This window comes from Leucopleurus acutus (genome assembly GCF_964270905.1).
Source record: "Leucopleurus acutus genome assembly, chromosome: 1".
In the NCBI taxonomy this organism is placed as follows: Eukaryota; Metazoa; Chordata; class Mammalia; order Artiodactyla; family Delphinidae; genus Leucopleurus; species Leucopleurus acutus.
Genome location: NC_139142.1, coordinates 48,088,848 through 48,322,517, shown reverse-complemented (window position 1 = coordinate 48,322,517; position 233,670 = coordinate 48,088,848). Strand labels below are relative to the sequence as shown.

Sequence of the window (233,670 nt, the reverse complement as noted above, 5' to 3'; positions counted from 1 at the left end):
AGGATGGGTGTTTACCCATCTGGTGTCAACCGTAGTCAGTTAAGGTCTCTTCAATTTATTACTGTCATTATGGCAAGAGGTAGATTTCTGCCAGCTTAGGAAGGAATTATGTTGCAAGTTTGCTCCCAAATTGGTTGTTTAATATTTAGAATACACATCCCAAACTTCCCTAACTAGCCCACAAATGCCTGTTTATCCCAGAGATGATTTTTTTTTCTGTGCATTAGTAATTATCTATCAAAGAAGAGGCCCAGTGTATAAATAAGGTAAGTGGAGTGACCCCACAAACACATGGAGATGATAGCGCCCCCCAGAAGACCAATAGTTCAGTCTTCAGGTTCTTCTCAGAGTACATTCATACCCAGCTATATGTAAACGTGGAAACAAAGCTTCATGCAAACCATGCCAAAATGAAGCAGCTCTAAGCCAGTTTCTACCTTGGGGTTCCATGAAGGGTGCTTCTAGTGTTTTCACATGCACACCCCAGGCCCTAGTTCAGAGCTGCTCAACCCTGGTCTGCCATCATGAAAGAGTCAGCTGGAATGAAGCCAACACCTAAGGTCAAGTCAGAGGCCCTCTCCTTCTGATCTACAGGGATGGGAGGAAGTGGATCCGTGTAAGAGCTTCCCAGCGAAGCAGAAGCCCCGGGGTCTTAGATTCTATCCCTGATTTGCTACAGGGTATAAATAAGGTGCTATAAGAGAGAATATAAGGAGCCTATACTGGGGCCTTTAAATGCAACATCAATATAAATGTGGAAGACCATAAAATCCACTGGAGAAATTAAAAGAAGGCCTAAATAAATATACCATGTTCCTAAAAGGAAAGACTCAATATGTGTCAATTTTTCCCATCAGTTCCAATCAAAATCCCAAATGAAACATTTTAACCATGAGGGGGTAATCAGAACCAGTTTTACCCTCTCACCTTAAACAGCTAAAAACCCAAAAATATGCATGAAAATGTTTTTTATACATTCAACAACAGCTAATGCAGTAGTGTTAAGCCCCAAAAGCAGAGAAATAGATGAACCTTATCACTGCCCCAGCTTACTGCCTGGAGAGCATTTCCAGACCAAAAGGAGGGGAGAGTGGTCTCCCTGAGAAGGCAGAGTGGAGAATTTGGGGATGCCAAGGTAACTAGAGTTCAAGGGACAGAGTACCAGAGAAGAGAGCTGCACAGAGCAGGGGGCGGGGAGAAGGAGAGAGCATTCTCTGGAGATCTGCAGAAGGTTCCCCTTAAGTTTTCAGCTGAGCACTTAATCAGCATGTACATCTGAGGAAAGCACCTAGGACTGGGAAGAGAACCACGAGAAAGGGGCAAAACCATCCCCGGAGCTTACATGGGGTCAGAAATAGTTTGTGTTCCCACCAGTGAGAGTGAAAAAACCTTGTGATACATGGGGCATCTCGTAAAGTACTCAGAAGGGTATTTTCCAAGACTAAAGGTTGTTCTGGTCCTGCCTAACAAAGTGTAAAAAGTAAGCCTTTTTCAATTTTGAAAGAAAAGTATTGTCAAGTTAGAATTCTGTACCCAGCAAAAGTCTCTTTCAAAAACGAAGATGAAATTAAAATTTTTTCAGGCTTACAGAAGCTGAAAGAATTCAACACCAGCAGATCTGCACAAGAAATGTTAACAGAAGTCTTTCAGGCACTGAAGAGCCCCAGAAATGGTAAGTATATGGTTAAATATAAAACACAATTTTTTTTCATATTTTAGATCTAAAAAAATAATTGAAAATAATTGCTAATTGAAAAATTTAAAAATAATTGACCATTTAAGGCAAAATTAAAAACAATGTGTTATGGGGTTTATAACATGTAAAAGGTAAATTGTATGACCACAATAATGAAAAGACGAGGAAAGAAGAATGAAAGTATACTGTTGTAAGTTTCTTATACTATATTTGAAGTGGTATAATATTATTTAAAGATGGATTATGATAGCCTAAAGGCATATCCTATAAACTCTAAAGCAACCACTAAAATAAAAGCATGAAAGATAAAATAGAATAATAAAAATTACTAAACCCAAGAAAAGGCAGACAAATAGGAAAAAAGGGACAAAGAAGTACTAGGACAAGTAAAAAACAAATAGAAAACTGGTACTTTTTTTTTTTTTTTAGAAATTTTTTTTTAGACCAATTTTTATACTTTTTTTCCACTTAACATTTTTATTTATTTAATTATTTATGGCTGTGTTGGGTCTTCGTTTCTGTGCGAGGACTTTCTCTAGTTGCGGCGAGCGGGGGCCACTCTTCATCGCGGTGCGCCGGCCTCTCACTATCGCGGCCTCTCTTGTTGCGGAGCACAGGCTCCAGACGCGCAGGCTCAGTAATTGTGGCTCACAGGCCCAGTTGCTCCGCGGCATGTGGGATCTTCCCAGACCAGGGCTCGAACCCGTGTCCCCTGCATTGGCAAGCAGACTCTTAACCACTGTGCCACCAGGGAAGCCCCAAAACTGGTACTTTTAAACCCAACCATATCAACAATCAATTAAATGTAAAATTCACCCAAAGACATTTACAAGGAATAGTGAAGAATTTTTTGAAATATAGACCCAGCAAGAACATATTTACTTTTCCAGCTGCAAAACACACTATAGAAGTCCTGTTATTGATAATGCTGATGCAAGGATTGGCAACTTTTTTCTGTAAAGAGCCAAATAAATACTTTAGGCTTTGTGGACCATATGGCCTGCGTTGCAACTTCTCAACTCTGCCATTGTAGTGTGAAAGCAGCCACGGACAATATGTAAACAAATGAGCATGGCTGAGTTCCAGTAAAACTTTATTTACAAAACAGGCAGCAGGCTGCATTTAGCCCACAGGCTGTGGTTTGCCAGTCCTGATCTAGAACAGTGTAATAGACAAAGAGGTCAGAAGTGGACCAACATATAAAAAAGAACATAGTATATGAAATAGGTGGCATTTCAAATCATAGGGGGAAGAGTGGATTATTCAGCAGTTAGTGCAAGAAAAATTAGCTTGTTTCTTTTGAAAAATAAAATTAGAATCAACTTTGTATCATTCACAAAAATAAGTTAATTAAAGAGCTAAACATTTAAAAATTTAACTATAAAAGTAGAGGGCAGTGAAGAAAAATGTATTTATAAACTTGGGGTGGGGGGAAGCATTTCCTAAAGTAAACACTATAGTCACAAGTCACAAAAAAAAAGTTGATAAATTTGAGTACAAAAAATTTTTTAAACTTTCCTGTATACTGTCTAAAAGTAGATGTCACCTAAAGGTAGGAGACACACAGGGAGAAAATATCTTCAACTTTTAAAACAAACAAATAATTGGTATCTATAGTATATAAGAGCTTCTATAAATCAATAAGAAAAATACAAACAACACAGTAGAAATATGGTAGAAAATATTATTGGGCAATTCACAGAAGGAGAAATTTTAAAAAACAGCTAATAAATACATGAAAAGCTATTCAACTTCACCAGTAACAAAGTAAACCAACATTAATATACCATTAAGAATTTTTTTTTTGCCTATTGGCAAATTGGCCAACCAAATCAGCAAAAAATAAAACAATTGATAATATCCAGTGTTTGTACAACTGTGAAGAAATAGATTCTTTCATAATTTTTTACAGGAGTATAAACTAGCATTATAGGACAATTTTGAATAAAACTGACTTACAACCCAGCCATTTATTTCTAGATGCTTATCCTACAGAAATAAAAACATATTTTAAAATAAGTCTTGAGTATTGATTTGAAAAGAGAAACGTAATATGATCTAAATGTCAATTAAATACTGGCACAGTCTTATTTTGGCATAGTATGCAGCAGGTTAAAATAATAAGTAGTTTAGATGTACAGACATTAAAAGATCTTCAGCATGTGCTGTTAAGTACGAAAACAAAGGCACAATGCAGCACATTAGTGTAGCACAAAAAAAACAAGGTATGTATTATATGTGTATGTTTAAACGTAAGTAAGTGCATGAAAAATGACCTTGAAGGACATCTAACAAACTAAACTATGGGTAACTCTGAAGAGGAGAGTGATTAAAGGCAAGGTAGGAAAGGGGACTTACCTTCTTTTGTTTGTTTTAAGTCCATATTCTTCTTAGAAAAGACAAACAGAGATATTGCAGGGAGTAAAAACAATACTTTGGAAAAAAAAAACTATTGTTAATATTCTCAGAGAGATAGAAAATAGTGCACTCAGACAATTGGAGAAAACTGCTATATGGATAGAGATGTAGAGAATTACAAGAGCTCTTCAAAATATGATAGCCAAAATAAATGTTCTAGTGGGGAAGTTGGAAGATAAAGTAAATTTCTCAGAATACAGAACGAAAACAGCAATGGTAGATGTTAACATACATGCATACATACCAATAGATAGCTTATGTACATACATGAAACAAAGGGAAAATCTTACAAGAAAAATTTTCAGAACTGAAAGATATGCATTTCCAAACTGGAAAAAATGCAAAGAATGCCCATAAAATAAGTAATAAAGACCAATCCAGGAACATACCATCATAACATTTTAAAAACTAGGGATAAAGAAAAGATCCTAAAAGCATCCATATATTCCCTCCCTAACCCCTGGTTGAGTTTTTTTTAAGACTTTATTTGGGGAGTGGGGAGTTTTAGGTTAATAGAAAAATTACGGGGAAGGTACCGAGATTTCCCATATACCCTCTGCCCCCACACATTATAGATTTTTTTAAGAAAAAGGATGGAAAGAAAGATGGATGGAAGGAAGGAAGGGAGGGAGGGAGAAAGGGGGAAGAGAGAAAAAGAAAATAATCATATATAAGAATCAGGGCTCAGAATGGAATTAGTGTTTTCAACAGTAACACAGGAAACTGGAAGACAATGAACAATACTTTAAAAATTGAGGGAAATATTTTTCAACCTAGAATTGTAGAATAAATTAATCAAGTATGAAAGTACAATAAAGACATTAAAGTCTTTTAAAGATTATCTCCCCTATCTTCTTACTCAGAAAGCTACTGAAGGATGTGCTCCCACAGGATGGGGGAGTGAGTCAATTAAGAGGAAGATAGATGTGAGATCCAGGAAATATGGGACCCAGCACAGGAGTGAAGCAAAGGGAAGGCATAGGTTGTCAGCCATACAGCAGACTCAGGGAGCAACCAGTCCATGTAGAAACAGGAAAATGGAGGGTTCTAGGAGAGGCATCTCCAGAGGGAAAATAAAACTGACGGCTCACTCAATGTATTTGACCAAGTAGAACAGGGTATTGAGAGGGGCTTCATAGTTCTGTGAGGAATGTGGGAAAATTTGATACACATATAGAATAACTGAGCAAACAAAAAGAGGAAATTAACTCTGAGAAAAAAATATTGAAGAAAAATATATCATCATAATATTCTACAACTGACTTAACACTTGCATAAGCATAAAGTAAACATTGTATAATATTGATTTAACCAAAAATGTGACATAACTATTGGGAGGAGAGGGAAATTCTAGGTGGGGTGGTGGGACAGAGTGAATGTGTGTAAAAGTGCTTTCTCCTATCTTCCATGATAGGAAGTTGACAGATAATATTCCAAATTGGAAAAGCAGCATACATGTATTATAAGAATGTTACTTAGAAATATGAAGGTAAATATTTTTCTTCTAAAACCACCTCAAGAGTTGAAAGTATTAGCATTTAGGGAGCGAAGGAGGGGCTATTTATTTTTTAGGGAGGTTGCAATTTTTTATTTATTATTTATTTATGGCTGTGCTGGGTCTTCGTTTCTGTGCGAGGGCTTTCTCTACTTGTGGCAAGCGGGGGCCACTCTTCATCGCGGTGTGCGGGCCTCTCACTATCGCGGCCTCTCCCGTTGCGGAGCACAGGCTCCAGACGCGCAGGCTCAGTAATTGTGGCTCACGGGCCTAGTTGCTCTGCGGCATGTGGGATCCTCCCAGACCAGGGTTCGAACCCGTGTCCCCTGCATTGGCTATTTTTTGTTAGAGGCTTTATAGTACACTGGACTGTCAAATTATGTAAATGTATTACTTTAAAATTCCTTTTTAATTCTTTTTTTTTTTTTTGCGGTACGCGGGCCTCTCACTGTTGTGGCCTCTCCCGTTGCAGAGCACAGGCTCCGGACGCGCAGGGTCAGAGGCCATGGCTCACGGGCCCAGCTGCTCCACGGCATGTGGGATCTTCCCGGACCGGGGCATGAACCCGCGTCCCCTGCATCGGCAGGTGGACTCTCAACCACTGCGCCACCAGGGAAGCCCTCCTTTTCCATTCTTTTTAAGGAGATAAAACTAATTTCAGTCACTAGCATAGAAGCCTGGGTTCCCAGAGACCCTAAAGAGTACAGGACTGGCAAATGGACACCAGTGGGGTGGAGGTCAATCTTTGTTTTGAGGACTGGACTATAAGTTTGTCTTGAATGAACAGAGACCTGGGTGCGAAGCCCAGGAGGCGGAATGGGAGAGGGGACCGTTGTTCTCAGACACGGGCTCTTCCTGACAAAGCTTGCAGGCTATTCTGGGAGGTGTTGAGATGTAAATGAAAATGGCTTGGGGGAGTCACATGGGAGCTGTTTGTAGTGAAGGCACCAGAAGGCCGGTGGTTCTCCCTTCCTCCCTGCAGACTGGGAGGCGTGGGGTTGATGCCCAGTGAAAGTGATCTGGCTCCCATTTCCTTAGTGAGAACAGGCAGCAGATGGGTGTCTGGTAACCCAAAGCCTCTACTGAAGAGGCCCAAGTCAATTGCTCCCCCTGGCCGGGGGCTGGGGCTGACTCAGGTTTCAGCCACAGGCCCCTGGGGGCTAATGTCCGAAAGCGGGGCAGAAGATTGAACCTGAGGCCTGGTTTTGAGGGAGGCGGGGAGACACAGAGGATATCAGGATGGGAGGAGAGCTAATGAGGAGACTGTTGATCCATCTGTTCCCTAGTTCAAGGGCTCACGAACCTCAGTGATACTCAGAAAGACTCAGAGAGGCATTTTTGAAAGATAGATATATTTCCAGGTCTCACATCACACCTGCTCATCAGAACCTCCAGGGGTAAGGCCCAGGATTTTGATGCACACATGCATTCTTCTTACCACCCCTGGGAGCCCACGTGCAAGCTGGTTCCAGAACACTCCTGCCCATGACTCCAAGGCAGTCCTCGCTCTATTTGAGCTGTTTCTCTTCTTTCTTCTTTACTAGCTGTTCAGATGCAAAAGAAACTCTCCGAAACCCAGGGGGGCGGGGGGGCGGGGATATCTGCTTTTTGCAGGGGTTTGACAGCATCTGTCAGTTATGAATTTGTGCTATAGGAGAAGCAGGTGCTTCCTGGGAGGCGCAGGAGCAAAGCTCTCCTTTAGACTGTTGCCATTTTTATTCCCATCATTCATCTTCAGTGAGCACCTCTGAAAGGCAACTGAGAGGTTCAGAGACAAATATTTCTTTCCCCTTTGATAGCCTCCAAGGTCTGAGTAGTGCTCGGCACCAAGAGGGGGAAACAAAGATGGTACAGGAATGGGCTAAATTCAGTTCTGGAAGATGTGAGCTCTGCGTTTGGAACCCGTGTCTTCTCCTCACCCAGATCACACAGTCCTGGGATAATATGAGGAGAGCACTGAGAGCAAAGAGCCCAAAATGGGAATGGTGGCTGGATTTATTGTTTTATCTGAGCCACCAGATGCTGTGTTCAGGCTCTTGATGGTTTCCCCATTGGATTCTAGTGTTTGTGGTCACAAAGCCCTCCCCATCAAGGCCATCCTAATCCAAAATCTAAAATAGATTTTCTGTGATGAAGATAAATGGTAAATGTAGAAATTCAGGGTCAGCTGAACCTTATCTTTATAAACTGCACCAAGTTATAAACTTCTTCAGGGTAGAAACCACGTCTTTCTTGCTCACAACTGCAGCCTGAGGGACCAGCATCACCTGGCATAGAAAAGGTGCTTGATAAATGCCAAGTTCAGCAATTGAGTGGAAGGTCTGCAGCCACGGGCCAGGGTGCCAGGTGGGCTTGGCAGAACCACATGAAAGTCCTCTCCACCTGGAAAGGTCTTCCTCTGGTCTTTCTCTTCATTCCAACCTCAGCTCCATGACCCCTCCTCAGAAATGGTCCCTGAACACCCTATCTGAAGTTGGCCTTTCCATTACATCTCTACCCCTTGTCCCTATTTAGTTCTCTAATAACAAATGTCACGATCTCCAACTTTCAGATTTCCTAACTCGTTTATTCTTATTTGATTACCTGCTTCCTACACCATAACATCAGCACGGCTAAACTCTCCACCCACAGCACCTGGAACAGGTTCTTGGCCCAGTAGGCAGGCACTCCATGAATTCGAGTCGAATGAACAAAGCAACATTAGATTATGAGAACAAGAGAGACACTTTCCTCAGTTCTACGACACACATTTTATTGATTCTGGACCTGCGCTGCATCTTACAACTGATGTACGTATGTGATGTTGCCGTTTACTCCCATCCTCCCTGAAAAGCTGTTAGCACATCAGGGTGCTCATGTTATAAACCGTGTCTTAGCATCAATGAAGGACACCAAGCATTATCCTGAGCTCTCTAGCTTAGCTGCCTCTAAATCCAGGATGCTTTTGCTGAGCAATGAGGAGGAGGGAGGCACATCAAAGGGCATAAAATAAGGAAACCAGTGCCGAGAAATAGCTGGAAGGAATGCAGAGCAGAAGGGGCATCAGGAGAGGGCAGGGTGGGCTGGCAGTGGTGTTCCTCAGGTGCTGGGCAGTATGAACTGTCCTTCCTCTCCTGCCGCCTTCATCCCACCTTGGGTATTTATTAATGTGCCAGGAGTAGCTGTGTCGCCTCAGGTGTGCCAGAGACCATACATGTGATGGCCTACAGCACTGGGGTGGCAGGGCACGTGGGCAGTCCTCTGCCTGCTGGAGTCCTGGGCATGGCACAAAGGTGAAGTCTCCACTTAGGGACTTCTTGGGTTGGAACAACGGCTTCAAGCACCCTGACAAAGTGTGGTTCTGCAGCATCTGCTTCAGAACCAATCAAAGAGTTTGCATAATAGGCAGATGCTCGGGAGGCAACCCCTCCACCCCAGAATGGGCCTCCAGAAGCAGCCCCCAGAATCCGCTTTTTCATAAGCTCCCCCCCGACCCTACCACCGCCCCCCCACGCCCCAACATGATTCTTTAGGTGAGTGGTTCTCAAACTTAACAAATGCAAATGAGGGAATGATCTGATTCACCTGGGGACCTATCCCAACTCCAGGCAGCTTCGATTACAAATGGGAACGGAATCTCACAGGCCACTGCTGGATGCGCTCTGGTGAGCTCCTAGGCCGGCAGGCAGGGCAGGGCCTGGGGGGAACGGAACGGAGCTCGGCTCTGGGGTGTTCGCTGTCTGTTCCTGGCTGCAGCCTGACCCCTGGTGGTCAGAGCGAGGGGTTTGGTAGGAGGGACCCGGAGCATTTGGCTATTTGCAATGCCAGGAAAAGTTATAACAAACTCCACCTCTGCTTGCAAGTGGTGGGATTGCCAAGACTGGGATGATTTGAGGAGGGGTGATGCCAGGTTATGGATTTTCTAAATTCCTTGTTTTGCCTCCATCGTTGACTCGTCTTGTCAGTGTCCCTCCCCAGACATCTCTAGGCGGCATTTTAGCTGCATTTCTGCATCTCCGTGGAGGGAGGAGAGGGGGAGAGAGAAAGACAAGAAGTTGGGTGTTTTCACAATACATTCTTCTTTTTAAGGTTGGGGGCGTGGCCAAGGTTAGCAAACTGACAACCAGACACAGGTGTGCCTGTGGCTGCTATTATGTGGGCCGCTGCCTTTTCCTCATTAGCCCAGGTCCCACTCTGCCTCTCACCTGGCCGGCGCACCTGAACCCACTGAGGATGGAGCGAGACGGCAAAATGGCTGCACCGCTGCGGCAGCCCTTCCTCTGTCCCTCGGGGTCTAGGAGTGGCTCACTCAGCGTCCAGACACTGATCCCGTCAACTTGCTGAAGCTCAGGCCCAGGATGCAAGTGGTCATAAAAAGAGGTAATTTAAAGAAGTCTCTCCAGTGATATATTGCTCTCTCCTTTTCCTTTTTAATTCTTGGGCATTTATAACCAACAGAAAGAGATCACCTGACTTTAGTGATGAATAATAACGTGCTTTGCGTTTCCAGAACGGAAATATAGAGCCCAAATCAGGGAGCTATGATTCTTTCGGCCAGTGACCGCAAAGCAAGATGAGTTAGTGTAACAAGGGGAGCAAACGCAGAGAGGAGAAATTTCGACCGAGAGAGTCAGTGGAAGGGAAGTGGCCTGAGAGGCAGCACCCTGAGCTGCTGTGGGGTTGACCACGTGCAGTCCAGTTATTCAGGTGTTTAATACACATGACTGAGAGCCCTCCGTGAGGAAAGCACTGAGCTGGATGCTAGGAAGACAGAAAAACGTAAGACATCTGGCTCCTACCCTCAAGTTATTTTCAGTCTTGCAGAAGGCAGTGGAAAGACACATAAGCCAAAACTGATCAAACTATTTGGACTATGAATTTATCTGGCATGTTTAGCTCTTTGATTCACTACGTGATCATCATTGCTGTCACTCTCATTCACCGAGCGCATAGAATTTTATTTAATCCTCACCATAATCCTACCCGTATTTATTATTATCCCCATTTTATAAATGAGGAAACTGAGTCCTTAGATTAGATAATGTGCCCAAGGTCAAATAGCTGGAAACTATGGGAGCTGGCATCAGCCTGACTCCAGAACTCGTTGTCACTCAGCAGGTGACAGTGTCCTCCCAGGCCTCCACCTCTAATCGTGTTTCTGCTGCTCTCTTGCTAGAGTCCACTTCTCACATCTCACTTACACTTATCTCTCCACACTCACCCACCCTAACATCCTTTCCTCCCATCTCCAAGCATAAGGCATGCAGCCATAAGAGCTCATTCATCACTCTACCCCTTCTCCTCCAGCCCTTAGGACTCTGTCCACTCACCTCCTTTCTCCTGCACCCTCAATTCATCATCTCTGCTCGTTCCTTCCCCTCAACTCATGAACGTGTCAAAGACTCTCCTTCACTAAACAAACCCACAAACAAATAAAACACACCACAACAAAAGCTTCTTATATCATACACCTATTAGAACAGCTCAAATAAAAAATAGTGACAGTACCAAACGCTGGTAAGAATATGGAAAAACTGGATCTCTTGTAAATTGCTGTTGGAAATGCAAAATGGTACAGTCTTCTGGAAAATAGTTTGGTAGTTTCTTAGAAAATGAAACATATGCTTACCAGGTGATATAGCAGTTGCATTCCTAGGCATATATGCCAGAGAAATGTGAACTCATGTCACAAAAATGTCTACATGATGTTCATTGAAGCTTTATTTCTAATAGCTCCAAACTGGAAACAACCCTAATGTGTTTCAGGGAGTGAATGGCTAAACTAACTGTGGTATATCCATATGATGGAATATTCCTCAGTAATAAAGAGAAACAAGCTCTTGATACTTCCAGCAATGCTGATGTCGTGGGGAAAAAACTGAATGAAAAAAAGCCAGGCTTAAATGTTACACACTATATGGTACCATTTGTATAATGTTTTCAAAATGACAGAATTATAGGGATGGTGAACAGATGCATGTCGCCAAGGGTTGGGGCATGAGGGAGCTCTTTCTGGTGATGGAACAGTTCTGCATTTAACTGTGGTGGTGGTTACACAAATCCATGCAGATGATAAAGTTGTGTAGAACTATTCATACACACACGTATGAGTTCATGCATAAACTGTTGAAATTTGAATAAGGTCTGTAGCCTGTAACAATGTCAATGTCCTGGCTTTGAAAATATATACTACAGAAATGTAAGATGTTACTACTGGGGGAAGCTGGATGATGGATACATGGGACCTCTCTGTACTGTTTTTGCAACTTTCTTTAAATCTACAAAAACTTCTTAGAAGTATATGTACTTAAAAAACAAACAAAATCCCAAAGCTTCCTTTACCCTATATCCAGTTCAGCCCTGCTGGGTCCCCAGCCCATGGGCCATCACCCCATCTCTCTCCTCCTCTTCTCACCCAGGACCATCCAGAAGGTAACATGCCCTCACCGTCTCCACATCCTCCCCTTCCATTCATTCCCCAGTCCCCTGCCATGTGACTTCTGCAACCTCCCCATTGCCAGATACTGGAGAGAGTTTGCAGTCTGTATGGGCCTTTCTGCTGCTTCTGAAACCATTGTATCCTCCCTCCTTGGGGGCGGGGGGTGGTCTCTAATCATTTGGTGTCTATGGCAGTGCACTTTTCTGCTCATCCTTACGCCTCTCTGACCAATATCCCTTCTCTGTCTCCTTTGTGGACTTCTCTTTCCAATAGTTGTCTTCTGCTCCTTATCCCTTAAATATTGATGTTAAGGGATTGACACTGACCCACTCCTTGACCCGCTGCTTTTCTTCCTCTTCACTCTATTCCAGAACAATCTCATCCACTTTCTTGGTTTTAACTGCACTTACCTGTTGCTGTCTCCCAAATCAGTATCGCTAGCCTAGGCCCTCCCTCAAGCTTTGGCTACGTCTATCCACCAGCCTGCGGTCATCTCACCCAAATGTCCTCTGAGCACTTCAGAATCAATGTGAACGAAACCTTTATCACCTTGCTTCTAGATCAACTCTTCCTCCTATAAGCTAGAAACTTAGGAATCACCCTTGATCACACACGTTCAGTTGGTTGATGGGGTCCTCTTGAGTGGGCCTAAATGCTCATCTCTATACCTTTTACCACCGTCCTGGTTCAGGGCACCATAATCTCCTGCCTAAATTACTGCCATAGCATCTGAACTGGTTTCCCTCTACACAGGGAAATCCTTCCTAAGTCTGTCCTCCACCTTAAGGGTGGAGCAATCTATTTAAAATATGAACCGCCTTCATCAGACTCTGTAGTGGTTCAGTCCATCACTTAGAGGCAGAACCCCAGCCTTTTAACATGGCACACAGGCCCCTCTATCTAGCAACTGCCTAAGGCAGGGGCTGTTTTTCAATGCATTTCACTCTCCAGCATGACAGGACTGCCTATGGGTGTTGCTTGTGCTTTGCTGTGCCTCCCTCCCGCCCGTCAGGCAGTGCTGTCCAAGGAGAGTGTCTATCGTCATCCCAGCCCCACTCCTCCACCCATCTAGACTTAGCTACTCCTGCTCGGTCTTTGGGAACCATCTCTCACCTACCTTCTCCACCCCTCCTGTTTACATTGCAATTATTTGTCTATGTGCCTATAGCACGTTTCCTCAAAATGTAATAGGAGGGATGATGATACCAGATTTAAGTTCAGGTCTTTGAATTACTTTAAGCAATCAAAATACTCTCTTGCTTGCTAAGTGAGATGTATGAGCTACTGAGGAGGTAGGACAATGCTTTAGGTTCCATACATGCCTTTCACAAGCTGTGAGAGGAGGAAGGTCGTGGAAAGAAGATGATCGCCCTACCAGCAGAGGGCGACATACAGCCGTGGCTTGGAGGATAGGAGGGACCACTGCAGCCTGGGCCAGGTGTATCCAAGGTGAGCTGGAGATTAAAATCGGCTCCCATAACCCTGTATCGGCATAACAACGACAGTGCACAATGTCTGAAGTGAAAGGTATGCAGCAGCAGAGAACATGGGGGCAAATGTGAAAAACATGCCCTTGTCATTATGGGAAAAGAAATAAGAAACACACTTGCATCTTCGTATGAGTAGAAGAGGAATCCAGGATTTTTAAAGTCTAGTCAAGGCTCAAATAGACCCTCGATCAAGGATGGAGACCCCAAGTATAGCCCATTTTGGAGTTATGAGCTCGACAAGAATATGGACAAAAAGGGAGGTGACAAGACCAAGTACAGACACCAAGAAGGCAAGTCCTTCAGCTTCTAAGCAGCCCTCCTGGGTCTCCCACTGCAGTCTCCCCTTCTCCCATCATCTTTCATGCCTTATCAGAACTCCTTTCATGCTCTTTGGTTTGTCCTTACCATTTTAAGGGTGAGGGAGGCAACTTTTTAAAATGAATGCATTTTCATCTGATTTGAAATATGCCTGGTTTCAGACTTCCACTGCTTTGCTAGCCTTTCTCTTCTGAAAGAAGAGAGTTGTGTGCCATCTTGTGGTGGAGGGCTGCCACAGCAACAATAATGCACCCACAGCATCCTGCCCAGTCCGGCACCGGGGTTACCAGATGTACGGCTCTGGAAAGGGTTCTGGGTCAGGGCCCATAACAGTCAGAGAATGTACCCATGGAGAGACGCTGGGGGCTGAGCTGGTCATGAATCGCATTGGAGTAGGGTCCAAAGAGATTTTTCCTGATCTCCCAACCAATATGATTTTATCTTTTGGTGCCATTTTCCCTAACTGATAAATGAATTCTGATCCATTATGGTGTTCTTGCACAGTGGCAAGAACCCAGGCTGAGCTAAGTCCCCTGGTGTCTAATCGCCCCCCATCACAGACCAGCCAGGCGAGCTAGCAACAGAGAATGGTGAAAAGGGAATGGAATGAGGGCCAGGAGCTTCCTACTCAAGCGCTACCACAATCCAATGTGTTACCCTGGGGACACTGTTGTACTGAGCACCTCCCCTGTGTCAAGTGCTGCCGAGGTGCTTTTCCTACTTCTTCCTCATGGTCATCCTGTGGGATAGTGAGTCTACACGTGAGGAAAGTGAGGCTTAGCAAGAGGGAGTCACAGACCCCCGGAGTGATGAGTCAGGTGTGACTCCAAAGCATATGGTCTTTACATTTTAAATGTATTTTCTTTTTATAATTTTTGTTATGTGAATGTGAGGCAGGGTTGGAGGGTCACACGTAGGCCCGATAGCTTGAATATATTGTGTCCCTTGATAACAGGGCAAGCCCAGTTTCCACCTGAGTGTTCGACAGAGCTACAGATGCTGGGCTGTTACTTTTTAATCCCCCATGTATTCTCACTTCTCCCCATCTGACTTTGTTTCTAAAGGCGTTTTAAGAGATTGAGCCACCTTAGCTTCAAAAAGCATATCCTTTGATTACTGAAGATAAAAGATACGACCTCAAGAGAGAACACTGTCTGCGGGATTAATAAGAAAATGAAGTCTTCTACGGAGAGGACAAGACGCTCTCCCTGCCTGATGTACTTACTGCTTCTCTAAGGGCTGTCACTACAGGGTCTCACCTGATACAACTCCCTGTGGTTGCGAGGGGCTTGTTGTTAGAGTCTCCATTTGATCCCTGAGGGAATTTGGGTTCAGAGAGATTAAGAAATGTGTTTGATACTATATATAAAATAGATAAATAACAAGGACCTACTGTATAGCACAGGGAACTATAATCAATATTCTATAATCTATAATGGAAAAAAATCTGAAAAAGAGTGTATATATGTATAACTGAATCACTTTGCTATACGTCTGAAACTAACTAGTTCATTCTTTTTTATTGTTGAAGAATAGTCCCTTATATGGATATACCACAATCTATTTATTCCCTTGGTGATGGAAATTTGGATTATTTCTATTTGGGGGCTATTATGAATAAAGCCACTGGGAACATTGACGTGCCAGTCCTTGTAGTGGACATAGGCTTTCATTTCTTTTAGGTAAATACCCAGAAATGGAATATCTGGGTTCTGTGATAGGTGTATGTTTAAGTTTTTAAGAAGCAGGGAAACTGTTTCCCAGAGCGGTTGTACATTTTTACAGATCAGCAGCATATGAGAGTTCCAGTTTCTCCACATCCTTGACAACACTTGGTATGGTCGGTCTCTCCCATTTTATACATTCTGATAAGTATGTAGTAATAGCTCATTGTGGTTTTAACTTGCGTTTCCTTGATGACTAATGATGATAAATATCTTTTCATGTGCTTACTAGCCATTCATATATCTTCTTTAGTGAGGTGTCTATTCAAATCTTTTGCCCATTTTAAAAATTGGATTGTTTGTCTCTCAAGTGTCACAGCCCTTTGTTTCCTAATGCTCATATTTTGAAAACCACTGTTTTTTTTTTTTCTAGTTTTTTGGTTGCTTTAGGCAGGAATTGTGAATCTAGTCTCTGTTATTTCATCTTGACTGGAAATGGCAGACTAACTAACCAAGGTCTTTGACCCCCAAAGCTGTGCTCTTTCCTTAAGAAGCCTGATGTAAGAGACAGTGGGTAAAATCTCACCTTTAAAAAAAAGATTTCATGAAAAATTGTTTCAAGAAATGATTAAAACCCTGTCCCTCACTCCCTGTTGTGTGGTTCCTATACATCAAAGTTTAAATTCCCAAGTTTTGATTCTCATACATTAAATCTATTACTTTGGTTCAGTTCTTTATTATGGAAAGTCACAAAAATTAATCTCATGCCAAGTTTACTCATTTGGAGGTGATGGAAAAGGTACTGTTTCCTCTGTAGTTCTGATATTTCATTGATTTCCTAATATAGAGGACATTAGCCATTTAGTATGAGAAGTATAAATTTTTCTGATAAATCTTACCTTGTCTGCAAACAGAAAGTAGAATCCAGGACTGTGGGATATTGGTGGCTCTAAACAGAAATACTAATGATTTACCATATATACTTAGCTTCACTTCATTAAATTTTTGGAAATGAATGTGTTGGGAAAGCTAATCTAATGTCATCCATTAAATAAGAAAAATGGAAATTAGATCATTAAAGTGAATGTGGCTGGTGCCAAGGCGAACACAATGAAAAATGCTTTATTACTCTTCCTTATTTCAAAGCAGCCCTTTAATTAAGATTTCTTCCACCAGCAAAACTAATTTCACAAGTTTATACAGCCAGCATATTTCCATTTACACTTCCCGAAAGTGGTCCTTTTGCATTATAGGGATTTTTTTTTCTTACTTTTAAAAAAATAAATTTATTTATTTGGCTGCATTGGGTCTTTGTTGCTGCGTGCTGGCAGCAACTCTTCGTTGCAGTGCACGGGCTTCTCATTGCGGTGGCTTCTCTTGTTGCAGAGCATGGGTTCTAGGTGCACGGGCTTCAGTAGTTGTGCCACATGGGCTCAGTAGTTGTGGCTCGTGGGCTCTGGAGCACAGGCTCTGTAGTTGTGGCGCACGGGCTTAGTTGCTCCACCGCATGTGGGATCTTCCCAGACCAGGGCTCGAACCTGTGTCCTCTGCATTGTCAGGTGGATTCTTAACCACTGTACCACCAGGGAAGTCCCCATTATAGGGATTTTTTTAAAAAACGTCTTTATTGGAGTATAATTGCTTTGCAATGGTGTGTTAGTTTCTGCTTTATAACAAAGTAAATCAGCTATACATATATCCCCATATCTCCTCTCTCTTGTGTCTCCCTCCCACCCTCCCTATCCCACCCCTCTATGTGGTCACAAAGCACTGAACTGATCTCCCTGTGCTATGTGGCTGCTTCCCACTAGCTACCTATTTTACATTTGGTAGTATATATAAGTCCATGCCATTCTCACTTCATCCCGGCTTACCCTGCCCCTAGGTTCTTCATAACCTTTTTTTTTTCTTTTTTTAGATTCCATATATATATGTTAGCATACAGTATTTGTTTTTCTCTTTCTGACTTACTTCACTCTGTATGACAGACTCTAGGTCCATCCACCTCACTACAAATAACTCAATTTTGTTTCTTTTTATGGCTGAGTAATATTCCATTGTATATATGTGCCACATCTTCTTTATCCATTCATCTGTTGATGGACACTTAGGTTGCTTCCATGTCCTGGCTGTTGTAAATAGAGCTGCAATGAACATTATGGTACATGACTCTTTTTGAATTATGGTTTTCTCAGGATATATGCCCAGTAGTGGGCTTGCTGGGTCGTATGGTAGTTCTTTTTTAGGTTTTTGTTTGTTTGTTTGTTTGTTTAATTATTTATTTATTTATTTTTGGCTGTGTTGGGTCTTTGTTTCTGTGTGAGGGCTTTCTCCAGTTGCGACAAGCGGGGGCCTCTCACTTTCGTGGCCTCTCGTTGCGGAGCACAGGCTCCAGATGCGCAGGCTCAGTAGTTGTGTCTCATGGGCCTAGTTGCTCTGCGGCATGTGGGATCTTCCCAGACCAGGGCTCGAACCCATGTCCCCTGCATTGGCAGGCAGATTCTCAACCACTGCGCCACCAGGGAAGCCCCTATTTTTAGTTTTTTAAGGAACCTCCATACTGTTCTCCATAGTGGCTGTATCAATTTACATTCCCACCAACACTGCAAGAGGTTTCCCTTTTCTCCACACCCTCTCCAGCAGTTACTGTTTGTAGATTTTTTGATGATGGCCATTCTGACCGGTGTGAGGTGATACGTCATTGTAGTTTGGATTCGGATTTCTCTATTGATTAGTGATGTTGAGCATTCTTTCATGCGTTTGTTGGCAATCTGTATATCTTCTTCGGAGAAATGTCTATTTAGGTCTCATTATGGTGGTTTTATGTTTATTATCCAGGAAGGAAACGAGACCTAAAGGCAAGGGAGACAGCTCAGCATGGTGGGATGACAGTCGTCCTGTTCAGCTCGGGCAGACATAGTGAATGGTAACATTTTCAGTTCCTTAGACCCAACTTAGTATTATCTATTTTTCACATCAACAGCAACTCTAAGAAATATTGTTGGCAGTATCAGGCAGGCTCTGGATTTCATCCCTCCTTGAATGTGTTGATGAAAGTAGAAACCTGAGTACCAGTAACATTTCCAGTTGCTGGCTTCTGTGAAGATGGGGCAGCCGAAATTCGATAACTGTTCAGAATATTAATTTAAGCTTCAACCTGACAGCCAATGATCACCAGAACATATAGTACTGACCCAGCTGCTCAGCTTTCCTAGAAATGACTTGATTACACAGTTAGAACAGTTGCTGGAGCTAACCAAAGGCACAGTGGGAAAAAAAACAGATAAAAGAAAAATAAGGCAGGATTAATTTGTGGTCTAAGCATTAAGACCTCCTGCTGTCATCCTTTGCCTAGCCACTAAGCCTTCACTTTTTAGAAAATGATCACATGCCTCCAGCTACTGTTATTAGTTTCCATGATTTTGCAGAAATCATAACACCAACCCCCAGGAATCATTAAAAGCTCTGGAGCATGTAATTTGTTCAAAGTGGGAAAAGCCTTCCCAAGGAGCCCAGGGATGGTCCACAGGGCTTTGGCCCTTCTCTGGTAGTGGTAAACCACTTGTACAAGTGGCTACACATGCCCAGCGAACTGGTCACATTTCTGCCATCCTCCCCTCCCCCTTCTTCTTTTCTCATCTTCTTTCTTCTCTCCTCTTTCCATCTTTCCTTCTCCTTTTCCTTGTCACCCTCTGGATGCTGGAGTACGGTTGAAGGTGAGGCTTCAGGGACATAGCCAGATCTGAAGCTACTGACAACGCACTTGAGTCATCTGTATCCATCACTCATTTAATCCTTACAAGAACCTGAAGAGGAGACATATCTCCCCATTACATAGGTAGAGGAATTGTGGCTTAAAGAGGTTATGTCTGGCTTCCCTGGTGGTGCAGTGGTTGAGAGTCCGCCTGCCGATGCAGGGGACATGGATTCGTGCCCCGGTCTGGGAAGATCCCACATGCCGCAGAGCGGCTGGGCCCGTGAGCCATGGCTGCTGAGCCTGCGCGTCCGGAGCCTGTGCTCCGCAATGGGAGAGGCCACAACGGTGAGAGGCCCACATACCGCAAGAAAAAAAAAAAAAAAGAGATTATGTCATTTCTTTAAAACCATTAAACTAGTGATTATGCAATTTCTTTCTGATTCAAAACCTCTCTGCTCTGCTCTGTTCTGTGATGCTGAGGCTAGGACTCTGCAAATCACATTTCTGCTTTGTCTGTGGCTCTTTCTTGGCATGTGAGGACAGTCTAAGGCTAGACGAGGAAGAAGGGACTTTCTTCTCCCTGCTTGCTTCCTGGTACTGTCAGCATCACCCCAGTAATGGTTTTTCACCTCAGCAGCAGTAATTTTCCACATTCCTAGAACCAGCCCCTCAGAAATACCAACATCAGTTAACTGGCACCCCCTTCCCAGAGGTCTGGGTTCCAGTTATAAAGGCCTCTACTCCGAGCTTCTGGGCTCTAATAACCTTATCCTCTTCTCTTTGTGCCACTAGCCTTGGGGACGGGAACTGCTTCCTAAAGTTACTATCTTTCTGGTGCCCCAATATCTCCTTTTACCTTTTCGGGTCTTTGACATCCTTTTAACCAATTCCCACTATTAAGTTCTTTTCTGTTAAAATTATTGGTTTGGTTCTGACTACTACACATAGGAGCAATAAGATTCAGAAACAAGTATGTCTGACTCCAAATGCAGGCCCTTGATTTTTGTTCTGTGCTATTTCCCTCCATGTCCACCCCCATTTGCAAGCTGGTGACAAAGATTCTTTGCTTGACCAAACTTTATTCAAGCTCCTGAAACTTCTCCTAGGCCATCAGTGCGCTGACTAGTTTTACCAAGAACCCTGCTAAGTTAGTTTAACCAGATTCCTCTACTCCCCTTGATATCTGATCACCCTGGATATCTGATCAGTTCAGTGATGTCCCACCAAGTGATGTCTGATCACCCTGGCTTGCTTTCAGCAAGAATCCTGTTAGGTCAGTTTAGCCAGAACCCCCTTTATCCCTAATGCTTCCTCTTAGGGATAATTTTCCATCCACTGACCCCCTGCTTCCTGCTCCTTGGCTACAAATCCCGTTTGCCTTGAGCCCAGTCTCTCTCTCCCACTGTAAAATCCCATTGCCATGGTCCCTGTACCCTCATGATGGTCCTGAATAAAGTCTACCTTACCATCTTTTTTTTTTTTTGCGGTACGCTGGCCTCTCTCTGTTGTGGCCTCTCCCGTTGCGGAGCACAGGCTCCGGACGCGCGGGCTCAGCGGCCATGGCTCACGGGCCCAGCCGCTCTGCGGCATGTGGGATCTTCCCGGACCGGGGCACGAACCCGTGTTCCCCGCATCGGCAGGCAGACTCCCAACCACTGCGCCACCAGGGAAGCCCTACCTTACCATCTTTAACAAGTGTCATTAAATATTATTTTCATTAACATGGACACTCGAAAATCAGTTTGAATCAAGTGTAACTAGGAACTCAAGTTACAGTCTTTCGGTACATTTTTTGGGGAAAGTCCTAAACATTACTGTGTTGATTATTGAAGATTCCACTCACTGTTAAGCGGTTTGGAAAGCACCTTTCCTACCATTAGTGAATATGATAGCCTCAGCTAAGTAAGATGGAGCGCTGATTAATATGTTCCTAAAAAGATCACAGAATTGACACGTTGCAAGTCATAGCAAAATGGGAATTTACCAGCTCTGAGTTTTGACTGGAAATCTCATTTCTATAAAAGCAGAACATATGATATATTTTTGACCTTGTCTTGGTGATAATTGCATTTTGCAGAAGAAGAGGAAGAAACAAAAAGAACTTTCCTCCTAGATTTAATTCTGACCTCCCAGGAAGAACTGGTTATTGAAGCAGGAATACAGGAACCTAGAGGACTGGGAATCAGGGAGTGTCTTTCACATGGGGGATTAAAATGCCCAAGAAAAGCAATTCTGGAGAGGCTCTGACATGAATCCTAAATGTCAGTATACAGCTCTCAGAAGCTCAGAGGAAAGTGTAGTCTAGTCCCATAACCAGACAATCAGAAAGAGAAATCTGTATAAGAGGATGACAGGATCTCAAAAATAAAATTCTAAGGATGTAAGAGTGTGGCTCTTGATGAGGAGTGAAAGGGATTGGCCTCCAAAAACACCAGTGTGCCTGCACAGGGAGCAGTTTGATGAGCTTAACATATCAAAGGGCAAAAGATGGAAGAAGTGTACAGCTGACGATGTGTCAACGCCTCTTTGTTTCAGGTACTGTCTAGAGAGGAGCAACCCAAGTCACTGCCTTCCATATACTTACACTTCTGGGGAGGAAGTGTAATAAATAAACAAGCCAATAAATAAACAATAAACCTGTAAATATATAAAGGATGACAGGTAAGTACAATAATGTTATATGTGTGCACTAAAACTATTGAAATTGACAATATTCTACCATTTTTGACCTACAAGAAGGGCAGTTTCATATAGTGCCATCTGCAGTACTGTTGGGAGGGTGAGATTCTACATAAGGTTGTGAGAAAAGGCCTCTCAGAGAAGCTGACATATGAGTAGAAACCAGGACACAGTGAGGGAACGAGCCATGTAAAAACCGTGGGAAGAGTGTTCCAGAAAATTATAATGGAAAAGCAAGTTACAAGATTTTGAGGGATGCTGGGTCTGTGTCAGGAACATCCAGAGGCCCAGTGTGGATCCAGTAGAGGTGTGGAGGCAAAGAACAGTAAGAGGTAAGATGTCAGAGGCAGCCAGAGACAGAGACAATTCACATAGGGTCTTACATGACCTACAGGTCATGACAAAGATTTTGAATTGTATTCTGGGAATAAAATGAGAAGCCCTTAGAAGTATGAGAGCAGAGGTGGTATGATCTGAATATTATTTTTTAAAGATCCTTCTTGGGAACCCTACGGAGATTAGCCTATAGAGGGGCAAACATGGAAGCAGAGTGACCAGTTAGAAGGCCATTGCAGGAATCCAGGAAGGAGCCGATGGCCACAGGTAAAGGTTGTGAGCGGCGAAGGTGGCGAGAAGGGGAAGCGGTAGGCTTTAGGATGTATTTTGAAAGTAAAAGTGGCAGGATTTGCAGATTGAATTCGACCTAACAGTTGAGAGTGAAAGATTACAACAAGACTTTTGGCCTGAGTGACCAGATAAAAGATGGAACCATTTACTGAACTAGAAAAGAAAGAAGGTGAATATTTACTTGGGTGGAAAAAGTAAAGAGTTTGGTTTTAGGTATGTTCAAAGCAACATTCTTCTCAGACAACCAATCTGAGATGCTATATAGGCAGTTAGATAAACAAATTTAGAGTTTTGGGGAAAGGGCAAGACTGGAGATATGTATCTGGAAGTTATTAGCCTACAGATTTATTTAATGCATGGGCCTGGTAGAAATCACCTAGGGAATGAATGTAAATGGACCGGAGAAGAGGTCTAAGAGTGCCAGGGGACCCCAACCATTTAGAGGCTGTGAATAAGGGGATCCCTCACAGAAGCCACAGTCCTATTTGGAAGAAGGTCTTATCAGAAGGTATAGGGAAGCTAGAGAAACATCCACAGGAGAATCCTTAGGCTGTAACAGTTCAAAGAAACACGAGGGCTCGACTCCAAAGAACCACTCCCTCCAGTGAGATAAACCACTGTGCCACCTGCACCTCTCCCCAACCCCAAGTGACAAAAGTCAGTTCTGCACACCAAACATAAGCAAGTCTGTCAGCCCATATATTTCAGGTATAAAAAACCCTCTTGCCATTCCCATGGGCACAACAATTATAACTAACAAATACTCATCAAAATGCAGGTCACCTTCTGGAAGTTTTTCAGAAAGCAGCTTCCTGCCTAGGGTGTAAAAGGTCTGGGTACAAGGAAACCCAGTGGGCAAATTCCCAGACAGGTATTGGCAAAAATACTAAAAGACAAATGATTAAATTAATTAGAAGACTAAACGGGGAGAAATAGGAGAATTCAACTAGATTGTCAAAGATGAAGTAAATTGCAAATAAAGAGCCATTCCGGGCAGTGCTGTTTGGAGACCACCTCTAGAATACTGTTATAAACCCATAGAAAAGCCCTCTGGGAGAGACCAGATCTCTGTCACCCAGGGCAATTAAGTCACCAGGACTTGCCCCTCTGGCTACAGAGCTGGGTAGGGGAATCTGTCTGCCCATCCCAACCTCCCTCAGATACCCAGAAGAATAAGAGACCCCCAGCAAGAGAGGGCCCAGTTAGGTACACCAATCAAAACTGCTTCTTGACTCAGGGTGCTTCCACCAGTTGCAAATTAATGTTTCCATTCTAAATATCTATGTAGATAGATCGACAGACAGACAAATGCTGGTCTTGGGGTCATGGGATGTGTACAAAAGCTATTCAGAGTTCATAGATTTAAAATACAAATAAAATACAGTGTTTACCTTGTGCATTACTGGTGGGAATGTAAAATGTTTAGCCCCTGTGGAAAACACCATGGCAGTTCCTCAAAAAAATTAAACATAGTATTACCATAGGATTCAGCAATTCCCCTTCCGGGATTCTTTTCACTTCTCTCAAAAGAAATGAAAGCGGGGATTCAAACAGATATTTATACATCCATGTGCCTAGCAACATTATTCACAATAGCCAAAAGGTAGAGGCAGTCTAAATGTCCATCAACAGATGAATGGATTAAAAAATGTGGTATATACATCCAATGGAATATTAGCTTAAGAAAGGAAGGAAATTCTGACACACGCTACAACAGGGCTGAAACTTGAAGACATTACGCTCAGTGAATTAAGCCAGCTACAAAAGGACAAATACTGTATGATTCCGCTTATATGAGGTACATAGAGTAGTCAAATACGGAGAGACAGAAGTAGAATAGAATGGTGGGAGAAGGAGGTATTAGGGAGTCACTGTTTAATGGGAATAGAGTTTTAGTTTAGGAAGATGAAAAAATTCTGGAGATGGATGGTGGTAATGGTCGCACAGCAGTGTGAATGTACTTAATGTCACTGAGTAGTACACTTAAAAATGGTTAAAATGGTAAAAACAAAATTACAGTATTCAAAGAGTATAAAGTTAAAAAAATGAATAGCAAAGGTGTCTCAAAAGATTTACTAAAATTGTTTAGTTGGAAACAAAAATCCCATTGTTAATATTAAAGAAGACATCTTTTAAAAATATGTAGGGGTGTGTGTGTGTAAAAGTTGGCGTGTGTGTGTTGACAATAATTTTTGTGTGCATTGCCTTTAAGATTCTATTTCTTCTCTTTGTGTATGTGAAAGCTATAAATTCATCAGTGAAAAATTACAGATCTCAGTATGGTTCTGAAAGCTAGGGGACAGGTGTGCTGGAGGAATAACACTGGACTTTAAATAATTAAGCCAAAATGATTGTGTTAATTAACTTACATCCTTATCATTAATTGTTCCCCTGACTTTTGGGGAATGAATAGTTTTTGTCTCAAAAGCAGGCTTTAGTGACCTAACGGTGTGAAAAGCAATCAGAGATAATGAGACAAGGAAATTTAAACGGAAACATGCCAGCAATTATTAGTTTAATTGAAAGTTTTTATGATTTTGGCCTGAACTCAGTGCTTTTTCCTGATGGTCTATAATGTGGGCAGGGGAAGAGTAACAGTTTGTTTCTCTTTTTTATTTGTGTGTGTGTGTGTTTTTTGTTTGTTTCTCTTTTTTAATGAATGTATTCACTAAGTAATTTTGAAGCTTTTATTGACTTAAAAATTAAAAGTCAGTAAAAACAAATATTCTAACAATTTAAAAATCTGTCATATTTCAGTTGAGAGATTTTCTTTTCTTTCTTTTTAAGCTGAGATGTAATTGACATGTAACATTGTATTAGTTTAAGACAGACAAGTTTAACATCCATCGCCACACACAGTTACAACTTGTGTTTTTCTTGTGATGAGGACTTTTAAGATCTACTTCCTTAGCAACTTTCAAATACAATTCAGTGTTTTTAACTATACTCACCATGTTTGTACTTTATTTCCCAGAAGTTATTTGTCTTTTTTTTTTTTTTTTTTTTTTTTTTTTTTGCGGTACGCGGGCCTCTCACTGTTGTGGCCTCTCCTGTTGCAGAGCACAGGCTCTGGACGCGCAGGCTCAGCGGCCACGGCTCACGGGCACAACCGCTCCGCAGCACGTGGGATCCTCCCGGACCGGGGCACGAACCCGTGTCCCCTGCATCGGCAGGCGGACTCTCAACCACTGTGCCACCAGGGAAGCCCAAGTTATTTGTCTTTTAACTGGAGGTTTGTACCTTTTGACCCCTTTCATCTATTTCTCCTCCCTACCCCACACCTCTAGCTCTACTAATCTGTTCTATGAGTCTATCATTCTATGTAAGCTTTCTGAGTTAGAAAGTAGCCTTGTATTCTGTAATCTTGTACGCACTCACTAAAAAATCTTTATATGCATTTTTATCACATTTCAAATTAATCTGTCTGCCAAAAAGAAAACGTTGTGAGCAGGATTTGCTTTGCCTAGTAGGTCATACTTCCACATTTTAAGTTTCTGAAGAAAAAAAGAAGTCCTTTATCTTATATCTTTAGTGCCCTAACAACTGATCATTAAAATAAAATACTCCTCATTAAAAAAAAAAAAAAGGAACCAAGGGTGAATTAGTACAGGCTCAAAAATAAAATGAAAGAATGTTACCCTAAAAATTCAGATGTTATAAAGACTCCCTAGGGGTCAGAGCAGGAAGAAAGAGGAAGTCTTTCTACAGCAAGGAAAATAAAAAAGAATGAGGGAGAAAACACCGTAAGATTTTTAAAATAAAAGATAGGGAATTGACGTCTTACAAAAGATGATATCTAAGTGGCCAAGCACTATATGAAAAAATGTCCAGTTGCATTCATCATAAGGAAAATACAAATCGAAACCATGTGGCAATACCACGATAACCCCACCATGATGGCTAAAAAGAAAAAGATGGAAAATATCAAGTGTTGGTGATAATAGGGAGCAAATGGAACTCTTTGACACTAATGAGGGGTATGTAAGTTGGCACAACTGCTTTGGAAACCTGTTTGGCATTATATACTGAAGTGAAGCATATGCTTATTTATGATGCAGAAATTCCACTCGTAGGAGCCAACAGCAATGCATACATGTGTTACACATGTTCACCAAAAGACATTTACAAAAATGTTTATAACAACAGCCAAAAAAATGTTTATAACAGCACTATTTGAAGTAGCCCCCAAGTGGAAACTGCACAGATGTTCAGCAGTGGGACGCATAGTGTGGTATATTCGTACAGCACCGAGAGTGAGGGATCTATCAGCTAACAAGCAACAATGTGAATGAATTCACAAATATAATGTTGGGTGGCAGAAACCAGACACAAAGGAGTACATCCTGTATGATTGCATTTATTGAAACTATAAAAATTGGTAAAACTTACCTATGTTGTTAGAAGTTACTAGACTCTTGCTTGGGGGTGTGGGGTAGAGACTGAAAGGGAATGCAAGGGGATTTCTGGTTGTTAGTCATGGTCTCAGTCTAGGTGCTAGCTGCATAGATGTAATCAGGTTTTTAAAGTTCATCGAATTACACACTTATGTGCACTCTCCTGTATGTATAGTATATTTCAAAAAATGTTTGAAAAATAAGGAGGGAATGAAAAAATAGCACTATTAACAGGAAAATATAAAAATGGGTTCCATAACAGGGCTCTTCTTGTCATTCTAGGGCTGCCAGCCCTAACGATTACCGTGGTGCCCCGGGAGGGTGGGCAGTAGGGGTTGGGTTTTGTTTTCCTTTCTGACAGCTGATGCTACTCTTGGATAGTACCAACCAGTAGATCATAGACTCTGCACTGTTTGGATTTAATTTCTGGACATCTCAACTGAAGGTCAAGAAGGAAGGATGAAAGAAGGAAAAAGAAAAGCATGACCACCACACTTTCCCATGAAGTTTCCCCTATGTATTCTGTTTGTAAATCATATTAGTCACCCTAAAACCTAAAATGAAGCCATCAGCACTGTAATTCAAATATAGGATTTGGTGTGATACCGTGTAACATAAAATGTCAAATTTGATAGGAATATATACAAATCATGTATATGTACATATAAGTATATACAAAAGGGTTGGAAAGTTACCTATGTATGTAACAAAATATTAGAAAAACAAAGGGAAGGAACAAGGGCAGGTACACTGAAAGCATCGACATGAGCTAATGCTCTAGGCAAAGTTTCTCAGCCTCAACGCTATTGACATTTGGAGCCAGATAATTCTCTGTGGAGGTGGCTGTTCTCTGTATTGGAGGAGATTTGGCAGCATCCCTGGCCTCGTTTCATTAGACGCCAGTAGTAAACACCCCCAGCGCCAGTCAAGTCATGACAAGTAAAATGTCCCTGGATAAAAGCCTCCTGGGGGACAAATTCACCCACATTGAGAACCATGCTCTATGGTATGTTGCTGCTTTGGTGCTGTCACTCCTGCAGCCAAAGTCGAAGTCACATCCAGAGTGCAGCATTGACTCCACCTTCTGACCCATCTCATTTTTTTCCACTAAAAGGAGCCAGAGTTCCTTGGAGGGTGTTGGAACCTGTCTAAGGAGGAAAGCAAGATAGGCTGAAAACACTTTGAAACTATCAGAAAGCAAGAATACTTCTGGAAAGCTCTAGATTAGTGTTTGAAAAGAAAAAGAAGAGGATTCCCACTGTTAAGGTAGAAAAAAACTAAACAAATTTATAATAATAGTTAATAGTAATAATTGTAGTGGCAGAGTCAGCTGGAATAAGTTACGTCTGTCAAAAGCATTATGATACAAAAATGGGCAGGTAATATAAAGTGTATATAAGGAAGTTTGTGGTATACACGAGTTTCCAATATTGTTACCACCCTCCAAAAACTGTTTACTAATCCATTTAAACTAGTAAAACTTCTGCTCTAGTTTTAGACAATATCTATTATACCAGCCACAAATGGTAAATAGAAATAGGAAGGAAACCATTTTTAGGATTGCTTATACAAATCTTCCAATTTTAGAGTTCGTGAGTCTTAAGTGGGGGATTACTAGGATTTATGTTGACCATTCAGATTAGAAGTGAAGTTCTGAGGTCAAAAACTGCTGTAGCCACTTTGCTGCCATGAAGGGAATGGGCATGATGATAAAGAAAAAGCCAAAACGTGTGAAAAACCAAGACTGAGAGTTTGAGTCTCTGGATCTTACTGTACCTGAAGCCAGGGCTAAATTTGGACTATTTAGTTATACACAGCGATTCTCTCCAAGTTTTCTTTTTAAAATTTAAGCCAGTATGCAAAGAGTTTTTGACCACTTGCAACATAAATGGTCCTAACAAATACAATATGTTTAGAAAATTTTTAGAATGATACGCACAAAACATGAAACTCAACAATACAGTTGCCTCTATGGAGAATCACTGGGAGTCTAAGTTAGGAAAGAAAGACCTACTTTCCATTGTCTATATAAATGAACTGTTTTTATTTTTTGTTTGCTTTTTACTTTTTCAATTGGAAAAAAATGGTTGCTAAAATTTTTAATAAACATGTCTTAAATCTGTGGTTTCCTAACTTAAGGCTGGTTGCATCCAAATCACCTCCAGGAACTAGTTACAATCATAGGTTCTCCTTTGGAAAATCTGATTCAGTAGGTCTGGGATAAGACCCAAGAACCTACACCTTTTAAATTTCTCCAGCTGATTGTGAAATCCAGCCACCTTAGGGCATCATTCTAGTGTGTGGTTCTCAGCCCTGGCTGAACATTGGAATAAGCTGGGAGAACTTCCAAAAGTACCAATGCATGAGTCCTGCCCCAGAAGAATCACACAAGGCTCTCTGGGGATGGTACCTTATAATGCTCCCTAAGCTATAATTTTTTTAATTGGATAATACCAACTGCTAGAGAAGGCATAGAGCAACTGGAACTCTCATACAGTGCTGGTAGGAATATAAATTAATATAGCCATCTTGGAAAATGTTGGACAGTATCTACTAAAGCTAAATATATACTTTCCTTATGACCCAGCAATTCCACGCTTAGGTATGTGCCCAAGAGAATTTGGCACCAAAAGACATGTACAAGGTTATTCACAGAAGCTTTTTTCATAATAGGCAAAAACTGGAAGCAATCCAAGTGTCTGTCAATAGTTGAATGAATTTCCAGAGTCAAGACACAAGAAACACTTAAATTTTTTTACTTTTTTTTTTTTTAAGTATACTTAACTTACAGTGTTGTGTTAGCTTCTGGTGTACAGCAAAGTGATTCAGGTACGGATATAGATATTCTTTTTCATATTCTTTTCCATTATGGTTTATTACGGGATATTTAATATAGTTCCCTATGCTATACAATAGGACCTTGTTGTTTATCCATTCTATATACAATAATTTGCATCTGCTAGTCCCAAACTCCCAATCCAACCCTCTACCAACCCCCTTCCCCCTTGGCAACCACAAGTCTGTTCTCTCTGTCTGTGAGTCTGTTTCTGTTCCATAGATAAATCCATTTGTGTCATATTTTAGATTCTACATATAAGCGATATCATGTAGTGTTTGTCTTTCTCTTTCTAGCTTACTTCGTTTAGTATGATAATCTCTGGGTCCTTCCATGTAGTGGCAAATGGCATTCTTTAATTGTTTTTTATGGCTGAGTAATATTCTATTGTATATAATACCACATCTTCTTTATCCATTCATCTGTCTATGGACATTTAGGTTGTTTCCATGTCTTGGCTATTGTAAATTGTGCTGCTATGAACATAGGGGTACGTGTATCTTTTCGAATTATAGTTTTCTGTAGATATATGCCCAGGAGTGGGATTGCTGGATCATCTGGCAACTCTATTTTTAGTTTTTTGAGGAACCTCCATACTGTTCTTCATAGTGGCTACATCAATTTACATTCTCACCAATAGTGTAGGAGGGCTCCCTTTTCTCCACACCTTCTCCAGCATTTGTTATTTGTAGACTCTTTAATGATGGCCATTCTGACCTGTGTGAGGTGGCACCTCATTGTAGTTTTGATTTGCATTTCGCTAACAATTTGTGACATTGAGCATCTTTTCATTTGCCTATTGGCCATCTGTATGTCTTCTTTGGAGAAATGTCTATCTAGGTGTTATGCCCAATTTTTGATGGGGTTGTTTGTTTTTGGGGTTTTTGTTGTTGTTGTTGTTATTGAGTTGTATGAGCTGTCTGTATATTTTGGAAATTAAACCCTTGTCGGCCTCATCATTTCCAAATATCTTCTCCCAGTCCATAGGTTGTCTTTTTGTCTTGTTTATGGTTTCCTTTGCTATGCAAAAGCTTTATAAGTTTGATTAGGTCCCATTTGTTTATTTTTGCTTTTATTTCTATTGCCTTGGTAGACTGACCTAAGAAAACATTGGTATGATTTATGTCAGAGAATGTTTTGCCTCTGTTCTCTTCTAGGAGTTTTATGGTATCATGTTTTATATTTAAGTAAGAAAGACTTAATTTAATTTTATTTTTTTATTGTTATTTTTAAAAAGTATTTATTTATTTAGTTATACATTTATTTATTTATTTTTGGCTGCGTTGGGTCTTCGTTGCTGCATGCAGGCTTTCTCTAGTTGCGGTGAGCAGGCGCTACTCTTCGTTGTGGTGCATGGGCTTCTCATTATGGTGGCTTCTCTTGCTGTGGAGCATGGGTTCTAGGTATGTGGGCTTCAGTAGTTGTGGCATGTGGGCTCAACAGCTGTGACTTACGGCTCTAGTGCGCAGGCTCAGTAGTTGTGGTGCATGGGCTTAGTTGCTCTGCAGCATGTGGGATCTTCCCGGACCAGGGCTCAAACCCGTATCCCCTACATTGGCAGGTGGATTCTTAACCACTGTGCCACCAAGGAAGTCCTGAAGGGCTTAATTTTAAATAAATGTTTAATTTATATGTATTATATATAGCAAATACATTGTACAAAATCAAGAGCTACAAAGAGTTGTATGTAGACAGTGAATTTCTGTCTCTTTCTTGCCCTGTAGTCACTCAGTTTCCCTTCCCAGAGGAACTGTTAAATTTTTTCCAGAGATATTCCATTCATGTATAAACAGATCCATTTGCTTTACCCTGAAAAGAAGTCAAGCAGTAGAATAAACTGTGATATATTCATATATTAGAACACTAAACAGCATATATAATATACATACAACATATAAGTATGCATACCATTGATGAATCACATAGACATTATATTCAGTAAAAAAAAAGTGCATAAGAATGTATATTGCATGATCTTATTTATATGAAGTTTGAGATTGGGCAAAATTTGTCCATGGTGATAGAAATCAGGAGAGCGATTACCCCTAGGGAGGCTTCTAGGGTGCTAGAAATGTTCTATATCCTATCTGATGGTGTACACAGGTAGTTGCCCTTGTAAAAATTCATTAAGCGTTGCACTTAAGATTAGTACACTTCATGGAACATATGTCATATCTCAACAAAAAGTAAAAATAAAAACAAACAGGAAAAAAAAATAATGACTCTAATGTACAGCCAGGATTGAAAACCACTGTTTTGTAGCCTCCACCCTCAAAACAGCATTTAACAACTAGGTCACACTCTGCTTTGTTGATGGTATTTACCTTGTACCTCTTATTTCTCTGAAATCCTTTCAATTGACCCCAGTGAAACTTGCCTTCTCATGTATTAATCCCCACTGGCCTGGGGGTTAGTGGGAAGGAGTGAATTAAATGCTGTAAATATCCAACTACTTCTCTAAACTTCTATTTTGAATTATAAGAATTTCTTATACAGTGATACCACTGGAAGAGATAGCTGAAAACCAAAATTTATCTGGATATTTTCCTCTCCTGTGATTATTTTCTAAACTGCAATATGGATGATGAGTTTCCTTTTAAATATTGTACAGTAAAGAGGTTTCTTAGCATCATTGGCTGAAAGTGCAACTGATCTTAAAATATCTGTTTCTGCCTTCAAATTATGCTCACAGCTATCTGACTAGGATGCAAATTTCATTCATAGCATTACAGCCCCAGCTCCGGCTCATTATTGATAAAGTGCTGTATTTCAGGAGGGAACCAGCATGGTGCTGTTGTTCCATGCCCAAGGCTGACCAAGGCTTTTCTCTCTGATGCCAGTATCTGACATGAAAACAAGTGGTCACATTTTACCTTCAAATGGAAGATGCCGTTCCAGTTCCTGGAATGAACAGAAATCTTGTTCAAGATTGGGATTATGAAATTCTTAAAACTTCCACTATTTAAGGTTGGAATCCTTTTTTCAAGTAGTGGGCTTATCACACACCCTAGAATATACCCTTTCCTTATTTCAGCAATACTTATAGCAGCTATTCTGTTTAAAGCACTGTGGTCAGAATACAAAGCATGTAAGGCCCAGCCTTAACCCTCATGGGGTTCATCAGGGTCGTGTGACATGTGCAAAAGTAAACACACTATGGTACAGACTAGGCACGGGTTAAAACACAAAAATAGTAGTTCAGACAAAGTGCCCCGAGGGTTCAGATGAGGCTGGATCACTTCAGATTAGGGGGAAATGACCAGAAGCCCCTCTTGCCAGTCTCTGTCTCATGGTACATCTAAACAAAGAGCAGTCGAGGGCAAAAGTAGCTGAAAAGCCATTGCAAGCCCTGTGCAACCTCTTGAAAAATGTCAAAGAGAATACACGAGATTGACTAGAGTAAATCCTGTGTCCCCTCCATTTCTATTTCCCACACTCTCTGGCTCTAAGAGCCAAGCAAGCAAAAGGATGGAGAGTGAGAGAGGCCGTGCCAACACTGTGCTAATTACTCTTGTCCTATAGCAGATGGCTTATGTCATCCTCTACCATGAGACTGACATCATTTCACCTCCTTCTCCTCTGCCCATCAAAACAATTTAAAAAAATACTAATAACCAGCACTTGGATGATACTAATGATATGGTTAGTCTCAGTATTTTATCTTCATTTAATTTTCACAATGACTCTGTGAGGTAGATGTAACTCATGCCCATTTTACAGGTGAAGAAATCAAAACACAGAGGAGGCAAGTAGCTTAGCCAGATTCACACGGCTGGTACATGGGAAAGGCAGACCCTGAATCCGGACTCTGAGTTCATGCTCTTCAACCTCTAGATTAATAATCTAGAGATTGAAGGGCATGGCGCTGCTCCTTGAGAAAGTCTCCCATGACCACAGGAGCTCACACTTACAATCCATATTCAGTTGGTCTCAAAGTATTTCTTTATGTTAATCTCTTGCCTTAAACCAAAGCAATCCTGAGCAGGAAGAACAAAGCTGGAGGCATCCTATGCCCTGGTTTCAAAACATACAACAAAGCTATAGTAATCAAAGCAGTATGGTACAGGCATAACAGCAGATATTTAGACCCCTGAAACATAATAGGGAGCACAGAAATAAATCCATGCATATATAGTTGACTGATTTTTGACAAAGGTGCCAAGAATACACAATTGGGAAAGGGTGATCTTTTCAACAAATGGTGTTGGGAAAACTGGATATCCACATAGAGAAGAATGAAACTATACCCTTATCTTACACCATATGCAAAAGTCAACTCCAAATGGATTAAAGACCTAAACACAAGACCTAAAACTACTAGGAGAAAACATAGGGAAAAAGCTTCTTGACATTGGTCTGGCCAGTTATTTTTTTGGATATTATCCCAAAAGCAAAGGCAACAAAAGCAAAAATAGACAAATAGGAGTGCATCAAACTAAAAAGCTTCTACACAGCAAAGGAAATAATCAACAGAATGAAGAGAAAACCTACAAAATGGGAGAAAATATTTGCAAACTGTACCTGCTGAGGAGTTAATATCCAAAATATACAAGGAACTCAACTCAAAGCAAGAAAATAGATAACCTGATTTAAAAATGGTTAAACGACCTGGATAGACATTTCTCAAAAGAAGACATGCAAATGGACAACAGGTACATGAAAACTACTCAACATAGCTAATCAACAGGGATATGCAAATTAAAATTATGAGATGTCACCATACACATGTTAGGATAGCTATTATCAACAAGGCAAAAGATAAGTATTGAGGATGTTGAGAAAAGGGAACCTTTGTGCACTGTTGGTAGGAATGTACATTTGTACAGCCATTATGGAAAACAGTATGGAGGTTCCTCAAAAAGTTAAAAATAGAACTGCCATAGATTCGGCAATTTTACTTCTGGATATATATCCAAAGGAAGTGAAATCAGTATTTTGAAGAGATATCTGCACTTCCATTTCATTGCAGCATTATTCAGTATGTCGAGATATGGGAACAACCTACGTAACTATCAACGGAAGAATGGATAAAGAAAATGTTGTGTGTGTATATATATATATATATGTTCTAATATTATTCAGCCTTTAAAAAGAAGGAGCACTTGGGGCTTCCCTGGTGGCGCAGTGGTTGAGAGTCCACCTGCCGATCCAGGGGACACGGGTTCGTGACCCGGTCTGGGAGGATCCCACATGCCGCGGAGCGGCTGGGCCCGTGAGCCATGGCCGCTGAGCCTGCGCGTCCGGAGCCTGTGCTCCGCAACGGGCGAGGCCACAACAGTGAGAAGCCTGCGTACCACAAAAAAAAAAAGAAGGAACACTTGTCATTTGTGACAACATGGATGAACCTGGTGGACATTATGCTAAGTGAAATAGGCCAGACACAGAAAGACAAATACTGTGTGATGTCACTTATATGTAGAATCTAAAGAAGTCAAACTCTTAGAAGCAGAGTAGAATGGTGGTTTCCAGGGACTGAGGGATGGAGAATATGGGGAAATGTTGGTCAAAGGATAGAAAGTTTCAGATATGCAGGATGAAAGAGTTATAGAAAGCTAATGTACTGCATCACGACTATAGTTAACAATAGTGTATTGTATACTGGAAATTTGCTGAGAGTAGATTTTAATCATTATTACCAAAAAAAAAAAAGTAACTATGAAATGATGGATATGTCAATTAACTTGATTGTAGTAAACATTTCAAAAGGTATACATATGTCAAAACATCATGTTGTAGACCTTAAATACATACAATTTTTCATTTGTTAATTATGTTTCTATAAAGCTGGAAAGAAATATGAGTAACATGCATATGTTATCATTCATGTGTGTGCATGCCATCTCCACTTCTACATTATAAGCTGTTGAGGACAGCCTATGATTTCCAGGGCTCATTAGAAATCCAATATTGTCAGGGTGCCTAACCAGAGTTATGGACTCAAGAAACATCTAATTCTCTTTTCCTGTATCCCACCCCTCCCAGTGCCTAGCACAGTGCTATATCCGTACTTGACGCTTCAAAAATATAGCTTGAAGACAATAAGGAGGCAAAATAAATTTATTTCAGAATTTTAGGCCTAAGCTCTGTATATGATTTTCATCTCTCAGACTACACTTTGCATATTTTGTGCTGTAAAACAAATAATAATGGCAAGAAGGCTCATTACAGAACTTTCAGATGAATTACGGCAGACTAATAGCCATCTTGTCCTGAAATAACATCTGAACTAATGTATTAGTATGATTACCCTCAGCCTCTGAGTGAATTTAAATCATTTTTTTCCCCTCCTCTCTCTCTTAGAGCAATGATTAACCCATTTGCGAAAGAATGGGAATGGAAAAATAAGACTCACAGGCACAGAATATGACTGATGGTCAGAGAGAGGGGCTAGCAATGCCCACAGAGGTCTGCCCTGGGCTCCCAGTTCCTTCCCCTAGCTCTGCCCCACTCCCCTCGCCACATGGTCTGTGTGCTTTGGGCTCTGTGTTCTGTCATGTGTAGTGGGAGCTGCTGGATTTCCTGCCCAGACTCTGCTGCTATAAATCATGGCTACTCAGGGCTGAGTGTGCCGTGTGCCAAGATCGGAATTGCCAGTATCCCGAATCCTGCAGACAAGCTTCTGCTGTAGGCTTCTCCTTTGGATCTGAAAAGTGCCCTTGTGAAAAACAAGGTATTTAAGTACTGGGGGTGTCCAAAGTTTGCTAGGATGAAGTTGAAGCACTATTCAACCAGGAAAGCTGAACTTTAGATGATTTTGAGGTTACTTTTTAGGGCGTTAGATGTGTGGTTCAGCTTTACAGACATAGGGATTCTATCTTAGGGGAGCACTTTCAGAAGCTGAGAAAGAAGTACATAGACGCCCTCCTCTGCCTAAAATACTCCTCACATAATCAACGAAGTCAAGGCATTTTGGTGCAAGGATGGTGCCTCAGAGATTGTATATATCCCTTCCTCTAGCACCCTCTGCCCTGGAGCCTAAACCCCAGGCCCAGCCTGACCCCTTTGTGTTCTGCACCAAACTAAGAAAAACTAGAGGAACCAACTACTAGCAATAGATAACATTTATGAAGCACTTACCAAAGCCAGGCACTGTTCTAGCACTTTGTATTCACTCATTTAATTCTCACAACAACCCTAAATGTAGGATTTATATCCACACCCAACCCTACCTCCCAAATTTATGGTTGAACAAACTGAGGCACAGAGAGGTGTGGTAACTTGCTCAAGTTCACAGAGTAGGTAGGTTGTAGAGTTGGGATTCAAACATAGGCAAGTCCAGCCCTGGGGCCCACTCCTGAAACACTGTAATGTGGCTGTGCTGAGAAGGAATATTGGGTAGAGGTGGGGAGGAGGTATGTAGAAGGAATGAGGCTGCACAGTGCATTAGAGATAGCTGCAGATTCTTTGCCACTCTTCCCTTCAGGAGATGGAGTCCCTCTGGGCTGCCCCATGACTTGCTTTGACCAATAGAATGTAGCAGAAGTGACATTGTGTAGGATACAGGCCTAAGTTTGGAAAGGTCCAGTAGTTTCTGCCTTTCTCCAGTTGGAAGCCAGATATAAGGAAGTCCAGATTATCCTGTTGTAGAGGCCACATGGAGGAGCCTGGAGGTGCCCTAGCTGACAGCACACAGCCCCTAGTCATGTGAGAGAGGCCTTAAGGAACTTCCAGTCCAACTTCGCTGCCAGCCAGATGGAATCATGTGAGTGAACACAAGTGAGACCAACAGAAGAACCACACGGTCAGCTCACAGAATGGTGAGAAATAAGAAATCATTGTTTTAAGGCACTAAGTTTTAGGTTTGTTGCACAGCAATAGTTAGCTGGTGCAGGTGGTCGTTGAATTACCTGACCTTAAAGTTCCTTCTTCCCATGAAAGTTTGTGAATTGGTAAAGTGAGATAGGCAAATGTGGCTGGAGCAGAGTGCCTATGTAGGAGGAGTATGGTTAGGACTGGATGAGGAATTTGAACTTCGGCTGGTAGGTTCTGAAGATGGAAGTGAAAGGAGGTGACATGAGAAGGTCGTTTTTTAGGGAGACTAACATAGTGGCAGCATATAGAACAGACACGTGAACATATAGAACACATGTGAAAAAGAAGCAGCCGGGGGATGGGATAGGTGAGCCAAAAATACGCAGTTAAAAATTACTCAGCGGGCTTCCCTGGTGGCGCAGTGGTTGGGAGTCCGCCTGCCGATGCAGGGGACACGGGTTCGTTCCCCGGTCCGGGAGGATCCCACATGCCGCGGAGCGGCTGGACCCGTGAGCCATGGCCGCTGAGCCTGCGCGTCCGGAGCCTGTGCTCCGCAACGGGAGAGGCCACAACAGTGAGAGGCCCGCGTACCACACACACACACACACAAAATTACTGAGCAACACGTCACCAAATGCAGAATCAATCATTCAGTTTTTGAAGCACAGATGTTTTCTGCTTTAACTACAGACTATCGACTTCATTGTTTCCAACTCTAAATGTTCTTGCTTTTAGAAATCCATGGGAAAATATATGGTGTGCGATTGAGAGCCTGGGTTTTGTTTAACAAAAACTTGGTTTGAAGCCTATTCTCTGCCACCTTCTAGCTATGTGACTATGTCTTAGCTTTCTCATATGTAAAATGGGCATAGTGATACTTGCCGCACTTGGGTATTACAAAGATAAGAAAAGATGATGTCTGATTTTGGTAGATAGCTAAAATGCCTACATAATGCAAAGACTCTGATGACTGTGTCTCTTCACAGAACAGTCTGTGTTGGGAGTGTCAGGTGGGTGGGTGGCTCTTCCTATCTCCATGTAGGAACTCTTGGTAAGAGCCATCTTCAACACATGCCTTCCAAGGTTATTCTGGGCATGACCTTTCCAACCAGGAGGGAGGGGGATGAGTATGGAGGGGCACATCTAGGAAGTTGTATGGTGCCGGCCCAGAAGTGACACATGCTTCTACTCATATTCCATTGGCAAGAACACAGGCATGTGGCTACCCAGGCTACAAAGAGGGCTGGCAAGTCCCATCTCCAATTCTATTCAATGGAAGAGAGAGGGGAGAGAGAGCTGGGTATTAGTTAACCTGACTGAGCTACTCAACCAGCCTGACAATATCTACCACCAGACTGCACCCAGGATAATTAAGTCAGCATCTTTTGGGGTGTAGCCTGGGCATCAGGATTTTTATATCTCCTCAAGTGACTCTAATGTGCAACAAAGTCTGAGAACCACTGGCTTAAGCCACCACTGCTCGGGCTTGCTATTACTTGCAGCCAAAAGCACTTCTAAATTACAGGTTCTCTGGCGCTATGCTTCTCAACTTTGTGTGCACGCTAGACTCACCTGGGGAGCTTTAAAAAATTTCAGTGTCCAGACTGTACTCCAGACCAATCACACCAGAATTTCTGGGAGTGGGACTCAGGCACCAGATCAGTGAAATCACCTGAAATCCAGGTGATTTCAACATGCAGGGAAGGTTGAGAACCACCACACTCAGAAGAAGAAAATTATTGGAGATATATCTTTGCACACTTCTATGTCTCATGGTTTAAGACTACACTTCTCAAGCTTCCACGAGCATAGGAGTCACTTGGAGTCCTTATTAAAATGTAGACTCTGGGACTTCTCTGGTGGTGCAGTGGTTAAGAATCTACCTGACAATGCAGGGGACACGGGTTCGAGCCCTGGTCTGGGAATATCCCACATGCCGCGGAGCAACCAAGCCTGTGTGCCACAACTACTGAGCCTGCACTCTAGAGCCCGTGAGCCACAACTACTGAGCTCATGTGCCACAACTACTGAAGCCCACGCACCTAAAGCCCGTGCTCTGCAACAAGAGAAGCCACCAGCCCCCGCTCACCGCAACTAGAGAAAGCCTGTGTGCAGCAACGAAGACCCAACGCAGCCAAAAATAAAAAGATAAATAAATTTATTTAAAAAGACACGCAGACTCTAATTCAGCAGGTTGGTGGTGGGGACTGAGATTCTGTGTTTCTAACAAACTCCCAGGCAAGGCTGACCTACTGGTTCATGAACCACACTTCAAGTAGCAAGGGGTAAAGCAACCATACTGAGTTCTGCAACACTACGTTACAATTTAGTAGTTCCATGGGTAAAGATTTTTGATAATCTATACTGATATACTTTCTTGTTCTTTCCTTCAAGGGACCCATCTCCCCATAAAAACACAATGAACACTTCCGTATCTTAAACTTGCTAGAGGGCTGTTTCAAATTATGCCATGAGACATCCCCCAAAGAGGAATATTTAGTTGCTATCCTCTTTTTGAGAAAAAATGATTTGACCTTTTGTCCAAGGAAGTTAGAAAACTGTGGGAAAAGAAAGTTCGTGTCATCATTTTTTATTTTAAAATGAAGTTTCTCACTTTAATAAATTTATGTCTTTAAAGTGATAAGAAAGCACAGACAATAACTTTTGGAAGAAAATGTAGGAATGCTTTCTTTAAAAGGACACAAAATAAGTACAAACCGCAAAGGAAATGGGTAAGTTTGAACTGGAATTAAAACTTCTGTACATCAAAGCCCATTAAAACTGTAAAAACACAAGCCATGTCCATTTCCTCTTCTCCCATTCTTTCTTGAACTTTATTCAGGCTTCCCCTACTCTTATTCTTCCAAACCGACACTTACCAATGTCTGATAACCTGCCCTTTGAGGAACCCACTGTTCAATGCTTGGGCCTCAGCTAACTTGATTTTACTATTCTCAAGAAATTTTGTTCACTTGATCTACAGAATACTTATCTCGTTCCTTTTTAAATTATCTTTTTAAAAGAGATAAATTAGGAGTTCGGGATTAACATATACACACTACTATATATAAAATAGATAAACAACTAGGACCTACTGTATAGCACAGGGAACCATATTCAATATCTTGTAATAACCTCTAATGGAAAAGAATCTGAAAAAGAATATATATCTACTAATATATATATAATGTATATATATAAGCGCTTAAAGGCTTATAAATAAAGCACTAAGGCCCATTGTCCCATTCTTCACCTCTCCTGATTCCTGTTTCTCAGTGGCAACCACTTTTAACTCTTTAGCTCTTTCTTCCAATATTTAAGTGAATAATATTCTTAAATTGCTATTGTTTGATTTATCAATTTTAAATTGATATTAAATTAATATTATCTCCTGACTTCTCAGCAGAATAGAGAAGATGAAAATTTGGCTCATGCCCCCGTCTCCCCTGCACCAAATGCTCACGCAGAAGCACATACACACACGCATTTTCACTTCCCTAATTAAATCTGATCGAGTGTATCTGATAACTGTCAATTCCATTTTCCCCTATGGAAAACAGCTTTCTCCCAGAGATTTCCAGCTTCTCCCTTCACTGTTATCTTAGGAACTTCCTCTGCTTCTCTCCAGTGATTAATCCCCTTTTCCTGGGTTTCCTATTGTCCTCTTTCATGGTTAACTCCCTTGCAGATTGTCCAATAGCTTCCTGAGAAAGGGTGGAAGACAGGCAAATCTCTGAGGATTTATCTATCCTCAAATTTGATGCATAAATTAGCTAGAGGGAGAATTTCAGTTTGAAAATCATTTTCCTGAGACATGTTCAGGTACTGGTCCCTTGTCTTTTATTTCAGAATACTTCTCTTCCTTCTCTTCCTGCTTCACTGGCTTTTCCTTTTTTTTTTTTTTTTTTTTTTTTGCCAGTTTCTCTTCTTCCTAATGACCTCTAGTGTTGGCATATCTCAGGGCTGAGTTTCTAGACATCTGTTCCTCTTTACCTTCACCCACTGCTTAGCTGATCTCAATCAGTTCCAAGGTGTTCGGTACTATCACTATGTTGATGACTTGCATTCACCTCATTCCAATATTCACGAAAGTCTCAACCCATTCAATCATCAGTTCAAGGCCAAAATCTCATCTCAATTTTTTCAGCTCAGAAATCCTATATCTCATCATTTAAATCATCTAAAGGGACGGGAGAGACTCTGGGACGATCATTCCTGGCACAAAATTCCTCTCCATGTAGACTGGTGAAACAACAATAGTTAACTGCTTCCAAAATCCAGTGGTGGGACGGGCATAGGGTACTGGTTATAGACATTTACTACAAAAGGGAGAAAACAGACGGTAGAAAGGAATCACATGTCCTAAGCAATAATAAAATCCAGGAAAGCACATTCCATTAGCTTTCAAGGCCTGGGAATAAGCATCTGTGGCTCAACTTGGGCCTGTGGCTCTGGCCCTGGGGCCAAGATTATTACACCAGCCTACCTAAACTAGCACTACTAGTCCCTTTCTGTCTTACCCTGCCTTCTCTTCCTTGGTAATACTTGTAACCACCTGACATACATATTTATTTGTTTATTGTCTGTCTTCCTCCTCCCTGAACTACTGCTCTTTTTTTTTTTTCAACATCTTTATTGGAGTATAATTGCTTTACAATGGTGTGTTACTTTCTGCTGTATAACAAAGTGAATCAGCTCTATGAATACATATATCCCCATATCTCCTCCCTCTTGCGTCTCCCTCCCACCCTCCCTATCCCACCCCTCTAGGTGGTCACAAAGCACTGAGCTGATCTCTCTGTGCTATGTGGCTGCTTCCCACTAGCTATCTATTTTACATTTGGTAGTGTATATATGTCCATGTCACTCTCTCACTTTGTCCCAGCTTACCCTTCCCCCTCCCCATGTCCTTAAGTCCATTCTCTATGTCTGTGTCTTTATTCCTGTCCTGCCCCTAGTTCTTCAGAACCATTTTTTTTTTTTTAGATTCCATTTATATGTGTTAGCATATGGTATTTGTTTTTCTTTTTCTGACTTAGTTCACTCTGTATGACAGACTCTAGGTCCATCCACCTCATTACAAATGACTCAATTTCGTTTCTTTTTATGGTTGAGTAATATTCCATTGTATATGTGCCACATCTTCTTTATCCGTTCATCTGTTGATGGACACTTAGGTTGCTTCCCTGTCCTGGCTATTGTAAATAGTGCTGCAGTGAACATTATGGTACATGACTCCTTTTGAATTACGGTTTTCTCTGGGTATATGTCCAGTAGTGGCATTGCTGGGTCATATGGTAGTTCTATTTTTAGTTTTTTAAGGCACCTCCATACTGTTCTCCATAGTGGCTGTACCAGTTCACATTCCCACCAACAGTGCAAGAGGGTTCCCTTTTCTCCACACCCTCTCCAGCATTTACTGTTTGTAGATTTTTTGATGATGGCCATTCTGACCGGTGTGAGGTGATACCTCCTTGTAGTTTTGATTTGGATTTCTCTAATGCTTAGTGATGTTGAGCATCCCTTCGTGTGTTTGTTGGCAATCTGTATATCTTCTCTGGAGAAATGTCTATCAGAATGGGAGAAAATATTTGCAAACAAAGCAACAGACAAAGGATTAATCTCCAAAATATACAAGCAGCTCATGTAGCTCAATATCAAAAAAACAAACAACCCAATCCAAAAATGGGCAAAAGACCTAAATGGACATTTCTCCAAAGAAGATGAACTACCACTCTTAAAACATAAGCTCATTGAAGGCTGTGTTTTGTTTGCTACTCTATCTTCAGTACCTGTGATAGTATCTGGTATATAGTAGGTACTCAATAAAGGCTCATTGAATGAATAAATACATGAAAGAATGAATGATGGAAAAGAAATAGGAGATGAAAATTAGCTTTCTCTAGAGAACTCTTTGGCAATATCCAGTAAGTTTGAAGATGTACATAACTTTCATCCAGCAATGCAACTCATAGGAATATATGTTAGAGAAACTCTTACACAAATGCCTAAGAACATATGCACAAGAATTATTATTGCTACCTTATTTTATAATAGTGAGAAATTGGAAACAACTGAATATCCACAAATATATTTATTGAGTGCTATTTATGTACTAGGTACCATCCCAAATATTGGTAATATAGTGGTTGATATATCAAAAGTGGTTGCTGAAAAGTTAAATTTAGGAATTAAGATTATTGACACCTCAAGAAGCTTACATTCTAATGGGAAGAGAGAGACAGTAAGCAAATAAGTATATAATATGGCAGGTGAGGTTAATGCTGTGAAGAAAAATAAAGGGTCAGATTGTGAGTTGGGGCATTTATGTGATGCTTTTTAAATCTAACTGGTTAGCAATTGTACAGGTAGGAGATTTTATTGGGGAACTTAAGTCCAAAGAAATTCTCAGTTTCATTCAACATTTTCATGGATTGATTTATATAGTATACTAAAATGTAACATCTGTGAAATCCCTGGGGCTACTATCAGTGTGTTTCTTCTAATCGTCCTATCTGAGCATCGAACCCTTACTAAGTGAGGAGCTCTCCTTAACTTAGAGTCACATTGAGGAACACAGTTAATGATTCTGGTAGAACTGACCCAAAAGGGACTTTACCAAAGACAAGCAGAGTCTTTAGCATAATATTTAAGGGGTAAATTTCAAACAAATACAAAAGTCAAAGTAATATTACATTGAGTACCTGCATATCCTTCTAGTTTCAGTAATTGTAATATTTTGCCATATTTTCTCCCTCATTTTCTCTCTCAGCCTCCCCCGTCCCACCCCACATACAAACACATATATATTTGCTGTGGCACTTGAAGGTAAGTGCAGACATCATGATACTTAATGTTAAATACTTCAGCAGCGTCTCCTAAGACTAAGGACATTTTTCTACCTAACCAAAACACCATGATCATGTCTGAGAAATTATTACTAATTCTCTTATATTTTCTAATATCCTGTTCATATTCAAATTCCCCAGTTGTCCCCAGAATGTCTTTTATATTCATTTAAAAAATCGTGATCAGGACTTCCCTGGTGGCGCAGTGGTTGAGAGTCCGCCTGCCGATGCAGGGGACACGGGTTCGTGCCCCGGTCCGGGAAGATCCCACATGCTGTGGAGCGGCTGGGCTCGTGAGCCATGGCCGCTGAGCCTGCGTGTCCGGAGCCTGTGCTCTGCAATGAGAGAGGCCACAACAGAGAGAGGCCCGCATACAGCAAAAAAAAAAAAAAAAATCGTGATCAAATCTAAGTTCATGCATTACTATATTTGGTCACTTTTAAGAGTAATCCACCTTAAGTGCATATTGCTAAGTAAAATAATCAATCTGAAAAGGCTACATACTGTATGATTCCAACTCTATGACATTCTGGAAAAGTCAAAAAAAAATGGAGACAGTAAAAAGATCAGTGGTTGCCATGGGTTTAGGGAGTGGATGGAAGGATGTATAGGTGGAGCACAGAGGATTTGGGGGGGGCAGTGAAACTATTTGGTATGATTCTGTAATGTTGGATACATGGTATTATACACTTGTCAAAACGCATAGAATATACAATGCAAATATGAAAATAGTAAACCCTGATGTAAACTATAGCCTTTAGTTAATAATAATGTACTAGTATGGGTTCATCAATTGTAACAAATATAAAATTAATGCAAGATGTTAATAATAGGAGAAATTACAGGGATTGGAAGAGGGTATATGGGAATTCTGTGCTTTCTGTTCAAATTTTCTGCAAACCTAAAACTTCTCTATAAAATAAAGTATACTAAATTAAAAAAAGAATACTTCTGCTCTTTTTATTACTTTGACTTTTTGAAGAATCTGAGAAAATTAATTACCTTATAGAGTGTATTGCATTCTGAATTTGTCTTATTGTTTGCTCATGATGTTATTAACTTCCCTTTCTCCTCAATTCCCTGTGATCTAGAAAAGCTAGGTCTCAAGGCTTGATTGGATTCAGGTTAAATATTTTTGACAAGAATACTTCAGAGATGTTGTGAACTTCGTGTTGCATCATATCAGGAGAACATGCTGTCAGACTGCCACGCTCTTACTGATGTTAAGTTTGATTACTTGGCTAAGGTAAGATCTGCCAAATGTCTTGTTAAAGGAACATTTATCCTCTTTGCAATAAATACTCTGTCTGTACAATGATATCATCTAGTCTCTCAGCAACCTTTCACCTGATAGTTTTATCATCCATTGATTGTTCTTGCTTTAATCAAGTATTACATTAGGAGTTGCAAAATGGTTTTCTAACTATCATTATATCAACATTTCTTATCCAGCATGTTTTCTTTCCTTTTTTCCTCTATCATAGTCATTTAGTGTGTTGCCATTAGTTACACCCATCATTATTTTTGATACTTTCATTGTTCTAAATTTAGCCAGTGGGAGCCCTCTGAGCCCCTTCCTAGAACCTTCTGACACAATCCCATTAGTCTTTGAGCTGTTTCCTTACTTTCTGAAACAACAGTGTGTCAAGGCTCACCTTGTACTTTTCCTGCCTTAGACATGGGCTCAGCCATTTCCCCCAAAGAACCTTAGTTCTTTTTACTGGAAAGCGATTTTTTGTTGTTTTCTGGTTATAAAAGCACTACATGCTCATTGTAGAAAAATTAGAAAATAAAAGAAAGTATAAAAAAAGAAAATGAAAACCACATATTACTCCACCATTTAGAACTAACCACTCTTAACATTTATTGTACTTATTTCCATGGTTTTTAAAATATGTATCTAAAGTGGATATTTTAAATTTAAATTATGGCTTGATACTGTATATTTTGTACTGTACTTTTTTTTAAATCAACTATATCCATGTCATTAGATAGTCTTCAAAATCATGATTTTAATCTTTTTGTACCAGAAACTATGTCTTAAAATGTTTGAATCTTTCCCAGGGCATCACACCTACCTATTGTGATAAAACTAAAACTATTCCATGGCTGTTAAGCTGCATCATAAAGCTTCACTGAGGAATTAGGGCATTAGTTGAGTATGAAAAAAGTAATAATGCCATGAAATGAAGACATCCCTTGAAAACAGAAATTTCCAAAAGGCAATATATTCATGTGAGTTTTTCTGTACTAGTTACTGTGAGTGGATAAATTTCCTTGAATCTGGGTACTTTTCATGTCTTTAAGACAACCACCTGATAAATGAAACACCAAGGGATCTATTTTAAGTGCCCCCGAATTGGAATCAATTTTTTAAAAATATGATTGACCAACAAATAAAAAGAGATGACTCTTCTTCTACTTATTCCTTGTTATATGATGGTGGGAATGTTATTTAATTGCTTTGTGACTTAGTTTTCTTGTCTATAGATTAATAGTAGTTCCTCCTACACAGCACTATTGTGGCAATTAAGTAATAATTAAAGTGTTTAGCACAGGCTCTGGCATATAGTAAGGGCTCAATAAATGCCAACTCTGAGAATTATCACTGCAAGCTAGAATGGTGAATCGGATTTGAGCTAACATTATGCAAGAGCAGGATTTAGGCCGATGGTGGTGGGATTAAGGGACATTCTGGGAGCAAGACAAAATGCTAGCACAAAATTCGGAACACACAAGTTCTATTGAGAGAAGCTGCTGAGCTGTTGAGTATTTCTGTGTGAAGATTAAACAAGCTTGCTCTCATTATAGCACTGTAGTGCAGGGGAAGCAGTTACCTTCCGTCCTTCTTCTTTGTCATACACATATCTATCATTTGTATTGACTTGGGTCAAAGCATTAGAGGTATTTTTAATAGGGAAAGAGTTGAAAACTTCTCATTGGAAAGTGGACAAAATGTTAGCCAAACCCATGCTCGTGTGGATTTCAATAGTGCCTAAAGAGATTTTTACAGCTTTGAAGTCTTCTCAGCGTCTACCTGATTCCAAGTTTCCTCTACTCTTATTTCCTCTTTCAGATCTGATAAGGGTCTTAGAGTTACCCTAACAGGTGACCCCTGGTCACCCTAACAGGGTTATAAAGAAGTCAAGTGCATGCATAGACCAGTTCTAGCTGCATGACCAGAGGAAAATTACTTAATCCTCTGGGTCCTAAATTTCCTCATCTTTAGAACAGGAATTACAACAATAATATTTACTATATAAGGTCATTGTAAGAATGAAATGCAATTCCATATCTGTAGCACCTAATACCATGCCAGCAATTCAAGTATGTAGAATAAACAACAAATAGCTGTATTTATATTTATGATCATATATCGAAGATTAAACACCCTCCCAGTTTCAGCTTTCAGATCCTCCCTCGCATTGCATTTTTTAAAATCAAATTTGTAAGTTAGAATCTCTGTTAGATACATTGCCTTAAGTGTGAGGTAATTATATATTAGGAGTCTCCTATGTCTACTCCCACTCTAGTTATCCATGCAATTTATTCTTTAATTTCACAAACATGTATTGAGCACTTTATTATGCTCCACTGTGCTGGATCCTGGGCATCTAGAGAAGGTGAACATATCTGAGAAAAGGAGAAAGTATTCAAGTCCCCCGTGATGATGTTCAGGGTTGAAAGTGGGAATACATGTCTGGAAATGCTGCTTATTAAGCAAGTGTCAAATTAGAATAAGTGGAAGATTTAAGCCCTTTAAGAAAACACATCTTGCAGAGAGCCTCAAAGGCAAGGTGGGCATTTGATAGCTTTATCTGGGACCACACTCTCCAGACTATCTCACCACGAGTAGGAGGGACATGGCTACGTCCCTGAAATGTTTCCAGTTCCTTTTGGAAGGATTTGTCAGGGCAAAGGTGAGAGACTCATGCAGTCGTCTCTGAGAGCATGACAGGATTAGAGGCTAGAGCCACCATTGTGTGTTTAAATTCTGGGTCCCGAAGCAATAGCTCTAGCTCACAGCTTCTAAAAATGTCCTTGGCTTAAAGTTTTGGCTCAGGGGTTGAGGCGTTATACTGCAGAATGTTTCTGGAATAATTCAGTGACCTCAGACAGGCTGCTCCAAGTCTCCCTAAACCACCTGCATTGTTCGACTATATTTAGCAATGAACATTTAGACAAAGAGAAGACAGTTTATTGGATTAACAGGTCGGGGAGAGGAGGATATAGAAATGGTACCACTTGCCTGGCCTCCTTCACTCATCCAATAAACACACAGTTTTGAGTGCCTTTTGTGTGCCAGGCACTGTGCGAAGTATATTAACCTGGCAGGTCTCAAGGCATTCCTCTCCTTGGGATGAAATGACTCTGAGATCCAGAATTAATTATTAGTATTAATTGATAAGTATTAATTGTACCAACCACAGATCATTCGCAGGGGTCCCCATGTTTATGGTCCCAGAGGTGACTGGGGGAGGATTGGGGATCAAGGAAATGCCAACTGCAGCAGTCCCAGCTCCTATGAGGAACGAATCACTGTTCTCTCTTCCTCAAGTCTCAGCAGAAGTGAGCATGTTATTTCTCATTGGCTCATTGTTCCCTAAAGCCCCACCAGTAAGAAGATAATCTATTATTATTGGCTCAATTCCTCTACCTTCATTAGGGACACAAGTTTAATAAATCTGAGCATACTTCTGGCTGAGTCAGGTTGACCAGGATACAATTAACAATTGCTTCAGGATACATTTTGATCTAAACCACTGTCTGTATCTAAACCTTTAAGATGGAAGAAATATCATCGTATTCAACATTGGAAAAATGCTAAATACACAGGCTGATGCTTCACCTACCTTTTCTTATAAAAAGTTTGAGTTAGGTAATCACAAACAAAACTTTTAAAAATACCCTGATTATCTGTAAAGACGCTTTCAGGAGTAAGTAACAAAACCCCCAATTCAAACTGCATTAAAGAATAAAGAATTACACTGTGGCAGCACAGGAAGTGCAAGGGTCAGGCAGCCTTCAAGGCCGGTTGATTCAGCAGAGCAACAATGTCTATGAGAATCCAGGTTATTTTTGTCTCTTCACTCACCATCTTCTGTGTTGGCATCATCCTCAGGGAAGAGGCAAGGTGATTACAGCAGTTCAGGTACAAAACCTGGACATAGCAATAGCAATATTCACAAGAAGGAGAGAGAGACAGATCTTCTTGCTGCTGTATCATGGGAGCCTTTCCCCAGAAGCCCCAACAGATTTCAGCCCCCATGTCTCATTGGCTCCTTAACTCAACACTGGCAAGGGAAATGGGATTGCACTTGGCCAATGAATGCCACCCCTGGAACTGGAGATGGAATCAGCATCACCTGGGGCGCCTAGCTGTGTGGAGGAAGGATGGATATCTGAACAAAGTTGGGGGTCTCTGAGTGAGAAAGTGGGGGAATGGATGCTGGGTAAATTACATTTAGTTTCAGAAAACCTAACTTACAAGGGACTTAGGCCAAAAAATTGTTTTTCTCTCATAACTTAAAGGACTGCACTAGCTGGCTGCTGGCATTGATTCAGCAGCTTGGTGATGTCATGGATAGAAACTGGGTGATGCTCTTGACCTTTTCCTCCCCCATGTTTGTAACTTTTTGACCCCAAGATGGCCACTCAAGTTCCATACATCAAGTCTGGATGCAATACAGGGAGAAAGGGGGGAAAGGGTATGGGCTGTAAGAAGTACTGTGTCCTGGAATTTATGAAAAAGTAGATTTAATCGCCCTGTCTTACAAGGGTCTACAATTTACACACGGAGACAAAACACACCTTGGGAACCACAACACAATGTCAGTACCAAGAGAAGGATGCAAACAACTCTTCAGGAGCAACGGAATGGGCATCAGGGCTGCCTGCCCCACCCCCGACATCTGGTTGCCCCCGCCCACCGTGTCGCAGTCCTGCTGTGTTGCTGGCCTTGCTGCAGCTCCAGGCAAGCTTCCGGAAATCATGGCCTGCACACCTGAAGTGAGCAGATCTCTGTCTACTTGTCCTTTAAATGGACACTGCTTTTTCTGTTGGGAAGACAGATAAATGTATCGGAGGCTCTTGGATGACAGTATTGTCCTGGCAGGGGTCCAGGGTGGCTGGGAAGAGAGAGAGAGCATTTAATGGGTCTGGCAGCAGAGCAGTCAAGGTGTGGCTGCATGTAGCAGGGGACGAGGACCTCTCTGGCGATGACATTATCTGAGCTTGGGTGGGCTCTCAGCTCAAGTTTCAGATGGCCAGGCACCTCTGGCTGGCAGCCAGCCAGTTGACAGATTACATTCTGTAACCATGAGGTAAGTTTGGAAGAAGGTTAAGAAAAGCAGTTATTCTTTAGTCAGTCACTTGGGTGTTGCCTGTGTCCCCATAACATCTTAAATGCGGGAAGCACAGGGAATCTGTCTTGCTTGCCTTTATGCCATTACCCTAACCTCTGGCACGTGTGAGCTTCCTCTTGCCTTTAGGAACACACTCCAGGATCTTACAGTGGCCTAATGTCACCACTACCCCCTCACCCTCCCCAAATTTCATCTTCTTCCCCATCTCCAGCTTCTCTTCCTGCCTTGCTTCTCCTTCATACACAGATTGAATAGAAGTTCTGACTCCTGAAGTGGCCCTTCTGATCTTATTCTCCAGCCCTTTCCACAGCACTCAGCACCATGAACTGCAGCTCTCTCTCCCTTGGCTTCTGGAACTCTCTCTCTCCTGGGCTTGGTTCCTTGAGTGATTCTTCTCAGGCGACTCTTTAAATGTCTGTTTCCCTCCGAGCCCTGTCCAGGACTCTCTGCTTTATTTCTTACTCTCCATGTCCTGCCTGGGTCCTTCATTCAAATTTACAACTACAACCTCTGCTTCTGTCTCCAGCCCAGCTCTCTCTCCCAAACTCCACATATTATATAACTCCACCAGCCCAGCCCACAGGTACACTGAACTCAACGGGGCCAAGACAGGGGACAAGCTCCAAATGGGATTCCTCTCTTTCTAAAGAACACCAGCATCTATAAGCCAGAAACCTGCAAGTCATCCTAGAATCCTCTGGGTATACATCTTATGTGACAGTCACCATTATTAAGATGTTGCCATCTGAATATGTGACATACTTAACCCTTTCTTCAAACCTTCCATCACAGTGTGTCATTGTTTGGTACCCCTCATGTGAAAGACACCCTGCTGCCTCTTCCCCTCCAAGCCAGCCTGAGTGAGTTGCCCTGCCTCTGGGACCCAATAGCACCAATAGCCCTCAGCCCCTTCTTCTACTGTAGAACTTATGAATAAATATTTTAATCATGTGTTTCCTTCTTCCTCTCCTATACTAGGCTGTGATTTCCTCCAGGACGACTGTGTCATAACAGTTTTGAAATCTCCAACAAACAGCGTACATAGGGCCTGGCACACAGTAGTTACAAAATCAGTGTTTGTTGCATGAATTATTCAACAAAAGGCTGACAAAACTATAGTATAGTTTTATACTATAAAAGTTCATTGATACATTTTGGTCCACATAGAAAAGAAGAGAAAAAAACCACTGACAGTCCCATCACCCAACTGAACTATAATCACACTTGGGTATATTTTCTTATCTTTACTTCTATGGGTAAGATTTATTTTTACCTAAGTATAATCATACTGCACTTGTAATTTTGAATCCTGCTTTTCTACTACAAATATATATTTTTCATATTATTAAATATTTTTCCAGCTTTATTGAGATATAATTGACATATGACATTGTATAAATTTAAGGTATACAACATGATGATTTAATATACATATGTATTGTGAAACGATTACCACAATAATAGTTAACACCTCTTCACCTTATAATTATCTTTTTGTGTGTGTGGTGAGAATATTTAAGATGCTCTTAGCAACTTCCAAGTGTACAATACAGTATTATTAACTTAAGTCTTTGTACATTAGATCTCCAGAACTTACTCATCTTCTAACTGCAAGTTTGTACCCTTTGACCAACATCTTACCACTTCCCCTACTCCCCCAGCCCCTGGCAATCACCATTCTACTTTGTTTTTATGAGTTTGGCTCTTTCAGATTCTACATATAGATGAGATCATAATGGTATTTGTCTTTCTCTGTCTGACTTATTTCACTAAGTATAATGCCCTCAAGATCCATCTATGTTGTTGCAAATGGCAGGATTTTTCTTTTCTATGACTGAATAATATTCCATTATATATATATATATATCATATTGTTTACTTTTTAATTTTATTAATAATTTTACTTATATATAGATTTTGCTGTCTATGTAGTCAATCCACTATTTTCCTTTATGATTTCTTCAACTGATTACAACCTTAGAAAGGGCTTTCCTATCCATAATTCAGACAAATATTTAGCCATCTTTCCTTCTAGGATTTTTATGTTTTGATGGACTGTTATGTCTAATGCTTTTATCCACTTGAATTTATTTTGGCATGTCATGTAAAATAAAGGTCTAACTTGCTCTTTTTCTCTTCAGAGTTAAGCAGCTGGGTAAGCATAATTTTTAATAAGATTATATTTGGCATTGTATTGCATTTCAGGACAAGATTGCTAAAAGGAAGTCTGGATAATGTTTCTGATTAAATAAACCTCATCATGTAATTTGGAACATGAGTTAAGTGTATGACATTCCAGGAGGTAGGGGCAGGGTAGGGCCAAGTATGAGTTAAGTCTTGGAAACAAGGAAGACTCCCATTTCTGGGGGTATCTTTTAGACTGGTGCATGTGCAAATAGAAAAAGCAGGAATATGCTTATGGACCCCCTAACCCCAGGAACATTCACAATGCACAAAGGATTGGTTTAGTAATGCCTAGGTATGATGTTGCCACTTCTATTTCTATAGAGGTCTATGAATACAATAAGATGGGAGGAAGAGAGAGCAGATGGAGAAGATATTATTTTTAATTTGCATCACTTCATACAAACCTCAGTCCTGACCCTGTGTTAAACAATGACTCATATCTCCACAAGTTGCCAAATATTTTAAAGACCATAGGAACACTATATAAGCTGAATGCAAAGTGGTCTGCAGAAACCTAGGCTGCCGGCATTAATGTGTACAATTCATATATTTATTCAAAAGTCAGGGTGACTTTCCAATAAGAAATGAATCGCTCACGAAGCCATTCCTTCCACCACAGTGTGGATCAAGAGGCTCAGTACACATGATGGTGGTCTGCCTTCAGTTTATAGATCTGGGTTTTGGTTAGAAACTCAAGTTCAGCACCTAGCACCAAGGGCCTCTTGTTGATTTAGTAGGGCAAGGTAAGCTAATGTGCCTATGCACAGTACTGGGAAATTTGCCTTGTGACCCTTTTTGTCATCATAACAGAAATACTTTATAATATCAACATTGTCATTTTGCAGAACTGAGTGCATCAGCAAAAAAGAGACAGAAAGAAAATTTTGCAGCCGCACACAAAAACACACACGCGCACACACACACACACACACGCATACACATCTGGCTCAGCTTTACTGATGAGATCTTGGCTTGGAAATGAAACAATTTTGTCATTCACACAATTTAAAAACAGACCCCAAACCATCATTAAATAAGTAGTTGTCACAGAAGCACAGCAACTCCTTAAGTCACCCAGCCACAGCCTATATACCAGCTATCCAGATTTTTCTCTGAAAAAGTGGTTGAATGTTCAAGTTGGAAGAAGGAAGGAGTGCAACTTCCTTGTCTTACATTTTGAGGTTTTCAACTTGGTTTTACAATATTCTCTTTGTCATTTACTAATTGTTAACTAACAACTATTTCTTAGCTCTCTTTCCCAGCCAGCTTCCAGATTCTTGGAGTGCAGAGGCTGCACTTTGTTGTGTGGTTCGCCAGTGTCTTGTGCGTGAAGGATGCTCAGGGAATGTGGAAGATGGTCCTGGTGCTTCACCTACACCTTTCGGCACAATCCCAGACAAGAAAATACCTCTGGTACATCTAGCTCATGTGGTTTGATGGCCTTTAAGGATGAACAAGACAAGCTTTAACCATAGTTAATATATGATGATGGCAAAAATAACTGACGTCTGGCAAAAAATGAGTTAGCTACCTTATTATTCAAGAATGATGATCCAAGTAGTGGATTGTCTGGGCCTCTGGCTCTCCTCTCCTTTGTAAGGGGAAGTGAGGACAGAGGAATGAAGACTTTTCAGTCTGGGTGTAGATGCCAGTTGCTTATATCAGTCTGGTCAAACGCAGCTCTTGGAAGTCTTTTCTCTGTGTGTAGTAAATGACAATCAAGGGTTGGGGGAAGGGTTGATTGTTTCTTATACCATCTTTGAAAATCTTTACTCATGTTTTATTTCTAGGAATTAAAAATAAAAATTTGGTTCACTGGTAATTTAAAGAATTATATATTGTTAACTTTTTTGAAAGTTAGCTTTATCAAGGTATAATTAAAATAATCTAGTTTTTGAGCATTTCTATCACCTCAAAAAGTTTCCTCGGGCTTCCCTGGTGGCGCAGTGGTTGAGAGTCCGCCTGCCGATGCAGGGGACACGGGTTCGTGCCCCGGACTGGGAAGATCCCACATGCCACGGAGCGACTGGGCCCGTGAGCCATGGCCGCTGAGCCTGCGCATCCGGAGCCTGTGCTCCACAACGGGAGAGGCCACAACAGTGAGAGGCCCGCAAAAAAAAAAAAAAGGTACCGCAAAAAAAAAAAAAGTTTCCTCATGCCCATTTACAGGCATCACAGCTCCCAGCTCTAGCCCTAGGCAACCAGAGAGCTGTTTCTGTTTCTATAAATTTGCCTTTTCTAAACACTTCATATAAATGGAATCAGACATACAATATACAGTCTTCTGTGTCTGGCCTCTATCACTTAGAATAATGTTTTCAAGGTTCATCCATGTTGTAGCATGAATCAGTAGTTCTTTCATTTTAATTGTTGAATATTATTCCATTTTATGGATTTACCATATTTTGTTCATGAATATTTACCATAGTCACCAGTTGATGGATATTTTAAGTTTCCAGTTTGGGTGGTTATGAATAATGCTCCTATGAACACTCATATCTGTGTCTTTATGTGGACACATGTTTTCATTTCTCTTGTAAAGATTCCCAGGAGTGGATTGCTAGATTGTATGGCAAATTGATGTTTAACTTTTTAAGGAACTGCCAAAGTGGTTTCCAACGTGGCTGCATCATTTTACATTCCCACCAGCAATGCATAAAAGTTTCAATTTCTCCACATCCATACTAACACAGGTATTGTCTGTCTTTTTGATTCTAGTCATTCTAGTGGGTTTGTAATTGTATCTCTTTCTGGCTGAAATTTGCATTACCCTTGTGATCAATGATGTTGAACATCTTTTCATGTTCTGATTTCCATTCATTCATCTTCTTTGATAAAATGTCTATTTAAATCTTTTGCCCATTAAAGAAATTGGATTATGTTCTTATCATTGAATTATAAGAATTCTTTACATATTCTGGTTACAAGTCCTTTACAGATCTATGATTTGTAAATATTTTTTCCTAGTCCATGGCCTATCTTTTCATTTTCTAAATGGTGTCTTTTGAAACACAAAAGTATTTAATTTTGATAAGGTCTAACTTAGCAATTTTTTTCTTTAAGTATCATACTTTTGATGTCAACCATTTTATATTATGTTAAAATTAAAATTTTTGTATAAATATATTTAACATTATATGCAAAATATGTAATTTTATGTAAATATAATGTTTAACGTTATTTCGAATATATGTTAAGAGGGAAATTAGTACCAAAGATTTCTCTGTTATCCCTCCTGACCTGCTTTGTATTTAGAATAGAAGCAACAATAGTACTCTGTTATAAATTAGTGTTAAGGTTTTTCAAAGCCACAATGAGAGATATTCACTGCGTATCACCCAGACCTGGATCCCCAATCTGTCACCTGGGCCACAGTACCAATGCAAGAACACTTCCTAAACCCAGCTTGACTTAACTGTGATAGTAGAGCAAACAAAACATACAGACACTCTTCTGTTGCCTTGTTGATTTCCTGGACTGTGCTTCCTTTGTGTGTTTTTGTCATTTTCCTTCATTTTCTGCCCCCTGCCTCTGCTGGAATTGTCACCATGTGAATTGGTTTCCCAAAGGGTTGCTGGGTTTGTTTCTTCCTTGTGCTAACAGGAACTATGTGCCTGCCTTTTGTTGAACATTAAATACATGCTGGAAGCAAAAGTATCATTACTATAATGCTTTATGCTTCTGAGGCAGCTTTCTCATTAGTGTCTAGCATACTGAGCAAAGAAGTTAAGTTACAGAAATAAAGAGAAGTGTGGTGTTGACTGTGCAAGCAGAGTCCCCTTTTCACATGGCAAGGCAGGAGGAAAAAAAGAAAAATAAAGAATTCTGAATATGAAATTCAAAACCCTTTACAGGAGGCATCTGGAAGTATTTACTCCTCTTCCTGAGTCAGCCATTACTGGGCAGCAAGAGCTGATGAATGGGAGCTGGGATTGTGTATGAGAGAGCAGCAAAGAAAAGAGGGAGAATCGGAGCCTGGAGAGACTAAGAGTTGAAGCAGAGGGTCCAGAGCCAGCAGAGAAGGGGATGGTTGAAGGTGTATGGAAAGAGCACCTTGTTAATCGTGCTAAATGCCAGCAAAATGTGGCGATTTGTGTGGGAGGGTGGAGGCATTGACCTCGAACTGGAGTAGGAATGCATCATCCTCTGAGACGAAGGGATAAAAAGAAAATGGCTACAGATAAACGTGTCATTTGGGTGGAGTATACAATGGAAAGAGACTGTGCCTGATGAAAGCAATTTTACTTGATGAAGTAGGAGATGAAGTCATCTGAAGTGTTCAAGTAGGGGCATTAGCACCTGAAATGTTGGGATTATCAGGTGAGGGAGAGGGAGAGTAGAGAGAACCAAGGTTAAGTTAAAAGATCAATGAATGAGGACAGTTAGGATAAGCCAGAGAACGAGAGGGCTGTGTGGTTTTCTGCAGCCACACATGATGGATGGTATTTAGGAGGAGCGGGAAAATGGACTGACACACGTTTGAGGTTCCTTGGGGGAGAAGGCTGACACAAGGATACAGAGGGAATATCCAGGTGGGAAGTATAGTTTGGATGATTAACCATATCTTCCAGGATGGGTAGGAGTGGCAGGGAGGCTAGAAGATGTTGATACCAGTGATTGCCAACTTATCCGTACCTAGAATCACCTGAGGATCTCTTAGAAACTCCAAAGCCCAAGCCACATTCCAGGTCAATTGCACCACAATCCTGGGGCGTGGGATGCAAGCACAGATGTCCATACTTTTTGAAGCTCCTCGAGGTAATTCTAACATGAAGATAATTTGGGAACCACTGGGCATATACTTTAGGACAGTGGTTCTCAAAGCGTGGTCCCCAAACCAGCAACATCAACAGCACCCTGGTACTTGTTAGAGATGCAGATTCCTGAGCCCTACCCCATACCCACCGAATCAGAAAATCTGGGGTTGGAGTTCAGCAGGCGGTGGCTTAACAAGTCTTCCAGGTGATTTTGATGCTTGTTAAAACTTAACAAACACTGAATTAGCAGAAAAGAAAGGAATCTTGGTCTTCTCTTGAAGAGCAGGCATAGTGAGGGAGCTTGAAGGTCTCGTGTCCTTTGATGCTAAACATTTCCAGACCATAACTAGCTCAGCTTTGAGACTTGAAAAGTTCAAGGAACTAAACACTACTCTGTTGGATGGTCATCCACAGATAGGTTTAAACATCTCAGGATTATGTCAGGATTTGGCATGGTGAGTAAACTTATAATCTACAGCACACGTCTAGATCTTCAGTGTTTATAGAGGATAGAAAACGGTAACCTCAAGTGGCATCAGCTTTGATGGGGTTTACGCAGGATGGAAAAGCAGCACCAGGGAGACGTGTGAATCCTGACCCTAACCCCTTCCTCCTGTCTCAGGGTGTGTGGGAGAAACGGCAGCCTCCACTGGAGACGGAAGCAAGGAAACGCGCACCTTTGGGAGAAGGTAGGCTTCAGTTGATGATGGTGGAAGAACGCTGTAGAGAAGAAAATATTGAAACACTTATTGTCTGAAATGGTGGCTTCAGAGGGCATGATGGAAATGGGTGAGGGGTTTGGAGAGAGGGACTGAGAGTGGGAGGGGCAGAAGGGAGCATAAAGCTGCCAAAGGTAAATACAAGCTTGATGTTTGGGCATAAAACGCTGGGGAGGAGGGCAGGTACCGCTTGCCTTTGGGGCAGTGGCCATGGATCATTGGTATGAAAGTACTTGGGAGAAATGACTGGCTTTCTCAACGTGAATTATTTGGGGCCTCTGTGGTTGATGGCCCCAGGCAGTCCTTTCCCCATCTCTCAGGGAGCTCAGTCACCTTGTGAAAGCCGCAGTCACAAGGTGACTGAGCCACAAGGCGGCTTTGTGTCAGGCGGAGCAGCCATGGGCCCCGGGAAGCCGCCTCAAGGTGGATGGGGGTAGAGGGGCCTGTTATGGGATGAGCTCTTTCACCTGGGCAGCTTTCCCCCTCCCCGGAGCTCTGGAAGTTCACTCCAGCAGCATGTGCCTGCCTGAAAATGGTTCCAGGGCCCAACTGTTATCATAAAGGAAAGCGGGACCAGGAGAACCTTGAAAACTTTTAGATAGTACTTATCCTGGCTCTGACTGATAAGTGAGGCAGGAGGAGAAAAGGAGGAAGGAATCAATCAAGGAGATGCTAGCAAAAGCAGAAGAAAACAGGTCCTTTTTGCTGGGCTAAGTAGTTTGGCTTATGATTTCTGTCTGACTCACAGCCACACTGGGGATTCTGGAATGAATTATATCCAGGTATGAATCAGGCATTGTAACGGCCACAAGATGTAGCTTAGTTTACAGATCAATACAATTGCTTGGGCTGGTCCAAGGCTAAATTGTGAAGCTGGCGTAACTTGTTTCTGATTTTACTCCGTTTGGGGGCCTGTTTTCCTTCTCTGGAAATCCTTCTCCTCAGATTCTTCTCCCCCTGTAGTCCTGTGCTCACCCTTCAGGAACATCCGCAGGGGCTCAGGGCGAGGGACAGCGTGGAGCATCAGCCTCCTCCTTCTACCTAATGTTTTGATGGGCAGTCATTACAGACCCTCCCTCCCCGGAGACTCATAGCCCACTGTTGCGCTCCCCAAATACCCCAGTCCGGTTCTTGGGAATATCACAGTCCCCAGGCAATTCCTTGGACACAGGACTAATACTCAAAATACGTAACGACTCACAGGGCAAAGGCACTGATTGATGAGTTGGAATGGACACCAGCTGTAAATACCTCAGGAAAGCAGCGAGGTACATGCTGGCCCCGGAGATGCATCCTGCCCGCCCAGCCTCTCAGCCCTGCAGTGGCCTTGGCCTCTCCCGCCTCAGCTGTCCATCCCGTGTGTATATCCTGGGCTGGTCATTACCATCAACAATGACCCCTTCTCCTCTCCGACTCAATCATTCTCTGCTAAAGTTTCCGCTTATCTCCCCTAATCCAAAAACAATTTAATTCCAACAGCTCTTTGACACACCTACATGCTGTTGATCCAACCATTTTTTCTCTATCCCTCCAACCCTCTAGTCCTCCCTCTTATCTAGCTCAGATTCCATAGCTCGTCATTATTATTACTCCCTCACACTCTCATCCCCCTTGCCTCTCTCGTACTCCAGGGTACTCATGGGGCATCCTAGTTAAATCCAGCTCGTCACATATTGCACGCTCATGTTTGCATAGCCGCTGTTTCCTACCATCTTAAAAACAAAACCCTACCTTGATCCCACACCACCTTCTAGCCGCTGACCCATTCCTCTCCTCCCCTTTATAGTAAAATCCCTTGAAAGAGCTGTCTATCTTCACTCTCCTCCCACTCTCTGTTAAACTCACACCTATCAGGACTTCCCCTCCACCATTCCAACAACTCTGCTCTCGACATCCACTGTAAAATCCAGTGGTCAGTTCTCAGCGTTCATCTTACTGGATGGATAGGTAGCATTTCATAGCTGATCACTCCCTTCTTCTTGAAGCATTTTCTTCTTTTGACTTCCAGGATTTCACACTTTCCGGGTTTCCCTCCTCTGTCATGAGCCATTCCTTCTCAGATTCCTTTGCTGGTTCTTTTTCATCTTACTGACTTCTAAATAGTGAGATACTTCAGGGCTCAGTGGTTGGACCTCTTCTCTTCTCCATCTGCGCTCACTCCCTGACTGAGCTCATCTCTTCTCATGGCTTTAAATACCACCTTCCTTTGCCTCGATAATTCCCAATTTTATATTTCTAGCAAAGACCTCTCACCTGTATTCCACTCTCATATGCCAACTGCCTATTGGAAATCTCCACTTGATAATAGGCATCTCATATTTAACATGTTCCTAATGGAACTCCTGTTTTTACCTTCCAGTGGTTCCTCCTACAATTCTTGCAGCTCAGTAAATAGCAACTCTATCCTTCCAGTTACTCAAGACAGAAATCATAGAGCCATCTCTATATCTTCCTTTCACTCTCAGACCCTACGTCTAATCCATCAGCAAACTTCAATATATATCTAGAAGCTAACCACTTCTCATCACTCCAGTTACTTCTACTATGGTACAAGCTGACAATGTTTCTTACCTGAATTATTGCCATAGCTTCTTAATTGGTTTCCCTGCTTTCATTTTTGCCCCTCCTCCAGTCGTTTCAATATAGCAGTGATTTTTTTCAAACATTAGATGGCAAAGCTCCCTTCTAGAAAACTTCCCCAAAGTATCCATTTCATTCAAAGCAAAAACTAAAAATTTTAATGCTGGCAAGGCTCCACAACACCATCTGTTTCTCTGCCCCTTTTCTCCTCTGACCCATGTCTTCCTACTCTCCCTTATGTTCATGCCACACGGTGGCCTCCTTGCTAGTCCTCAAATGTGCCAGGCATGTTCCAGCCTCAAGGCCTTTGCACTTGCTATTCCCTCTGCCTGGAATGCACTTCCTCTGCTTTGCTAGTTCCCCAACTCCAAACATTGTCTCACGCCAACAGTTTTAATGTCACACTCCCAGGAACCACTGTACTTAATAGCTCAACTCACCCCCTCATCCTCTTTTCTGGCACTTCCCATCCCTCTTTGCTTTTAATTTTTTCCCCCCCAGCACCTAATCACCATCCAACATACTGTAGTTATTTGTTTATTTATTGCATGTGTTCCCCAATATAATATAATCTCCATGAGGACAGGATAGGAATTGTTACCTGTTTAGATTGCTATGTTGTCCTTTGAACAGTCTCTAACACATGTTATGTGCCTAATAAATATTCTCTGAGTGAATGAATGAATATGGATGAGAAGGACAGCAAGGGCAGCCTTGATGCATAAAACATAGATTATCAGTATCAGAAACCACAGTCCACAGGGAGAAGTATTGCAGTAAAAAGGGTCACGAAAGAGTAATATGTTGCATGAACAAATAATCCTAAGAGAAAAAAAGGAGAAACTAATTTCCTTCTAGCAGTCAGATATTACCTGGTGCTTTTTCCTTCTCATCTCATGGTCTGTAGGGAGGTGGACTTCAAACATTACCCTAAACTCAGATTTAACAAAATCTGAAGAAGCCTTAATATAATCAAATTACCTCATGGCCAAAGACAACACAGTGCTACATACATAAGAAATCACAATCTAACATCCAAAACGTAATTAATTTTTTCCTTCCAGTTTTGTTGAGATATAATTGACATACAACACTGTGTAAGGTGTACAGCACAATGGTTTGACATATGTGTACATTGCAAAATGATCACCACAATAAGATCAGTTAACATCCATCACCTCATATAGTTCCAAAAAAATTTTTTTCTTTGTGATGAGAACTTTTAGGATCTACTTTCTTAGTAACTTTCTAATATGCCATACAGTGGTGTTAACTAGTCAGCATGTTGTACATTACATCCCCTGTATTTATTTATCTTATTACTGGAAGTTTGTCCCTTTTAACCACCTTCATACAATTCACCCTCCCCCAACCCCGCTTCTGGTAACCACAAATCTGTTCTCCATGTCTATGAGTTTATTTTTTCTTAAGATTCCACATGTAAGTGAGATTATACAGTATTTGTCTTTCTCTGACATTTTACTTAGCATAATGTCCTCAAGATCTATTCATGTTGTACAAATGGCAAGATTTCCTTTTTCTCTCTCTGTGTGTGTGTGTGTACGTGTGTGTATATACTGCATTTTCCTTATCCGTTGATGGACATTTTGGTTGTTTCCATGTCTTGGTTATTATAAACAATACTGCTATGAACTCAGGGGTGCAGATATCTCTTTGACATAGTGATTTAATTTCCTTCAGAGATATACCCAGAAGTGGGATTGCTGGATCATATAATAGTTCTATTTTTAATTTTTTGAGGAACCGCCTTACTGTTTTCCATAATGGCTGCAACAATTTACATTTCCGCCAACAGTGTACAAAAGTTCCCTTTCTCCACACCCTCAAGATTTACTTTTGTCTTGCTGTTAATAGCCATCCTAACAGGTGGGCGGTAATAGCTCATTGTGGTTTTGATTTGCATTTCCCCGATGACAGTGATGTTCAGCACTGTTTCATGTACCTGTTGGCCATTTGAATATCTTCTTTGGAAAAAATCTATTCAGATTCTTTGTGTTTAAAATTGGATTGTTTGGTTTTTTGCTATGGAGTTGTATGAGTTTTTAAAAATATATTTTGGATATTAACCCCTTATCAGATATATGATTGCAAATATTTTCTCCCTTTCCATAGGTTGCCTTTTCATTTTGTTGATCATTTCTTTGGCTGTGCAGAAGCTTTTTAATTTGATGTAGTCCCACTTGTTTATTTTTTATTTGTTGCTTGTGATTAGGTGGCAAATTTAAAAAATCATTCACCAATGTGAAAAAGTTTACCCCCTATGTTTTCTCCTAGGAGTTTTATGGTTTCAGGTCTTATATTTAAGTTTTTAATATATTTTGAGTTAATTTTTGTGAATGGTGTAAGACAGGGGTCTAGTTTCATCCTTTTAAATGTTAGCATCCAATTTTTCAAGCACCATTTATTGAAGAGACTGCCTTTTCTTCACTGAGTATTCTTGGTTCCCTTATCAAATATTAGGTGACATTTAAGCATGGGTTTATTTCTGGGCTCTTGATTTTGTTCCATTGGTCTACATATCTGGCTTTATGCCGGTACCATACTGTTTTGGTTACTAGAGCTTTGTAATATAGTTTGAAATCAAGACGTGTGATGCCTCCAGTTTTGTTCCTCTTTCTGAGCCTTGCTTTGGCTATTTGGGGTCTTCTGTGGTTCTATATGAATTGTAGAACTGTTTCTCCAAAAAGTAATTTAAATCTTTTACTGAAATCTCACAAAGAGATACCAAAGTAGAATACGTTATACAACAGGTGGCATAATTCCTAAAGATTCTCTTCACAGTCAAAAGTATTACTTTCAAATTTAAATAAAAACATAATTATCATAAAAATACATAGTGATTGTGGGTCAAAGTTTTTATTTTAACTCATTAAAATGATGATGAAGCCAGTTCAAAGATGATAAGAGAATATAATGTATATATAGTTAGTGAAAGCAAAAACAAATGTAAGAATAAGACTGTTAGATACAAAACCTATTTATTTACCATAGGGCAATAAACCATTATCTTTGAGGTTCTCTTTTCTACTTTCAGAAATAATTTGCATTTCTACAGGTCAAAAATTATTCTCTATAGGTGCCTTAGTCAGCTCAGGCTGCCATAACAATATACCATAGACTAGGTAGCTTAAACAACAGAAGTTTATTCTCTCATAGTTCTGGAGTCCAAGCTCACCATGTCAACATGGTTAGTTTCTGGTGTGAGATCTCTCTTCCTGGCCTGAGGAGGCTCACTTTCTCCTTACATCTTCACATGGCAGAGAGAGAGAAAGTGAACTCTCTGGTGTCTCTTCTTATAAAGACACTAATCCCATAATGAGGGCCCCACCCTCATGACCTCATCTAAATATAATAACCACCCAAATGTTCCATCTCCAAATATTATCATATTGGAGGTTAGAGTTTCAACATATGAATTGGTGTGGGGGGGCGGGTGGTGGAGACAATTCATTCCATAGCAGTAGGCAAAAATATTTGCATTAGCAGGTTTCTGCAAAGTTTAAAGGCTACCCTTACAAAATTGTAAAATGTTCTAATAAATAATTGGAATTAGTAAGTCAAACAACTTTCCAGCCTTCTGAATTCAGATGACCCTTAGGAAGGCTTATTAGACAGGATCCTGGCATGACAGGGAAGGCATTTGCCTTTCAAGGTTTGGAAAATTTTTCTTAACATCACTCATTTACTTCTCTGTAGACCCACTCCAAGTTCAGATTTATGAGTTCTGAAGCTTACACAGTTTGAGGGGGGAGGGATGCTCTGTATGTAGAAGAATATAAAATGGGCATGTAAACACAGTACTTGGGTCCCAGGGACTTAGGATGAGCCTTTGCTAATGAAAACTTCATGGAAAATACATGTCTGGCGCTCTTCATAGCAATTTCCACAATTTCTCTCTAAATCTCTCTTTTCCTCTACACATTCCCTGAACGCCATCATCTTTCACTGCTGCTTCTTTCCCCACTCAAAACTCTTCTCCAGCTCTTCTTGGCCCATGAATCTCTTCTAATGTCTTTCTAATATAAATCATTTTAACCTCTACAGGTGTCTTCTAATTCTTGATACCTACAATCTCTATAGTAAGAGGCAGGAAGAGTCCTTCTTAGAATCAAGAGTAGGGTAAGATTGTGAACATAAATACAGTAAGGTTTACTCCCTCAAAACCTACTTTTCAGGGAAAGGCCGTTGCTTCTTTCCACTAAGGTGGAGATGACTGAGGAAGCCTAATGTGTACCTCCCTCAGGAATTTTTAGCAGTAGTTGGGAAGCCTTAAATCAAAAAAATGAAAACCATTATTTGTGGAATTTCAGGCAGAGGGGACAAGGTCTGTGATACTTGAGGGGCATAAAGAATGGCAATACTGATTTTTAGAAAAGCTCCCAGGAACACACATTCTACAGGATATCACTCACCTGTCACCATAACCAGTTCATCACAGCATCCTTCTGGTGTGCCTTCTGCTGGGATGATGAATGAAATTGCCATCACATCAGTACTGCCACTACTTCCCCGCCATTGTTTCCCTTTTTAATAATGAGATTGGTGGCCGTGTGGGTAGTATGGGATACACTGTTTCAGTGGCTTACAGTAGCTGGCTTGAGTCCCACTCAACATGAGTGTCAGAATGCCTTTAAGACCCCCTCATCATGCAATACCAACTGAGTTAGAAACATGGCCTTGCTCTCTGGACAATTATTGGAAGAGACAAAAAAAAATTGTCACATACAAAGATCTGTAGAATGCTGACTTCATTCAGAAAGTGTATTGAATAAATAACACACTGAGACTTTTGGAGAAGGTAAAAGAAAGGTGTTTTAAGGGCTGACAGGAGAAAGGAAAGCAGGAATTACCTCAGAGGATTCTTGTCTTTCTATTAGCTGGAAGGATGCAAATATGTATTTTTCTCTATGTAGAAAATCCTCCAGAGGCTGCCCGGCATCAGCATATAGATTTTGCACAACAGTGCAGGACTGCCCAGCAATGCAATGGTCTCCATCCCAGGGCTTGCCTGGCTTCTCCCTGCCCTGGGCTCCCTGCTGAGGTCACAGCCATGTGGAAGCCAGGCCTTCCCTGGTGACTGACAACAGAGCTTGTCAACCAGCTGGGAGACAAAAGTCAATTGCTTGCGAAAGGTGGCAGATGAAAGGCTGGCTTGGTGCTAATGTGACTCCCTCCAGAGGGTAGCAAGTCAGAAGAAAGCTTTCCCTGCCTTGTGTAGAAGGCTTTGTGCTCGTGTGCTGTGTAGATACCAGTGCCGCCGGGTGGTGCGTAAGGAAAAACACATGCTGCTCGACGCTGATGTTGCTAAAGCCACTTTAATTTTCTGGGAGCATCCTTTTCATGGGAAAGAAGAAAAGCATAAGGGATGTCACCTAAGTGGGTTCTGGGAACACAACTAGGGCTGTAATGAAGGCAGTTATTGGGTACATGGCCTGCAGTATTCATTAATAGAATGCAAATGTTCTGGAAATAGATTTTCTTTTTCATTCCCTTTAGGGCATTCCATTTATTTCTGCAATGTCCAAAGAGAACCATTTTCCTGTATGCTCTGAGTATACAACCCTTTTATACAACTCTTTATTATATGCCTGGTTTAAAGATACCCTAAATGCCCACCCTGCTGCTGTATATAAGCAGGGAAGGATACATTCCATGCTGAAAAGAGCTGGGAACTCTGATGGTCAGCAGGGTCTTCACCAAAGTAGTGGAATGCAAATTAACAGAAGGTCAACTCTGTAGAATTAGGCTTTCACTCCTGGAATTATTAGCAAGACTCAGCTTTTTTTTTTTTTTTTTTTTTTTTTTTAATGCCCTCTCTGAGGAAGGAGCAAAAGAGACAAGAGTAAAGCTTCTAGGCTAACCTGATGTTTATTAATGGCCCTGGGGCTCAGTTGAGGGGAAGAGTTGAGACCGAGATTCAGTAATAACTTATGGGAAGCAGGAAGGGACACTGAACTAATATATCAGATAAGAGTTGTAAAACCCCAGAAAATATGAAGTATAGACTAGGCATTCAGGTTTTTTATTCTCTCCAAACCTAACTTCTGACCTCATTTCTTTTATCTTGAGAAGGAGGAAAATTACTTTTATATTCAGACCTCCGTCTCTCCTGGCTCTCTTTATGTGTAATATTTCAGAGGTCCAAGGCTATATAGGTAAATGAGAGGGGTTTTTATGCTATACTCTTCCCTGCCCACAGCTCTGGAGCATCACCCACCAGTGGTTTGAGATAGGATGATTCAGGCATATCAACCCAGTCATCTTCCCCGGGCTCCATGCCTCTCTGCAAACACTTAAGCAGAGGTACCTAAACAAAAACATTTTGGAGAATGGGCTGGGGTGGGGGGACTATTTTCAGGCAAACAAATAGGATCATCAATGCTTGCTCCCTACCTGCAACTTCCCAATAAGGGAAAGACCCAAATTTATGACGCTCCCAAAGTGTCTTCCTTTCAGAATTGGAAATAAATGTAAACGCTTACCAAAGTAGAAAATCTTAGCTAGAATACTGTATTTTTCTTTTTCCTACCACTCTGTAACTGTTAGTCTTGCTGCTGATGGGTGCTTAAAGGAAGAATTAATGTCCAGCCTTGAAATTTTCAGGATGAGATGCTGGACCGGGAAAATCATGTTAAAATAAATTTGATAGGTAAGTCGCCTAGGAACTTGGAAGGCGGAGCTGAGTCTGAGAGCATGCCACGTTGTTTTCAGCTTAACCTGACTCCAGACTTTATCTTTTATCATTTTATCATTAAGAAACTTCAAGTTCCTGCACTGTGTGTTGGCATCTTTCCACCAGTCATGTCCCCTATGACGCCTATAAATGTGCCACACAAAATCTGCCTTCAACAAGAAGTCTACTAAGTCTACCTTCAACACTAAATCTACCTTCATCAGTAGCTCCTTGAGCCTGTTCAGTGGCCCCTCCTTACTGGACACAGTCTCGGTTCCCCACTCTGGATGCAACCCCTGGAGCTGCCCAGTTCCCAATCTCTTGAGGGACTTTTCCCCTCCGCGGATGCCCCTCTTCTGTCCTCCCCCTTCCACTTGTGTCCCAACCTCTTGAAACACTCTGCATCTTTAGTTTTTCTCCTCAGCCTTGTTCCTGGGTTGTCACGTATTCCGTGAGTTTTCCTGGATAGAGCTGAACAGAGCTTTGGATCCAGTGAGTAGATGCAGAGAGAAGAAAGCCGTGTTAGCCCTTCTGCCCCAGGTCAAGCATCCAGGAGAGCAGTCTGATTTTTCCCACCACTATAAATGACTGCCTTTTAGCACAGCTCCTATGCTTATAGCTAGAAGTGAGACCTCCCTTTCTTCTATAGAAGTTACATTATATAAACCAGTCCCTGAGGATTTTCCCATTTGCAGTATTTGGAGCCCCGAGACCAGGTTCAGTCACACACGTGTGTAACTTCTAGAACATATCACCTCCCACCGCAGCAAATGTAGATGAATTAGAGCCCTCATGTATCATTTTTCCCCCCTAGAGGTCACAGACAGACTGGGAGGAGGGATCACAAATGTATAATATGAAACCAGTTTAAGAAGCAAGAAGATGGGTGGTTCTCTAGAGCAGCGGTCCCCAACCTTTTTGGCACCAGGGACTGGTTTTGTGGAAGACAATTTTTCCACAGACCGGGGATGGTTTCGGGATGATTCAAGCACATTACCTTTATTGTGCACTTTATTTCTATTATTATTACATTGTAATATATAATGAAATAATTATACAACTCACCATAATGCAGAATCAGTGGGAGCCCTGAGCTTGTTTTCACTTGCCACTCACTGATAGGGTTTTGAGATGAGTCTGCAAGCAGTTGATTTATTGTGGTCCCTGTGCAGTCAAACCTCTCTGCTAATGATAATCTGTATTTGCAGCCGCTCCCCAGTGCTAGCATCACTGCCTCAGCTCCACCTCAGATCATCAGGCATTAGATTCTCATAACGAGTGCTCAACCTAGATCCCTCACATGCGCAGTTCACAGTAGGGTTCACGCTCCTATGAGAATCTAATGCCACTGCTGATCTGACAGGACACGGAACTCAGGAGGTAATGCGAGCGATGGGAGCGGCTGTAAATACGGATGAAGCTTCGCTCACTCACCCGCCGCTCACCTCCTGCTGTGCGACCCGGTTCCTAACAGGCCATAGACCGGTACTGGTCCGTGGCCCAGGGGTTGGGGACCCCTGCTCTAGAGGGTCACCACTGGTGGGCAAATCAAACAAACTCTACAAAATCGGAGACTTGCCACGGGAGACAGTATGAGATGGGGGAAGCTCAAGAGAAAAGGAGGGAAGGACCAGGACAGCACCACAGGAGCCAAAATTGTAATTAAGTAGTGGTTCTTAAATGCCAGCGTATGAATCAGCTGCGGCAGGCCCCTGTCCAGACGGACTAAACTGCAATCAGTGGCAGTGGGCCCAGGAATCTATACTTTAAACTATTTCCCCAGGGAATTCTGACATTTGCCCAGGTCTGGGAGCCCCATGTTAAGAGGCTCCACCAGGAAAGAGCCCCTCAAAGTTCTGTAGTAATTCATATAATTCTCACAAGGTTCCTATAAGGAAGGCACTAGTATTATCCCTATTTTACAGATGAGAACACTGAGGCACAGCTCATAAACAGTGGAGCCTGGATTTGAACCTGGGTAATCTGGCTTCAGAGACCATGATAATATTTCAACAGAACTATTCAAGCAAAACATTAAGGCCCATGGAAGAAAAAGAATAGGAAGAAGTGAGAGGCAAATGAGAAAATCATTCTATAGGAATTAGGAAATGATTGTGAGAAACAGACACACCTTCCAGCATGCAGAGCTAGGGACAAATTTGGTGAAATGCTTTTCTTCAGGGCAGTATAAGGACAACAGTGGTCTCAGTGACAGCCCCCAGATCATTCAAATTCTGTCACGAAAAAAAGAGTAGATTATTTCTAGCAGACTCTACATGAAATAGTGACAAATATATTTAAGAATGATGCTGAACATGAATTAACTCTTCACACGTAGCACCCAGAAGGTCCCATCAAGGGAAACATGCTGATTTCTGAACATTCTGCCTAAGGAAATTTTTATTCCACTGTATGTTATGTTCCCATTGCCTAAAAGCCCTCCTTTTTTGTCTAATCTATGATGTCATGCTTATTTGCCCTCTTCTGACCTAAACAGTAATGAAATTGAGGTCCTTGTAAAAAAAAAAAAACTCTCCTCTTCAGAGCCACGACACTAAAAGCTTATTCAGATATGAGACAGTTGTATTGATAATATCTAGTCTACACATAGGGGCTCACGAAAGACGGTACAATTACAGTTCTTAGTCTGGAGTTGAAGTCTTCAGGTTTTCTAAAAATCTGATTTTAATATGCGTTATTTTTGTGGAGATGGTAAGAGAGCAAACATCTTGCTCAGTCTTCACCAGAGCAGTTAATTGTGTTTCTTCTCTCTACATCCTCTAGCGCTGTCAAAGTCAGTAACTGACCCTGTGATCGGTGGGCAGGTTTTTTTTCTGGCAGCAACCCCTGGGGCACTGTGCACCTAAACGAAATGCTGAGAAGCCGGCCCCTCACCATCCCAGCACAGGAGTGGCGTTTCCTGAGTTCCCACCAGAAGAGTCATGGACCTGCTCAGGGTCCAAACTTAATTTAACAAGATGGCAGTTTGGCCTGTGTTGCCAGAGGGATGGCCCACGTGTGACCCTTTTTCACAGAGCACAGGTATTTGCCAGAATTGAAGACAGAAAAAAAAATTCCTCTTCCTCTGGAGATCTCTGCTGCTCATCTTGGTGCCACCGAAGTAGCAAACTGAGATGTTACAGTAAAAGGCCCACCCGTGTTGTTATAAAGCAGGAGAGGCCGACAACCCAAGTAACTTAGGATTAGCTGAACTATAGCAGGTGCTGCAATCAGCACAATTCTTACACAAATCATAGGGAAGGTCTTCAGGGCAAAGACAGAGGAGATGCTTCTTTTATATTAATGCAGACAAATAATTGTTGAACGGATAGACGAAGGCACATCCCTCTACTCTGGTTTTTTACCCCTAAGAGGACTTGAGAGTTCTCCCCACCTCCTCTTTCTTGCCCTTCTCTCCCTCTTATCTCCACCCAGATGTTACTAGACAGTTGACCATTTACTGCTATGGAAACCACTCAGACGTGTTGTGTGTCTACTCTAGCCTTCCACGCTACCCCTTTTCAAAGCCTGCCCCGCACTGTCATGGTTTTACCAAAATTCTAACCTGATCATATCAGTCCTCTGACCACACCCTTCTATGCTTCCTCCTTCTCCCAGAGTGGTTGAAATGTCATGGGTGTACTTCCCAAACCGACCCCAGCCCACTGCTGCAATCCACAGTAGGCTTCACCAGCACACCTCGGCCATCTGCTCCCAGATACCAAACCATCATGGCTCGGTCCCACCCTCTCGCCTCTGAACAGGCAGGTACCTCAGCCTGAAAAGTCCCCTTTCTCTTACTCAGCCCTCAGCACCGTCTCCGTTGCTACATCTGTTCTAAAGACTCTCCTGGAAACCCAGGCAAAATACATCCAACTCCTCCCTACGCTTCCTCTTCTCGGGTTCCCCCATCAGTGTTCCAACAGTGTTTACAAGGCTGTCCCAGCTACTCAACCAGTCTGAAGACACTCAAGTTGGTGAGGTACAAACATGGATCTGTTTTATCTTTCAGATGGCTTCTACCTACTTTGTTGCAGCCGGCTCTCCTTTCCTCTGGGCAGCAAGCTCCCTTAATGATACTTCATTCTATCCTGTAATCCTTCAGTCACTTCTCCATCTCCCCTGGGCAGGCTGGACCAGGGCAGGGAGCGCATCTGCTCTCTGACACAGTCCCCCTTTTACATAAGGTATCAGAGTGAGGGGAAGCAGGAGAAGGTTCCTTTTGTCACTTAGCTTCAGTGGTGAGGTTGCGGGCAACTCCGTTGTTTCTCACAGCTGGTGGGTGGGAATCATTGTATAGTCAGTGTGGTCAGATGGAAGCCCAAAAATCCCACTAAAGAGGACTGAGTCCCCAAAAGGTACCCTAAGCATTGGCAGTTCCTTCCCAGGTGAATCAACAGCAACTTCCAGCTGACCCTGCTGTCCCCCCATCCCCCCTCCGCTCCCCACCCCTAGAGGTATCACTCACGTCACTCTGAGGTCCATTCCTCTTTGTCTTTTTTTTTTTACATCTTTATTGGAATATAATTGCTTTACAATTGTGTGTTAGTTTCTGCTTTATAACAAAGTGAATCAGTTATACATATATCCCCATATCTCTTCCCTCTTGCGTCTCCCTCCCTCCCACCCTCCCTATCCCACCCCTCTAGGTGGTCACAAAGCACCGAGCTGATCTCCCTGTGCTATGCGGCTGCTTCCCACTAGCTATCTATTTTATGTTTCGTAGTGTATATATGTCCATGCCACTCTCTCACTTTGTCACAGCTTACTCTTCCCCCTCCCCATATCCTCAAGTCCATTCTCTAGTAGGTCTGTGTCTTTATTCCCGTCTTACCACTAGGTTCTTCATGACATTTTTTTTTTCTTAAATTCCATATATATGTGTTAGCATACGGTATCTGTCTTTCTCTTTGTCTTTTGACACAAACTTGTCGAAACAATTGGGAGCTCTTGTGGGGTTTATTGTTAGAGAATTTCACCTGGTAGACCTATGGAAGCTACAATAAAATCTTGAGAAGGAAAATATGTGCTCTGTGCTCAAGTTTAAAGTAAATATTCTGAAGGTCACCTAATTTATTGTAGATCCTTTTTCAATTCTTTTTTTTTTTTTCTTTCTCTTCGCTCTCTTAGGAATCTGGCTACAGGCTACATTAGATAATCATATGGAGCCAATCACTTTTTTAAATCTTGTAATTTTAAATCCTAAAAATCCATATATCCTTAAATTACAATTAGAGAAATTAGGCCCAGCATTTCTCAAAGTATGCTCTGAAGAACTCAGAGATGTTCTGTGAAGACATGGCTCAGTGGTCAAATACATTTGGGAAACATCATATTCTCTAGAGCCCCCTCCTATTCTATATTCTATTTATTTTCTCCAGAGTCACCATCAATATTGGCATATCAAAAGCTCTGAGAAGTTCTGCAGTAAATAAACCTGTTTAACATTATTGAACCTAAGATTTTGCAAAATTATTTGTGCTCTGAATTTCCTGCCCCAACTTTTTAACCTGTGTGACACCCATTGACCCAGTTTGGAACCTACTGGCTTTTGTGATGAGGCAGAGTTGAATGCCAGAAAGAGTATTAAGAAATGGCAGTTACCGGGCCTGGATCTGTCTGCTTTGTATCCCAGAACCCCCTCGGTGTTACTTCTCTGGCATCTGTAAAACATGGCATGCTTCAGCTCATTGCAGCTCTAACCTTCGGAAAGATAGGCATTCAGAAATGATTTCGTGCCTTTTTATGGCTAAAAATAGAAAAAGAAAATGATTTCAATGGTTCAGCTGCTGAAAACTAATAGTAAAGCACCAGTAGCTCTCTGTGTGTGTTCAGCAAACCCATGAAAATTCTGCCTGATTAGGTTTTTAAAACCTTTATATGAAGCATTTGTCAAAAGCAGAAAAAAATTTGTTTTAAAAAGAACAATAGATTAATTTTTAAACCATTTGAATCTAAGATATGATAAAAGTCAAGGAAGTAAGTTATCAACAATTTTAGTTTTGTAAACAATTTTAGTTTTTGTATAAAATATATTTTATGTGTTTTGTAATACGCTAGTGTTCTTTTTAGATATTACTAAACACAGATAACACCCAGGCTATGAAAACCATAGAAATCTGGATTAATCAGTTTTTGGAATGTGGTTTTATCAGGATGTTACAAATTAAAAAAGAGAGAAAAAATAACTATTTTGTATTTCTCCAAAGTTATTAGATAGAAATAAAAATTAATCCAACAAATATTATAAATTAGAGCATTTAGAATCTTAATTTTAAAATTATGAAACTATACAAATAAGAGTAGTTCTAAACAATGTCCATGAAACCTGTTTTTTCTGTTTTGTTTTCAATCTAACTTAATTCTTCCACCCCAGTTAAATATTTCAGATTTCCTCGCAGTGGGATTCAGGCTTATTACTGAAGGGTTCTAGCACCTGAGAATGGCATCTGTCTTCCTGTCACTGTGCCAACTCCTTGGGCGACAAATGAGGGATTTCCCCTTTTTTTTCCGGTCTTCCCTCCAATGAGGGAGAGACAGGCTCCTACCTCAGGAAGAGCACCATTTCTCATTACAATTGGTTCCTTTCCTCTACTTTGTGTGAGAGAAAGGCTTGAGATGAAATTCTTTGTCTTTTTAGATATGATTTTGTTTTCTCACTCTTCTTACTGACGTCTTTGTGTGGTGCAGTGGCTGGGATCCCATTGCATTTGCATGGCAACCAGGAAATCAGTCATTCACAGTTGCCATGGTAACCAGAGGGGGGCAGGGAGGAGAAGTGCATTTGATCACAGTCGGCTGTGTCCCTTCCTGGAACACTACAGAATTTTTAGACAGAGGTCATTATGAACACAACAATAACAAAAAAATACTTTTTGGCATCAAGACAGCTGTGTCCTGGCATCACAAAACATCCTGTGTAGGAGGGTGTGGGTGAGCGTGAGGCAGACATCGCAAGGAGGCCAAGGACGTTGCCTTCTCCCCTCAGCTCAGGGTGCTGACCTGGTCGCCTAGTAAATCTGTAGAGGGAGGTCTGTGAGCACCAGCTCCACACTGAATTGCCCAAGCTTCTCTTTAAAGCTTCAGGTCTGCAAAGTAAAAGCAGGTAACCAATGTTGTGCAGGACAGTGAGTATCTCGGTGTGGGTGGGAAACACAGCTCCGCTTTTATGGTAAAAGGAGCCCCAAACTGAGGAAGTGGGGCAGGAGGTGCTGTCCCAAGAAAAACGGAAGTGTCTGTTAAGTTGTTTCCTGCCACATCTGCTTCTGGAGCTGAAGGTCGTCATATTTCAAATTTTTAAAAAAAGTCATGTAAGGTTAACCAATAAGGTTATCTTTTACAAGCATGATAATTAGAATCCTTAATCAATAGGCAGATTATGTTTTATAATAGACAACAGGGGCCCTGGAGTCCAGGAACAGACTTGGTTCCTATATTTATCTAGTCTGATCTTTGGGAGCCAGAAATGACCTATAACCAATCACATTTATAACTAAAGTTGAGAATGCACTACTTGATCTTAAAAGTCTTCTAAGGGCAATATCCTCATAGGCCAGGAGATAAGAAGGTTACTCTATGAATGTAGATCCTTTTCTTCGCAAAGGGAGGAAAAAAATCTCTCATCTTCCTTTTTTCTTTTAACAGCAGAATGTTACTATTTTCCTCTTTTGAAGATGAAATGAGCAAACTCTTGATTTCCACCTCTCCTTCCTCCAAATTGCCCCTCCCCCACTGCGCGCGCGCGCACACACACACACACACACACACACACACTCTCTCTCTCTCTCTCTCTCACACTCTCACTCTCCCTTGTGTTCATCTCAGTAAATAGCTCCAGCCTTCATCATTCACTTTAGAGTCTTTCTTACTCTTCCTTCTCCCACATTCAATTTAGCAGCAAATTCTTACAGGTCTGGTTTCAAAATATATCCTGAATTCAATCTTTTCTCACAACCTTTATTCATCATACCCAAGCCTCCTTATCTTTGTAAATTCTAAAAGAGTCTCCTGACTGGTCTCTGAGTTTCTATTATATCTACTTACATCCTGGTCTCATAATGAAAGTCAGATCATGCCACGCCCCTGTTCAGACCACTCTCCACCCACCCACAGCTGTACCTAACACTCAGAACGCAACCATGACCCACAGAATGCTGCCTGACATGGCCCCTGACTGCCTCTCCCCTTCACTTTCCTGTTCATGCATTCTACTCTACCCATGCTGACCTCTTTGCTGTTCTTTGAATACATCAAGCATTCCCTCATCCCAGGGTCTTTGCACTTGTGGGAATGTTCTTCCTGACATCACTTCCTTCAAGTCTCCAAATGTTGGCTCCTACAAGGAGGTCTTTGTATCAGCCCGAGTCTTGGTAGGAAATAGAAGACACACATTTCTTACAAGAATGAAGGGACTTGTTACAGAGGTGTGTGCATGGTTAAGGAAACCAACAGCAAGATTTGATGACACGTCTAGGCTTGAAGGGGCAAAAGGAAGAAATAGTGTTGCAGGAGCACTGAGAAAGCTGCAGCCCTGGAGACCCATGGGGCTGCCCAGAGGGAGCTGTGGTAACTGCGGGGAGGAGACCAGGGCCAGAGCAGAATGTGTAGGAATAAACACACTGACCTCACTTTTGGTGTGTTGGCCAAACACAGCTGGAAACCCGAGTCCAAGGCAGTTGAGTACTGTACACGTTCTCTATTGTTGCATCACAAATTACCCCAAAACACAACGGCTTGGGACTTCCCTGGTGGCACAGTAGTTGAGAGTCTGCCTGCCGATGCAGGGGACACGGGTTCGTGCCCCAGTCCAGGAGGATCCCACATGCCACGGAGTGGCTGGGCCCGTGAGCCATGGCCACTGAGCCTGCGCGTCCGGAGCCTGTGCTCCGCAACGGGAGAGGCCACAACAGTGAGAGGCCCGCATACTGCAAAACAAAACAAAAAACCAAAAACAAAACAAAACAAAAAACAGCGGCTTGAAACAATAAACATTTATTATCTCTTACAGTTTCTGTGGGTCAGGAATTCGGAAGCAGCTTATCTTGACATTTCCGGCCCCAGGTCTCACATAAGATAGCAGTCAAGATGTCAGTGTTTTTGAAGGGGTGGAAGACTCATTTCCAAGGTGGCTCACTTAACATGGTTGGCAAGCTGTTGCTGGATTTTGGTAGGAGGCCTAAAATCCTGCCCCCAGGTGGGCCTCCACAGGGCTACATGAGTGTCCATACAACATGGTACCCGGCTTCCCCCCAGCGTGAGTGATCCAAGAACCCAGGTGGAAGCTATAGGGTCTTTTATGAACCAGCCTTGGAAATCACACACTGTCACCTTGGCTGCATTCTACTAGTCATATAGATCCATCTAGGGGATGAGACCACACAAGCTGTGAATAGCAGAAGGCAAGAATAATTGGAGGCCATCTTGGAGATACCATCAGGCCCAGAGCAAACCAAAGAGGGTGGAGAATTAATTGAAAAGAGTGGGCAAAAGGTGGAAATCAGGGAGTAACCAGTAGCCTTCCTGACCATCCTACTTAAAATATTGTATGCCACTCTGTTCTCCTTTATTTTTCTTCTCAAGACTTAATGCTGCTTGACATAACAAGTATCTATTTGTTAACTATTTTATTTTTGATTCCCCTACCATCATATAAACTCCTTCAGATAAGAGCCTTCAACTATTTTGTTTTCCGCTGGCACCTAATAAGCTTCCAATAAATAATTGTGTAGCTGAATGTATAAATTATACCCAATTTTAGATAAAAAGTAAATGCTTTTAAATGACCAATCCAGTGATATCCCCGCTTTTTTAAACTGAAAGTTTATTTTGCCCCCAAAAGAATACTACTACTCAGTGAATTAGAATTTGCCTCTGGGAGTTTTACAAGCAACACAGTTGTCTCTTGGTCTTTTCTTCCTCTTCATATGGTGGTGGTGGTATTTTTCCCTTCATTTTAAGGTCAAGTTCTCATTTTTATCCTCTTAAAATAAAGTACGTTACATTGCCTCTTGTTTATTTGGCTCTCAGTTGAGTTCTGTTTTCAGAGGTCTTATTTATTTTTTATAAATTGATTTATTTAATTTATTTACTTTTGGCTGTGTTGGGTCTTTGTCGCTGTGCGTGGGCTTTCTCTAGTTGTGGTGAGCGGGGGCTACTCTTTGCTGCAGTGCGCAGGCTTCTCACTATGGTGGCCTCTCTTGTTGCGGAGCACAGGCTCTAGGCATGCGGGCTTCAGTAGTTGTGGCACATGGACTCAGTAGTTGTGGCTCGCGGGTTGTAAAGCACAGGCTCAGTAGTTCTGGTGCACGGGCTTTGTTGCTCCGCGGCATGTGGGATCTTCCCCGACCAGGGCTCGAACCTGCATTGGCAGGCGGATTCTTAACCACGGCACCACCAGGGAAGTCCCCAGAGGTCTTATTTAAAACAATGGCTCTCATGAGAAAAATGAACCCTTCCCTTTTAATCTTCCCCCTTATTTCCCCTCTTCTATTTTTTCCTAAAACCTGCCAAGGGCAACTGTGGGGACTTCTGTGGCACCTGTGAGGCTAAAGAGATTGCTGACCTCTGGTTACTGAGGGTCAGAAGAGAACAGATTGCAAGCAGAGAACATTGCTCGTGGAGCCCACGTTCACGATGTCCTCCCTATTGACTGACCGTGAGAAGAAGAAGGCTGCCCCAGGAGCATCTGTACCCGAATCTAGAGTGGGCGGAGGATGCCTTTTCTCCTCCAGCAGCCCTAGAGGCTGCATCATTAACACCTTTCCAGATACGAAGTGGGAGAAACTGATCCCTTATGTTATGAAGCAGCTTCCCTCGGAGTGGAGGAGACAAGCTGGTTGTCAGAGTAGTGAGATGACATGACTTGATGCCCCGTGTGCATACCTATCATTCCACACAACATCTGCACAGAAGCAGTCATTGTAACTGCTTTTTGTAATGTGGTACACCTAGTTTCACCATCCGTACCGGAGCCAGCAGCTTTTATCTTTTGTTAATACTAACCTAATCCTGGCCATCAGCTCAGTTGGGTAGAGTGTGGTGCTACTTCATAACCTTCATCATTTACATGTATTATAAATGTGAATAATGAGTAATGCTTGTAAAGTTCACTCATTCATTTAACAAAGATTTAGTGAGTGCTTACTACGTATCAGGCACCATCAAGACCCTGGCTAATCAAGTTGAGCACACAGTTATCTTCCTAGAAATTTAGGGGTAGAAAGGTGTTTTTATTTTCCATCTGATGATTGTTGTAAGTGGCGGGTCTTTGAAGAATTTCCCTAGACTATTATTACAGAATAAAATGGGAGTCTGTCTCACTAACGATTAAGCAAATCCAGTCATTCTGAACACTTTATTTTCTTCCTTGAAATCTTATTTTTCTCTAGTGGTGTCCTCTCAGTTATGGGCAAGTACAACTTTTTTCCCTCTTGACTGCATTATTTGAGGTTATTGTTGCCACCTTCTTCAGGTATAAAACCATTGATGTATGTAATCCTTAAGTAAGGATTCAGGTCATGTAGTTTCCCATGCTTATATCGGAGCACCAAGTGTGTTTAAACGGACTTTGTTTTTAAGTCATATTTATGCTGTCAGTTTTCAGCTAGTATAACTCGACTTTCTAGATGCAAAAATTTGGTGGTGGGGAGTTAGGGGGAATGTCTGTTAATATTTAATAGCAAACAAATGGCTTGGCTGTGGTCTGGGTGAATTTCAGTATTTTGAGCTGGGAAAGAATCAGTGACAATCACTGGTCTTGAGCAAGTAACCCATTCTTTTCATTTGAAAACAAAGCCATTAATGACAATGTATAACTAATGACAGACTTGCTTCCTAACGTGATACTGTAGGATGTAATTTTTTTAAATTATAAATAAATCTACAGATGTTTGGCTTATAATCTTCCTCCTAAAATTAATCTCTGTACCTCACTTGAAATGCTTTTGCCTTCATTCATACATGCAACAAATATTTATTGCACACCTACTATGTGCTGTGCACTGCACACTGTACCAGAGATACAGCATTGAGTAGGACATGACCTATGTGTTCTAGAATTCCACAGGTGGTAGAGGATGGAGAAAGGGAAACACACAAGGACAATACAGTGTGATAAGAGCTATCATCAGGATAAGCAATAGGCGATTTGTGGAGGAGCAGGGGTAACAACTAACCCAGCCATTTCCTTTGAGAAAACTGTACAAGTGAAAGTAGCAATTTGCTAAGAAATCTTATTTATTGACGACGTTTGCCAAATCAGTCATTTGAGATTTTCACATTTACTATACACCGGCGAATCTTCTCTGCTGAAATTACCCTGTGTAATCATACAAGTAATACTTAAAGAATGTTGAATAACTTCTTACAAAAGTAACTTGAATCATTTTTGTAACATTTCATGGGAAGTTATAGCAAATAGTTCACATAACTGAAAATGCACTTTCCAAGTTTACAGACTGTGAGGAGAGCCATCAACTGACAAACCTTCACAAGAGCTTTCTACATATACTGGGCCTTCATTACCATCTAAGTAAATAACAGATTTTGCCTCTCGGTTTAATATTCTCACTTGGTTGGCATTTCAAGATATTTCCTGTTTCAGCATCAATAGCACATTTTCCTTCTCTTCTCATTTTCTGATTCCTAAAACATTTTGGGTCATATTTTAAGCAGCCTTGGTGATTTGTTTGCTCCTTCTCTTAAAATTCTGTAAAATGTATGCTCTTGTATCTTCAAAGTGGTCAGTAGTACTCATAACTTTCTTCCACGGGACCTAATGGTTCAGATTCCCCTAAAGTTAACAAACTGAGCACAGACAGAGACCAGAGATACAGCCCTGCCCTCAGACAGCACTCAGTCTAGTTAGACTCCAGCGGACTTGGGAGTAGAGACAGATTCACCACCCAACACTCAACATCACAATTCCCTCCCCAGCGCCTATGGTTCTGTTTCTGAAATTCTATCACAGGAAAATCCAAAGCGAGAAACTTAAGACTTATGAGAAAACTAGAGCTGGGGAGATCAAGGTCATAAGCAAACCTACGAATATTCTTTATAGTAGGGAAATCACCAAAGACACGATGACAGAAGGTCCCCAAACATCTTTTATTGCCCAGACTTTTGCCACCTTATTTACCATCAAAATAGATCACCCTTTCTGGGAATGTATTTGGCAGAGGAAATCAAATCTTGCCTTTCTGCCTTGCCTGCCAATTACTGGAGTTATTATCGTATAGCTTTTCTTTCAAGACATTTCAAAATGATTTACTCCCGTGATGTTAATCTCACTGATTCGTATCCTTTAATTCTGACGTTCTTTTCAAAGGATTGCTTTTCCCAGACTTTGCTTGTGTACAATGTTCTCTAACCTCTGCCAAACTTCATTGCTGACTCCCTCTTCTTGATCTTGTTGCTTGTTTCCTGTTGTCCCTGCTTTTCTGTATGCATCTTCTGAGACTTTTAGAGGGGACAAGTTGTATTTTGCAGAATTGCTCTTTGTTTTTATGGTAAGAATGCACTTGGTTTAAACTCTTTCATTACCCTAGTGGACAGTCCAGCCCTACCTTCCACTGGTGGAGGGTTTGAAACATTTTCTGGGAAGACCAGAACTTCAGATATGAAGCAGGCAGTGTCCACTCAGGGAGTGTCTGGCCTTTGTTCCTACTTAAGCTGGCCAAACCCTCCCTGTGCACAGCTGTTTGGACCCACAGCCAGGCCTCTATGGCTCTTTCTTGCCTGTCTCCAGCTCTGATTCAACTGCCTTCCCCAGCTCCTGTGTGCGTCCTTTCTGTGTCCCTCCATACCCAGTGTCTCTTCACCAAGACCTCCCGCTTCATGATTAGCCCTCCTCCAGCACCCCTCGGCTTCCATCTACCCTTGGTCTCTGAGCCCACACCCTCCCTCCTTCCCTTCCCATCAACTCTTGTATTTGTTAGGAAAGCAAATTTCTTGAACTCATTGATCATTGGCAACCTCCCCAGGGCTTTATGTATGTCATACAAACATATATACACTTGGGTTAACAACCCAAATGAGTTCAATCGTGGTGACATTTCAGGCAATGTGAGGGAAGAATCTGGGGAACTTCACACTATCCAGTTAGCCCCCTAGTTAGCCCCGCCCAGGCAAAGGGAAAGGAGAACTCATGCATCTCTGGAGGAAGAGGTGGCCATGGCTTGGCAAACCCCTTGTCCTATTAACTTTTGTGCTGAGCTATGCAGCAGAGACTGACATTTCCCATTTGTGAGGGTCAGCGGCTCTCTCTCTCTCTCTCTCTCTCTCTCTCTCTCTCTCTCTCTCTCTCAAGAAGGATTAGTTCTACCCACCCTGACCCCTGACTCTCTTTAAACCAAATATGATTCAGTCTCCTTGGCTCCCTAACAGCTGGGGGTAGGCTCAGATGTCTCGGGGGAGGGAATGATCGTGCTGACACAGAGATCAGATCATGACTATGCCTCTTTTTCAAAAGAAGTCTTTAAAGAGACTTCCATTCCTTTTAGTTGATCCAAGAAATGCCTGGAATTCTGGATTTTCTGTGATAAGATAACAGCTCAATGATTCATTTATTTATTCCTTTTTAAAAATTTATTAAATTTATTTTATTTTTGGCTGCGTTGGGTCTTTGTTACTGCACGGGCTTTCTCTATTTGCAGTGAGTGGGGGCTGCTCTTCGTTGCGGTGCGTGGGCTTTTCATTGAGGTGGCTTCTCTTGTTGCAGAGCACGGGCTCTAGGCACATGGGCTTCAGTAGTTGTGGCTTCAGTAGTCATGGCATGCGGGCTCTAGAGTGCAGGCTCAGTAGTTGTGGCACACGGGCTCAGTAGTTGTGGCTTGCAGGCTCTAGAGCGCAGGCTCGGTAGTTGTGGCGTGCAGGCTTTGTTGCTCCACGGCACGTGGGATCTTCCCGGACCAGGGCTCGAACCCATGTCCCCTGCATTGGCAGGTAGATTCTCAACCACTGTGCCACCAGGAAAGCCTCCATTTATTTATTCTTGATGACTATTTGGCACAACAGTTAAGCAAGCCATTAAATGTATCATTCATGCATATGAGTGGACAGGATTTATTAATATACGAATTCACCTTCTTATTCTCATTTCACCATTCTGTCTCCAGCGCAGCCCACACATGCCCTCAAGGAGCTGCAGTGCTGGTTAGTTGCTGGCTCCTTCTGGAGACAATAGAATAAGGAAGGGGAGAGAGAGACCCATACTCCATACTGAGATGTGGGCAGAAAAGCAGGGAGGGCTTAGCCAGAGAAGGCAAGTCAATCAAAACAGTAAAGAAATAGCTGAGCAAGGCAAGGGGGGAGGACAGAGGGAGGAACAGTATTTAACAAGATTAGAGGAAGAGTCTGGGGATTTGGCATGAGAGGCTCTGGGACAGCTGTGGGGTGGCAAAAACCCGAGGGGATGTGAAAAGGGTTTCTGGCTTATTAACTAGTCTCTGGCTTATAAATTAGTGTACTTTAAGTCTCCTTGCATCTGGAAATGCAAGTAAAGAATAGCTTTCTTTCCTTTTTTTGTTTTTTCCTGTTTCTTTTAAAAATTTATTTTCTAAATAACTTTTTGTTGCCAGACTGTGCTTCTTTATAAGCAATTCAGTGCAGAAATGAAACCAGGAGTTGCCCCAGGATTGTTTAGGGTTACCTAGAGAACAAATATTCAGAATTTGGTATGTATGTACCACAGCTTTCTGCAGACGATTTGAAAAAAAAAAAAATAGAGGGATCATTGTTCCTTACCCCATGACCAACTTCTCATATCAGAAACTTCCTTTTTTTCCCTTCCCCAGGCACCCGAAGGAAAACAACAGCAGTTTTGGAATTTCTGCCAATGATGCTTTTTCATTACACAAACTTCTGTTAAGGCCTGCTATGTGACAAGTAAAGATGAATGGAACCTGGCCCTAGCCTTGAGGGCTGATACTGATGAGTGAGGTGGACATATTAACAACTTGTTAAAACACTGCAGTTAGTGCCTCTATGGAGACAGAGGCAAGGCACTGTGCACTCATGGGGCAAGGAAGACCTGCCTCTGTTTGCATGGTCAGGGGAGGTTTTGGAGAGAAGCTGAGTCTGAAGGGATAAGTGGGGGACACCAGCAGAAAAATGGAGGAAAGAATAAGGGCGTTTCTGGCAAAAGGAAGAGCATATGCCAAGATGCAGAGGAGAAAAGAGCATGGCCCCAGGAGACACCATGAAGGTGGGTGTAGAACGGGTGGATGTAGGGTTGCAACAGGTTAGCTAAGAAGTTTAGGATGTAGGTGGGTGGTGTTACAGAAGGCCTTGTATGCCATGCAAAGGAATTAAGACTTGTATCCTGCAAGCAATGAGGAAGGGAGATTCTGAAAAATTATAGCAGGGCAGTGATTTGCTCACCTCTTCATTTTAGAGATGGACTTCTAGTGGGCATGGCTTAGAAGAGAGACTGAGGTAGGAGGACAAAGTAGAAAGTATTGCAGTCATCTAGGGAAAACCAAAGTATTGTTGGAATAAGACCATGGCCATGGTAATAGAGAGGAAGAGTCGGTGGAAGAGATAATTTCATGGCGGGTATGAAGGATGAGGAACATTTTTTTTTTTGCGGTACGCGGGCCTCTCACTGCTGTGGCCTCTCCCATTGCGGAGCACAGGCTCCGGACGTGCAGGCCCAGCGGCCATGGCTCACGGGCCCAGCCGCTCCACGGCATGTGGGATCTTCCCGGACTAGGGCACGAACCCGTGTCCCCTGCATCGGCAGGCGGACTCTCAACCACTGCGCCACCAGGGAAGCCCCATGGATGAGGAACTTTAAATCAGACATGGGGTAACAAAGACAGATGATTCTGATATTCTTATATTCCTGCTTTAGGCAACTGGTTTGCTGTATTCCTCACTCAATAAAATTCAGAAAACAGGAGAACAAGCTTTGGATAAGTCAATATGTATAATTTGGGGACTGTTGATATCAAAGAACTCCAAGGAACATCCAGCTAGGATGCTCAATAACGCAGGAGAGATAACAGACCAAAATCCTGGCCTCCCTATTACCATCGACCTCCTCTGCCCGGTAGATGTAAGAAGTACAGGTATCAGTGCCTACAAACAGGGCCACTGATGACTGTTGAAGCATTTTACAGGCTTCTGTTTTATGTATAGGCTCATGTTTAGTTACTGATGGCATGCATGGTTCATGGTGAGATGTAATTATATCTCCTAAGAAATGGACACTTTAAAATCTAGCTTTTAGCTTTGAGGAGAGGTTGGTTGACATTTCCCAGCAATGGGCAGGTTAACCTACTGAGAGTTTTTTTTTTTTGCGGTACACGGGCCTCTCACTGTTGTGGCCTCTCCCATTGCGGAGCACAGGCTCCGGACGCGCAGGCTCAGAGGCCATGGCTCACGGGCCCAGCCGCTCCACGGCATGTGGGACCTTCCCGGACTGGGGCACGAACCCATGTCCCCTGCATCGGCAGGCGGACTCTCAATCACTGTGCCACCAGGGAAGCCCCTACTGAGAGTTTTATAAGGACCAGATATGGAAGAACAGATCAGAAGGCAGCAGACCAAATTCCTAGAGATTTTAGTGTCTGAAAGAGATTTCCCTATGTCGATATAAAGATAAGTACCAGCCCCTCTCTGATGGTTGAGGGAGAGAGAAGGGAGGGAGAGAGGATTTAAACAACAGAAAGGACCTGTTTGAATCCAGAGTTCATGCCAGAATCTGCCACTAGTTTAAAATTAACCAAAGATTTGTTTCCAAAATCTTTCCAACCATTCATAATTGCGCTTCTCATTTTTCTTAGACTTGATATCATATATATTTAAATGTTCATTTAAAAGCTTCCAGTAACCTTTGGCACCAAGATTCCTGATTTGGAGGTAATCCATGTCTGATCTTCATTGGGTTGTAGGAGGTTGTGGGAACGTTATCCAATCCTCTTTCATGACTCCAGTTCTATTTACTGGTGGTTCAAAAGTAGCTTCTCATTTTAAATCTTGAATCAATCCACTTTGTAATTTTTTGATGTTAGTGAGTTAACATCAGGGTCCTTTTTGTAAAATTTATTTTATTTATTTATTTTTGTCTGTGTTGGGTCTTTGCTGCGCGCGGGCTTTCTCTAGTTGTGGCGAGCGGGGGCTACTCTTGGTTCCGGTGCACAGGCTTCTCATTGCGGTGGCTTCTCTCGTTGCGGAGCATGGGCTTTAGGTGCACAGGCTTCAGTAGTTGTGGCATGCGGGCTCAGTAGTTGTGGCTCACGGGCTCTAGAGCGCAGACTCAGTAGTTGTGGTGCACGGGCTTAGTTAATCCACGGCATGTGGGATCTTCCTGGGCCAGCGCTTGAACCCGTGTCCCCTGCATTGGCAGGAGGATTCTTAACCACTGCGCCACCAGGGAAGCCCCCAGGGTCCTTTTTGATAAAAGATTTCTAGGAAGAAATAAGCAAGCTCTGTTTATGGAACATCAGATCGAAACAAAGAGTATCCTGGGGACTGTCTCAGAACATTCCATAGAAATTAAATTCTGGACCTTCCAGGCTAATGTGATGTAGTCCTCAAGGTGGGTTAGGAAGGCTCACCTGGTGACTTCCCTGATGATAGAGTTATCCTGCATCTGCCTTAGATTTCCAACATTTCTTGTTAGTTTACTTGCTGGAGGGGTAAGGCAAGCCTGGATTAAAAAATAGAGCTGGGAATTAACTGTTGCCCAGGAAGATCAGCTTTCCAGGCACTGATTCTTGAGGAGAGGTTTCTTAATGGTGTTGCCTGGTCACAAGAAGGATTCCCCCAGCCCCACCCTCAGCCTGGGTTTAATCTGTAGCTTCCCCAAAGCACCTTGTGTTCATAGTGGGGAAGAATGACTCACAGGCTGAATAAATTCAGAGTCCCGAGAGCATTGAGGTTTAGTGGTGAATATCCTACTGTGGGGAATCGGGAAACCAAGTACTGGTCCTGCTTTGGCTGCTGACTGCGAGAGTCACTCGCCGTCTCTGAGCGTCGATGTCCTCTAAAAATAATAGGAGCTAATAGGTATTGAACGAATCCTGTGTTTCAGGAATGATTATTATCATTTTGTGCACCATTTCATTTCATCCTCAGATCTCTGCTATGGGGTATGACTATAATCGCCTCCATTTTGCAGATGAGGAAATCGAGGCATGTAGAAGTTAATTTGCCCAAGTTCATAAATCAGTAATGACCGCTTGGACTCAAATACTGGTGGGCAGATTGGCCTTCAGTCTCTACCCTTATTCCTAACACTGCACCACCTCCTAAAGTGAAGGGAAAGGACAAGAAGATGACGAGGGTTCTTTTAGCCCTGCTAGTGTGGGGTGGAGGGGGAGAGGGCTCTGTTTCTGGGGTGAGAAGATCCAGCATTCAGCTCTACCTTGCTACTCCCCACCACTGAGAATCTTTCAGGGAATATGGCTTCACTGTTAGGCCACGGGTAGCATTGCAGGACTTGGTTTAGCTCCTATGCCCCACAAGAATACTTATCAGGGCCATTCTTTTCTGAGCACGTGGGTTAAGCGAGATCTCAGTGGTAGTGGAACCTTGGAGAAATGAAGCATCGGGAATGTTGGCCACAGAGAAAAATGCTGCAGCAGGAAGCTGCAAGCTCCCAGCTCGCTGCCTTGATAGGGGCCACAGTAAATCAGGAGGTGCCGTGGAGGCTGGGGCTGGACCTCAGGGGCAGAACCTAGCCAGGGGCTGGGGACCCCCCAAAACAACAGCAGCAACAACAGACCAAGTTCAGGCTGAGAAGGCAGACTCTGTGGGGAAGGGGGCCGAGAGAATGAGGGAGTAAGGGGAAGGAAGGAACAGACGGCCCCAAAGGGTCTTGGAACAAAGGGGAAAAAGGGATTGTAGTCACATTGTAGTCGGTAGCCCAAGAGAAGAGGAAAGGGCTCCCGTGAGCCCTGAAATGGAAGGAGAGGGAAAGAAGTAAGCAGCTCGAAGCTAGCAAGAGGAGGAAGTGGGAGATGCGCTGCTTCCTGTAGAAAGACCGATGACTGAAGACAAAGCTGGGTGGGGACTAGTCCCTGGGCTGCAGGAGCCGCTGCTACACATACACACAGCGGCTGCCGCGCCGTGGGCAGCTCCTACTACTGCGGGGCTGGGCTGGGCTGGGCGGGCTGCGCCGGAGCTCGCCTGCACACAGCGGCTCGGAGGGAGGAGGAAAGCCACTCGTCTCGGACCAGCCTCGGGAGCCAAGGTAAAGGAAACACTTTTCGTGTTGCTCCTCGCTAAGAGAAAAATGACCCTCGCCTGCGGTTGTAAGGGCAGATTTCGAGGGGGAAGAAAGACACATTGTTCCGGGGATGGGGGGAAATGGTCGGGATGGGTTGTGTTAGCAGGGATTTTGAGAAGGACCAAATTCGTGACACCTTGATTTGAAAAAAAATAATCCTCATTAGTGCTTAGCTTCGGTGACTCATCAGGAAAACACGCTAAATGTTAAGAAGCTGTTTGCAGTTCTCTTGGAAGGAAAGCAGAGCCCAGTGGAAATCAATTGGGGCTCTGAAGCTGTGGGCTGATCATCTGAACGTTGCAGTCTTGTTTGAGGAGTGTAAAATGTTAATTGCATTATCTTTCTTACACGTTGCACTGGGGTAGCTTCTATCTTGCAGCATAAGGACTGTGATTTGGCTTTTTGTTTGTTTGTTTGGGGGGTTAAATCCTTTTGTACTCAGAATTTGCCAACAAAGGCTGGAATTGCGTATGTGAGGGGCAGTATTTACCATTAAAAAAAAAAAGGTGTCTTCCTCCCTCTGCTCTGTGCAGCTGCTTTCAGGATAACCTCAGAAACAGCTATCATTTACCAGTGGGTCTTATCCTAAAGTTGCATTCTTTCTCAAAAGAGTGTGGCGGGTTTAACTTGTCTAGACTCGGATACCAGTGTATATATGGATTTTATGTTTATATAGATTTTATTCATCTATAGGTCAAGGTGCATATTAGCCTCAGTGATGGACAACATGTAAAAGTGTTGCCAGGTTGTTTCCTTACCTGCCTATGCTGTGGATGGACGAAATAGTGAAATCAGAACTTGATTTTTATTCTTTGATTTTCTTGAGCAATGGGTCCTCTTATTAGAGTCTATGGCCATGGCTTGTTCATATTTGTGAATGATACATACAAGTGCAGTAAATAGGTCTAACGGATTAGAAATGAGATTGTGAGATTTCTTTGGTAGGATATGTAGGAGGGTTTAATATCCTAGCATAGCCTGATTTAAAAATTAAGCTGTGTCTCCAGCAGAAAATGTGGTTAAGCAATAAGTGATCGTTGATAAAAGGTTTTGTCTTGCATTTTTACAATGAAAGGAGATAATTTTCAAAAGAAAGAACTGATTATAGTGGAGTAAAAATAATAAAAAGGTCATATTTAGACACTCATTCTTAAAGTGTAGGTTTTAAACACTAAATATGCCATGGAAAGTGTATATGCTTCCTCATTTATCATTATTCTCAATTGTGAAGAGCTCTAGTTTTGTTTTTTTTTTAATGTCACCTTATGAAATTGATTTGTCTTCTCAAAATTTGTGGGGTAGCAGTGCATTTTCAGAGATAAGAATCTTTAGGTACTAAAGAAAAAAATGTCAAATTTTCTGAGCATACTTATGAAACTAAACCTGTGTGATGACTAAGAGGCGAAATAGTGCTGGTATTGAAACCATGGAGCCCCTCTGACAAATCCATTGAATTTAATCAAACCTGTGGGCAAAACAAGTCACACCACATATTCCATGGTTCCAGTTCCCGTATGTCTGGGAGACATACGGGAACTGGAACCATATGTAAAGATCATCTTCCCAGAGAGGAGATCTCGGGTGCATCTTGGATCCCGAATGCCCCTAACTGGATCTCTGTGCTCAAGCTGCCTGTCATTAAATGAAATGGAAAGTTGGGAGTCCGGGCTGTATGAATGAGGATGGGGCTCACGCTCTGGTACTTACTCAGCTACGGGCTGGATTCACTAGATAATGCCAACACCCTGCTTTGTGTGAGGATGTGTAGACAATTTGCTTTACTCCTCACTGTGTGTTTCACAAAAGAGTCAGAAAATGAAACCTTGACTCACAGGCACAGGGGAGTCCAGAGGCCCCCTGCTCTCTTTCAGAAAACCTCAAACAAGAGATGCCTATTTTCTGCACAGCCCCAAACATTCCCTTAATTATGAAATTCCAGCTTGAAGCACAGCATGAATGAGTAACGGCAGATCCGTAACTACGATGGCAGGAGGTTTAAGAAAAAGATGAAAAAGTTCCTGTCCTGTAAAATGGGACTATTTCCTCTTCTTCTGGCCAAATGGAATATTAAAAGACGTACTACTTTTGTCCACAGTGTTCGGAGGCTTTTGAGGGAGTCAACCAACACTGAAATTTTAATTGTGTATGTGTGTGTGTGTGTTTTCCTGCCATATGGCCAACGGCAGAGTGGAAACACGACTCCTGGTTGGTCCTGGGCCTCATGGTGGGCTCGTAGTGAATGCATTTGGTCGGCTGACTTTTTTAGCCTACTTCAGAAGGCAGGCTCAACTTTTAAGTATAAAAGCTCTATAGTCAAAGCACAAAGCCTCTTCAGACACAACTGTGGGTAGCAGAAAACAGCATGGTGGAGTGAAAAGAATGCAGGCTTCGAGAGTCAGGCAGATCTGCCTTTGAATCCTACCACTGGTTCTCACTCCTTCAGCTGGTACGTTGTTATGAACCTTGCTTTCTTCACTGTAAAGAAGGGTTAATAGTACATAATCAGGGTATTTTTTGTTATTGTTTATTTGTTGTGTTTTATTTGGTTTTTGCTTTTGCGTGTGATTTGTGAGTGCCTGCCTGGTACATAGTAGGTACTCAGATGTCATTTTTTCTTCTGCATCGGGAAAAGTTAGCGTATTCTTGATCTTTGCCACTATCTCAAAGATTCAGGAGACTTTTTTTTTAACTGTAGTGAAATACATATAACATAAAAGTTCCATTTTAACTATTTGTAAGTGTGCCATTCTGTGGCATTAAGTATACTGACACTGCTGTGCAACTGTCACTACCATCCACCTCCAGAGCTTTTTCATCTTCTCAAACTGAAAATCTGTTCCCATTAAACAGTAACGCCCCATTCCCTCCTCCCCCCTAGCCCCTGGCACCACCATTCTACCTTCTGTCTATGACGACTCTAGGTACCTCATGTGAGTAGAATCATACAGTATTTGTCCTTTTGTGACTGGCTTGTTTCACTTACCAAAATGTCTTCAAGGTTCATCCATGTTACGGCATATGTTGGAATTTCCTTCCTTTTTTAGGCTGAATACTATTCCATTGTATGTATATACTATAGTTTTTTATCCATTAATCTGTTGATGGACACTTGGGTCGCTTCCGTGTTTTAGCTATTGTGAATAGATCATGGGTGTACAAATATCCCTGCTTTCACTTCTTTTGGGGTACCCAGAAGTGTAATTGCTGTATTATATGGTAACTGTGTTTAATTTTTTGAAGAATGGCCATACTGTTTTCCATAGCCACTACACACCATTTTCTATTCCCACAGCAGTACATGAGGGTCCCAATTTCTCCAAATCCTCACCAACATTTGTTATTTCCTGGGGTTTTTTGTTTGTTTGTTTTTGACAGTAACTATCCCAGTGGGTGTGAATTGGTATCTCTTTGTGGTTTCAATTTGCATTTCCCTGAGGATTAGTGATGTTGAATATCTTTTCACGTGCCTGTTGGCGATTTGTATTTCTCCTTTAGAGAAATGTCTATTCAAGTCCTTTACCCATTTTTTAATTGGGTTGTTTTCGAGGAGACGTTTTGAAATGGCGGCATCTCTTAACATAGTGTGTCAGAAAGATCATGATTATAATATTTGTATTCAGTCTCTTGCATACACCAGTATTATCCCTGCCCAAGTCAAATACATCTCTCAAAAGTAACTTTTAAACACAAGAGGAGAAAGAAAATCTGCGTAGATCCTGATAATTAGTGATATCAAGAACCTGATAGTGAAATTCAAACCCTAATTGTAGACCAGTGATGCTGCTGGTCAGGTGCAGGCCAGGCCCCCCCAGGAGGGGGCCATCACTTCAGTGTCTTTCTAGTCTCTACTCATTAGCTGCAGGAGAAAAAGTGCCCAATAGGTAGCAAGTTCAGAAAAAGGGAGGAGAAACTACATGCTAAATTGTTCTCAAACTCTTTATAATGGAGAGGATTAACCTTGGAAAGGGGCTATAGTAGTTAAACAACAATAGATTCTGAGAGAAGTTTCTACTAATGCAATGTGATTCTAGTCTAAATTTCACTTTTGAAAATAAGAATCCTGTGTTTCACTTTCCACCACAGATTTCACTCTCCATTCCAAAACCAGTGAGGCAGGGTATGGATGGGGCTGAGGCGATCTGGGCAGAAAGATTAGGGAAGACTCTTGAACAGCAGTGATACCTGAGGTTTATGGTGTGGGTGCAGATGTTGACCTTGAATGGTTTGAAGAGCTCCTGAAAGACTGTATGTTAATTTTTTGTAATGCACTCTGTGTGTGTACTAGGAGGTTGGATAATGACCTCCAACTTTTTAAAATTTGCAAATCTGTTGGTTCTGTGGTTACTGGGAAGACCCATGACTGGCTTTACTAGACCCAGGTGGGAGAGGGGAACAGAGCTGGGTTAAGACTTTGTCCCAGCCTATGACATCATAGAATTGCAGAGCTAAAAATGACCTGGGAACAAACCTAGCCTCCAAACCTAACCAAACCTAACCAAACCTAACCAAACCCCTCCATGACGGATAATAAAATAGGACCAGAATTTGTTACCTTTCTAGAGCTGCACAGTTGATTAATACCTCACCTCCCAATTCAATTTCCATTTTACTTCCATCCACAGTAGGGCAAATGGATAGAGAAAGTCATTATACTTTGTCACTTTAAAAATTGTTTGGAAGACCATATTCTTTTGTTTAAAAAGAAGAGGGTAATGTTTAAAGTTAATATGCTATGTTTCTGTGTTCAAATTTGTTCAAATGTAAAGATGCCAATGTGGAATTGAGATTCAGATTTTCAGGTAAGAGCGTTAGAGATATATGTGGTTCCTTAAAACTCTTATGTTAAAGAAAATCAATCATAGTTAATGGGAGTCAATGTTCAGACAATGTTCAGAATCTCTAGAGGACTTCCTTAAACATTAGAAAAGAGGGAGCTCAATTCTCAAACTCTAGAGATAACATGTTTCTTAGAAGTGAAGATATAAGACAGGGTCAGCCCTTTTATCTCTTGTTATAGAGTCAAGCTCTTAATGGAAAGACTTAGTAAAGCCAGTCACCTGACCCTTCCTCCCTATTTCTTTGGCCTTCCCTTGTCCCCCTGCCAGTCTGGTTGTCAGGGTCAGACCTTCCCATTATCCTCTGCCCCAGGCATCTGGCAATAGAGCTGAAGGAGAGGGTCTGGAAACTGGAGTGATGGGCTGTACTCCAGATTCCTTGCAACATGAGCAGGGCCATTGCTGTTCTTAGGAAATCCTTTTTTTTTTTTAATTTCACTTTTTACTATCCCCTCTGCATTTTCAATGAAAACCATTAAACCCAAGCCCCCACTCCCTTTATTCATTACAGGTGACCTCACCTCCTGTTATTTGGAGAAGGCATATATTATGGAATTCCTCAGCCTCATTCTTTACCACCTCACAATTTCTCATGTCTTCATTCCTTTTCTTCTCCTCCCTTCCTAGGTCAAATTAGCACAGCTTTTCTTTCAAGCCTGGACTTGGACTCTTATTTCCTTTTACTTTCTAGGGGACTATGTTCTGACAATAATTCTATCTCCTTACACATTTGGCTTCTTCTTTTTATTGGCCCTTGCCTCTTTGCCTGCAAACATGCTTAGTTTACACATATAAATTTAAACAAACCAGTTGCCAACAAAGCTTCCCCTTGACTTTGGTAACCTCTACTAACTTTGTTTTCCTCCTACCTGTAGCAGAGGAAAAATAGTTTTCCCTCCACCTTTCTCAGTGCTGAGAAGCCTGTAACAAAAGACAGATTGATAAGAGAAAAACAAATGGACATTTATTAACTTGTATACCTCATGTGTACATGGGAGATACCAGGGAAAAATGAGGAGCTCTCAGAAGTGGTTTAGAACTCAGGCTTAAATACCATCTTGAGCTAAAGACAAAATTAAGGAGGAGTGGAGGAGGGCAGTTATGGGGAGGCGGCCAGGAAAAGTGTGGTAAATAAGAGTAAGATTTGATATACATATTTAAGTTGGTTCCACTCCTTCTTTTCCTGGAACAGAGAGGGAGGCACCCTTACACGAGATTTCCTTTATAATGTAAATTTCCCTTACAAAAATGTAACCTCTAGTATGTTTTCATAATTTCTCCAGTGTCTCCTGTTTCCACGATAATCTGCCTGAAATAATTCTTATGCCAAACAGGCATATTTTGGAGTGGCATATTCTGCCACCCTTCATGCCTCTCTGAAGGCTCCCAACATCTCCATTAACTCCAAGTTCTGCTCCCCAAATATGAGTGTTCTCAAGATTTGATTCTTCTGCCACTAAATTTCTCCCTCTTCCTTTATCAAACCCTTTTCTATGATTTCTGTCATTGTCACTGGGGTGGGGGGCAGTTCCAAATCTGATTCTCCGTCCTGATCTCTCACCTACTCTAAACGTGCACATCGAGCACCCTGCAAACTTGCCAGAACATCCAACCCACTGAAACTGAGACTCCAAATCAGTGCTTGCCATTGCCTTTCCCCACTCAAAACCAGCTCCTCACCTGATTCCACGACTATTCATGACACCCCATTCTCAGTCCCTCAATTAGGAAAACCCAATTTCATTATTTTCCTCACCAAACAACCAAGTTGGAGTCAGTTGCTCAGACCTTTGCATTGTCACTGGAAACATATCTTGACACCATCTAATCTTTCCCATGTTGATAGCCAGTGTCTTCGTTCTAGCCCTCCTGACCTCCAGCTGGGCTGATTTGTTGTTTGTGTTCTTCCCTCTCCCTGGAAGAACTTTCCTGCTTCTCCTTCCACACTTCACCCCTGTAGTCTTGCTTCTCTGCGTAGCCAAATTCCATTCATCCTGTGAGGCTCAGTTCAAATGCTGTCTCTTCCATGAAGTCTTCCTTGGTTTCTTCCTTTCCCAATAAAAAGCAATCTTTACTTCCCCTGAAGTCTTTTGTTCTTTCATCACAACAATTAGTACATTCTCGTGTGTATAATGGCAATCTGCTTTTTTTTTTTTTTTCTTTTGCAAGCTCTTTGAGGACAGCAGCCACACCCAGTTTCATCTTTGTCTTCCTTACAGCACACAAATACAGCTTGGGTTTTTGTTTGTTTTCAATTTCAGTTTTATTGAAGTGTAATTGGCAAATGAAATTATAAGATATTTAAAGTGTTCATCATGGTGATTGGATATACATATATACTGTGAAAGGATTCCTCCCATCTAGTTAATTAACACATACATCACCTCACATATATTTGTGGGATTTTTGTTTTTGTTTTGTTTGTTTGTTTGTTTTTGGTGAGAACATTTGGGTTCACAAATGCAGTTTGTTTATCATTCGTTTAATGAACTTTCTTGAGTCATTTTTTTATGCAGAGTGGACTAGATATTCTAGGAGCTTATAAACTACTGGGAAAACAGACAAATACTGACAGAACTACAATACAGTCAGTCTGTCCACAAGTCTTAATGGAATGTCTGCAATGTGCCATGTGTCCTTCGAGGGGCCAGGGACACTTGGATGAACAAAACAGGCCAGTTCTTTGTTTTCTTGGAAATTACATTCTATTGAGAGAGACCTGGTAAACACATAAACCAATGGTTTACAGATCTAGCTGCACATTAGAAATCACTGAGGGGTACTTTGAAAAAACACCTATGGCCCAGCCTCAACCCAGACTAATCAGATCAGAATTAGCCAGGATCGGACCCCATTGACAGAAACAAATTACAATACAAGAAAATATCAGGTAGTGATAAGTGCTGAGGTGGATTAAAATGGAAACAGATTGAATGATAGAGATTGTGTGTATGATGGTGTGGTCATGGGGATTTCACCTTTGTTGGGTAATCCCTGAAGGCCTCTCTGAGATAACATTCACAACTCATGTGCCTTCCCTATTAGTAGTGAGGCAGACAGAGCTGCAGTGATTGGCTAGTTCAAGTGTCCTGTGAGGCCATGGTGCAGCCCCGCCTCTCTGAAAAACTGGTCTGGTCACCAGACTCCAGGAAAAGGTCTAGCTCTATTAGCAAGGAAGAAGGAGTGAATGGGTATCGGGTGTTCAACAGAGTCTGCCACTATTATTGTTTCCATCCTATACATGAAGATATCAAGGCCCAAAAGGTTAAACTTATCAAGATCATACAACTTTGAGTTGAACAGTGTTTCCATGCATTCTCCTTTCAGAAAAACAAACATACACAAATACACACAAATGAAAAGCTTGCTTTAGTTGATGGTGATGATCTAGGTAGACTAGAGAAAGAGTCCTGGAAGAAAATACAAAATGGCTCCTGTGAGATGAAGCAAAGAATCACCTTCTAAACAAATGATTCCAGAAGAAATTACATCAGGTCCTAGTAAGTGATAAGAATGGCATTTAATTTAGACAACTAGCCCTGCATTTCTGCATTGTAAAATACACATATATATAATTAAATTGAGTCTTCCTGACTCGTCATTTAAATCAATTTGATCTAAATAAAATCCACCCTGGGCCAAGAAATGAGCAAGAGAGGCCAAGGGTTCTGTTTATGATGTCGATCAGACTTAAAGGAAAACACTGTTTTGTCTAGAGAGGTATGCATTTTGTGGATTACAGCACATGTAAGAGAAGCAAGAATGCTCTCTGAAATTTCTGATTATGAGTTATTTTGAAAATAGTTTTCCACTTTCCAACTGCAGAGGCAACATGCAGTTCTATTATTGTTGCATTGTCTTCATGGTTCCTATTTTTCATTCTGATATTTCATTTCAGAGGCTAGGTTTGTGAGGCAGCAGTAGTGAAAAAGGGAAATTGCAGTGAAGCTGCCGTCATTACAGTGTTTTTACTGCTTGCCTCTAGGTGTATTTCTGTGCATTCTCATCGTAACAGATTAAGTGTTAATGGTAGGAATACCTTCTCTGTAATAAATGATCGAATGCTTCCTACTCGTATATTTGCATCTTTAAACAGGAAAGTAAAAGTTCATTTCTAAGCTTTGCCAACAGAACTGTGTTTAAGAAGGGTATTTATCTGATCTGCACAGAACCATATGAGAAAAATTGTGAAAAAATTTACACAGAAAAAAAAAATTAACAGTCCTTTTAGTCTAGTCTTTCTTTGGAGAATTGAATGGATCCTTTGCCATTGTTTTTTAAACTTCATGAATGATGGCTGTGTTTAGAGAACATTACTGTATATAGGCATTAAAGTAATTTTGCTAACAGTTTTATTTTTTTTCCATTGGGGGAAAAGAAAACTTGATATCAAACAGTCCCCACAATTTTTTAAAATTAAACTAATAAAAAATTTAAGTTAAAAAAATGAAAATTTCTAAGCAAAAAAAATATTGATTTTTTATTATGTTTTAAAATAATCTGAAAATACTACAGTATACAAAAATAATATTCTAAGGCTTAATACACAGGAGATCATAGTAGTTAAAGAACATTGGTTTGGAATCAGAATGTCCTGGACAAGTCGCTTAAACTATCTGTGCCTCTGTTTCCTTATCTATAGATTGGGATATAATGACAATACCTACTTCACAAAATTGTCAGGGGAAAATTATATAATGTATGTAAAATGTTTATTTTACATGTCATAGTGCCTGACATATAGTAACTAACTATTCAGAATTGTAGCTATTATTAGTATAATTAGTATTGTTACCACAAAGATGGAGTAGAGGATTTTTAGTTCTAGCCATGGGGTTCTCAGCCAGTTTTAGCAGAAATGATTATGGCCCAACATGAACCACAGGTGCTCAGAACTTGAAGTAAGCAATCACCTGAGGAAGCCTGCTTCCTCGGCATAGTCAGACGTCAGTGTTGTGACTTAGTTAAGTGACAGTCTCAGGCTTGCACTATTTGTTCACCAATGCATGTGATTAGGCAAAAATATTTCTGGTTTTCCTTCCCAACTCATGATAGGCTTACAGGTCTCCATCTGCTTTAGTTAGGTGTAGCCCTGTGTCTTGCATTGACCAGTGAAGTGAAAGCAGAAGTGATGTTTGTCACCTCTAGGAGGAAGCTTATAATGACCAGAATGTGAGCGCATTCCTTGGCAATTGACAGTGGTGGAAACACAGGGACAGTGGCTGAGCTTTTAAGCCTGGGTCTTAGAATAAAGACAACACAGAGATGGTCTCTCCACTGACCTGCAATGGACACATAGTGAGAGTGAAAAATGAGTTTTTCTGTCTTAAAAGATTTGGGGGTTGTTTCCACAGTATAACCTTAGCCTATCCTGACTGATAGGCTCTGGTTATCCCTTCAAGCTCTAGAGAAAAAAATATTATTGGTAACAATACATAAAATATGTAGCAATTTAGAGATAGTCGTTTTTTAAAAATTTTTTAAATTTAATTTATTTTTTTTATACAGCAGATTCTTATTAGTCATCAATTTTATACACATCAGTGTATACATGTCAGTCCCAATCACCCAATTCATCACACCACCACCCCCACTCCCCCGCCACTTTCCCCCCTTGGTGTCCATACGTTTGTTCTCTACATCTGTGTCTCAATTTCCGCCCTGCAAACTAGTTCATCTGTACCATTTTTCTAGGTTCCACATATATGCGTTAATATACAATATTTGTTTTTCTCTTTCTGACTAACTTCACTCTGTATGATAGTCTCTAGATCCATCCACGTCTCAACAAATGACCCAATATCGTTCCTTTTTATGGCTGGGTAATATTCCATTGTATATACGTACCACATCTTCTTTATCCATTCGTCTGTCAATGGGCATTTAGGTTGATTCCATGACCTAGCTATTGTAAATAGTGCTGCAATGAACATTGGGGTGTATGTGTCTTTTTGAATTATGGTTTTCTCTGGGTATATGCCCAGTAGTGGGATTGCTGGATCATATGGTAATTCTATTTTTAGTTTTTTAAGGAACCTCCATACTGTTCTCCACAGTGGCTGTATCAATTTACATTCCCACCAACAGTGCAAGAGGGTTTCCTTTCCTCCACACCCTCTCCAGCATTTGTTGTTTGTAGATTTTCTGATGATGCCCATTCTAACTGGTGTGAGGTGATACCTCATAGTAGTTTTGATGTGCATGTCTCTAATAACTAGTGATGTTGAGCAGCTTTTCATTTGCTTCTTGGCCATCTGTAAGTCTTCTTTGGAGAAATGTCTATTTAGGTCTTCTGCCCATTTTTGGATTGGGTTGTTTTTTTTTAATGTTGAGCTGCATGAGCTGTTTATATATTTTGGAGATTCATCCTTTGTCCATTGATTCGTTTGCAAATATTTTCTCCCATTCTGAGGGTTGTCTTTTTGTCTTGTTTATGGTTTCCTTTGCTGTGTAAAAGCTTTGAAGTTCCATTAGGTCCCATTTGTTTATTTTTGTTTTTATTTCCATTACTCTAGGAGGTCTAGAGCAGGTCTCTAATCCATTTTGAGTTTATTTTTGTGTATGGTGTTAGGGAGTGTTCTAATTTCATTCTTTTACATGTAGCTGTCCAGTTTTCCCAGCACCACTTATTGAAGAGACTATCTTTTCTCCATTGTATATCCTTGCCACCTTTGTCATAGATTAGTTGACCATAGGTGCATGGGTTTATCTCTGGGCTTTCTACCTTGTTCCATTGATCTATGTTTCTGTTTTTGTGCCAGTACCATATTGTCTTGATTACTGTAGCTTTGTAGTATAGTTTGAAGTCAGGGAGTCTGATTCCTCCAGCTCCATTTTTTTCCCTCAAGACTGCTTTGGCTATTCAGGGTCTTTTGTGTCTCCATACAAATTTTAAGGTTTTTTGTTTTAGTTCTGTAAAAAATGCCATTGGTAATTTGGTAGTGATTGCATTGACTCTGTAGATTGCTTTGGCTAGTATAGTCATTTTCACAATATTGATTCTTCCAATCCAAGAATGTGGTATATCTCTCCATCTGTTGGTATCATCTTTAATTTCTTTCATCAGTGTCTTAAAGTTTTCTGCATACAGGTCTTTTGTGTCCCTAGGTAGGTTTATTCCTAGGTATTTTGTTCTTTTTGTTGCAATGGTAAATGGGAGTGTTTCCTTAATTTCTCTTTCAGATTTTTCATCATTAGTGTATAGAAATGCAAGAGATTTCTGTGCATTAATTTTGTATCCTGCTACTTTACCAAATTCATTGATTAGCTCTAGTAGTTTTCTGGTGACATCTTTAGGATTCTCTATATATAGTATCATGTCATCTGCAAACAGTGACAGCTTTACTTCTTCTTTTCCAATTTGTATTCCTTTTATTTCTTTTTCTTCTCTGATTCCTGGTGCTAGGACTTCCAAAACTATGTTGAATAATAGTGGTGAGAGTGGGCAACCTTGTCTTGTTCCTGATCTTAGAGGAAATGCTTTCAGTTTTCACCATTGAGGACGATGTTTGCTGTGGGTTTGTCATATATGGCCTTTATTATTTTGAGGTAGGTTCCCTCTATGCCCACATTCTGGAGAGTTTTTATCGTAAATGGTTGTTGAATTTTGTCAAAAGCTTTTTCTGCATCTGTTGAGATGATCATATGATTTTTATTCTTCAATTTGTTAATATGGTGTATCATATTGATTTGTGTATATTGAAGAATCCTTGCATCTCTGGGATAAATCCCACTTGATCATGGTGTATGATCCTTTTAATGTGTTGTTGGATTCTGTTTGCTAGTATTTTGTTGAGGATTTTTGCCTCTATATTCATCAGTGATATTGGTCGGTAATTTTCTTTTCTTGTAGTATATTTGGTTTTGTTATCAGGGTGATGGCGGCCTCATAGAATGAGTTTGGGAGTGTTCCTTCATCTGCAATATTTTGGAAGCGTTTGAGAAGGATGGGTGTTAGCTCTTTTCTAAATGTTTGATAGAATTCACCTGTGAAGCCTTCTGGTCCTGGACTTTTGTTTGTTGGAAGATTTTTAATCGCAGTCTCAATTTCATTACTTGTGATTGGTCTGTTCATATTTTCTATTTCTTCCTGGGTCAGTCTTGGAAGGTTATACCTTTCTAAGAATTTGTCCATTTCTTCCAGGTTGTCCATTTTATTGGCATAGAGTTGCTTGTAGTAGTCTCTTAGGATGCTTTGCAACTCTGCAGTGTCTGTTGTAACTTCTCCTTTTTCATTTCTAATTTTATTGATTTGAGTCCTCTCCCTTTTTTTTGATGTCTGGCTAATGGTTTATCAATTTTGTTTATCTTCTCAAAGAACCAGCTTTTAGTTTTATTGATCTTTGCTATTGTTTTTTTTTGTTTCTATTTCATTTATTTCTTCTCTGATCTTTACGATTTCTTTCCTTCTGCTAACTTTGTGTTTTGTTTGTTCTTCTTTCTCTAGTTGCTTTAGGTGTAAGGTTAGATTGTTTATTTGAGATTTTTCTTGTTTCTTGAGGTAGGCTTGCATAGCTATAACCTTCCCTATTAGAACTGCTTTTGCTGCATCCCATAGGTTTTGGATCGTCCTGTTTTCATTGTCATTTGTCTCTAAGTATTTTTTGATTTCCTCTTTGATTTCTTCAGTGATCTCTTGGTTGTTTAATAACATATTGTTTAGCCTCCATGTGTTTGTGTTTTTTACGGTTTTTGCCTGTAATTGATTTCTAATCTCATAGCTTTTTGGTCAGAAAAGATGCTTGATATGATTTCAATTTTCTTAAATTTACTGAGGCTTGATTTGCAACCCAAGATGTGATCTATCCTGGAGAATATTCCGTGCGCACTTGAGAAGAAAGTGTAATCTGCTGTTTTTGGATGGAATGTCCTATAAATATGAATTAAATCTATCTGGTCTATCGTGTCATTTAAAGCTTGTGTTTCCTTATTTATTTTCATTTTGGATGATCTGTCCATTGGTGTAAGTGAGGTGTTAAAGTCCCCCACTATTACTGTGTTACTGTTGATTTCCTCTTTTATAGCTCTTAGCTGTTGCCTTATGTATTGAGGTGCTCCTATGTTGGGTGCATATATATTTATAATTGCTATATCTTCTTCTTTGATTGATCCCTTGATCATTATGTAGTGTCCTTCCTTGTCTCTTGTAACATTCTTTATTTTAAAGTCTACTTTATCTGATATGAGTATTTCTACTCCAGCTTTCTTTTGATTTCCATTTGCATGGAATATCTTTTTCCATCCCCTCACTTTCAGTCTGTATGTGTCGCTAGGTCTGAAGTAGGTCTCTTGTAGACAGCATATACATGAGTCTTGTTTTGTATCCATTCAGGTAGTCTGGTTCTTTTGGTTGGAACATTTAATCCATTCACGTTTAAGGCAATTATCAATATGTATGTTCCTATGACCATTTTCTTAATTGTTTTGGGTTTGTTTTTGTAGGTCCTTTTCTCCTCTTGTGTTTCCCCCTTAGCGAAGTTCCTTTAGCATTTGTTGTAGAGCTGGTTTTGTGGTGCTGAATTCTCTTAGCTTTTGCTTGTCTGTAAAGCTTTTGATTTCTCCATCGAATCTGAATGAGATCCTTGCCAGGTAGAGTAATCTTGGTTGTACGTTCTTTGCTTTCATCACTTTAAGTATATCATGCCACTCCCTTCTGGCTTGTAGAGTTTCTGCTGAGAAATCAGCTGTTAACCTTATGGAAGTTCCCTTGTATATTATTTGTCATTTTTCCCTTGCTGCTTTCAATAATTTTTCTTTGTCTTTAATTTTTGCCAGTTTGATTACTATGTGTCTTGATGTGTTTCTCCTTGGGTTTATCCTGTATGCAACTCACTGCGCTCCCTGGACTTGGGTGGCTACTTCCCATGTTAGGCAAGTTTTCAATTATAATGTCTTCAAATATTTTCTCTGGTCCTTTCTCTCTCTCTTCTCCTTCTGGGACCCCTATAATGCGAATGTTGTTGCATTTAATGTTGTCCCAGAGGTCTCTTAGGCTGTCTTCATTTCTTTTCATTCTTTTTCTTGTTCTGTTCCGCAGCAGTGAATTCTACCATTCTGTCTTCCCGGTTACTTATCCTTTCTTCTGCCTCAGTAATTCTGCTATTGATTCCTTCTAGTGTAGTTTTCATTTCAGTTATTGTACTGTTCATCTCTGTTTGTTTGTTCTTTAATTCTTCTAGGTCTTTGTTAAACATTTCTTGCATCTTCTTGATCTTTGCCTCCATTCTTTTTCCGAGGTCCTGGGTCATCTTCACTATCACTATTCTGAATTCTTTTTCTGGAAGGTTGCCTATCTCCCCTTCATTTAGTTGTTTTTCTGGGGTTTTGTCTTGTTCCTTCATCTGGTACATAGCCCTCTGCCTTTTCATCTTGTCTATCTTTCACTGAATGTGGTTTTTGTTCCACAGGCTGCAGGATTGTAGTTCTTCTTGCTTCTGCTGTCTGCCCTCAGCCCTGCTAGTGTTGGAGGGTCTCCTGCAGAAGCAGAGTGTGGCTGTGTCTCACTGTGAGGACAAGTACACTGGCAGCAGAAGTTCTGGGAGGTACTCCTTGTCATGAGCCCTCCCAGAGTCCTGGAGATAGTCATTTTTAATGAATTGTGTATGTGTGTGTGTCTGCTTATCATATGTTGTACCATAAGTAAATATCAGGGTACTTCACATTTTAATTTATATAGATTTATATAAAATTTTTCATTTAAATTTCTTTTTTTTTAAATTAATATTTTTTTTTGCTGAGTTGGATCTTCGTTTCTGTGCGAGGGCTTTCTCTAGTTGTGGCAAGCGGGGGCCACTCTTCATCGTGGTGCGCGGGCCTCTCACTATCGCGGCCTCTCTTGTTGCAGAGCACAGGCTCCAGACGCGCAGGCTCAGTAATTGTGGCTCACGGGCCCAGCCGCTCCGCGGCATGCGGGATCTTCCCAGACCAGGGCTCGAACCCGTGTCCCCTGCATTGGCAGGCAGACTCTCAAACACTGCACCACCAGGGAAGCCTAAATTTCTTTTAAAATAGGGTTTATTTCCATTTCGTACAGAGGAAAATCAATATACCAAAATTACCAACATCTATTTTTTTTGGAGAGAGCCACCCATGATGCCCACGTCAGGACTCTGAATTCTAGGCCTGATGTGATCACTGGGTCATGGTCCCTCTCACTAAAAGCTCATCCAGAATGGTGCCTTGTGACACAAAGGATCTTCTGAGAGAAGATGAAGGACTCAGCCATGCCCATGACCTTTGTCTTCAGTAAGAAAATAGTCTTCCCTAAGTCCTATTACAATGTTCAGTTATAAACAGTGGTGCTTAGTACATAGAGGGTCTTAAATAATACGTATTGATAAATAGATGGAAGTAGTCCACAGTTCTTCCAAATATCTGGACTCTTTCATGTTTGCTTTTTAAAAATAAATCTCTTTATTTTAGACCTTAGTTTAAAAACATCTCGGCATTAAGACTTACATTTACCCTAGAATCAAGTTATATTGTTACGCTCAGACAGTGTTAAGGAAAAGAAAATGCATTTTTAATTTTAAAAAAAGGACTTACATTTATTCTTTTAAAACACTTTACATATGATCACCCATGTATGCACCGATGTAGGCTATTTTATTTGATAATTTTTACTGTTGATTTTATTTCACCTGATAATTTTATTTGGGTCCCTAAAACTACATTATGAACTACCTTAATTATTTAAATTAGAAACAGATTACTTTTCTCCAGTGTACAAACTCAAATTAATTTCATTATTAACCCGAGTTTTAAATTGATTAATCTTGGAGTGTTTAAAAAACCAAGTGGGGTTTTTTCATCCTTAAGGAGATGGGCATATTGATTTGATGACTCTCTTGCTGTCACACCAGTTGTGCTATGAAGAGCAAGACATTTGCAAGAAAACTTTGGATAGATTTTATAAACCAGCCAGAAACCTGTGTGTCTGGGGTTTCTGGGGGAACAATCTGTGAGTCATTTTAAAAAACAAACACACTCATAATCACGGTGCATGGTGTTACCATGGTAATTAGGCCTGTGGAGTTGGGTTGCTTATGTTCCTGTAAAGGGAAGAGGCGGAGAGAAACTGAGAATTCAGAGCGTTGACTATCAGCTTCAATTTGACTATCACAAGAGAGTGTAGGGTTTCTTGAAAATGTACTGGCACAGTTGTCCTGAGAGGGAATTAAAGAAACTCTGGCATCCTCCCTTTGTTACTGAATATAAGTTAGCCGTTTTACTGTTGGGTGTTGTGATTCACAGGAGAGAAAAGGGCCATTTGGCATTCTCTCAGGAAGAAGGGGGGTAGATTCGTCCTTTATCTGCTATATAATTACATATAAGTCTCTCAGATCTACCCGGTAAGTGTCTGGTGTGAAGGTGCACAGGGCTTTAGTGAGCCTCTAAAAGGTGACAGAATGCCACTGGCATAATATTATTACAGATTTAAACGCTCCTCAGTGCATTATTCTAATACAGTTAGAGACGGGTTTTAGTGAGGCCATTGTTTCAGATCTGATCCCCAAGTAGACCAGGTCTCTTTTCTCTATTTTATGGAGTAGATATGACTCCTTTATCTTGGACAGTCATTTTATAATATAGGTCCCTGGATCACAGAGGAGACCAAGGAGGTTATGTGAACTCTGCCAAATCTGTCATCACACCAGGGGAAAGTAAAATCGACATACGTGCTTTTTTTTTTTCCCCCATTTATTTATTTATTTTTCGGCTGCGTTGGGTCTTCGTTGCTGCACGTGGGCTTTCTCTAGTTGTGGTGAACAGGGGCTATTCTTCATTGCTGTGCTCAGGCCTCTCATTGCAGTGGCTTCTCTTGTGGTGGAGCATGGGCTCCAGGCGTGCAGGCTTCAGTAGTTGTGGTGCGCGGGCTCAGCAGTTGTGGCTCGTGGGCTCTAGAGCACAGGCTCAGTAGCATTCGGGCTACTGTGGCATAGTGGCATAGTGGTGCACGGGCTTAGTTGCTCCACAGCATGTGAGATCTTCCTGGACCAGGGCTCAAACCTGTGTCCCCTGCATTGGCAGACAGATTCTTAACCACTGCACCACCAGGGAAATCCCAACATACATGCTTTTTTGATGGACAGTCAACAAAGTGGGATTACTGAGGAGTGATTCATTATGATTCTGTATGGAGAACAATCAACACCCTTAAGTTAAAGGTATGAGTTAGTGCACCTACAAAACTGGTTTTTAAGCATGACTTAAGATTTACTTTAAGAAGCCTAGGTATCCTCTTAAATGGATAATACATTGACTAGAGGTTTTTTTAGAGTATTCCTCATGCAGATTTTATTTCTACAACTTTTCCTTATTAAAACTATTTTTCAAAAGGCTTGAAATAAAGTGCCGTGGAGTTTGATTAAAGGATCATGCAAATGCAGGGAGTTTGTGTGTGATTTTGCCCTGGCATATGGTGTAAAAACTATTTCTTAAAACTGTGGATTTCATTTTTCCTCTCATATGTGGGAAGAAGGCACATGTTACCCAAACTTCATTCTATGCTGTCTTAATCTTTTTAAGATTAGTAAACAATACTTAACTTAAACTTTTTCTGATGGTGAAAGTAATTCATGGTGATCATTGAAAATTTGGAAAATACTTAAAGTGTAAAAAAAAAATTAAGACTAACCCCTTCCATTAATTAGGTTTTTGGTTGAACCACATAGAACAGAGACCTGATTTCACAGTGGCTTACAGAAGTGAGAAGTTATTTCTCTCTCACATAACAATCCAGAGGTGTGTGGTCCAGGGCTGGTAAGGTAACTCTCCTCCACAAGATCATCCAGGTATCCATTCTCCTTCTATCATACTGTTACATCATTCCAAGCATATTTTCCTTGCTTTATGGTCTAAAGTGGCTTCCTACCATAAGGACCTCACTATAGCCAGTAGGAAGGGAGAAAGTTGGAAAGGGGACGGCATGACCCAGAAGTTGCACCCATCACTGCTGCAGCAATTCCCTTGAACTTTGTCACATGGCCACACACCTAGCAACAAGGGAGGCTGGGAAAAGCAATTATTCTTGACATGTATGTGCCTAGCTTAGATTCTATCACAAGCATGGAAGAAGGGGAAAGCAGATACTGGGGCATATCTAGCAATTTCTGGTACTTCCATTTTCTATACAAAAGGGATAATACACTTAACATTTTGACATACCTTCTTCCAATCTTTTTTCTAGAAAAATATGTATCAGAAAGATATGTATAATATTTACTAGAAAATATTGTATGTGATATATTAGAATATTAAAAATATGAAAATGTATTCAAAAAATGCATATATATAATATATAGATATTAGAAAATTAGCTGAGGTCATACTCTATATATAATGTTGTATTCTCTTTTCGCATAACTTTATTCCGTGTGTATTCTTCCTCATCACTTAAATTTTTTGTATTTATTGTTTCCGAGTTCCATCGTGTGGAATTTTTCTGTTTTACTTAATGGGTTATGTTATTCATATTTAGGCTATTTCTAACACCTTGGTAATACTTCTTTGTCTATACTTTGCATTTTTTGGATCAAGTCAAAGAGTGACATCACCAAGACAATGGGTGAGAACATATTTGGAATCTTGATAAACATTGCCCAACTGCTTTCCAGAGAGATTGTGTTGATTTATGCTCTCCCAAGAACGTATGAGAGTGCTGGACTCAGAGCTCCCTTCGAGGCTTATTTTGCAAGTCCCACTAATCATTGTTATCCCTAGGGTTTATTCTCTGAAAATAGGTTGTTTTCTGCCCTTGGCTTGTTTTTGTTTCCTTTGCTGTCATTAATCATGAGATAATGGTTTTCTAATAATGTTGGCTCATTTAAAAACACATGGTCCCGTATAGTCATCTGGGAATATAATCAGTTGGGCTGAGATTTTAGCACACGTGCCAGTCTTAGGCAATGGGAGATCTCTAGAGACACTGCTGTTCATTTGGTCTCAGGACCCAACATGAATCTGATTTACACTCTCAGTCATAATGCTCTAGATGCTAAGTAACTCTTAGTTCTGAGACACAGCAAAATATGAATGGTAAAGTGTTCCCTGAGGCTTAGGCGGTTCCCTTTGAGCTGGCTGCTGGATATCTTTTCAGAAGTAAAGACAGGAACTTTCTTAGATAGGAACCACACTCACACAAGGCGGAATTAGGCCGACTCTGCCCAGCATCCCAAAGATCGTGAGTGGCTAAGGGTATAGGTGTTTCTATTTCTAAACAGCCTTCAGCTTTGGATGCTAACGATGTTTTTTAACCATTAACTTGTCCAACCTACCCTCTTAAAGGGTTAGATATACACGAATGGAGCCCCACCCCTGTCCCTAACACCTGGAGAAAGAGTGTATCTGGGACTTCGGTCCTGCTGGGAGCTAATCAAGTTAGGTCAGGAGGAAAGCTTGTTCTTATTCATCTCAGCGGTACACAGCCTCTGTCACCAAGAACTGTGCTTGCCCTAGGTTCCCAAGCCGACTTGGTATTTTCATGTTTTCTTTCAGGTTAGGGAAGTTCACAAAGAAAGGGACTCCTATTTTCACAAATCTGTTTCTTCAAAGAAAAAGAGTTAACAAAATGTTTGTTTCTTGGCTCGGAAAGGTAGACCTGTGAGCCTCTCTGCCCCTTGAGCTATTCAGCCATCACCACCAAACCCTATTTACAGAAACATTTATTTGCTTGTTCAGCGATTATGTATCATGTTATTTCTCTTTTTTTTTAAAAAAAAAACCAATACATTCTCCACTCTGCTTTCTCAACAGCCAGATCTGCCAGTGAGCTTCAGGCTTTGGGAACTGAAGAGGTAAGAATTCTGAAATATTTTCTTCTAGGACCTTAAATCTAATCAGAACTTCAAGAGTTAAAGAAAAATCTTAAGCCTAGAGATGAAAGCATTTAACATGTGATGTTGATCAAAAAGAAACATTCATAGTCTTTAGCAATGTTGACATGACTTTAGGATTTAAAGGGAAAAAAAACGGCTCTCCTTAATGATAGTTAAAAATCAGATTTCTCGGGGCTTCCCTGGTGGCGCAGTGGTTGAGAGTCCGCCTGCCGATGCAGGGGACAGAGGTTCGTGCCCCGGTCCGGGAAGATCCCACATGCCGCCGAGCGGCTGGGCCCGTGAGTCATGGCCGCTGAGCCTGCACGTCCGGAGCCTGTGCTCCACAATGAGAGAGGCCACAACAGTGAGAGGCCCGCATAACGCAAACAAAACAAAACAAAACAATCAGATTTCTCACTCAGATTTCACCCATTTTCTTCTAAAAACCTGAGTTTGGAAGCCTTGGAGGTCACTGCCTTAACAAATTGTGTCTCTGTGGCACCGAACATGATTAATTGGTGGCAGCCATTGAGGATAGTGAAAGACAGATGTCAGAGTAGATTAGCCCAGAGAAGTGTAAACCCTGTGCTTAACAGATTGGTTGTAGACATTATAAGGGCTTTTTCAGCAGCAACAACAGTCACAATAAAAGGTCAATTTAATACTGGTGGGGTTTCTTCTTGAAGAAACTGACTTGGCTTTTGAAACTGAGTAAAGCCATTTGAATCTAGCTGTAGACTTGAAAGGTCACCATATTGCTGAGACAGGTGATAATGTGTTTTCTCTCCCCAACCGAGATGCAGTTTCCTTTAGTCCTGACGTGGACTTCCCCCCATTTTATTTTATTTATTTATTTATAAATTTATTTAGTTTTTGGCTGCATTGGGTCTTTGTTGCTGCACATGAGCTTTCTCTAGTTGCGGTGAGTGGGAGCTACTCTTTGTTGTGGTGCATGGACTTCTCATTGCGGTGGCTTCTCTTGTTGTGGAGCACAGGCTCTAGGCACATGGGCTTCAGTAGTTGTGGTATGAGGGCTCAGTAGTTGTGGCTCATGGGTTCTAGAGCGCAGGCTCAGTGATTGTGGCGCATGGGCTTAGTTTCTCCACGATGTGTGGGATATTCCCAGACCAGGGCTCGAACCCATGTCCCCTGCATTGGCAGGTGGATTCTTAACCACTGCACCACCAGGGAAGTCCTCCCCCCCACTTTAAAATTAACTTCATTCTGATAAATTTCAAGCATATACCAAATAGAGAGGATAATATAATGAACTTCTATATCCCTATCACTCAGTTTTAACAATTATAACTCATGACCAGTATTGTTTTATCTATACCTCTACTCCTTCTCTTCTTTTCCCATTGGAGCATTGGATTATATGATGATGGCTTGAATTTGGCTGTTGGATTTTTAATTGTTTATACAACTATTTAGTGGCTATAGCAAAATGCAAATAAAAAATAAAACCTGCTTTTAACCTAACTTACTTTGCTGAAGCTAGCCATTTATCCGTGTACTCATTCAGCCAATATTTAGTATTTACTAGTATCAAAACCTTCTTAAGAGAAAAAAATAGAGAAAAGCTAATGGAAGGGAGACCAGTAGACTTCTTGGATTTGCAAATGATGGGCTGGATATGGGAGAACTGATGAAATTGCTGATTGAAGATGAAGGAGAGGAGGACATTTAGAAAAACTCCCCAATTTGTCTTTTGGGAAATTCAGTGAGTGATGATAACTGGGCTACAGATACAGGAAGAGAGGAACAGATTCAAATCTGTGGAGTGGCCACATCCAGATGGATATGTCCAATAGACTGCTCATGGATGGTACAGAGCAGTGATTCTCAGTCCTCGGTGCACATCAGAATCTCCAGGGAAGTGTTTGAAAGCACTGATATGTAAACCCTACCCAGACCACTTGAGTCAGAATCCCTTGGGGAGGGGTCTGAACATCTGTAGTTTATAAGATCTCCCCAGGTGATTACAATGTGTAGTCACGACTGAGAATCTCTTGTCTAGAGCTTATTAGAAGGAAGGCCTGTGTGTATGTGTGCTTTTAATGCCATGTATAGCTTTTGCAACCCCATAATGAGGTTCTTTTGGCGTTAAGTACTTAATATCTTCAGGTGAGGGCTAAGCCATCCCTACACTCTACCAAATATTATTAATAATGAAGGCTTTTAAAATAAGTTTTTCATGTTCTCTGTCTGATGTTGGTGTTGATTTCTTTCATACTAATCACTGTATTTAAATGTTTCAAATCAATCCAAGCAGAGTTTCTCGGTGCGGGTTGCTTACACGTTGAATGGGGCAATTCTTCCTCGTATTCTTTGGTATCCCTGTCCTTGGCTCACAAAAGGCCAGTGGCATCTTCCAGCCATTGGGGTATCCAGAGTGCCCTAAGGAGACATTGAGAACTACTGTGTCATTACACACCTTTAAAGAGGTTGTTTGTCATGTTACTCTTACCTACAAGCATTTTTGCTTCATGCAAAATTACTGGTTTCAGTTATGCAAAGTAGTTCCTTATGTAAGTGGTCTCTGTGCTAACAAACTAAAGAAAGAAACTAAACAAAATAGACATGTAAAAGGAAATATTGTTTTGCACTGTTGGAGGGATTTTGAGCATATTTGTTCTAGTACCAAATCTATTTTTTATGTCTGTACAGAGAAGCAAATTAAACACTAGGCAAGAAATGGTCAAATATTGAGATTTAAAGCAAAATACTACTAAGGCATTATGCAAATTGAACAGCAGTGATGAAGGATGTATTCCTTTCTTGTTTGCTGCTGTAACAAATTATAACAAACTTGGTGGATTAAAACAAATCCACCAAATATAAATATGTTATCTTACAGTTCTGCAAGTTAGGTTCTGTAGAGATCTCACTGGTCTAAAGGCAAAGTACTGACAGAGCTGTGTTCCTTTCTGGAGGCTCTAAGGAAGAATTCTAGAGTCCCCTTTCCTCCATTTTCAAAGCCAACAGCCTTCCATCTCCGTATGTCTTTCCACCATATTCATTCCTCTGAACTGAGCCAGGAAATGTTCTTTGACTTTAAGGACCCATGTGATAAGATTTGGCACACCTAGATAATACAAGATACTCTCCCCATCCCAAGGTCCTTAATTTAATCATATCTTCAAAGTCCCTTTTTCCACGTAAGTTTATATATTCACAGGTTCCAGGGATTAGGGCATGGACCTATTTGGGGGCTATTATTCTGCCTACTACAAAGTAAAAGAGATTAATTGTTCCGAAAGGTAGAAATGCCTCAGGTAGCAGAGATAGGATTATCTTACATTTCATTGTATAGAGTTGAGAAGGTTTAGGGTTCCCAAGTTGATGAAGCAAGTTCTTGTCTTGACTCTGCAAAACCTGTTTGTAAATACAGGCACTGAAGGCTTTTAGTTTTCTTGGAGTATTTGGCATTGGATCAAGTGGACAGGTTGAAGTCCAATGGCTCCTTCTTTGGCCAGACTTTCTGGTACTATGGGTGTGGCCTCTGGAGAGCATGCTGCCTTTGGCATTTCTCCAACTCTGGAGAGTTTGCCTACAGTGTGCAGGTTCCAAGGTCTTTGAATGGCACCAAAGAAATGTGAGATTTTTATTTTATGCTGTTATGTCTGCCTGTCACATTGTGCTTTATTTATTAGGCTCTAACATGTGGAAGTTGGAGGAAAAAATAACATAATATTTTAGAACCTTACTGTAGTGGTATTTATTATAGCTAATTTCTAAGTATGGTTTAATTTCCACCATACATTAGTTAAGTCATCCCCACAAAGTAAGAAACAATTGCTCACCTAGTGAATGAAATGGATCACTGGGTTATTTTTTAAAAACCATCTCCAGGGTAGAATATAGCCAGAATTTTTTAAAATTTTATTTATATTTTATTTATTTATTTTTGGCTGCATTGGGTCTTCATTGCTGCCCACGGGCTTTCTCTAGTTGCGGTGAGCAGGGGCTACTCTTCGTTGCGGTGCGTGGGCTTCTCATTGCGGTGGCTTCTCTTGTGGTGGAGCACGGGCTTTAGGTGCACGGGCTTCAGTAGTTGTGGCACACGGGCTCAGTAGTTGTGGCTCGTGGGCTCTAGAATGCAGGCTCAGTAGTTGTGGCGCACGGGCTTAGTTGTTCCGCAGCATGTGGGATCTTCCCAGACCAGGGCTCGAACCCGTGTCCCCTGCATTGGCAGGCGGATTCTCAACCACTGTGCCTCCAGGGAGGTCCCTAGCCAGAAATTTTTGATGGAGATTTTAAATGTTGCAGCTATTTTTGTAGCAAGTCCCCTTTTTATCCACTTCAAGAAAGGTCAGCAATACAGATCTGAAGGCCAAACTTAGGGCTAGCTGTAGAGTAACGAACCATCCTGATTTGTCCAAGACTGGGAGGTTACCTGGGACTTGGGAGCTTCAGTGCTAAAACTCCTGGAGTTCTGGGTAATTTGGGACAGTTGGGCGCCTAGCTGTCTAAAAACAGCTCTAGTGGAGAGTGACTGTCATGCCGATGAATTGTGAAAATAGAAAATCTGATTGAATGAAATAATGACAGTAACCTCAAGGGTTTGGGCTGAGGGTAAGGGTGAATCTAACTCTGGAAAAATCTGTATCCACATATACATGTTTGCCCGAAACCAACTCAGAAGAACCAGCAACATTTATAAAATGTTATTAGATTTCATGGCCCACTCTTTTAATTCCCCATTGTTACTGGCGTCTCTGATGATCACAGCTTTAATAGCTTTCTTATTGAGGAGACCACAGAACCTCATTGAATCTTTTTCAGCATGTCAGCATGTATGGAAATTACAAGTTTGCCAAAGCAGCATGGTGCTGTCTTCGTTTGAATCCTGCCTTTTGTATAACAAAATTGAACTTTTCCCCTCTAAGAGACAGCACAGAACGTTCAAGAATAGATAAGTATTAGGAATACTATCTTGATGCCCAAGGGGAGGGGATTGGAGAGGATCATGTCTTGGAGTCTTATCCAGCTCTAAGACATTGGTGCTCTCTGACTCCCAGTGGTAGAGCATGAGCTACTTACCCTGATGTAAGTAATTGGCTGCATCTGGGTGAAGATTCTTACTCAGCCCTTCCTCCATGCTTCCATAACGCTCTGCCCTGCCCTCACCCACAGCAAATCCAGACCAGGAAAACAGGAATACAGAAGGAGCCTCATTTCTTACATTTCTGTGACCTTCATTTGGAGATTTTTATTCTCTAAGCCACTGGGACAAAGAGTTTGTAAGTGTACTTGGAAGGGCAGTACATTAGCTTCCCTAGAACAGGCTTTGACTTTGAGGAGCTGGCAATATTTTTTTTTTTAATGTGTGTTTACTGTCTTCTAAACTGTTCTAGTTGGTAGGTACAAGGAATTCTCTTTCAATTCTTTTTTTTTTCTTCCAAAAAAAAGATTGAACACTATCAGTCTTGGAGGTAAGATCTGGGTTTCTGATGAGGATAGATTGGATAGATTGTGAGTTATTCTGATATTCTTGTCAATCCCTTTTTGGGGTTCCTTCCTTCTAAGACTCTCAATCCTGCCTGGTTTCATTTTGTTAAGACTAGCCTCCTTTCAGCTTTGAGCCTCAGCTGTTTTTTTTTTTTTTTTGTGAATCAAACAAGCTCCAGAAGAAATGAAAGGAGATGAAATCCTTATGCTGTTGTTTAAACTCAGATTCTTTTATTCCTTTCCAAAGAGAAATTACAGAGTAAATGTAAATAGGAGATCCAAGTGATCCAAGCTACTCTGGTGCAGGGTTTCTTTGGGGGTAATAGAAATGTCTTGGAACTAAATAGGGATGATGGCTACGTGACATCGTAAATGTACTAAATGCTGTGGAATTGTACACTTTAAAGTGGTTAATGATTAATTTCATGTTTTGTGAATTTTACCTCAAAAAAAAATGTTGAACTTCAAGAGGAAGAAAAAAAAAAAGACTGTTTCTCCCTATCTTCAAATTCTGGAGGAAGTCTCATCCATTTTAATACACTCATGTTTTTAAATTTCTAGACCAAAATTGTTGTTCATCCTGTCCCATTACTGGGAGAAGATATTTGGACTTAAAAGTGTCTATCAGGCAGAACCGATCAGGAAATTCATAGAGTTAAGACACTAGTTGTTAGTATTAAGATGCATAGTTTTTGTTACTGGATTATAAACTGGCCTATAATTTGCAAAGCTGATTGCAATAAAAAAGTTTTTTTAAAGTTTAACAACTTAAAACACTGGACTTTTTTCCACCTCTCACGGGATAGAAGTTATATCAACTAGGTTAGAGAGTTTTTTAATATCCTATAGTAGCGGACTGCAATTGGGTATGACAAAACAGGAAGAGTCCAGGTGTGGTAACTTTAATGAAATGTGAGCATGGTAAAAAATTTCATATATAGAAATGTCTTTTATTAAAATATCTCCTTGGACATTCCCAAGGGCTACCACCTGATCAAAGTCTGACGGGCACTTATTTTAAGGGATGACTGCCTAGGGTTTCACACATAATCATTGGTTTAATGGTGAAACTTTAAGGTTTTTAATTACTTCTAGATTTAGAGACAACTTTTTTGGCCTTTTGCAGAGATGTAACTAGGCAACCAGTATAGCACTTAACTGGTGCACAGCATCCAAACTTCATAGCCATTGCATCATTTTTTAAATGCTGTTTAAATCTGTCTTTTAGCTTTGGCATATGCTGCCATGTAACCTTTAATTTCTTAGAAAATATCGTGCAAACCCCCAGCTGTAAGATAGAATGGTTCCTAGAACCCCAGCATGCTCTGTGTGATGTTAATCAGTGTGCTTACAAGAACAGTGGTAATAGAGTCGAGAGGTAGCCCAATGTACCGTGTTTTATAATTGGGCGTTAAGAAGGTAGGTTTCAGTTTTGGTGTGTGAAGGTGTAAGAGTTTAAAACCATATCCTCAGCAGGTGGTAATGAGCATTTCTCACAATGTGATTCATGGAAAATGTACATTCACAGAGATGAGAGGTGGCCTTTATTCTAGTCAAGTTGATTTTACTTTGCTGGATAGGTGGTAACTAGAAATGCCTACTTTGATTAATAAGCCAGAATATATTGAAAGCTTTTTAAGTGTCAGACACTATTCTAGGTATATACCATATTCCTTTTCTATGATAACTAAGATTTTAATTTTTTAATTAGTTTTTTTAATTATGAAAGGAATGTATATGTGAGATTTTTAAAAATTCAAGTAGTAGACACAGGAATAAATGAAAAAGAGAAGTTTCTTTCCAAACATCAACTCCTAGCCCACTCCCTAGAGATAACCACTGTTAATAGTATCGTGTGTGCCCTCCAGAAATTTTCCATCTCCTGGTTAATCTGTATTGAAATGTGAGTATGAAGAGTGCCATTAAACCGTCTGTTCGTAAATTTCTCTTCTGGACCAAATCTCTTCATTTTGAGACACCATTTGATGCTTTTTTTTGAAATGTGCTTTTTTAAAACTGAAAGAGTAAAAATGTCAGAACCAAAATGATGCCAACAGAGGGCTGGCGGTAGGGAGGGTGACAACTGAAGACTGTTACTGTGAATTCTAGCCTCTGTAAGATTTACATATAGAATGTAAGTAATAAACCTTAAGGTAGTTCTTCATCATTTTCAAAGTCATCTGGAGTACGTTATCTCCCTTCATCCTTTTGATGACCCTGTGACACAGAAGTTGTTTATTTTACAAAGGAGGAAGCTGTGGTTCCCAGAGGTTAGGTAACTTGCCCATGAACACAGCTGACGAGTGACAGGATTGGGACGAGAATCGAGTCTTTTCCAAGTTTTAGCCTTGAACCAGACCACACTGGCAACCATGAGGAAGAGAGGGGCTCGCTGACACCATTGTGGTCCCTGTAGTGGGAGGCTGGAAGTGAAGGGGAGGCTTGCAGTCTGAAGATCCAGTTAGAAGTTGTTCTGACTCTGCTCCTTGGACAAGTTGTTTAATGCAGTCCGTATGCCCTCCTCACAGTTTCCTCACTGGTTATGTCTATTCCTGTTCTGTTTGTTTGGGTGGTACTGGCCAGAGGGTTGGGGACTTGACCCAAGCTGGGGATGCCATAGTATTTCATCACCATGCTACAGGAGTTGGTCTGAAGGGTGGGCATGCAACCCAGCAAGGGACAATAGATTCTTTCTCTGGAATTTTCCAACTCAAGTTGAGGGAGGAGAGGTCCTATCCTTTCTAGTCTCAAGGTAGCAAGAATCATGTAAGGCCATGTTTCAGTCTGTTGAGAGAGTAAAGTCTGACGCACAAAGGGGGAGCAAAAGAGAGAGAGAGACAGAGCGATAAAGAGAAGGAAAGAGATAGCCCAGTGAGAATTGGAGTCCATCAATCCAGTTGATGTGAGCCAATATATTCCCATTTTTTACCTAACCTAAGTCAAGTTGCTACTAAAGGAATCCTGTGTGATATCTTCGGGCCTTAGTTTCCTCATCTGTAAAATGGGGGTTTTAATATTTTCCCTGAAGTACTGTATATCTGAACTACTGTAAAGATGAGTTGAGATAATGAATAGGAAAGTGCTTTGTACATTGTAAAACACTGTACAAATGCAAGATGGTATTATTCATTAATATGTTGCATTGAACTAGGAAAAGTTGAAAGAATGAAATTACCACTCATTTGGAAAATAGGAAGTGAGAGCTTTGCAAGAGCCATCTGGTATTGTGCCGAAGTCAATGGAAGCTGCCAGATTTTCTTTGGGTATCCCCTTTCATGTACTCTTAAGTTCTAATAGAGACCCATCATAAATACAGGGATAGATCTTACCTCACTGGCTCAGGTTAATTCAATGAGTTTCCTTTTTCTATCTCCTGTCCTAATCTATGGTAAACATACACACAATAACAGAAACCAAACAAAAATAAACACATCATATTAATATTTCAACATTTTAGCTTTTTCACTTAAAAGAACTTTACGGATTTATAAATGACATTTTGGCATCATCAAAGAAAATCAACCTTAAAGTGGCTATTCTATTTTTAGTACTTCATTTGGGAATGATACAGTTGAGGCGATTCTTGGGATGGGAGGTTAGCTATTTTGGGCTTAGATAGGATCAAAATCCATCTTTTACCTTAAGGGACTCACATCTTTGATATATAAACTATAAGTAATCAAAATCTACTTGAAATTACATCTTATGCATGACACAGGAAGCATCACTTCACTTCTACAGCATTTTTCACTATATATGATAATATCTCTCAGTGAGAGAAAACAGATGGCACAGAACAAATTTGTTCTCTTTCTTAGATTTGCCATTTAGGCAGTTTTTATTGTAGCAAACATATCTTTCTTTAAATTTGATCATTAAAGCCAAAAAAAAAAGTGGTTTAAAGTCTCAATCTAAGTAGAATAGCATGTGCAAAAAGGTCAAAGTCACCATGGAAACATGGGCTGTAAGCATAAAGAAGCATGATATAGCAACCTGAATGTCTTACATGTCACACATTTTAAAATCTGAGAAATATATCCACCACTTTCACTGTTCTTGCAAATCTAAACCTTTGCCTTACAAAATCACCAAGGCAGGAAGGTTGAATCAGTGCTGTTTGACCACCCCACTCCACACCTCACCTAGCCATTGTTTATCTTTGTCTGGGCTTGATATCAACCCCATGAATGTCAGTGTTTTCATATAAATTGAGGACTTGGAATAAGTTCATTTTCTGAATAAGCATGCTCTTAACCCTCAGAAAATGTCAACTGTACTGAAAACAGTTGGCATCCTCAAATCAATTAATTTTAGGAGAGCTTAATAAAGAGAATATTTACAAGGACATGAGCAGAGTATAGGGAAACTGCAAGGGAGAGTGTACCTTTTCAGGGCTCCTTTACTACCCGTAGACTGGAAAGGATGAGGGCTGGGAGAAGAGAATCCTGCTGAGTGGAGCTGTGACCTCCAGGAAAGGGCTGTAGCCAGCTTATAATGACCCTGCAGGCAGGGATGCCAGGAAACAAATACCCTGAAATGCTTCTCCTCTTTCCTTCTATCTGCTTATGCTCCCCATTGACCAAACCTAACTGGAAGACAAGGAAGCCTGCCTCTGAGTCTGCAGTTCAGTCTCCTAGGGTGTAGAGCCGGGTAGAACAGGATGGAGAATGGGTTTGGAGGGGCAAATGAAAGGTATCCAGCACAGTTAACCTTCATTGTGAAAGTCTTGCATGAAAGAAATAGTACCCCTTTCTCTCCCAAATCTAGCTGTCTTATCAAAAAGAAAAAGATTGTTTTAACCAACTTTCACTTTTTCATTAACTGTATTTAATCAAGTTCGTGGTCCATATTATTCAAATGGACCCAAATGCGATTGGTAGCATTTGGAGAACATTCCCTTGTTTGTGTGATGAAGCACGATCTGGAGGAGGTACAGAGGTGACGAAACCACCCTCGTGCTTGTCCTGCTCAGACTTGGATGGCAACCTAGACTTGAAGTTCAAGTTTAGGGGAAGGGGTGGTAAAAAGTAATTAGATACCTCAGAGCAACTCTGAATAGTCCACATTTGTGGGCCTCCCGTAATCAAAGGAATGACTATTGTCCCAGAGAAGTACAATGTCCACTTCTGGTGGGTTGAGTAGCCAGTTTTTGGTTTTGTCCAGCTTGCTTTTAATCTCAGACAAATTATTTTCACTCCTTTGACCTAGGGACCAGGATTACTTGCCTTGATCTAATCCAGATTAACTACTTTGATCCACTGAGAATGAATCAATCAATTGAATCGGATAAATCCCCATAATTAGAGAGGCATTTGTGGCAACATAAAATGATAGGCAAAAGAAAACAAACTTGGAATACCACCCTAAAGCATAAACTTCTGTGGACCAGAAAATTCCCTGACTTGGGAAATGCTGGGACCCAAGGATTCCAGAAGAGTTGGGTCTATAACAGAAACAGTGAGAGGCAGTGTGGTGTAGTGAAAAGGGCATGGACTTTGAGATCTCAGCCTGGTACTGACTGTGACCATCTTGGCAAATTTCTGTGCTTTCTCAATCTCAAATTTCCTTGTGTGTAAAAAGAGAGTAATTTAACTTGTTACAAAATTAATTGAAACCATATATGCAAAATAAAGGCAGTGTTTTCCACATATTCAAACACTTTTTTGGGGGAGGTATACTTACTTTTTAAAAAACAGTGTTTCTTTACAGCTCTATTGAGATATAAATGACATAAAATATAATGGACATACAATAAATGATATGTATATGAAGTTGATGAATATTGGCTGCATACATCCGTGACAGCATAGCCACAATCAAAATAATGAACAAACCCATCCAAAGGTTTCCTCGTGCCCAGTAACAGTCTCTTCTTCCCCTTTCCCATCTTCAGACAACCACTGATCTGCTCTCTGTCAGTCTAGAAGAGTTTGCATTTTCTAGGGTTTTATGTAAATGCAGTTATATATTATGTATTCACTTTTGTCTGGCTTCTTTTGCTCAGCAGAATTACATGGAGATGCAGCCATGTTTGTATGTACCAATATGTTATTCCTTTTATTACTGAGTAGTATTCTAGACTATTGGTATGCCACAATTTGTTTATCTGCTCACCTATTGAAGGATATTACTCAATTATGTTTTAATTCTGTTTCCCTTCTTCTTCCCTCACTAATAGTATAAGAAAAAAAAATTTCTTATCCATGTTACCACAGCTGATATTTCTAGTAACAATCTCTAGGAATAGCGTGGTTTACAAGAAGGGTATAAATGCAGGTATCACAGTAACTGTCTCTTAGTCTGGGGCTTAGGTTGAGTTTCTGAGCTGAGGGCCATTTCCTTCTGCTTTCTAGACTTTCTTTTGTTCTTTATCATTAATGATCAAGCCAAATGCCCACCGACTGACGAATGGATAAAATTATGGTATATCTATACAATGGAATATTATTTGCCATAAAAAGGAAGTACTGATTCAATACTACAATATGGATGAACTTTGAAAATATTATGCTAAGTGAAAGAAACCAAGCACAACAGGCTATGTGATATATGATTCCATTTATTGAAATGTCCAGAACAGGAAAATCCATAGAAATAGGGAGTAGATTTATGGTTGCAGGAGCTGGGTGGAGTGGGGAGGGGAAAATGGGGAGTGACTGCTAAAAACTGTGGATTTTCTTTTCGGGGTGAGGAAAATGCTCTGGAATTCAATAATTCAATAATAATTCAATAATGGTGATGGAGGCACAATTTTTTTTTTTTTTTTTTTTTTGTGGTATGCGGGCCTCTCACTGTTGTGGCCTCTCCCGTGGCGGAGCACAGTCTCTGGACGCACAGGCCCAGAGGCCATGGGTCACGGGCCCAGCCGCTCCGCGGCATGTGGGATCCTCCCGGACCGGGGCACGAACCTGTGTCCCCTGCATCAGCAGGCGGACTCTCAACCACTGTTGCCACCAGGGAAGCCCCTGGATGCACAATTTTGAATTTTCTAAAAATCACTGAATTGTGTATACTTTAAAAGGGTAAAATTTTATGTGCATTATATTTCAATAAAGCTCATATTTAAAAAAGCAATCTGTGCACCTTTGCTTAGGGAAAAGCATTCAAGGACAGCAATTAATTTAATTTCCCATTTTTCATTTGCTAAAGAGAAAACTTAGAGCTGTTTACCTCGTTGATTATGCTGCACCTGCATTTCCAGGTCATGAGCACAAAATGGAACTTTCTAGCATGAAGTAAACATGTCGCATCTGTAAATAACTCATATTTGGGGAGGTAGTTTGGCATCATATTGTTTTGGTTTACTTGAGACGATGAAGGGCCTGTAGCCACTTTAACTTTTTTGTCTTTTCCTTTCCTTTTAAAAATAATGTGCATTCAGATTGTCTAATCACTCTTTCCTCTAGCCTTAGTTAACCATCTACAGGATATCCTGTCAGTAAAGCATCTTAGCTAAATCAGATTATTTACCAAACTCCTAACAGCAGTAGACAGAACAGAGTAAAGTAGACGTCCAAATATTCAAAATAATCCTTGGGAAAGGAAAGAAGCCAGTAGCTTAGAATTAGTAGTGATTCAATTAGAGGAACAACTTTGGTTTCCAACAGCTGTGGAGGATGAGAGTAAGGACAGACTTCCTCCCTTTCTAATTTTCTTCCTTCACCTGGTGAAACACTGCCTTATATAGAAGGCTTTTAGCTGCTCCACTGCAGTGAATCAGGACCAACATTGTAATATCTGGAAACAGAGCACCATCTGGTCTACTCCCAATAAATCAGTATTTCATAGGTACTCACAATTTGTAACCGAGAAAAAGCATTTTTTCCCCCTGCTTTTGAAAATCTTACCGCCCAAGTTTTGAGTTTTGGTGTCATTTAGTTTAAATCATAAAGTGGATGAAAAGGATAACCCAGGGTGAAAGTAAAACCCATGTAACTCTACCCAGAAATGTTACCTTTGTTTTGTGCTGCAACTTAACAAATACAGTTTTCCCAAGGTGACTTGAAAAATTTTATGTCTGTGTGTGTGTTCATCTTGGATTTTTCTGTTATACTCTCTCCGGCTTCTGGTACACTACAAAAAAAATTGCATGGGAGAAATTTCCACTTTACCCTGGCCCTGGAAGAACATGGCTTCCAGGGTTGTTCCTTTGAGTATTACTCTAAAATATATCCATTCATTTATATATTAAGCACTTACAATGCAAAGCATATCTGCAAGATGGTTAAGTGACTTCTCCAGTACTAAGATGGGCTTTGTAGGCACGAGCAGGCATTGCCCTAGATTCTTTCTGTGTGTGCACACGTGTGTGTGAGTGAAACATACCATACATCCAAAGAATATATGCATGTATACACACATATATATACACACTAAAGACTGTTAGTAAAACAAACATACATACATTCCCTGTCTTTTTTCCCTCTAGCTTTATTGATGAGTACCACTTTTTTAATATTTATTTTATTGATTGATTGATTTAAAAAATTTTTGGCCGCGATGGGCCTTAGTTCCGGCACTCGGGATATTCATTGCAGTGCGCAGACTTCTCTCTAGTTGTGGCATGCTGGCTTTCTCTCTCTAGTTGAGGTGCAGGGGCTTAGGTGTCCAGCAGCATGTGGAATCTTGGTTCCCCGACCAGGGATCGAACCTGCATCCCCTGCACTGGAAGGCGGGCGATTCCTTACCACTGGACCACCGGGGAAGCCCCATGATAAGTACCACTTTTAAAGACTCCTGTTTGCTTCTCCCAGACCCATTCCTCCTTCTGCCTCTTCCTATAAAGCTGTAATCTGGACTTTTTATTTGTCATTTCCCTGCTTTTTCTTAAATTGTTTAGTGTCACCTGTTTTGGAAATGGAATCGTACTTTATCTCTGGCTTAGATTTTTACCCAACATTTTATTTTGAGATTACCTAGGTGGATGTGTGCAGCTAAAGTTCACTCATTTTCACTGCTGTCTAGTATTAACTAGTACATCAGTGTTCTTCTTCGTCTGTGTGAAATATACCATACTTTATTTATCCATTCTACCCATTTGGGGCATTTGGGTTGCTTCGAGCTTTTTGCTCTTGTGAAAATGCTGCACAGTACACTCTGTACATGTGTCCTAGTCCTATCCAGGAGTTTTTCTAGGACATATACTTTGGCATTCAGTTGCTAGGTCATAGAATATGCAATGCTCAACTTTATTAGGTAATGCCAAGTTGTTTGAAAGTGATTACATCAATTTACTCTTCATTAGCAGTGTAAAAGTGGTCCTCTTGCTGCACCTGTCAATACTTAATGTTCTCTGAATCTTTGTTTTTCCTAATCTTACTGCAAATTCTGAAATTTGTTTTAGGTAACAAATAATTGGTTGGGTTTTTATTTTGAACCATCTTGTTGAAAGAGACAAGGAAATAAATTGGTTTTTGTTCACTACATTCGATAAAGTTAAATGGACCATTGCTATAGATGCTGCCCCTAGATATATTTTCAGGTAATAGCCAGCCTGAGAGTCTTGTTTCTTTTCTGTTTTTTTCTTTACATTTTTATTCATTAGATATGTTTAATTTGCAAAAATTTTAACAAGTAAAACAGTGCAAAGATGTATGAAGAAGTTGTTCATTTCTCCTTTCCTCCCTTACCCGCCCCCCCCCCCCCCAAGCAGGTTACCAGTGTTAATGCTTGGGGTGTATCAGTCTACATTTTTTTCATGCTCATAAATATGTAAAAATTTATGTTATATTGTGATTTATGAGACTGCCATTTTATTAGATCAAAAAGAGTTGAATATCAGCAATTTTGTACAGTTCAATCACACATATCCTATCTTTGAGGATTTTTCAAATGTAAGCGTTCCCATGCAGCTATGTTTTCATGATAAATGTCACAGACATTCACCCAGCTCATAGGTTTGGCTGTAACTCACTCATGTTAATGATTGCATTGTGTTCACTCCACTGACCCCTGTGGAGAGAAATTAACATTGTCTCCCTTGGTTGTGCTTGTGTTTCCTGTAACTAACCTCTCCTTATATACCAGTGCTTCACTCTGGTTGAATCCCAAAAGTGGGGAAGGGGAGGGGACAAGGGGTTGAGTCAAAGGATACATGCATCTCAAATTTTAAAGTATGTTGCCAGATTCCTTTCCAAAAACGTACCAGTTCAGGCTTCCATTAGCAAGTGTGAGATGGCTTGTTTTCTATGTTGTAGTCATCATTGAGTATTGTTACTCTAGTAGGTGAAAAATGGTATATTCTATTTTCATTTATATTCCCTTGAATTTTGGTGAGGTTGAGCATATTTTCACGTTTTATTGTTCTTTTGCATTTCTTCTGTGAATTGTTTTCATATCCTTTTCTCATGCCTCTTGAAGGTGATTTGACGCCTCAATTTGTAGGGAGCTCTTAGTTTATTAATAATAGTAATATTTTGTTTGTTCTACATGATACAGTTCTATACTTCCCAGTCTACTATTTGTCTTTGATTTTGTTTATATTCTCTTTTGCCATACAAACTTTTTTTATATTGGGCTGGCCAAAAAGTTCATTTGGGTTTTTCTTAAGGTATGAACTTTCGGGCCAACCCAATATTTAGTCACATATATCTATCTTTTCCTTTATGGTTTCTCTCTTAGGAAGGCTTCATCTATCCAAACCAGTATCCTTTTAACTCTTCTTCTAATATTTTGATTGATTTATTTTAAAAATACATATATTAAATTCATCTAGAATATATTTTGTATATGATATGAGATATGAATGTAAATTTATGTTCTTTCAAATGTATAGCCAGTTTGATGACACCATGTACTTTATCTGTGAATTGAGATGCTGCCTTAGTCATATATTGTTCCACATATACTTCTATCAATTTCTATACCTTGTATTATATTTCCTGAGTCTATTTTCCATTCCTGTATCAATATGATACTATCTTGATTATAGTAGTTATAGTTTAGGTTTTAGTATATAGAAAAGCAACTGAGTCCCATTTTACTCTTCTTTTAAAATATTTCTTGGTGTTGTTTGGCATTTTTTCCCAATAAATTTTAGACTCATTTTGTTACAATCTAAAATCTCAGTGGAGATTCTGATTAAAGCTGCATTAAAATTATATATTAGGGCTTCCCTGGTGGCGCAGTAGTTGAGAGTCCACCTGCCGATGCAGGGGACACGGGTTCATGCACCGGTCCAGGAAGATCCCACATGCCGCGGAGCGGCTGTGCCCGTGAGCCATGGCCGCTAAGCCTGCACGTCCGGAGCCTGTGCTCCGCAATGGGAGAGCCACAACAGTGAGAGACCCGTATACCGAAAAAAAAAAAAATTATATATTAATTTGGAAAGGATCAACTTTTTTACATTCAGTTTTTTCCATCCAGGAAGTCTCTCTGTTCAAGTCTTGTTTTATATCTTTTAAAAACACTTTATGATGGTTTTCAAATAAATACTGAGCTTTCTTTTAAAATGTATTCCTCAGTATATAAGAGTTTTTGTTTTCTTTCGGAATTGGAAATTTGGTTAAATGGCTAGATAAAAGATAAATATAAATTGCTTTCCTTCTCTTACGGGTAAAACTTGTTCTCAGGCTAAAATACAGAAGAGTCCCTAGGTCCCGTCCCCCGGGACAGATGTGATAAGCTGACTTAAAGACTGTTAAAGAAGAGCTTTGTGGGGCTTCCCTGGTGGTGCAGTGGTTAAGAGTCTGCCTGCCAATGCAGGGGGCACGGGTTTGATCCCTGGCCCAGGAAGATCCCATATGCTGCGGAACAACTAAGCCTGTGTGCCACAACTACTGAGCCTGCGCTCTAGAGCCCACAAGCCACAACTACTCAGCACATGTGCCACAACTACTGAAGCCCGCGCGCCTAGAGCCCATGCTCTGCAACCAGAGAACCCGTGACAATGGGAAGCCCGCACACTGCAACGAAGAGTAGCCCCTGCTCACCACAGCTAGAGAAGGACTGCACATAGCCACAAAGACCCAACACGGCCAAAAAAGGAAAAAGCTCTGTGCTACTTGACCTCATTCTAACTTTGCTAACGTGGGGCAGGCGAAGGCTGCACTCTGAGCTTTGTGTCGTTAGGCGTGTCATTTCTTCTCTTAGTTCTGGATTAGACATGACTTATTTAAAGGTGGGATCTTAGAAGAAACTAATTACTATATTTACATTTTAGTTTTCTTTGAAGCATAATTTTATCTGTATAGAGGCTTATTTGAAGATAAAACTTCAAGATATGAAATAGATGAGGAATATTACTTATTGGATAATGATTTATCATCTGTTTAAAAAATATCTATGGTGCTCCGGTGTTTACTTTTAAAGACTAGAATTTACAAGTAGAAATATTTTTACCTCTTGGAAACCAATAGCCTAAGTAGCAGTGTAGACAGCCTTCTTCATATTAAACCCATTAAAATGCCAATGAAAATGTCTCAAGCAAACATCTTTAATAGCATAACCTCAGTATTCAAAAAGCAAATCAAAGAAGAATTTTCAAAATAACCCAACTAAATTTTAAATGTTGCAATTCCAAAGAACAAAATTACAAAAGAACAATAAACTTTAGAATTGTCTGATACAGAACAACCGAAGTCTCAGAGTTCAAAAAATGTCTCAAATAGGGACTTCCCTGGTGGCACAGTGGTTAAGAATCCACCTGCCAATGCAGGAGACATGGGTACGAGCCCTGGTCCAGGAAGATCCCACATGCCTCAGAGCAACTAAGCCCGTGCACTACAACTACTGAGCCTGCACTCTAGAGCCTGTGAGCTATAGCTACTGAGCCCATGTGCCACAACTACTGAAGTTTGCGCACCTAGAGCCCATGCTCCGCAGCAAGAGAGGCCACCGCGCTGAGAAGCCCGCACACTGCAATGAAGAGTAACCCCTGCTCGCCGCAACTAGAGAAGGCCCATGCGCAGCAACAAAGACCCAACGCAGACAAAAACAAATAAGTAAATAAAAAAAAATTTGTAAAAGAAAAAAAGATGACTCAAATATACTCTAAATGATAAGAAAGAAGATATAAGGCCGTGAAGCAAAAGCCATGTAGTGAAATTGCAATACCATAAATAAGGACATTTCTAGAAGTAGTGAAGAGTTTACATTGATAACTGCTAAATAGTTAATTAGGGTAGTATGCTTATTAACTACTGAATGAAATCCAAAATTAGATGGCTTAAGTAAACGTGTATGAATAGTGGTGGATCAAAATGACTCATTTCTAGAAAACTGAGCATAGTATTTTAACTTAAAAATAATAGAGTAAGTACTTGAGCCAATAAAATAAATAAATTTTGAAGAATCAACAATTTAAGGTAAAAGTGTTTTCAGAATTGATTAAAGACTTGGTCTATAAATGGAAATGAACACCCAGAGAAAGATATCAAGATATTTACTACTTATAACATCTTCAGTCTTTAGTGAGGAAGAAATTTTAAAACATCTGGAAAGAAAGTCCAGATAATATTCAAATGATTTCAGATGCAGCCACAATTGAGACCATGAACTCCCCAAAGAAATGAAACAACATCTGTAGCTCTTTTTAAGGAAAAAAAAAAAAAAAAAAAAGATCCAGGCAAGATGTCATTCATTTGGGAAAGCGTAAAGAAAGATTTTCACATATCCCACCAACCCCAACTTGTCACTGACAGTTTGGATCCCAAACAAGAACTTCTTCATATTGTGGATGCCTTAACTCAAGATGGGAGACTAAAAACATCAACTAGGAGGGATCAATGCTTCTGACCATATCATCCCATTTCAGAATGGGATTGTGATCTAAAGTGTAAAAGGAAGAGAGGGAGGAAACTAATATTTAGGGAGCAACTGCTGTGTATCAAGTTCTTTACTATACATTGTTTCATTTAATCTTCAAAAAACTCTAATGGTATGATCCCCTGGTTTCAGATGAAAAAACAGTCTCAGAGAAGTTAAGGAACTCCCTTTGGTAAGTAGTAGAGTTAGAATTTGAATTCATGTCTTCTGAACCCCCAAGAAAACTAGAAGTTTCAGAATGAGAGTCCAAAAACTAAGAATTAGATAAGATAGGGAAGAGCTGAAGCCAATAACTCATATATATTTTTTACTCATATAAAAAAAGAAAAAGCCTAAGGATATGATGTTTATTATCATGGCTATAACTAGAAAACAACAGAAAAATGAATTTGATGATTGTCGACATGGTTGTGTGTGTGTTGGTGTACAGATTTAAGTGAAAATAGTTTTACTCAATGTTTTCTTCCGAACATATTTCAAAAGAAAGGAGAGGGCTTCCCTGGTGGTGCAGTGGTTGGGAGTCCGCCTGCCGATGCAGGGGACGCGGGTTCATGCCCCAGTCCGCGAAGATCCCACATGCCGCGGAGCGGCTGGGCCCGTGAGCCGTGGCCGCTGGGCCTGCGCGTCCGGGGCCTGTGCTCCGCAGAGGGAGAGGCCACAACAGTGAGAGGCCCGCGTACCGCAAAAAAATAAATAAATAAATAAGAAAGGAGAAAGGAGTATATATACAGTGTTTAATTAATACCAATGGCATGTATTAAGCATAAATAAGAAATAGCAAAAATAAGATGAAATAAAGAATGATAGCTGATGGTCCAAATATAACAATCATAACAGATATAAATTTAATTATGCCACATAAAACAGATGTAGTTAAAACAAAAGATTATATATTAAAATACATATCAGGACTATGATACATTAATTAAGCAACTTATAAGGAAAGGGAGAATAATAATATCTGAGAATATCACAACAAAATGGATAAAGGGGGAAACCGTTAGAAACAAAAGGAAGAAGTGAATAATGATAAAATGTACAAGTGGTGATATTAGAGTGAGTTTTCTCCTTGGGGGAAAACTTCACTTCCAAGAGTGAAGGTTGACATCATAGGGTATATTCCAGGAGCCCTCAGGGCCAGGGAAAAGCTTTGGCCTTTTGAAATTTGGGAGTAAGTGTTGTATACCTCCTGGTTTACTAACACTGAGTAGAGTTGGACCATCCGGCCTAATCTGGAGTGGATATAGTTGAGTCAAACCATTCATTCATTTATAGTTAGGAAATGTGTAAGTCTCCTTGGCTTGATCATCTTGAGGAGGAAAGAGACTTCCTGAGGCCATGCAGCTGATGGCTCCTATAGCTAACAAGAATGAGGATAGATGTGGCAGGGTTATGTCACTCACAACTCCAGGGAAAGTTGTGAGCATGAAGCTGTGATGTAAAAAGGATAATGTTAGAATTGAGAGGTATCAGTTGAACAGGTTATACAGATGGAACCAAGTTTGCAATTGAATCAGAACTCTAGTGGTCACTTCAAGAAGGAGAGATGGATTGAGAAGTTTGATGAAAAATTTATTGGGTGGGGGAATCAGTGATCAAATTTGCTTTCCAGGGACATAAGCCTGTCTGTAATATGGTCTGTATTTCCCTGAGGAGATTACCAAATAGTCTGGGGCCCTGCTCATCTTATCTCGTTTTGGGAGGGCAGGGAACTCCTTTGGTGAAAGGCTAGATGGAGCTGACTGGGGCCAGGTAGACAGAACATGTCCTTGGCCCTGCCAGGTTTGAGGCCAGGGTCCCACAGGGTTATAACAGCCACATGTCCTACAATGTATTGAAGGAATAATGTTTTAAAGGAAGACCATGGGAAATATCTGCATAATAGTAATAGTCTTTCCAAGCCCTGCCTTGAAATGAGGTTGTTGGGAGGCAGGTCACTATGAAAGGAGCTCAATCCTTTGACTGTGGATTTAACACTCTGAGTGTTCTCTAGAAGGTTCTTTCTCTCAGGGTATTGTTTTCCATTTATTTTGTTTTCCCTCCAAGGCCCTGGTTTCTCAAGTGAATTGTCTCTGAACTGTGGTTACCTATGTTAGAGACCACAGATTCTCATTTATACATCTCATATTCTGAAAAATGTGGAGTGGTATTATTCCAACCTTTGAGGCTAATATTATTGCTTACAAATGATTGTGAAATATTTAAATTATACAGGAAAGGACAGAGAATTTCTTTCTTTCTTAGTGGTTCTTTTGAATGACTTGCATGAACAATTTTAAGGGTAGAAAGAGCCCTGCATTTAGGTTTTTCTGGGTCTGATGTAGACGTGTGTTGGGGTAAGTATAGGAAGGAACACCACAGACCTGGCCAGGAATAAGGATTGTCCTCAGAGTTCTTTCCTTACTTCCTCATTCCTGTTTAATAAAAGTGAAAAATACAAGAAAGTAACATGAAACAAAGCTGAAAAGATCACTCATTAAAAAAAGAAAGAGGGGACTACCCTGGCGGTCCAGTGGTTAGGACTCTGTGCTTCCACTGCAGGGGACATGGGTTCAATCCCTGATCAGGGAACTAAGATCTCATATGCTGCGTGGCGTGGCCAAAAAAACAAAGAAAGAAAAAACTGTGAAAATAATAGCTCTAACAAAAGCCCAATGGAACAAACAAAATAGCCACAAAGGACCAGGGAAAGTTCTTCGTATGAATTTAAAATAACAACAACCAAAAAATGGTAGGAGGTGCATTGAATACAAATGTTTGTTTCATTGCAGAGTCCTTCAGCTCTGTAACTTTGCAGTCCCTGCCACTACAGGGAAGCACTTCCCAGACAAGTATTGCTAGGGCCAAGTCACTGTCCCTTGCTTTCTTTTCTTTTTATTTAAATTGAGATATAATTAATATATAACACACTAGTTTTGCGTGTACGACATACAACATAATGATTCAATATGTGTATATATTGCAAAATTTTCACCATGATAAGTCTAGTTTATATCCATCACCACACAGTTACAAATTTATTTTTCTTGGGATGAGAACTTTTAAGATCCACTTTTTTTTTTTTTTTTTTTTTCGGTACGCGGGCCTCTTACTGTTGTGGCCTCTCCCGTTGCGGAGCACAGGCTCCGGACGCGCAGGCTCAGCGGCCATGGCTCACAGGCCCAGCCGCTCTGCGGCATGTGGGATCTTCCCGGACTGCGGCACGAACCCGTGTCCCCTGCATCGGCAGGCGGACTCTCAACCACTGCGCAGCCAAGGAAGCCCAAGATATACTCTTTAGCAATGTCAAATAGGGACTTCCCTGGTGGCACAGGAATCTGCCTGCCAATGCAGGGGACAGGGTTTCAAGCCCTGGTCCAGAAGGATCCCACATGCTGTGGAGCACCTAAGCCCATGCACCACAACGACTGAGCCTGCGCTCTAGAGCCCACGAGCCACAACTACTGTGCCCACGTGCCACAACTACTGAAGCCTAGAGCCCATGCTCCACAGCAAGAGAAGCCACCACAATAAGAAGCCCACACACCGCAATGAAGAGTAGCCCCCACTTGCTGCAACTAGAGAAGCCCGCGTACAGCAGCAAAGACCCAGCACAGCCAAAAATGAATAAATAAATAAGTAAATCAATTTATTTATTAAAAAAACTGTCAAATACACGATGCAGTATTGTTAACTGTAGTCACCATGCTATACATTACATCCCCAGGACTTATTTATCCTCTAACTGGAAGTTTGTACCTTTTGACCATTTTCACCCATTTCACACAGTGTCCCCCCACCCCACTGCCTCTGGCAATCACCAGTCTGTTCCATCTATGAATTTGGTGGTGCGGGGGGGTTTTTTTGTTTTGTTTTTTTTTTTGTTTTAAGATTCCACGTATAAGCCAGAGCATATGGTATTTGTCTTCTCTGTCTGACTTGTTTCAGTTATGCCCTTGGGGTCCATTCATGATGGTGTAAATAGCAAGATTTCCTTCTTTATGGCTGAGTAATATTCCATTGTATACACGTGCTTGTGTGTGTGTGTGTGTGTATGTGTGTGTGTATCCCATTTTCTTTATCTCTTCACTGATGGTCATTTAGGTTGTTTGCACGTCTTTGCTATTGTAAGTAATGCTGCTATGACCATGGGGGTGCAGATATCTTTTCAAGTTGTATTTTGTTTCCTTCAGGTAAATATCCACAAGCGGAATTGCTGGATCATATGATACTTCTATTTTTAATTTTTTGAGGACCCTCCTCCTACCTTCTTTGGTAGTCCACTACAGCACTTAGACATTGTCAACTCTGCCTTCTAGGTTCTAGCTGCGATATCATGAGGATTTGGTGAAAATAAAATAGGTAGGGTGATCCAGACTACTAATTAAGAAAGACCTTAAGATTCTTCAGCAGCTGTGAGGAAAGATGGAAAAGAAAGAGGAGGAAGGGTAGCTGTGATAAAATCTCCATCTCTGTCAGTGCCTTGTCAGCTTTTGGGAAACCTGTCTCTACTCTAGAATTGATCTTCAAGGACTAGGTTATTTATGAAACTTTCCTCTGTCTTGTAGCATAGTTCTGACCCTGACACCTTGCTGACAAATAAGTTTGCTTCTAGGCTCTTTGCGGGGAACTCACTGTTTTTCCCTCTCCCAGCACGTCTCTGCCTATCAGCTCTTGCTTGGCCTTGCCTCAGCTAAGGTCCAGCCATTCTCTGGCTGAACCCACAGACTCTGAACCAGCCCCTTCCCTGGGGCTTGGGCCATGCTCAGCCCAGGCCTCAGCTGGAACTAAAGCAAGAATGGTACCAACAGTAAGGCAGAATTATTATGATTTATGACAAAATTAAGGGTAGAGAAAGGAAAATACACATCTTGGGGTTTTTTTGAGGTTTCTTGTTTTGAAATTGTGGTAGAATACACATAACATAAAATTTACCATCTTAACCATTTTTAAATGTACAATTCAGTGATATTAAGCACATTCTCATTGTGCAATCATCACCACCATCCACCTCCAGAACTCTTTTCATCTTGCAAAACTGAAGCTCTGTACCCATTAAACAGTAATGTTCCATGCCTCCCTGCCCCCAGCCCCTGGCAACCCCCATTCTACTTTCTTTTCTAGGAACTTGACTATCCTATGTACCTCATATAAGAATTTATATACAGAGTATTTATATACAGTATTTGTCTTTTTGTGACTGCCTTATTTCACTTAGCATAATGTCCTCAAAATTTATCCATGTTGTAGCATGTCAGAATTTCTTTTTAAGTATGAATAATATTCCATTGTGTGTGTGTGTGTGTGTGTGTGTGTGTGTGTATCACAATTTGTTTATCCATTCATATACTGACAGACACTTGGTTTGCTTCTACTTCTTGGCTGTTGTAAATAAGGCTGATATGAGCATGGGTGTACAAATATCTCTTCAAGACTCTACTTTCAATTCTTTTGGGTATATACTTAGAAGTGGAATTGCTGGATCATATGGTATATCTATTTTAAATTTTTTGTGAAACAGCCATACTGTTTTCCACAGCAGCTGTACCATTTTATATTCTCAGTAAAAGTACACAAGCAAAAGCAAATATTAGTGACACTGAGCACCCTTTCATGTACTTGTTGACCATTTCTATATCTTCTTTGGAGAAAGGTATATTAAGTCATTTGCCCATTTCTTAGTTGGGTTGTTAGTTATTATTGAGTTATAGGAGTTCTTTATGTATTCTGGCTATTAACCCCTTATATGATTTGCAAATGTCTTCTTCCACTTTAGGTGTTGCCTATTTGCTCTGTTGATCGTGTCCTTTGCTGCACAGAAGTTTTAAATTTTGATGTAATCCAATTTATCTATTTTTATTTTTGTTGACAGTGGAAAATACATATTTTTTCTCTCAGATATACGGGGAGTTATAAAAATGTATTGTTTACTTGAACACATAGAAACTCAATAAGAACAAAAAATTAGAACTTATATGTCATATTTTATGACCATAGTACAACTCACCCAAAAATATTTGTAGTAAAAATACTATGTATAAAATAATTAGGTCATAGACAGGCAATACAAAGGGAGAAATCTGTCACTTTCAGGCTTGTTTATTCTTTGTTTCTTTCTTCTGTGGAATAAAGAAAACTGTTAATCAGATAGGAAAGAGAAGGGGGCTACCATATTAGAGAATAGGAAGAAGGGAAAAGGCAGTGACATTCTGGAGCATCTGCAAATTGGCAGGTGGTTTGCATATGTTGTTTTATTAATTTCTTATAGCAGAATTTGAGGGAGGCATTGCTGTTGCCATTTCATAGGCTAAGGCTCAGTATCTTGCCTAAAGCCGCAGAGTTACAGAGCAGCAGAGCTGGGATGGGAACCCAAAGCCTGTTTTTTTCTAACCCATCACCAAGTGAACTAATAGTTAACTAATAGTTAACCAAGTTAACACTTTCAGTTGAAATGTTGACAGGACACTTTATGGACTATAACAAAATTATTTTAAAACTAATTGGTGAGAATTAATTTTCAAACTATCAAAGAAAAATAGTCAAGGATGATTTAAAACATATTATAATGTCTCACAATTCAAAATGGTGTGATATAGAATTAAAAATGGAAACGTAGATTATTGTGACAGAAAAGACCTCAAGAACAAGGCTTCATATATGTAGGATTTACTGTCGAATACTCTGAGTGTAAACAGTTATTGGGAAAAAGCAACTCATCATTTTATCAAGGCTGAGATTACTATAAATCCACATGTAGAAAAGGTAACAGACAGGGGTCTGACACTTACCAGTAGAAGTTTCGTTTGACCAGGGCGGTGTGTGTGTGTGTGTGTGTGTGTGTGTGTGTGTGTGTGTGTGTGTATCTGTGTGTGTCTGTGTGTCTGAATTTGAATGCTTCTGTGTGGGACATCGGGGCTACAGTTTGCCAGAGACTCTACATTTCCTTATAATCCTCATCTTGTCAAAATTTCATTTTTGTCCCTGCCTGGCCGCTTTTCCATTTAGGCTTGTGATTTCTGATGTGTATTCATTCTAGGTGAGTGAGTCTCGTAAAAATGAGCAGGCATCACAGTCACCTCAGGTCTTGTTAAAACACAGATGGCTGGGCACCACCCCAGAGTTTTTGCTTCAGCAAATCTGGGATGAGGCCCAAGAATTTGCATTTCTAACAAATTCCCAAATGAAGTAAAATCCCTGGACCTAAGTACACAAATTGAGAAACTTTTCTACTTTTAAAAGGAACTTTTATATTGAAGAGTAATTTGGATTTTATTGAATCTAGGGATTAAAAAAAAATTGGGCCTTCATTTTCTATGGCTTTTTAAAAATTGCATCTTCGGGCTTCCCTGGTGGCGCAGTGGTTGAGAGTCCGCCTGCCGATGCAGGGGACACGGGTTCGTGCCCCGGTCCAGGAAGATGCTGCGGAGCAGCTAGGCCCGTGAGCCATGGCCGCTAAGCCTGCGCCTCTGGTGCCAGTACTCCGCAGCGGGAGAGGCCACAACAGTGAGAGGCCCGCGTACCGCAAAAAAAAAAAAGAAAAATGAAAAATTGCATCTTCCTGGTAATGTATTTTTATTAAATTTTATAAAAGTATTGGTCCGCAGGGACTGGAAATCAAAAAAAAAAAAAATGAACGAAAAACGTCTCCAGAACCACAGATAGTTTGAGAAGCACTGTCACCAGAGTTCTGACCAACTGGCATTTCCCTTGGTGGGATCACGTGGTCTGGGGTAGGCCACAGCTTGCAGGCCTAGAAACTCGATCTAGTTGACGAACCAGAGTTGATTGAAGTCACAACACAGATACACGCTGTCAGGTTCCACAAAGAACTGGAATCTGAAACCACATGCCAATGACAATTTATTAATTTACGGTGAAAAATGAAACTACAGTCTGGCTGGGTTACTCATGCTGGCCTGACCAGTGAGTCATTTCCCTGCCTGAGGAACCATCCTATAATAGGTTACTCAGTGAGCTTGAAAATGGAAAGAAGGGAGCTCGATATATGGTTTGTATGTTAGTGGCATCAGGCTGGTTACCTACTGAAGACAGGGATGTACCTGCCAGGTGGCCCACATTCCCTTGGGCAGTGCTTAGATAGGTGGACATTTACTTACAAAGCTTCCACTGCTGGTCCACCCATTTCCCCTTCCTAACTGACAGCTGATGAAATTAATTCAGTTGAGTCACTGCCATCAATCTAGTCAGATCTGTCTGGAAGTACGTAATTCTGTCTCTTTGATGATGTCTTTGCAAATCTCCATTGCACCCCATTAAGTTATGATTGTCAAAGTCAATTTTGAAAAAGTTAAAAGCATGAGTCTCATCCAAATACATAGTGATCACATGTCGAAGATTTAATTAACTCATTAAAGGAAATAGCAAATGAAAAAACTGATTAAAGAAGTAAATATAGTCAATGAGAGAAAGAATGCTGAAATAATGTTACCAAGTTATATATGAAACTGGTTAATGTCCTATAGGGCAATAAAGAAATAACCTTTGGGGTTATTTTTTCAATCAACTAATTTGCATGTCTACCAGAAAAAAATCATTTGTAATTTATCAAGCTTCTACACGTGAATGTCTAGCTTTACAGAGTCAGGCCCTAATCAATAGTGAGTCAAAAAACTGTCCTCCTGCAGTGTCAGATGAAGCTGGATGAGTTTGTTAGACAGTGCTCTTGTGTGACATTGAAGGGTACACAGTAATCATTCTGCCTTATTTCTGAGTTTTAGAAGATTTTTCTTAACAGACTTAATAGTTTTAGTCTCAGAGAGCAATCCTGTTTCCTTCTTTCCAGGTTCTCTGGAAGAGGGTGGAGATCGTCTAGGGGAGAACAGAGAGAAACTTCTCAGTCACTTAACTTTCACTGTTCTAAGTTCTTCCCAGCCAGAGGGACTTGGCCTTAAAGAGATTTGGACCTATTGGTTGTCTGAATGCCAGAAAGAGGAACTGAGTATTCACAGTTGAATAAAAGTGATGGTGTAAATGTACCTCCTGGCATTTAAATGCTCTTGTCAGCTGACTTTGGGTTTGGTTCATTTGGGTTAGATAGTCAGCCAGTGCATGCAGAGTTCAAATGTGGAGCGTTTAAGGACGATTCCAATGTGTCCCTACATCCTGCCAAGTTGACCGTCTAGAGTATTTGGGAACGTTTAGGATCTGTTATCTAAGCAGGTGTCAAATCTGCAGGAATTATATTTCTGAATAATAATTTCATGTAAAACATTTCTTATGGGGTAGCCAGGGCTAACCATCAGCTGGTGCATTGTGGTAGAGCTGCATTGAGTGTTAATATACTACAGTGTTTTCATATCAGTACAGAGAAATTATCTCTTGATTAAGATTATAAGGTATGTAATGATGTCACCCACCAGTGGCCATGGAGGTGGTAATGGACCTGGGAGGAGTGCCAGCTAGAGGCTGGTGGCTCCAGAAGCCACTGAGTGGTCTGGAAGGCAATAATGGAGGTGTGCATGGTGTCCTCCCTCTGGGCCAGGGCTGCCTAGAGTTGCAAGGGTGGCAGAGCTGGCACAGGCCCTCTGGGAGGCATTGGCATCCTGGTCTATGCCTGTTGTGAAGGGCCTGCAGTATGTTCAGCTGCAACAAAGATACCAGAGGTTGCGTGACCGTCAATATCATGGTGAAGTCATTGATGTGGTACTTCTACGGTTTGAACAGGGGCATCACTTATCTAGGTGACAGCTACATCAACTTAAGATCATCACAACAATTTGTAAAAGTCAACAATTGATTTGGAAATTTCTAGAATATTTTGGTGAGTCATTTTCTCTATAGCATATCATTTATGAATATTTTAGGATGTAGTTAATTCAGCAACTAAAAGGAATGTTAAATATGTTTTGGTTAAATATTTCTGAGTTATTATGTATTAATATTTTATCTTGCCAGTTAAATATTTTGAATATGACTCATTTCTGGCTATTTAAAAATTAAAATTATTCAACTCAACCATCAAAACTAGGGAAAAAATTAATTGAGAGGATATTGGCATTATAATAGGTAAAGATTTATTGTCTGAATTTAAATAAGTAAAGTGTTTATTCAAAGCTTAAAAGATGACACAGCCTCTAATAGTCAGATGGCTGAATTTTAATAGGAACTTTGTATAAAAGTAAAGACAGGCAGAGGGGAGGTTTCCCAAGGGCAGGGATAGTATCTGACATAAGCCTTGTGTCAGGTAGGGACTTGATAAATGTTAATTGACTAAATGAATAACTGTATCAGTATATGAAAAAGCTCTTCATCCTCACCAGTGATTAAGTAAATACAAACTAAAACAATCATGAGATACAATTTCACAGCAATTAATTTAGCAAATTAAAGGAATAAAACCAATACGGAAGAACCATTGGGGAAGCAGGAAAGCTTGTCACCATTTTCTGAAAGGACTTAGTTCATTTATAGTTATCAGGGATGCTCACTTTCTTCACCCATTTTAGGGAGCTATCCTCAGAAAACAATGTTTTTAAAAAAATGAAAAACTTTTCTTGAAAAATGTTTATTGTAGAGCTGTTTAAAATAGCAAAACTTGGAAGCAATCAAAACGTCCGACAGCTCAGTGGAATATTGTGCACTCATTTGAAATGATACATGTGAATATTACATATAGAAGTTTAGAAGAAATGTTAACTAATATGCATATTCTGTTTGCAGCCATGTTTAAAAACAAAACATCATCTATTGAATGAAAATTTGAGGGGCAGCGGAGAGCATCTAGATGGAAAGCTGTTGGGATGTAATTTTTATTAAGCTGCTTTGCTAATGAATGAACAAGAAATTTTAAAGAACCATTTACCTCCCTTATAGATTGCTAATGTAGAAATCACTACAGATCGTTCTTAGCACATTAAAGTTTAACCCCAAATTAATTTTCTCAAAACTGAAGATTGTTTTCTCTTTGCAATTTATATTGCTCCTCACAGATTCATGACAGATAAATTCGAAAGGATGGTGTGTAATAACAGTGTTCAAAAGCAGTTTCATGGTACGCAGGAATATTTCTCTGAACGAAGTATACAGTTGTTCCTCTATTTGCAAATTCCATATTTGTGAATTGGCCTACTTACTAAAATTTATTTGTAATCCCCCAATCGAAACTCAACGGCACTTTCACAGTCATTCACAGACATAAGCAGAGGAAGGAAAAGTCTGAGTTGCTCAGCGTGTATAATATGTTCCCAGCTTAGGCCAAACCAAAGCGGCGCTCTGCCTTTTTGTTTCAGCTCTCATACTTTAAACAAAGTGTTCTTTTCATGGTCTATTTAGTGCCATGTTTTTCACATTATTGTGCCCTTTTTTTTTTGTTGGTGGTGATTATACTATTTAAAATGTTCCCCAAAGCATAGTGCTGACGTGCTGTCTGGCATTCCTAAGCGGAAGAAGTCTGTGATGTGCCTTATGGAGAAAATACATGTGTTAGATAAGCTTCCTTCAGTCATGAATTGTACTGTTGTTGACCCTGAGTTCAATGTGAATGAATCAACAATATATATTAGATAAGGCATCTTAATAAACAGAAACACACATAAAACAAGGTTATGTGTTGATCGATTGACCACTAGTGTGACCAGAGGCTCCCAGGAACCTAACCCTATATTTCCCCTGGATGCAATGCTTCAGTGTTTGCTCATTGATTGTTTGTGGCAACTTAGAGAACACACTGCCATGAATAATAAGAATTGACTGTATGTGGTTCTAGTGGGAGCATAGACTTACATGTTCACATCTGGTCAGATATCATCAGTGATATTCAAAATCTTGGGCAAGATGGAAAAAGACATCTGTTTTTAGGTTATTGTAATCTTTACTGCCCCATGGCAGTGGACACACACCTTTCCAGACCTCCATGGCTTTTAGTTGTTTGTAGAGTTTTTCTTTTCTTTGTTTTAAAAGGAGCTTAACACCACCAATGTTTATGGGTTTTGTTTTGTTTTGTTTTGAATTTATTTATTTTATGTATTTATTTTTGGCTGTGTTGGGTCTTCGCTGCTGCGCACGGACTTTCTCTAGTTGTGGAGAGCATGGGCTACATTTTGTTGAGGTGTCCAGGCTTCTCATTGCGGTGGCCTCTTGCTGCGGAGCACGGGCTCTAGGGTGCATGGGCTCCAGTAGTTGCAGCACACGGGCTCAGTAGTTGTGGCTCACGGGCTCTAGAGCGCAGGCTCAGTAGTTGTGGTGCACAGGCTTAGTTGCTCCACGGCATGTGGGATCTTCCCGGACCAGGGCTTCAACCCGTGTCCCCTGAATTGGCAGGTGGATTCTCAACCACTGTGCCACCAGGGAAGCCCTGTAGAGTTTTTCTTATTCCCTTTTTTTCCCTCTAAGATCAACAAGAATATTTTTATTTGAGTAACATAGACCTGCATAATAAATCCTAAGGAGATGGCAAGAACCTTAGAAGATGTATCGAATATTTTTTTTTTATGTCCCCATGAGATCAGAAACTGACAACTACAACCAATTCTATGGTTGGGAAGAACTCAGGTAGTGACAGGGTGACTGTGACCTGACTCCTAATCAGATGGCCCATGCTGGATATAATGATGACTCAGAGCTCAGAGAACTGTGTTCTGTTCCCACCTCTATCCACTGTCTGGTCCACAGCTCTATTCCAGCATGATCCATGTGGGTGCCTGGGCTGCCGGACTGCTGCAACTGCTCTGTGTACACCCCCCTTTCACTCTACTGTTAGGAGAGAGAGGGGGATTAAAAACATCACTTTTAAAGAACAGCCAAACAAATCTCAAGCCTTTTGACTCATGCCTGTTCCCAAATGATGCCCAAAATCCAGGATCTAAAAGGCTCTACCTCTGCATCCATTGTGAGATTCAGATACGATTTTCAGGGCCATATTTGTGTCTTGGCAAGTTGTTTTTTTTTTTTTTAAAGAAGATGTTGGGGGTAGGAGTTTATTAATTAATTTATTTATTTTTGGCTGTGTTGGGTCTTTGTTTCTGTGAGAGGGCTTTCTCTAGTTGTGACGAGCAGGGGCCACTCTTCATCGCGGTGCGTGGGCCTCTCACTGTTGCAGCCTCTTGTTGCGGAGCACAGGCTCCAGACACACAGGCTCAGTAGCTGTGGCTCATGGGCCTAGTTGCTCCGCGGCATGTGGGATCCTCCCAGACCAGGGCTCGAACCCGTGTCCCCTGCATTAGCAGGCAGATTCTCAACCACTGCGCCACCAGGGAAGCCCCTTGGCGAGTTTTTGATCAGCTTTATTTCTTTAAAAAGTTATTCTTCAGAAGGCACTTTGTACCCATTGATAATAGAAGACACCTTCAAACAGTTTCTACATCTGCCTGATTGCCCAGATAGCTGGGGACACACAGAACACCATGGTTTGGATAGACCTTGCTAGCAAATACATCTGCATCTATATGTTTTTCTTTTGCCATCTTATTTACTATCTTTCACTATAAATTCCTTGTTACATGAGTGTGAAGAGGTGCAGGGGTAGGCAGGCTGTGCTCTCTGTGATTTCTGGCACTCCATCATCCAGGGACTGGAAGTAGTTGGTCCAAAATAATTATTTACCTTTTGCTGTGGCCCCATCTTTAGGAAACTCTGGTATTGTTTTCTAGAGATTTGAGATTCAATAATATTTCATTTTAAAGAGTTTTCTTGGCAGAACAATTTTTAACTATTTTTTACTAACACAGCTGTGGTTGTCATTTCTGAGTATTTACCATATAATTGAAAACAATAGTAGGTAGGTAGCTCGCAAATAAAAATGTTAGTTATCTGGGTTAAAACTGCAATCAAATTTTCACCCTAAATTCCTCGTCTACATGGTTTAGCTGAGTTTTTCTGAACACACCTTTAGATTAAAAGTATAAAATAAAAATAAATTTAGAGAAATTGGATTCACTTACATTACTTTTTCATTTTGAACCATAGACAAGCTCAGAAAGAAGGGAAGCTGAACTTGCCATGGAAATGGGTCACCCATAACTACAGAGGGGGTGACATCATATACAACAGAGACTTGATACAGACACATTTTCCTTCACCTTCTAAGCCAGTACACGCAAAGGGATTATTGCTGTCACTGGTCCACTGAAGTTTCTAGAATCTTCCATTTGAGGCAGAAGTTTCTACTCCCTGCCTTTCCTACACCTGGCCCTCAAAGGCCTTGCTCTGTTTCTTCTTTCCTCCCCTTTCCTTCTTTATTTTACAATTTCATACAAATTTTTTTTACCCAGTAGGAATCATGACATTATGATGGTACATTTTATATACCATCCTTTATAATGAAACTTCTCTTCTTTTCTAAAATGTGTATTCTGTAAATGTAAATGTATGCATGGAGCATGATTTGCTTCAATCAGTGTACCAGATTTTCACATTCAGGCAGTGGGTGAAACAATTAGAATACAGTTACATTTCAGTGGAGACCAAGAATTCTTTTATCTCCCTGTAGCATTTCTAGAACAATGATTCTCAACATGTCAATTGAAAAAGTCTTCTTTTAAATAAAATTTTACAAACCTCAGTATATTATATAATAGAAGGTACACTTTTAATGTCCGTTAAGAAAGCTCTTAATTGAAGAGTGCTTTTAAATGAATTTGCATTTGATGTATCACACTGTCATCTACGTATATTTGTGAAAACGGAAGAACACATATGTGTAGAATATATTTTACGTGCAGCCTGTCGGAGAACCCCTTGCAGGACTCCATGACTTTGTTACTAAGCCACACTAGAGGCACGGGCATGACAGTTCCTGGATTGTACTCAGGCTGGTGTCCACTGCCAAGTCTCCTTGGCCCAAGCTGGCAGCGAATTGATGGTGCCTTGGGAGAGATTGGTTCCCCCTGAACATGCTGGCCATGCTTCCCAACCTCTCATTGATTTTTGAGGTGGTGCTTCATACACATGTTTTTTTTCAGTTATGCAGAAACACACAATACAAGTGCAAACCATTTAAAAACAGAAAATAAAAGCCATTCCTAGAACAACTTAAACAGATGCTTATGACTGGATTAGAAACCATTGAAAATAAGGGTCTTGAGTGGAAACACACCAACAATAAAAGCAGAAAAGACTACAGCAGTGAAAGCTCATTTCCCTCACTGCACTGGACATTGAGGAGAATTAAACCCACGTATGAAAGGAGTTCATTTCTTTCATCAGAGACCCTCACTTACAAGAAAATAATGGACAGCTCTTTCAGCTGTTCTGTCCTTTTCTCTTTGTTGGGAGTGTCCTCTTGTGACATTTCATTTGAATTACTGCCCGAGTCAATAAAGTAATGGTTTGAAAAGGCAGAAATCTTTTTAAAAGCACAGGATTTTAACTTGAAGTTTTGAGACCAAGTCAGTTCCAGGCTCCGGTGACCTCTCTTGGATTCAGTCCCCCTCCCCTCATCATTGTGGAGACCTCCCAAGGACAGAGCAAAATGCCGGATACTGACTTTAGTTGCCAGTCGTTACCAATTTGAGGTTGGTGCAAAGTGGGAACCAATGTGAGACTAAGTTTAGAGCATAAAGATGGTAATTTAAAAGGCTCTATGTGTAGATTGAGAAACAGGCACTAAAAATTACATAGTTCAGGTCCTGTATTAGTTATCTATGACTATGTAACAAATTAACCCAAACACACAGTGTCTTTAAACAACAAACGTTTCTTGTCTAACACTTTCTGTGAGTCAGGCATCTGGGAGTGGCTTAGCTGGGTGTGTGTGGCTCAGGTGCTCTCAGGAAGCTGCAATTAAGGTGTCAGCTGGGACTGCAGTCATCTGAGGCTTGACTGGACGGGAGCATCTGGTTCCAGGATCATTCATGTGGGTGTTGGCAGGAGGCCTCAGTTCCTCACCCCAGGGGCCTCTCTGTACAATTGCTCGTGACATGGTTTCCCCTGGAGCAAGAGATCTGGGAGAAAGAAAGCCCCAAGACTTAAGCTATAGTCGTTTAGAACCTGATTTTAGAAGTAACATATCATCATTTCTGCCACACTCTGTTGGTCTCACAAGGGTGTGAATACCAGGAGGCAGGAATTATTGCAGGCAGGTCCTCATGGAGGCTGGCTACCACAGGTCCAAATGACCAGCTTTTCTAGAAACCGTGATTGGATAGCTGTTTGATCAGGTTAATAATAATGATCTATCATATTTTGAAAACAAATTTTTTATCTAGGCTTAAAATGTAAACTTGATTTTTATTATAGTTAAGTAAAATATGGTTATAAAGCCTGTAAATAATAGATAATAGTGTACAATATAGAAGTTTAAAGTCTCATGTAAACTCCTTATAACAACAGTTAATATATATTTATATATCACTATAAAAACATATTCTAAAAACTACAGTTAACAATATATATTTATACAACACTCTAAACCACAGTTAATAAAATACATTTAAATATTACTATAAAAATTATTTAAACTTTTTTCCCTAAATAGTATATTGTAGATCTCTTTCAATGTCAGGATATAAATTCATTCTTTTTACTAGCTGCATAATATTCTATTGAATGATTGTACCAAATAGGATAACTGTATCAGGATTATCTAACCAGTTTCTACTGTCGGACAGTTGAGTTTTTCCCCATTTTTTGACAAAATAAGAATCGTGTTTGTACACATATCTTTGCATGCTGTTTGAGAATTCTTCAGGGTAAATTTTCAAAGTGAATTCTTGAGTAAAAAAGGTATGCGCATTAAAAATTTACTAGATCTCACTGAGTTGTCTGCTAAAAATAGTGTACTTACACTCTTTCCAGTGGTGACAAAAGCACTGAAAACACCTGCCTTCTAATGTCAGCATTATTTCCCTTTGCTACTTGCTGTGATTTTGAGGAAGGCATGGTTGCACTTGGCAGAGAAACCTGACAAAAAGAAGGGGAGAAAAGGTCTGTGGTGAGATCAGGGCAACCATCAGGGAGAGTGAAAAGGAGCCCGTGAGTGGCTGGTCCCCAGGTAGCAGAAGCCCTTCTGCACATAGATCCAGAGCCCAAATTTGGCTTCTCCGCTTTGCGTATGAACACTGGGGATGTGTATCCCTTAACGAGATAACTCTGATGTCTTCAGGTGTCTGTCCGTGCATCGGTGAGGGCAGTAATAGAATAGACGAGAAGATAAGGGGGTTGTAGAAAGCAGCTTCGCCAGTTCTCCCCGACAGCCTGGCACCATTCCTGCTGAAAACCTCACTGTTGCTTTGCCTGACACCTTGGACTCAAGATCCTTTAAACAGCATACAAACTGTCTGAGAAAAGTAATGCATTGATATCAGCCACTAATGTGTAAGCCGAGATTAACATTTCACATTAGTCGAAGAGGCCATTCATTCACTCGTTCATGGGTTCATTCAACAGATACCGATTGGGTACCCACTGAGGGCCAGATGCTATCATAGGCCCTGGGTATATAATCGTCACCCAAAACAGGCATCAACATGGAGTCGTCAGTCTAGTGGAGGAGACGGACAGTGATCAAATAATTCCCAATATAGTTACAAACTAATTCTGTCTAGGAATGAGCCAGGACACTGGAAATCTAAAGGATGAGTTGAGATCAGTAGGGGAGACTCTGCTAGGCAGGAAACAAAGCAACAAATAGCATGCTTGCAAAGGCTTGGAGGTGGGAAGGCGTTGGGCTGTTCTGAGAAACTGTAGAAAGCCAGTGTGGCCAGCAGAAGGCATAGTCAGGGGGATGAGGCTGGAGAAGGGGCCCGGGGCCAGGTCATACAGGGCCTACATATCTGGAAATGTTCAAAGGGGCAGATAGGGAGGGGAGGGGGAAGTGATGGACATTGGGCTGGAAGGGAGAGATGTCGGCTGGGTAAGAAGGCCCCAGCAGCTCCCTTAGCCACGTCTGTCCTTCCCCTCATTGTCTACCTGGGTTTCGTGGGCAGAGCACTGTCGGGTTGGGACCTGCTCTACATTTGGCACTCACTCTAGGGGTGGAGCAGCGTTGCCAGGGCCCACCTTCCTACCCTCATGGACTTAAAAGTCCGTGCCCCACTTTGCCTTTCAGCCGCCTGGGAGGATTCCAACAAAAGTCCATCTCTGATTCTATTAATTGAATTACAGAGGAAAGGCCCTAGTGCATTCAGCAAACCTTAATCCAACTCCACGTTACCTTAGAACATTCCATGTTTTAAAAAGCCCAGCGCAGCGTGCCTCCAAAGCGGCACTTAATTGACATAATATGGGTCACCTGTCTGCATGGAATTAGCTGGCAGAGCTTCCAGAACAACCTACTTTCCCTCCCTTTGGCCTCTAGTGTTTGAACTTCTGAAGTGCGTTGCTGCCGCTGAAGTCAGTTCTGAGTCATCATTTAACAAAGAGACGAAGGGTTGAGAGCTCCTAGCTTCAGAGCTGGTCCGGCGGTGCGGTTGAGGGGTGAGGAGGGAATGTGGTCAGGCGCTTGGGAACTGGGCCAGGGGCCTGTCAGCTTCCAAGCTGCTCAGCTTCAGCTTTTGCAAGCATGCAAAACAAAGAGTATCCTATGGCTTGGTGTGCTGCTTTCATGGTGTCATGCCTTTAACGGCAGGCTTTATAAAAACTGTGCCTGTGTGCGGATTGGGGATGGGGACAATGAATGAGCAAATTCTGTTATGGGGCAGAGAAGGGAATGCTCCCCAGCCCTGGAGAATGGAATAGTCCCTGAGCATTACCTTGGTGTCCCTGTGTCCTGACCTGGGAAGCCACAGAGCTGAAAGGCTAAGAAAGTGGCCTGGGAGATCCACCATCTGAGCTCAGATCCTGGCACCACTGCTCAGGGTCCAAGCTCTTAACCGTTTTCCTGCGCTGCGTCTCAGCCATGCATACATGTTAGCTTTCGTTATTATTGGGAGAGAGGGAAGAACGGATGGGGGAAATATGGTAGAAATGGCCAGGAGAGGAAGATGAGAGTGCTGAATTCCCTGTACCTTGGGCAGGACTGTGAGCCTCTCTGCTCTCCACCCCCTCACCTCTTGCCCTTTTCACCCTCTACCCCCTCTATCCCTTAATTCCAGTGAGTCAGACTAAATACAGAGTGTGACCTGAGAGTGTTACACCCTCACTGAAACCTCCTGAGCCCGCTTAGGTGAGGGAGAGACTGTCACTTCCTGCTGTTGCTACAGCTGCCCAGGTTAGTGAAGGCTGCCAAGGGTCTGTGCAGGGGTACCTGCAACCATGGCCGGGGCAGAGCCCCTCTTGTGGGTTGAGTCCTGTTCACTTTCATTACTGATGGGCTTCTTCCGACCAGAAGAAGTTCCCTGGGGGTGAAATTCTCAGAACAGAATTGTATGATTGACCAAATCTGACATTCTAGAGAAGAGTTATTCCCTCCAGGGTTACAGCCTAGATTCTTTCTTCTAATATGTCAATAATTCTAATCTAAGGCCAAAGTCACCACACAGGGGAACATCATGTGAGCAGTCCTTTCTAAAATCCTTACTCCAGATATTATGCTGCAATCCGTATCTCAGTTGCCTGGCTTGGTTTTGTTTCATTTCCTTGAGGTGGGAGATTGCCTAGGAAAGGCTAAAATGAATATTTAGGTAAAACTGCTAAAGTTCATTAACTCTGCTGGGAGTTAGCTTAACCTGTAATCTTATAGTTTTGCTTTCAAAGGGATGCTACCGCTGAAATGTTCAGACACGGAGCCTACTGATGTCTGCTGTCTAGTTTTGAACGGTGGGTGGGGACACAGAGAAAGCAGAAGTGACAGTTGTTAAATCCAGGTGGATGGTATATGGTTTTATTCTTTCAACTTTTCTGTATGTTTCCAATTTTTAAAAATAAGTTGGAGATATCATATGATATTGCTTATATGTGGAATCTTAAAAAAAATGATACAAATGAACTTACACACAAAACAGAAATAGACTCACAGACATAGAAAACAAACTTATGGTTACCAAAGGGGAAAGGGGGGGAGGGATAAATAGGAGTTTGGGATTAACATATGGTATGCACACTACCATATATAAAATAGATAATGAACAAGGACCTGCTGTATAGCAAAGGGAACTATATCAATATTTTTTAATAATCTATAAGGGAAAAGAAGCTGGAAAAAAAAGATATAACTGAATCACTCTGCTGTATACCTGAAACTAACACAAAATTGTAAAGCAACTATACTTCAATTTAAAAACAATAAGTTGGGGAAAAATAAACATATTAAAAAAAATAAGGTTTATGGGGAAGAGTTAAAAAACACAGTTACTATTGGTGGGGTCTGTATTATTGGTGGCCTTTTCTCCCATGTCATCATTCACAGGACCAGCAGAGACCTGGAGAGGTTGTGTGTGGCAGGGGCAACAGAAGGAAAAGGGGTGCTCCAGTTAAAGAAATAAGTCCCACGGCTGTTAATACTGCTTCAGAACTCTAAGTTACTGCGGGAGTGAAGTTTACAACCTTTAAGTTATATTTTTAACTCTAATGTTAAGATCAAGGTCCTCCCTATTTTCCGTTGAAACTGATCCAGCAACATCAACAAAAATGTTGCACATATATATGAAATATTTTTTCCTTGATGTGTTTCATTTCACATATATGAAAAATAATGCAAAGAACCTCATTAAAAATTTCTCTCTACATGGTGGGATTACAGATGCTTTTTATATTTTTCATATTACCTCTCTGAATTTTCCAGATTTTTTTCAAGTGACACATATTATTTTATAATCAGGAAAAAGTCAGTATTATATGAAAAATAAATGTCATATAGGTAGTATCTCTATGTAACTTGTTTTCTATACTTATCACTATTAACTACCACATTGAATGGGATGTATTTCTTTTATTTAGAAATTAAAGTGAGAAATTTCCAGAGAGTCTGCCCTATATCTTAAAAGGAGTTAATAAATAAACGTTTGATGGCTTTCTTCATACTTTTAATATTATGAGTCTTGACCACCTTAATAATTTGCCCAATTTTGAGGAGTTTTTCACATTTACTGATTTTTAACAGTGCTTTGGCCAGTACCTCCACAATTTCAACCTTACTTTCTTTAAAACTCTTGAGCGGGCTTCCCTGGTGGCGCAGTGGTTGAGAATCCGCCTGCCGATTCAGGGGACGTGGATTCGTGCCCCGGTTCGGGAAGATCCCATATGCCGCGGAGGGGCTGGGCCCGTGAGCCATGGCTGCTGAGCCTGCGCGTCCGGAGCCTGTGCTCCGCAACGGGGGAGGCCACAACAGTGAGAGGCCCGCGTACAGCAAAAAAAACAAACAAACAAACAAAACTCTGGAGCAAAAACATCTTGGCCTGGTAACTTCTCTAGATGGCAGTCAGTCTGGTCGAGGATGTTATGTGCATTGACCACTGTTTGACTTAATTGCTCAGACATTTCTCTTTCCCAAGATTATTTTCAGATCAGAATCTCCCCAGTGGTTTCCTCAATAAAGACCAATGCCAATAATTCATTTAGTTTCTTGACAAACATATTTTCATCCGTAGGCCCATATTATGTCTACAGATAACCAATTTTAATTTGCATGAATGAATTTTATAAAGGACTCACAAAATTCTTTCTGCCCTAATTTCAAATTTTTACCCAATTTGCTATATTTAGTAGGTCTATTTGAACCATGTTTAGGTAGGAATTTCCAGATACGTGCTTAATACTGGGAGTCACTGTATCGAGTATAAAGTTCAAGGTTTTTTGTTTGCTTGCTTGTGGCCTCTCCCGTTGCGGAGCACAGGCTCTGGACGCGCAGGCTCAGTGGCCATGGCTCATGGGCCCAGCCGTTACGTGGCATGTGGGGTCTTCCCGGACTGGGACACGAACCCACGTCCCCCGCATGGGCAGGCAGACTCTCAATCACTGCACCACCAAGGGAAGCCCACTTGTTTGCCTTTTTATATACTTTTGCAGAAGATACTTAAGTTGTGACCATCTTCTGTTTCTTGAGGATGTAGTTGTTCCATTTTTGCTCTTCTTTGTGTCTGTCTCCACTTTTATTCCAGCTAGAGGCTGCCAGACATGGCAGCATCATTGCATAGGGGTCACTGGGCAACAAGAAATAGATATCAGACCAAGGGAAAATGGGAGAGGACTGCCATCTTGGGCAGCTTTGGTAGACCCAAAGAAACACTGACCACAGTGACCATAACTCCTGCTTAATCCTTTCTCCCTGAATCTTCTTGGAAAATCCTTCCTGCTAAGGGTGCAGAGTGAAGAAGAAATTAGAATAAATGGAAACTGTTTTGACAGGAATTTTGGTAAATCATCTTGGGTGCTAAGCCCCATGCAACACTATCTGAGAGTAATGAGATGGCCTCAGTTTTTATCTAGTTAAAGCTTTAGAGAGATCATGTGCGTGATGTACTTCGGGTGCTTATCACTCATTCATTCATTCGTTTGTAAGTGAAATACCTAACTGAAGGAGTTTAAGGGAGCTCCTTTGCAGCCATGATCTGGCGGGTCCAGTAACAGAGAGAGATGTTACTCTTGGCCGATGAAACTTGTTGGACAGATTCCCATGGGCTAGTTAGCTTGATCACACTTTATTTGAACAATGTGTTTTTTTTTTTTAAAGTGTAATACAGGTTCGAATAGGTCTTTAATATTGACCTGAGTCACTCACATATTCATAAGTCTTGGAAGAAACCTGAAGATAATATGATGGGGAGCTCTTTCAATAAGACAGGGGAAATGGAGAAAAGATATACATGGCTTCCTGTTGTGGCTTACTGCCTTGCCCTCTGCCATCAAGAAGGGCCAAAGAGCCTGCCACTTCATGAGTTCCCCCTTGGGTTTAACTTCAGGGGCATTTCTTTCTACTTGTGAGTTTGCTTTGCTTTTACCTTGTCAGAAAATGACGTAACCCAAAGTACTCACCGTTGTGCCTCTGCTATTCAGAAACTTTGGCCATGTTTAGCAATTGAGTATATTAATCAGTTCAGTTATCTGTTCCCTATGCTTCCTTTCATCTTTGTTCTTTTCTTAGAATAAGGGCATCACCCTTACAGGAAAAGAGCCCTATCGAGGCCATTAACTAGCTTATGGATAAGAATGGCAAATTTTGGTAGAGAAATTTATGTTCTATCTTAATGTGCCTTTGTTCCATTAATGAGAGAAAAGGAAGTGTTTGAGTGTAATAATTATGACTGATTTATAATATAATGTGTTTTGTTCCTTGTAAACTGTTACTGCCTCAAATAAAATGAAAAGAACAAAGAGCATAAATTAATTCATAAAAGACACCTAAGCTGCTCCCAGGATATGGGAGGATTTAGAGAAGCAGCAGGAAAACAAATTAAACTTGGGATAAATGGAAAATTAGGGGGAAATGGGTAAATATGATATATTAACAGCTGCCTGTTCTCTTCTGTAGTAGACTTGTCAGTATGCGGTGGGGCTCACACCACCCTTCAAGCAAACCCCAATCCTTGCCAACACCTTTCCCCAGTAAGATTAAAGTGACCTTCTATTGAAAAAACAAAACAAAACTTCTTCTGTGAATGTTAGGCCCTTAAAATAATTTCCCCTGAACAAAAAAAGTGATGTTTTTCTAAAATGTTTTGTGACAAAATGCTATTTTTAAAAAAAGTAGCATTGCTCTGAATTAGTTCTTTGAAAGGTGCACGTACTTAGCATGGAATAATCATTTTTGCCTACATATGTAAATTAAAGGTCATGTACTTAGAACTTTGGAAATAAATAGTGTACTCTTCTCTCAGGTAGAAACACACTGCAGAATACCACCTTTGGGCTTTTTCATTCTCCTGGGAGTGTGACAGTAGGTGACAAGTGACAACAATATTTATTGTAAGAATAACCTATAATTACTGTCATTTTTCAGAGAGGGAGGCATTAGAAATACAAAGGATATAGTGGGACTGTTTTAAAAGTCAACCTTAAAGATAAATTCCTTGAGAACAAGACCTCTTCTTGTTTCTTTGTTCCCCACTTTACAACATGCTACATAGAGTAGGCACCAAATGAGTAAAGAATGATTGATTCAATTAACAAAATCAGGCATCGTTCTATCTACATAATCATTTTATTTCTGTATGAAAGTTCCTTGTGTTGAGTGGTAGCTGATAGTGTCTAACCAAGGGCTAATTTTAGATAGAAAGCCATGTTTTAGATCTAGTGTTATTTTAGCCAGAAGAAAATACAGAGATTGAGTGGGTGCTGGAACATCTCCATTAATTGCCCCCTGAAGATGTATGGAGTGGTTGAGAATAGTGCACCAATGGCAGAACATGGTGGGAAAATTTGCACATTGGCTTCCCACAAGGACCTATTTTGTGCTGCTATTTCATATTTCAGTCTCTAGGATACCAATGTTATAACATCTTAAAGTACTTAAATTTCACCACCAAAATAATTCTGAAAAAAAAAAAAGAAATGGAAATTAATGAAATTAAACACATTCTCCTGGGAGAACAGAATTTGTAGCTGGTGCCGCGTCAGCGGTGGTCGGTAAGAGGGGAGGAAGCCGGGAGCAGAAGAGTGCGACCCAGGGAGACCCAGCTGCCTGCAGGGCAGTGGGGACAACGCAGGGTGCCTGGGATCACACTCGGGTTGGTGTAGGTATCCCAGGTGCCGTGTGATGGACAGAGGATGTCAGGTAGTGAATAGAGTCAGGGTTTCATCTGCCAGCTTCGATGCTGCCTTCTAATAGCATTTATTAAGATTCAGGAAGGAAGGTCTGGCCACCGGGGGTTGAGGCCTGGCAGAATGCCCAACTAAATGGGCAGGATGCAGGGAACATTACCTGGGTGCCCAGGTGTTCCCCGGTTCCCCGGCCATAAGGCTTAAGAAGCAAAATCTATTTCAGACCTTACCCATTGCTGGAGATCTGATTTTATATACACTGCTAGGTTTGTCCAGGGCTGCTTGGGTACCAGGTGGGCAGAGTCTGCCGAAAGTAAGGCAGATTTTTAAAATATCTATCCATCCCAACGTATACAAAGGTATTTTCTAAAAATCAAAAAGCAGCTGGTAGCTGGAAAGGAGGAGGGACGGGCTAGGGAAGACTTGGCCTAACAGACTTTCCCTAAACCTTTGGTATCCTTAGGCATGTGAGTGCAACTTCAGCTGATCCCTCTCCCTTTCAGAATGATATCGCCTTTCTGAAATTTCTTCCATCCAAAGTGAAAACAGTCCTGGGACTTTCCTGGCGGTCCAGTGGTTAAGACTGCAGGGGGCACGGGTTTGATCCCTGGTAGGGGGAGTAAGATCCCGTATGCCGTGAGGCGCGGTGAAAAGGAAAAAAAAAAAAGTGAAAACAGTCCCCCCAAATGCTCTGGAGTCAAAATACCAACAGTAAAACACTTCCCAGCAAAACCCAGCCACTGCCAGGAAGAGTGACGGAGAAGGGGTGATTTTTCCATAGATGTACTTGCTAAGCCCCAGGAGGAAAACACAAGAAAATTGCATCCCATTTGTCAGATGGCAATGATGTGATTGGTTTCCTTCGTACTGCAATCTCCTCTGGAATCTTCCTGCAGGATTCAACATCCTCTAGGGGGTTAGAGCCAGGAACTTAACCAGGTGCCCCGTTTATTAGAGCCATGTCTTTTTATTACTTAATATCCGGCAAATGGTATAAATCCTGCACATACTGATGTCCTCTAATTAAAGGTAGCTAGGATTAATCAAGGGTGTTTTCTTGTTCCCTGAAAGTAAAAATCAGGCTTTAAAACAAAAATAAAAACCATACCATTGAGCTACTTAGGCATGTTTATTTCAATCACAAAAGTAAATCTGACTCTTTATTTATTTATTTATTAACATCTTTATTGGAGTATAATTGCAGATTTTTCAGTTTCACCTGGATGAGATGAGGCTATGGGTTGAATCTAAATTTTTAAAACATCTATCCATCCCAACTTACTGAAAGGTATTTTTTCTTAATTTAAAAAATTTTTTAAATTAATTTTTATTGGAGTATAGTTGCTTTACAATGTTCTGTTAGTTTCTGCTGTATAACAAAGTGAATCAGCTATACATATACATATATCCCTATATCCCCTCCCTCTTCCATCTCCCTCCCACCCTCCCTGTCCCACCCCTCTAGGTGGTCACAAAGCACGGAGCTGATCTCCCTCTGTTATTCAGCTGCTTCCCACTGGCTATTTTACATTTGGTAGTAAATGCTACTCTCTCACTTCATCCCAGCTTCCCCTTCCCCCTCCCCGTGTCCTCAAGTCCATTCTCTATGTCTGCGCCTTTATTCCTGTCCTGCCCCTAGGTTCATCAGAATCTTTTTTTTTTTAGATTCCATATATATGTGTTAGCATACGGTATTTGTTTTTCTGACTTACTTCACTCTGTATGACAGATTCTAGGTCCAGCCACCTCACTACAAATAACTCAATTTCGTTTCTTTTTATGGCTGAGTAATATTCCACTGTATATATGTGCCACATCTTCTTTATCCATTCATCTGTCAATGGACACTTAGGTTGCTTCCATGTCCTGGCTATTGTAAATAGTGCTGCAATGAACATTGTGGTGCGAATGCTGGAGAGAGAAAAGGGAACCCTCTTTGATCATTTATTAATCATCAGACACGCTATATTATATTCAAAATGAACAAACAAGCCCCACTTTTCTCTCCAGAAAAGGGAAAAAGACTGAAGCTACAGGGTAATGAACCAGAAGTGATGGGGGGAAACAGCGGGAGACAATGGGATAGGAACGATCCCCAAAGCCTATTTATTTGACAGCGTCAAAGGCAGCTGCCAAGGTTGAGACCTAATAAGATTTAGCCACGTCATGGAGATGTAGTCATGCACGTTGATAAAGAGCTGCGCTGTCTCTGCACTGCGCAGAGCAGTTTTCGGCCATGGTTCCTATGTAGACATTAGTCCCAAGAGAGAGCACTTTTAAAAATACAAAGTTGACTTTTATCTTCATTTTAAAAAGAGAGTGGATTTTTCAGTTTCACCTGGATGAGATAAGGCTAAGGGTTGAATCTAAATTTTTAAAATAACTAATCCCAACTTACAGAAAGGTATTTTTTTAATTTTTAAAATTTTTTAAAATTAATTTTTATTGGAGTATAGTTGCTTTACAATGTTGTGTTAGTTTCTGCTGTACAGCAAATCAGAGGTATTTTCTAAAAATAAAAGAGCAACTCTTCATCTTTGACAGGGTCGCCATGAGAGAGCACTTCACCTTGTGTTTTGCAGTCTCTCTTGCCAATAATTTATGCTTTTCAAAATAAGTAAGTAAATAAATAAATGCACTAACATATATAGCACAAAAATAAGACAGCTTTTACTTGGATTCAGCTATAGAATAGAAACTAAAGCAGATTAGTTACTTAGGCACAAAATTAATGCTACTGGTTTGAATCTGTTTTCTTCATTTTGAAAGTGTTAAAAGACAAGGTGTTATTTTTTGGAGACATTTTTATATATCATCATTAAGAAAATAGAAGTTAGAAAACTTTTTATAATTCAGCTAGAGTAAAAGCTTTGTTAATTTAAATTCTAGTAATTCCCAGTTTGTTTTGTTTCAGGTAGTGACCGTATTGACATTTAATTTTACTTAGCAAACCTCTTCTTTGTGGATAATAATGCAAGTGATTATAATGCAGTAATGTGTAAACAAGCTTGTAAGAGTAATGTTTAAAATAGTAAAAGAATAATTTGTTTTTGAAGATCCTTAAGGTCTTTTGAAATAGCCCTTTACATATAAAGAATGAACATACCAAACACAAATTATTTTATGTGGTCTTTTTTTTTTCTTTTAAAGTAGATGTTGTGGGTAGGAGTTTATTAATTAATTAATTAATTTTGCTGTGTTGGGTCTTCGTTTCTGTGCGAGGGCTTTCTCTAGTTGTGGCAAGCGGGGGCCACTCTTCATCGTGGTGCGCGGGCCTCTCACTATCGCGGCCTCTCTTGTTGCGGAGCACAGGCTCCAGACGCGCAGGCTCAGTAGTTGTGGCTCACGGGCCCAGCTGCTCCGCGGCATGTGGGATCCTCCCAGACCAGGGCTCGAACCCGTGTCTCCTGCATTAGCAGGCAGATTCTCAACCACTGCGCCACCAGGGAAGCCCGCTTATGTGGTCTTTTAAGCAGGTCTTCAGAGAAGCATCTAGCAGAAAACTCTGTTCACGTACTTTAAGTTACCCTGGAACTTAAAAGTAATCCAGTTGACCCTTGAACAATGCGGGTTGAAACTGCATGGGTCCACTTATAAGCAGATTCTTTTCGATAGTAAATAATACAGGACTACACGATCCGTAGTTGGTTGAATTCTCGGATTCGGAGCAGCGGATACCATGTATATGGAGGGGTGACTATAAGTTATACTTGGATTTTTCAACTGCGAGGAGGGGTGGTGCCCCCACCCTCGAGCTGTTCAAGGGTCAGCCGTACATTTCCTCCCAATATATCCCATAATTTAGATATTTTAGACTGTTTTTTCCTTCTACTTAGTTTGATAATTGAGGTTTGACAGTATAGCCAGCCCCACTCAGTGGGTTCCTGGACCCTGAATGAAAGGTAGATTTGTAAGCCAACTAGGCTTCTGCTGCTTGAGACTTTGGCTGTTAGAACATGTTCTGCCCTGGTAATGGATATGGTCCATTGACTGTGTAAAGGTAATGGGCACTGAAGCATAGATGTCCATTAGGCAAAATATGGAGCAGCCTAAGATTATCTTTTAACACTGTGTTGTTGAGTTTTTGATGTGAGTTCACTTAACAGATATTAATTGAGCACCTATTATGTACCAGGTTCTAGATATTTATAGGCAAATAAAAAAGATATGGCCCCTGTCCTCATCGAGCTTACAGTCTAGCTGGGGAGACAGGAAGTAAACACACAACCATATATATATATATATTTACAAATTATTGTACAGAAGTATTCGGAAGGATAGGAACAGGCTGCCATGAGATACAGTAGGAAGACTTACTTTGGATAGAACTTATAAATGGAAGGGTCCATTAGGGATTTTGAGCTCTTAGAATAGTCTCCATTGAATGGTTCTTAGTCTCTCCTTCCCTTTCATCCTTTTTAGACAATGGACGATAACAAGAATGCCCCAACCATGAATTTTTCCTGTGTTACTGCCAATATTGATCTTTCTTAACCAAGATATAATGAATTTACAGAGGCCTGATAAATTGCAATCATTGGGGTCATGGAAACATGGAAGGCAATGTGGAATCTTGAAAAGAGTACCGATCTCTTCAGGAAGACCTGAATTCTTCTAAGGGTCACGGAGCGGGGTGGGGAGAGAAGAGGACAATATTTACATATTTCATTAGGATTAGAGTGATGTTGGTTCTGCTCTGGACTTTGCCAAGAACTTGCTGTATGTCCCAAGATGAGTCTTCTAACTTCATTGAATCTCATTCTTTCTTCTATAAAATGAGAGAATTGAAATGAGATGATTTCTGAGGTCCTTTTAGATCCAAAGTCCTGAAGGACTGTATAGTATAGTGATAAAAAGTACAGACTCTGAAACCAGATTGTAAGCTTTGTCACCTACTGGCTGCATGACCTAGAGTAAGCTTCTTAACTTCTCTGTGCATTCATTTCCAAAAATGTAAAATGGAGGATAATATTAGTACCCACCTCATACTGTTGTGAGAATTCATACATGTTGTGTGTATCTCACCTCATACATGTTGTGTGAATTCAATGAATTAAAGAACTTAAAACACTGCCTGCCTCATAGTAAGTACTTAAGTGTTACTATTATTAATATCCTCTGAAAGGAAGTTACCTCCTTAAAGGATGGGACTCCAATAGAGGCAGAATGCTCAAGACACTGGAGCGAACATATAAACAGAACAATGTGTAGGAACCAAGATTTACATTTCCACAATTCCTGTCACACTTCCCTTTGTTTCAGCATGGTTTAAAGGGGCAACTTCTTATTGCTGGAAGAGGAGCTACAACCATAGAATGCTCTATTGGATACCTACAGGGACTCTCCTCTTCCTTAGGACATAGGCAAGTAATTAAGCCTCTGGGTATGAGGTGTGTACAGGATATGAAACTAGTGCTTACTTCATAATGCTCTCACACCTGCAGCCAGGACCACAAAGCAGCAGAGATAAATGCCGTGACCAAAGGTGCTGAGATGTGGATTCTCTTAAGGCAATGAGTTTTTGTTCTTTTTAAGCAACATAATGAGACCTCATAAATTAAACTTGGGAAGGAGTTTTGAAATCATGAAAAAATTTATTAAACTATTATAAGCATTAACTTCTGTCTATTGCAGAGACTCTGTTTTAATGAAGCTAATGAAGAATTGCAGCATCATTTTCTCTTCATTCCTTCATGCATCCAAATCTCTAAAACCCTGTCATTTTTTCTTTGTAGTAGTTTCCTTAGCACTTTCTTCATAAATGGTACTCCCTGGATTCAGTTGGTACCAGAATTTTTATTAAATGTTTAATTAATAAAGAATAAATTGAGACTTTACTTTATATCTTCTTCTTCTTCTTTTTTTTTCCTGTGTGCTTGTGTGTATAATCATGTGACAGCCAAATAAGTCAAACTGTAAAACTCTAGCCTCTTCCTACATACTCCTTAGATTGCGGGAATATCTCAAATAGTTTAGAAGGTTATGCTTCTTTAGTAAAAGAGAGACAAACTAGGATAGTATGATGGGAAGAAAATTGTTTGTGAATCTTGCAAAATATAAAATGTAGCTTTTAAGAGACTTCCGGGGAGGTCCGGTGGTTACGATTGCACGCTTCCACTGTAGGGGGCACAGGTTCCATCCCTGGTTGGGAACTAAGATCGCGCATGCCGCGTGACGTGGCAAGAAAAAAATATATATAGCTTTTTAGATAAAAAGAAAAGGAGAAAAAAGAGAAAAGAAATTAAGTCTACTTAGAGAAAACATAGTTCCCTGACATTTTTCTGGAGACCAGGGCACTAGGATTCCTTCTAAATTGTCCTTGCGTAGATCGATCCCTTTCTGGGGGAGAAGACCCCAAGTGGGTGTGAGAGCCAGCACCTCTTAGCCCTGAGCACACAGCCAGACCTCACTCCCAATCATCCACCAAACCCGGGACCCTTTACTCAGAAAAGTCTCTGCTGCTTCCCACTGCCCCTCTGTCGTCCCCAGTCGTGTAGCATCTCCGTGGAGCCTCTCCCCGTCTTTGGTTTCTCCTCCCTCTCCAAAAACTGTTCAGAAGGAGCTCAGTTTTTCCTAAAGAGTAAGAAACAAAAATGTCTTTATGTGGGAGTCTGCTTAAGAAATAACCGACTCCTGTTTATAAAGGCCCCTTTCATTCTGTTTGCTGGTCTGTGCTTCCTGAGCAGCCGCGGGTGGGACGGCTCAATGGAGCCCAGTCACAGGCTGCAACTGCTGATTTCCATCCAAGGCTGCGCGGGGGAGGAGAGGGGGAGGGGGAGGAAAGGGTGCTCGTGGCCCTGTAGACGCTCTCCCAGGTCACCCAGAGCCACCAGCTCTGCCTTTAAACAGACCAAAGCACATTTCCTGAGCAGGGCGGTCCTTTCTACCAAATAACTTTCTTTATGGTTTGCCATGTACAGGGTGGTTTTATTTTTCACAAAATGCCCTTACTTAAAAATAACAACTGAGCAGAGAAAATAATAGTCATTAAGTAGAAAATGGTTGGAACCTAAGGTTTCTTTCTGTGGCAGGCCTGCAAAGTGGTACCCTGGTAAGCCAGCCTGCGGCGTTTCCTGTTGCAACCATCAGGGTGGTGCCCACGGAGAGGCGGAGCTATTCTGAGAGTTCCCTCTCGGTCTCCGGTCTTAGCTTAGAATTACGTAGAAGTCATCACACAGTCCGCACCTTGAATCGGAACTGTGGAGGTAAAGAGAGGGTCGGTTTAGTGATGCACAACTTTTTTTTGAAGCTGTGAAATCAAATGGTTAGTTTCAGTTTTCCCCATGCATATACAATACATATGTATACACATTTTCATTTTTCCATTCTGAATTGGTAAATATATATATTTTGTATACATATTTAAACTCTATAAATATATTTTATATTTTTATATAAATTTTATAATATATAAATATGCAAATATTTAAAATATATGTTTATATATTATGTATATATGATTTAGATTTAAATGAAAAGAAATTTGTATGTGGGACTCTAAATGAATTTCATAGCATCTTTATAAATGGAGAATGCACCATGTACCAGGATTAATATGGTAAAAGTTTCACTCTTTCTTATTTTGAAAAATTTTACGTTAAACATGGAATATAATGCAAAATGGATATGGATTTAAGACAGAAATGGGATGTAACCCTTGCTTGTGGAAGGAAAGGCTCAGATTCCCTAGGGGCACGGATTTCCTCTCCTCTCTCAGCCTCAGCAGATACCCTGAGACACTGGGCAGCAAAAATCAGAAAGATTCTCTGATCAAAGATAGTTAAATCCCCCACCCCTACCCTCATTCTGTAATAGTAAATTGAGTAGCCTTTTCAGGTCTCTCTTTTTAAAATCATATGTCTCTTGATTTACGCTGTTGGTCCTTCACATCTTAGTTTTGCTAAGTTGAATTACTTTAAACAGCTGGCTTTCTGTTCTGATTAGCTTCACAGACCAAATCAGAAGCCGTGAGTTCCTAATGTACGGTCCCTTAACAATTTTGTGGACTAGAGCAAATCAGTTCATTCACTTGAGCCCCAGTTTCCTAAATGAAAATAGGCGTGATAGCACCTGCTTTGCCATCAGAGAACAGCTATGGAGTCCAAATGACATAATGTACATGGAAGACCTCTAGTAAATGATAAAGTAAATGTGTCATCCCTCTGAATCATTTTAGTTGAGATTAGTGGCACATTATCATGCTTAATAATGCATTTTACTAATGTATTAGTCAGCAGATGAAGAAGAATGGTGCCGGGAGAGGTAATTTTGAAGTACTGCATTGGCCAAAAAGTTCGTCCGGGTTTCTCCTGTAACAGGAGAAAGCGGAACTAATTTTTTGGCCCTCCCAATAGACATCTAGGAAGATCAGACCGACAGCGTTACTTCAGTGAAGGATTTCAGTATTTGCAAGTATCACAGGTCAGGGGAGAGAAGGAAGAAGAAAGAGGTGAGTAAATGCCAGAACAAAGTTCTGCTGTGTGGTTCAGCACAGGGAACTTGAGGTCAAAACAGCCCCTGATGACCCAAGTTGCTCTAAAGGAAAAAGTCCATAGATGACATTTATCTTCAGTTGTTAGGCAGCCCCCAAGACACAGACTGTGGAGTTCTAAGTAGTATTTCTCAAAGCAAGGATCTGCCCAAAGTGCCATAGGTCAACACTGGTCCCACTTAGCTTTCAAAATAAGCAGTGCTCTTGTCTGGTGCAGCCTGTGTCTCCTCCCTGGTGGTCGTCCTCCTCATGACAGCCAGCGGTTTCTAAGCATGTGCTATGTATGGGGCACTATTCCAGCACGGTGCATGCATGACTCATCTTATTTTAACCTCACAGCAACCCGAAGAACTAGATACTTTAATATTATCATTTTACAGTTGACAAAACTCAGACCGAGTGTTTAAGAAACTTGACCAATTCGTATAGGGCAGAAGGTCCCACCGAATGGCGGTAGTGTAACTATAGAACTGGATAGATTCTGTGTCTCCCTGTACTTCCTCCCAACCGATGGCATAGCCATTGCAGACCAAGTGCAGAAGACAGGAAGGTCTCGCAGTATGCTCCTCTGAAAACCAGAGGACGTGCCCTTCTTGGGGACCTGGTGCTCAAGTTCTCTTCTTCAAGACTTGACATTGAAGCCTTAAATATACTTGGAGAGGTGAGGACAGAGTAGAGCCAGAAAGGGAAAGTCTCCAAGGAAGTGACCAGTTGTGCTTCTGTTTTCAAAGTTGAATAAGGATTTGAGAAGAACAGAGATTTAGGGAATGAAAATGTCCATTTTTTAAAAAGTGATCTGTTCGTATTTAGTGAGCTCTCAAATCTGCTCTTGGCACTGGCTTATTTTGCTGTCTTCCAAATCTTCTGAAATCCCTCAATTTGACATTATGTTTGCTTCTAACTCGCTGCTTCACCGAGACGCACTTAAGTTTATTTAGAGAAAAGTCATGAAGAGCAAAGCAAAATAGTGGATTTTAGATCTTAACTTTTAACAATGTCCCATCTCTTCCCTTCTAAACAAATCATAGAAGTTGCAGGCAAGAGTAGATCCTTATGTTAGGAAAACAACAGAGGGTTTATAGCTGTCTCTAGAGTGAGCTTTGGACTAATTTGGGGGAGGGGGTGCAGTGGGCAGAAATGTAGGTCGAAGTTTCATGTTCTAGCGCATGACCGACCCAAAATGACCATTGACACAGGAGCGTGGTGGCTCCAATGCTGCTCCCTGTCAGATTTCTAATTTTTTGAAAGATTACTTTTGTTATCCTTCACCAACTATTATTAAGTCAATAAAAAATAGACTAACATTTATAATAGTCTAGGTATTAAAGTGACCAAAAGACAGTAATCAGTTTGAGGAAACCCTTGGATACAGGCGCCAGATGTTTATATTTCTTTATTGTCAGGCTCATTCATTTCGCTCCTGGCCCAATCAATAACTCAATGTGTGGGCACCTTTCATAAGCTCTTCTCCAGTCAGAAAGAGGCAGCCAGCTGGGGCAGATAACGACTGTCTGAATTGGGGCAGGTTGCCAAACGTACTTCAATGATTCCTTTTCTTGGGCTTTTCATGAAGAGAAGAGTCTTCCCTCCTGCCTGGGCTGTGCTGGCCTTCTCATTTTTTGTCCCCCCTGACCGTTAGCGGTTCCATTTGGTAAGATAATTCTATCTGAGTGAATAGTCAGTCCAGCAACATGGGAAATAATTTTGTCTGGGATCAAATGTCTATTGCTTATCTGGAGCTGAGGTCATGTTGAATTATAATCACCACTCTTCTTTCCTCTGATCCCTTTTCCCAATTTAATAGCATTAAAATTCCTCATATTCAGATTTTCTTTTGTAAGTCAGGGTCTCTAGTTCAATTAAGACCCAGCTGCCGTGGGATGAATAACAGTGAACTGTATCAGGCCTCTGAAGTCAGGCGGGTCGGATTCTTTGTGTCATTGGCTCAAATTGCAATTCCACTGGTTCAGTTTGTCTTGATCATGGATGTGGCCAAGGATCAAATATCAATTCATGTCCAAAGCTGGAGAAGACTGTTGGCATCTTTCTTTACTGCTTCTGTTGTCAGCTTCTGTCACATACTTAAATTAAGCTCCTTGCCTTTCTCACTGTCACTTGGACTGTTTCGTTCACCTTTAAGTATATGACTTGGACCAATTATATACTTGTACTTGTATATATGTACTTGTATATATGTACTTGTATATATGTACTGAGCATGCCCTCAAGTGCTTTGCATTTATTAGCTAGAGAAAAATTATTATTTTTTGGACTTCAGTGTTTCATTATTCAAGATTGAATCATAATGTTCCTTACACAGGTATTACAAAACAAGTTTATATTAGTACTTATTTTGTTTCCAGGGGGACCCTTTATGTATCAGAGTCTCTTTTTTTTTCCAGCTTTATTGAGATATAATTAGTATGTAACATTGTATAAGTTCAAGATGTGTGATGCAATGTATTTAGAAGTAATTACCAAAATAATGTTAGTTAACATATCCATTGCCTCACATACTTAGCTTTTTGTGTGTATGTAGGCACTAAGAACATGTAAGTTCTGCTCTCTTAGCAACGTTCAAGTATATAATACAGTATTGTTAACTATAGAACTATATTCACCATGCTGTACATTAGATTCCCAGAACTTATTCATCTTGTAGCTGGACGTTTGTACCCTTTGACTGACATCTCCCCATATCCCTCACTCCCAACCCCCGGCAAACACCATCTTACTACTTAGAGAGGAATTCTTACTTAACACATCACTATATTTCACAGTAGTACTGTAAACTCTAATTTTTTTTCTTTCTCTCTCTGGAAAAGAAATGGGTTAGGTACCCTTCCTAGATGCTTTCGTTATACCCTGGGCTTCCTCCTAGCTTAGCACACAAGACACCATGTTGAAACTACCTATTTGTGGGTCTCTTTTACCTATAGTGTGGGCTTCTTGTAAACTGGGGTTGCGTCTGGTTCTCTGTTCTACCCCTGGCTCCCAGTACTGCCTGACACGTTAAGTAGGCAAGCTCGAAATCTCTCGATTATACTGAGATTTGAAAGGAAAGTAGTGCCAGAGGGCTGGCAAGATTTCTGTTTAGTTGCCCGGTTACGTTAAATAAGGCCACCCAGATGTTGAGAAAGAATGATATGTTACTTAAAGGAAGACAATGTTTTTGAAACTACACCTTCCGGCGTTCTCAGCAAATAATGAACCGATCCCCTTGTGTAACTGGATTCATAAGGTTTTGTCATGATACCAAAACACTTCATGGAAATACCAAGTCTTCTCTGAAGTCCCTGCTGGGTGTTTGGCTTTTGCCAGCCTTTGAACCATCACAGTAAACGGTAGGAACTGAACCACAGTCTCATATAATTTATGTACTCTCTTTGTTCTTACCAGACCATAACTCTAGTCACTTTTACAGACTTTTATTTACAATAAGAAGCATTTTACAAGCAAGTGGGATTACTGATATTAGGGTTTTGGGGACCAAATCCCAGGGATTTCCAATGAATCTGTAATGCCAGAGTATTAATTAGACCTCTGTAAAATGAATTGGGCTCATTTGCCTAATCAGGGGTCACCTGAATGACGGCCCAGCAAGCAAACTGGCGTAGATACAGGGCTAGTTGTTGTTTCTTTTCCAGCTATTTGAAATAGCTGCTCTAATGGGGCCGTTGACCGCTTCTGTTCATCCCATTCCTGTCTACTCCCCAATGGTGGATGCAGCGCACATCCGCAGGACCCATTTAACATTTGCTGAAGACGTGAAAAGGTGTGAGGATGCTGAGTCCAGAGTCACTCACTAAGCAGCCTTTCAGGACACACAGGCTTTCTGAAAATGAGTATCCATAAACCACAGAATTCTCTAGGAGCTCTGGCAGAATTTGTTTCTCCAAGCAAGACAAAAAGTAAAGAAAGAATACACAGGCATTAGTCATAAATATAAGCCTTGTGTGCTACCGCCCAAAGTAATTGAGTGTGGGTGGGGTTAATGGACATCCACGTGTTGCAGCTAAAGTACGTCTACCTCTCTTTTCTCTCAGTTTTGGTGTGATTTTCATGGAAATATTCTTTTTTGTTGTTTGCGGTACGCGGGCCTCTCACCGTTGTGGCCTCTCCTGTTGCGGAGCACAGGCTCCGGACACACAGGCTCAGTGGCCGTGGCTCATGGGCCCAGCCTCTCTGCGGCATGTGGGATCTTCCCGGACCGGGGCACGAACCTGTGTCCCCTGCATCGGCAGGCGGACTCTCAACCACTGCGCCACCAGGGAAGCCCCATGGAAATATTCTTTAGGATGAGAGAAGACCAAATCCCTTGATCTTTCTATGCTTGGTAGGGTGGAAAACACAAGGAGGAGGTGAGGCTGGGTTTTTTTGTGTTTTTTTTTAACATCTTTATTGGAGTATAATTGCTTTACAATGGTGTGTTACTTTCTGCCTTATAACAAAGTGAATCAGTTATACATATACATATATCCCCATATCTCCTCCCTCTTGCGTCTCCCTCCCTCCCACCCTCCCTATCCCACCCTTCTAGGTGGTCACAAAGCCCCGAGCTGATCTCCCTGTGCTATGTGGCTGCTTCCCACTAGCTATCTATTTTACGTTTGGGAGTGTATATATGTCCATGCCGCTCTCTCACTTTGTCCCAGCTTACCCTTCCCCTCCCCGTATCCTCAAGTCCATTCGCTAGTAGGTCTGTGTCTTTATTCCCGTCTTACCCCTAGGTTCTTCATGACCTTTTTTTTTTCTTAGATTCCATATATATGAGGCTGGTTTTGAGAGATGAGGCTGGCAGTAGTAATTGAAGTAGGTTGCTCTGATGCCACTTTGACAGATAAATGAAAGTTTCATAGCAGATTTTCAGTGCCTCTGGAAAACTATTTGCTAGGATGATATTATCTGTTCTCTCCAGCCAGAAGTAAATGTGTCATCCTAGTTTTAAACTCACCAGTAATGAAAGCATTTATCTCTAGAAATTCCAGAATATGTTTCTATACAGATGACTAATCACCGCCCCCGTCTGTGAAGTGGCCCATTTATCTTAGCCTCAACCTGCATGACGGTGTAAATAACCCTTAGCCAAGACAATAATGCTCTACTGGGCATGCATTTCTCTTCTGACTCTTCTGTGCTTACTTCCTTTGATGTATTTGGTTAGCACACTGTACAAATACGGTCTGAACACTTTCATTCCTCTGCGGCAGAATCAGCTTTGCTTTATTTCAGGACCACAGACTGCTTGATCAGCCCTGTCCTGTCTGTACCTTGGTGATGGGGGACACAGTAGCCATGAGCCTGACCCATCCATCACCACCATAAGCAAAATGTTCTGGATGTGAGCTCCATCCTTGGCCCTGCTTCATGGAAGAAACTAGTCATTTTCATAGGAAAGACCTAGTAAGAAAAGGGATTCTATTTTCTGGGGTTTTCTAGTGAAAGTACTAGTTCTCAGAGACGTAAGAATTGGCTCGTAGTCACCATCTGTGACCTTCGTCAGGTCACCTGATCTCTTTATTTCTTCATCTGCAAATCTGGTTCTGGTTTGCCTCAGAGGTGTTTCCCCCAAACAGTGGAAAATACAATATGAGTTCTTGAAGGTAAGCTTCCACTATTGTACTTATCATTCTATATTGATGTCCTAAAATTAAATGGAACAAATAAGCCTCAGGAATATCACCTAGAAGTTAGTATCAAATCCCCTAACCTTCAGGTAAGGGCAACGTTTAGAGTGTCTATCAGGAAACGTGCTTTAAAGCTAACTTCCTGTAATTTTTTTTTTAAGTTCCAAAATACCAAAGCTCTCAAAGCCCATCTATAAATGATCAGTAAAAGCAAACCCCCTTCTGGGAAATGACTTTTTTGGACAAAGGTATTATAGTTGCCTCATTCATTCATTCATTCTACAAATAGTTATTTAAAGCCTGCTGTGAGCCAGGCACTGTTCTAGGCACCAGTGATTCAGCAGTGATCAAAACAGATGAATTCCCTATGCTCAAGGAGCTTATATTTTAGTAAGCAATACAAGCCATAGAAATAAATAAAGATAAAATATGTCAGATGGTGATAAGTGCTAAGAAAGAACATAAAACTGGGTAAGGGGGATGAGAGGTGTAAGAAGGAGGGGTGGTTTTTCAGACAGGAAGGCCAGGGAAGGCCTCTGATAAGTTGGTATTTGAGCAGACACCTGAATAAAGTGAGGAGGTGAACTATAAGAAGAGCATTCCAGAGGGGTCAGGAGGTGCAAAGGCCCTGGGACAGGAGTAGGCTCGCCATGTTCAAGAAACAGCAAGGAGACACTGTAGCTGTATTAGAGTGAAAAGATGAAAGATGAAATCAGAGACATGCCCATGGAGCTTATTATTCATCTCTTGTAGACCATGTAAAGGACGGAGCTTCTTTACTCTGAATGAGGTGGGAAGCCATTGGAGAGTTACAGGCAGAGGACTGACATCCTTCTGACATACCTTTTATTAACAAGCACTCTGGTCGCTACATGAAGAGAAGACTGAAAGGAGTAAGGGCAAAATCAGGGAAGACAGGATGATATTGAAATGTTCAAGCAGCAAATAAAGGTGGCTAAGCCAGTATGGCAGAAGTGGAAGGGAGGAGAGAGGGGTGATTCTGGATATACTTTGAAGGAACAGTTCAGGGATTTGCTGGGAGATTGGAGGTCAGATGTGAAACAAAGAAGCAACAAGAATGTCCTAGAAGTTTTTAATCTGAGCAACCAGAGAATGGAACTGCCCTTGACTGCATGAGGAACACTGTGGGAGGAGCAGGTCTCGGGGGAGAAAAATTAAAAATTTGGTTTGGGGGGCTTCCCTCGTGGTGCAGTGGTTGAGAATCCACCTGCCGATGCAGGGGACACGGGTTCGTGCCCCGGTCCGGGAAGATCCCACATGCCGCAGAGCGGCTGGGCCCATGAGCCATGGCCGCTGAGCCTGCGCGTCCGGAGCCTGTGCTCCGCAATGGGAGAGGCCACAGCAGTGGGAGGCCCGCGTGCCGCAAAAAAACCAAAACAAAACAAAACAAAAAAAGAATTTGGTTTGGGACATATCAAGCCTGAGATGCCCATTCAAGTAGAGAGATTGAGTAGGTAGTTGGATATATGAGTCTGTAGTTCAGGAGCAGAACTAGTAATTGAGATACAGATTTGAGAGGTGTAAGCAAAACAATGACACTTGATACATTGAGGTGTAAGCAAAACAATGATACAATGATACAACCATGGGTCTGAGTGAGATTAGCAGGGCAGGGTGGCGATGGCTATTGAATGTAAACATAGAAAGTGCAAACATACTGAGACCTGGGGGTTGAGGAGATGAATAAAACCAAGAAGGGAGACTGAGATGGAACTGACAGTAAAGTAAAATAAGAATCAAGAAAGACGGAAAATGGGATTTGCCTGGCGGTCCAGTGGTTAAGACTTCGCCTTCCAATGCAGGGGATGCGGGTTCGATCTCTGATCTGGGAGCTAAGATCCCACGTGCCTCGCAGCCAAGAAACCAAAAAAAAAACCATAAAACAAGCAATATTGTAACAAATTCCAAAAAGAGTTTAAAATTTTTTTAAAAAGAAAGAAAATAACAAGTGTTGGCAAGGAGGTGGAGAAATTGAAACCCTTGTGCACTGCACTGGTGGTGGGAATGTAAAATAGTACATCTGCTATGGAAAACAGTATGGAGAAGCAGCCGCATAGCACAGGGAGATCAGCTCGGTGCTTTGTGACCACCTAGAGGGGTGGGATAGGGAATGTGGGAGGGAGGGAGATGCAAGAGGGAAGAGATATGGGAACATGTATATGTATAACTGGTTCACTTTGTTACAAAGCAGAAACTAACACACCATTGTAAAGCAATTATACTCCAATAAAGATGTTTAAAACTAAATAAATAAATAATTAATTAAAAATAAAGTATTGTCCCTTAAAAAAATTTTTTAAAAATAGGATTAACATATGATCCAGCAGTCCCACTTCTGGGCATATTGAAAGCAGGATCTTGAAGAGGTATTTGTACTTCCATGTTCATAACGGCATTATTCACAATAGCCAAGAGGTGGAAGCAACCCCAGTGTTCATCAATGGATGAATGGATAAACAAAAGGTGATATAAACATACAATGATATATTACTTAGCCTAAAACAGGTAGAAATTCCACCACATGCTGCAATATAGATGAACCTTGAGGACATTATGCTAAATGAGATAAGCTGGTCACAAAAAGACAAATACTGTATGATTTCACTTACATCGGGTGTCTAAAGTAGTCAAACTCATAGAAACAGAAAGTAAAATTGTGGTTGCCAAGGGGTAGTGGGCGGGGGAAATGAGTTGTTCAGTGGGCATAGAGTTGCAGTTTTGCAAGATGAAAAAGTTCTAGGGATCTGTTATACAACAATGTGAATATAGTTAACACTACTAAACTGTACACTTAAAGATGGTTACAATGGTAGATTTTGTTATGTGCCCTTTACCACCATTCTGAATGAATCAATCAGGAAAGAAAGGGCAGCATCCCTGAAGTCAAATGAAGAAAGTGTTTAGGAAAAGGAAGCAAAGCACTGCGTTAAACGCTGCTAGAAGGTTATAGTTGCTGAATAATGGCCCCCAAAGATATCAAGTCCTAATCCCTGGAATCTGCAAATATTACCTTATAAGGGTAAAGAGTCTTTGCAGATGTGATTAAGTTAAGGTTCTTGACATGAAGTCATCATCCTAGATTATCCTGGTGGGTCTTAAATTCAATGATAAGTATCTTTACAAGACAGAGGCAGAGGGAGGTGACTCACAGAAGAGGAGGAGGAATTGCGACCACAGAGGCAGACATTGGGGTGATTTGGCCACAAGTCAAGGAATGCCAGCAGCCACCAGAAGCTGAAAGAAGCAAGAAATGGATTCTTTCCTGGAAAGTCCAGGGTAAATCATGGCCCTGATTTCCACTTAGTGGCACTGATTTTGAACTTCTAGCTTCCAGAACTGGGAGAGAGTAAATTTCTGCTGTTTTAAGCCATGAAGTTGGTAGTAATTTGTTACAGCAACCATAGCAAACTAATTTGTTACAGCAACCATAGCAAACTAAGACCAAGGTCAAGTAAGATGAGGACCGAGAAATGCCCATTGGACTCGGCAAGCTGGGAGCTGGACCTGCTGGTGACCAAGACAAATGTAGTTTCTATAGAGTGGTGGGGGAAAGGCTATTTGGAGTGAGCACAGGAAGGAACTGCAGGAAGAGAAATGGATGCAGCGAGGCCAGACAAGCTTTCCAGGCCATCTGTAAGGGAAAGCCGAGAAATGGGTTTCTTGCTGGGGAGGGCGTGCAGAGTCAAGGGACAGGTTTCGTTGTTGTTGTTTTTCTTAAGATGGGAGATATTTTAGCATATTTGTATGCTGATGGGATTGTTCCAATAAAGAGGAGAGGAAAATTGGTGATGCAGGAGAAAATGAGAAAAAAAGGGCAAGGATCAAGTCCTTTAATAGATAAGAAAATATGGGATCCCAGGCTGAAGTGAAGGGACTCCTCACCAAGACAGAGGAAACAACAGGGCACAAGCAGTTCCTCATCACAAGAGAAGAGAAGGCGGAGTTCATGAGCATAGAAGTGCACATGCACATAGGTTGGTGGGATTGGTCGTGGTAGAATATGGGCGTTCTCTTCTAGGTGCTGCTCACTTTTCAGTGAAATAAGAAGTAAGGCCACCAGCTAAGAATGACGATGGAGAGAGAGAAGAGGTATTAGAGGCTCAAGGAGAAAGGAGAAGATGTGAGAAAAGTCAGTGGAAGTTGACTAAGGAAATGTGGAAGAAAAGCTGGACAGCACTAAGGACCCACTTGAAGTTAATATCTGTGAATTTGTGCTTATATGTTTACTCAACACTCTTAGCTGCTCAAGGGTAGATTGCGAGTTGGATTCAACCAGGGTTGGGGATTTTAGCAGCTGGTGTGATGGAGGGAGAAAGAGGCAGTGTTGCTGTTTGTTTAAGGGGAGTGGCCACATGATGGACTGTGGGAGATAAGCCAGGTGAGGTGGCATACGAGGACATGAGGGTCGTGAGAGACAGTGAAGAGGCAGCAGACTCAATGGATTGGTGTCCTGAATTCTTAGAATCAGGGTGCAGTGGGAGTAATCTGGAAAGACAGGAAATGAACATGAGAGAATGGGAAGCTTGAAACCGTTCTCTCAACCAGCTGGTCACAGGGCTTTTCTTCATATTTATCTACTTCCCTTGGACATTTAGTTTTGGAATTTGGGCTGAAACTTAGCTACATTGAGAGAGTCCCAGAGCTGTGGGATTTAATGCTAGAGTGACAAGAGTGAAGCTACATTTATCTCTTGAGCAACAAGCAAAAACACTAGAAAGGAGTCAAGCAGTCCCCCACCCCAATCCTCTCATTTTACAGAAAAGGAAACTGAGGCCCAGAGGGGTGAAAGGACTTGTTCCTGATTACTCAGCCAAGTTGAAACTCGAATCCAGACCTCCAGCCTCAGAACCGACAGCTCTCTTTAATAGCCTCCACTGATCCTCACATGTTCTTCATGAACGTCAGTTCAGTACCTTGGAGAGCTATGACTGACAGCTCATTAAGCATCCCTGTGGCTCTGCTACCTCCATGCCCCTTTGTCTTTCCCTTCAGATTTTCATCAAAAGACACCACACATTTACTAAAACGAGATAGCTTCTAAAAAATTCCTTGGAAATCTACACAATTATCTCTTTCCCCTTCCACATAACATTAAACCTATTCTATTAAAATGTAGAGATCTGCTTAGCAAATACCATTCACTCACTAATCAAGGAACCCTTGTATCGCATTTGCTGGCTATTTAGGTTCTTTGCAAAAATAGTACAAAATATAACTAAGGTGGATAAATCAAGCCCAGTTCCTCTAGTCTAAATCAATTAAAATGTCTCACTGCTGGGTAGTGATCACCATAGGGTATTGAAGGGTCAGGAGAGAGAGTAGGATATTATTTTTATTTCATTGACCCCTCCCACATTCTCCTAATACGGTTTCTCTAACGGTGACCACACATGGGAGGGTATGTGGCGTAGGTGGGGAATTTAGTAAGAAATCTGAACCTTAATAATGCGTCCAATTTAGAGGGTAACAAAATGTTAGAAATACTCAAGAAACAGTGAAAAGTGCATCTAACCAGGTATCTTAAACCCAGATTTAAGTCCCTGATTCTGACACTGGGTTGTAGCCACCTTTTCTAAGGCAATTCATTTAATCACTCTAGCCCTTAAGTTTTGTTTTGTTTTTATCTGTGAAGTTAGAGTCTTGGTTTAGAGGGTTTCAAATGTCTCATATTTAGCTTGTCTTTAAGGGTTAGTGGCACACATTTGCAGAAGAGCCATTTTCTTTTTTTTTTTTTTTTTTGCGGTACGCGGGCCTCTCACTGCTGTGGCCTCTCCCATTGCGGGGCACAGGCTCCGGACACGCAGGCTCAGGGGCCATGGCTCGCGGGCCCAGCCTCTCCGCGGCATGTGGGATCCTCCCGGACCGGGGCACGAACCCGCGTTCCCTGCATCGGCAGGCGGACTCCCAACCACTGCGCCACCAGGGAAGCCCCCAGAAGAGCCATTTTCTAACTTGCTCATTCCTAGAAAAATCCTCACCCCTAATTCGGAAGAGGCCTTCCTCTTCATGAGCCCCCAGGACCTGCCAAAGCTGGACCAAACTTGTTAAATAAAACATAGGGCCACTCGGGTTCCACATGTTTATAGATATTTTCTTAACATGTGTCACCAGTGATTAAAGTGTATTAATTCAGTGGTTATAAAACAGATTTCTGTTTTGGGTAGAGGGTTCTGCAAGGTAGCTTCCGGGTCCTGCTAAACTCTGAGATTTAATAACGCCATGAACTCCATGGTATATTAAGTAAGGCGAGTTAAGTTCACAGCCTTTCCTTTCGCAGAACTGCTCTTAGTACCTGGGGACTGGTCTCAAAAGTGTTCATTCTGAGGGCAGGCTAGAAAAGGAATAAAGTGAGTGGTCAAGGTAGTTAAATAGCTCCTAAAAATAGTATCTACCGTTGAAGTGGTTTCAGGACTATATATACACAATTGTCAAAACCTTTTATCAGCACATGAAAGAAGGGTGAATTTTAATGTGTATAAATTATACCTTGATAAATCTGACTTTAAAAAAAATAGTATCTATAAGATGACTGGTTCCCAAGTCAAGATTTCAGACAGTTCCTTTCACCCTTTGGAGATGGCAAATAAATAGCTGTCCTGGGGAGAAGAGTCCCTTTCTTGATGCTACTCTCCACCAGCCCAGGGTATTTCTGAACCAGTGTGGGCAATAGCTGTCCTTACTTTATGACAAAGTAAAAGAAAACTTGTCCCTTTCTCTTTAATTTCTTACATTTTTCTTCTATTCACTCCGTATAATCAAAGGGATGTTGGTATGGAAATTTATTTTATGCACCTAGGGCAGTAGTTCTAAGAACAATATTGATTAAAAGAAGAAAAAAATGACTCTGTACTATGTATCAGAGCTGTGTAATAGCCTTAAAAGATGTGACATAAAATTTGACACTTGAGTAATGGGGAAACATTAAAATAACTTCATTTTCTTAAGAATGTGGGGGGCAGAGGGAAAGGATGAATCTTGCAGAATGGATAATGAGAAAACATCTCAGAAGGTCAGCATTTACGCAGGACCCACCAAATGATTATGTATATTAGTTAATATTATCCTCCCAGCATGATATTACACACCAAAAATAAACACTTCAAGTGGGAGAAAGGCACTTGAAAATTACTGTGAAGGTGAACTTGGTTGTCTTTCGGTGGTAGGATTATAGGAAATTTTTGTTTTCTGAATCTCTGTTTTTTTCAGCCTTCCAATAATGGCTACGTATTTCTTTTATAAGAAAAAAATACATTTAAAAAACTGAATTGCTCCCTGCTGTCCCTGAAACTCAACTAATAAAAAGGAGATGAGCCCTCCTGGTTTATGTTCTCAGGACTGTGGGATTCTGTCTGAGATGAGTGGTCACAGATTGGTCAAGGGGCCAGTGCTACAAAGGAGTGCTCCGTATCAGACTGATGTTTACGCTTCCAAACTGCGTTTGTGTGTAACTTTGCACCTGGGAAAAGTTATTGATGATGTAGATGTTGCCCAAAACAACCAAATAATGGTGAGAGGGAAGGATGTGCACCGGTCTCAAGCTTCTATTTTGGCCCAAGAATGTGGGGATACTTGAAGGTCAGATGAGATATAGCTAAGAGTCTGGGAGGCGCCCTTTCAGGGAACATGCTTTGTAAGCCCATTCGCTACCAAACGAAAGCCAGTGTAAGCAATTTGTATCCAGGAGCATCTGTTTGGTGGGGCTGTGGTGAGGGGCATGGATGATGCTGCGTGCCAGGTACTCATCCTCAGAAGCAGCAAACGTTTACTGAGGATCTACGGGGTGCTGGGGGTGATGGAGGACTTTCATTCTTTTAACAGTTATTTCTTGAGCACCTACTATGAACACGACAGACGAGGTCTTTGCTCTGAGCTTACATCTAGAGGAGGAGAGAGGCTGATCATCAATAAATTAATTTGATAATTCCAGATTATTTTAATACATTGAAGAAAATAAACAGGGTGATGTGCAGGAGAATGACAGGGGCTGGACAGGGGTCCTTTAGATAGTGTGATCAAGAGGAGACTTGGTGTTTGAATATAGGCCAGAAGGAGAAAGTAATAGCTATGGGTCGCACCACCCGGGGGCCTTGCAGCATTGCAAACAGGGGAGACAGCAAGTACAAGGGCCCCTTGATGAAACCTAGCTGAGTCTGTTTAACCAGTAAAGACAGACAGATTTAGAGCAATTTTGGAGCTAGAATAGCAGGTTTAATAAATATTTATGAGAACAATGGCTGGATAAAATAAAGATAATTAATAACACCAGTCAGCATGCTGTACTTTCTGAAGCCAGAGAAATGGCTTGCATTATTATTATTATTATTATTTGCAGTACGCGGGCCTCTCACTGTTGTGCCCTCTCCCGTGGCGGAGCATAGGCTCCGGACGCGCAAGCTCAGCGGCCATGTCTCACAGGCCCAGCCGCTCCGCGGCATGTGGGATCTTCCCGGACCGGGGCACGAACTTGTGTCCCCTGCATCGGCAGCCGGACTCTCAACCACTGCGCCACCAGGGAAGCCCTGGCTTGCATTATTATAGCACAGGCTCGTAGGCTGGTGTGGCCTTGAGGGGCTGAGGAGGGTGCTATAGTCGCCGAGGAACATTCCTTGGCAGAAAAGAGGCTTGAGCTGGGCTGTACAATATAGATGTGTGTGAGGGACGAGAGAGATGGCAAAGCCATGGCTGCTGAGGGATGAGCTGTGTTTGGAGAACAGAGAACAGGCTGATTTGGCTGAAGATTAGGGCTGGTGATGTGGAGGAGCAGCAGGCAGGGGAGGTTTTGATGGAAATTGTTGTTATGTGTGCACGGACACCTGCTGGCTTTGCATACAGGAAATTAAATCATCCTGAGGCGGAGGCAGAAGCCTGTCGGCCTCAGATACTAGGCTTGCAAGTTTAATTCTGTGACCACAGAGAACCTTTCAAACACTGTATGTGGATGTGAACCTTTCCTTCCAGAAGATCCCAATGAAACAAAGTGCCGTCCTAGAATTATTGAGGTGGCCCACAGCGTGCTCACATCCGCCCAGTGGCCGGTTTCCTTAGAAACTTACTATGTGTAACAAGTGCACATGCTTCTGGGCCACACACACTAAACGTTCAATAAATCCTTGTTACCTAATTTTGTATCACAGTTGATTTTCAAAAAAATCAAATCTCTTTAAGGTTGTCAACACAAATTGGAAATTTCAAAATTGGAGGTAAAGATGGGTAAAGATTACCCATCCTCCCTCCTCCCCAAAAAAAGGTTCCCCCACTCTTTGGATTGTTTATTGAGTTCTTGCTTATTATTAAGGTCTTGATTAATAGTCACAGTTGGTCATAATCGTAGATTTTCCCCTTTGCCTTTCTTAGTCCCTGATTCCCTTTCCATGTTCCTTCCAGGTTACAGTGCTTAGTAGTTGCTCAATAAATGGTGGTGGTCATTCTCTTTATTCATGCCTGCTCCTTGTATAGCACTCCAGAATTTACAAAACACTGTCACAAATGTTAGACACACATGTGCAGTCTGGGAGTTGTCATTCCCACTCGACAACTGAGCCACTGAGTCCCAGAACGATTAAATGATTTCCCCGCTGTAAACAGCTGGGAGTATCAGCCCGGACTAGAATCCAGGTCTTCTCCTCGTACCTGTTTTTCCACTTTTGTACTATCTCTCAGTTGCGTCACTGGGAATATCCCCAGACAACACAGTGATTAAAAACTAACCTGAATGGAGGACGTCCGATTCTTATTGGGGGGACTATATTGGGGAGCGCAGCCAAGGGACTTCTGGTGTTACCATTTTGTAAACCTAAGGAGCCATCTGAGCAGTGGCGAGGCAGCTTGGGCAGGTGAGTCTCCTGGACTCCTGGGGCTGCCTAAGGCTTGAGATCCACCAAGGATTTAGGATGAAAGCTGTGGGGTTTTTTTTAAAGAAATTAATTAACCGATAGGTAATTTCCTACAGAGAGGCAGAGGGCTGCTGCCTGTCAGGTCTGCCTCGCCTCTTGTTGTGGAGTATTAGACATCAGTAGGTTCACAGAGCCATTTCTGTGGAAACAGGCTTATTATTTTTCTTTTGTTGGAACCCTACTGATTCGTGGTCTGGGCTTCCATATTAAAAAACAGAAAACCCAACATATGCCACATAAAATAATCATCTTGTTTCCTTGGAGTGAACAAAGCCCATCTAACATCTAAAAATGCCAGCTCCCATTTGTGGACACAAGCCATTTCCTTGTCCAAGGCTCAGATAAGAACTAAAAGCTTACATGTCATTTCTTAAGCTGCAACATGGCCTATTCACTCCTGCGGCATTTTACAAAATCCGTGAAATCCATGACTTGGAGTCAACATTTTTCCAGGGTTATGTGTTTGTCAAGGTCTTTAAAAGCAGCTAACTGAGGATCCTTCTTCCAAGAGGAAGCTGTATCTGTGGAGATGTGTTGTTTTGAAAACAACAGTTTGCTGGAAAGCGGAGAGCTGTCATTTCAATGAATGGTTTCTGGCAGCAAGTGAGACAGGGAGGCTTGTTGTGTCTTACTCTCCACCTACACAGCCTAGACGGCCCCCATGCTGATTTGAGGAAGGCAGACATCATCTTGTCTTTCTCCCATTTGGCAAGTGGCACCATCCCAGCAAACCACATGGAAATAGTACAGAATGGATTGATTGCTCCCTTGGTTCATTCTGTTCCCTCTTGGCCCCAGAGCACTTTTGGTTGGTACAGCTTCCACGTCAGCCCTCGTTCGCCTTAGCTCTCCCTGTAGCTGTACAGACAGTGAAAATTGCTATTATGTTTGTGAAAATGGCCAACCTGTACCATAGTCTCCAGGTTAGGATCAGTCTGCTGCCTCTAAAAACATGAATTGAGGTGGGCTAAAGGCAAAAATCTTTCCCTGGGGACCTTGCTTCAGAAACAGCCTTCTCGCTCACATTCTGACTTAATCTAAGTCTCCTCCAACCGGGGATGCGGTGCTTAATTCTCTAGAACTGTTGTGAGGATTAAATAGGATAATCCTTTAAAGTGCTTGGCCCAGTTCCTGACACATGGCAAGCCTTTGATGTATAAGCTAATATTCATTTTTAGTCTGAGTTCCTGGTCCTCTGCTGAAAGACCAGAGCTTTAGGCCTGGAAAATCGAGTTCTGGGAAATGGGAAACACTCAAAGATGTGGAGGGGAGATAGGAGGAGGGGAAAGTCACTTGGAAGGCTCCTGTTTGGTTTTGTTTACAAATTCGTCACCTTAGCCAGCATGGTGGTGGTGTCTGGCTGTCTGCATCCTCTCGGCCCGCCCGTGAGCTCCCTGAGGCTCCCTGGGGAGGATACCTTCCCGTGCCTCCTTCCCTGCTCCCCTCCCTCTTGCTATGCTCACCAGTGCCTCCTGGACTCCTGGATCATTCCACAGCCTCCATCCTATGCAAGCCCTTCCATTCCTAAGCCTATGTGCACATACCCTACCCTACCCCCTGCCTATTCCCCCAACTTGCTCTCCATCTCTCCATTTTATTCCCATCTCTCCATTTTATTCTCCATCTCTAACCTCTACACGGCTCCTCAAAGATGAGCAAAGGCAAGTGAGGAAACCACGACATTGTGACACCCAAAAGAAACCTTTGTGACGTCTCCAATTGTTGAAACACACGATTGGGAAAAAAGTGAGTGAACAAGATGAATTCCACCCCTGATGCCCTGCGCCTTGAAAGTGTTGAGGGAAAAGCAACGAGCTTCACAAATAAATCCCTTATGGATTTTAAACGTCCCTAGTGGCTGGAGAACCAAAAGGAAATTCACGTTTGCTGAGGAGTAGAGATTGCAATGTGCTATTTTGGGATTTTCAAGTCAAAATGGCCAACTGGTATTAGAGGATAATGCCTGACAAAAAAACAACCCTGAAAGCTAGCAGGCTATTTTACAATTCCTATTTGATTCACAGTGTAGCCACTGTTCATACATTTACTAGTGTTCTGACTCTGAAAGCCCTTCACAGGAAAGGATATTAAATGTCCTCCCTATATAGAATCGAATCCATTTGATGATGATGTACTTACTTGTTGCAGAATAAATTAGAGTGGGGATCAAAAAATGAGTGGCAGAATGGCCAAGCTCAAACTTGGGTTGTGTGTCTGAACAGTTAACAAAGACATTTTTCCAGGTGACTAATTGTAGAAACTCTGAAGAATTCTAAATTGGAATAGTTTGGAATTAGTCCTCTAATATAAAAGCAACTACTAACCAATCCCCTATGCTAGGGCTAACTGACAAATGAGAATAATAAAGATATCAAGTGACTGGGAAACTAAACCTCGAATTTGTTTTCTAGACCTAGACATTGTTTGTTTTATTGCCAATGTAATCCTAACCTGGAAATATACAAAACAAATAAATCAACCCCCCTCAGCACCTACTGCAAATATCAAAATGTAGTTCAGAGAAACACACAGTTGTAATTAAAATGAAAGGCCATAGGGAAACCTGCCTGGATCCACACTTTAAAAACACCATTAAAGTATGAAAAGAATGGAATCCGCCACAATTAACCTACAGTCTCTAAGGCAAAGATCCCTCAATCAAAACATTTCTTTATCTTTGTGCCACAGAAATAAGGGGTTGTGTATTGATTCCCGACACTAAATGACAAGAAAATGTATGGTTTCTTAACAGAAAAGTTCCTCCTGAAAGAAATTAAAATACGGGATGTATTTTTAGAAAAAGAAAACTCATCTGATGGTTATAACAGGCCTGTCCCCCATTCTGGGGGATGGGGAACAAGTCTCATCAGTTGAAAATAATAAAATGTCTTCTGTTATTATTCATGGGTTGGAATTGGTGGGATAATTAGGACATTCTTCCATCAATCTCTAACACAAAAGCTCTGTGATTATTCTAGGGGTTTCTGTTGTTTGTAATTTTTTTTTCCTCGCTGGCAGATATAACTCAGCATAATCTCATTCCACCAGTGCATTGCAAGAAAGAGACTATGCTCTTTTTTTAAATGAACATGGACTAAGCATCCATAAAGCGTAATAATGCTAATGAGAATTAGGAGCACTTACACTTATTCATCACTGGGAAGGTAATAGGGATCATAAGACATAAGCACAAAAGCCCAGTGTGTTGAACCTTTTCTTATGGAGTACTTTCTTTGAGCAGATTTTTCATTCATGGCTCTATGGCTATTTTTTCAGTGTCCTTTCTCACCGAGGGTACTGTGGACCTTTGGAACAGCATGATTCATTGTTGCCTGGCATTCTGCAGGGCATTAGAGTTCCTGCCTCTGCTCGCTAAATGTCAGTAGCCCCCTAGTTATTGTCATAACTCAGTCCACCCCCGCACATTTCCAAATGGTTCCTATTGGGTGATATCTCCCCTGGCTGAGAACTGCTGCCGGTGGTTCTAGTGTGGGGCTTGGAGAATAAATTGAACCCCATTTGGAATTTCCAGAGAGTAGACTTTAGAATTTTAAAATGAGATATTGGCTGTAGGATTCTGAAAGAATTAATCTGCAGCATTATACCTCCTGATTCAAATTCAGAGATGTATAACCACTCATAGTCTGTGCCGTAACTTGGTTGTCAGTCTGGGCCACTGCAAAGGTAAACTCCGGGGCATCGCAAAGCAGGCTAAAGACTAGGCTGATGGGGCGAGGGGGAGTGGTGTCCATAAATTAATCACCCTTTCTTATTAACTAAAAGGGGTGTTTTTGGTTTGTTTATTTTTAAGAGAGTTGTATCTGCATGTGTGTGTATTTTAAAGCTTTGTCTACGTGATCTTTTCGGAGAATTTTACTTTTTCTTTTAGCTATTTCAGTTGTCAGTGTATTTAAACCATTTCCTTCCCTCTTAGAAAAATAATTTCAGCCCAATTTGGGTTACATGTAAAATGAAACAGAAACATTAGCAAAGAGTATCTGTGCTTGCCTGTTGAAACAGCCTGTGCATCTAACAGGATTCTGTCAACACTTTATCTTGGCCCCATTATGTTCACAAGGTACAGTGCCCTCTCCTCAACAGCACTTCTCACTGCGTGCAATTACTCTCAACTCAGGCAAGGGGCGGAAGGCAAAAGGTTTCCTCTTCCCCATTAAGAATCAGTGGTCTAGCATTTCTATACACTAATGATAAACAAGCTGGAAAGGAAATTAAGAACACAATTCCATTTCCGATATCATGAAAAAGAATAAAATACTTAGGAATTAACTAAGGAGGTAAAAGAATTGTACAATAAAAACTTCAAAACATTGCTGAAAGAAAGTTAAGAAGACATAAATAAACAGAAAGACATCCCATGTTCATAGATTGGAAGAATTAATATTGTTAAAATATCAGTATTACTCAAAGCAATCTACAGATTCAATGTAATCTGTATTAAAATTCCAGCAATAATTTTTGCAGAAATAGAAAAATCCATCCTAAAATTTGTGTGGAAGGTCAAGGGCCCTGAATAGCCAAAAAGAATCTTGAAAAAGAACAAGTTGGAGGACTCACACTTCATAATTTCAAAACTCACTACAAAGCTACAGTAATAAAAAATTATGATACAGGCATAAAGATAGACATAGACCAATGGAATAGAGTAGAGAGCCCAGAAATAAACCCTCGCATATATAGTCAAATGATTTTCAACAACAGTGATGAGACCATTCAATAGAGGATGAACAATCTTTTCAACAACTGGTGCTGGGAAAACTAGATATCCACATGCAATAATAATAATAATAATAGAGTTGGACCCTTACCTCACACCATACACAAAAATTAACTCAAAATGGATCAAAGACATAAACATAAGAGCTAAAACTATAAAACTCTTAGGAGAAAATGTAACAGAGGAAAACTTTTTGCTATAATTACCTGCATTTCTAACAAAGATAACCACAATAAGACTAACTTGTTCACAAATTAAGTCTAATTGCAATAAACTTGGCCTGATTATTTAGTGATTAACCACAGAGACTCTTTCAAAGTTTGCTTTGCTGGAACTTTTTATAAGAAATCTCAGATTAAACTCTTAAAAGCCTCTCTAGGCTAGGAAGAGAAGCAGAGAATTTGCTGTCAGACTTTGCTTGCAGTACCTATAGATTTGGATGCATTTTTCTCTTTTTGAAATCAGCAAAATATCCTAAGGCTCCCAGACCTGCCAGGAGGTGACGTTCCTTACTCACATGGTAAGGCTGCCAGGAACCCTGTAAACAGGGTTGGCTGATTTTTCCAAGGCGTTTTATTGGCTCCATAAAGTCAGCTTTAGTTCTTTAAAGCTTTCTGGTCATATTTGAGTCTATGTTTGTCTCTCTCAAATACAACATTCCAGTCAAAGCCTTGGACCAATGTTTCCAATTGTGTCCTGTTACAAGGAAAACAGATTCTTATTGAACTTATGCAAATAATTATATTGCCATGAAAATAAGAATACTCATGGAGAGTTTCTTAATTCCTGAGGGACAAAGTAGGGAGAAAAAGTAAATGTTTCATCTTTGTCCATAGAGGTATAATTTACCAAATTGCTCTAAGTCATGGGTAGCTTAAGAGAAAAGAGAAAATTTTTTCCTTAAATCTGGAAAAACAAAACATTAAAGAACCTGCAGTGTTTCAAATGAAAAGTCATAAAAATTATAATCATCCTCTTCAGTTCATTCAGTTCCATGTATAATAATGAATTCTTGTTGATCTTGGTCTTTTGTTAGCAGTTGTGTGAATCCAGTTTTCCTTAGAGTTCTATAAATCCTTACCCAGTTCAGTGGTATGATCTAAAAGTTATCAGAAGTCTGTATTCCACAGTACTTCTCAGAGTCCTTTCCATGAATTTCTCCGAAGATGAAACACATTTGCAAAAATCATCAAAGTAAAACAAAAAGTATAAATGACAAAAGACTTTAAAATGTCCAGGGTTAAAGATCTAATGAAAGCTCATTACAATGCTATTAACAAGGAAATTTAGTTATTTCTGTGACATACATTCTAAGATAATAACTAGTAATAACATTATACCTGGACATATCAGATTTCTAGGAATTTCATATAATTTCTGGAACACTTATATACCTATACAAGTATAACATAAAGCAGGTCTGTATTAACTTATAATTTGACAATGCTTCCCATGTAATTTAACATATCAAATAAGCCTAATTAGTTAAACATCTCCCTTTTTTTTTAATAAGTAGAGAGAACAAACCTTTTGAGATGTTCCAGGGAACCTCTGGAAAATCCCAAGTTACTTCCAGATCAAAAGACTTCATTTAGAATTTGATTTGGGGAAGTTTGTCAAAAATATCAAAGGGTTTGGACACTTGACTAAATAAGATCACAGATAATTATGAAACAATAATTATTTAATTAAAATGATAAAAGATTTTAAAGGCAAATACAGAAGGTTACATAGTTTTAAGCAAAATTTAGCTCTTATTATTAAGGCTCACTTAGGTAATCAAAGACCTGATAAAGACAACATGAAGCACAGAAAATTATTTTAGTAAAACATAAAATCTTTGCTTCCTAGGCAGATTACTTACAAGGTAAAGAAAAACCTTTCACAATCTCTTATCAGGAGCAGACCAAGAGTTCAATAAAACTTGCTCTTTTAAGCAGAAAATTAAACTTTAGTTTTACATAAGCACACTGTTGATATTAAAGCTTATTTTTAAACCCTTATATTAACAATTCATTTTAGCCAGCTCCATTACCCAAGGTAAAAGTCTCTCTTTCTCTCTCACTTCCCAACTTTCTATTTTCATTTAGTTTGTCCTTTGTTTCTCTTTTTCCCATTGTGAAATAACAAGCCTTACTTTAAGATAAAGTTACCTTCATTTCCCTTAAGAAAAATGCATCTTCGTACCTCATACCTTTTTTTTTTTAACATCTTTATTGGAGTATAATTGCTTTACAATGGCGTGTTAGTTTCTGCTTTATAACAAAGTGAATCAGTTATACATATACATATGTTCCCATATCTCTTCCCTCTTGTGTCTCCCTCCCTCCCACCCTCCCTATCCCACCCCTCTAGGTGGTCACGAACCACGTATCTGATCTCCCTGTGCTATGCAGATACTTCCCACTAGCAATCTATTTTACGTTTGGTAGTGTATATATGTCCAGGCCACTCTCTCGCTTTGTCACAGCTTACCATTCCCCCTCCCCATATCCTCAAGTCCATGCTCTAGTAGGTCTGTGTCTTTATTCCTGTCTTATCCTTATCCCATGACCTTTCTTTTTCTCTTAGATTCCATATATATGTGTTAGCATACGGTATTTTTCTTTCTATTTCTGACTTACTTCACTCTGTATGACAGACTCTACGTCCATCCACCTCACTACAAATGACTCAATTTCGTTTCTTTTTATGGCTGAGTAATATTCCATTGTGTATATGTGCCACATCTTCTTTATCCATTCATCTGTTGATGGACACTTAGGTTGCTTCCGTGTCCTGGCTATTGTAAATAGAGATGCAATGAACATTTTGGTACTTGACTCTTTTTGAATTTTGGTTTTCTCAGGGTATACGCCCAGTAGTGGGATTGCTGTGTCGTATGGTAGTTCTATTTGTAGTTTTTTAAGGAACCTCCATACTGTTCTCCATAGTGGCTGTATCAATTTACATTCCCACCAACAGTGCAAGAGGGTTCCCTTTTCTCCACACCCTCTCCAGCATTTATGGTTTCTAGATTTTTTCGATGATGGCCATTCTGACTGGTGTGAGATGATACCTTATTATAGCTTGGATTTGCATTTCTGTAATGATTAGTGATGTTGAGCATCATTTCATGTGTTTGTTGGCAGTCTGTATATCTTCTTTGGAGAAATGTCTGTTTAGGTCTTCTGCCCATTTTTGGATTGGGTTGTTTGTTTTTTTGTTATTGAGCTGCATGAGCTGCTTGTAAATTTTGAAGACTAATCCTGGTTGTCTTTTTGTCTTCTTTATGGTTTCCTTTGCTGTGCAAAAGCTTTGAAGTTTCATTAGGTCCCATTTGTTTATTTTTGTTTTTATTTCCATTTCTCTAGGAGGTGGGTCAAAAAGGATCTTGCTGTGATTTATGTCATAGAGTGTTCTGCCTATGTTTTCCTCTAAGAGTTTGATAGTGTCTGGCCTTACATTTAGGTCTTTAATCAATTTTGAGTTTATTTTCGTGTGTGGTGTTAAGGAGTGTTCTAATTTCATTCTTTTACATGTAGCTGTCCAGTTTTCCCAGCACCACTTATTGAAGAGGCTGTCTTTTCTCCACTGTATATTATTGCCTCCTTTATCAAAGATAAGGTGACCATATGAGCGTGGGTTTATCGCTGAGCTTTCTAACCTGTTCCATTGATCTATATTTCTGTTTTTGTGCCAGTACCATACTGTCTTGATTACTGTAGCTTTGTAGTATAGTCTGAAGTCAGGGAGCCTGATTCCTCTAGCTCCATTTTTCGTTCTCAAGATTGCTTTGGCTTTTCGGGGTCTTTTGTGTTTCCATACAAATTGTGAAATTTTTTGTTCTAGTTCTGTGAAAAATGCCACTGGTAGTTTGATAGGGATTGCATTGAATCTGTAGATTGCTTTGGGTAGTAGAGTCATTTTCACAATGTTGATTCATCCAATACAAGGACATGGTATATCTCTCCATCTATTTGTATCATCTTTAATTTCTTTCATCAGTGTCTTATAATTTTCTGCATACAGGTCTTTTGTCTCCTTAGGTAGGTTTATTCCTAGATATTTCATTCTTTTTGTTGCAGTGGTAAATGGGAGTGTTTTCTTGATTTCACTTTCAGATTTTTCATCACTAGCGTATATGAAAGACAGATTTCTGTGCATTAATTTTGTATCCTGCTGCTTTACCGGATTCATTGATTACCTCTAGTAGTTTTCTGGTAGCATCTTTAGGATTCTCTATGTAGAGTATCATGTCATCTGCAAACAGTGACAGATTTACTTCTTTTATGATTTGGATTCCTTTTATTTCCTTTTCTTCTCTGATTGCTGTGGCTAAAACTTCCAAAACTATGTTGAATAAGAGTGGTGAGAGTGGGCAACCTTGTCTTCTTCCTGATCTTAGTGGAAATGCTTTCAGATTTTCACCATTGAGGACGATGTTGGCTGTGGGTTTGTCATATATGGCCTTCATTATGTTGAGGAAAGTTCCCTCTATGCCTACTTTCTGCAGGGTTTTTATCATAAATGGGTATTGAATATTGTTGAAAGCTTTCTCTGCATCTATTGAGATGATCATATGGTTTTTCTCCTTCAATTTGTTAATATGGTATATCACATTGATTGATTTGCCTATATTGAAGAATCCTTGCATTCCTGGGATAAACCCCACTTGGTCATGGTGTATGATCCTTTTAATGTGCTGTTGGATTCTGTTGCTAGTATTTTGTTGAGGACTTTTGCATCTATGTTCATCAGTGATATTGGCCTGTAGTTTGTCTGGTTTTGGTATCAGGGTGATGGTAGAATGAGTTTGTGAGTGTTCCTCCCTCTGCTATATTTTGGAAGAGTTTGAGAAGGAGAGGTGTTAGCTCTTCTCTAAATGTTTGATAGAATTCGCCTGTGAAGCCATCTGGTCCTGGGCTTTTGTTTGTTGGAAGATTTTTAATCACAGTTTCTATTTCAGTGCTTGTGATTGGTCTGTTCATATTTTCTATTTCTTTCTGGTTCAGTCTCAGCAGGTTGTGTATTTCTAAGAATTTGTCCATTTCTTCCAGGTTGTCCATTTTATTGGCATACAGTTGCTTGTGGTAATCTCTCATGATCCTTTGTATTTCTGTACTGTCAGTTGCTACTTCTCCTTTTTCATTTCTAATTCTATTGATTTGAGTCTTCTCCCTTTTTTTCTTGATGAGGCTGGCTAATGGTTTATCAATTTTGTTTACCTTCTCAAAGAACCAACTTTTACTTTAATTGATCTTTGCTATCATTTCCTTCATTTCTTTTTCATTTATTTCTGATCTGATCTTTATGATTTCTTTCCGTCGGCTAACTTTGGGGTTTTTTGGTCTTCTTTCTCTAATTGCTTTAGGGGAAAGGTTAGGTGGTTTATTTGAGATGTTTCCTGTTTCTTAAGGTAGGATTGTATTGCTATAAACTTCCCTCTTAGAACTGCTTTTCCTGCATCCCATAGGTTTTGGGTCATCGTGTCTCCATTGTCATTTGTTTCTAGGTATTTTTTGATTTCCTCTTTGATTTCTTCAGTGATCACTTCGTTATTAAGTAGTGTATTGTTTAGCCTCCATGTGTTTGCATTTTTTACAGATCTTTTCCTGTAATTTATATCTAGTCTCATGGCATTGTGGTCGGAAAAGATACTTGATATGATTTCAATTTTCTTAAATTTACCAAGGCTTGATTTGTGACCCAAGATATGATCTATCCTGGGGAATGTTCCATGAGCACTTGAGAAAAATGTGTATTCTGTTGTTTTTGGATGAAATGCTCTATAAATATCAATTAAGTCCATCTTGTTTAATGCATCATTTAAAGCTTGTGTTTCCTTATTTATTTTCATTTTGGATGATCTGTCCATTGGTGAAAGTGGGGTGTTAAAGTCCCCTCCTATGATTGTGTTACTGTTGATTTCCCCTTTTATGGCTGTTAGTATTTGCCTTATGTATTGAGGTGCTCCTATGTTGGGTGCATAAATATTTACAATTGTTATATCTTCTTCTTGGATTGATCCCTTGATCATTATGTAGTGTCCTTCTTTGTCTTTTGTAAAAGTCTTTATTTTAAAGTCTATTTTGTCTGATATGAGAATTGCTACCCCAGCTTTCTTCTGATTTGCATTTGCATGGAATATCTTTTTCCATCCCCTCACTTTCAGTCTGTATGTGTCCCTAGGTCTGAAGTGGGTCTCTTGTAGACAGCATATATACAGGTCTTGTTTTTGTATCCATTTAGCCAGTCTGTGTCTTTTGGTGGGAGCATTTAATCCATTTACATTTAAGGTAATTATTGATATGTATGTTCCTATTCCCATTTTGTTAATGGTTTTGGGTTTGTTACTGTAGGTGTTTTCCTCCTCTTGTGTTTCTTGCCTAGAGAAGTTCCTTTAGCATTTGTTGTAAAGCTGGTTTGGTGGTGCTGAACTCTCTCAGCTTTTGCTTGTCTGTAAAGGTTTTAATTTCTCTATCAAATCTGAATGAGATCCTTGCTGGGTAGAGTAATCTTGTTTGTAGGTTTTTCTCCTTCATTACTTTAAATATGTCCTGCCACTCCCTTCTGGCTTGCAGAGTTTCTGCTGAAAGATCAGCTGTTAACCTTAAGGGGATTCCCCTGTGTGTTGTTTGTTGTTTTTCCATTGCTGCTTCTAATATATTTTCTTTGTATTTAATTTTTGATAGTTTGATTAATATGTGTCTTGGTGTGTTTCTCCTTGGATTTATCCTGTATGGGACTCTCTGTGCTTCCTGGACTTGATTAACTAGTTCCTTTCCCATATTAGGGAAGTTTTCAACTATAGTCTCTTCAAATATTTTCTCAGTCCCTTTCTTTTGCTCTTCGTCTTCTGGGACCCCTTCAATTCGAATGTTGGTGCATTTAATGTTGTCCCAGACATCTCTGAGACTGTCCTCAGTTCTTTTCATTCTTTTTTCTCTATTCTGCTCTGCAGTAGTTATTTCCGCTATTTTATCTTCCAGGTCACTTATCCGTTCTTCTGCCTCAGTTATTCTGCTATTGATCCCATCTAGAGTATTTTTAATTTCATTTATTGTGTTGTTCATCGTTGTTTGTTTCATCTTTAGTTCTTCTAGGTCCTTGTTAAATGTTTCTTGCATTTTGTCTATTCTGTTTCCAAGATTTTGGATCATCTTTACTATCATTATTCTGAATTCTTTTTCAGGTAGACTGCCTATTTCCTCTTCATTTGTTAGGTCTGGTGGGTGTTAACTTGCTCCTTCATCTGCTGTGTGTTTTCCTGTCTTTTCATTTTGCCTATCTTACTGTGTTTGGGGTCTCCTTTTCGTAGGCTGCAGGTTCGTAGTTCCCATTGTTTTTGGTGTCTGTCCCCAGTGGCTAAGGTTGGTTCAGTGGGTTGTGTAGGTTTCCTGGTGGAGGGGACTAGTGCTTGTGTTCTGGTGGATGAGGCTGGATCTTGTCTTTCTGGTGGGCAGGTCCACGTCTGGTGGTGTGTTGTGGAGTGTCTGTGGCCTTATTATGATTTTAGGCAGCCTCTCTGCTAATGGATGAAGCTGTGTCTGTCTTGCTAGTTGTTTGGCATAGGTTGTCCAGCACTGTAGCTTACTGGTCGTTGAGTGAAGCTGGGTGTTGTTGTTGAGATGGAGATCTCTGGGAGATTTTCGCCGTTTGATATTACGTGGAGCTGGGAGGTCTCTTGTGGACCAGTGTCCTGGAGTTGGCTCTCCAACCTCAGTGGCAAGCCCTGACGCCTGGCTAGAGCACCAAGAGACTGTCCTCCACACGGCTCAGAATAAAAGGGAGAAAAAATAGAAAGAAAGAGGATAAAATAAAATAAAGGTAAAATAAAATAAAGTTATTAAAATAAAAAAATTATTATTAAGAAGAAAATTTTAAAAATTAAATACAAACCAAAAACGGACGGACAGAACCCTAGGACAAATGGTGACAGCAAAGCTATACAGACAAAATCTCACACTGAAGCATATACATACACGCTCACAAAAAGAGGAAAAGGGGAAAAAATCATCTATCTTGCTCCCAAAGTCCACCTCAGTTTGGGATGATTCGTTGTCTATTCAGGTATTCCACAGATGCAGGGTACATCAAGTTGATTGTGGAGATTTAATCCGCTGCTCCTGAGGCTGCTGGGAGAGATTTCCCTTTCTCTGCTTTGTTCGCAGGGTTCCCGGGGTTCAGCTTTGGATTTGGCCCCGCCTCTGCATGTAGGTCGCCTGAGGGCGTCTGTTCTTTGCTCAGACAGGACAGGGTTAAAGGAACTGCTGATTCAGGGGCTCTGGCTCACTCAGGCCAGGGCGAGGGAAGGGTACGGATGAGGGGCGAGCCTGCAGCGGCAGAGGCCAGCGGGATGTTGCACCAGCCTGAGGCGTGCCGTGCGTTCTCCTGGGGAAGTTGTCCCTGGATCACAGGACCCTGGCAGTGGTGGGCTGTGCAGGCTCCCAGGAGGGGCGGTGGGGATAGTGACCTGTGCTCACACACAGGCTTCTTGGTGGTGGCAGCAGCAGCCTTAGCATCTCATGCCTGTCTCTGGGGTCCGCGCCAATAGCTGCGGGTCGCGCCCTCTCTGGAGCTCCTTTAAGCAGCGCTCTTAATCCCCTCTCCTCGCGCACCAGGAAACAAAGAGGCAAGAAAAAGTCTCTTGCCTTTTTGGCAGGTCCAGACGTTTTCCCGGACTCCCTTCCTGCTAGCCGTGGCGCACTAGCCCCCTTCAGGCTGTGTTCGCGCCGCCAACCCCAGTCCTCTCCCGGCGCTCCGACCGAAGCCCGAGCCTCAGCTCCCAGCCCCCTCCCGCCCCGGCGGGTGAGCAGACAAGCCTCTTGGGCTGGTGAGTGCTGGTCGGCACCGATCCTCTGTGCGGGAATATCTCCGCTTTGCCCTCCGCACCCGGGTGGCTGCGCTCTCCTCCGCGGTGCCGAAGCGTCCCCGCTCCGCCACCCGCAGTCTCCGCCCTCAAAGGGGCTTCCTAGTTTGTGGAAACCTTTCCTCCTTCACAGCTCCCTCGCACTGGTGCAGGGCCCGTCCCTATTCTTTTGTCTCTGTTTATTCTTTCTTCTTTTGCCCTGCCCAGGTATGTGGGGAGTTTCTTGCGTTTTGGGAGGTCTGAGGTCTTCTGTCAGCGTTCAGTGGGGTGTTCTATAGGAGTTGTTCCACATGTAGATGTATTTCTGATGTATCTGTGGGGAGGAAGGTGATCTCCGCGTCCTACTCTTCTGCCATCTTCTCCTGAATCCCCCTCATACCTTTTTTAACCCTAAACACAAACTACTTTTCTTACACAGAAATGTTTTTCTTATTATTTTTGGTAGTTCCAATTGCATTTATTAATTAGAATTTTTAATTTGTAGAAACCTTAATTTCTAGTAAAAACCAAGAAGTAAGCAGTTGTGAATTGTACATTATACCAGCATTCTTGGATTGGCAAATTTATGAATACATTTTATAATTTCTAAAAGCATATGTTTCTTTGTATTATAACCTTTCAATGTGGTACAAAATATTTCCTAATAGACCAAAATATCTTTAGTTTCTCTGTAATCAGAAACCAAAAGTGGATAAACCCATGTTCAATAATTAATGTTTCTGTGTCTTATCTTATTTGGAAATTATCTAGATATTCCATACATTTCTATCATTTAATTTAACTTAGCAAAACTCTAAGGGTATAAGTTACCAAAGGGAGTTGGGAAACTGTTTAAGTATATATCATAAAACATAATTATTATTGAAAAGTTCACTTAAAAATTTTTAGCCCACTTACATTTATTTAATTCACTTGTTCCCAACAGTCATATCTAGATCACTCATGAAAATTTCCTAAGACATCAAAGTGGGCAGCCATCATTTTGAGTTATTTTTCTTGTTTACAAATTTTGCAACAGAGATAACGTGAGCTTACTTGACTAGTAAACCCAGGTAGAATAAAAGTTGCATGTCTGCATTATATTTAATGCTGGTAACTCTGAAGACATGTCTATTTTAACGAACTTAAACTAGCATTTATTTAGCAAAGGGTATCCCACATCACATGAACTTGAAAAACATTTGAGTTAGTTTCTATGTTTCTGAGTTTTAGGAATGCTTAATTCATAAGAGCTTAAGTTTAAGCCAGTTAAATAGAGCTCATTTGCAAAATGATTTTGGCAATACCATACAGAGGTAGAAAAATATCACATATACATAACATAGATTTATAGACATATGTAAACACACAGACAGACACAGAGACTTTATAGCTTTTGTTCTAAAACTTTAGCCATGAACCAGGTACAATAAAATAACACTCACTAGTTTATAAATAACAGCTGAATTCAAATTATATCTCTGTAGGACAGAACAAGTTAAGCTTACTCTCTTAAATGGCTAAAGCTTTTTACTAATGTTTGTGCAGGAGACTTTTAAGATTTGTGTTTGTCCTTGACAAGTAATCTTATGAACGCTGTGGACTAGATTTAGGCCAGTGAGTTTATAGTAGTTTGTATTTTTAAAAGCCTCCCCCCTTCTTTTTTTATCTTGTGTCTCAGGCAATTGTGAGCAGTGTTCTATTTACCTCTTGAGCTGTTTGCTTTATAAATACATGATAAGATTTACATCTTCAAGGGACAGGGAAAGAATGTAGGAATTTGGGAGTATATCTATTATCAGAAGTCTAAGGTAATTACTATTTAATTTTTTCCTTCTTTTTCTTAAGTCAGGACGATTGTACTTCCAATGTCTTGATTTTTTGATTATATCTGCAAATACCTGAAGGCAAATGGGAAAGGGTCTGAGTGGACTTTGAGCTGCTCTCAGAGCTCTGCTTTTGTTTTTCTGAAGATTCAAGTTGCAAATCAAGTATTGTTGATTATAGTTCCTTTTTTTCTCCTGCAGTCTGTCTTCAAAGAATTGGGGAGCTGCTTCCATCATAATGCTTAGAGGTTGACTAGTTCACCCAGGCACACTATTTTGAATTTGCCTTTTTAAATTTAGGAGAAAATTTCATATTAAGGAAGAAATTAAAAGATTTCTGTATTCTGGGGCTTCAGGGCTTAATGCAGTATCCCTTGAAAGCATTTTATAAAGGCCTTTGGATGTTCTCCTTTTTCTGACTGTATAATTTAACCTTAGACCAATTCACCTTGGGCGGGAAAGCCTCTACCTTTGCATATCATATATAATATTTAATATATAATATAATGTAATATTTGCTAAACATCAGCCTCCAGCTGGTCCATTTCCTGACCATTTTATAGGAGGGCCTGGGAGAAATTCTGGTCATCTGTTTCCTCTGGGAGAAGGGTTGTAAATGGCCAATACTCTTTTAAATACATCTTTAAATTTGGTAGGATCTTCTGAAAGTGGAGGTAAAGAGCTTTGTCATTTAAAACGTCTGTTGCTTTCCAGGGGATATGAACTCTTTGTGGTGTTGGGTGGAGGGGTCCAGGATACATCTACAAAGGACGTTGTATAGAAAGACCTGAAGCTGGCAGAGCCTGATTATGGAGCCCTGGAAAGTAGGAGGAGTTGTAAGGAATAGCAAAGAAAGCCTTACTCTCCATCCTGGATACGTCTGTTAAATTTACTTCCGGGCTTTCGGCATTTGCATGAGTAACCTGTATACTTGAGGCCTAGAGATCAGAGTGCTCTCTATAAATCTTTTAGGGAATGGGAAGTTAAAACAGGCAGCTGGGTGTTTAAGGGGAAGGTGGAGGAGTTTGAGGAGCTAAGGGAATTTACTGAGGAGATGGGGCCAGGTTTTTTAAAGGGGGAATTTATGTTGGATGTGGTCTTTAATTTTTTTTCTAAGTCAAATGTCTGTTCTTTCATCTTGTTAAGAGGGTCCCTAAGGCTAGACATTATATTCCTTTGTGTTCTCTTTTTTTTTTTTTTTTTTGCGGTACGCGGCTTCTCACTGTTGTAGCCTCTCCCATTGCGGAGCACAGGCTCCGGACACGCAGGCTCAGCGGCTATGGCTCATGGGCCCAGCCGCTCCGCGGCATGTGGGATCTTCCCGGACTGGGGCACGAACCCGTGTCCCCTGCATCGGCAGACAGACTCTCAACCACTACGCCACCAGGGAAGCCCTTGTGTTCTCTTTTTAATTTGGTCTTTCCATAGGTACCAGTAAGACAGTCGTTTAGAATGAGAGCGCTCTTAAAAACTCTCTTTCTTTCAAATATTGCCAGTTCAAAGGATTCTTTGGCCATTGATGAGTAGGAACTTACATTAATCTCAATAGAGACTCAAACCAGTAAGTCTTTTTACAGTTTAACCATGGATGCAAGAGGCATCACAAAGGACAGTACAAAAGACATAGTCCTCAGAAGATCCAGAAACTTCATTCCAGGTTTAACCTAAGAAAGCAAAGACCGTTGTTGTCATAGGTAGTAAGAACGGTATAGTGCAGTGTCTCTGGTCTCTCACAAGAGCGCGAGGCCACTCTAGTCACAGACCTACTAATCTATGACACCAGGCAGGCATTAATAGAATGAGACTTTTCCAGCACTAGCAAGACAACGAAGGCTGAGATGACAAAGGCCCCTTATGACAAACTTCCCTGAAAGCTGGCACAGTTGGACAAAGAGAACATTGCTTGTGACTTCATGTCTTGGAATCCAGTCTATTCAACTGGCCACCAAGTGCAAGCTATTACTTGCATTCTCTGGCTAGCAGAAACCAGAGAATATTCTTACTGCTCATAGAGTTATGCTTTCAGGACATAGAACAAGATGAAAGGAAAACTTCACCCAGTTTTTACATTAGAGGACCCAGAGCAAAGTTTGTCTAAATAGCTCCCAGTCTCTTGAGAACCGTGAACTCACCAGCGTGTGAAACCAGATCAGACAACAGGCTTCTAGAACCTATGCCTGTGTTCTGCCCTATGGTTCTTCTCCTTATGAGAAATGACACAAAAGGCAGAGAAAAAGGAAAACAATGCCCATCTCTGGGAGAAAAGGAATAAATAGATAACAAGAGTACTCGCAACGTATCTTTACAAGTCGCCATACCCAAGGAACTAATTCATAAAAATATTTTCTCCTACTAATCTGAATTTAGAAAAAGAAAAGGATTCTTACCATTCTCACTTCTACGAGACCTTGCAGGCAGAGACCTGGGAGACTGATTTGGTACGAATTCTTTCCTTCTGCCAGCACCCACCAGAGCTCCCAGGGTCTCTCAGCTGCCGCAGCCCGAGAGTGAACTGTGTACAGGCACCAAAACTGGAGAGGAGGAAAACTTTCCCCTTCTTCCATTCTTGATTCTTTGGCTTGTCTAATAATTAAATTGACATAAGATTAACAGGAGAGGGCTTCCCTGGTGGCGCAGTGGTTGAGAGTCCACCTGCCGATTCAGGGGGACACGGGTTCGTGCCCCAGTGCGGGAAGATCCCACATGCCGCGGAGCGGCTGGGCCCGTGAGCCATGGCCGCTGAGCCTGCGCGTCCAGAGCCTGTGCTCCGCAACGGGAGAGGCCACAGCAGTGAGAGGCCCGCGTACCGCAAAAAAAAAAAAAAAAAAAGATTAACAGGAGAAAAACAAATTTAATTTTGTACATATACATGAGCCCATAAAGAAGAAATGAGACTCAAAGAAGTGACCAAAGCAGGCAGCTTTTATACCTTTTAGACAGAGAAACAATACGTTTGTGAAGAATCAACAAGATGAATGGACCTGGGCTTGGGATAGCAAATTACTGAAGAAGTAACAAGGTTTGTCGATACAGCCTTCTGGGCTCTGAATTTCCTGTCTCTGGCAATAAGGATGCCTTCTACCTTCCTGGTAGACGGAGGGTGCCTTCACACAGGAGATTTATTTCCTGCTTTCAGGCGGACAAAGAGAGTGAGGGTATTCTTCTTGCACTGGCTATTTTCTTAATTAACTTCAATTCAAAATAACCAGTATGCCATAGTGACATATCTTGGAGTGGCATATTCTTTTCTCCTTCAAAATAATGGAGCATAACATTCACAACTTTAGTTTTGGCAGTGATTTCCCGGCTCTAACACCAAAGGCATAGGCAACCAAAGAAAAAAATAGAAAAATTTGACTTCCTGAAAATTAAAAACTTTTGTGCATCAAAGTACACTATCAACAGAGTGACAAGGCAATCCATGGAATGGGAGAAAATATTTGCAAACCATATATCTGATTAGAGATTGGTATCCAGAATATATAGAAAATTCCTAAAACTCAACAACAACAAACCTGATTTTAAAAGGCTTGAATAGACATTTCTCCAAAAAAAGATATCCAAATGGCCAATGAACACATGAAAAGTCATATCACTACTCATTTGGGAAATGCAAATTGAACTATAATGAGGTACCACCTCACACCCATTAGGATGGCTACTATTTTAAAAAAAGAAAAAAAAAGAATGTGTTCATGAGGATGAAGAGAAACTGGAACCCTTGTGCACTTTTAGTGATAATATAAAATGGTACAGCTGCTACGGAAAACAGTATTGCTGTCCCTCAAAAAATTAAAGATAGACTTACCCTATATGATCCAACAACTCCATTTCTGGGTATATACTCAAAAGAACTGAAAGCAGAGTCTTGAAGAGATATGTGTACTCCCATATTCACAGCAACATTACTCACAGTAGCTAGAACGTGAAAGCATCCCAAGTGTCCCTCAACAGATGAATTGATAAAATATGGTGTATACATAGAATGTAATATTATTCAGCCTTAAAAAGGAAGGAAATTCTGACACATGCTACAACATGAATGAACCTTGAGGACATTATGCTAAGTGAAACAGGACAGTCATGTAAAGACAAATACTGTATGATTCCACTTCTGTGAGGTACCTAGAGTAATCAAAATCACAGAGACGGAAAGTAGAATGGTGGTTTCCCAGGCTGCGGGAGAAAGGAATGGGTGTTATTGTTTAATGGGTACAGAGTTTCAGATTTGTAAGATGAAAAGAGGTGTGTGTGTGTGTGTGTGTGTGTGTGTGTGTGTGTGTGTGTGAGTGTGTGTGATGCATTGTCCAAATGCTTCAAGCTTAGAAGATAAGCTAACTTTTTCTTATTTACCATAGTCACTTTTTAGGAAAATACATACTTCAGTAGGGCTCCAGGACCCAATCCCAGTGTGTGGAGGGGGGCAGTTCCCTTCACACCAATAAACAATCCTCTGACACCAGTTGAGTGTCCTACAATTTAACTTAATTCTTTAATTCTGACACTGCCTACCCAGGGATAGCATCAGGTTCCACAGGTTAAGGATTGATCTTACAAGACTGCCTTCTCCTCCCCCTACCCACCAACACAATTCAGGCCCCCCATTGCAAGCCCAGGTTGTTACCTGTACTTCTGACTGACTGGCTATAAATCAGAGATTCCCATGACCTCTTCCTTGGTTTTGATTAATTTACTATTACAGAACTCAGAGAAACATTTTACGTACTAGGTTACCAGTTTATTATAAAGGAATGTAACTCAGAAACAACGAGATGGAAGAGATGCAAAGGGCAAGGTATGGAGAAAGGGTGCAGAGCTCCCATACCCTCTCTGGGTGGGCCACTCTTCCAGCATCTCCACGCGTTCACCAACCTGGAAGCTCTCCAAACCCTGTCCTTTTGGGTTTTTATGGAGCCTTCTTTACATAGTCGTGATTAATTAAATCATTGGCCACTGGCAACTGATTCAACCTTCAGCCCTTTTTTCCTTTCAGGAGGTTGGGGTTGGGGGTGAGTGCTGAAAGTTTCAACCCTCTAATCACATGGTTGGTTCTCGTGGCAAACAGCTCCCCCATCCTCAGGTTGCCTAAGGGCTTTCCAAAAGTCACCTCATTAACATAACTAAAGACCTTTATTGGTCTTACCACAGGAGATTCCAAGGGTTTTAGGAGCTCTGTGCCAAGAATAGGTCAAAGACCAAATATATATTTCTTATAAATCTCAATATCACATACTTCTTTGGAACACTGGTCTAGGACTCTACAGTTCTTTCAGTTTGCAGGAGGGGGATTTCTTCATTGCTTTTACGGGAAAGCAGCCGGATGTGAAAAAGAGGAAAATGCACTAAGTGATTCTGAAAGTGGCCCTAGATTTTGTTGGGTCATATGGCGAAAGAAAAACATACAGGATCTTCCTAAAGCTAGAAGCACAAACCAAAGTCTTTGTCTACTTTTTTTTCTTAAGTCCATTTAGGTTTTATTTGTTCTCTCCCCAGCATTTCTAATCTTACGTCCTGCCCCATCCCTCTTCTTTCCCACCTCAACATCCCACCTTTCCACTTTCCTTCTCTACCTGCACAGAGGTCTCCTTCCATTGTAAGTAGAATAAAGGCCCCCAAAGATGTCCATGTCCCCAGACCTGGAACCTGCAGATTGTTATGTTACATGGCAAAGGGAATTAAGGTTGCAAATGGAATTAAGGTTGCTAATCAGTTGACCTAAAGATACAGAGATTAACCTGTATTATCAGAGTGGACCCAGTGTGGTTACAATGGTTCCTAAAAGTGGAAGAAGGAGGCAGAGGAGAGTCAGAGAGAGAGGTGACTACCGAAGAGGTTAGAGTGATGTAGAGTGAGAAGGAGTCAACTCACCTTTGTTGGTTTTGAAGATGAAGAAAAAAGCCAAGAGCCCAGGAATGCCGGCAACCTTTAGAAGCTATGTGAGGAAAGGAGACATTTTCCTTTAGACCTCCAGAAGGAATGAAGCCCTGCCAATATCTTGACTTTAGCCCAGTGGGATCTCTTTCAGACTTCTAACCTCCAGAACTATTAAGATATATTTATATTCTTTAAGCTACTAAACTTGTAGTAAGGTGTTACAGCAGCAATAGAAAACTCATACACTTTCCATCTCAGCCTCCTCAGGACAGCTACAGCTTTTTCCAGGGAACGTTAACAGGCATTAGGACATAGACTTTCCTGGATACTCAAATAAAAATAATGGGTTATTTAATCAGTTAATGGCAGACCTGTGAGCCAACAGTAGAGAAGCCCTTAATAATAGTGGCGTAAACAAGATAGGTGCTTATTTCTCTTCACATAGATGGCAGCCAGTTCACAGCTGGCATGGTGTCTCTACAGTATCAGTAAGGACCCAGATCCTTCCTGCTCCTCCTGGAGTGTAGCCCAGATGTTCAAGATGGAGCTCTGTGGTCAATATGACTATCTTCTAGGCCAGTAACAGGAAGAAGGGGAGGCAAAGGGCACATCCCTTCCCTTCACGACACTTCTGCTTATGTCTCATTGGCCAAACTTAGTCATATCAGGACACCTAGCTGCAAAGGAGCCTGAGAATGCATCTTTCAGCAAAATGTCCCCAACTAAAATTCAAGGTTCTTGTGGTCTCTGTTAAAAAGAAAAGAAAAATTGTTATCACTAATGAAGAAGAGGAAAAGGGGTATTGGGAGCAAGCAGTGGTCTCTGCCACAGGTTACTATGTTATCTGGTTTAGATTCAAGGGCAGAAGAATAGCTGACCAGACTCTCAGAGGTCCCTCAGGCCCAATGAGGATTTGGAAATTCTGTGATAGTCTGTATTCTAGTGTGATAAATTCTAGTTTGGAGGAAACATGAACTTTACAGAACAGTGTCCAGAGGCCTGTAGACCAGGGCTCCTTCCACCTTGGATCACTGGACGAGTTAGGCTACTCTACTGGATAAGTCAATACTCCATCTTGGCCCTGTGAAGTTTTGCAAGGCTGGTGGATGTCCATTTGATTTGGGGGCACATAATTTCCCTGTGGGGCTAAGATGATTAGGTCCCTAACCATGCTGATGAAATCGCAGTTGTTGTTAAAGCCTCCTTTTTTGTTTGTTTGTTTTTGCATGCAGGATCCCTCCCTTGATCTTCAAGCATCTGAAAGTAGAGTTCAGAGATCTTTGTGGCTTCAAAATTCTTTCAGTCTTCCTTCCCATTTTATTGTCTCCAAACCCTTTGAAAATAAATTGAGGGAACAGTTTACTATCCTCCAATTTATACTATAAATGTTGTTGGGCTGGCTTTTGCAGTATTCTTTATAAAATAACACTATCCATGAAGGGACCTCTTTGGTTACAGAGAGTTAAATGTCAAGAAATAAGAACCAAAGAAGATAATTTATAGACTTTTGCTTTTTTGGTAATTAAAATAAAAATTGTTTCTTGATTTTCATGGATATGTAAAAACCTATGTACTGAACTTATTATGGGTTATTTTTCTTTCTGTAGGTTTTCTATGTGTCCTCTTTCCTTTTTGACATAGTAGCCTGATCCTGCTTTATCCCTAGATAAAAATATTCCCCAAAGCTACTAGAAGTCACGGTTTTTAATATAATATCTTCAGAACAAGATATGACTGGTGGTGACTGAAGCAGTGTTTAATGTTTCTCATTTCTTGGGTCGTGCACTCTGGTTAAATTGCAGCTCTCAGACATTCCTTCACTATTGGGTGTCAGTGACCTCAAGGGGCAAATTTACATCGACGGCCCTGAAATAGTATATGGCACCTTGACATGGGGCAAGACCTGATGAGAATGTGGGGGAAATGGGTACTGAAAATAAATAGGATACTTTCTGAGATGAACAACAAGAATAAAGTGAGATGGTGGGTCAAGAAATCATTAGAAGAGAAATGAAATTGGGATAGGACTTGAAGGGATTGGGGGACAAGGATGGGAGTGGGTCTGGTAGAGCCAGAGACAAAGAAACCATCTCACCATCTGCATAGGTACAGAACTCCACTCTCTAAACATTTATGTTCCATTCCATATTCATAAAAGTATTAAGTCTGTTGTACTTAATTTAGAATACCACTGGTCTACTCATCGATGCAAGTAACAATTTAGACATAGCAACGCCTACCCCTTGACATTATAGTTTGTTCCTGAAGAATTATGAGTAAAGTAATTGGTTGTGAATCAAGCCATATTTCAAATAGACTGTGCTGGATAAATAACACAAAAAAGCCACAAGTCCTGTTGCATTGTCTCTGCCGTATAATAGACTGAGGTGCTTACAGTTAACCAGAGAGTCAGCATTTGAGCCCATCAAGAGAACATTGTAAACATAGTGTTTTTAGTCCTTAGGGATTATATAATTTACCATTCCTGCCTCTGCTCACCTTTCATTCCTCATCCTCTGAGGGCACTTAACACAGTATCTAACAATGGCAGTACCCAATAAATAACAACCGTAATTATGCATACTGTCACCCTTACCATTTTGAACTTATTTCATAAATTGACATAAATTTAATAACTTTCTTAATGTGGCAGCATATCTTATCTGATTTGATGAACTTTCTTCTTTTTTTTTTCCCCCCCAAAGAAGGATGGAAGGGCAGAGGTAGGGAGTTGGAAAAGCAAACCTCATCTTCTGGCCTGCCTGCCACTCAAACTCAGTGCTGGATAGGGGATGTAGATGGCTGGAGGAGCCTGGCCTGACTATAGCCATTTTGGGGGTATCCCCCAGCTATGATGAATCTGCACATTTGGCAGCTGGAGAATTCTCTGATGCATTTTTCCTCCTTGTTTTCTTTCCCAGTGTGTCTGAAAAACCCACCCAGCATTCCAATGGCCAGCAACAACACCGCCAGCATAGCTCAAGCCAGGAAACTGGTAGAACAGCTGAAGATGGAAGCCAACATCGATAGGATAAAGGTAAGGATGGCGTAACCCACACAGCCCAGCGAGCCTTGATTGTCAGGAGCATGACTTGCAGCCACGTGTCATTTGGCTACTCTTCTATAGAGAGTGATGAAACCAGTGACGGTGGAAGAGAAACTTAACGGTTAGGCAGAAGTTCATTTTTCTAATGTGTCTTTGCCTCTTCTGGATTTCTCAAGAATAAAATGATAGTATAAATTAAAACTGGTTCTCTATGTGGATGTCAAAACAAAACTTCGGCTCATGGCTGAATTCTAGTCAAGGGATTTGGAAAACCCATAAAACATAGAAATCTACCAGTTCATTTCTCTGACCTTGTACAAGACCCCCTTCTCACTTGGGTTTAATTTTTTCTGTCCTTATGTCGGTTCTAATTTTTAGTGTCTATCTTCATGTCTAATCCTTCTATCCACCACTGCATGTTATTTTTTTTCTTCTTTATACCTTACTGGAGTTTTTTTCTTCAGAACACAAAAACCACATGTGGTCTCCCTGAGAAGTCAAACAGCATAGAGGTTTCATGGAACTTAATACTCCACTTCTTTCTTTCTCTCACTCCCCAGATCTAACCTGACAGCTTTGCCTTAAGTTGGACCTAACATATTAAGCCAGGACTTTAAACCTTTTGTTGGCAGATTTTCAATGTAAATTAACCCACACAGATAGCTACTGTAGGGTAGTAAAGTAAATTTATGTCAACTATCAAAGCTTCACTTTCCCAGAAGACCTGAGCATTTTATGAAATGGAACTCAGCAACATATCTCATTTTACTAAAATTAGAACATTCTTTCAGATACCTTTTTTAAACTGGAAGATTCGTCCATACCTGACTTAGCAATCTGAACAATCCAGCCATCCTTTGGAATGTGATTCTAAAACAAGGGTCAATAAATTATGGCTCACGAGCCAAGTCCAGCCCAATGACTCTTTTTCTCAATAAAGCTTTATTAGAACACACAGCCCCACCCATTCGTTTACATACTGTCTGTGGCTACTTTCACACTACAGCAGGGTAGAGTAGTTGCAGCAGAGACCCTGTGGCCCACAAAGCCTAAAATTTTTACTCTCTGGCCTTTTAGAGAAAAACTTTGCTGACCACTGGTGTATAGCCGTGGTTCTCAGCCCACCTGTATATTCATATCACCCAGGGAATTTTATAAAAGGACCAATTCTAAGACCACACTGTAGACCAATTAAATTAGAGTCTATTAGGGTATGATTCAGGCAGCAGTATTTCTGTTAATTTCAATGTATAGTTAAGGTTGGGAACCGTGGTCCTATAGGAAGGGGTTTACTCCTTACAACTCCCATCAGGTCTGGGCTAGAGCGTGAAGGGAGAGCTGGTCTTCCTCCATAAGTAAACTGAGCAAATTTCCATCTATCCTGAATCTGCTTTGTAAAATTCAAGTCCTGGTAATGGACCACAAAATGTAAACAGCTTCTTTCTTGCAATAACTTTAATTCTTTATTTATGAATATGATAAAGGGTCTTCACCACCTGTCTTGTGCTTTTTTTTACCTTCCTCTTCTCCTTTTTTGCCTCTTCTTTTTTTATTTCCTTTCTTAAAAAAAGTATAATATGGCAAGTGCGCACAGTACCTGCTGAGAGAAGTGAGGTGGCCCAAAGATTGTGGCACCAAAAAGAGTCATTCGGTTCTTTGTTTGTTTTTGGTTCTGCCCATGGACCTTCTGGAAAATGCCACCTTACCTTTTGGCGTGGCCCAACGAAGAAAAAAGTGTTTGAAAAGCACTGCTGTGTTTGGCATTTTCTGTTACTACTCAGCATCCCCAGGCCCACATCCTGAAGGAGGGTGTGATGGTGTTGGCGGTGATGAAAAGCTGACAGTGGCAAGAACAGGACAAAACCAAACCTTTTCAGCCATAGGTCAGACCTTCATCACCTCTCACCTGAATTACTGATTGAAAGGTGCTCTTAGCTGATCTTTGCAATCCCGTCTCAACCCCATCTCCATCCCTGCCGTCGCTTACTCTCCATGTGGCCACAGACAGCTTTCTACAAGAAAACCTCATGAGGTTCCTCTCTTACTGAAGATCTTTTCATGATTCCCATCACCTGGAAAACGAAATTCAAACTCGATAGCAAAGCCCCTGCCCCACTTTTCGGCTTCATCCCCTTCCTCTCACCCACATGCTATATTGAACCATTTTTAATTCCCTTGATGGCTATTTCAAATGCCTTTAACATTCACGCTCCTCCTCTCTACGTTTCTGCTTTACCGACTCCAGTGACCCCTTGAAGACTCAGTCATTATATCCTTTAAGACACTTTCCCAAACCTTCATCATTAGGTTGGATTTTTGCTATTTTTCGGTTATTCATTTATTCCTTTAACCAATAAATATTTTATTGAGAGCTTTCTAAATCGCCAGGCCTTGTCAGATCTCTATAGCTCTGCAGAGGTATAGAGCTAGATGAAAAAGAAGACACGATTCTTGCTCTCAAGGATCTCCTAGTCTGGTAAGAGGTTGCCCAAAAAATGAACAGGACCTATTATTAACACAAATAAGGTATCCAAAAACCATAATTACCAAATACCATGAGAAAGAGATCAACACCACACCCTGATTCCCTTTGAATACTGCTTCTGAAGACACCAAATAAATCACTATCTGTTCTAGAGCGACAAAGCATTAGCCTGATGAGCTGAACAATGAGTGACTGCCTTCCTACATGATCGTCACTTTCATATCTCTGAATTCCTCTTGACGTCATTAGAGCTGAAATTGTTGGAAATGCAGTGGCAGCCTGTATCTCAGCATTTGTTCTGCGCATCAGAGCCAGGCAGGCATGCTGTGGTGAAGTGTCAGATTATTTTTAGTTTAGCTCTTGGGTAAAACTGCGACTGTGTTGACACTGTTGACAGCTAGCTGGTTTAGGACTTGCCTTTTGGAGTCCCTTCCAGGCTTCTGAGCGGTCAGGCTTCTCCACCTACTTTTGGTACATGATCCCGTCAGCAAGAAGGGGCTTCTCTCTGAAGATCTCAGGTTTCTGATTTTCCAATTAGAGTAGTGACCTCTTCAAGCTATAAAGGTGGCAGTGGCTTTATGTCCATCTGGCAGAGCCTAGTACAGCTGAGGCAACAAGGAACAAGGAAAAGGAGGGCCTTCCCTGGTAGTCCAGTGGGTAAGACTCTGTGCTCCCAATGCAGGGGGCCCAGGGTCTATCCCTGGTTGGGGAACTAGATCCTTCATGCATGCCGCAACTAAGAGTCCACATGTCACAACGAAGAAGTCCGCAGCTAAAGATCCCATGTGCCACAAGTAAGACTCAGTGCAGCCAAAATAAATAAATAAATATTTTTTTTAAAAAAAGGAACAAGGAAAAGGGGACACAGCTGACACTGGATCTGTCAAAGGTCCCTTAAGCAGGGGGTGGCCTTATCCCTCCTGTGGCCTCCAGAATAACCTGGAGAGGCCCTACCTTGAGAGGGTCTGAATGACATATTCATTTTTAAACCTTCTTGTTTCCTACCGTTTGCATCACAGATCCTGAGAGATTTGGACTGATGAACCCATTATCTGTTCATAAGCCTCAGGCATATATAAATGATACTCCCAGCCTCTCTGTGTTTCTTTGTTAGCATTTCATTCAAGGAGAGAAAGGAAAGAGAAACCAAAGAAAGCTGGGAAGGGCTCTGGGGAAAGGAGCAGAGAGAGGTTGTGGACACTGTGACACTCAGATGTACAAAGCAACAAGATACACTGCTGTCGAGCAAAGGCCAGTGAAAGAAAGCTTGTCCTGAGAGCGCAAGTTGAGAGAGCATGGGCAAAAGCAGAGGACAGCAGGACTTCAGTTACGTCTATTTATTCATCATATGTTAGGGCTCTGGGTTTCTAATAAGAGAAACCTAACCCAAGCTGACTTAAGCAGAAAGAAGGGATCGATTATAAAAGATACAGGGCGTCTCAGAATCTAAGAGCAGAAATGCAGCTGATTAAGCAGGGGGAGTGAGGGCTGGAAGGCCAGCGGGAACTGCAAGTGCTCTGTGATATGCCTCTGTTTCTCCCTGTATAGCTGCCTCTTTCTTTTCCTGAGAGGAATAGATTTCTCAGCTGCCTGTTCCATATGGCAGACACAAGGTGGCTGCCCATGGCTCTGAGGATCACATGTCATACTTTCAGCTCCATGAAGAAAGAGATAGATTCATGTCAACCCTTTTAGTCTCACTCCCATATTCCTAGAGTGGTCTATTTGTTCTACCAAGGATGAGCCATGCGGCTTCAATCAACTGACGCCAGAATTGAACCACGTTGCACAAACATGGCTCCTAGGAACTAACCCACCCATATGGTTGGGAAGGGGACAGATAGTTAAGGAGGAGTGAGAATCATTGTAAGCTAGAAGAATGCCCTTTAACTGAGGGTGTTGTTGACATCATGAATAATGTAGATGTAAGTGCAAAAGAAAGCCAAGGCCAGGAGCCTGGGTGAAATGATTGCTTCTTATCTAGTTGGATGCTCTTTAAATTGCACATAAAAATGTCAAATTTATTTCTCATTTCTCCCAAATGGTTCCAATGGACCTTTCCAACTGGCTCTTCTCACTATCTCAAGAATATGCTATGCAGATTCCCATCTCTCTGGTTATTCTGGATCCCTCACTGAGAACACCCTTCCTCTTATTCTTTTCCTATGTCCTATAGACCTAATGTTTGTGTCCCTCCCAAAAATTCATATGTTAAAATCCTAACACCCAATGGAATAGTATTTGGAGGTGGGGCCTTTGGGAAGTGATTGGGTCATGAAGGCAGAGCCCTCCGGAATGGAATTAGTGCCCTTATAAAGACTCAGAGAACTCCCTTGCCCCGTCTACCATGTGAGGTTACAGCAAGAACACGGGCATCTATGAACCAGGAAGCAAGACCCTCAACAGACACTAAATCTGCTGGCACCTTGATCTTAGACGTTACATCCTCCAGAGCTCTGAGAAATCAATTTCTGTTGTTTACAATCCACCCATTTTTGGTATTTTATTACGGCAGCCCAGCTAGACTAGGGCATTATCCAAATCTTACTCCTCTCTTACAGGTCAGCTTAAATCCCCACTTGTTCATGAATCTCCTTTTCCATTCTGATCCTACTTACTAGTCAATTTACTAAATAATTTTACCTTCATCAGATAATTTTTCAAACTAGACTACACAGTCCTCAGTGTCAAAGACATTGTTGTCTACTTCTTGGTGATGAGATATGCAGGCAGTCAGAAAACATTTTTGTTAGTGGATAGCTTTAAGTTCACAGACTAAGAGTGTCATATAACAAGGCATTAGGAACTATATTTTGCATGACATTTCCAATTACATTTATAGTTTGGGAAATTCCAAGCATGATGTCACTGGCCAAATAAAACTCATTGTAACAGGATAAAATTCAGTGAAATACCAACAAGAAGGGCATAATTGATCATTTTAAGACAGTAAATTGTTTCATGTCAAATGTATAAGTAGCCAGCATTTATAGTATACCTTCTTTCGAAAACAGTTCAACATAAAAAGAACAGACCGATTTTCATAACTGACAAATATGTGTAATTATGGAACCAAATATAAACGTTTCTATTAAGTAAATCATCTTTCTGACAACTGACTCATAATACATTGGAACTGAACTTCAGGGAAAGCTGTAGTGGGAAACAAGCCGGGGAGACATCATGCTTCATTCTAGAGAGCGGACAGACATCTTAGGTTTGGGACTTTTCAAATACTTTTCCAGCATTTGAATTGAAAGTTTTAACATCTTTTCCCTAAAATGCTTGCATTCAACTTATTAGAAACAGTAAGATTCAACCTTCCTTATAGGCCAGTTGAGAGTATTTTCAGGGTTAATAAAATAGGTATAGTATGTCTAGGACTTATAGAGGAAAAGGCTGTGTTCAAAGATATCCAGTCCTAATTCATTTGATTTGCTGAAAGTGGAGCAAAAAATTTAATTTGAACCCAGGCATACATTAATAACTGAGCATAAAACTTCATTTTTATGAGGGTTGATATAATTTTTAAAATTCAGTAGATATTTGTTAAGCACTAAGTATATTCTTAGCCTTGTGCATTATACCTAGGAGCTAGAGAAGCAGTACTGTTAAAGCTTGATAATTCAAAATCCCTAGGAAATGTAGTTTTCTGAATAGCCTAGTTTTCAGGCCAGTTAAAGTTCTCCCTTCTTAAAAAACATAACTATTTTGGATGATAATTTTGAATGTCTTTTCTTTATTGAGATTTATCAATTACATATCATGTACTTTTCTTTTTTTTTTTTTTTTTTTTTTTGCAGTACGCGGGCCCCCCACCGCTGTGGCCTCTCCCGTTGCGGAGCACAGGCTCCGGACGCGCAGGCTCCGGACGCGCAAGCTCCGGACGCGCAGGCTCAGCGGCCATGGCCCACCGGCCCAGCTGCTCCGCGGCATGTGGGATCCTCCTGGACCGGGGCACGAACCCGTGTCCCCTGCATCGGCAGGCGGACTCCCAACCACTGCGCCACCAGGGAAGCCCATCATGTACTTTTCTTGATGCGTGTTTTGAAAATTAATTCTTCTATTTCCTTTTTTAAAAAAATCCTATTGATGTGTATCATCAGTTTAATATCTCCTTGGAGGAACAGGGAGGGCAAGATAATTTAGAATATTCATTTTATTTTACAAATTTAAAATAGTAGATATTTATCCATACAATTATACTTTCTCTATATCACAGTCAAAGTTTGGTCCTGGGTGCTTTTCACAATCATAGTGGAGAGATCCTTTAGGCTCACCTTTGGCCGCCAGCAGTGATACGGGCACCTGGTGATGTAGGACATCATGGTGATATGGTGCTTTTCATATCTGGCATGACTAATCTTGCTGACCATTCCACCTGTTGTATTTTCAGTATAATTCCAAGGCATAGCAAAGAATACGGATGTTTCTTCTGCATTTACTAAGGATCAAACTAGATGTTTTAATTTTCCCTTACTTGAATTACATATTAATGATTCAAAGAAAAATAAAGACTTTAAAGTAGCCAGCAGCTTTTGACCTGAGTAAAAAGATCTTTCTAGACAAATATCAGGTCAATCGCTCCTAGTGTGAAAATCTTATGATCTCTTCCCAGAGGTGTAGCAGTTTCTTTTGCCTTCAGCTATCTTGCCAGGCTTGTGGCAGGCAATGTTCGACGTTCACAATAACTTCTCATTCTAAGCCTCCGTCCCAGCGTGATCTTTCAAGTCCTTTTAAGCATCAGTTTAAAGTTGTCAACCCTTGATGGCTCCATTAGTGCAGGCAACTCAACTGAAGGAGTGATTGAATGACTGATACCCTTAACACACAGGCAACTTCCCACATGCATAGGCAGTGACGACTTATCAGTGCCTGTTGGCCTGGTGGCTTGCAAGCATTTTGCAACATTAATTTTAAGATGTGTTTCAATTTCAGGATGTAATGAAGACGGAGCTATAGACTTACTCACCATTTAAATTCTTGGGTCTGGTTTTTATCCTTACTGGCAACTACTTCTTCTTAAAGCTGTCAGGGCATTTGCCTAGAATGGGTTCCTATTTTTTCAGAACCTAAAATCACAATCTGGTGGCTTTTATTGGGACTGTCTAGAGGCCCCCTCCCCTTACTCCCTGGTTCTCAGCCCCAGTCTAGTTTGGTGAGGTTGCTGGGTAGCTGGGTTTCAGCAGTTGTCAATCCAGGGAGATCCTTGCTCTTATCAAAAGTAAATTCCTTCACTGCACATCAGATCTCATCTCCCTCATCAGGAACGCGCTCCAGCAGTTCACTGCCCATTCTGAATCACCAGTTTGGGTTCTCTATTTCATCCTTTCCAACAACATTCAAACATAGTGTTATTTCTCCATCTTAAATAAAATTTAAATTTCTTCTCTTGAACCTCCCGTTTCCTTCTCCAGCAACTGCCTCATTTGTTTGCTCTGCTTTGCAACGTAACTTCTTGAGAAAGTTGTCCATATTCACTGTTTCTAATATCTCTTTTCCCTTTCTTTAGAAAAAATATTTTTACTCCAGAAATAACCTCAAAGGTACAGAAGAGTTTCAAATACAAGGCAAAGAATTTTGTTTTTCCCTGAACCATTTGAGAAAAGTTGTTAACAGGTGCCCTATCACCTCTGGATACTTTAATATTTCCTACAAGTAAAAACATTCTTCTACATAATCATAATATAGTCATCATGCATAATTAACATTGATACATCACTACCTTCTACTCCTCAGACCCCATTTAAGTATTGCAAATCATCCCAATAATGTCCCTTTGAGCAAAAGAACCCAGTTCAGAATCATGGGTTGCATTTAGCTGTCCTGTCAGGCACAGTTCCGTAGACTTCCTTGACTCTTATGACCTTGACAGTTTTTAAGATTATAGGCCATTCTTTTATAGAATGTCACTCAATTTAGGTGTGTCTGCTGTTTCTTTATGATTTAATTAAAGTAACAAAACATTAATAGCAGAGAACTGTTGGGGTGTCCATCTCACTGCATTCTATCAGTGGCACATGATTTCAAATTGTCACTGGTGATATTAACCTTAAGTACTTGATTAAGGTGGTGTCTTCCAGGTTTCTCCATGTAAAGGTATTCTTTTTTCCTTTGTAGTTAAGAAATATTTGGAATTTGAGGGAAGGATCTTGAGGCTATATAACTATCCCATTCCTCATCAAACATTCTATTTTTTTAAATTTATTATGCACTTGTGGTTTCCTCTTTTATTGAATGATTTATAATCTGATACTGTCATCATTAATTTTTTTATGTTTAAATTGGCACAGGCTAAATCATTGGCTACTGTGTCCTTTGAAATGTCTCCCTCATTCTTTGAGTACTTCCTTAGTTTTCAGCACAAAAAGATTCTCTAGGGTCCTCTTGTTATTTCCCTGGCCCAGCCCTGGAATCATTCTTTTCTCCAAGAGCACTAGTTCCCTTGAGAATGGTATTTAGAAATCAAGATCTCAATGCTAAGTGTGCTCATTGCTGAAGAGTTGCTGCTCCTGGTCCTCTCAGTGGACAGAGCTAGAGAATTCATACACACATGCACACAAGGACATGTGTGTGCACACAAACACACACACTTTTACCTCTATATTTCTTTATCTGTACATATGTGTATAGGTAACCATGAGTTCACATCGACACCACCGGGTCCTATCCTACACCACAGGGTTCATTCCAGCTTTCTACTTTCCATATTTGTAACTCCTCTCACTGTTGGTGAGAAACCTGGCTCCCCTTATCCTTATTTGATCAACTCCCATGTATGGAACCAAGCTCCCACTGCATAACCTCTCTGCCTGATGCAGATACCTTCACATCCCACTTGGGCTCCCATACGCCTCACCAGGCTGCCCCCTGCACAGATGCTCTCCTCACATTGCTCCAGCTCTGACAGCCCACCACGGGCCCCTGACCTACTGTAGAAACTATAATACCTTGCTTGGTCCTACCCTAAGCCTTTAAGATTGCATTGTTCATAAAGAAGAAGGAGGAGGAGGCCCCATTTGCTCTACACCCATTTCACTCCACCATTCCACTGAAACTTCTCTCATCAAGGTCACCAATGACTTCAAATTGCTAAATCTAGTAGCCAGTTCTCATCTCACTTGACCTATTGACATGGTTGATGATTCCTTATGCCTTGAAGCACTTTCTTCATTTGGCTCTCAGTACTCCCCACTGTCACAAGCTACTCCTTTTAAATTTCCTTTGCTGTTCCTCTTAGGCTCCCCAACTTCTTACATTGAAGTTGTTCCAGGTCCAATCCTTGTTCCTCTCTTTTCTATCTAACTGTACTCCTGTGGTGATCTTGCTCATTCCCAAGGCTTTATGTACCATCTGTATGGCCTCAAGTCCCAAATTTATGTCTCTAGTCTAAATCTTGCTTCTAACTCCAGCATTGTATATCTCATTAACAAATGTTTCAATTTCAACCTTTCTAAAACTGAATTCCCAGTCTTCCTCCCCAAATCTTCTCTCCCTGCAGCTGAAATGATGGCAACTCCATCTTTCCATTAGATCCATCCAAAAACTTAGAGTTATCCTTAGTTCTTATTTTTTATTCACACACTATCTCTAATCCACCATAAAATCCTGTGATTCTAGATTCAAATGCTGTTTATCCAGAATTATACTTCTCATCACCACCTCTGCTGCTATTTCTCTGTTCTGAACCACTGTCACCTCTCACTTAGATTACAACAATAGTCTCCAGGAATCTCCACTTCTATCCTTACTCCCATAGAGTCCTATTCTCAACACAGCATCCAGAATGCTTCTTTAAAATACGTCAATGGCTCCCCATTTCTCTTACCATAAGCTTTGTTGTATAAGTTTTTACTCAAAGATTGATTACCTTCTCAATTAAGCCTAACTATTGCAACCTGTCTTCCATGACCCCCCACCCGTATATACACTCTTAATCCCTTTTACCCTTCTCTACTTTTCATTTTCTTATGAAACTTACTACCATCTAACATTCTCTATAGCTATTTATTATGTTTCATTTTCTTCTCTCCATCCTCCTACTCAAATACTATATAAGCAATTTGATTATGCTGTGCATTGGTGCAGTTTGATTCATATTTTTTCATTTGGATTTTGTTGAGTTACTTAAACCTGTGGGTTTGTAGTTTTTATCAAATTTGGAAATTTTCAGTTATTAAGTCTTCAAATATTTTTTCTTTCCTCTCATCCACACACCATCTTTCTCCTCTCCTCAGAGACTCCAATTATATATATATTAGGCCACTTGAAGTTGTCTCCTAGCTCAGTGTGTTCTGGGATTTTTTTGCAGGGGGTTGTTTTTTGTATTGGGGGTGGTTGTTGTTGTTTTCAGTCTGTTTTCTCTCTGTGCTTCACTTTGGAGAGTTCCCATTATTGTCTTCAAGTTCACTAATCTTTTCTTCTGCAATGTCTAATCAGGTGCTAATTCCATTCAGTGTGTTTTTTATCTCTAGAAATTTGATTTGGGTCATTTTAATATCTTCCATGTCTCTTTTAATCCTATTTTGCTTTCCTCTATTTTTTGATTATATAGAAAATATTTACAATAGCTGTTTTAACAGCATCCTTATCTAGTAATTTTATCATCTATGTCAGTTCTGGGTCTTTTTCTCCTCATTATGAGATTAATCAATTTGGATTAATTTTTCTCCTCATTATGGGATAGATTTATTCCCCCTACTTATTTGTATGTCTGGATTTTTTTTTTTTTTTTTGGGGATTCCAGACATTGTGAATTTTATTTTGTGGCAAACTGAAATTTCTTGTTTCTTTAAATATTTGGGGGTTTTGTTCTGTGGTCCAATTAAGTTATTTGGAAACATTTTGATCTATTCAAGGCTTACTTTTAAACTTTGATAGGTGGGTCCACAACAGCCTTTAACCAAGGCCTACTTGGCACCACTACTGAACACACCCTTTTTAAGACTCTACTTAATCCCCTATGTGTTATGTGATCTATGTACTCTAGCCAGTAGAAACACAAACTATTCCAGCCCTGTGTGATCACCAGGGATTATTTCACTTGATCCTTTCTGAAATTCTTTGCACAGCCTCAAGAAGTTTTCTCCCACATATGTGCTGATCAGTAATTAGCTAAAGACTCAAAAGGAATCCTCTAGAGGCCTCCAGATTGCACGCTCTCTCTCCCTCTCCCTCTCTCTTTCCCTTTGTTTGTGTAAGTGTGTAGCTCTTTCTTCTCTGTCACTCTCTCCTCAACTCAAGGAGGTTCATGAAATCTGTTTGGGTAGCTCCTCCCTGTGCTGTGGCCTAGAAACCATTTTCAAGCAGTACTGCTGAAACATTCTTGGGGCTTTTCTTGCCTCCCTTCTCTCAGGGATCACTGTCCTCTGCTGCCTGTTCTCTACTATTTAAAAAACATTTGTTCGCATATTTTTTTTTTCAGTTTTTAAGTTAAAGCAGGAGGGTTTAATTGGTTGCTGTTCCTCCATCGTCATCAGAATTGGAAGTCTAGAATACTGCATAAGTTCCACAAGGACAGGGAGCTTTGTTTATTTTGTTCCCTGATTATGCCAATCCCCCAGAACTGTGACTGGCAATTAGGTACTCAGTAAATATTAGGTGAATGGAATATTTGTTGATTAAGCTTGTATTTGAGAACTTCTTCAGCAATTATTTGAGTGTTTCCTATGTGCTGGCACTGATGACACAGTCATGAATAAAATAGATATGATTGTTGCCTTCATAGAGCAGAATGCCAAAAGGGAAACATCAAACATCAAATAAACAAACAATGGTTGTAATTATAAGTTGTGATAAATGTTTTTCTGTGAAGGAAAAGAATGGGATGCTCTGAAAGAGACTAATGATGAAAGTCATCATTGGATGAGGTAGTCAGTAAAGACTCTGCAAAGAATGCTAGTTCACCCCTGAAGGAAGAGAAGGAGCGAGCCTGGTGAGGAGGTAGGGAGAAGGCCGTTCCAGGGAATTGTATATGTGAAGCTCTGAGGCAGAAAAGAACTTGGAACTTTCACGAACTTAGAGAGAGGAGACGTGTGTGGGAGGAAAAAAATGCTACAACATGAAATTGGAGAGATGGCAGGCCCAAAGTAAGCAGGACCCACAGGCTGTTTTTATGATGTCTTGGCTTTCCACAAAGTACAATGGGAAGCTCTTGAAAGTTTTAAATAGGGGAGTGATATGAGCCAATTTATATTTTTAAAATATCTTTCTAGCTGTAGTACAGAGAGTACTACTCCTGGCACAATTGTAAAAGTAGAGAAGTTATTTACAACTGAGATTCTTAAAATCTTTTGTGCCCCAGACCTGTTTGGCTGTCTGCCGAAGCATATGGTCTCCTTCTCAGAATAATGCTTTTAAATTACAAAGGAAACGAATTATATTAAAATATAGTTTATCAGAAAACATTTGTGGTACAGCTAAATATATATACTTCTTTATTAACTGATTATATAGGATGTAATAGTGGGTCTATACTTATAAAGCAAAAGAACATAAATAAATGTTGAGATATCTGCAGTAACTGTAATGTGATGGAAAAGATCTGATTTTTATTGGTGACTAAGTCACAGAAACTGTTAATGCTAGTTGTGTTTTCTACATCTATAATGGAAGGAAATGTTAGATTTCCATTTCAGGTTAGTGAAAATAAAGATGTAATTTTTTTTAAATCATTGAACTTAACAGACCACACCCTGCATTCTATTCATGGATCCTGTCTTAGTCCATTTGAGCTACTATAACAGAATGCCATACACTAGGTGGCTTATGAACAACAGATATTTATTTCTCACAGTTCTGAGACTAGAAGTCCAAGATCAAGGTGTCAGTATATGTGGTGTCTAGTAAGGGCCTGCTTCCTGATTTGTAGAAGGCTACCTTCTCTCTGTGACCTCACATGGTTAAAGGGGCAAGGGAGCTCTCCAGGGTCTCTTTTATAAGAGTACTAATTCCATTCATGAGGGCTCTACTCTCATGACCTAGTCACCCTACAAAGGTCCCAACTCCAAACACCATCACACTGGGGATTAGATTTCAACATATGAATTGGGGGTGGGGGGAAATAAACATTCAGTCTATAAAATATCCCTTGGAATTTTTTATTTAAGAGGTTATTTCAGTAATTGTGGGAAAAGAAGATGGAGGCTTGGACCAGGGTAGTTGCAAGAGAGGTGACAATAAGGGGACAAATTTGAGATATTTTTCTGGGAGCATCCCTATACAGTCTGCATGTACTCAATGGCTTTGGTGGGAGAGCTGGATTTGACGTGAACACAAGTCATGTCTTTCCTCAGGGTGTGCTGGCAGCTATCACCTTGGTAGGAGGTGGGGCTGGAGGTGGAGAGGCTAGGGCCAGAGCCAGGTGTGAGCCAGGGCTTCCTGTCTGCTCAGTGGCTGTTACTGTCCTAATTGGGGTGCGGGCAGGTCCCAAGTTGCTGGAGCAGAAGCTCTGAGGGTCAGGTTTGAGTTGGCTCTGTTCCCTTTAAGTGTGAACTCTCCCCTCTCCCAGCACCAGCACCCTTGGGAGCAGTGCTGGAGCAAGAGGGGCCCACTTGATCTCTCAGCGTCTGACAGGGTACAAGCTGCAGTGGTCCAGCCACAGAGTCCCAGGCTGCTTCTGATGCATTGCCTGTGCGAGTGCCAGTAATGGCTGCCCCCACCCTGCTCACACAGTGCTTCAGGTCTGAGCCACCTCTGTGTCTCTTAGCTGAGTTCTTTCTGTCATGGCAGCGCTCACTCCAGTGTGGAGCTACGACATGAAGTAAACAGGGCTGGAGCATTCACTCCTCAAGCTGGAGAGCACCAGGCAGACATGGGAAACCAGCCAGCCACCCACGCAGTTTGTCAGCCCTCTCCGCTCTGCCTCAGGAGAAATCAAGCACGCATGTGCATTCCTCACAAGCAGACAGAGTCCGGGCTTCCCACAGCCCTTGTGTTAGTCCCCCCCAGCCCTCCAATCAGCCCTCCAATTGTCTTCTCTGTGCCAGACCCCAGGACTGGAGCCTACAATAGTAGCTCGAACCATTCACTCCCCAGGCAGGATCTCTACCCCTATAATCTCCCTTTTCTTCTGAGTTCCCTCCCTGGGCCACAGGTCCTGACCTGATTGCTTCTCTTCCCTTCCTACCCAATTCCGTGTACATCTTTCTTTCAGCCTTGGTTGTTCAGGAGTTTTCTGCCAGTTTCCAGTTAGGTTTCAGTGAGAATTGTTCCACATTTAGGTGTTTTTTTTTTTTTGTATTTGTGGGGGGAGGTAAGTTCCAGGTCCTCCTACTCTGCCATCTTGATCACCTCCCAAATTTGAGATATTTTTGTAGGAAGAATCAACAGGATGGAAAAGGGAGAGATTACCTAAAGTTACTGGTGAAATCTTCATGGAAGAACTAGGCCTAGGAATGTGAAACGTAAAAGAATCTGTATGCACAATGTTAGCAAGGACAGTTAGAAAGCAAGAAGATTTGCCAGGCAGACTATTGCTGTGACTCACTGAAAAGTAAGGAACAAGGATGAAGCTATGGGTTCGAAAGAAAGAGCATTCATAAAGAATAAATCAAGAACACTGAGACTCATGACTCAGGTACTCACGAGCTGTGAGAACTAGGGCAAATGTTTACCTAATGAAGCCTCAGCTTCACATATTAAACATGAGGATAATAATAATAGCCCATAATGTTGTTGTAAGGATTAAATAAAATACTGTATGTAAAGTGGTTAGCACAGTTCTGACATGTAGCAAGGGCAGATAAATATTAGCAATTGTTCTAATTACTGCTAGGATTCTGACATTGTATTGGACCATCACCCACAGGAGATTGCAATCTAGTTGAGGAAACATGATAAAACACATGATATATTTTTAGAAGGAAATTGTTCAGAGTCAAGTGTTCAAATACAAGATATGAGCAACTCTAAGCTATTAAATTTTGCCCAGTATAGTACTTCCTGTACCATAAAAAGATTTTGAGAGTTTCTGCCACATATTTGTATGTGAGCATTGTAGATGAGTAGGGATACTGTTGGATCTCTTGTTAACAAGTAAGTTTTACATATTACTATTGTCCAGTCTCTGCTGCTTGCAGCTAAGCTCCCATTTGGCATAATAATGACTACAGCTCAAACAATTAAAAACAAAACAAAACAAAAAAGAGGTAATTGAGATTCTGAAAGTCTGTTCTTTGCTTTCATTTACAGGAGCTAAGACAAGAACAGGCTGTTTCCTTTTGTTCTGTCATAATACCATTTCATAAAGATGCACAAAAAATTTCAATCAACCTTGGGAACTACCCCTGCATTTGAGTAGTTTGTATGTAGATGGCTGTGGCTTAATGGCAAAACATTAACATTCAAGTTCTTCTTCTGCTGTGCACTTTGCTATATGACATTGAACCACTCATGCAATGTACTGAGCCTAAATTTTTCATCTATAAAAGGAGGATAGGGCTTCCCTGGTGGCGCAGTGGTTGAGAGTCCGCCTGCCGATGCAGGGGACACGGCTTGGTGCCCCGGTCCGGGAAGATCCCACATGCCGCGGAGCGGCTGGGCCCGTGAGCCATGGCCGCTGAGCCTGCGCGTCCGGAGCCTGTGCTCCGCGGCAGGAGAGGCCACAGCAGTGAGAGGCCCGCGTACCGCAAAAAAAAAAAAAAAAAAAAAAAAAAAAAAGGAGGATAATAGTTCCTACCTCAGGATTATTTTGTAGATCAATAAAGAAAACTTAATGTCTGGAACAAAATAGAAACACAATAAAAATATTTTTATAAGCAATGTAATACCTATTAAAGAGTGAGAATTTAAGTCAAAACTTGTAACAAGAGACAAAGAAAGTCATTATATAATAACTAGGTTAATTTATTAAAAGGTTACAATAATCATAAATATATACACACCCAAAAGTAGAGTACCTATTTAGCAAATATTAACCATTAGTACCATTAAGCAAATATTAACAGACCTAAAGGGAGAAATAGACAATACAGTCATAGCTGGGAACTTTAATACCTCACTTTCAACAATGGATAGATCATCCAGACAGAAAATCAATATGGAAATGTTGAACTTGAACTATACTTTAGACCAAGTTAACCTAACAAACATATACAGAATATCGCATCCAACAGCCACAGAATATACATTCTTCTTAAGTGCACATGGAACATTCTCTAGGATAGGTCAAATGATAGGTCATAAAACAAGTCTTGGCAAATTTAAGAAGCTTGAAATCATACCAAAAATCTTTTCCAATCACAATTGTATGAAACTAGAAATCAATAACAGGAGTAAAACTGCGAAGTTCACCAATATGCAGAAATTAAACAACACACTTGTGAATAATCAGCAATGGATCAAAGAAGAAATACAAAAAATAATTTTTTTTAAATCTTGAAACAAACAAAAAGAGGAAACAAAACATACCAAAATGTATGGGATGCAGCAAAAGCAGTTCTAAGAGGGAAGTTTATAGTGATAAACACCTACATTAAGAAAAAACTAAAAATGATTTCAAATAAACAACCTAAATGTATACCTCAAGGAACTAGAAAAAAATAGCTTAAGCACAAAATTACCAGAAGGAAGCAAACACAAAGAGCAGAAATAAATGAAATAGAGACCAGAAAAACAACAGAAAAAATCAGCAAACTTAAGGGCTGTGTTTTTTGAAAAGATGGAACAAAATTGACAAACCTTTAGCTAGACTAAGAAAAAAAGAAAAGACTCAAATAAGTAAAATTGGAAATAAAAGAAGAGACATTACAACTGATATCACAGAAATACAAAGGATCCTGAGACTACTTATGAACAATCACATGAAACAAATTAGATAACCAAAAAGACATGGATAAGTTTTTAGAAATACATAACCTACCAAGACTGAATCATTAAGAAATAAAAAATCTGGGGACTTCCCTTGTGGTGCAGTGGTTAAGAATCCACCTGCTAATGCAGGAGACATGGGTTCAAGCCCTGATCTGGGAAGATCCCACATGCCACAGAGCAACTAATCCCGTGCGCCGCAACTGCTGAGCCTGTGCTCTAGAGCCCGTGAACCACAACTATTGAAGCCCGTGTGCCTAGAGCCCATGCTCTGCAACAAAGAGAAGCCACCACAGTGAGAAGTCCGTGCACCACAATGAAGTGTAGCTCCCACTCTCCACAACTAGAATAAGCCCACACACAGCAATGAAGACCCAATGCAGCCAAAAATAAAAAATAAATAACTAAAATTATTTTAAAAAAAGAAAGAAATAGAAAATCTGAACAGACAAATTACTAGTAAGGAATTGAATCAGTAATCAAAAATTTCCCAATAAAGAAAATCTCAGGACCAGATGGCTTTCCTGGTGAATTCTACCAAACATTTAAAAAATTAATGCCAGTTCTTCTCAAATTCTTCCAAAAAATTGAAGAGTAGGGAACACTTCCAAACTATTTTACAAGCCAGCATTACCCTGATACCAAAGCCAGATAAGGACATTACAAGAAAAGAAAACTGTAAACCAATATCCCTGATGAATATGAATGCTAAAATTCTCAACAAAATATTAGCAAACGAATTCAACAGCACATTAAAAGGATCATATACCACAAACGAGTGGGATTTATTCCTGTGATACAAGGATAGTGCAATGTATGCATGTCAATAAATGTGATACATCACATTAATAGAATGAAAGATAAAAATCATACGATCATCTCATTTAGATGCAGAAAGAAAATTTAACAAAATACAACACCATTTCATGATAAAAACTCTCAACAAGTTGGGTATAGAAGGAATGTACTTCAACATAATAAAGTCCATATATATATATAAAGCCCACAGCTGACATCATACTCAATAGTAAAAGATTAAAAGCTTTTCCTGTAAGATCGGAAATAGGACAAGGTTACCCACTCTCATGACTGTATTTAACATAGTACTGGAAGTCCTAGCCAGAACAATCAGGGAAGAAAAAATAAAAGATATTTAAATAGAAACAAAAAAAGTAAAATTGTCTCTGTTTGTAGATGATGATCTTATATAGAGAAAACCCTAAAAATTTCACCAAAAAAACCCCACAAAATCCTGTTAGAGCTAATCAATGAACTCAGTAAAGTAGCCGGATAAAAAATCAACATACAAAAATCAATTGTGTTTCTGTACACTAACAATGAAATAACTGAAAAAGAAATAAAGAAAATCCCATTCACAATAGCTTCAAAAATAAAATACTTAGGAATAAATTTCCTCAAGGAGTTGAAAGATCTGTACACTAAAAATTATAAGACTCTGATGAAAGAAATTAAGACATAAATAAATGGAAAGATATCCTGTGTTCATGGGTCAGAAGAATTTTTTTTAATTTTTAAAATTTATTTTTTTATACAGCAGGTTCTTATTAGTCATCAATTTTATACACATCAGTGTATACATGTCAATCCCAATTGCCCATTTCATCACACAACCACCACCACCCCCCCGTGGCTTTCCCCCCTTGGTGTCCATACGTTTCTTCTCTACATCTGTAAAATGTCCATATTACCCAAAGCCATCTATAGATTCAATGCAATCTCTATCAAAATTCCAATGGAAGTTTTCACAGAAATAAAAAAATAAATCATAAAAATTCATATGGAACCACAAAAGACTCCAAATAGCCAAAGCAATTCTTAGAAAGAGGAACAAAGCTGGAGGCATTACAGTCCCTGTTTTCAAACTATATTACAAAGCTATAGTAATAAAATCAGTATGGCATAAAAAATAGACACATGAAACAGTGAAACAGAATCAAGAACCCAGAAATAAACCCTAGCATGTACCATCAACTAATATTTGACAAAGGAACCAGAGTGCTTGATGGGAAAATGATAGTCTCTTCAATAGTGGTGTTGGGAAAAATGGATAATCACATGCAGCAAAGTGAAACTGGACCCCTGCCTTATCCTACTCACAAAAGTTAACTCAAAATGGATCAAAGACTTCAATATAAGATCTAAAACTTAAACTCCTAGAAGAAAACATAGAGAGGGTAAGCTCCTTGACATTGATCTTGGCAATGATTTCTTGGATATGACACCGAAAGTACATGCAAGAAAAGCAAAAATAAATAAGTGCAACTACATGAAACTAAAAAGCTTCCACACATTAAAAGAAAGAGTCAACACAATGAAAAAGCAAACTATGGAATGGGAGAAAAATATCAAACCTTGTATCTGATAAAGGGTTAATGTAAAGAATTCATACAACTTAATAGCAAACAAGCAATCTGATTTAAAAATGGACAGGGCTTCCCTGGTGGCACAGTGGTTGAGAGTCCACCTGCCGATGCAGGGGACATGGGTTCATGCCCCGGTCCGGGAAGATCCCACATGCCGCGGAGCAGCTGGGCCCATGAGCCATGGCCGCTGAGCCTGTGCATCCGGAGCCTGTGCTCTGCAACGGGAGAGGCCACAACAATGGGAGGCCCGTGTACCACCAAAAAAAAAAAAAAAAAAAAAAAAAATGGACAGAGGAACTGAATAGACATTATTCCTAAGAAGATATAAATGTCCAACGAATGTGTGAAACGATGCTCAATATCACTAATCAGGGAAGCACAAATTAAAACCACAATGAGATATCACTTTACACTTGTTAGAATGGCTATTACCAAAAAAGACGAGCAATAACAAGTGTTGGCAAGGATGTGGAGAAAAGGGAACCCTTGTGTACTACTGATGGGAACATAAATTGGTACAGCCACTATGGAAAACAGTACAGAGGTTCCTCAAAAAATTAAAAATAGAACTATCATAGGATCTAGCAATCCTACTTCTGATATATATATATATATATATATATATATATATATATATATATATATCCAATCAATATCTCAAAGAGGTATCTGCACTTGCATATTCATGGCAGCCCTATTCACAATAGCCAAGTCATGGAAACAGCCTAAGTCCATCTGCAGATGAATAAAGAAAGAAGATGTATCATGTATTATATATTTACAGTGGAGTATTATTCAGCCATGAGAAAGAAGGATATTCTGCCATTTGGGTGGACTTGGAGGGCATTATGTTAGTGAGACACGTCAGACAGAGAAAGATGAATATCTTCACTTATATGTGGAATCTAAAAAACCTGAACTCAGAGAAACAGAGTAGAATGGTGATTATCAGGGGCTGGGGGTGGTGAGGGATATGGGGAGATGTCAGTCAAAGGATACAAACTTCCAGTTATAAGAAGAATAAGTTCTGGGGAGCTAATGTACAATGTGGTGACTGTAGTTAACAATATGAATTACATACTTGAAGTTGCTAAGAAAGTAACTGTTAAGTGTTCTCACCACAATTAAAGAAAAAAGCAAATATGTGATGTGTTAGGGGTGTTAACTAACCATACTGTGGTAATCATTTCACAATATAGAAGTGTATCAAATGATTACACTGTATACCTTAAACTCACACAACATTATATGTGAATTATATCTCAGTGGAGCTGGAATAAAGATAAGTAAAAAATTATTTACAATTTAAAAATAGTGAGACTGACTTTTACACAAATATGCTATACTGGATTGAAGAGCATCCCCTAAAATTGATGCCCACCTAGAACCTTAGAATATGATCTTATTTGGAAGTAGGGTGTTTGTAGATGTAATCAAGTTAAGTTGAGGTCATACTGGATTAGGGTGGGCCTAATCTGATGACTGGTGGGTAGGATATTTGGACATAGGCAAAGAGAAGAATGCCATGCGAGGACAGAGACACACAGGAGAGAATACCATGTGAAGGTGGAGGCAGAAAGTGGAATGATGCATCTACAAGCCAGGGTACTCCAAGTGCCAGCGACCACCAGACACTGATTGAGAAGCGTGGAACAGATGCTTCTCCATCAGAGCCTCCAGTAGGGACCAAGCCTGTGGACACTTTGATCTCAACCTTCTAGTCTCTAGCACTGACTGAGGGAGTAAATTACTGTTATTTTAAGCCACCCTGATTGGGTTTTGTTTAGCCAGAAAGAGGAAACTAACACACATATCAGTACCTATACCTCTTTGTATCAGTCAGCATAGACTCGGTTTTGTTGCAGTAACAAAAGACTCTCTCCTCCGATTCTTAGAGGCTACAATAGCAAAGATATACTTTTCATTCTTCTTCTCACCCACATGTCATCACAGATAGCTGCCACTCCACACCATGTTACCTTCAAGCAACCTCTACTTGGAATATTGCCTCTATCTGGTATGAGAAACATGGAAGATAGAGTCCAAACATTCAAAGATTTATGGGATAGAAGATGAAATTGATTCTCATTTCCAACCTGTAAACTATAATATTGAAAAGCCTTTAAGTGACAAAGTTCTAATCAACTCAATCCTGGGACAAGGAACAAATCAAGAGTATGGCCACCATGTTTTACTAAAACCTCTGAATCAATTAAGGTGGTTTACAGTAAATGATTTCAGTCAGACAAAATGGCAGAGGCAAACTATGCATTGGTTCTTGAAGCTTCTGCCCCAAATTGACTCACATCACTTCTACTCACGTCTCATTGGCCAGAGCAAGTCTGATGCCATTGTATGGGTATGTATAACCCACATATAGGAGGGGCAGTAAATCTTTTCAGAAATACTGCAATCTCCCCACTCTTACAGAGGATTATCCTTTCAGTAGTCACTTTGAGAGGCTATTTTAGTAGTACAGTGATGTGGAGAATGTTTGGAGTGATTTCCAGAGCAAACGTATGAGGTCACATAAGAAATTGACTCTTGACTTTATGATTTTTGACCCCCAGTGGCATTCCCCAGATAGATCATCATCCACCTAGTCTCCAGATGTGGTTACAAATAACTTCTAGTTTACTACCCCAAATTAAATCCCCTCTCAAGTAGTGAAAATTTGCCACTGTCAAAGCTGATCAAAGGAAGGTACACCAGAAGACTACCAACAAGGAGCTACAGAAGTGTTGTGAGAAGTGTTATGAAACAACGGCATCACTGAGGTGAGATCACTGACCAGCCTCCCAGTGGGACTCCCTAAAAGGTGCAATGCTTGATTGAAGGAATATATATAATGTGTAATAAATGATAACATATTAATATCTTATCGTACATAATATATATAAAATATAAAAATTCATAACGTATAAGGTTATGTGTGTATGTATAAGTATATAATATCTCCGATGTGTTTGTTAAAAAAGGAAATCAACATGGCTTTAGGCATCCCTAGCACAATTTCTGAAGCAGAGAGACACAACTACAGAATGATAATGATGGCCAGCCTATGTGGAAATCTTCCTACGTTCCAGGCACTAAATGATTTATGTGAATTACCTCACTTAATCCTTGCAGCCAGGGCTGGGACTAGGACGAGGGAAGCAACCTACCTGGGGCACAGAATTTGAGGAGACACCCACTCTCAGGGCTGGACAAATACAAGGTTGATATTTGCATGACCCTGAACGCCTCCTTCAGTGTTGTACCCTCAGAGCCTCACCTCACCCTAATCCCGGACCTGCTTGTAACAATCCTGTAAGGTCAAGATCATCAGCTCCTTTCTTCGCAGATGAGGAAACAGAGGCTTATGGGGCATGAGTATCTTGCTTCACTTGAACCCAGGCAGTTTGGACACCCAGGCCTTAGCCTTGACTCGTTGCGCCTGCATCAATGCCTTCGTCGACACCCCATCTCAAGTTTTGGTTGTTTTTGTCGTCTTTTCCAGGTGTCCAAGGCAGCTGCAGACTTGATGGCCTACTGTGAAGCGCATGCCAAGGAAGATCCCCTCCTGACGCCTGTTCCGGCTTCAGAGAACCCATTTAGGGAGAAGAAGTTTTTCTGTGCTATCCTTTAAGTCTTCAAGAGGAACCTGAGGAGCCTCGGGGCTCCAGGGACACTGATGTAGAGTTTTTAGCAAAGTGGGCGCCTTTCTAGTCCACAGCATTTAAAGAGAGGGAGGAGAACCATCCTGGAGACTCCAGGCTATGCATGTTTAAAGAACTGGTCCCCTTTATGAGAATGAGAGCTGATCCACACCCCCGAGTTAAGAGATCTGATGTCTGCAGAATTGCCTGGAGGAGGGGAGTATGTAAAGATAAAATCGGTGTCATTTCTTTCCTGCTATCCCTCCCAAACCTTATGTTTCTGCTTCATATTTAAAAAAATAAAACAGACGGCTGTACTGAGCTCAGATATGTATGACCTTCTTGGAATGAATATTGCCTTTAGAATACCCTTTGACGGGCTGAGTCGTCCAGTGTAGGTGCGGTTCGGTTTAATGGCGTTGATATTTCGTCTTTGTGCCTTTCTTTTTCTTTTTCCCTTCTCCCCTACCCCTCCTTCCACCCCTCCCCCTTAGAGTAGTAAAGAGATAAGGCTGGATTTGTCTGTAAGATTGAACTCAAAGGATGAGCACCCAAAGGGTTTAAGGAGATGTTCCCCGTGGTTTATCCTCATGGTAATAACAACAACAACAACAAATGCCGGTTGTCTGTATTCTTTTATCACTGTTCCTAACATTTGTACATGGTAGCTTTGATTCTGCAAGTAAAAGTAGATCATGTGTTGTGACTGGTGCTTTCATATATTTGTGACAATTTTTGAGTAATACTGCATGAAAATGTCCCCATGTTACATCCATTCGGTTTTACTATAAAGTAAAGAAAAAGTTTTACTATAAACTTTAGAAAAAGAATGAAAGAGAAAGGAAGCTGGGGAGGAAAAAACTCACTATCTTGAAAATTGAGATGACTTCAGAGCCTTAGCCATGCCTAAAATACCTCCTAGTTAACAGTGGCATCCACACCTCTTCAACGTATTTTCCAGAATCCAAAGCATTTTGGTTTGATCCAGGACCCAGGGCAGCACAGGGAGGGCCAAGTGACAGAGGCAAGGATTCACCCTGAGTTGGGAAGTACTTTAATCGAAGAGTCAGAGCAAATTCCCTTTTTCCCTGAATCACAGAAACTCTAGATTGAAAGAAGCCTTTCTGTGCTGTTCTTAACAAGAAAAAACGTGGCCCTTGTTTGTTTAAGTATCAGGAGAAATAAACCCACAACTCCAGACCAGACCCACTCTCAGAACCTGGCTGCTCACGGGCTAGGGAGAAGGGGGCAGCTGCTGCCCCCAGCAGCTCCACCAGAAAGGGTTCTGGCTCTTTTTGCCCCTGAAATGACCTTTGTTTTTTACCCACCAAAATTTTCAATAGAATCTTTTCTTTGTTTTTGTTCTCTGCTTTGTTTGTTAGAGTCTTATTTACAAACTTCCTTGCAGCTCGGGCTCTCTCTTCCCAAGAAATGATGTTGAAAGTGATTTTTCTTTGTGGCTCCACCAGTAATGGGAGGTCTGGAAGTCTGTCTCATTTCTTTCTGTGTCATTCCCAGGCAGGTGTGGGCTCTCTTACAATTCCTTATTTGCTTTGAAATCCCGAAAGACCATTTCTGAATTAATTTTATTCTCTTTCCATTCTCTTCCTCCCACTAAAAAAAAAAAAAAAAAAAGATGGAAAGGAAGGGAAAAAAGAAGATAAAAAGATGTAATATACCAAGGACAGATCTTGAAACAGACTTGATAAACATTCTCCTCAGCTCCTTGTATGGGCATGATGGTAAAAGAGTAAATACATCCAGTTAAAACTCATGCCTGGGGAGGGGGAGGAGAATATTAAGACATTGTGAAGTGTATGAATGCACTCCTATAACCAGATACTTCTGTTCAAACCTTGGGATTTTGCTACAGTCAGTGGGACACTGAAGAAGATTTAGAGGGGAAAAACCCTGGCAGAGTATTTATTAAACTACAGTATTGTACCATCGGCTTAGTAATACTGTGGAATCAGCTAAAACCCAACCACATTTTTAAAATGAGCGGAAATATGAATTGAATATGTGGTCACATAAAAACAACTGTGAATAAAACACTCTTTGGTGGTGATTAAGGCGTCATTATAAGACCCTGATGCTTTTCATGATCCACACCATTTACTTTTCTCAGAAGGACTCGATATTTTCACGTAAAGCTAGGTCTTTGGAGCAATTAAAATGTAATTAAAACTTTTAGGAATACAGCTCTGGTAATTAAAAGTTAAGGAAGTTCCAAACTTCATGTGACCTTGTTTATCAAAGGAGAAAGAAGGCAGAAAATACACAGCCCATCTGAAATTAAATTTAAGAAAAATGTTTGTCTTTTTCATAATTTCATGTGCTACAGAAGGGAATTATAATCCCAGAGTTTTTCTATGAGTTTTGATTTATTGGTATTTTTACTCGTTAAGGGGGAACTAATCTTTTGATTACTTATGCCTCTAAAGAGTTTTAATTCTTTTAGAAATTTAACAATCATTTTCACCAGCATAATTTTATCTTAAGGGGTGTACTAATAGGAAAACTTAGCTTAATTATTCAAGGCCCTAATTTACATATATAATATATTGGGTAGTAATGAAAATCTGCCATGGAATTCTTTAAACAGTAATAATAAAGCTCATATTTAGAATGCAAACTCTATTAAGAAAAAAACCAATCTCGCCTCATCCCCAATATTAAATCTGTTTTCTTTTTTTTCTTTCCATTTTAAACCAAGTGCTATTTAAGTCAGAGTGTGTGAATACTTTGAACTGAGGCTAATTTTGCTAATAATATTTGAAAGAGATTGCTCACCAAGGAAAAGTTTCAAACCATTTCTCCATATACTCATATTTACAAAAGACATTTTGAGAAGCATGCTGTCTTAAGGGATTTTTGTACTTTTTTTTTTTAATATTTGCTTCTAGCTGCTCCTGGCAATGGTGAATTGTTACGTATACATTAATGTTTTCCCAGCCCTAGAACTGTTCACATTTTTCCTATATAAGATCTATGGAGTGTATCTTTCAAAGAGAGGGAAATACAGAAATGTTAAAGCAGAAAAACCTGAATGTGATGTGTACATTTTCATCCCCCCATGGACAATGTATTTGTTTTAATAAATGGAATTTTCAGATTCATTTCATATGCAATCGATTTTATTGTGAAAGCCCGTGGACCACCTCGCCCATCGATTCTATGGTTAATTTGAGAAGGATGATGACACGTAACAAGACGGATGAGGAAACAGGAATTCGTGAATTTTCTTTAGGCGTTTGTTAATAGAGGCACGTAAGGAGGGAACATCTCACATGAGGCTCTTTAAAAGCCTTTCTCCCTGGGTACAGTGCCTGGGGACAGAGAAAGGTGATGGGGAAGAGTCCAGGCTCTGGCAGGCTGGACCGTGAAGATACATGAGGTGCATTTACACTTGAACGTGGTATGGGTATGCCACACGGGGATTCCTCCTCTACAAAAAGAAAAAATTGAACAGAATGCATGCGGTTCTCCATAAGCTGCTCATGATTTAAAAGGAGGACTAGAGAAGATAAAGGCTTAGAACTCTAGATTCACAGCTTCTTGGAGATTTCTCAGTCAAATACCCTTCTGTATGTCCTTCAAATTACGCCAGTGAGTAACAGAGCCTGTTAGTAAGGAGATGCTGGATCTCCCAGGATTCGTGCCTGCGACAAAAGCATCTTTAAACTTCCAGTGAAGGGGCCACTTGGAGTTTGTGCATGTGTCCACTTACATCATTGTTTCTCAAACTGTGATCCCTGGATCACCTGTTTCAGAATGACCTGGAATGCCGATGAGAAAGGCAGACATTGGGCCCCCCACTAACTCAGAATTGCTAGCGATGGTGCTTAAGACCGGGCACTCCGTTGCTGGCTTTTCATCACGCCTCACGAAAGGCACAAACTAATTGACAACACGCTGGCTCTTATTCCCACAGCTGCAGGAAGTAGCTGCCCTGGAGTGAACACGTGACCCGCGACTGAGAATCTCGGCAGCTCCCAGACGTGCGAGGCAGAGAGGAGGAAGCTGGTGGGTTTTAACTCTGCTCCTGTTCTGTTGAGCCCCCAGGGGAGGCTTGCCTCCAGCTCTGGTTCTTTAATAAGCTGCTAACATTTTACACAGCACAATGACGTGGGAATTGGAGCTGGGTCAGCTCCAATCCACAAATTGCAAATAATTTGCCAAGGGAAATCCCTTTCCCTTCGGTTCTGCCCCAAATCTACATTCTCTTCTATTTAGAACCAGGAGACTCAGGCAGAATTTATTTTTAATGAAGGGGGTCACGGGCTCCCGGGCCTTCCTCAGTAAGAACTCCTACTGCTTCTCCATGTCCATAATAAAAGAAGCCCAGGGGCGGGGTGTACCTCCACACCAAGGTGACAGACAGGTGGTGCCTGGTGACCTCAGTTCATACTGTAGGCAAGCAAGAGCCCAGCCAGCATGAGCTGGAGAACAGGAACAAGGCCCCAGAGTTCCATGTGACCTTGGCCAAGTCCTTTAACCTCTCCATGCTCTAAAATGGGGACAGTGTACCTGATTCACTTGCCTCACACAGTTGTCTAAGCCAAATGAAAGAGAGTAGGTAAAGTGCCTCGTGAAGGAAGAGGTGATAAAGAATCGCTAGACCCTGCTTGCACAACTTTCGAAGAGAGGAAAAATCTAGATCATTCCTTCTTGCCTTTTGACTCACTGCCTTTTCTCTCTACCCCAGGGCTCTGTGGTTCAGACCCTCAATGCCTCATGTCCACCCACTGGTGTAGCCACTCTCCCATCTCCTCCCACTCTAAGTCATGCCACTTACCCCCGAGCATTCATTAATCAGGAGTCCTTTGGAGGCAAGTGGCAGAAATCTAGCTGAAACTGGCTAATAACCGAAGAGCTCAGAAACAGATCCCCATTCAGCCTCGGCTGTATCCAGGTGCTCAGATGATGTCATCAGATGTCTCTCTCATTTCCTCGGCTCTGCTTTCATTTGTGCTGGTTTAATTCTCAGACAGACTCTTCCCCTGCAGCATCAGGATGGTATCTGCAGCTCCAGGCTTACATCCCACCAGTTTAGCCATCACAGAAGAAAGATAATGGCAGCTCCAGCAAAAGTCCCCGGCTGTATCCCCGAAACACTTCCTAAGACTCTTATTGGCTGGATCTGGTTCATGTGCCCACCTATCCCTGAACCTGGGCATAGAGATCACTCTGCCACACAGGCAGAACAGTGGTTCCAAGGAAATTGAAGTACTTGTACTAGAGGATCAGGGATTGAAGGTTAAAGGCAAAAATAACTGGTGCCAACCACATCCTGCCTGACGTATTGATGTAACTCAGACCTCCCCACATGCAGCCACCCAGGGTAATCTGGCTCACGGAGCTCTTATCAACCCATCAGGTCCACACGCAGCTGCCTGGCTGGCAAGGCCCTGGAGAGGCAAATCCACCCGACTATTCCTACTTTGTTTTCTAAACTCTCCTCTGATTCATCCTGTCTCCTGTAAATGTAAGATCTTCAACCCTACCTCTGTGCCTTTGCCTATGATGTTACCCCCTCGGGAATGCCATTACTCAGCTCCTCAAGTAAGCAAATCTCGCTAGGTTTCAAGCCCAGTCTGAATTCCACGCTGTCTGTGAATGACTTCAGGGAATACTCATCTCTTTCCTCGCTCAACTGCTGTTGCCCTTGTCATCGGCACCAAAAAATCTAGTATTTGACTGAGTCTGAGGCCTTGTGCTAAGGTGGACACCATGGGCCCTGCCTTTGTGGAGCTCCTGGTTTAGTAGAGGAAGTATGCAAGTAGACAGTAATTATCAGTCACGGTGAGAAGTTCTAGGACACAGGAAGCCGAGGGGCAGAGGAGGGCAGAGGTGGTTCGCCAGCCAGAGGAGGTGACGTTGGAGTTAATGACTTCTTTTATGAGAATCTTGTCTCCCAGGGTAAACTGTCATTTTCTAGGGAGCAGAGAACACCAGCTGAGCAGGCCTCTCTTTAATCCTCCTCGGTGTGTAGCACAGCACTTGAGGACACAGGAGGTACTCAGCAATGATCATTGATGCATTGAGCACAGGGCAAATGCCTGCAGAGAAATGGGACAAGGAAGAGGCATAACTATAAAAGCCGTCTTGTGAGCCTGAGAATGAAGCTCCGCCCCCAGCTGCCCCCCCCCCCCCCGCGATGGTCAGCAGTGGGTTCTGTGTACAGAGTGATGGACCAAGTCTCAGGGTGCCTGTGGCCTCTCCTCTCTAGCTGGTGCCAGCTCCATGTCCCCACGACTTCATTCTCTTTAGCTAGCAGCCCCTTGGTCTAGAAGATACCACCACTTCCCAACCTGGAAGTGAGATCTGGGGGCCCCTGTGGGCCCAGGGGCCAGAGGAAACACTGCTAACTGCATCGCCTTAATTTTAGCCCCAGGGAGGGGTCCATTCCACTCTCCACTGAGAACACTTTCTCTAATTGCCCTCCACTGTGTCTACATGTGGCTTTTGAAAAAAAATTGAAGTATAGTTGATTTACAATGTTGTGTTGGTTTCAAGTGTAGAGCAAAGTGATTTGGTTATACATAACACACTAACCATAGTTTAAGTGTCCAGTAGCCACATGCAGCTAGTGACTAGTGTATTGGACGGCAGAGACATAGGACATTCCCATCATTCAGGAAGTTCTATTGGCAAGTGCTACTCCAGAGCAATGGTTAGCAACTTTTTTCCACCCCACACAACTGACAGAATATGCCTTTTCCTTGTACCCAAATTTTGACAACACACACACACACATACACACACAAAGGGAGAAAGTAAAAATACCGTAATAATCCACGATAACCATAACAATGGGCCATAGGTCATGGTAAATGATGGTATGAAAGAGACAGATTATGTTCATTCCTAGAGTCCTCTAAACCGTAAACTTACCCCTGTCTCTCTCATTCAAGAAAGTGCAGTGATAATAATCGTGATGATGATGATAATAATAACAGCAGCAGCAACAGTAAAGTGAACTCTTATTAAGCACTTAACTAAGTGCCAAGCCTGAGGCTAAACATTGCATAGACGTCATTGCATTTAATTCTCACAGTAACTCTATGACATGGATATTACTGCACTCGCGTAGCAAACATCTTTGTTGCCTCATGTCGCATCTGGTGACCCACTTCTGATTTCAGCCATAGCGGCAGCAGAGACTCATTCTTGTCCAGAGGGGGGAGGGGGGGAGGGGAGAATGAATACCCGCAGGGACAATCCCCAACCAATGAGGGATGAGGCGCCCGCCTTGCAGAGTCTGATTTAGGGGTGCGTTTTGTAGGATTTCTCGGATAGTCTCTGGCAGGCCTGAGTCTTAATTGACCAGAATAAAAACCAGGCCAATAACACATGACATTGGTTTTTTCCTCCTGATCTGTTTCATTTTCTTTACTCCTACATTTCTGCTTTCTGAGATCACCAGCCGCAATGAATTACCTGCATCCAAGTCCTTGATACAGGCTCTGCATTAGGGGACTCAAACGAATTCACCCCCGTTTTATAGACGAGGAATTTGAAACTTAGAACGTCTGACATTTCCCCCAAGTTCCCACTGCTATTAAGTGGGAAATCGAGGACATGAACCTAAATCTGCCTTGATTCTAAAAACTTAACTCCCAATTACTATCTTATAAATTAGAATGCAAGTGCATCAGAGGGAGGTGATTAAAAAAATTCTGAATCTGCTCTTATCTATAGAATAAGCAGAGTGTTTGTAAACTTCAAGCCTCCGAATCACTTCTCTGGAATGAAGAAATCAGTGAATCCTTTCTTGTCAATACTTAGCTTTTCTTCACTGTAGTCACTTGGTACCTAGAAAGTATTCACCCGGCACAGAAAATATATCCTGGTATCGAGAAGCCTGAGCAAGGAAAACCAAGAAGGGTGATTTTAACAGGAAGGTCGGAGTGTTTCTTTTCCTTCAGGACTTTCGGGAGGGGAAAATCCCTTCCCTTTCTAGCAACTGCTCCCCTGCGATCTCAGAGCCCAGTAACCCTCCAAGGGTCAGAAGCAGAGTCTGAGTGGCAGTGGAGGCTTCCAGGGGTTTCACTGGAGAAAAGGGTCAGGGAAGAAGCCCAGGAAAAAGGCTCTTGCACATGTAGCTTCAAGGTCTCACCCAGTCCATCTTTGGGAAAGGATGAGAATGGTGCTCATTTCCTTCCCCCACCCCCAACCCATTTCCTGTCCCTACTCCAAGAATATGCAGTATCCCACTCAAGCTCGGAATGCAGAATCCCAGCACAGATCAACAGGTGTTGCTGCACTGCCCTGGCATCCGATACACGCACACGGGAGGAAAAGCTTACTGCTCCAGAGCTCCTGCAAAAGCAAACTGGCACCCTAAGAAAGGGGTCAGCATGAGGTACTGGTACATCCCATCACGACTCCCACCTGCAGGTTATCTCCGTTTACTTTACAACAGCAGGTCTCAAAGAGTGTTCCGGGAATTCCTAAGGCTCCCTGAGATCCTTTCAGGGGGTCTGCTAGGTCAAAATTATTTTTATAATAATACTAGGTTGTTAGTTGCCCCTTCTGCTTTCATCCATGAGTGTGTAGAGAGGAGATTTGAGAGGCTACAATGATATCGATGTCACAACAGATCGAATGCAAACACACATGAGAATTCAGCAGCCTTCTGTTAAGCTGATCACTAAAAAGATTTGCAAAATTGTAAAACAAAGCCACTCTTCTCATTATATACATTTTTCATTTTGGACAACATAGTTACGTATGTTAACGTGTAATGGGTTTGTTATTGTTATTTTCCATGAATTAATAGATGCATATGTTAAGAAAAATTTTCAGTTTTAATTCCTAATATGGTAAATAGAATAGATACAATCCACCTAAACCAGTCTTCATAATTCAAAGAGGTTATCAATAATTTTTAAAAGTGAAAAGGAGTCCTTAGACCATAAAGTTTGAGAAATACTGCTTCATCAGTAGTTTTCTAGTCCAACCCCTTCTTTGGCAGGTGGGAAAATTTAAGCGGCATTTAAAATCATGCAGCTATTTTGTGGCAGAGTCATGAGTAGAATTTGAGGAGAGAAGATGATTTGATTCGAAAGGGGAAGATAGAAGTGTTTTAGGTTGTCCCCTTGGATGCTGCTCAAATGTCTTCCAGGAAAACATTCCTGAATTCAATTTCACAATTAAACAGCATGTTAGGAGATAATTTTCCACCAAAAAAAAAAAAAACAGTAGAATCATGATTCTCACACAGGTGTAAAATAAACACATAGCAAAGATTTGATTTAACTCATTGTTGATAAGGAAACCAGGCAAGTGTTACAATAGGTACAAAGAAAAAGCCAAACAGCAGAGACACTTACAGATCAGGAATACTGAAGTGGATTTGCAAATGGATGTAAAACTAGCCTCTTTCACAAAGAGGGAGAGAAGCGAATTGAACCTTCACTAGACAGAACGTGGTTGCTTGTCTAACCAAGAGCTATTTCACAGTGCTATCAGTTATCTACAACTCACAGAGTCATACAGTAGCTCAAAGGCAAGGAAAGGGACAGAGCCCCCAGGAACTAGAACTGAATAACTCAGAGGAGTGTACTTTCCCCTGAAGCACAGGTTTTTCCCTACAACTGAGATCCCCTTGGATGCCAAGCACTGAGCTAAACTGAGTAAGAAAAAGATGAACTTGGTGTGCACCCTGCTCTCAAAAGGCTATTACAATCCATTTCACACCAGAAAAAGTAGTTGTGGTGACCCTTGAGAATCATGTGTTTTTAATAACTTCTGAATTTTCAACA

At 40.9% G+C, this 233,670-nt stretch overlaps 1 protein-coding gene across 1 annotated transcript; it reads left to right on the top strand.

The window, feature by feature from the left end:
• Window positions 1-87,733: 87,733 nt before the first annotated feature.
• GNG2 (G protein subunit gamma 2) lies at window positions 87,734-227,094 on the top strand. Its single transcript, XM_082836368.1, has 4 exons — window positions 87,734-87,828; window positions 108,453-108,493; window positions 200,461-200,576; window positions 223,762-227,094. The coding sequence occupies exons 3-4, from the start codon at window positions 200,490-200,492 to the stop codon at window positions 223,888-223,890; spliced, it is 216 nt and encodes a 71-aa protein (XP_082692494.1). The 5' UTR covers window positions 87,734-87,828; window positions 108,453-108,493; window positions 200,461-200,489; the 3' UTR covers window positions 223,891-227,094.
• The last annotated feature ends 6,576 nt before the right edge of the window (window positions 227,095-233,670 follow it).

Bases quoted from the DNA above. Each gene is read 5' to 3' on its own strand.
- GNG2 (XM_082836368.1), top strand. From the start codon at position 200,490: ATGGCCAGCAACAACACCGCCAGCATAGCTCAAGCCAGGAAACTGGTA. The intron at 200,577-223,761 runs GTAAGGATGGCG...CGTCTTTTCCAG, and splicing joins CCAACATCGATAGGATAAAG to GTGTCCAAGGCAGCTGCAGA.